Below are 288,358 nucleotides of genomic sequence, written 5' to 3'. Positions count from 1 at the left end.
TCTCTTTCTTTCTCCCCATTTTTTACAATTATACATCTCTTGTGAAAATCATTAATTACATGTATCTTTGAATTATTTACGCAATTATACAGTGTATAATATGTCTCATTTGAAAATTAAAGACATAGGTATAATTTTATTGATATAAAATGTTATACAATTTTGTATGAACTGAAAATTGTCAAAATTTGTACAACAAAATGTTAAGCATGAGTATTCACTTTGACCAAATAAGAAGAATAAAATAAAAATATTTTTACTTTATTTGTATTAAGTATATTCTTTTGTCAAATATATTTAATCTTGACTTGTTCATTTAATTTCAGCCTATACATTGAACTCCTACCAGAAAATTTGTGAAACACATGGCTGACGAGAACTCTTCTGATTACCGTGCATCCTGTGCGGAAGATAATGACGAGATCGAGGGCCTTAATGAGAAACTGATACAACAACTTCTGTTGTCTACGCCAAAGTTTTTCTCTTCGGAGTCCAACAGTTCGCTGTGTGACATTAGACTAGAAAATAATAGTGGTTCTAATATAGACTCTAAGGCATTCGGTTCTTTGTCGTTCAGCCATTGCAGACATGACTGCTCTCTTCTGTGTTATGATAGCCCAGCTAAGATGTCGAGTACATCGAATCATCTTCCACCCATTGGCGTATTTTGGGACATTGAGAATTGTCAGGTTGAACTTGATATAATCTCTTCTTCTGAGAAAGAAATGATTGTTTTTTTTTTATCTAAACTTCTTGCATAGTTTATTTTAACTTTTTATTTTCATCTTGGAGAAAAAGAGAATAAATGAACTACAAGAAGTTTCACTAAAAAGGATACTTATTGTACCTAAAATGAAATATGATTTGTTCTTTTTAGCTGACATGAGTTTCTTGCATAGTTTATCTTAACTCTTTTTCTTTTTATTTTGGAGGAGAGAAAGAAAAGATTAATCACATAAGAAGTTTAGCCCAAAAGAACAGACCTGGTATACAGGATGTCCAGTAAAGGCCGTAACAATACTTGAGGGTAAATGCCTGAGATTATTTCGAGACAAAAATTTGTTTCAATATGTCAAGGCTACAATAATTTTTTAATTATGAGCATTTAAATTATCGAATTATACTGCTTAAAGTTTACGCGTTCAGATGTTTGCCATCTATTCTCTTTTTCCTGTTCTTTTTTTAGGGATCCGGAAACGTCTGGGAAGATTTTCCAAAGATGTTTAGGATAATCATGAGTAATTATTTGGGATACTTTTGGAAAATTTTTCCACACATTTCCAAACGCTGTATAAAAGAATGATGTTCACTGTCCAGGAAAAAAAAAGAGGATGAATATGGTAATTCTAGAATCCTAAACAGGAATAGTAAAATCCTAGACAGAAGATCCAATCGCATCTAAGCGTGCAAACTTTATGTGGCATGATTTAAGTACTAACTTTAAGTGCTTATAATTCAAAAAAACTTATAATTTCGATATTTTGGTACTAGAATTTTTGTCTTAAGATGATCTTAGGAATCAACCCTTAAGTATCGTTATGATCTTTACCGAACGTCAACGACAAAAGGTTTTAGTGTAGTCCAGTGCAATAACAGAGAATAGACCTAATATTCTAATCATGGATTTCAGTAAAATAATATTATTTGTCATGAAATAATAATAATTGTATTGCAGGTTCCTAAAGGTAGATCCGCCATAGGAGTTACACAGTTAATTAGAGATAAATTTTTTGATGGCTATAAAGAGGCAGAATTTATAGTAGTTTGTGATGTTCAGAAAGAGAATAGCCAAATCATTCAGGAACTAAATGATGCTCAGGTAAAACAATTTCACGGCATAATTTCAGCAAACTCTGAAACACAATGCTCATTACCAAATAACTTATTCTGCATTTGTTAGGTTAATTTAATACACGTAGCTGCTACATGTAAAAATGCTGCAGACGAAAAGCTTAAACAGGCCATTAGAAGGTTTGCCGACATCCACGGCAGCCCGGCAGCTATAATCCTAATATCTGGCGATATTAATTTTGCCGCTGATCTCAGTGATCTACGTCATCGGAAGAAGATTCATGTGATACTGCTACATAAAAAGAATACCTCAGAAGCGTTAATATTATGCGCTAATGAACATTATGACTTTATGGAGCTCACGGAACCACTGCCGTCCAGACCTCCACCAAAGGTATGAAGACTGGTATGTGACGACTATAATATTGACAAGGGAATTTCCATTCCACGCTGCTAGTATTATAAATTACGCTACACTCTTTTTATGTATTTATTTAATAAACAATATTTATAAAGTATACGTAGTATACTTTTTCTCATTCTTTATTTCCGAATATACTTTGTCTTGTGTGTATCCGTATGTAGCATACTTCGTACATCCCAATGAATATAATTTAGATTCATTTTTAACAATCTATATCGCTCTATATACTATAACAAGACATGACTAAAAATTGATTAAAATTTCTAAATTAATTGCAGAAAAAGAATAGAAAAAAGGAGAAAAAAGAATACTTTGTGTTAAGCCACATATTTTTATTTCTCTACAATCCTGTACAAACATTACAAAATTATATTTTAAGATTAATACAATAACGTTTAAAAAAGACTAAGGCTCCCAAGAAATAAATCATAAATTCTAAAATAAAAGCCAATATGATCTGACACAAAATAATCGTGTGTACTAACAAGGAAATCACACAAAATGTTCTGATTTTAATGAAACTTTGTATATAGATATTATGTAAAAAGATGAATTTAGAAAATGCCCGTTGCAGTGGGAAAAAAACCTTCGGTTTGAAGGGGTGAAATTATTTCTTATGTAAGGATTTTAACTTTTTTTATTGTATCTTAAAAACTATTCGAGATTAAAAAATGTTTTATTACAAAAATGTTTTATACAAAACTTTTACAATAAAATTAGCTCTGTTCATCCATGTCAATAATAATTTTTAAAAATAAAATTTTTTTTTAATTAAAAAATTGTTTATTAAAAATATTATTGACGTAAATGAATAGAGGTAATTTTGTTATAAAGCTTTTGTATAAAATATTTGTTGATATCTTGAATAGTTTTCAATATATAATGGAAAAAATTGAAAACTGCTTTAACCACATAAGGGATGATTTCACCTTCAAACTATTTTTCCGTCGCAGACATTTTCTAAATTCATCTTTTTATGTAATCTATTATATACAAAATTTCATTAAAATCAGAACTTTATGTGATTCCCTTGCAAGTATATTAGTAAAATAGAAAAGACCAGACATTTGGACCTTCGGTTTGAGCTCTTCAGAATTGATATAATTAACAAAATAAATATTTTTGCTTTGCAACAAGAAAACCAGTAGAAACATCAAAATTATTAAATTCGGAACGTTGTTTCCACTGAACCGGGAATACATAATAAATTTAAAGCCCATTCTATAGTTACGTAAGCATAGTTGTGATTGTAGTTGTAAGAATTGACCAATCATAGTCGAATATGAGGAGAATATTCTATTGTGATTGGTTGCAACTTACAATTTACGACTATGTATTTACACAATTGTAAAATGGACTTAATGTCAAGAAATAAAAATATTCTTCTAAATACTAAAGACGTTCATAACTTTCATAACTTTTTTATCTCTAGTCTTTCTGATTCTTCTCAACGTTCCAAATTTACTCATTTTGATAATTTTGATAATTTTATGTATAAAGTATGTATAAAGTGAAAATAATTATTTTGTTAATTATGTTCGGTTCTATTCCGACAAGAACTCAAATCAAAGTCGAAAGTCTAGTCTTTTAGTTTACTAATATACTTGTTACACTTTTATTATTATTTTTTTGTCGGCTTATATGGGCTTTTATTTTTGAATTTATGATAAAAAAATAATATTCCAAAAATTTTAATAATTTAGAATATTCAAACTTATTTTCTGGAAAACTTTTTCGAATTATATCATTACATATTTTAACAAATAAGCAATATATACAATCAAGATATGATTCACTGAGGACACATTAAGTTTTTCAGTTTTATGAAACGTGCATTTAAATTTCAAATTTTTAGTACGTTCAATGTAGTTACTTCATAGAGTTGAAAGGTGATTTTTTCAAAACACAAATTCATCATTTCCATAGTATATGTGTATATATATATATATATATATATATAAAATGTTAAAATTTACTGACACATAATCTGTCTTTCGCGTATACATATGTGTATTCCCAGTTTACCTACAAATGTAATTTAACACTTTCAGGGTAATGAATCCTATGACCTTCTAATTAGTAATCTTCCCAATGAAACGGATGTTAATATCATTAAGCGTCGTCTTAAGCAATTATCTGAAAATTGTGGTGGTCGTGTGGTAGATGTCCAGTCAAATACTGCCATTCTACGCTTTACGTCACATAGTTCTGCAGACAGGTATATATTTTATTACCACAGATATATTGAAATAAAAGTTGTGTTAAATATATAAAGCAATTACTTTTTTTTCTTAAATTAATTTCATGAATAATATATATGAAATGATATGTATCTTTTATGATATTTTATATATTTTATATATTTCAAAAATAGTTGAATTAAGTATTATTAAATTTGATAAATGAAAACGATATTAATTAAGGTCTCTCAGAGTAAATTAGAATTTCCCGAAAACTTCAGATATTAATCAGAAAGTTACTATTGAAATTTACGTTCTTTATTCGTTTGCTAGCTTATCCTATATTAACTTTTATTTAAATATCCCGCTCATATATGTCGTGCAAATCAACCTTTCGCATTCTCTGTTCTACCATTGGATCATACGTGTTTAAAAAAAAAGGAGGAAAAACGGCCTTATATGTCTCCTTTATTATATATACAGATGTAGCAGGGATGAAAACATAAATAGGGAAGATTCGAAATAACAGACAGTAATGTAACGAACATAGTGGTATCAAAGAACATTATATAGTATAATAAATTTATTTAACTGTTATATTCATGAGCACATAATAGGATTTATTATATAGTGAAATTTTTCTATTGAGTAATATATATCTATTATGTAGTATTTATTGTTTCTTTATTTAAATGTTCAATATCGCAATGTTGAGTGATAGTTTTATTTCTATTTGTGGTAAGTTGTAATATCATCACTGTCAAAGAAGTTTATGCTGTTTATATCAAGGAATGTTTATTTTACATGCAATACACAGTTTATTTTATACGTGCATTCCTATTTAGGATAAAATTTTGTATTATTACTTATTGTTAATTACTGTTGTAATCGATCGATGTCAAGGTACATTCTCGTGATCAAGGTCATTTATAAGTGAAATTACTTGTTAACAGACTATACAATAACAATGTGAATTTGTTTTTTCTTCTTTTTTTATTTTTGGTAGGGCTCAGAAGCGTATGGAAGGAGAACTTGTTCTTGGATCGAAAATATCTGTAAAATATCTCGGGAAGGAGAAAGGAAACATAATTGTCAAAAATCTAGGTACATTTGTGCTGGTAAAATTTTAAGCGACGTAAGACTTGATCACCAAGCTTATTGTAATTAATAAATATTCTTTCAGGAAGTATCATAACTCGGAGTAGGGCAGTTAGTGATTCGGAAATTGTTACTGATTCTAAAGCAAGTAGCTCTAAACAAATGTATGCTGCGAGTGCCTCCGTGCTAGGGCAAAGGACCCTCCAATTTCCACATGTTCAATCTTCGTCCTCTGTAGTGGGTGGCTATCCTGCTTTCAATCCCCATTGCGCACCCATCAATGGCCCACCATCGGGGTTAGTTTTTTTGAAATTTGTGTTTAAATTTCTTATTTGGTGAAATTAACATAATATCATTTCTCTTCTCTCATGATGGATAATCCGAGAAAGAGCCTTAGAGTCGCGAGTAGATTTTTATCCTTGCTGATTCGGGCTATGAGCTTGTAATTTGATCTTATCTGACAAAATATTAAATGAATTTTATATTTGCTACAAAATTGTAATGGAACTTTATATTTAATATCTTTATTTTATATTTCGCAGGCTAATACAACCTCCAATATTTTTTGAGAGATCGTATCTGAATAGCGGAGAGGTATCTTTTAATAGGACATACAATGACCTTACTAGGGTGCAATCACCAAATATAATATGGCCACTGGCGGGACCTCAACAATATGGTCAAATATGGGAACCACAATATAAAGTTAGTTTCGTTTAAAAGCTATTTAAATTAATCTATCCATATATATATCTAGATTTCTGTGATATATTTTCTTTACTCTCAACCTTGTTGGTAATCTGCTGTAATTGACTTATTTTTTTTACTATAATGTTTACTTTTATAACGTTTTAAACGATTACTTAATTTTGTTTAAGGCAGAGAAATCAAAGATATTAAATAAACGGACTCACGTCCCGCAGGTTCGGGACAATAACGTTGCTATTACAACTTCTCGCACTCCTGAAGGTCTTAGGCGCATCAGAGGTACACATGGTACATTTCTTCATTCTTCTGAATGGATTGGAGGACGGCAGTCATACAATTCATTAGCTGTTCCACTTGGTTATAATGGTAATAATTTTAAATCAATTCTGTACTCTCATTTTGATTGCATCGCGCGTCTGACGATTAATATTGTATATTATTGAAACAGTGCAATCCAATCCGTACAAACGACGTAGTCCTTCTCCATTGTACGATGCGCCGACTAGAGAAAAGAGCTCATGGCACAGTCAGGTATAAACACAATTATATTTTATTTATTTAACATATTTAGAGGAACGAAAAGATAATAGAGTGTTTATTACCTGGAAGTTTTGGAGGATTTTCTTTTTATCTCTAAAAATTATATCTAGAATTTTTATAGACCGATAGAATCTTATCGAGATTTAGGAAAATTTTTGGAATTTTACTTTCAAATTTTAATTCTGTCTTTTTAAAAAGATTATTGTTTCTTTAACCAGTTTTTCTTAATAATACAAAATATTAGCAATTAATTAGTAATAAATATGACATCCGTATATTCATATTCTTGAGTTTTTAGAAAAAAATCAAAGTGACAGTAGAAAACAATATTCAGCAGAATAGAGTAGCTCACTGATGCTATCGAATTCCTGTTTTCAATTTTGCATTGCTTGTATTTCATTAGATTTTAAAGGTGTATTAAAAATTTTTCTAATCTTGAATTTTGAATAAAAGTATCTCCAAAATACTAGGAATACCTTTAAAATACTGCAAATTTTCAGAATCTTTTTACAAGATTTTAGTAAACACTCTAAAAAAGTGTTTCCTTTTTTTTTCAGAATCAGCAACAGCAAATTTCTACACGAAATAATAAAACACCATCACCTTACGAAAATAATATGTTACAAGGGACAGGACAACATAATCAAACATCACGGTCGCATCTGAGTGATGCAGAAAACGAAGAAGTAGAGGTATTTTTTTGCATATTGTTAATTTATTAAATACAGTAGTCTTTTGAGACCGTAACGTGAACATACAACAAATCGGAAATAAAGTCCCTAAATGCTTATGAGCATCAATATTATGAAATTGTTATTTTAAAACATATAAATAATAAAACATATAAAAATATATGAAAAAAATTGTTATTTCAATTTATAATATTATTGCTTTAATTCTGTTAGGATTGCGTTTCAAGATTAAAAATTAATTTAGCTCACAGTTTGTAGGATTAGATGTGTAATATATAAATTCACACGAAATTATTTAAGTATTGAAGATCCAACTTGATCTTTTAGGATCTTTTTTTCCGATTGTTTTGTGTTAATTTATTCTTTTCACTCAATCTATTGTTTCTTAATCTTTTCTTCTTTAGAAATTTTTTAATCCTGTAAATAATCGCGTCGGACATAACACCAATGGCACTAATATACCCATCGAATTGCAAGTAACAAATTTAGATCAAAACATCGATATGAAAGACATGAAGCGAATTCTTTCGTCTGTGTTCATGGAACACGTCTCGGTACGTGGTCATTTATTTATTGAAAGAGTTGTAAAATAATTTATGTACGATCAATTTATTATAGAGATACGTTTTTTTTTCTATTTTAGAGCTGTCATATTTCTTTATTTACACAATCAGACGGTAATTACGCGGCTAGCGTGAAAGTACCTTCGTTATCCGACGCACAATATGCGATCTCACAATTACACCGTCGTAAAATAGGCTACAAGCGCATTTTGATATCTTACGCTCATATCGGTGGACCAAATTTGCAACTTATCCGAGCACAAATCGTATTGCTCTTGCAAGAGGTCCCGGGACACAAACTACCATTATTCAAATTCCGCGAGATGTACGAGAGCCGATTTATGATTTCTATAAGCGTGTCAGAACTTTACAAGATGAGAGACGTATGCATAATCACTGAAGATCCGAGTGGCAGAATGGTCTCGCTCAATCCGGATCATAGAAACACACCATCGCCGTGCTTTAGTAATACGATACAGGTGCGCGAATGTATTCTGTGTTGTTTTCTGTGTAGTATTCGCTAAATGATGAATAAGAAGCCGAGTCTGAGCTTTTCCGGTGATGGTAGAACTACATTATAGTTCCTCTTACTGTCGAGAAGCTTTGATCATAATTGTAAAGCGATTCATTCTGAATTAATACACTACTCTCTTTTGTGGATAGAAAATTACATATTTAATATATATGAAAGATATTGAACATTTGCAGGATGGACAAGTCAAGTTACCGTATTGCACAATGCATACCTTGAAACCTTTATCGGACAAAGGCTGGGCAGAACAAGAAATGGCATCCTTACCTAATGTAAAGATCTCTTTGAAACTTCTCGAGTCTCGTTTGCAACAGTTACTAATGTCGCACAATGGTATTCTACCCTTGCCAAGGTTTTTATTATTTATATTAAATATGGTGCGAAAGAATTCTAACGTTAATTTAAAATACGTATTGCAATCTGTTGAATAATTTCAGTCTACCGAACTGTTATGAGGCCGAATTCAAAGAGCAGTTAGAAATTGTAGAGAAAGGTGTACCTTTAGAGCATTTGGTATCATGCTTGTCATGTGTCGAATTAAGACAAGATATCGGCAGTGTGAAATACATTGTGTGGATAGGGAAAAAGGAGCATGAAAATAATCACGATGGTAATTATTTTATAATATATTTATTTTATAATATATTATAATTTTAATTATAATAATGCAATAAAATGTATAGTAATTTATATAATTATTATATCATTATAATATAAAATTAGCTGTTATGGTATAATTTAATATTATTTTATAGAATTTAATAGAATTTTATATGTATACTACACACACACATATATGTATATATTTTTTTATAAAAATTGGTTAACAAAATGTGCATTGATCAAAGTTTATTGCAAAAATCAACATGTCGCTCTTTTTAGAAACCAAATGCGTGAGTCCACCACTCGCGAATCAGCTAGCACTTTTTAGCCGCGAACTGGTCGATCTTCTGAAAACCGCGAAGCACTGCCAATTACCGTTCAATCGATTTATACCGGCATATCACCATCACTTCGGACGACAATGCAGAGTCGCCGATTATGGGTTCACTAAACTAATAGATCTGCTAGAGGCACTTACGCACACTGTCCAAGTAAATTAAGTCCATGTAAATTAAGTGGCTGTGAATCAATGTTAAATCAGAAAGATTCATGAATTGTATTCTTTCAGGTAATGGGAGAAGGCAATAAGCGCGTGGTTACATTGTCGCATCGTGCTCAAGTACGCAGATTTACCTCAGATTTACTACGAGTACTGAAGTCGAAAGCGAGCAAACAAGTGGCACTCTCGGAATTTCCAAGCGTTTATCAACGAGTGATAGGTACGATGTCGTAACATTTATTTATTCGCGTTTATTTTTTAAAGGTAGGTGACCACAGTAACATGTAACATTTGTTTTGTTAGCAAAACCATGGGACATCGTAGATTACGGTGTATGCAATATCGAAGATATTCTTAGTGAAGTGTCCGAGAACACGGTCGTTGTAACTCCTATGGAAGCTAATGATAAGATGATAGCCATCCCTAAACGCGAACAGACTCCTGAAGAAATGGAACGAACGAAATTGTTCGCTAAGGAGGTGCGTGATTCGCGAATTGTGTTTTAAGAAAACTTACGAATTAAACAATAAATAAGAATATTTAAGCCTAGAAACGATCGAAGCTAGGTCTTTAATGTTTTTATAATTTAATATGGATTTTTATATATACACACACACACACACACACACACACAAAATGTATATATATATATATATAATATATATTATATTATAATATTTATAACATATATAATTAACATTGAATTATTAAAGCATTAAAGTCCTAACTTCGACCATTATAGGCTTGAATATTCTTATTGTTTAATCACATTACGATCTTAATAAAATAATTTATTACTGTGAATTAAAGGTATATTAATAAGGAATATTATTATTATTGATAATATTTATATTTTCCATATAAAAACGAATACTAAAATTACATGAAACAGTTGTTGTGTGAATAACATCACGTATTTATTTAATAATACATTTTTATACTTTATTCTTTGCATTTGTTATTTTTTTATTGTTATCCTAAAAAATAATGACAAAAATTTCAATATTTTGTACAAGTACTTCAAATTCTTAAAATTTAAGCAAAGTTTTATTGTGATTCATTAATTTTTCTACATAAATGAATAATTAAACTTTATTTACAGAACAACTAATATATAAATCACAATCAAAACGTAAATAATCTTGATTATTTAAAGTATTTATACTTATAAAAAAATTAAATTTGTTATTCTTCTTTTAAGTTAAAGTACTATAATAATAAAATAATAATAAACGCAACAAATAAGTGTCATTAAATTAATATATAATGTTATTTGCACAACTGTTTTGTATGTATATAATTTTAATATTTATTTTTATATAGAAAATATAAATATTAATAAATATTTCCAATTTTCATCTTTTTGCAGGAACCGTACGTGTAATTATTGAGCTCTATTAAAATAAATTCTTGTAATTTAACAGGTGGTTGAATTACTGCAACATGCGCCACAATGTAGGATGTTATTCAACAAATTTGTACCTTCCTATCATCATCACTTCGGCCATCAATGTCGCGTGTCGGATTACGGATTCACCAAGCTGATCGAATTGTTCGAAGCAATTCCAGATGTAGTCAAAATCGAGGAAGTAAACGGCGGCGAGAGACAGATATCTTTAACTGAGAAAGAGGGTCTTAAGGTTCTCTCCGAACAAATATCGAAATTGGTGATACGCGCTAGAAGTGGCCTAAGTGTTTCGAGTATTGCGCCAAAGTTCTTACGTCATTTCGGCTACATGCTACGTCCTGAATTGTACGGTTGCAGTTCGATGTTGCAGCTTATGCAGAAGCTTGGAGATACCATTCAGGTATCTATAATAATGCAACATCATACAATCAAGTCTAATAATTAGCAATGCTTTATAATAATATTGACTGTTTCAATTTTCCTTTATCGCAGATCATAGACTTGGCTACAGGACCAGCTATCATCACAATAGATAAATCGCATTTGCAGCAAAGAACCCTCCAATGCCGACGTGTGTTAATGGAGCAACCTCAACATAGAATGCCTGTCAAAGATTTTGTAAAACAATACTCTCAATATTATATGAAGCCATGTAATTTGGACGAGTTTAAAAAAGATCTAGCAAACGTTGTTCGAGTATGTATAAATTTAATACAAAAAAAGCGATCTATTATTGTTCATATCGCCGTTAAAATTGGCTGATTAAAATTGCTCTTTAAATAATAATTCAGAGTATTTTTGCATGTGTTTACCATATTTTACAAATATATGTTACAGTTCACAGTAATAAACGGCGAACAATTCATCGAGCTGACACCATTGCATTGCTTTGCTTGTGAGCTTTATCGCGTAATGATGAATTATGGTGGTTCATTAAACTTATCACAGTTTGATACATCATACTTGAATATTATAGGTATAGCTTGTAAACCTGCACAGTATAGTTTTCCAACAATAACTGCACTTTTACAAGCCTTACCTTGTACTGTAACGATAAAAGAGACACGGAAGAAAGAAGCGATTATCTATTTGAATAAAAAATTAGCCGGTAAATAAATAGTTGAAGTATAACTTCTTTCATGTGTTCGTCGGTATCTTGTTAATTTGAACTTTTCATTCTTTAAGCTTCCGCCGGTATACTTTTGCCATCAATATATAAACCGATGTCATCTTATCACGATACGGATTCCAGCAACGATTCATTTGAAAGTGATTCTTCATGTCGCGCAAATGCCTCAAATGCTCTCGGCATTCGTGTCCAAATGGATCACGATCAGATGGATCACGAGAAATGGATCGATCAATTGACAAACATTAATTCTTGGAAAATGAAGGACGATAAAGTTCTGTGGTCGGAGTTTTGTGATAAGCATTGGAAGAATTTGCCGAGTTCGGAGGAACGCACAACTAATTGGCCGATCTCGGAAAGCGGCGGCGAAAGCTTCCTCAACAGTTTGATGCGCACACCGATAATGCAATGTAATTTCCCACCGCCGCCACCCAAACCCGACTCACCACCCGAGGTATTATTTTAATTGATTAAAATTAAAAGGGGATTCCCATTGTAATAGCTGAAAACAGTGATTTTTATAAATGTTTTGGACAAAGTTTAATAAGATCCAAATAAACGTTTTTAAGTTATAATGAGTCATTCTCTTGGAATATAAAAAAATTTTGGTTTTTTTTTTTTACATTTTTTATTATGTACTGAATAGCATATAGTTAACTACTTCCAGCAATGTATGGCGTACAATGACGCATCTATCACAAAAAATTTTCCTGAAGTTTTCTTGATATTATGCCATTTCAATTTTATTTCTATAAAAACTTTATAGCAATATAAAATCGATTTTTTTCCAAACGCTACTTATTATATGTTGTTCATAGGGCTGATATGTATTTGAAATACTTTTATTTGAAAAATTGTATTTTGCATATTGTATGCAGCGGAATATATCAAAATATTTTGTATTTTGTGTATTTCATGCGAATATATAAAAGTACTTTGTATTTTAGTATTGAAAGAGACTGAAAGTGTTTTACATTTTGTATTTCAAATACTGAGATTGACAATAATTTTGTTTGAATTATAAAATACAAGAAATTTTCAATCTTTCGATTTTAAATACAAAATACGTAATTTCATGTGCTCTACTGAAATGCAACATACAAAATATACTTTTATCGTAAATACTGTATGTTAAATAAAAGTATCTCAAATACACGCTCCCCAGTCCTGGTTGCTTAACCAAAATCTTTTTATATCTAAGAATGCCTCTTCATATTTTAAAAAGTAATTTGGATATCAACATTTTTTCTTAAAAATTCATAAAAATCATCTGATTTTAGAGCTGTTACATTAGAATTTCTCTTAATATTTATCTCAATATCTGATTGAACCTATTGAGTTGTCATCTTCTTGTAGGATATTGTATGCAAGGAGGAACATTGGAAATCATCGCTCTGGTCCCCGACAAAATTTACCTATTCGCAAGATGAACATTCCACGAACGTACAGGTATATTTTCCTTTTTATTGGATATGTTTACACACGAAACAATTGTTTATTTGCTCTTCTACATAGTTTGTTATCCGTTGTCACCTTTCAGGTTCCTCCGTTGACCTTACCAAGTTGGAATCAGATTTTGTCTGGCGACGGTATATCGAACTTGTTGTCGCCAACCAAAAATCTATTGCCCGCTGCTGCGAATCCTTTGTATCCGTCTACTTCTCCTTACTATAAGTCTGTCGTGGCGCCACATCCGTCGGAATTGCCTCTTCCTTCTCTATCGTTAACACCCAGGAAGAAAATATTGGCAGATAATCAGAAAAAGACTGTCGCCAATGTGAGAACTCATCTCAATCTTGCAAATTCCGAAAGCGAAGATAATATTATCGACGATGATGAGAGCAGCGACAGTCATAGCATTTCTAGTAAACTCTGTGAGTAGTTACATTATTTAAAGAGAGAGAGAGAGAGAGAGAGAGAACTCTTTTCTATATCAACTAATGTTTTATAAAATAATCATCTACATATATGTATATACTCATTCGCTTTAAAATATCAGGAAACTATGTTTATCTCGCTAGTTAAAGGCAAGAGACGTCTGGCGGCCCAATTCAATCAGCCGATCGAGCCATAAGCAGAAAATGTGCAGGAAAAGAGAGATATTAAAAAAGTGATAAGCTCAGGATCAAAACCAGATTATGTTTTAATCGATTTTTTCACGGAAATAACAAAAAACTTCGGACTTCAACGGACTTCAGTAGATTGTCACCAAAAATGGATTTAAATTACCTATACTGTTCCATGAATGTGGTAGGTACCATACTTAATTTATACTCAAAATTTACAACAAATCCATATAGATTAAATGTATATGTAAACTGGAGGGAAAGGATTATAGCACGAATTATTTTCAAAGAGTATGAAAATATACATCGAGTAGATTATGATTGTATAATCAGAATCATAATAAGAAATGTGTGAGCGACGTTTATACTGAATGACATGTACTGATGGCTAGGAAAACATGTAGCATTTTTCGTACTGTGATATAGGATATAAAAAGAAGCGAGATGATAGTAAATACTACATCAAGAAGGGAGCTTGGGATGGCAATAATTAAATTTTTCGCGGTAAATCACACACAAGAAGCGTGACCCGGTACATTTTGTGAAATATGTAATTACGTCTAAACCTTTTTTATGTCCCATCTAATATTTTCTTTTATTAACATTCTATCTCATTTGATATTATTTTAATCTTTATTCATGTGTTTGTATCAAATTTACAATCAATTTTTACTTGATTGTTTCGATTAGTTAACAATACATATCGTGAAAAAATAATTTTTATACCCATTCCTTTTTTTATTTTATATTCGTTAAACGAAATTGGAAGAACATTAGACTAGATTCTGTAGTCATCAAATATATATATATATACACACACACACACACACACACATATATACACACACACACACACACACACACACACACATTAACTATTCTCTTTTGTAAATAAATTATCATTGAGAAACGCTTCTTTCGATTTACCTACGTTCACATTGCCAAGGACAATGTGAGTTGCATTCATATAACATACTATATGTCCAAAAAAGATAATTACGTATAATTGTTGCCAATTACAAGATAAACGAAATTCTCTTGTCTATACCATGCACCTTCAATTATTCATCTTGTTAATTATCTTACGAATTTTTCTTCATTCACCATACCGATACATTTTTTTACTGCTCAATGTATAATTTTACGAATGTATCATGTGAATAAGTGCGATTATGCGATACAGCGATGACAGATATGTAAAATTGGATGATTATAATACGATGTTGCCATGTGAGTTTCGCGAAGGAAAGAGAAAATAATTTTATCGATGAAAAAAAACTTCAATGTTTTGAGATTAGTGCTTATTGTATGGCAGAATCGGAAGGATGTAATAGCGCGACGAGAGGTGAAATTTTAATGAAGGTCATTGAGACAAATTCGTCCAGAAATTACTAAATGGCGACAAATATTATGTAATTTTATTCAAAAGGAGACGAGACAAACATTTGCACCGAATATATCTCTGTAGCGGCTATTGCGCTTTTTTTTTCATTTGAAGAGCAATAATGGGATACCCTTGTGACTCTGCCTGATACAGAACTTTTTTTATAATGTTCTACCGATATATTTGAATGCGTAATATCAGATGTATAATAAAAATGCAAGTCTTTTTTAATTGTACAGAAAAAAATGAATGTATGATGGATCTCACTTTTAATCATGTATACTCCATGTTCATTGTAAATATGACGTGGATGTGTAATAATTTGCAGCATAGAGATCAATTAGATTGTACTGTAGAATTATAGCTACAATGAATTCCAAGTTTTTATGCGATACTAGTTTGCCAATTTATCTCGTAATACGTTATTTTAAAAAAAAACTGAAAGTATGAATGAGTGAGAGAGAAAGAGAGAAGGAGAGAGGTATACGTAATGTTCATCTCCATTGGATCGCTGAAAAATTCGCGAGTACGCGTTAAGTATGACAGTCGAACGTCAGGTATTAGGTAGTTACGAAGATCGTGTAGTATTCGTGTAGTGACTTTTTTAAATATTTTGTTAATTTATTCCTATTAAAAGAAATGGTTTCGTTACGTGTTGTATATTTATGCATAATAATGAATTCTATGTATTTTATATTTGCTTAAAAAAAAAGAAATTTCTGTGCGTATGTGTCCCGTAGAAGGAAACTTTTAATTCATTCAAATAGTTGGAAGTATTTTAAGTTTGTGTATTAAATGTGTGCCATCGTGTGGTACATCATGCGAGATTGTCTTATGTTCTAAATGCCTAAACGCTAAATAAGTTTTATGCGTATTCAAATTTGTTTTTGGCATTCTAAATAACGGATAATCTAGTTAAAATATGATGTCAAAAGGAATGTCACGGAGGAAAACTGTATAAATGAGAATTCATATATATTATATAGGATGATTTTATCGTAATAAAAAACAAAAGAAATTGTAATGTATAAATCATCGATGGAATCGTGTCTAAATGAATATTTCATAAATTAATTTGATATACATGTACAATAGGTATAATCTTTTTATATATTGTACAAGGAAGAAATAAAAGGGAAGATATATTGATTCATGCAATATTCAAAGATTTGCTGTCGATGCGTGCACGTTGTGTGGTTTTATATATATCGTTATAAGATACAGAAGATTGTTATAGAGATTACAAATGAGAGATTAAAATTCTGATAAATTATTTTTATTATCCCGTCGTCTTTAAATCACAACACATCTGTACATATTAAGCAAACATGCAATTCAGATTCATAATATACGAATGCGTTTGCCATTAAATTTATATAGTCAGCTACGATGCCAGTTCAAGTATGCTACGCACTGCTCGGTTGTTGTTTCATGCCGGTACCTACTGGCCCATGACGGCGCTCCCAAATCATACGATGTTTCTGCTTCATGTATGCATTTTTTGCGTTTAAACCTACTCCCATTTCACCGTCTACACATTTGAGAAAATAAGCTAAATAAAAATAATCCTTAGGAATTTTATATATATATTAAGCTGAATTTGAGATAATACTTTGCGATAGTCTTTCACTTCTTTCTGAGTGTTTGATTTAGTATAAGTAATTATAAACTACATATTTTTTTAAATCTCTAAAACTTTTCCAGGTAATAAAGATTCTTTTTTCACATTAGTATGATTCACATTATCCGCTGATTAAATTAAAAAATAAAAAATTTAACTATCAAATAAGTTTAAAATTTAAAAGCAGTTGTAAAAATAAAAAAAATGCAATTAATACAATTTTTTAAATTTAAGAGCAGTTACAGAAAAAAAGGAAAAATTAACATAAATTCTTAAAATTAAAAATAGTTAAAAAAATAACTCGAGCTAATGAGAGTTTTAGCGCGAAGACAGTTATCGAATTTCTAATTTACAAATATTTAATTAATAAAACGTAAATAATAATACAAACGTTTCGGGTTCATTTCGAGTCGTGTGCTAAGTTTACAATTACATTCCTACTTCTATATGGCCAAATGGGTGAGCGATGGTTCGATCTCATCCTTTATTGCATTGATATGACAAAGAACGAGCTGATAAAATTCCGTATTGCCACATTTGTCCAAATTTCAAGAAACAAAAATCCGCTGAGTTTTCATATTTTAATGAAAAAGACATGAAACGCTTCTCACGAAGGTCAATGTTCGAATGTAATTACGTCTGTATCGTTATTCACGTTTTATTAATTATTAAATATTTATAAATTCGAAATTCAATAACTGTCTGCACTAATTACCGCTAAACCTCATTAACCCGAGATGTTTTTTATCTTATTTAACATTCTCAAAAGTTATTCTATGTTTTTATTTTTGAAAGTAGTTATAGAAAAGAAATGTACTGATGTAAATTTTTATAAAAAATATGAGAAGATACAATTGTCTTGTTTATGAGAAACAATTTGAACCACAATTGCCAAAGATTCAAATTTGTTTGTATTATATTTTGTATTAATTCATTTGTAATTTCCATACCATAATTTTCATCACGAATGCATACTCACATTTCATGAACCAAGCAACAGCTGCGTCTTCGTAAGTTTTCTTTATAGAAGCGCACAAATGTACGTCCTCGCCGTGATAGATGGCACATTGTTCAAACCGACTTCTTAGAATAAACAGAATTTGATCTTCTACTGCCCTAAAAAAAAAACAAGGAAAACCAACATCAAGAAGAAAGGAGCAACGACGCATCAGGGACATTACCCTGCGTGACAAACATTCTTCTCAGAATTTTTTTATACAAATTCGAATACTTGAAAAAGATTAAGAAAAGTTACATCTTTTTTTGGGAGGGGGGAATTTTGTGAATTGTAAAATAATCTAAAATTTCTCGGTTTATGTCTGAAAAAGTATTTTAAAACTTTTTCAAATTTTGAAGATTTTATCAGAAATCTTAAATATTTCAGATTTCACACAGAAAGAATTTTAGAAAAGATGTAGACTTTCTTGACACTTTTGAAAAATGTTCTAATATTCATAAAAAATTCTGAAAAAAATTTTTGCCAATTTCGCTTCCTACTACTAAAGCCTATTCTATAATGTGCTTTTTGTTCTCTGTTTTCTACTTTTTACATCTTGTCTTTTTGCTTCTTATCCATTCTTTTTTTATGTCGCCCGAGATAAAAGTTAACGAACTTTGAGAGAAGTAAGGAAAGAAATATGTAGCAAGAGATGCAATTGTCGAAAATGATTGCAAAAGGAAAAAAAGCAAGAAACAGGTTTCTTGTTTTTTACCTTTTACTTTTAACTCCTTTGCAATCATTTTATCGACAATTGTATTTCTTGCTATGTATTTCTTGTTTCTTTCAAAGTTCATTAACTCTCATCTCAGGCGATATAAAACAAAAAATCGAATAAGAAGCAAAAAGATAACATGTAAAAAAATAACAAAAAGCACATTGTAGAACAGGCTTTAATGCCTCATAAAACTTGTATTTACTTATCGCGTTTAAATTGACAATCTGCCTCGGTATAACAGACCAAGTCATCCGTGTAACATTCATCGATCGTCGGCACACGACGGTATTGTTGATGATACCATGGATATTTCTTTTGATTCGGTACTACTAATTTCTCTGCAATGAAAGACGTTCGTGTTTAGAAATACATTCCAAAACGTTCTCTCCGAGGAAAATTTTTTATTCGAAATATATAATACACACGTAACACACACTGTATTATAGTATATAGAGTAAAATCTTCCTCGGGTGGACGGAATTTTGGAATTTCGTAGTCTAAGAGGTTACGAGAGAGGAACAACATAAACACGATTAGATAATACCTCGTACATAGGTGACTGGCGTGTCCAGCACATAAATTACAGAGTTTATAAGTCTATAAAGAAGGTTTTCCCGTTCTGCCATAATTTTTAACTAGGCTTTAACTATTTTTAACTGTTGATAGAAAAATCAACAGCAACAATTAATATTTTTCTCGTGAGGTTATTCTTACGCACTACCGATGCGAACGCGTCACGTGACGTCACAATCATACGCGATAGCGATACAGGCGACACTGCATTACTTCGTATACTGGTTGGTACTAATTACAGTGGAAGAAATTATAATTATAGTAATAAGAATAAGAAAATGTAAAGGAGAGAAAGTAATATACATCCAAACAAGAAATAAGTCAAAAACTTAAAAGCAATTACGAAGAAAAAGAAAATAATGTAATTGATTGAAAAAATGATTTCGCATTATTATACATATATTTTTATATAAATTTCAGAGGAATAAATTTTCTTTTTTCAAAACAGAATGACTCCTCAAAAAAATCCAATGAGACTGCAAAACAAATTGAAAAATAAAGTTTGTGATTCATTACTTAGAAGTTCAGTACTCCATAATCTATAATTCTTAAATCTGTTCGCATTGCTCGAAATCTCCAAAAAACATTCATACAACATATTTGGACGTTGAAAAGAGAAAAAGCAAAAACAAGTACAAAATGCAAATAGATCTTTTATTTCTTAATGGACAATTCGATATCGCGTTATTATTGTCGCACATGTTTTTTTACCGCGTAATATGTAATATGCGCAATAATGTGATATTAATATTGCTATTTAAGAATTATAGAATCGGAGTATAAATCTGTCTTCAAAGGATATAAATATACAGGAGAAAATGCAAAGGTAAATATATATAAAACCAGTTTGTAAGATTCTCCAAAAATCTATATTTTTTTTTTCGTAAATCGTGCTCAGTAGAACATAGTTTTACTGCGCCGGCGGAGCGGCCGGTATACCGACTGTACGCGCCTCTTCCTCACGTAAGCGATCCTTCTTGAGTTGTCCCATGAAGGAGGCTTTATCGGCGGCGGTCTGGAAACGACCGTGTCCGAATTTGGAGCTAGTATCGATAAACTTAAGGTTGATCTTCTCCAACGCTGATCTCTTGGTGTGCACCAATAAGGACTGCAAGATACATTTTTATGTTAAAAATACGCTTGTAAACATCTATTAATATAATATCAAATATATTTCATCAGTCCTATCATTTAATTATCATCGTGATCAATAATATTAAAAGCTCTATAGAAATTCATCATGTAAAGCAGAACAATGTATCATTGTTCGTTGATATTATCTTTACCTTCCTCAGTGTAATCACGCGCTTCTTCGGACCCATGCAACATCCCTTGATCATAATGAAGTCATTGTTAACTTCACCATAATGTGGAAAGCCACCCATAGGTGTAATGCTCTTGTCAGTGAGATCATACTCCGTTGAAGCATTGTTCTTCACGATCTACAAATGCAAATAGACGTCATAATAAATATAAATTCCAATCGATCATTTTCAACGAATAGTTCATAAACTATAATCTTGTAACTTGTCTTGGAGGCCTAAAGCACTAATGTAAATTATGCATTAGGTACTATGAACAAGTAACGTTCATATTTGCCTCTTTAAATTAAAATCAATCCTTTTCTTATATTCCAAAGATCGATATAGGGGAAGAGGCATTAGTAATTCATGAACTCAAAGCGATGATTACCTTGCCATCCTTAGTATGGATGCCTTGTCCAATCCTATAGATCTTTTTGTTCATCTCAGTGCGATGGTGATATCCTTTCTGACCCGCGCGCGCGACAGTGAAGGACACGCGGCTGGGATGCCACGCACCGATACAGGCAACTTTCCTCAAACCCTTGTGAGTCTTACGCGGCAATTTCTTCGTGTGCCATCTGGATGTAACGCCTGCAAAAAGCGAGAAAAATGTTAATATTTTTAAAAAATCACACGCACTCGTCGAATAAGGATGCTATATTCAATTCATAATTAGTTATCTTCTTTGGTTAAGGACTTCAGTAGGAAGGCAGCATGGTATTATCCTCAAGATAATCAGATAAGTGCACGTCATGCTTTTTTCATCATACAGTCCTAAGTACTTTCTTAAAAGCATGCTTCTCAGAGTGTGTGTATGTGTGTTAGGTCCAAGATGGGGTGGGTGTGCCAGAAAGTGGCAATTCCGAAGCAGGGGGACGGGGGAGGACAAACAACACACACAACACATACATATATAGAGGAACGTACCTTTGTAGCCCTTTCCCTTGGTAACTCCAATTACATCGATCATTTCGTCAGAAGCGAACACGCTACTAATAGGCACAGGTTTTTCTAAATGTTCGCGCGCCCATTGCACCTTATCTTCAATGGTGCCGCCGTTCAATTGGATTTCCATGATATGCGCTTTCTTTTGACGTTGCCTCAGCAGTTTCATCTAGGAGACAATGAAAAGAATAAATTACACAGTCCAATTTTGATCATTTATTTATTTTTTAACAAGACATCTGTTTTTTTTATTCCTTCATTATACTAGAATTCCTCCTCCTTTCTTGCTTTCATCAAATATCAAACATATATCTATTCTATCTCACTTTAAAAAAGTGTTTCCAAAGTGTATATATACTAGTTCAACCACAGAAAATAACTTGTAAGTAATAAATCCTTTTATACTTAAAAAAAAATTTATTTTCAAAATCTACGGCCGATGGAACTTTCTTAATCTTATATTCTTTTTCAGTAGCTAAAAAATATACAAGAATCACCATTAAGTTGGTAAGAAACAAAAACTGTATAACAATGTTATCATCACAAATCTAATATCTAATATTTTAATATCATCGCACAATTCAGTTACCTGAGTATGAGCGATGATGCGAACGACACTACAATACTTCTTGATCTTCTTGAGATCAGCCTCGATGGACTTGCGGCCGAGGTCATCTTGCCATTTCTTCGACGCTTTCGTAAATGCCTTCTTCTTGCTCTTATACCTGTCGGAAAATCAATTGCAATGTCCATCTATGCATGTGTCTTGCATACACCACCTAGATATCTCTGCAACGTGTCAGTCTCATCGTAATGAGTGGAGACTGAACACATTTCTTGGACTAGCCATATTAAAAACCAAACTTTAATGGCCACATCCAAATGATTACTCTCATCGTGTGAGCGGAGAGCTGATGCGATAATTTTAGTACTGTGTATGTAAAATAATGGTATAGTTGTATAACGAAAATTAGGAGAAGTATATAGAGAACTGTACCAGGCATGGTTTGTCTCAATGGTCACTGCCTAATAGGCTCCAAAAAGTCTATGGAATATACCTTATTTCCATGCATTCTGCAGAAGCAGAGCACAGTGTTTTTTTTCGACATGGCAGTCTTGAGAACTTACTGCATTGAAAACAGCTCTCGCACTGCAACCCAGATGGATCAATGCGTTTCCGCACTGATCAACATCCAAGTTAACACGTCGCAATTCGTACAATTTTTGAAATCAAAATAAACAATCATTTTAAATATTTTAAATAATTTCTACTAACCAGTTCTTGTAGAAACGTCTGCGGCAATCTTCTGACAAATGTTCCGCCCAGACAGTGGCAAGCGCTCTAAGTCCATGTGGCGTTTCAATGTATCCAACAAGACCAACAACAATCATCGGTGGAGTTTCGAGGATAGTAACAGCTTCCACAATCTCCTTCTTATTCACCTCTGTAAAAAAAATTGAAATTTATTTTCTGTAATAAATTCTTTAATATTTTAAAATGTTTATTAATAGGGTTGAGAATTTCATAAAAGTAATACATTATTGTTATGTAAATATTACAATATTTACTGTCAATATTAAAAATTTATAGTTAACGTTATATATACATATATACAGATTTTCAGCATTGGCAGTAATTCAGAATATTAATATTATGCCTAAGAAATAAACTACAAAACATGTTTTAATATTTAAATTTCTATTATAAAATGTTTTTAGCCAATTAAAAATAATGCAATCTATTAAGTAATTATAAAGATAATAAAGGTTATAAATTATAATAATAAAAAGTAATGACTGAATTCATTAACATTATCGTTCTAGATAAAAAAAGTAATGAAAACAATAGTGATGTTATGAATAAAGCCAACATTTCATGTGTTGTATGACAAGGCTTGTAAAGTCTATTTGATTAGCTGCAGGATAGAGGTTCTCGGATTTCTCCGTTCTGCAGCCAATGAAAAGCACAGGAATAAGAACAGGAAATAACAAATTTTAATCTAAACCAAAATAAAATTTTAATCAGAAACCATATATACTAGAATAGATACTTTCTGATAGGTTGAAATCTCTTATTCCCTGTTCCTATTGTCTATGCTTTTCATTGTGTTTCCAGCTCCAATACACTTAAAAAAATTTGTTGTATGACAAATGAAATATTAGGCTAAGAGCTTCAGCACGAAGATGGTAAATGAATCATGAAACACGAGTTGTTGTCATAAATCAACGCATGTTTTGGTCTACAACTTTGAACTTACGTTCCATGATTTAGTTACGGTTATCTTTATGCTCAAATCTTAATGCTATCAATTTAATTTTTACTATCTCATTTTCAATTTAATATCGTTTGAAGACCTAAAAAAAGAATTAAATCACGTAGTGATTTTTACGTTGATAAAATTAGATATACATAAATTTACTATAATTCACTATAAAATACTAAACACAAATCTAGACCTAAAATAACACATTTACATTCTTTAGCTGTGTTATATACATACTGTTCAAATATCACTTATTGTTTATTAGTTTATATCACTTAGTATTTATAAAATGTAAAATTAAAAAAATATGCTTATCTTGAAGAGACTGTACTAGGTATGGTTTGTCTCAATGGTTACCGCCCAATGGGCTCCAAAGAGTTTATGGAATATACCGCGTTTCTATGCATTCTGCACAAGCAGCGCACAGTATTGTTTTTCGATATGGCAGTATTGAGAACATACTGCATTAAAGACAGCTCTCACACTGCAACCCAGGTGAATCAACACATTTCTGCATTGATCAACACTTGGGTTAACACATCGCAAGTTCATATACATTCTAAACAAATATACTGAACATTTATACTGATTCTGAATAAGTCAGTAGCTGATAGTCCTCAACAGTCAACTTCACTAATAAGACTTAAAACTATCAACTACTGATTCAATGTTAGAGAAAAATATTCTTAAAAAATGGTGCTGAAAGGTTTGTGAGCTATCGGCGTGTTAATGCTAACGTTTCGTAAATGTAAAGGTTCACGAAATGGATTAGTAATGAATCACAACATGGCGATAATCCGCAAATCCTTTGGTATCGCTAATATATATATATATATATATATATATATATATATATATATATATATATAAAATCAAAGTATTATTCTTGAAAAAGTTTAGCAATTATACAAAATATTTTTACAAATTTTTGTCCTATAATATACTCACTTGACCCAGGACGATCAGCTTCCCTTACTACGTGAGTCATACCAGCTTTGTAACCGATAAAAGCAGTCAAGTGTACAGGTTTGCTAGGATCATCTTTTGGGAAAGCCTTTACCTTTCCACGATGTCTCTGAGATCTTTTCTTCGGGTAGAACCCCATCGACCCGTGTCGAGGGGCGCTGAACTTCCTGTGCGACTACAATAAAAGACGCATGAGACACGTAAAACAAACGTACACCTAAGATTTTTCGACAAAAAGAAAATCAGACCGCCCTAGAATATTATCGTCAAGATTATTCAGACGAAAACCATAAACTTTTAATCTAAATCATCATATTAGTGATATAAATTATTATTACGAGGCATCGGCGTCGCACAAGGAACCATGTGCTTATAAAATTATCTATCTGTTCTCATCGCAAGATACAAACGATACCGTCGATATTTACTATAATATTTGTCTAGAAATTCGACACAAATATTTAAAAGTATGATTACGTAGATTTCTGACGCCGATGCCAAAGAAAAAATGCTAATTTCGTTGGATACACGGATATATTGCAAACACCACTTACCATGACGTCGTTGATGAAGAAAATGAAGAAAAATGGAGGCTGCAACGGCGAAATGACTGCTTTTATACCGACTATCTTTAAGGTACATTCACATGCAAGAGTCAGGGTACGCTTCCATGGGATGCGGAACTGCGGAATGCACGATCGTGATTGGTTGTGACTTCCGCTGATTCCGATACTTGCGTGTGTGCATGTACATATATATTGGGTCATCTAAAAAGTATCCGCGGTACTTTGTCACTAGATATATGATCATCAACACACATCTACTGACAAAAAACCGCGGATATTTTTTAGATAACCCAATATGTACAATATATACATGCACCCAAGGACTTTGATTCTTTCCCTCGGTTACTTTTTTAAAACTTCCAAAAATTCAGGTTATTTCGTCTTTACGTAAATACGTAATTTTATAGCTGTTTCTTTTGACTGCACTATCGCTTACTAGTGCAACATTCAGACAGTGTACCGTATTTGCGTGGCTACGGTCTAGTGCAAATTTTATGCACGAAGTGCAGGGATTTTGCTACACCGTCACAAAAGACAGTGTAGAGCCGGTGTGACATTTAAAATTTGAAAATGGAAGTTAAGCGGGAACAGGGTTTTAGCGCAATAATAATGTAATGAATATACACCATGAAGTGCACCATTCTAGTATAGTGTAGCTGAGTGTAGCACTTAGGGTGAAATCACATGGTGCGAAAAACGATTGCGGAATAGGGCCGTCTATATAAGTCGTAAACGTAGAACGCAGTTCACAGACGCATTTGCGACAACCAATCAGAAATGCCAATTGTCACGTCAGCGGTACTTATAAAACTTGTCCAGGAATGTCCCTGGCCAAATTACAAATTTTTCTTTACTTCAATAACCGACGGGGCACTAGAACTGCAGGGACCGCCCCTGACATCTTCTCCCCACCTCACGCGCCCTACCAGTATGGAGGGGCACCTTTTTCCTGAAAGCGTTCGGGTTCTAAAAACGGGACTTGCTCTCGCGAGCAGCGAGTTTTTGAGGAGTAGTTCAAAACTTCCCGGGGTCGGGTCTGGTCGAAGAGAAACGGTCTCTTCCAGAGTATCGCGATTTCTAGTTAAATTCCTAAATTCTACTCGCGTGAGCAATCCAATCTAATCATAGGTACATCTTATTTAATCTTCCTAGTTAACCGCGTCTAATTATTATAAATAGTTATAACATAAGTCTGGATATGTGTGTAGCAACTGCAGAAGTTATAAAATACACTAATTACTTTTGAGCAATTATAAGTACGTATATATATTAATATTTGACGAAACCTCTCCTTTTACAATAAACGCCGCCGCGCGTATACGTTTATCGTTTAACTTGGAGATCGTGTGTGTGAACGAGCGGAATCAGCGCCGGCCAATCATCGAGCACCTACAAGGAGCCTGACCAACCAGAGTCCAGACTGAGCCGCGCGTCCCGCACCACGGACCGAACCACCAGCAAGATTCATGAAGGTATTACCATAGGTTTCTTCTTAATCGAAAGGACGCGCAACTCTCGATTTGTTACCCGCCATTGGTCCCGGGTTTGTCCAGGTATCAATTACCAACGGTTGGACCTTGGGACGTAACACAATAGTACTAATAACAGCTTTTGATTGGTTGTCGCAAATGCGTCTGCAAACTGCGTTCTGCGTTTGCAACTTATGTAGATGGTTCTTTACACGTAAGTGATGCGGTACGAGACTGCATCTAATGTAACCCAAGAGAAAACACAATTATTAGGTCATCTAAAAAGTATCCGCGGTACTTTGTCACTAGATATATGATCATCAACACACATCTAGTGACAAAAAACCGCGGATACTTTTTAGATGACCCAATATTATAACGGTTTTCACTGGCCTAGTTTCCATCGAGGGTTTCATAAATGTAAAAATCAATCAACTACAGTCGAGTATTCCCCTATTATAATCGAATGACTCGATCTGTTAATTTAAAGATTCTTCTAGAGTTAATCTTTAACCTTTTTGACATATGTGATATGCGTACGCGTATGTAATAAATATGTAATAAATATCTTTTAAACGTTAAATATTGGGTCATCTAAAAAGTATCCGCGGTACTTTGTCACTAGATATTAGGTGTTGGAATTAATTCGTAGCGTTTTACAAGTGATGGGAAGTACTTTCATTAATGTATTTTTTAATGCTCATGTGAAATAAATAACATTCTTTCATTAAAAAACGCTACGAATTAATTCCAACACCTAATATATGACCATCAACACACATCTAGTGACAAAAAACCGCGGATACTTTTTAGATGACCCAATATATTGTGGCATAAAATTAGAATTAAATAAAATAAAAATCACATAAATAACTGAAAATATGAAATGCATAGAGACTAACAAGATGAATAAAAAAGAATAGAGTATTAAAATGTTCATTAATTTATTTACTTTTTTCAACAAAGTTGAGACAGTTCATACAAAATAAGCAATAAATCCAAATTTTCCGCGTTTATTTTTATTTCTTTCCAAATTGAATATAATTTTTACGAAATCGCGCTCCAGGGAATCGATTCTGTATCTCGAAATGAGGTGAAAATTATAAAAGTGAGAAGAATTTACTAGAATACTGATTATTTCATTGGTTAACACCTAGTAAATTTACTTGCTTTGTAATTTTCACCTTATTTGAAGATATAGAATCGATCCCCAGAGATCACATGATTCGCCGTCATGTTGTGGAAAGGTACTTATAAATTTGAGTTATAAAGCTGCAGAATGATTTTTCTATAAAAAAAAAAAAAAATTCGATCGTGTCATGAAAATTGTTTATAGCAAGTATATTTTTAAATCAGAATTATATTAGGTGTTGGAATTAATTCGTAGCGTTTTTTAATGAAAGAATGTTATTTATTTCACATGAGCATTAAAAAATACATTAATGAAAGTACTTCCCATCACTTGTAAAACGCTACGAATTAATTCCAACACCTAATATAATAATATAATGTTAACGAACTCATTATATAAAGATATTCACATTAATAATAATAATAATATTATACAATAATAAGTAAATTAAAAATAATAATTGATTAAATACTATATAAAAAAAAATTGTGTATATGATCAGAAAAGTTACCAAAATACTTGGAAGACAAAAAGAGGATGAAAGATAGAAGTTTAATAGCAAGATTCAGATGTGGGAACGAGACAAAAGGAGGCCACTACTGGAGAGAGGACGAAGAAAAGAGATGTAGAATTTGCCATGCTGCAGAAGAGAGTATGAGCCATATACTCAAGGAGTGCAAGGAAACAAAGAGATGCTGATGGAAGAATTTATAGAGATAGAAGGTAAAGGGATAGAGATAATGAAGAGGATAGATAAGACAAGAAAAGAAGCAGAAGGGAGGAAAAAGAAACAAGAGTGAGGATTCATCCCAGATTGCTACACAAAAGATTAGAAAGCAAAGTTTTATATAAGTATAACTTTAAGGGCAGTTCCAAGCAATATGTAGAGGCAATTATAAAGTACCAAAGTCATAAGTAATTATATGTAGATATGCTATATGTAGGAAATGTGCGATATACACTGTTTTGTTTTGAATGAATAGTTTTTATATGTATTTCAAGTATTTCAAGTATTTGTGTGTGTGTGTGTGTGTGTGTGTGTGTGTGTGTGTGTGTGTAGCGAGAATAGAGCTGTATAAGAAAAATATGAAGAATGTATACAGAAGGGGGATAGGAGTCAGATGTCAGATTAAAATAAGAACAAATGTAAAAGAAATGTACTGGAAATCATCCTAAGCCGCAAGGCAAGGATTAAAATTAAATAATAAAAATAAAAAACTATATGAAAATTGTAATTGAATAATTATGTATAAAAAAATACTTTTCTCCATACTTTTACAAATTTAAAAAAAAATTAAGCTTCATACGAACGACGTACCATGGCTTTTACCTGTGATACTCGTGTTTAGCCCGATTTTCCTACTACGAATTTCACACAATATTGTAGGCAAAAGGGTTAATTATATTTTATGGGAAGGAAATTCAACTAACCTAATCTAACCTGCAATTTCAACTTGCTAAAGGTAACACATTCTTTATTGGAAATCGACGCATGCGCATTAAAAATTGGGGGACTACATAAAAATTCAGTGTTCATACTGCGGATATTGTATAATCAATGCGATATTGCAAACACTTTGAAACGTTTTTTAATTGGTCAGTTTGTAAAATTCTTTTTTCTAATTGGTTGATCAAACACTTCAAAGCATTTGTAGCGAGACTTTGACTACAGCCTATATGAATATTTATACTGTGACAGCACTCTCAAATCATTTTTTGATTGGTCAATTAGTAAAATTCTTTCTTCCGATTGGTTAATCAAATGCTTCAAAACATTCGTAATGGCAACTTGACCATACTCTTTGTTAATTGATAAATATAAACACGATTTTATTATAACTTCTTACATAAAATGGTTCGATACTGCATTTTGTGTTGTAATCGTGACAAAACAGTGTCTTATCACAAGTAAGTGTATTACACAACTCGTAATTATCAATAAATATTATACTTATATTCTATGTTTTAGGTTAAGTATAATAAAATCATATTCCAATTCTTGCAGATTTCCAAAAGATATGCACATAAGGAAAAAATGGTTAGAGTTTTGTAATTTTGGTGAAAATTTTGTAATTAAAACTTCCACTTATTTATGCTCAAAACATTTTACGGAAAAAGATTATCTTCTTACAGCAACTAATAGAATTTTAATGAGTGGAAGCATACCATCTATTTATCATGTCAAAAAAAGAAAAAGGTATGTACATAAAAAAATAAACTGTATTATATAAAACAAATTGTTTGATTTGGTTTTTTTTAGTTTTATATATATATATATATATATATATATATGTGTGTGTGTGTATTATAATTGTAGGAATCAAAATAACAACAAAGTTGAGATTGCAAAATGCCACAAAAGTGAATATATGGTAAATGTATGTCAAGAGAAATCATGTTCAACAATGGTAAATTTATGTGAGAAGGAACTATCATGTTCGATTATAGTAAATGTATGTAAAGAGGAACCATCATATTCAACTATAATAGCTAGTAAAAATACGGACGAATTAATTCTTAAAGAAGAAAAAATTGATCATGGTAAGTTTCTTTAAATGATAAACTAGTGGCACATGATGTACATTTTCTTACTGGATTGCTTGCGTTCTAATAAATTAATAAAATTGTATAATTGTATGTAAAGAGGAACCATCATATTCAACAATAGCCGATAAAAATATGGACGAATTAATTCTTAAAGAAGAAAAAATTGATCATGGTAAGTTTCTTTAAATGATAAACTAGCGGTACATGATACACATTATCTTACTGGATTGCTTGCGTTCTAATAAATTAATAAAATTGTATAATTCTTAATTGTATAATTGTATGTAAAGAGGAACCATCATATTCAACTGTAATAGCCGATAAAAATACGGACGAATTAATTCTTAAAGAAGAAAAAATTGATCATGGTAAGTTTCTTTAAATGATAAACTAGCGGCACATGATACACATTTTCTTACTGGATTGCTTGCGTTCTAATAAATTAATAAAATTGTATAATTCTTAATTGTATAATTGTATGTAAAGAGGAACCATCATATTCAACTATAATAGCCGATAAAAATACGGACGAATTAATTCTTAAAGAAGAAAAAATTGATCATGGTAAGTTTCTTTAAATGATAAACTAGCGGCACATGATACACATTATCTTACTGGATTGCTTGCGTTCTAATAAATTAATAAAATTGTATAATTCTTAATTGTATAATTGTAAAGAGGAACCATCATATTCAACTGTAATAGCCGATAAAAATACGGACGAATTAATTCTTAAAGAAGAAAAAATTGATCATGGTAAGTTTCTTTAAATGATAAACTAGCGGTACATGATACACATTATCTTACTGAATTGCTTGCGTTCTAATAAATTAATAAAATTGTATATTGTATGTAAAGAAGAATCATCATATTCAACTGTAATAGCCGATAAAAATATGGACGAATTAATTCTTAAAGAAGAAAAAGTTGATCATGGTAAGTTTCTTTAAATGATAAACTAGCGGCACATGATACACATTTTCTTACTGGATTGCTTGCGTTGTAATAATAAATTAATAAAATTGTATAATTCTAAATATATAATATAAATATAAAGTGCATAAATAATTTCTACTAATTCGTGTTAAACAATGCATGCGATCGAGCAAGACAAAATGTATTGTATACTGCTGGTTTTAGTCATTTTGGAGTTATGACTCATTATAAAAAAAAATTTAAATAATTTTTTTATAAAAAAATATTTATAATAATTATATTTAGGAAATTAAGTTTAGTAATTTATATTATAAATAATAATAAATTTTAGTGTCAGCAATAGCGGTTAGACTATAAATTATGAATAAATTAAATTATTGAAGTATGATTGCACTGTTTGTTCTTTAACATGTATATTAAATATTTCGTATTCACGAGTTGAAATCTTAATTATTCAATACATGGGAATATAGAATTATTATTATGATCAGGTATTGATGGAATGTCGCTGATGGACTTTATTTGTCCGAATTCTCCACATGAACCACGTTATATTGGCGACATTAGGATATCACATTTAGCTACACCATAAAAAGCTGAGAGAGCTTTAAATCTAGCAAAGCTCATAGTAAAAAAACAAAGAAGGAAAATTTTAACTTTACAACAAACAACTACTAGATTGAGAAAGCGTATTAAAACCATGAAAGCTTTGATAGATCATCTAAAGAAAAGAATATTATATCAGATGATGCTATTAATTAATGGTACATTTTGACAAAATTATATAATAATGAATCAAAATGAATTGATATACAATCCAGAAATTAATAATAAAGCGATAGGCTTAAGATTGAGTTGTTAATTTAAATTGTACATTAAATAATAAAATATACACTTTGTTTTTTTTTTAGATAGAATAATTTAGGTTTTAAATCTTTGTTTTAAAATTTTTGACACGTGTTATTCCAACGAGAGTCAGATAACTAATGTTTTTTTAGTTGTCTGACTCCCGTTGGGATAACAAATGTCAAAAATTTTATATTGTGTAATGTGGCAACTGAACATTAGATTTTTTGTTATTGTTCTTTGTACAACTTGACTTCCTATATTTAAAATAATTTTTTAAAATACCAACTACAGTCGAGTATTTTCATTCGACTGTAACAGGGGAATACTCAACTGTTGGTTAGTTTTTACATTCTGATCCGAATTAGGCTGCGTTCGGAAACACTCACTGGTGTGCCACTAATACACACCAGCCGTTCGAAAATATTCGTGTGTATTCTGTGTGCACTAGTGTGAGATCGTTCGGAAACGTCGACAGAATCACACCGAGTGTCACTAAACCATCCGTGCGAAAAGCAAGAGGAGTTGATGTGAGTCGATTTATATTATGGCCACAGCATAGACTTGCATAACGCATAAGGGAATCGACCAATCGAAATTCGAAATTTAGAAAAAATGACTTATATTCTTTTTACAATCATATACTGCCGTCGTTCCTCTACAATTATTCTACCGCCTTTCTTCACCGGTGAATGTTGTTTAACTGAATTGATTAGGTTAGGGTTAAACGTGAGCGGTGAGGTGGAATTGAGATGACACACACGCTACACAGAAGCCGTTCGGGAACACTCACTACCCAAAGGCATGATACTCTCACTACTTCTCCACTGAAGTCACCGAAACCCATCAACAAATGATATTTTCGAATGCAGCCTTAAATCCTCAATGGAAACTGGACCACTGATAAATTCACTGATAAAGGTCGGTTGTTCCACCTTTTGGTAAATTTTACCTGTGAGGTAAATCCACGCATGTGATTGGGTAATCTTGCTACTCACCCAATAGATCAAATTTACCAAAAGATCGAACAACCGGCCTTAAGGCTGAATCAAGGGGGATTTAGTGTTATTAGATGTACCGGGTTTCAGACATGCGCCTCCAATGTAGTGTAAACAATTGACGACAGAGAAAAATATTGGGTCATCTAAAAAGTATCCGCGGTACTTTCCTTATCCTTTGTCACTAGATATATGACCATCAACACACATCTAGTGAAAAAAACAGCGGATACTTTTTAGATGACCCAATATCAGGACGCTCCTCTCGATCCCAAGCCTGTTCTCTCCTCTGATTTGATAGACTTTCATTCTGCCACTGAGCCACACAACTCTGACGCTGTTGGTATCTCTGTTGTGTCTATATCTAGTAAATGTTTTACAAAAGCTTCAGTAAAGTATCGGTCTCTAGTAAATAGAAGATCATTAATCGCCTATGTAAAATTTTTTCAAAAATGTTGAAAATTTTAATATATTTTACATATTTTATATATATAAAATATATTAAAATTTTCAACATTTTACATATATAGAAATATATTATATATATTTATATATATGTATACGTATGTAAAATATGTAAAATATATTAAAATTTTCAACATTTTTAACCCTAGCAACTAATGATTTCCTATTTATTAGTAATCGGTACATTACTAAAGCTACATTGGACGCGTATGCGTTTGAAACTTAGCCATCTAACTGCATCATTCTATCCTTATTGATATTCATAGAAAGTGACAAAGATAGAACGACACTTGTGTCGATTTGTATCATCAAATGGAGAACATCCACTGGATCAATTATATATCTTGAAAATTATTGGTGTTGACATCAACATCATCTAGTGACAAAAAACCGCGGATACTTTTTAGATGACCCAATACAAAAGTGAGCAAATAACACTAGAGTATTCATAATTTAATTGGTCAATATCTAGTAACCTTTGCTCACTTTTGTAATTTTCACCTCCTTTCAAGATACACAATCGATTCCCAGACTATTGAAGAATGAGATCGAAGATTGAAAGATTAATGTTTGACCAATCAGAATAAAAGGAATCAAAATTTCCATGTCCTCATTGGTGAAATTTCAATCTTTAATCTTTAATCTCAATCTTCAATGCATAGTCTGATTCCGATCTATGACTTTAGTGGAAATCCGTTTGGGCCGAATAGGTTATTTGATATTGTTCAACTATGCATGGTTGGCAATAATGGCAGCCGTGATGGCATTTATCATGTCTACTCTCATGTCTTATCTGTGTCCGGTGTCGAGTATCGTTGTTAGTTGAACGAATTTTTATCTTGCCGTTATTTCTCGTTGATCATTTCGTGAAAAAGTTAATTATTTATACAATACCTTTTGTTTACATGAAGATACAACTATCGTCATGACGACCGCGTTGTATTTAGAGCATTATCTCGACAGTGAGTATTTGCATTGTTTGTACATACATTGTATACGTAGTACTAGCTTATTTTTTCAAATTCTTACATTAATTTTTTTTTTATTCTCCGAGAGAGATGAAAATACAGTAGAAAAATGTAGATCATCTCAAACGCGTTTTATTTTTTTTTTATTTACTTAATAAATCCTATTTTTTCCTCGCGTCTAACTTTTTCTATATCTTCTAAAATTTTTGTTTGTTTACATTGTGCGGAATTACGTTTATTTCTCAATAGAAGTTTGAAATTATAAAAGTACTTTCTGTTAGTGTCTGAATTGAAGGATTTGATATTTTTTATTAGATACCTAACCTAACTTTTTTAAAAATAAAAGTTGATTGAAAAGAAGAATAATTTGTAATATTTTTTTAACTCTTTTGAGAGATATAATTTTTATTATGTTTATATATAAGTCTAATTTATATGCATCAATTAAAGTTAATTTAATATTGAATTTAATTTTTGAGATAAATTAAACTGTATATTCAAAATTAGACTCTACTTCTCGTTAATTTTAGTAGTTTTCCTTGTAATTAAAGTCGTTTACACTCACTTTACTTGAAATAGATATATATATATATATATGAAATATTTGACAAAAGCAAAATATAAAATTTTATTGTAGTCCAGTGCAGTTAAAGAATTATTCTTTTAAATGTACTTACAAGCATATAACAAATATGCAAAATAGTTCTTTAGTTAGTATTGGCTGTATTTAGCAGAGAGAAAACTAATTAATTAATATTTAGTATGATTCTTTAATATGATTAATTCCTATACTTATGTTAGATCCAGCAAAAAACTAGAGGCAAAAATCAATCATATTAAAAAATTCTATCACTAAGTGCTAACTGATTAATTTTTTCGCTGAACATAGTTCACTGAACATGTCTAAAATCAATGTATAGGAAATCGAAAGTAGTTATCGTCAAAACGATAATTAGGTAGAAGGAATTAATTTGAATATTACATTATTATCTGAGAATTTTTTGACAGACTTAGTAAAATTTGATTTTGTAGTTTAATATAAATAGTTGCTAATATAAAAAAAGATTGTTTTTTGAAATTTAACAAAGAGGTTATTTTTGTAGAAAATATAAGTACTATTAAAAATTAATATTTTCAAGTAAGTAATCACTACTATTTTACTTCAAAATTTTCAGTTTGAACTATTATAAAAGTAAAAGTATTGAAGTATATATTTAAAAACATTATTTTTATCTTATTTAACCATTATTAGCAATTCTTAATCTAACATTAACAATTGTATTATTAAAAAGTGCTAAAAAACAATTCAATGTTTCTAAGATCATTTGAATCACTATTATGATTACTCATAAGGCAAAAAAAATCGCTTCTATGCACACTTTCATGATAATTTACAATATGTATTGATAGCTCAAATGAATTTTTCAATCTTATAAACAATTACAATGGCGACTAAATGACTTCAGGAAGTTTGATTGCCTTTGGCATGTTTTGATAATATAATTGCCATGTTATATTAAGCATTGCTAACAATTAAATAAAATATATTTTTAAATACTTAAACATTTTTATTTTTATAATTGTTCAAACTATTGCATAAAATAGAAGTGGAACAGTAATAACTTAAGGGTCCTCTACATAGATGGTCGTGGAGTCTTAAGTTGTAGGAAACCAACCAATCACAATCAAATGTAAGGGTATAACTCGATTAGAATCAATTTCCTACGACTTAAGATTCCACGACCATCTACGACTTCTGTAGAGGATCCTTTACTTATAAAAATATTGATTTTTAATGCCACTGATGTTCTCTCTCTCTCTCTCTCTCTCTCTCTCTCTCTCTCTAAAATGATTTTATTTAATTTTATCTAATTTTAAAACAATTTTTTTTTGTTATCGACTATTTATAAGCTACAGAAATGCTTCTATTGACTAAAAAATTCTCAGATAATAATGCAATATTCAAATTAATTCTGTATAGTTATAGATTTGGAGATGAACACATACATTTGATTCCCTTATGTGCGTTACAGGTCTCGAGCATTTGCCAATTGAATTACAAAGGAATTTTACACTAATGCGTGACTTAGATGCTAGAGCGCAAGGTCTTATGAAAGATATCGATAAACTAGCAGATGATTATTTGAGGAATATGAAGAAGGAATTACCAGAAAAGAAAAAAGAACAACTCGCTCATATACAAAGTCTCTTTAACAAGGCTAAGGAATATGGAGATGACAAGGTCCAACTAGCTATCCAAACTTACGAATTAGTCGACAAGCACATCAGACGACTGGATTCAGATCTGGCAAGATTTGAGGCAGAGATACAGGACAAAACATTAAACAGTAATAGAGCACAGGAGGAGAGCAATGCTAGCAAAAAGGGTAGGAAGAAACTCAAGGAGAAGGAGAAGAGGAAAAAGGGTACGGTAGTTAGCAGTGAGGATGAAGCTAAGAATGCAAGAAAGAAACAGAAGAAAGGTATGTTAATTAAGTTATACAATTGTAACTTGCTATAATTTCATAAATTTTTAAATCCATTACGTCTTATTATAAATGTATATATTTTCATATCAGGTGGCTCAGTAGCTTCAGCATCGTCCACTGGTGTTGTGGGAAGTGGCGCCCAGGTAGATGCAACAGCACTCGGCCATCCAGCCGACGTTCTTGACATGCCTGTCGATCCTAACGAACCGACTTACTGTCTTTGTCATCAAGTATCATATGGAGAAATGATTGGTTGTGATAATCCAGATGTAAGTTTTGTTTAAATCTTTTTACTGCCATATCTATTAGACATTAAACGAATGAAACTTTATTTTTTTTTAATGAATTTTTTTTCAATTTTCATTTTAATTCTCGATGCCACAGGACAAGATAATTAATTCTTTTTTTCTTTTTTATTTTAGTGCCCTATAGAATGGTTCCACTTCGCCTGTGTGGGGTTAACAACAAAACCTAAAGGAAAATGGTATTGTCCCAAATGTACGCAAGATCGCAAAAAGAAATAAATGGAAATGATTATCACCTATTTGAAGAAAAAATTAGTGCAAAACTGTTTCATATTGAAAGTAAATCACCTTTTGTATAAAAGGACGATAGAAAATTTATAAGAGATGTAAAGAAAGAGAGGGGGAGAGAGAGAGAGAGAGAGAGAGAGAGAGAGAGAGAGAGAGAGAGAGAGAGCGAGAGCTGCATTTCCATTTGCATCTAATATTAATAACGAGGCAATTCTTTTATTTTTACGTGACCCGTATAATAATAAATATGACACGCAATCACATATTCACTTATCGTTATAATAATGTCTATAAATAATTTCTTCAGAAATAATTATTGTAATAAATTAAATTTCCTTTTATCACCATAGAATTACATTACGGGTTTTTTTTCTATATAAAAAGGAGTCTTAAAAAATTAACATAATGTCATGGTTTATTTCGAGCTATAATTGAATTAACTTAAAATTAATATAATTAACAAACATTTCGGCTTAAAAAGTCTTCAGTGTTACAACACAGAAATACAATCTTAAATTAACGAATAAAGAAAACGGATACAATGAAAATTTAAAAATCATAAATGATGAAGTGTCATAATATAAAAAAATATAAAATATAAAAAAAATTTGAACGTCAATAAGTATCCCGCCAGATGAAAATTTTTCAAACGAGCAACAATCTTCTTTATTGTACTTAACCGGATCTTTGAGAGTTTATTCAATTATAGCTCGAAATAAGCCATGACATTGTATTAATTTTTTAAGAAAATATACGAGCATTTTTTATTCCATTTTAAAAGGAGTCTATTGAAGCGACTATAATTTGTATATATAATGAGATTAAGATCTCATTTTTTAATGTGTCAAATGGATGATACATAAATGACATTTTATTATTGATTCAAATATCATAGATGAATTTTTATTATTAATTTTAGATGTAATGGAAGCGCAGTTCGAATGTAAACCCATCACAGATGGAAAACGTTTTGAGAATCGGCCATCGTCTCGCTATCGCTTCACAACACATTCTCTTTATATATTATATATTAAAATAGTAACTTATTATTGATAATGCAAATCGCGCTTTACATTTTCGATGGCTGTTTCTTGAATATATCTGTGATTTCACTCGATGAGACTATTATATTTATCGACTTACAATTTTAATTAGTATATTAAATTAACGTTATTGTTTTTACATGTTAAGAAACAACGCTTTATACACATGAAGTAAACTCCTGTTGATGATGAAAAATGTATTATAAACGAAGTATGGCAATATGATTAAAAAAAATATATTTAGTTCATCGAAACTTATTTTGTCTACTTTCTATGTCTACCTTTTCATTGCTAAATATTTACAAAATATATTTACAAACGTTTTCAATTAATTACTTAATAGCGCTATCGTACAATTATGCTCGAGTAATGAATAAAATCCAGATTTGAAGTTGCTTCAATTCTTTCGACGAAATGTCGCGAAGTCTGTTCGCTACAAACTTTCGCAACTTTCTTCAATAATATTGTTTGAATTGCTTATTCTTAAAAATATTTTTTAAGGCTATATTTTTATAGCATTTTGTATCAATATATCCTAATGAAGATATAAGTCAGAACATAAATAGAAGGTTTATAAATATTGTAGAAGCCGTTACAAATGTATATGAGATAAACATGTTTTCTGAGCAAATATTAAAAACGCGACTAGAACGTTGCAGAAATCTCCTTGTCGGGAAGAGATTAAGGGATACCGGATTGTCTGTTGCAGCACTGACTGGGTGGTACGGTCCAATTATACTGATAACTCATGCGATTCCTAAATTCTTTAGGACACAGTGCGCCTAAGGAGGCCTGGTAATAGTCGTGCATACTCAGCATATTCTGGACCGTAAGTTTGTGCGTAATTATATACTGATTGGAACAACCACGTGATCTGTATTCCGTATCGAAGCGTACGTCGTGCTTCCTCTCAATGTTCGCCAGTGGTGCAAGCCAGAGGCCGACGGAGACATCTTCGGAATTGTGTAATCTAGGATTATGCAGGTGCATGAGTTTGAAAGAAAAATAGCACAGAAAGAATTAATTAAGACTAAGATGTAAAGCTTGTGAAAAATTTTGTTAGAATTCTTTATATAATTTTTCAAAATAATTTTAATAATTTAGAAAATTTCTCAGATTTTTTTTATACGAATTGATATATTTTTTATGAATTGTGAAATATTGAAAATATATAAGACTTTATAATTTCTGAAGACAATTTCGCTTGTAAACTCTAAAAAAGTTTAAAATATTTTTGCAGAAATTTTCATAAGTTTAAAATATGACAAATTCTTAAAAATATGAGAAAACTATACATCAAAGTTAAATACAGAAAATTTTGTACATGATTCGCAGCCATACTCACTTAAGAATGTCTGCATTCTTAGCAATAAACTCGACGAGATTGTAAGACAGAACGTATCCGCCACCTACGGCATAAGGAAGATAATAATCACACAGGATCCAATCGGTTTCCTTCCAGGGACCGCTCCTCTTCACTTGTGCTCGTCCATTGAAGAAGCCCCAATAGAGTTCTCGCTTAGTGCCTTTGCTCTGCCACTTGTCGAGCTCCTTCAGGATCTTATGCACCAGCACATATGAGTCATCGTCGCATTTCAGCAGGTAGTCAAAGTCGTAATGCTCGTGGACGGCTTTCAGGGTATGGAGAACCTTATAGTAACAATAACAACAATAATAATTATTATATATTGTTGAGTAGAATGATTGACAATTAGAAATCAATAAATCAATTAAATATTGTACAAAGAAGTAGTGATTATAATTAAATAAGAGAATCCTCCTATATTCAGTCAAAGCGGGTCTTGTTAATGCTTAAATATTTCTGTGTGAATTTAAAAACATATCTGATTGTACAACATGCGCCCCGAATTCTTATTTAATTAAATTTACTTTTATTAATCTTTAAATTCGTATAATATTGTTTATCACGCATCTTCTTGAAATATAATGCTCGTTTACTAGTTATTGATTATTGCGATAAATGTTGCTGAAATTTTGGTGGTCGAATTGGTATGTCATTTTTTTTCCATCCTAAAAAGTCGGAAATTTCAAGTTCACACAAACTCTGGCTGAGATAACATTTTTCGTAATAAAATTATTTGCAGATATAAGATTCTCATTAATCTAATCTAATGATTAATATTCTTATAAAGATGCTTATTTACATCAAAAATCATTAAATTACTTGTCAAGAGTAGTGTAGTAATTATTATAATATTACTACTCTAATTCTACTCATGATTGCATTAAAAGATCGAAAAAGATTTCGTAGATTGCAGAATTAAATATGTCCTTATATAAATTCGCACAGAAATATTTCAGCGCTAAAATCCATTTTGACCGAATATAGGAGTTCTCTTATTTAATTAGATTTGTTCTCATCGATCCTTACATTTGTATCATCATGACATAAATAATGATTATATGTTACAAATTATGATTATTACGTAAGTAATAAATAATATATCACAGTTATAATACAAAGTTTGGTTATCAATCGTGATTATCAGACGTGATATCAGACGTAAAATTATAGCCCTATAGAAACAAAGCTCTACCTGATATAGACATATACAAAGTGATTTTAACATATTTCGTCACTCATCATGAACAGGTAGAGTGAATCGAACTGAGTCGAAAATCATCTACCATTTTGCAGTTTACGCAATAGTTAACGAGATATTAATTGCTAAAAATTGCCAAATATTGGTCTTGAATAATTTTTTTACATAATTTTTAAATACTATCAACTTTATAGAAAAACTGCAAGAGACAAAAATCATTTATTTTCTTCTCTAAAGAACTCTAAAAATTTTTTCAGAATTTTGCATCAACTTTTTAGTTGCATTTTCTTATTTTTACCAAAATGAGAAAATATAATATTAAAAAATTCTGAAAAAATTCTCAGAACTTTATGAGAAGAAAATAAATGATTTTTGTCTCTTGCAACTTTTCTATAAAGTTGATTGTATTTGAGTAAAAAATTATTCAAGATCAATATTTGGTAATTTTTACTAATTAATATTTTATTAACTATTGCGAAAATTGCAAAATGGTAGAGGACTTTTCGACTCAGTTCGATTCACTCTACCTGCTCATAATGAATAACGAAATATGTTAAAATCACCCTGTATAAGATATACAATAATTAATAGAATACCACACGATATTGGCTGTTACAAACTGTTACCTTCTTCGTTAGCATGCTGTAAGAGTCTTGCAGTCTGGGCAACAGTAACAGATCATCGAACTTCTGTTTCTCTGATTGCAGAGTATTCCTCTGTTCGGGTAGGATGTCCTGGGTGCCGATGACAAAGAAGTGCTTCACCGTGGCATCGTGCTCGGCCAGCCAGGTCTTCCTGATGGTGTTACGGCGTTCCAGGTTGTCCGGGCTGCTTAGAATCAGGGCAATCAACCGGTGCTTGAGCTTGCTTCCTGGAGTCTGTCGATTCGATTGACATTCCCGCTCGGGCAAGTAGCGCAGGCACAGGAAGACAAAGACTACCGCGAACAGGAACGCGAGGACGTTTGCCCGGGCGATGAACCTCCGCCGCATGATCGACTGGAGTTTAGGCATGAAATCGAGTCGCAAATATGTCATGAGTCAGTTTTGGGAGCGCCGTGGGAAGAAACCACGAGAGCACGTCTGTCAAATTTCTCCTCGCAAATTCGTACAACCAAACCTCTTCTCACTCGAAGGTAGCACGGCTAGTAATAATTCGCTTTCCGATTCTTTCTCAGATCTCCAACCTTTTGCAAGTAAATCGAATAAACACAAATTCTGTTGAATAAATACAAAACTTTGTTAATAATTATTACCTATTAATCTGGTTAGTTTCGTCAGAAACTATTATAATTTTCAAGATTTTAACATCCGCACTTGATGAATTCTTCACGCTTCTGCAATCCCCCTGACAGACTCTTTACAGATTCGCACGGCCAGTGATGTAACTGGAACACCTTCGATCTCGGAATTGCGATATAAATTGCATACGCGTGTAGATGTAATTCAAAAATATAGAATAAATATCAAAAGAAGACCGAGTCTGTCGACTTTAATTACGCTTCTCGCGCTTCGTCTCCGTTTGCATTATAATCTTCAGCCTTCGATGATATTTCCGTGAGAAATGTGACCACCGTGACTATGAAGTATCGGCTGTCTCGTTTGGCAATGATGAGACAATTCCGAAATCCATAATATAAATTCTCGACCCGCAACAACTACAAACGTCAATGATCAGTTGCATTCTGCGAATCAGCTGATCGGTGCAACTCCGAGCAGGCAGGGAGGCAGGTCGGATTAGGATTGGGTTAGGTTAGGTTAAGTTAGGATATTGACATACGACACGTGCGACGTGCAACGTGCGATGTGCAACATGCGACAGCAAGCGTTCAAGATAGATAAACATTTATATTTTATATATTTATGTATTCGGAAAATACAGCGTATTTAAAATATGAAGTAAATCAAGAGAGTCTTGTGAACTCTTAAATTCCCCTAATTACATGTATTAATTATATAACGGTTCAGATTATTAATTAACACAGAGTCCGAAAAGAATTCTTTTTTTATTCCCGATTTACGAAATGAATTCTTATTTCGTCCCATTTTCTGTTCAAAATGTTTTTGAGAATTAATTCTTTATTTCTTAATTTTGTAAGAATAAATTATATTTTGGTTTTTACTTCGGTTTTTACGTAAATTAAATAGTACTTTTATTAAAAGTAACGTAGAAATATGCATAATAAATATATTTAAGATGAATTATTTTCGAATTGAAATGAATTAGTTCAGTCGTGCTGTCTGAATATTAATTAATATTCCAAAAATAAATATTAGAATTCCCATATGTGTGAAATATTTTAAGATTTTTTATTCTATAATTTCTAAAAAAATAACTTTTTTCAGATTTGACAAGATTTTATCAGAAATCATATAGGATGAAAAATTTTAGAAATTTTATTTTAATATACCTCAGAATTCATATACTGTGTTCCTCGAATCGGTCATCACTTTATGTATTTCGACAATTGTTTTTATGGTTGTATTCGAAAATTTACCGTCAGTATTGAAAATTTAAAATTTACGTCACGTGCATTACAGATTTTCAGCACTGGCAGTTATTAGAACACAGTCTACATATATATGTTTTCTACAGTCATGTTTGCATGTAATAAACTGCAGATTTTATATACAATCTATAAGATCTATCTATAATAATTAAATTATCTTAGAATAGAATAATTAATCTAACAATCTGATATATACTGCTATATCGATGAATTCATTTTTTTTTATATATTAGGTGTTGGAATTAATTCGTAGCGTTTTTTAATGAAAGAATGTTATTTATTTCACATGAGCATTAAAAAATACATTAATGAAAGTACTTCCCATCACTTGTAAAACGCTACAAATTAATTCCAACACCTAATACTATAAAAATATGGAAAGAAAAATATTGTATGATTTTAATTTTAAAAAATTTGACGATTTTTGGGGTTAAAAAATGAACAATTTTAACTTTTTTCTTACCCAATTAATTCTTCATTAAAAATAACAAATTTTGGTTAAAAACATTTTATCATCAACCCAGAAGTAACTCAAAAATCATTGCAACCGATTCGAGGAACACTTGCACACAATTTGTACAAAGAATTAAAAAAAATTTCTAAAAAGTTATAAAATTTATGTTACATACATTCTGAAAATTTTGAAATTAAAAAAATCCAAAAAAATTAGGTGAAAAAAATTCTAAGAAAAATTTTTATCAAAGTAGACGTAAGATCCGCTGATGACCATTCTGTTGTTATTTATCTTTGTGTTGTGCTTTTAAATTCCTTTTCTCTTTCATTTTTTTCGAGGCGTAAAAGGAAATAATTTTATGTATCTGTATTTAAAAAAATTTTGAATTTACGACATTAAAGCGAAACATTCCACAAAGTGGAAACTCGTAAACTGCTTCTGCAGTATTTACCATCTGCGGTTTCGAATTCAGGAAGCTCCACAAAGTTTACATCTCATGTGGAATTCTTGTTTGAAGATTTAGCGTTCGAAGAATTTGTTTGTGAAGAACATAATTTATTGCTGGAAATCTAATAATGGAAACGTTTGCTCGGAAACATAAAACAACTAAACTTTTGACAAGACTCACGAAGGAATTTTTTCTTTTCGTCATTAAGTACCATTACCCGTTCTCGGCTGCCGCAGTCCGCAGCTTCTCTTTACATAGTCACCGTAGACTCGCGATGAAATAAAGTACAATAGTTCTCATTGGCAAAACGACGTTTGATATTGATACAAATAAATTATTGTTTTTTTTTCCTCTTGATACACATTTATAATCGTTACGTACAACACACTCGATTTGGCACTGTTTTAGTCACGTTACGTGATGAATCCCGATCCTGATATGAAATTCTTGAGTTGCAAGTTCGGTATTGTGATTCGGAAACACAGATTTCGATGTGACCAATGCGTTCTCCGGATAAGGCACATAGTGAGGTGCGCAAGCTATGTCAAATCGAAACGAAACTCGATGCCGGTGAAAACGTAGTGCAGAAGTTCAGAAGTGCTATCGGGATATAGTGCCATCAAATACAACTATCTGTAAAAATCTACTTAAGCTAGCGTACGATTATCATCTGCGGCTTAAAAGTAATTATATTTACTCCTCGCTTAATTAAACCACACAGTTGACTCTTAGTACAAAGAATATGTATATAATCATCACATGTATATCAACAGATTTGTATTTCGATTATTACTACAACTGATTTTACTCAACAATCTTGTGTCGCAGATTTAGCATTGCGCGCGTATGTGTGTATGCGTTTTATGTGTGTAATTGCAATATGGCAAAGGAAATGTGAAGTCGCATGCGAATTTTCCATTGTTAAAAATCCTATTCGTTAACAATAATTCAATAGCGAAATTTCACGAAAATAGTATATATATAGATATATATATATATATTTTTTTGCAGAATAATGGAAACTACGGTATATGTCCTTTACCATATACTTTGATGCGACCAACGCTGCAGTTTGTAAAAAAATTCGATAAAATACAGAATCACATTATTATAACAGCATATTCTTTTTACGTTTTGATTTCATTTCTAACTGTGGTATACACATACATCGCAAATAGAATTACTATTCATCTCTGTAGAATATAATGAAATTTAAAATATGTCTCATAAGCTTCATTAAAAAAATTGATTTTAAAAATATTTTAAAAAATTTCATTAAAAAAATATTATATACTTAGATAATCTGTAAGAATGACAAAAGACAATATAACGTGAAGATATATGTATATTTTCATGATTTATAAAAAATACAAGAAAATGTTGTAATTGATGATCTAAACATACTGTGATATCACTTTTTCCATTTATTTTTCATTTTGCCATGTTTACGTGATTCTGATTTTATCCATTTTAAGAAGTATTTTACAAAAAGATTAATTTAAAAATTTTCGAGACGTACGAAGTAAAAATTTTTCGATCAACTCCTTTCTTTCTCGTTACGTCTAAAACTGTGAAAATATTAATTTGCTCTCTATAAGTCTATTTAATTAAGTACAAAAGAGTTTTATTTCAACATTGCCTATCTTTTTTTTCCTAGTATGAGGCATATATATACATATAAACGTATATATGTATACATATATACATATACATATATTTAGCAGCTAATCTGTATATAATACATAAACATGATGACTCTGTGTAGCATATTCAATTGATTTCTTTATGTAACTAAAGTCTTGCTATTCAAGAGAAACTGCTTATATTTTGAACGAATAAATTAAACTGTCAAGCATTTTCTCTTTCTCTCTCTCTCTCTCCCTCTCTCTAGATCTTCTAAGTTTGTTCTTATTTATACGAAATTTCGCATTTCGCAAGCTTTATCCCGTTTGATGTATTACAAAGAAAAAAAGAAAGAAAAAAATGATCAATCGAATACTAATATTTACATAACAGACGCAATACGAATGATACAATTCGGTTATGTAAAACTACAGCCATTATTGATTAGAGTAAGTGTATACCCTTAAGCCAGTACATGGATGATAATGTTTTTATGTATTCGCCACGTTCGATTGTCCTCATGACATTGACAATGTTATCAGACACACTTGAGCAGTTCATTACTACCGATGTGTTGTAATAAATGTGTTTTTCGAATATCTACGTCAGTGCTCGCAAAGATTTGTACATTTCGGGCCGATTCCGACGAGCGACCTTAACTACCACTCGAACCTCGGACGTTCTGGGTCAGGAGCGTCTCTGTAACTTAAACGTATTTTAGTTCTTACGTTTATTAAAGAATATTTTTCTTGCAAAATAATTATTTTCTTAAAAAAATCAAATACTAAATTTTCTGAAACATTTTGTCATAATAATTCTTGCCTACTAGAATCTATTCAATAATTGTTATAAATTTACATCGAGAAGTTTCTATATCGTCTTTATGTAATTGTTTAACATTTTTTTTTAAACAATTACATAAAAACGGTATTACGTTAAAGAGAATATTAATAATTAATCGTTAGCCAAGAATTTAAAATGATAAAATTATATCCGCTAGAAAAAAATAGTTATTGCGATATAGAATCCTTGTTACTTGAGACTTTGTAAGACTTCGTATGGAAAACACGGAATTTTTAGATCATGTGTATTTCCTGTCTTCAATCTTCGCAAATCTGTTGTAGAAACTTCTCGATGTAAATTTATAACAATTATTGAATGGTTTCTGGTAGACTTGTTTGTCGTTCACGCGTGACGGTCAATAAAGAATATTTAGATAGTGCAGCTGAGTCACCGTCTAACGACTATAAATTCGAGCAAGAGAATACCAGGATGAATGAAGCTATATTGCTCCTTCGCCAAATTGGTATTTGAGCAATATCCTTGCTTGCTCTAGACATGGAACTGTGGCATGGGGCGCGAGGAACTTTGTCGTCATTGCCAGGCAGAAAGAAGACAATGTTATGCAGTATTCTGTAATCAAGGATTATTTTAAAGACAAAGTAACTGCATTTTGTCCTAAATTTGATAATCCAGACAGTCCAGAGCTGTTAATCTGTGGCGGTGATGATTCCAAAGCTAGAGTTTGGAATGTGGATACGTTGAAGTTGGTAGCGGAATTTGCTTTTGTCGATGGAAGCAAATTGATTGTGGGAGTTGACTGGTCAGTCAAAGATGGAAATCTTGCGTGTGCAGTGAATTTGGAGGGTTTAATGTACTGTAATATACAGTATAAGACTTCGAAAATAGTATCTCTAGGCAAGCTAACTGCTACATGTGTAACTTGTTGTCCCCATGACTCTAGTCTTGTAGCAATAGGTACTAAAAGCGGACTAGTTTATATTGTTTAAAAAGATACAATATTATATAGAATGAGAGGACACAATGAGGACATAGTTAGTTTATCTTGGTGTCCTTCAGACATGAATGTTTTAAATGGAGGAAATAGGAGAGATTTACTTTTAGCTTCTGGTGCAAAAGATAGATCTGTATTCATTTGGAGAGCCGGTAGAGATGGTAGATATGAGACTGTATTAAATATACCAAATACGCCTATGGCTGTCTCATATAAAAGCAAGCTCAACACTCCAAATGGAACCTGGATTGCAATATGTTGGGCAGAGCCCAATTTGCTTTTAACTAGTTCTCTTTGGGGCGAACTTCTTTCTTGGGAATTTTCAATGGACAGAGATAAATCCAAGTATAAATTGTTCCATACATTCCATAATAGAGGATTATTTTCGATAGCTGCTACACCCAATTACGATGGAATATCTGATGACTTGAAAACAAATTCCGAGCTCAGGGTCTGGTCTTTAGCACAAGATCGCTGGGTTATATGTAGCAAATATAACAGTAGGCAAGAATTATTATGACAAAACGTGTTAGTTATTCTAGAAACTTCTCGATGTAAATTTATAACAATTATTGAATAGTTTCTGGAAGAATTATTATAACAAACTGTTTTAGAAAATTTAATATTTGATTTTTTTAAGAAAATAAAAATTATTTTGCAAGAAAAATATTCTTTAATAACATAAGGTACGCACGTTTAAGTTGCAGAGATGCTTCTGAGCCAGAGCGTCACATGAGCGCTCGGCGAGCCTCGAGCGGTAGTGGAGGTAGCGTGCCGGAATCAGCCCGAAATGTGCAAATCTTTGCGAGCACTGATCTACGCCTTGCAATCAACTATATATTAGAATCTGAAAGAAGCGAAAATATCAAAAGCTAAGACCCCTGCTGACAAACATTTATTGATCAGATTAATTTACGTTTTGTAGAGATGGAAAGGAACGCATTACTTGTAATGCCGTTATTTTTATTATCGTTATTTTTTTATAATAAATGATTTGATAATGACGTTACAATTATTCTTGTGAGTAACGCCAAACTTGGAAACAATCATTTTTATTGAGTTTTTAGAAGTGATCCGTTATTGTTATTCATTATTCATTGAAAAAAATAACTCGGTACTTTAATTGTTACATAATGAGCAACGCATTAGTAACATGTTTTACTCGATACGTAACGAGTAAAGTAATGAGTTACTGATACACTTTTTTTAATAAGTAATGCGTAATGTGTGCAGTAACGAGTTATTTTTTAAAAGTGACTTTTCTAATGACGCTATCATTACCATTATGAGTGTAATTGTAATGTTATTTACAATTTATTATTATTAAACCGTTATTATAAGAAAGCAATAGTAACGGTAACGACATTACAAGCAACTCCTATGTTTTTATATGTTTGCATGTGCCGAGACTTTCTTTTTACTATCTAGAGTTTATCCTAAAATAGCTTGAGAAATAGTATTTAGCCGATTCATTAGCTTTTGATACTCTCTGGATCTTGGCGAATGTATCAATTAAGAACATTAGCCCGAGAATTCAGAACGCAATTGAGATTTTTATTCAGTGATGGAGATCTGAGCAAATCCTATTAACGCCTTGTCATCTGGTATTTCGTTCATCGCATAACCAGTGTTCTGTAATAACAATGAGAAGAGATAATCGTATATTTAATAAATATAATCAAATTAAGTGATAAAAACACATTTTGAATTATTATACATATATGTAATATTTAAATATACAATTTTTACATCTGATAATTAAAAGTAACATGAAGACTATTTACCAAGGAAAATGTCACTGTTCGCAATTGTCCTCCACTCTCTATCAATTTTTTTAGATTGGTTTCTATCACTACAATGTCCTTGCCGTCAACCAAGCCCGCAGCAACTAATTCCGCTGCGATACCTTGTGCAGAGTCAACTCCAACAGTAAAATCGAACCTAATATCATTTAGCTCCCGTTTTTCATTTCTGAAAAAAGTATTTTCAGATGATCATCTCATTTTAAAAATGCATTAGATACTGAGGTTGTTATCATCTATAAAAAATGTATAAGTATATGAAAATAATATTTTCATTTGAATTTCACATACCGTAATCTAAGCACCAAGTTTATAGGCGTATTTTGTCCGGTTTCTGGCAAAGCCATTTGGCTCGGTGCTACCCTAATTTGACCATAAAATTCGTCAGGCTCGCCAGCTTCTTCGTCGCTGCTGGTCTTTTCGATTGTGTTGACCGGTAACGTTTCTTTGCACTCATCACTGCTCGAGTCACCGTTGTTTTCTTCTTCCGACCAGACCCATTCTCCGGTCACCGTTCGATGCAAACGACCCGACGTGCCAGGTTGTCTTTTTGACGCCTACAAAAGAAAATTTTTCTTAATATTTCTTAACAACGCTTAAATACAATTTTTCAACTAATTTTAATTTTTGCAAAAGCTGAATAAAAAATAATTAAGTAAACGTATAAATTTGTATATATTGCTTAGTTGATAATAAAATATACCTTTTGTACACGTGTTTCTAAACTGGGTCCAATCGCAACTAACGTTTGCTGTAGATATTTTTTATCTTTGGCTTTTTTAAAAAAGGGATGTTTTAACAACTCAGTAGCTGTTGGTCTAAAAAAGTATACCCATTATTATTTGTAATATACATATTTTACAATTTTACACTCATTTCTATTCTTAATTTTTCTATTTAACAATCTATACTATAAACCATATTATGATAATATCATTTTCAAGTAAGTCGAAGACATCTAACATATTACCCATTTGCTCCAACTATTCTAACTATTTCGGCAAATAGAAGTAGCAATGCAAATGAAATAGTAGGATCCTTACCTCTTAGTAGGATCTTTCTGTAAACAGTCGACAATCATTTTTCGGAATGTTTTTCCGTATGCTTTGTATTGGTCCTTGTCATCCGCAGCGGTATCCAAAGTCGGCGGATCGTTTTGCAGCGTCAGCATCAAGACCTTCATCGGGGGATATTTGTGATACGGCGCCGTGCCGCTTGCCATCTCGATCGCCGTGATGCCAAGTGACCATATATCGGCTTTAAAATCGTAGCCATGGTCCTGCACAAACAGATACGCATATCATAATTGATTCTACAGTAGATAGTACATGTGAGATTGCCAATATCTCATGAAATCGTGCTTGCAAAAGTCACATGCTTGCCAGAACCTTCTGAATGTGATTTATAACTGCAGTCATATACAGGGTGACTCGTCATATCGGAAAATATATTTTTGTATTTGATATCGATTTTTCCATTGACATAGCTATTATCTAACTTTATTCAGCAAAAAGCATCTTTGCTAACTTTCAAAAAGTCTTTTTATCATTTTATATATATATATATATAAATTTAATCAAAATCAAATAAAACAAGATGTACAATTAATATGTAGAGCTGCAAGATTTTTCAAGCATAGGTAAAAGTATTAATATAATGCATAAAGCGGCGTCTATAATGAAATTATATATATATATATATATATATATATATATATATATATATATATATATACACACACACACACACACACATACAGGGTATCCCCTCTGAAAGTTTTTGTCGCTTTTGTGTAGATAGAGCGGACTAAATTGAGTCGAAAAGTCCTCTACCACTTTGCAATTTTCGCAATAGTTAACAAGAGATTAATTACTAAAAATTGCTAAATCTTGAATAATTTTTTACTCAAATACTTTATAGAAAAACTGCAAGAGACAAAAATCACTTATTTTCTTCTCATAAAGTTCTGAGAATTTTTTCAGAATTTTTTAATATCGTATTTTCTCATGTTGGTAAAAATAAAAATAAATATTGCATAAATTGCAAAATGGTAGAGAACTTTTCGACTCAGTTTAGTTAGACACCCTATATATATATATATATAAAGCGTAAAACTTAAACTTTAAGCCTCAAGCCTAAAAAATTGACCAATTATAATGAAATGTGAGGAAAATAATCGACTATGATTGTCAATTTCTTATGGCTTAAGATTTAAAGTTTAAGTTTTACACCTTCACAAATCTTATTATAGATACTTTGCAACGTTATGCAAAAGTTTGTGCTGTGGCATTAACTGATTTGAGGAAACAAAACAAATAACGGACATGATACAGAAATATAAAGCAAAGTAAAATAATGGCGTGATTGATTGAAAAACTTTTCTGAAAATCTGCGTAACATAATATATCTTCAGTGCAATATTCTATGTGGCTACTTGCATAACATTCCTAACGCAGAGCATGCTCAACAAAATAGTATGATTGCTAATTTAAATTAATTCTTGGTTCAACGAGACGATAAAAGCATTTCCACATGTCGCACGCAACGGCAACCGACACTGATGCATTCAAGGTTCATGTGTCGTTTCAACGATAATGTATATAAGCGTATTTTGCCAGTCACAAACGTATGCCAGTCGTCAACGTACACATTTCCCACGTCCCAATAAAGTGTCGTGTACATTTAACAAACGCATACACAAATGTAGACACAAAGAACACGCAGGCTAAGAAGTCTGTAGTGTTACTTTCCTCTCTCACCTGCTCCATGACCTCGGGCGCCATCCAACAAGGCGTACCGACGAAGGTGTGCCGAACCTTCTGCCGACTCAAGTCACGTCCGGTCGCGAGCCACGCGCTGACACCAAAATCGGCGATCTGCACTGTGCCATCCTCGCCTAGTAGGATATTACCCGCTTTTATGTCCCTAATATTATTCTGCCGTTAAAATTTGTCTAGATACGTAGAGAAAATAAAAGAATTATATCTGTAGGATGTTTACTAAAATCTTACAAAAAAATTCCTCTTGAAAATTCCCGAATTTTCCAGATATTTTTATTTAAAATTCCAGGTGAGACTAGACAACTTTTTAATGCAACTTTCAAATAAACTGCAATATAAGCAAGATAAAAAAAAAACTATACATCGTAAATTAGTAAAAAATGGGGATTCTTTACAAAACTATATAAACAAAAAAAAAAGATATCAAAGAAATAATATTTTACATAGAAAAAACACAATTTTTGTAAGTAAAATTCCAAAACTTTCTCTTAATACTAATAAATTCTTAAAAATTCTTGATTTTCTTGATTTGAAAATAGAAAAGAAATTCCCTGAAAATTCCAGGTTTTTAGGCTTTTCAAAATATAATAAATACTTTGTATACAGCCCATTTGTATTTTTTAAATAATACAATTACACTCTAATGATTAAACAATGTAAATTGAAAAAAAGGAAATAGTTCTAAGATTGTAAATAAAAATAAAAATAACACGGGACAAGTGTATTTCATAATACCTGTGTATCTGTCCGTTACTGTGGAAATATTCAAGTCCCTTGAGTACTTCTCGAAGTACTGTAGCTATAGTGGCCTCATCGAATACTCCATGCTTGCAATTAGTGGTTCTGGTTTTATGCTTGATGATATCCAGCAGAGATCCACCTTCTAGCAATCTTAAGACCAACCAAAGTTCCTCTTTCACCACAAACGATGTGTAGTACGTCACGACGTTTTCGTGATTGCAAGAAGACATCGCCTGTATCTCTTTCTAATATTTCGCCATATAAAAAGTCTCGATTAACAATAACTTCTTATATAATAATAATAATAATAATAATAACTACTTGTCTGTAATCTTACATTTATAATCTGAGTCTTTTTTTCGCATCAAGCGAATTCAGTGTAAAATTTTTCCAAAGAGATAAAACAAGAATCCGAATCTCTTATTGCTAATCTAAATTATATATTTTTAACAAATTTTTATTCTTCCATATTTTACTGAAATTTTAATTTTTATTAAATTAAGGTTTTAATGTTTGAGTTAAAAAAATCAAGATTGCAGATGGAGGAAGTAAAACTTGAGATAGATAGATCAAGTAAAATAAAATTTACCAGTTTAACTTTATTCGTGAAAAAGGATTTATTCGAAGATAAATTTATCTCGAGATTACATTTTTGGAATAACATTTCGTTGAGATACGAATGATTAACAGCACCATTGTGTTCAATACGAAAAGCTTGCATCATGCTGGATGCAGCATACATTGTAATCGATAAGCTCGTTAATCCAATGAATCATACAATACATAAGTCTTATCAAAAAAGAGTTGCAGGTGTGTATCATATTGATTCGTTGCTGCGTGAAGTTCAATGTCAAGATTACAATAAAACTCACCAATAGCTCGTCCATGTTTGTATTCCATTTTTCCAAGTTTATTCGCTTGATCGCGCATTTTTCCTGTCGTGGAATGCAAAACGCCGCGTGCACTACAGCTGTCGCTCCAACTCCTTAAATTTTAATAAAAAGAAATCAATAAAAGGAATTGTTAAAAAAAGGACTTTGCACTAACCATATGAAAAAAAATGGTTTCAATCGAATTGGCTGAAACTGTAATATTTTGTAAATTATGAGATGATCAAAAGTTTTCTTATTGTTAGACAAAACTATCAAAAATAATCAGACTGTGCTCTAGAATCTAATGTCATTTGAAAGTTGCTATTTTGGATCTAATTGCACTGAAAAGTCTCTTTATCTACTAAACTATTCAACTTTTGACAACTATACTTCAATAAATCCTAATTAACTGTACTTTTATGCATAGAATAACATGAAATGAATCAATTAATGTAAAGTTGTTTAAAAAAAAAAGTATGTATCTTTTGTCAATTATAACTCATGTCATTATTTTATGCATAAAAGTATTAAGACACAATTACCAAAAAATAAATAGTAGATAAAGATAATTCTCAAACTAATTAAACTCAAAATAGGAATTTTCAAATAGCGTTAGAGCAAAATTTGTCCATTTTTTATGGTTTTGCTTCAGGAAATTTTCAATCAGTATCTTTTCACAGTTTCTGCCAATTCGATTAAAATCACTTTTTTCATATGATTAATGCGGAATCTTATGTCTTTTATTACTGTATTATATTATTATATCATTTATCCGACTTATCGACAAATCATAATATTTTATGAAATGCTTCCTTAATTAAACCTCGTTGAAATTTGGAAACTCGACTGTGCATCTATTTATAAATATATGCAGCGAATATATTTTAGAGTGCCTGAGAGACGTTTAAATTTTAAGCCTCGATATTTTTACTCGTTACGTAGGCAATTTATAATTTATAATTAATAAAAAATTTCGACGAATTTTTTACATGCTGTAAAATGTAGTTAAAAACGTTGTGACATTAACGTTGGCAAACCGCTAAATAATTTAACTCCGCTAACTTGCAGCTGGTCTTCTTACAAATATAATACACAATCGGCGAAACGGCAGGAAGAAATGTAAAGTTTTTCCAAGTTTTAAATGATTTAATAATATAAAAAGTTATATCATTCCAAATATTAATACTAGCGAATAATAGACATAAGTATTATATCAATCCTATTAATCCTATTATATCAAAACACTATTTAGTACCTAGTTCTGTCGCGAGGTTTCTGTCATCTCAAATAATCAAAACAAATCAACGAAAAACGACTTTTAATCAATGTCAAGATCATCATATCAATGTTGATTTGATATCAATTTGATGAGCTATTTCTCGCTGGAAATTCTTCACGGGAAGATTTTTTAAATATTTATGCGCTCCCAAAATATCTAGGTGTAAGATACACAGAAAAATACTGTACGCAGATAAGAATTACTTGTTTTAAAGATTTCAAAAGTTCATATATCTGCAAATGTATTATCATATATAAGTACATCACAATCATTCACACACATTCATCCAAAATATATTCTGAAAATCCTAGTTTAATATATATATCATTTTTCTCTTCCATGAATAGAATTTATTAATATTTTTCTATGCAGAATGTCTCATAAAAATTCATTGAAATTAATCAGTTGTTATTTTTAAACGCACATAGAAAATAACAAAGATAAAGTATGTTTTAAGACTCCTGAGTATACTTTACCTTAGCCATATTGAATCGTGACGTCATAAGCAAGAAATGTGTGATAACAACACTTGATTTTTCTGTATGCTCTTTACAGATAAAAACAAATTGAGTAAAATAGAATAATGAGATCGTTATAAGACATTTGTAAAAGTTGGCCGAGACTATTATTCCCCTGATAGTCAGTAAATAGTCGTAAAAGCCATGTAAAGTGCGTTTACTAATTTTTACCAAGTTTTTATTCAATACGTAGCCTATTTTTACTTCACGAATATTTTTCAACTATTTACTGACTGTCATGGAGGGGAGGGGTACGGATAGTTTCGACATTTTTACAAGTGTTTCGTAGCAATCTCGTTATTCCATTTTATCCAAATTGTTTTTATTTACAAATAACATGCAAAATTGAAAAATCAACATAATTTCTCGTTTACATCACAATTCAATATGGCTGAGGTGAGTACTCAGGAGCCTTAAAGTTCCGGAGTAGTCACTGTAACCATGTTGTATGTCATTTGTAAACAAAGAGAATTTGGGTAAAGCAAAATAATAAGATCGCTTTAAAAATAGATCAAAGTTATCTTTATTCCACTTGACAATTAATAAATATAGTCATAAAAGGCATGTACTCGTAAATTGTGTACTTTTATTTAATGCACATGCCTACTTTCATTTTACGTGCTTTTCATGACTATTTACTGACTGTCGAGGGGGGGGGGGTTAAGGATAGCTTTGACTATATTTTTAAAAGTATTTTAAAGCGATCTCATCATCTTATTTTATCCAAATTCTTCTTATTTATAAATGGCATACAAAAAATTTCATGATGCTGCCAATATGGCTGCAGTGACTACTCAGGAGCCTTAATAGAGAACGTTTGGCAGTTTTATTTATATATAAAGATAATCGGAAATATATCTTTATCACTTGATAAACGTTTATAAATTGCCAATCTCAATGCTTATAGGAGAAGGTGGTATTATGGCCAGTGTATATATTGTGGCCTCCCTTAATATCTCCGCTATTATATAGCGAATCCTAATAATGATTACTTATAGAATTATTTGTTCAGTAGCTCGCCGTTACATCATGACGCTAATATATCAATACTAAATAGTTAGCACTTATTATAATGCAATTTTACTTTCAAGTATTTCGAAACGTTTCTAAGGTATATTTTAGTATTTAATTACACCTTCATTTTTTTTAACTTGAGCGTATTATGCGAATATATGTATGTATTTTTGATTGTGTTGTTTATTATTTAACATTTTATTTGACTATATATTTTGAGTTATGCAAATTTAAACAATAGCATGACATTTTGTTAATGTGGTTTTCTATGGGTACTGATTACGTGATCTTTTTTTGAGATTTTCGTATCAAAATAATTATTTGATAATTGATTGTAGCTCTATTGATAATCTATAGTTTATATTACGTGTACTATTTTTAGTATTGAACATCTTATATGCAGAAGTTATATGAATGTACATATATTAATTTGTATATATTCTAAAATGTTTTATTTTTTTGTTAATTTTGTGATCAAATACTGTTTTCTAAACAAAACTAATTTTTTGAGACTATTTTTATGGAAGGCCACATTATCACCCATGTTTTTCTTCGAGTCATTATGCAATGTCGCCACATTTTTATTAAAAGTGTCCTAAGTAATAAATATTTCATAACTTTGAATCCAGAATCGATTCAACAATATTTTAACGAATGTAATTGTTAAATTTTAAACTTAAATATTGATTATTAACCAAGTTATTGTGTAAAATGTAACTGGAGTGCCATAATATCATCTTCTCTGTATACGTTCAAAAATGACAGCTGATTAAGTGTCCCAAATATACTGGCAATTCAATTCTAAACTGCTTTTTTGATAATGTTTCACTCAAACCAAACTTTAATTTCATAATTAAAAAAAATTTAAATTTTCAAAATTTAAATTTTTATCCAACTCACGTTTATTCTTATCAAGAAATGCAATGAGAAGTACCTAGTTATGGAAATAAGTAATTTTAAATTAAAATTAACAGAAAGTGACATTCAAACTGTTTTAATAATATAGGCTTGAAAGTAAGTAACAAAAAGTAAGTATGCAAAATATTAAATAAATTATATATAGCTATAATATAATTATAGATGTTAGTAATACGTTCATGGTGTTGGTGCTGTTCTTAATACAGTCAACAATTTTACGAACATGAATTTAAATGTGAACATAATATACTGATATGATATTGTTGCATCCTCGATATCTTAACTTCCTCGCCATGTAGGTAATTGACTTAGTACTGTGTTTATTTAGATATCTAGACTCAAGTATAACATTCTTAAGTATCATCTTTAATAAAAGATACTTAATATAAAGGTAATTTAATTATTTATATATACCAAATACCTACTGTATAACATGCATGCATGAAATACGTAAGTACACAATACGTTTTATATCTATGTTAGATGATAGTACTTTCACATACATAGTAATAATTATGCGTATAATTAATTTCTTATTATATAGAATGTTTTATATTTCTATTTGTTGTCTAGATATTATTTACAGCACTCAGGCCAGTATTTATAGTCGTGTTTTAGATGGATATGCAAAACTATAATTCCGAAAAACTATAATCTCAAAAGCTGAAAACTAAGATAATGTTTCGAAATCTGAAATTACCGAAAATTAAGTAGTTTCAAAATCTCAAATGTGCGACAATGTCCTGAAATGTCAAGTTATCAAAATTTGAGATAACAATGTGTTCCGAAAAATAATAATTTCAAAAAATGTGTATTCAGAAGTATGAAAAATAGAAGTAAAATAGAATTATTAGATATCATGTATATGAAAAGATGTCTTTCTAACATAAAAATGTAATAAAATTTTTCACAATTTGGAATGTTTTATTCGGGAGGCATGGTAGTGTCTCAGCACTAAGAGAACGCAAGATCGTCTTAAGTATGATCTTAAGATATTATAAGCCAATCACAAAGCCGTGTTAGTATCTTTAAGCATTACTTAAGAACCGATCTAAGAATAGTAGCACATTGTAAAACATTAAAATGTTTTATCATACATTTCAATTTTATCCAAAATTAGATTTTCATAGAAGGATATATCCCATTGTCAAAATTATTAAAATAAACCCAAATAACGTAAATAAAAATTTGTTAATACAATATTTCGACAATACTTATGATTGATTTGTGATATACTTATTTTTTTTTAGAATTAGATGAAATAGAAGGGTTTATATTTATTTTTAATTTAATCTCTGTTGAGTTGTTTTTATTATTTTAGATTAACTTTAATTTAGATTAATATCTGTCAGAAAAGAGACCAATGATACGATCATTCGATTGCTAGAAAAAAAGGCAAGGGAATGTTGGAATTGTCGATATTAAGCTGGAATCAGACTATACATTGAAGATTGAAATTTGATCAATAAAGACAAAGAAATGTTAGCTCTTTTCTTTTCATTGGTCAAATTTCAATCTTTCAATGTTCATTCTCAATCTTCACATGTAGTCTGATATCGACCTTAGGACCTTGATCTCGGTAACTATTAAATTTAATACAAGATAAATTACATTTATTGAGAAAAATAAATTTTTTTTAATCATAAATTTTATAGATTTTTTGTTAAATTGAAGCTACAAAAAAGTAAAAAAACTTTGATCAATTAAAGTGTTATCAGTCAGATATATATACTCAAAGTTTAAAAATTTCTTAATGTATCAATAAGTGGATTTATATTCTATAACTCAACAATTCTGTTATTGACTATATTCAGCAGAAAAAGCAGTTTCACAACTGTTGTAAAATTTTTCAATACGATTGATTTATACATTTAGATGCATAAGGAATTAATAATGCAAGAAGTAATCATATTAAAGAATTTTACAACAGTTGCAAAACTGATTTCTCTGAACACGCAATACATTATTTTTTAGTTGCTCGCAAAAAGAACAAAAACTTAAAGAAAAAATATAATTTTAAATAGAAATAATTTGAAACGTACATACTTTTATTCCTTTACATTACAATTTGATACAATCAGTTATTGTATCAAAATTATATTTCAAAATTACAATTACAAAATTTTAATGATTTAAGACATTTAAACTCATTTTTTTGAAAAACTCTGCCGAGTTCTGTTCAGTGTGTAGCTGTAGCAAATTGATTGCCAGAATTATTACATTCGTGAATCGAAAGACAAATTTGTTTTGCCAAAATAATATCGTTCGTTCGTTGTATTTCTTTCCAGTAAATTTCTTTCAAGTTACAACTAAGTACGAGCATTTAGACTATCGGAAAATGTATAATTAAAGACGATTTCCTTTGGATAGAGTAACTCGAAATTCTTTGGATTAACATCAATATATAGAAAAATGAAAAACAATTATTAGATAACGAGCGTTCTTACATTACAATTAGACATGTTTAAGAAAATAATACTTAGAGTAATCGCCCATTGCGTGAAAAATAATGTATGAAATTTTTATATACTGAAGATGGCCTAATGTAGGCCGAAACGTCTATGTAACATTTAATTGTTGTAATTCGATTATAATTTTTTGTAATCAAGTATAACTACTCGCTAAGGATATCTGGCGTTCGTGGTATGCCCTTTATCTTTTCGTTTTTATTTCTTTCCAATTTCATATTTTCAGGAAAAAAAATCTTAACTTTTGTATCACGCAAATTGCTTCGCGTACATACATACAACTTTGCTAGTTCTAGCGCCCTGTTGCCCCCTCAAAACTCGGTGCGTGCATCCGGCACTGGCACGCGCGAATCGTCGCAACCGTCGTCTTGTTCCGCAGCGGCAGGTTAACTAGGTTAGGATAGGATAGGATGTGCTATGGCTTTCTCGTGTAGCAATACGAATACCGGCAGCCGCGTGACAGCGTGAGTACGAAAAGGATACGAGGAATGAGAGTGAAAACTGCAATTGCCAAACTGTCATCGTGTCGTCCTGAAGCGGGGATAATATAGAGCGACGGAACGATCGAATGACGCTCGACGAGCCCGACGAGCGGTAGAATGTGCGAAACGGCGGTTCTCGCTTCGCAGACATTATTATTTTCGTCATTATTATCCTCGTCGTCCCGCGGCGCCTTATTGCCAGAAAGACGACGGCCACCAGACCAGCCCGTTCGATGCCGGCGACGGCGGTGGCGCGCGTCTTCGTGGCCGCGGGCGATGTCGAGTAAGGTGCGCGCGATCTTCCGCGTATTCGAACAACGCGATCGTCGCCTCGAGCTGACGAGTTCCGCACGGTGGCGATCGGTACTCACCGATAACCTCCTTCAGCTCGTAATCGTCCTTGGTATTCGGCCAGCCTTGCACAACCGTGGAAGTGCTCGCGGTCGCCATTTTGCTGGCCAGTGCCGTACCGAGGCGCGCGTGCTTACTGGCTGCTCGGGCGCCCCGCGACAGCGACAGCGACGACAGCGAAGCGGTGCTGACAGTCCGCGAGCTGCCGTCACGTGGTGAAACGGCTGCGGCGGCGGCGGCGACGGTTGGGATGGAGGCAGTGGGGGTGGCCGCGCGAGAAGCGCAGCGATCGTTGGTCGCGGAAGCAGGTGCGCCTCGACTGTTTCGGGTGGTTGGCGGCAACGTTGCCACCGGCGGCACCTTCGACGGCACGGACGGCGTGGATGTGGACGAGCGAAATGACTTCTGACGAAACACGCCGGGCGAGCACGATGGCAGCACGTCTGGCGAGATCCTCCTGGAAGGAGATACAATTTACGCAATTAGATTGAAAACAGTAATTTCTGCGAATTCGACTGTCAATTGAGCCTCCCAGAATCGACTTTACTCACTGCTTTCCATTTATATTTCCAGGGTTGGCAAGTAACACGTTATTTGTAACGCCGTTACAAATTACTTTTTTCAGTAACGGATGGGTAACGACGTTACATTTTCTTCTGAGTAACGTTCATTGTAACGCAGATATATTTTTGGGGGTAATGATAACGATTTCGCTAGTTACTTTTATCGTTACTTTATTTCTAACCGCCACAAAGTTTTAGTCATAATTAAATCGTGTATATATATATATATATATATATATATATATATATATATATATATATATCTCAGTTTAAGCTTTATTCCTCTACCAAAAGATAGAATTCTGACTTCTCTTCAGAATATTTATCGCAAAAATCTGCATATAATAGCATTATTGATTGACAAGACTTCTCAGACAGCACATAATATTTATAAAATATTTACAAAATGCTTATAAATATTTATAAGATTTATTTTAAATATTTTGTAAATATTTTTGTGATTTTAGATTGCACAGATCATAAACATTTATTTTAAATATTATGAAATATTTATTGTACATGTTATAGTACATGGTGTAAAGATACTTAATGAGATATTATAATCCAAGTAAAAAATACTTATTAGAAATATTTATTTATATTTATCATAAATACATTTATATAAAATATTTAGTCTATATTTTAATAATATTTCGAATAAAGCTTTATATAAAATATGTATGAAATGTCTATATAACATTTTACAAAATGAATATTAATAAACATTTATCATAAATATTCTCTGTGCTGTCTGAGTAATGTGCACTCAGTGCAACTTAAATCCATACACACAAATCGACGCATATGTTTAATAAAAATATAGAAATGCGATAAACCGCAAAAAAAATCTTCAATATATTTTATTTGATGAAATAGCATAATAAAATGTATTGACAATTTTTAAATTAAATAAAATGCCCTTTGGACGTTATATCAATTGAGATATTTCATTTTTACATTCAGATTAGAGTAGTGTACAACAGCTTTAATGTGCAGAGTTTTGTCAATGAAAAACGCTATGATATTTTTGTTAGCATCAAGCAAAAAAAGTAATGAAAAAGTAACCATTCATTTTGAGTAACGGTAACGAATTACCTTTGCAAATCAATAACGAGTAATGATAACGAGTTACTTTTGGGGAAAAAGAATGGTAACGATAACGAGTTATTTTTATGGGGTAACGTTGCCAACCCTGTCTATTTCTATATTAATAGAGATTAATTTTGTATAATCTCGGTTTACCTTACTTTTTGTCTTTTCCCCCCTAGTTCTACTAATTAGATGAAGGGTAAATTAAACCGAGAGATTATAAAGTTAATCTACTTTAGAAGAAATGAACATTAGTGACACAAGTCGATACACATACAAACAAACGCTATCTTTCTTCGCATTTAGAGAACAATAAAAATAGAAGGATACTTGAGTCATCAAATAGAAAGCACCTATTTTTGATAAAGCAAAAAATACAACTTACACTTTTTTTACGACTGTTTAGAGATTTATTTTATTTCTACATTCTCTTATATACATATTTTTCTTCATAAAAAATAAAAAAGTATAATAATTTACGTTACATTCAAGAAAAAATTGGTGTTAAAATAAAGAATAAACCTTATTTTTTTAAATGTACCTAATTTGAAAAAATCACATGATATTAAAAATAATTTCATCCATCATGTGATTTTATAGTTGTCAAATTTTAAAGAATTGAATGATAGAAATAGAAGAAAAAAGAACATAATATCGTGTGACTTTTCAAATTATTATACATAATTTTAAAAAATCACTGATTTGAAACAATCCGTTACGTGATTTACATGTTTAAATTACATGACTTTATCATGCAACTGTATGATTTTTTTCAGTAGGGAAGTCTTTATTCACAACATTAACATCGTTATGAAATTGCTGTTATGCTTCAATCAATCGTTTACAAAGAAATTCAGAATTGTTGAATTAGTTTTTGAATCTTTGAATTAGTTTTTAAATGATTGAATTGAAACTAACTGACAGCAATTTCGTATAACAATGTGAATAAGTATTTGAGTAACTTTATTTTAATGTAGATACCAATTTTTTCTATAGCGCCGTTATGATAATTTTTAATTTCTATGAAGAAAAATACATTAAAAAATATTAAAATAAAACAATCCTCGAACGATCGCGAAAAAAGTTGTATCCTCCTTTTCAAATTTCAGTATCAGAATTAATTTGTATTATTCTTTCATCAATTTTATCTATTTTTTTATTTTGACACAAATCTGATCATTAATTTAGCTCCTGAGCACAATTCAATTTCTGAATATTTTTATTTATATGGAGAAACGGATTATTAGACCGAAGATCGATTTCTTAATGTTAAACTTTTAAACTAAAGATTTTTCTTCCCTTGCTTGAATTTCCAACTTGTTAGCACGACTAAAGATTCAATAGGCGCGTTCAGACGTTTCAAGCCAGCAGAATTAATTGTTAACAAAATATTAATTGTTTTCTTTAAATTAAGGTACACTCAGGTACATTTGTACTTAAAATTTGATGAAAGCAAAAAAGAAAGGTCTGTTCTTTGTTAGCACTGAACTGCACTAAAATTTTCTCAAACTTCAACATTGTGTACATTAGTTCAGCTACAAAGAACAAATCAAATAACAACAAGTCTCTAACCTGCTTATTGAGCAATCGAATACAATTAATTTTTACCTGAAAATCCAATCAATTATATTCAACTTGACTGCACAGGTTAATTGCTTTGTCTTTGAGAACGTGTTTAATGATAAAAGACTAGAGTTCTTTCATTTTTGTTTACAAAAGGCCTAGAATCATATTTTTGAACAATACCGCATACAAAAATGAACGAAAATATTATGTATACGAATATTATGTATATATTGGTCAAACGGAGCGCCTCCAGCGTTGATCTGTATAATTTGTAAAGTACTCAATGAAAAAATATTTTATTACAGTGTTTTAAAAAGGTCTTGACGTCAGTCATACATGAAATAAAAAATTAGGGTTTCTATTAAAAAAAAGTTAGGTAATCTTGACTTTAAAAACATTTTTCTCTAGGTCAATCAAAGTCTTTCACTCACTTTCTTTTCGCTCTAGTAACTGAGCAATTTTTGTTTAAAACATTTTTCCGTATCTTTCATATTTTTTGAGATATTTCAATGTATCACTTAAAATGACTCTGTATACATATATAATAAATGTAATTATCGTTCAGTTAATTGTTAAATAAAAGACTAGACGGTATGAATTAGGATGAAGTCATCTATGGGATACTTTTTTTAAAGACTTGTAATTTATTTAATTTCTTTAACTTCTACCTTCATGTCAAATTTATGGGAAATATATTTAAGTTTTATCGCCAAAAGTTAGTAATCGATAATAGCTATACTTTGTTGTATGTGAAATTTTTTATCAAAAGTGCCGATTTTGCTCATTCAAAAGAAAAGATTCTTAATGTGAGATACAAGGGTTTCCTTAGATTATATAAGATGGTATTTTCATAATAAGAAATTATGAAAAAAAATAAAAAGCTTTTTATATACGCTTTTATTATACTACATAAAAGTAGAAACAAAGAATTTAAAATTTTAATATCATACATAATAATTATATAATTTTTCGATGTGCATGTGTAAAATTTTAACAATCGACATAGGTATCGTCGAAAAGTATGCTTTGAAATATTGAATCGTTTAAAAGCTGTTTAGATGCTCTCATATTAGAAATAGTACCTCATACTACGACTTCCACGTCTTGCAGTTTTCATCAAATATAATTTTTACAATTAAACAAATTATATCACGTATTTTTTTATCAATACGACTTCAATGCATGCAAATTTTATTACCAAATTTTATTTTGATGTAATAAAACAAGATTTAAAGAATAACCTCAATAAAATTTAACAACATCCAATTTCATAAATTTTTTATTGCAACAATTACAAGCATGATTTAAAAAATTCATGGTTCCAATCACATGCGTTTATTAGTTTAGTAGACACCTCGCTATCTCATATTAAGAGCCTATCTCATAATAGTCTTTACCCTATTGTTAGTGCTTACATTTCGATATAAATTATATACACGCACACGCACACGCGCGCGCGCGCGCGCACACACACACACACACACACACACACACACACATGTATATATATATATATATATACATATATATGCAGGACTGGACAAAATACATCACCAAAGTATTGTATTTGAAATACAAAATACAAAATATTGATAATCTTAGTATTTGAGATACAAAATATAAAATATTTTTAAATTTTGTATTTCAAATACAAAATATTTCAAAATTTTTTGTTTTGAAAAACAAAATATTTTTTTTTGTAGGTATTTCCAATATAAAATGCATCCAAAATTTGTATTTCAAATACAAAATACTTTTTAATACAATAAACTTCTAAATGTTTTGATGAGCGATGTGAGTCTACTTAGTAACGGAATGTATATGACTTCGGTTTTACTTTATGTAAGTTTTTATATTATTATTGTATAAGTTAATATTTTTGATAATCATTGGGTTATTCATTACATAGCTAATTTGGATAAAGAAGAACGAACTAAATTATCGAGAATCATCAACTTAGAATTTGCGTTACTTATGTAATTTCGATTTATATTTTATATTGATAAGGACCCGAATCGAAGAGTTAACGAATCGAAACATTAATTTTTTCCATTTTATTATATTCACACGAAAATAAAAAATTTTCTGTGCATTCGAACAACTGATGTAGACTCTAATGGGCTTTTTTATTCATTTCATTTTTCTCTAAATGTTTTTTAATTATAAAATAGACATGAGCGTCACACATAATCATTTATTGTAAAACAAACGATATTAATTGCACTCAGAATTTATATCATTTTTAAATGACAGAGGACTTTCCTAGCACTTTTCGGACTGTGACATCTATATGTTCTTCGCTGCCTAACTGTAAGAAATTGACCAATCACAGTTGTATATGAAAAAAAATAATCGATTATAATTTGGTTAATTCCTTACGGTTTACGGCTTGCGATCCTATTCTAGAATAGACTTTAAGCCTATTCTACAATAGTTATAAGCATAGTTGTAAGTGGTTATAGTTGTAAGAATTGACTAATCATAGCCAAATATTCTCCTCACATTCGACTTGATTGGTCAATTCTTACAACTACAACCACTTACAACTATATCATGACTACGACCATAACCGTGCGTCTATATTGGCCGTAACCGTATGCCGTAAACTATAAAAATTGACCATTCACCTTAGGAAAGTATTCCCTTCTTACAGTCAAATAAGAGGGGAATACTTGACTGTGATTAGTCGATTCTTATAGATTATGCTCAATATAAACGCTCCCTTACATCTCGTTCTCTGCCAGGCTTAACGTTTCGGAATGCAGCCAGTAGGTCTATTCGCATTGCTTCAAAAATTATCAAAGATTTTTTTTGACATTTCAAATACAAACTACATTGAAATTGTATTTGAAATACAAAATACAAAATGCATTTTGTATTGTATTTGAAGTACAATTTATATATATACAAGTATTTGAAATGTGCCCAGCTCTGTATACATATATGTAATAATAATAATAATAATAAAAATGGAGCTCTTAATCATATAATTATAGTCAGAAATATAAAAAAAAAACAGAATAAATTAAGGTCAAATATTAAAACGAGCAAAATTTATATGGTACGGTAATAATAAATTTATTAATTTATCGTAGATATATATCTCACGGAATGTTAACTTGGCTTTCTTTAGCCATAAAACCTCTTACGAATTAATATATAGAGACAATAAATCCATGATGAGTAAGCAAACGATTTAAATCACCGTGAAGTGTGCATCTATGACAAATTAATAAATTTATTATTACCGTCATCTATAAGTTGTATAATATTTGACCCCTAATTTGTTTATTCTTTGCTTAGCATATACACGAGCGGTAACAAAAATAATTTATTATACTATAATTTAAAAAAAAAACTTTTCTTTCAATATACATACAGGTCTAGATCAAAAGACCATTATCTTGGAAACACGATAGATACAGTAAAACGACACAGTACTATTTCGATTCTATTATCTAACATCACACAGATAGTAGATGCTTTGGAGCGTTTTTAGACATTTTACACAAAACAACTTTTAATTTTATATTTATTTTTGACGTTATTCTTCTTTTTAAAATTTAACTTCACACGGGACGCCCTTTTTTCGTTACTAAGCAGATAAAAGGAAGATTATTATTAACATTGAGGATTCTATTATTGACATTATTGGACTAAAATAAAACTCGCATTCTGACTACATTGCACTTTGCTTTCTACACTTGGTATCTTTTTTAACTGACAGTGATAGTTTTTGATTTATTTGTTTTTTATTGATTGTAACGACTGAAGAGGATTGTATGAATTGAAACGTTTCGAATAGTATATGTTTATAACTTTATAGTAATAAAATTAGTCATCTATTCTAAGTTTGTATATTACCGTTTATTTTGTAACTATTTCGATTCCTTTTGATAAGATACGGTTTCAACGCGTAAGATTTACGAGGAAAATCTTACATAGCTGTATGAAAATAATCGCAACGTCTAGACTTGTGCCTGACTTTTTTGTCAAATAGTGAATATACTTATTCCATTATTTTAAATATAAGTGTACATTAGTTTAGCTACAAAGAATAGGCGACTTGATATTAAAAGAAAAGAAGAAAGAAGCAAAGAGAAAACTGTTCAAAATAAAATCCCGAGGATTGCGCTTGATGAAGACCCGCTCTCATTCTAATTTCCTATATTAAGACGCAGTTCCATCAAAAAAGAATGCGTCCACCGATAACTAACCCGCATCTCGATTCATTGAAACGATTTCTCAAACAACAGAGTGATGACGAACCGCGCGTGGTCGGCCTATATATGCACAACAAATTAATCATAGATCCATCCATCACATTCTTACTACAATCATCTTGAGGCGGCGCTTCTAATTGTTAAGTAGTGTAAGCGGCAATCAGTGACGCCGATCGCTTTAATTGGCCCGAAAGATAAAGCTATTCTCATCACCGATCATAAATATTCGCAGCACAACATTCAACGAATTATCAGAAATCTGCCTTTACTAAAATTATCCGTGTAAAAAAATGGTTACGACATATATATTATCGTTCATTTGCTACAACGATCTAACTAAAAAAAAATTATCATTTTTTAGTGTGACATTGCTTGTAGAAAAAGAACGGAAATGTAAAGAGAAAACGAAAGAACATACTTTAAAAGAACGTACTTTATTCTTTAATCAATTATTACACTAAAATTGCACTTTAAGATTAATATTGTAAAATTTTAATGATTCAAAATATTGAAATGTTTGTTAAAAAACTATATTTTTTTAGAACTGGGTATGTATATAAATATATATTTAATATATATTTAAGCACAAGATCCAGCTTAAATCGTTGAGGCTTTTCTTGTGTATTCACATTTCTGATCTCAGAACATTTTATTTACTTAATCTTTTCAATCTTTTGTAGAGTGTCGTAGCAAAGTAGCGATATGACAGTAGTAATTATTTTTTCCTTTTTTTCTTTTGTTTCTTATATTTAATACAAGATATTTAGTAGGCATTATTTTCATTTTCACGTAACTTTTATGTAAAATTTGTTCATACGCAATAAATTAAATTGAATGAATTGAAGTAATAAACTATCCATTCATTAAATTAAATTAATTGTTAAAATCAACATCTTTGATGTCGCAATGTTCCAGAGGTGGATAACATGAGGGGGACGATATCAATTCAAACGCGAGCTTTGTGATTTCCCGTTCGTGATCATCTCTTTCTGGAACGCGTTAATCTTTGAGTACCTAGAACTGTCATTATCTCTAATCGACAGACGCGACAAGTCGAGGATTCCGTGTTTTATCGATACGACGATATCGCCCAATTTTTCGCAATTAATGAATCCCATAGCGCGCGATTAGAAAATTAAATTAAATTACGTCTATCTACGGAATGTTATCGTTACTCGTTATTTGCATCGAGATGACCTTTATCACGTACGAGACCGATAGGTGTTTCTCCTCCGCAAATATATATATATATAAAACCGACCATTCGTTAAATGTTTCGATTCAGTGTTTTGTTTTCTTCGTCTGCAGCACTCTTTTAAAAATCATCACATTCGTGCACCGGTTCCGATCTGCAGTCAGGTCCGAAAAAATGAATATCCTGATAGTAAGTTTCGAGTAGCGGATAACAACTTGCCGAACACAAGCAGTAACACATTTCCCTCAAATTGACGTTGTTTGTTATCGTTTTAACGTCAAAATGTCATCACATTCTGTTTACTGAGATTTTACGTGTCCTCATCTTGCTACTTCAATTACCTACGATTTATGATGTTATAATTTATACTCCACTTAACAATGTAATTGTTATACAGATATTAGATCAGAACAAAAATTCGTAACGTTACTTCATTTGTACTACATGTTCAAAAAAAGTTGGTAATTATATTAGTCGATTGAGCAGTTTCAGCTTTTGAATTTGTTTTTCGAATTGCAGTGATACGATGATTTTAACGGAGTTATGAACAAAGATATAATTTTGTCGTGCATTTGATACGCGAGTAGTAACTTTTTCTTTCTATTAAATTATTTTAATTTAAACGATACGCGTGCAAACATATAATATGTGTATTTAATTAATCATTTCGATGCATACTGTAATTTAATACAGCTGAAATTAAGATAATTTAGTAGAAAGTTACTATATATAGTTAATACACGTGTCACATACTTGGTGCAAAAGAGATCACTGTCAAAAATGTCAAAATGTTTGACATAATTAATGAATGTATGACATGATTAAATTCTGTTAAGAAAACCAAGTTTTTATAGCAAATTAGTTGTAAACGAATTAGGAAAATTTGAAACTTGTATATACTGGAGCTGACCTAATTGAAGGTCGAAACATTTATGTTCATTTATTGTATCATTTATGATTAAAGTAATCACTTAAAAAGAAAATGTTATCACACTAAGAACAGTGTAGGCTTTAATGCTCCTTTTTTAATCAGTTGATTTATTCTGTAAGTCGATACGATTATATTGTTGTGAAAATGTTCCTTTCCCTTAATTGAAAATAATTTAATAACGAAAATTTTAAGAATATTTTTGTAAAAAATGATTTTTTAGGAAGAACTTTAAGCTTTCTTGTTAGAAAGTCGAAAATTTTCGCAAAACTTTTTGAGCACGTGACAGGTTCACGAAATGAGAAGAAAATTGTCCACTTTGTCCTGCTTGTGGTTTTCTATAAGTAACAATTATCAAACTCGCGAAAACTCAAAGAGTTGACTACTGATCTTTTGAAAGTAGAGATTTAAAAACTCTTTTTTTAAATTGAAATTTCATTCCTTTTTAACAAACTTATCTTAATTACAGTTGATTGAATTTTAAAATTCATAGTGCTACGAACTTTCGTTCCGACCCAATACACCATGTGTCATATTACATTTGTACTATTGAATGGGAAATTATACGATAATATTGGTGCAGTGTTACTGTTAGTTTGTGCTTAAGAAGAATTTATCTCTGGTCTTAATTTCGACATCAAGTCGTACGAGGATTTAAATCTTGTTTGCAACATCATAACTAGATACGCAACGATAACTAGATAGCTACGGCTTTACGCGCTGCGTTGGATCGTCACTGGTTCAAATCTCTGTAAACATTCAGTGTTTACAAACGTAAAAACAGGCGTTTACTCACACTCTTCGGTGGGATTCGTCAGAAATATACAGCTTCGGTAATGGCCAAAAAAGAAATCACGAAAACGAACACTCGGCTACTTTTTTCAATTATTTCCCGTCGCGATCGATCAGACGAAATTTCGCACTCGACTTCGCAACAATAGTCCGTGCGCAATCGAATCCCAGAGTTCCGATGTGGGTCGCGTACACCGATCACGTGCCTCACGATTTCTGACGTAGCGACGTAGTAAGACGTAGGTAGATAGGTGTAGGTATAGGCAGTTAGTCAGTCAGTCAGTCAGTCAGTCACGCTCGGTCACTCACCTACTTCTGCCAAGCACCAAAGTCGCCAGAAATCTGCTGTCTTGAAACTTCAGCTGCTCTTCCTCCGTCGACATCGGCGCCGCGGCGCCCAGGGCGCCCGATTTGCGTTGTCCCATGCTGCGACCTACGGCCCTGCAAAACAATACACATTCGTTAGGCGGGTTGCGTGTCGTAGGAGACGAAGAACTTGATGCTTTGAAGGATCATATTTATCATTCTAAATTTTTTTGAAGTGATGAGATCTTACTTCAAAAGAGTGAAAAAAGCTATTGAAAAAAGTGAAAATATTGGCACTCTTTAATAAGAGTAGATTTTCATTTTTTTTTTGGAATGAGGTTCACTCCAAAGAAGTGAAAGAATCTCTCTCCTTTTAAAAGAATTTCACACTTCAAAAAAGTGAAATCATACTCTACAAGAATGAAAATCTGTCACTCTTATTTAAGAATGCAAATATTTTCATTTTTTTGTGACAATATTTTCATTCTTTTAGAATGAGAATTTACTCCACGAAATTTAGAATACAGCACAGATCTTTAAGAAAAACTTTAAGATATTCAAAGACCATCCTAAGGAATGTTCCCAGAATGTTCCCAGGACGTCCTTTAAATAAAAACACTACATGCATTTAGACAGTTATTTGCTACGCAGAAATAAGACCAACAATGAGCAAATTTAAAATGTTGCAAGATGTCAAGTAACAAGTTTTTCTTCTTGACATTTTGTTATCTGACATCGTGAAAATTAGATGTTCGTTACTTTTGCAAATTTGTTTAAAATAATTTATATAATAAAAAAACTAATATATTGTACTACGAAATGAACTACCATCTACCTGCGTTTTTTTCTCTCTTTTTATTAATGGACTTTTTAACACATTTACTGATATCACTGATGACAAGGTACATTATTATATACCTACCTAACTAATTTGTATGTAGTTAATATTAATTCTTTTTGTTCATGGTTACTTTTCCAGAATTTTCTTATGACTACTTTGATTCTTGATAAAAATGACTCGCAGCGTACTACACAGAATGAAAAATACGATATTAAAAATTAAAATAGTATTGTAATATCATATACATATTTTTGGTTTAGAACGATGTTAGTATATTAAGACTACATTGAATGACTCGATGGAGTCGAAACGTTTGTTGTTAATTGTAATTGTTTATATGAATTTTTAATGCTAATTTAAATTAAAGCTCTTTTATACATTACTGACTCTTTGCCCTTCTTTTGTATTACATTGTACTACATATTTATTAATTTGGAAATTTTCACTAATAATGATGATAAAAAGATATAATGCTCTTATCAGCTTTATCAGTAAAATATAATATCTTGAATTTTCTCGCTGTTAGCTTTATTTCTACATATTGCTTTACACATTATGAGCTATATTAACATTTACTTATTGTTAAAAAACAAATATTCTTAATTTTGAAATATTTAAATTGAATGTTCTTTAAATATACATAGGATATTCTACTTAGATATCTATATTTATATACCGAGAAAAAAATTATTCATTTGGCTAAATTAATTTAGTTTATCTTTATTTCTTTCGGTGAAGGATGTATTAAATTGAACATATTATATTCAACTTAAATACGTTCTCCAATAAAAGAAATAAAGATGAATTAACTTTTAAAAATTATTTAATTAAATGAACAATTTTTTTCTCAGTGTAACAAAAAAAATATTCATAGAATATAAAAATTAATAGCATATTCTACAGAACGTTGTACAAAATATTCTACGCATGTTTACAAAATATTTATATTAATGTCATTCGAGACTATGAACATGCCATGAATATGACAGTTTTTAATACCTTTAGTACATAGACTATATAGATATTCTTCATAAATATTTGTAGAATATTTATATAAAGTTTGTATGTTATCTAAAAATTTGATCGTTAACGGTTTTGCTTCAGTAATAATTTCAGTAATAACTTCTCTGTAGTTGAAAACTGAATTGACAGTTAATGATTTACGCATATCTTGAAAGTGCGCGCAATGCTCTTCGATGTTGCTTTTATCTTAATTCTAAGTTTAATCAAATGTTAAGATACTCATTAGTATCATTATTAAATTGACGATCAATTTAATTTGATATATTATTATTTCAGTTTCAATTTATGATTGCATTTCGAGTCCGATAATAATCAACAGGCAGTTTTATTTAACTGAAAGATTTACGTATTTTAGATTTACACAGAAATATTTTTAAGCGTGAGAAAATCCAGCTTCGATCGTATATTTAACGCGCCTCTTGCTTATTTGTATTCACATTTATATTCACATTACGTGTGGTCTAGTTTCATTTATTATTCAAACAATAGAATGAAAAACTTTGAGCAAAACTATGTTTAATGCTAGTTAAATAATAAACACAAGTTAGAAAAGAGTCATAATAAATGATGGAAATTTTACAACAATATAAAATATAATAAATGTTTCGATCCTCGTTGTCATATTTTGTAATTTCTATTATTTATTAAAATTCTTTTGTAATTTATTGTTCGTATTTATTATTTAACTAGAATTAAAACCCAACTTGGTTCAAAGCCTTTTAACTTTATTGTTTGAATAATAATAGAGGAATAAGTTAAATTATCTCAAGTTTTTGAGATAATTTAACTTATTCCTCTACACACAAAGTTCGAACAAATGTTTTTCTAGTGATTTTATTGACTCTGCGGAGAATCGGAAGATTTTTTTTTTACAAAGAAGCATGAACTTTAATACGCGTGATGCGTGAATATTCGCACTTCGAGTCCAGTGGAATATTTCTAAATTGGCGGTCAGTCGATTGTCACCTAAATATCTAAATGGGATAATTGGGCCTGGATTGGCCTTACCAGCTATTTTTAGCCATGGCGAAGGGGATAGACCCTATTCCGCTGGCTAAAAATAATCCGATGGCGTTCACGCTTTGTTGCAGGCATGTATTTATTAGAATGATCCTGCTTCCTTTGGACAATCTTCTTATCCTGCTCTCGGCCTCGAAATACAATCGAACCGTATAAATCGTGAGAACGGATTCGAATTAACAAATGCATCTTGTTTTTAGCACGCAAGTTTGTCAGTCTAATGTAATTTGACTAAAGTCAATCGGATTCGATCTTGATTCGATCTCAGATGGAGAAAAAAAAGAATATAAAATATTCAATAATAATTTTAAGACATATGGGTCAATTTTCAAGCAGAATCATAAAATTTGTAACTTGTTCTCGTATAAGAACATATGACTGAAAGTTGTAATTCATATGCGTATCAAAAGTACGATTATGCATAAATCGACGATTTCTTATGGCTAGCAAGAAGCTGTTTGTAAAAATACTGCATTCTACAGTTACAAGCATTCCAGACATAAGTTCTTACAAAGAAGTCTTACGATTGCTTAGAATTAATTGTTTTATTTAAAGAATTCTCTAAAGTCGCAGTATTGATTACACATGTTGAAAATCCTTACAGAAATTACAAATAAAATTGGAAAATAGTGATTAATTGCTTATTTTAAGTAATAAAAGCACTTGTTCTTTAATGCTTTTAATACTGAAAGAAAGTAATTTTTAATATTAAACTGGATTTTTCTAAGAATGTAATTTCAACTTCTGAATCTGCGTAGTTTTCGAAATTATTCGATCCAATTTTAACGCACCGCGTGACATCATCCACCGGTTGTACCCCATCAACAAGAATCTGTCTTGACAACTTCAGACATCACCTGATTACGATTAACAAGTCTATAACGGTCTTATCCCAAATTAATGGTCTAATTATCTCTTCAAACACGAAAGACTCGTGCGAAAATGACACCTGTGACGTTTTAAAGTATCATCCCAAGCAGATTACAATACCTTATTTTAGCATGTAGTCATTAACACTTCTCACTTTTCACATTTAGCCTCGTTTTATTTAAACAGCTAATCCAAAATAAATACTTTATTTTCAAAGAATTCTTAAATAGCTGATAGACACCTTTTCCACTTCTCCATTATTAAGAATCAGTATAGTCTATGCATGAAGTGATTGGAATTGAAAATTTAATAAAGTCAAATATTTAAATATTTAACAATACAATTTTATAGTTTAAATAAAATTTTTCTCATTTTATCTTATGTCTATTTCTTATTGAAATAATTTTGGATTCAGGTTCTAAATCGCCATCAAACTTTTTGTATTACTTTCAAATACAATACAAAAATCTGTATTTTAATTTTTTTTCATGAAATTATATTCTTAATTATAATATATTTTTAATTACTTGTTTTTCTGTTTTCAATTCCAAAATATATAATTTAGAAGGGCCTTGTCCGAGCCTAGCAAATTGATGTGCGCTAATATTTTAATATTATCATATAAATAATAAAAACGAATTTCAATCGTTTCGACTTTTATTAACGGTCCTCTTCAGTGAACGTATATAGAATTACATGTTTCTTAAAATACATAAATAATTAAATTATCTTTTTCTTACTTTATTAAATTTCCTCATTACTTATTGTTAAATACAGTTCTTGAAGTTCTTTTAGACACGATTATCTTGTCATATAGTGAATCCTTACTCAAAAAGTATAATATACGGTAGAATCATTACTCAGGAATTTTGATTTACAGATCACATACATAAACAATCTATTTATGATAATGTCATTATTGTACTGTAAAATATTCTATCGTTAAAGTTATGAAAATACATAATGTAGTATAAAAATTATCTTAGATCTTTCGGACAACTAATTCTCCGATCACATTTATTTGTATGACATTTTCTTTCGCCGACTTACAATCGAATGACATGTATAAGAATTTTTAGCAATACCTATCTGATACGTTGTAATAGGATTGATATAATTAAGTGGGGGGACAATAGATCTAGAATGGGAAGATAGGCATCCGATAAGTTTTTATATCATTTTGTCTATTCAAACCCAATGACTGTTTTTTAATGTATGTCATTTCTGATATATAGATAATTGGAATTTTGTTTTTATTATTTATATGATAAGATTAAAGGAATCCTAAAACCGCAGGAGTATTATCGACTAAATATAATTTTCTTATAAGATATATATAATATATATATGTGCTATAATAAACCTCAATACCTTTGAGTCATTCGTGTTTTGTGCATTTCTTTTCTTGGATTTATATACAACAATTGTATATATAAATTTGTATGCAATATAAATTTATTATAAATGTACAACTTTCTAAAGATGTCAAAATACACGTAAAAATTGCTTAATAATTTTTATATACTTATAAAAGTGATGAAAATTAATCCAGTACACATCTTGTGTAGTAAGGGTACCAAAAACTAAGGCATGTATTAAGAGTAAGGGTTAATGTTATATTTAGTCGATAATACTAGTTGATAGTAATATTTAGGCTATTTTTGTAACAATCACTTTTCTTCTCTTTTACAGATTGGAAAATCCTTTTCCAGAATATGCATATTAATACGTGTCTGTGAGGTGGAATTTATACCAAGCCAAGAAGAATTTATATCGTCAAAAAAATTTTTTAATTGATTTCCATTTCTTGATCCATAGCGCTCTAGAGCTGTCACATCGCGACAACATTTACTTCGTACAAAAGCTGTGCAATTTGTACTTACAGAATAATAGTCAGATATAACAGTAGTTTGCATGAAGAAACAACATGGAATTCTTAGAATTGAACTTGGACGTCTAATTAAAATGTTATTGTCCTATGAAAATTTATGCATATGTATGGCATGTGTGAATGAGATATTGATATAGCGATATGTCAATGACATATAAATCATCTGTGCGTAAGTTCTACTTACACTATGACTAATCACTCTTAAAATATTAGCGCACGTCAACTTGCTAGGCTCGGACAGCCCTTTTAAATTACATATTTTTAATTGAATTGTTATTCATTTGAGCCGTTTTTCATATAATATTAATTTATTTTCAATTCCCTTCTGGATTCTTTATTTTTATTATTCGATGTATAGGGATGAGTTACAAGAAGTTAGTTTCTTCCGTTCAAATTATAGTGTATGTAGTGTATGTAGAGTACATATACAGCCTATAAATTTTTTAAATAAATCTGGCGAGAAGATGGATAATTATTCATCCTTCATTCATTCATTATCTCTCCGATAACGGAATTCTTCTAATATTTGAGTTAAAAGTTTAACTCGCAGCCGGGCTAGAATTGCGATTTTAATTTAATTAATTCGGACCAACGAACGCGTCATCTGCTGCCTACGTTCAGTTTACGCGTGGCCACGATACACTCTTCAAGTTTCCATCATTTCCTCCGCCTCATATCGCGTCACGCGAACGCGAGCGCTCTGTCAATCTACTTTATTCATTTTTGCATTTAACGTTTTCCTCCATCTCGACAATTTTCTCTAACGTTGGTATCTTGTTCAGGGAAGAAACAAATTAAATGTATTTTATCCCATTTTGATCGTAATAATTGTAATGATTAATATGGAATTATCTTCTCTCTAAATAATTTCAAATTTTGTGGAACTCACCGAAGAGGGACTTCTATATGTTTTCATCTTTCTTTTTAATTGCTTCCTCTTCTTTCGCAGATTCCACACATTTTCTAGATTTTAAACATGTCTAACGAGAGAATCTTCGGGTATCTTCGAGTGAATATTTCACGTTTGCTCGCCGTTGAGAAACCACGTTGAGAAATTATTTTTAGATATCTGCTCGACAACATTTTTCAATGTGTTTTTAGTGCATTCTGTAAAGTCGCATCAACATAACTTGCCGCTTCATACAAATTAATGGACTGTCACTGTTACGTATTTCCAGCGACATGTAGATTTATTGAATTGACTTTGCATCGATCTTAGTCAGCGCGTGTACAATTGAATAAACAAATGCAGTAGCTACCCGATCACCGTCACTAGACAGAATTGTAACTATTGTAGTATCGCTATGTTTTAATTTGTTGACTATAATATAGATCATTTTAGCCTTGACAACAATTTCCCAATATGGCATGTAAAACGGAATGCGAATCTAACAAATTTTGAAGATACATGAGTTTTTACCTTTTTTTTTTAATTCTTGACGATTCTCTCAACTAAAAGACATTTCGATATATTAATATATATATATATATATATATATATATATATATAAGGTGTTGGAATTAATTCGTAGCGTTTTTAAATGAAAGAATGTTATTTATTTCACATGAGCATTAAAAAATACATTAATGAAAGTACTTCCCATCACTTGTAAAACGCTACGAATTAATTCCAACACCTAATATATATATATATATATATATGGGGCATTCTTTGTCAAATTGAACAGCCCCTCTGTCTAAAATTTATTAGCCAAAAAATTTCTTTCTAGGTTCAAATTGTAAGTATACATATCTACTACTTTCTTTAACACTCTTGCCTTTTTAGAAATTCAATACGACGGGCTTAACATGAACGCTATTGTTCACGAAGTGAAACCAGTTGAGAATGCTTAAATTATCACTCAAATGGGCCAAGGTTTCGTCCAATTTCATAAACGTCAGCCAAGAAAGAAAAGATTCAGAGATGTCAAAAGGTTTGCAGGTTATCGCTGTGTTGTGCTTCATTGTTAATGCCAACGTTTCGTGAATCTTGCCTTTCACTTCATCTATCTGAGAAACGCACTGATACTGTCGAGACTGATACTTTTGAGAAAAATGCATAAATCTGCATTTTTCTCGAAATAATATTTTCTAAAATGATTGCCATGATAATGTACAGTTTTAATTTAATCAATTTGAAATTTTGAATACTTCGTCAACTATAGCTATTATGTTACGCTCATCATATTGAATTTCCAAAAAGACTAAAGTACTAAAGAAAGTAGTAGATATGTGTACTTACAATTTGAGCCCAGAAAGAAATTTTTTTGGATGAACTGAATTTTAGACAGAGGGGAGTGTTCAATTTGGCAGAGAATGCCTCATATATACAACAATAAATTGTGATTTTTCGTTTCTGATGTCATAATTCAATATTTGCTATTTACATTGAAAGAGACATGTTGTGTGCTTTAATATATGTATAGTGATAACAATTAATTACATGTTCGAGCGGAATTGGACGGTAAATGACCGCATGTTTCTTAGAAGGATTTATATTCTTCAAATATTGATCTGTAATTTAAGCTTTCTTATGTAAGATTATAAAGATATTAAAAATATTGATACATACTGTCAGTATTAATGATTCCATATTACTGATCAGTGTTATCGATCACCTTTACAGTTACAGTGTAGAGCACAAAATTATAACATTAATGTTATTTTTGTAACATTACTGTAATATAACATTTTACCATTTATAACATTATGTAATATAACATTTATATTACTTTTAGTTGGTGTTGAGATGACATCAATAGAGTTCGAAAATAATGATCAAAAGTCACTTTTCGATCAGTTACAATTAATTTCAACGTCACATCGTTGTCGTTCTCTTTGACTTGTTCTCTCTGTTTGGATTCGTTTTGCATAGATATCTTACGAAGAAGCAAAATTTAATTTCTTTTTTTAAAAAACCAACGACATGTTCAGTCCATTTAAAGATGTTAGGAAGATTAATTGGATTAGTCCTGCGGCAAGTATATAATAATTAAAAATAATTGCGCTGGGATTTTCGAAGAGTTGAGATTTTGAGTTCCACTCTCGTTTGAGTTCACTTAATAACGCTGTTCATCAATGGAACCTTTACAAGCTCGCGCGCGCGAGGGTCAATTGCTTATTAACTCAAAGAGCCATAGCGGCTATTAAACGATTTCATTGTCATTGAAATGGTTTGCAAAAAACGAAAACGGTCGTGTTCATCCGGAAACAAACATACGTTCGATTGCTTAATCATACGTATAGATTGATGCATTGCCGTCGTCGTTATGGGAGAATTTTTTTTACAATTTAAATGGTCGTGATCAGAAGAAACGTTTTATTTCCTTCGGGCACATTCTGAAAAGTACCTCGTAAACATCGCACTTCGTAAACGCCATGTGTCTTTTTTACAGTCGCCTTAAACTTTAAACGAGTCGCCGGAAACGAGGCAATTTGGCGGTCACATTTATACGTCGGCTTATGAAATTAGATCAAACACGCTTGGAAATGATCTTGGAATCTAAACAACGCTGCATCAGCAGTCACTCAATGCTGTACAGCTGCATTCGGTGTATCATCAGATACGTCATCGTATACATTACTCGAAATTACGGTGTCATCACGTGTACATTGCAGAATCATGGCTATACTAAAGAATGTACGAATTACATATTTTACGTGCTGCTTCCCTTGTAAAAACATTCGAAATTGATTTACCAGCCAAGTACTCAGTTTTAGCAATAAAGTATCAAAAATAGAGATTTTAATAATAAAAACAAATTTTCATTAAAATTAATAAAAATTAACTTTTCGTATTTTTCTTCTCTCTCTCTCTCTCTCTTTCTCTCTCTCTCTCTCTCTCTCTCTCTCTCTCTTTCTCTCTCTCTCTGTATTATTTTGAATTATTTATATATTTTTAATATTTTTTGTAGAAACATTCTATATAATTCTATTGATTTTTATCAATTTTAAAAGTAGAGTATCGAATAAATTATAATTTGAATATAAAATTAATAGAAATTAACTTTTGTATTAAGAAAAGAGAGAGAGAGAGAGAGATGCTTTTAAAATTTATGATATTGTACTTATTTCCTTCTCTCTCTCTCTCTCTCTCTCTCTCTCTCTCTCTCTCGATTTATCTACATATTACGATAAGCCTCTCATATATGTCTAAAATTATCCATTCGATTTTTCATTTTCCGTGATATTAAATATAGTATATCTACTAATTTAGCCAAATAAATCTTGGAATCCTATTGGATTGAGATCCTATTCAATGCGATTATCTGATTTTCGTGTCACGTTAACATTTGAATGCCATCTTGATAGGTAAATAAAATTCAAAAATGGATGGCCACATTTATGCTGAGAATACGAAACATCATTTGTCACGAATGATTTCGTCATCTTTGCTCAAACCGATTAAAATGTCTATAAATTCTTTCCTTCAACAAATAAATATTAATGTACCATTGGCGAGTTTAGCTGTATCTATATTTAAAGATTTCAAAGTTATTAATTTATCGTTAAATGTATCCGCTTCTCATTACCATTGCATCCCAATATTTCTAAAAGAAATTTAAGGATCGTTCATTATTGCGTTCAGTCAGTTATCTTTTGAGACCAATCTGATTTAAAATATATGCTTCATCGATAAAATAAAAGTAAGTGTAATCGATTTCTGATTGATCTTACCTGGCGGACGTTGACTTTAAAGAGCCATTCGCATAGAGATCGGCTGCCATGATACCGGTATCAGTCCGATGACATCCCGATCTTCGTGGGATGCTCCGAGGAATGTACAAGCTGGGATCTCGTCGCTCTTGTTTATTCCTCCCTTCCTTCGTGTTCCTTTTCCTTCGTAGAACAATCAACCGTATTCGGCAAGGATTCTTCGAAATTTTGTCACTGACAATTGTCAACCTTGACCGGGATCATTCTCATCGTGAATGAAACACCAATCGCTTCGATCTAAACACGCTCGTATTATTGACATTATCTTCATATATCACAATACACGATATTGCCGGCTCTTATATATATATATATATATATACATACATATATCTATATATATATATACATATATATAGGTATATCTTCGTCTATTTATTCCGTAACGCGAAAATTCCGTCGTCAAAGTCGACGATTTCGGGAGAAGAGCAGAAAAGAGCGTGTGGAACGTCGCGTGGTGAGCGCAATTTCGAGAGAACGACTGTCGTTCCGTTAACGGAGATATAGGATCATCCTGTGCCCGCCTCGTGACTGAACTATGTCAGACGGGGCACTGTCAATTGGATAACTACTTACCCCACATTGGCACAGTATTGTCGCGTGTATGTGCGTGTAATGTAACGTTTCGTATCGTTGATTCTGAAAGCCTGCACGTAGTCCATGTTCTCCCACTTCTTCTGCATCACTTGATCTTCTTTTTCTTCTTCTTCTTCTTCTTCTTCTTTTATCAATACTTGTTTCTTCTGAGATATAATACATTGCATCTTCTTGACCTTCCATTTTTCTTTTTCCTCATTTCTTTGTTCGTTCTAGTTCTACTCTCACAGAGCTACCGAGAAAGACTCCGTCTTTTCCATACGGAAAAGACTCCATCGATTTAAATTTGATTTAAAAGTTCTGCCAATTCTTATTCTTATTTGTTATTTTTAAAGAGATCTATTGTCAATTCATCATCCGATTACTTGCTGTTGCATTTATTGTATTTATTGCCTCTGACATTATTTGGGATCGAAGTAAATATGGAGCTGGAAGATCGCATTATCTCGTGCGTATATTCTGTCGTCATTTCGGTATGAATTAACTGATGACGCGGGAAGAATAATCCGTATCATACAGCATATCGGCTCAATCACGCCGACCTTGCAAACCAACTAATACCGATCTTCGCGAGAAAGCCTATAGATAAATTCCAATTTTTGTTAATATGCCACGTTTATTATGCAAAATCATTTTTTTTCTTCATTCTCATATCATGTTAAATATTCCATCGATTTAAAAAATCTATAATTTTATATATATATATATATATACATATATATATGTATATATATATATATATATATATATATATATATATATATATAGAGAAACATCATTAGAAAAACTAATTGCTATCTCTATAATTCATCACTTATCATATTTTTCTCTGAGTGTTGGGGAAGATTTTATCGTTTAGAATAGGATTAGATTAGTTTCTTTACGAAAGCAAAGATCTAAATAAAATTTTTATATATTATATATATCCATAAATTTTATAAAAATCATAAATTCGCCAAAACGATAAAATCTTCCCCAACACTCAGAAAAAAATATAGTGATGATAATTATAGAGATAGCAATTAGTTTTACTAAAGATAATTTCTACAAAAAAGTTTTATGTGTGAATTAATGTTATTATTATCATAGTCGAATAAATAATTTCATGGTTGCAGTAAAATAGTTGATAAAACTTATATAATTGCTATCATTATGTCTTTTTCTCTGAGTGAATGATCTTTTAAAGCAGTTTTACGTAAATAAAATCCAAATATGTGTATCGGAACATTTTATAGTTACGAAATGTTGAAAATTTAAATGAGATATGAAAATGTCCTTTCTCCGCAACATAAAAGGCAAGATTAAGAGTAACTTTTCTCTAGAGGAGAAAAAGCAAGAATAAAAACAATTAAGGATGTACAGATGAAAGAAATTGGACATACGAATATCGTATTTCATCGATATGACAAATGGCGTGAAATCATTTCGTCAGTTGCAAATACTCTAAACGAATGATTCATCCTACCTCCAATTTCCACTTGCGACACGTCGACCCTCCGCGCGTGCGATTTACGCATCATCAGGTTTGATGGGTCGCTAAAGGCTGCTGACTGAGACCTCCATCGAAGGTTTAGGCTCTATCAGTGACGCAATGTTATATTTAAGAGGCATTGACTTGATTATATTCGGCGTCATTGGTAAAAGAATAATCGGATATGCGCGCATGTATGACTCGCATAATACCAATTGAAATTCTTGAGATTCTTCTACTGGGAAATCAGTTTGATCAAAATTGGAGATAATTCAGCGTGTTATTCTGGAAAAATTTTTTTAATTGATCGTTGATTATTTGCGTAGAATTAAAATACAATCTTTTATCTGTAATGTGTATTCAATCATGTGTGTTATATCATAGTAAAGAAATTTGGAATTTTTCTCATTACTTTTTGTTCGTTCGTTTATAAGAAAGTTGTACATTTCGTTTGCAGATTGCCGAATTTTTTATCCTCAACCATGTGTTCTACGTGTTGAGCAAACCATTGAATCGTACTCAATTATTTAGGAACAACTTTGGTTCTAAACTTAATTATCAAAACTATCTACGTGACATACCGGTGATGAGAGATATCTCTTATTCACTGGAGGAATATTATGACACGAAAACTGCGGCAAGGGGACTACAGCAGCTGGACAGAGATAGCAGAAATATGATGCATGTTAGTAAATTGTTTTTTATTTCTGAAAACGATCATTCCTCACTAAAGTTCATTCACCACTACTCGTCACGTTTCAGAATGTGACGCCAGAAGTGAAAAAATACATAAAAATTCTTGTAAATTATAAATAATATCTAAATAGAAATATTTTTCAATTGAATAACATGTGCAATCAGAATAAACTTATAAAATATACCGAAAATCTTCTTAAAATATACTGAAACAGTCTTCTTGTTTCAAAAATTATATTATTAATTTGTCATAGTTATGAATAGAACTTATTTCATTTTTGGTTTTATATATACATATATAATGCGTCATAATATACATAATTCATTTCTAAATATGTATGGTTATTTATTAATAAATGAAACAAAAAGATTTCGATATATTTTCTAGTTGGTTCTATTGATTGTGTTGTTTTTTTACTGAAATATATATTTTTCTATTATATATTAATATATTTTGCAAAAATTGTTATTGTGTATTTTCTCACTTCTGACACATTAAAGCCGTCGTACATGAAATAACGTAAAGATATAAATAAACACAGAAATCGATTAAATCATGAAATACATTCAATACATTTTATTATTAGGTAAAATATGTATTTCATAATTTGAAATATTTGCATTTTTTTCATTTTTCTACTCAAATCAGTGTACAACGGCTTTAATATGAATCAGTGCGCACTAGTGTTTCCAATAAAATTTTCGCCATTAAAAAAAGCGTTAAAAATATTTTAAAAAAAGGAAGTTTTATTAAAACAAGGAATTAAATCAATTGTGATAAACTGTGATCCCTGTCAAATTCTTTTAATTCATCTATTTTTTGTAAGTTTCATTCTTAATTTAAATTGTATTTGTATTATTTAATATTCATATATTTATACTATACAGTGTTCAGCATGATTTTTTAGATAATTCCGACGGTTAAAAAAAAAATTAAAAGATGAATCATCTGTTTTATGCAGGCTACAACATGCGAAAGGAATTAAAAAAGAATTTTTTTTCAGAAAAAATCAGTCATCTTGAATTTTTTAAATAGCACCATATAATTTTTTTTTATAATATTATAGGAGTCTTCAAGACAAATTCAAATCACCGAAATATCACTTTTATTGACGTTTTATTGATTTTATTGATACTTAATATCAAATTTGTAATATTATTTGTAACAGCAATATTTAATACAACCTCTGATTAGATACAGATTATACATATATACACATATATAGACACAGATTATATATATATATAATGTACTAATTATTTAATAAAATATGCAATAAAATTAATAAAACATCAATAAAAGTGATATTTCGATAATGAATTTGAATTCGTCTTGAAGATTCCTACAATATTATGAAAAAAAATTGTATGGAGCTATTTAAAAAATTTAAAATGACTTTGATTTTCTTATGAAAAAAATTTTTTTCAATTTTTTTATCGCATGTTGTAGCCTATATAAGTGATGAATGCTCAATCTTTTTTTTAGTTGTCAGAAGTGTCTGAAAAATCATGCGGATTGTTACACTGAATATCTTGTACATATCACTATTGAGATAAATGTCTATTTCTTTTGCAATTTATGCAGAAATATCGCAATCTTTGCGAAACAATAACGAAAAAAGTGGAGCTTTCCGACGACGATTACGAGTATCAACCCTCACATTATTATGAGGTCTACTGTAAGGGCTATTTGATGTTGAGCGAAGACGAACGAATAATGAAACCATTGGAACAAGTAAACTTAAACGTCATACAATGAAATAGATGAAGAGATTCAATGAAATGGATTCAAAATGACAGTTTTTATTGACCAAAAAATATGAGTCAACTAAAAGCAAATTAATAATATTAATATTTAGCGTTGCAAGATAATTTCCAAGAAATGATACACCTGATAAGTCAGATTTTCGTTAAATTGATTTTAAGTTTAGTTTAGAAAAAATGAGAAAACGTTTTTTTTATTTAACAAAGTTTGGACTTCAGATTTAACAGATTTTGTTTTTCCAGAAATGCGTTTATCCGGCATTCCAGTGCGTGCAAAGAAGTCGGCTTTTATATTTGGTCAGACGACGTTGGACAAGTGAATGTTGGGAACCATATACAAAGGAAATCGTCAGTGGTTGTGACTGCATGTGGCCGGTCACTAACTTTGGCGAGATAAATGAATACTATTGATTTAGTCAAGTTGTATGTTAGCAAAGTTAATGTGTTGTTAGATAGTGCAAATATATCGTGAAACTCTGGATATGAATCTTAATAGTATCTTTCATAAAAATATTTATTCATTATATTATATATGTATATATATATAAACGCAAATGAAAGAATGTAACAAATTTTTTGCCATGATCCTTCTCTTTTATGTGTCGCGTTTATTGTGAATAATCAATAATGTAGAAGAATAGAAATATTATATTAGTCACCTCAAGAAATATTTCTCTATAAAACTATTCTTCCTGCAGTAGATTATTTCCACGAATTTGCCTTGTGCTTTGGTAAAAAACGAAATCCATCAGGCACTTTCCCAAGTAACATCTCACTAAAAATAAACAAAATCGTTAATATAATCGATATAATCGAAACTGACGCTGCTCAATAAATGCATCAAGCATAGTCTTACGATAATTTCACCCAATCGGCGCAGTTGGAACTAGCCATCAGCGTTTCCATATCATCGCGACCTCTGTAAAACGGTGGTCTCTCGTTGATCCGCTGTGGTGGTCTCTCCAAAATTCCAACAGGAATATATCTGCAATATAACTCAATGTAAATCCATATTGAAGAATAATATAATGCTTTAATCGAGAGAAACACATTCTTCTCAAGATAAACTTGCCTGTGAAGGAAGGAGATCCATTCTAGCATGAATCTCCTGGTATTTTCGACACCGCGGGTGTCAGATCCCCAGTGCTCGAGCCCGTAATTCGCATATTTCTTGAGAATGTCAAATCTCTCCGCGCTCGATATATCGATCAACTTTCTCTCCTTTATCTCGGTAAAAATCCAAGGCTTGATTAGCGCTCCTCGTCCAATAGTGATGCCCTGCACAGTACTGTAGGTCTCCTTCGCGCGACGATAGTCGTCAAAGGACAAGATATCGCCGTTTCCGAATACGGGTATCGGCTGCGCTGCCATCGCACATTTTTCTATATACTCCCAATCGGCCAGCTTTGTATATCTCTGCTCACGCGATCTGCCATGAACCTGAATGAAAGAATCATTGAACAAAAGAATCAAACTGAATAAGAGTCTTAGACAATAATACAGAAAGATACAATAATACAGAAGATCATATTTCTCTCAACGCAGGATGTTTACTAAAATCTTGTAAAAAAATTCCTTAAGAAATTCCTCTCAAATTGTTCAGGAATTTTTATTCAAAATTCTAGATAAGATTAAAGAATTTTTGAATACAATTTTGGAATAAATTGGAGTGTAAACAATGCGAACAAACTATACAATGTAAATTAGTAGACGGATTTCACAAGACTATATCTATCATTTTCCTACAATTGAAGCTGCATCCTATAGAATAGTATAGGGAAGGCTCACTACAATATAGTATCAGCTATTCTCTTCTACTGAATATTGTTTTCTACTCGATTTTTTTTCTATAAGAATTCACAAGATACACGAAAATATATGTGTGAATATACACGGACTGTACATTGCAAACCGATTGTTACATTTTGCAAGAAAAAAAAAGAGAAATAATATTTTTCGGAAGAATTTAAATGTAAAAATAAAGTTCCAAAAATTTCCTTAAATACTGATAAAATTCCATGAAAATTCTTGATTTTCAAAAATAAAAAAGGAATCATCTGAAAAATCCAGTTTTTTGCAAGTAACAAACATCTTACTAACATCTCTTTATTTTTCCCGGGAATAATTTTTTTTTTTTAATATTTCTATGATTAACATAACGTGAATTTTCTGTTACTTAAAGCTGTAGCATATGCAAAACTAAATTTTTAAATAATAATAATCATAATGTGGTATTATAATTCTGACTAATATTTTTCACAATAAGTTTTTTGCAATATTTTATTTGCAATTATTTATTAAGATGTTTATTATTATTACATTGATAAGTGTTACTACATTGACGATCAATTTAATTCGTGATATTATTTCTGCTTCAGTTTATAATTGCATTTCAAGTCCAAGAGTAATTGACGCAGTTTATGTAACTGTATAATGTATTTAAAATTTACATATAAATATTATTAAGACACCAATATTTAGATTGTGTTTAGTTCTTTTTTAGCGATCTCAACTTATTGTGAATTTTTAAATTTATCAAGATATTTTGAAGAATATTCTTTCCTTTCTCTTGATAAATTCAATTCTTTGGAACCACAATGTTTTTTAAAAGAGACCGATTCATTAACAAAAAAAACATAAATTTAACAGACTTACTCACGGTAATCATGGACACACCCCAGTCTCGAAATCTCGGCATTAGATTATGTGCGATCGGTTTATCTATATAGACCCCAGTTCTGGTCTTAACGGATAAGGGTATGTCCAACACCTGGCTAACAGATTTTATCACGGTCTCGAGTACGTTCAATCGATTGAGCATACCGCTGCCGCCTCCGTTTTTGTAAATCATATCGATCGGACACCCAAGATTTAAATCTATGTAGTCCGCATCGATCTCATGGTTTAACAATTGTGCACATCGTGCCAACACTCCCGGATTATTGCCACAAAGCTGTACGCCGAAGATATCCTCGCTCTCGTGTCGCTTCACTAACGCCCATTCCTCCTGCGTGCCTTTCAGTATATTCGGCGCCAATGCCATCTCGCCGCAAGTTATATCCGCACCATACTCCTTACAAATCCTTCGAAACGGCAGATTGCCTACCGTAGTTAGAGGACTGAGTAGTATCTTGCCGTTCCAATCGATCGTCTTTTTCTCTGATTGTCGCAATCGGATCAAATCGCTGTCGTCCACGGGTCCGATTTTCAATTCCTTTGATTTACACGTGATACTGTAATTAGAAGCGTCTGTTTCCATTTTCTCGACATTTGCGTTATCAGAAATATGTTTCGCCACTTTCTCGCTATTGCTATTGTCAGAAATATTAATTGTGACATCTGATTTTGTATCATTTTTATCTTCTCCTTTACTATTCAAACTCTGCAATTGCGTTTTTTTCATAGATGGACCGTTGGCTTTGACAATTGCCTCTGCCCTGGAGAAATTATACTTGTGCTTGCGCAATTTGTTTTGCAAGTCCTTGGATAAGTGATTTTTGACAGCTGGTGGACATTTGCTGTATTCTTCGAGTTTCTTTTTGTCAATAACATTGAAACCATCTTCAGTCAAGTGTCCTGAGCCCATTCTACAAGTGGTTCCTCTCGGGCACTTACCAGTCAAATTAAAAATATAGCATTCTGTACCTATGTCTTCTGGCCTGATCTTCAGATACTCCTTTCGATCATGTAGGAAAGTACAGCGCTGATTCGAGCATTTTCTCTCTGATTCATTTGCAGTTTGATCCGCGATCCATGGACATAGACTCAATTCCTTGGAAACTTTGAATGGAGGTGGCCTTGCTTTATTTTGTCCTCTGAGTTTCTCTCTCTTGTCTTCCAATTTCGCTTTCTTAGCAGGTACTTGGTCCCATGATGCATCTGTATCTTCTACATCTGCATCAGTAGATACTTTCTGCTTATCGATCTTTGTCAAGCACTGATCACTCAATTGTCTTACATGGTCCTCAATAATAAATCTATAATATTAGATACATGTATTAATTTTTTTTAAAATAATAATACTTAATAAATAATAACAAAAATATAATATACAACTATTCTTTAGATGCATTAGTACTTATGTGCAAAAATTTATTGACGAACAGTATTTCAAATAATTTTCATAGAAAATTATCATTGTCATAAATTATCATTAATAGTTATCATTGTCATATATTTAATATATTTAATATATAGAATTAAAGATGGAATCTTATTTGAATTTGGAAGAAAAAAATAATTAAAAGGGAAAGGTATATACAAAGACAATGGAAAGGTAGCGAGTTAAGCACAGTTAGACATATACAATAACAGGTACAAGGAATTTGATAGAAAAGAATAGAAGCTACAAATATTTAAGGAAAGAAAATTTGAATAATGTAGGAATAGGACAGAGAGAGTGAGAGAGTGAGAGAGAGAGAGAGAGAGAAAGGGATTAATGAAACTTATATGTGGAAATATAAAAAAAGGAAATAAGTATTGGCCAAGTGAGGAGAGAAGGAGATGTATATTTTGTAGAGTAGGTACAAATCACATGAAACGTTATGTTGACGAATGTTAGCAAATAAACAGCTGATTCAGGATATTAGACAGGGATAGAATGGAAATATAAAGTAGACTTTAGAACAAAAAACTGGATTTGGAAAAATATGAGGTTCTAAGAAGGTTTTCAGAAAAAAGAAAGGAAAGAGGAGATTAGAAAAAAATACAGAATCTAAGGAAAGAGATTGGCATTAATTAATGTAATTAGACAGCAGTGAATTAAGGCAGCAATAGCAGAATATTGCTATGATTATGTTCTGTGATATTTTTGTGATATGTAAGGATAAGAAATCTTTCTTTTCTGTGAATAGGTTACTAGATACATATAGAAATTTATTAAATAGAAAGTAAAAGATGCGTAGTATATAGCAATAGAATATTGGAAGTAATACAATAGATTCTATATTCTATCATATAAAGAATCTCATTTATTATATTTTGATAAAATATTAATTTTTAAATAAAAATTGAGAAAAGATTAAGTCCTTCAATATCTTACTATAAATAATTACAATTATCAATATAAATAAAAATTTAAATTAAGAGACAAAAACAGGCGATTGATAATCTGTCTGAACTATTTAGAGGTTAGACGAATACGCGCGCTTGTAAATATATGTTCGTATAAGATTCATTCTTTATAAGATTAATGTAAGCCATCCGGCAACTTACTCTTCTTTTATTAAACAAACACCCTTTTGCTTGTCTTCACCATAATCGAATGAACAATCCCAACATTTCTCATTGTAATCTGCCATTTCTTTACACGTGCACTTGAAAGCCGATGATTAGACCAGACTAAACATCTGTCTCTGTTAGATTAATCCATTAATTTTTGAATATTTATACAGATAAAGCACTTCAAAAGTCAATAAAATTAGGCTTATTCGACGCGTTTTTGCACGAAATGAACAAATCTGGCAAAAAGTTATTCTGTCCTACGAAGAGATATAATATCGTTAAAAGTTAACTATTGTTAGGTTAGGAAATCTATCACATCGACGACAGGAGAGGGTTAGGTATTCTGTTTTATAAACACAATTTTTCTGCTTTAAAAACACAAATTCTCTGGGTAATTATTTAGAATACCTCTCCTCCCCTAAAATCTTAAGAAAAACTCATTCTACGCATTCATATTCACCAGAAAGAATTAAGGTACCTTTTCATGGCGGCGATTGTCGCAATTTTTGTAGCGATCGAAAAGTCACGTGACTTCGGATATGGTCAACGCGATGCTGCAAACGTTTTGAAGCGTTTTTTAATTGGTCAGTTTGTAAAATTCTTTCTTCTAATTGCATCAAATACTTCAAAGCATTTGTAGCTAGACTTTGACCACAGCCTTCATCAGTCGCTTGAAAGTTATTACTTCTGTAGTTCGATTTGATTAAAATTGTAGCGACAATAGGCGATAATAGCTACAATTTGAATTTATTTTATAAAAATGAATTTATTTGATCAAACTATGCAATTCCCGTTCTGCACAAACAGGAGTCCTCCAAAATCTTTTTTTTGATATGTTATTCTATCTACAGACATAATTGCAACAAATGCTGCATTAAACAGTTGTTTCTTCCAAATCTTTTCTTGTTTTTTCATAATTTCTAAACATTTCTTTTGTCAGTCATAGTATTTCTGTATATATTTAACACTGCGACTATACCATTCACTATACTTGGCAGTAAAGGACATTATAATTTGGAGCAAAAAAAATTGTAACGAAAGTCATCAATCGTAATGTCTGTAATCGCTACTTTTTATCGCGCATTCCATTTTCATGATGGCAAAAAACAGCGATCGATGAGTTTCGTCACTAAATTTCGAACGATTTGGTGATGCATGAAAAGGCACCTTTAAGGGGCTGATACTCGACAAGAAGTAAAGTTAAATTTGTCAATAGCGTTTTCCACTGCGAAAACTGGTGCAGCACTAGCCATGCTAGATTTAGATGAAAACTGCATTAGGGCAGTAATAGTGAAAGTTTAATGCGGTTCAATGGAACATTGGGTTATCTAAAAAGTATCCGCGGTACTTTGTCACTAGATATATGACCATCAACACACATCTAGTGACAAAAAACTGCGGATACTTTTTAGATGACCCAATGTTCCATTGAACCGCATTAAACTTTCACTATTACTGCCCTAATGCAGTTTTCATCTAAATCTTTTTTTTAAATTAAATTTTTACATTTCATGAGTTTTAAATAGCAAAATGTCATTGCGTAACTATTATTAGAAACATTTAAACTATCAATGTCTGTTGGTGCTTATCAGTGTTGTGTGGCTCAGCTTGATACCAGCCCGTTGGCTTTGCGGCGTGTTAGCGACGTGCCGTATTGCTGATGGGGCCCATCGAAGGGGAGGGCATGCGCGCGACTATGCTGCCTGCATGTAAACTGTCGCGCTTCTCACAGGTTTTCTCGAAGCTTGTGTGTGCGACTTTCTTACCGTGAGCACGTGCATGACGGTGCGCAACCGTTTTCCTTTTTATCTTTATAATATACGACGCGAGTGTAAAACACGAGAGACATTAAAGCATTTTCGCATAAGGTAAATTGCCTCTTTTATTACGCACTGCCGAATTACTTCGGGTGTAGCCACAAGGCAAGCAACACGGATCGACAGGTCACAAGGCACGAGATACAAGTTCTCTGACGAAAAGAAAATAGCGCTGTACATAGCGCAACAAGGACATCAAGGTCCTTTTGCTATAACATTGGTCCTTCGAGCCGGATACACAGGTATCGCATACACATTTCTTTATTCTGAGGCCACGTGCAAGCGTATAAGTCGCACACGACAAGTACTCATAAGCTTTATCTCAGGCATATACATTGCGAGGTAAGAAAGTTTTTTATATTCATAAGAACGCATTAGACGCATCTTATTCAAATAGACATCGGCATAAGGAGGTCTTTGCTTTCGTTCACAAGAGCCGCCATATTGTCGTTCATTACTTTCGCTCACAAGAGCCGCCATATTATCGTGCATCGCTTTCGCTCACAGGAGCCACCATATTGTCATTCATCACTCTCGTTCACAAGAGCGGCCATTTTGTGTTGTTAGAAGAAGCTAGATTCGTGCCCACATGGGCGGCCATTTGCATCTTCATAAAACCTTACATTTCATTGGCCAGGCTGTCACATTGTAATATTATAATGGCTTCGCGTTGCTACACAGTCAATATCACAGTCAATATTATCAATAAAATATAGATTACAAAAATAGCGACGTGATTGCGGCTCGGAAATTGGTATCGCGTTGCTAGGTTAGAATACGGGAAACTAAGAAAATATATACTATGAGTATTTATCTGACGACGCTAACAATTACCGAATGACTTGAGCAGTAATCGATGTCGATCTCGCAGTGAACACAAGGTGATTCTTAATCTTACTGAATCTTAATCTATTAACTATCGCAGAGGCTTCCACGAAGTCCGCACGCAGAACGCCATGATATCAGAGAGAGGGAAAGAAAGGAAAGTCGGGAAGAAGAACTAACACTCGCAATGCCACAGTACTCCCCTTCCAGTGTAAACGTTAAGGAAAGAAATACTGATTAAATTATCGCTAGAACGAAAATAACAGAAAATAAAATTAAATGAAACAAACAGAAACTTATGCTTGTTGATCGCTTAATGTAATATTGCGCGAATTAATCCTTAAATCTAACAGTTTTTCGCTTGGTTGCTGGACCAGGATATGTCTTTGATTCACATTGTACTGGAATGTTAGTTGAAGACAGGGACGGAGTAGTTTCTAAGTCTTTTATTTATTAAATAAGTGGGCTTAAGTCTATCGACAGTGACGTTGATATGTTTGCCGTCGATTTCTAGCAACTTTGTCCGAAATGCGCTCTAATATTAGGTGCGCAACTAAGTTCTCGCTGTTTATCAACAGATGGTTCCAGCAGTAAGTGCTGTGTGGTTATTGGATCACGTGCTACGCAATATGGCGCCGGTGGTTACCAACCACGGCGAAGGACGTATGGCGGGAAAAAGTTAGGTTGAGAATGAGCGCTACGCACTGCTTCTGATTTTATGCCATGAGGCGTTTTAATACACACTTAATGCCTAACTAACTAAATACTAAATACAAATGTTGATTAATAAGTAGAGACGTGATTGCGCGTGTAAGACGGCTCGGATACCGGCATCATGTCGCGGAGTTACAATGCTAGAACTATGAAAATACACTCTAAGAATTTATCGGACGACGCTAACAATTACCACAGACATGAATAGTAATCGGTATCGGTCTCGCGGAATATACAAAGTAATTCGGAACCTTAACTTCCGAGTTCTAACTTACTGACTATCGCAGAGACTTACACGAGGTCTGCACGCGGCACGCCATGACACCAGAGAGAGAATGGGGAGAGTCATGGAAAGAACGACCGTATCAGCGTCGCGACGGACGCATGCAGCGCCACCACTAACGTTCGCAGCGCCACAGTACTCCCCTCCTAGTGAAAACGTTAAAGAAAGAAATACTGGCTAAGATATCGCTAGAATGAGAATAACAAACATAAGAATAGATGAAACAAACAAAAGTTGTACATATTGGTTTGCTTAGCGTAATATTGCGCGAATTACATCTTAAATCTAACAGTCTTTCGCTTTGCTGCTGGACTAGGATATGTCTTTGGTTCACCTTGCATTGGAATGTCAGTTGAAGACGAAGATGCAGTGGACGGAAGAGTTTCCGAGCCTTGGATTAGTACGTACGCGGGCTTAAGTCTGTCGACCGTGACATTGATGGATTTGCCGTCGATTTCAATGGCGAAGACTTGGTCCGAGATGCGCTCTAGTACTTTATGCGGTCCGGTATATGGTTGATCCAGAGGAAGTCTGTTGCCTTCAACTCTGCAGAAAACGTGCGAGCAATTATATAATTCCTTGTGGAAAAATAGCTTAGATCTAATGTGATGAGAAGTTGGTCTAGGCCGCAACTTTTGCATAATTACGCGGAAATCTTCGACGAAGATTCGTGGGTCGCTCGACATTTCTTCAGAGAAGAAAAATTCGCCTGGTACCTTGAGCGTAGTGCCGTACACTAATTCCGCTACCGAAGCGCCTAGATCTTCTTTGAGACAAGTTCTCAATCCTAGTAATACTATTAGCAGTGTGTCAGTCCATTGAGCTTCGCCGTGACACATTAATGCTGTTTTTAGAGAGCGATGCCATTAGATTCCGAGTGGTATGCAGTTGTCCGACAACGTTTAGAGCCAATGAGCTTAGTTAATGTGTCGAACAGCTGCGCTTCAAATTGCGAGCCTTGATCGGTCGTGATCAAGCGTGGAGCTCCGAATCTGGCTACCCAGTGAGTGAAAAACATCTTTGCCATGTTTGCTGTACAATCCTGTAATGGAATAGCTTCCGGCCAACGAGTAAATCGGTCAATCATTGTTAATAAATACCTGAAACTTTTGGATGGAGGTAGAGGACCGACGATGTCGATATGTACATGCTCGAAACGAGAATCTGGTATTGATATTTTGGAGGGTGTGGTATGGTTGTGACGATGAATTTTGGATTGTTGGCATGCTAGACAAGTGCGGGCCCACTCTTTAATGTCCTTAGACATGGAAGGCCACACAAATTTTTGTGCAATTTGCCGGTGAGTTGCTCTGCCGCTTGGATGCGACATTTGATGCACCATGTCGAAAACTCGCCTTCGTAGTGGTCCCGGAATGTAAGGTCTGATCTCTTGTTCTGAAGTGTCGCAGTAAATGCTGGATGCTGTTTCCGATAAGGTAAACTTTTTGAGCTTCAAAGACGTTGATGTGGACTGCTTCAATTGCTGCAATTCATCATCCGAGGCTTGAGCTTCTGCAATCTCCTGCATATCGAGACTAGTTGGTATCACGATAGTGTCGGCGCGAGATAATGCATCTGCTACGATGTTATCGGCGCCTGAAACATGACATACATCAGTTGTGAATTCTGAAATGAAGAGTAGATGACGAGTTTGTCTTGGCGACATTTGATCTGACTTCTTCTTGAATGCGTAAATGAGAGGTTTATGATCCGTGATAACGTGAAAATTTCGTCCCTCTAATATATATCGAAAATATTTGATAGCCGCATAGATAGCTAATAGTTCTGTATCGTATGCACTATACTTAGTTTGTGTAGGCGTGAGTTTCCTTGAAAAGAAGCTGAGTGGTTGGAGAACTCCGTTGCTGTGCTGTTGCAATACCGCGCCGATTGCTTTATCTGAGGCGTCTGTTTGCAACGAGAGTGTTGCATTGCTGTCCGGAAATGCGAGCGAGGTGGCTTGAGCAAGATGTTCCTTGACTCGTCGAAAGGATTGCTTGAGCTCAGGAGTCCACTCAATTTTCGCATTGCGTTTACGCCCAGAAATTACTTTTAGCAATGGTGCCTGTATACTTGCGATATCCTTTAAAAACCGGTTGTAAAAATTGAGCATTCCCAGGAATCGTCGAAGTCCTTTTTCAGTGGAAATCAACAATTGCTTGAACCTTTTCGGGCAAGGCCTTCATGCCTTCGGCGCTGATCATATGTCCAAGGAAGTTGACACTCTTCTGTCTGAACACGCATTTATTCGGGTTGATCGCTATTCCATGCTGTTGCAGTCTACCGAACAGAATCCTTAGAATCAGAATCCTGCTCTTTGTGCTGAGTTTCGTTCTGCGAAGCGATTAGAATATCGTCAATATAAGTAAAGCAAAAATCGAGTCCTATGGTTACTCGATCCATGAATCGTTGAAAGGTTTGAGCTGCGTTACGAAGGTCATATACGGAAATTCGAAAAGCCCGAATGGTGTGATGATGGCAGTTTTCGGAATATCCGATTCGCGAACTGGAATCTGCTGATATGCGCGTACTAGATCGATCGTGGAAAAAACTGTTTTACCATGAAGAAAGTGTGTGCTGTCTTGAAGAAACGGGATTGAGTAACGGTCCGGGACGGTTACCTCGTTGAGCTTGCGATAATCCCCACACGGACGCCAGTCGCTATTCTTCTTCCTGACCAGGTGCAGTGGGCTGGCCCAAGGGCTCTTGGAAGGCCTGCATAAGCCCTGTTGAATCATATATTCGAACTCTTGCTTGACTGCCTTAAATTTCTCCGGGCAGAGTCGTCTGGCTTTGCTTGACACTGAGGGCCCTTTTGTTTCGATGACGTGTTCTACCGCATGTGCGGCTGGCTTGTGCGTACCCGATGTTCGAGTGATCTCTGGAAACTCTCTTAGTAATTCTTTAAAAGGGCAGTCGTCGGCGGAGGCTGTCAGCTTTGGTACTGTCTTATAGACGAGCTGTGCGTTAATCTTGAAGAGCGTGTCGCCATCGATAAGCCTCTTATGCCGGATGTCAGGCAGCAAATTGTAGCGCGCCAGGAAGTCCGAGCCGATTATGCAGGTGTCCACTTCTGCGATGATGAAGGGCCACTGGAACACTCGGCGGAATCCGAGGTCGAGCCGGAGTAGCTTCTGTCCGTACGTCGAGATGATCGTACCATTCGCAGTGTAGAGTACCTGCTTATCTAAGTGCGCAAGGTCGCGCCTTGAGGCGGGTACGGTCGAGACGTCGGCGCCCGTGTCCACCAGGAAATTGGTGCCGGTGACACGGTCACGCACCATTAAACGGCGATTCACCGCCGCCGAACTTCCTGCCGTCGGGGATAGTTCGGCTGTTAGTTTTCCTTCTCTGTCGACGCCGTCGGCTTCCAGCTGCACGGTTGCGTACATTTGAGTGCTCTGCCGCCGAAGCGTTGGTGATACCAGCACGGCTTGCTCGTGGGCTGAGACTTGGAGCGGCTTCTACGACGCGAATTATGCGAGGGCCGCGACCTGTCGCGCGATAAATGAGCTACTAGTTTAGTTACTTGTTCAGTAAGCGCGGATATTTGTGAGTCTTTAGTGTTACTGTTCGTCGGCGCAACCATTGCGACGGCCATGGCGCTGGAGCTAAGCACGTCCGTGATTCGGTCCGCTAATTGCGCTAGTTCCTCCAGCTCGTGCTTGCTGAACGCTAATATCGCCTGTACCTGTTGCGGCAAGCGCTGCAGCCACAACGATTTCAATACTTCTTCCGATGCGCCATTTTGCGCGAGATCCCGCATGCGGCGGAGCAATTGAGACAGGCGACAGTCGCCTAGATCGACTTCGTTTAACAATTTGCACAATTTTTTATCGGCGCTGTCCGCGAAGCTTCTCAATAACCTGTCTTTTAGCACGGCGTATCTGTCCATCGCGGGCGGATTAAGTATGATGTCACTAGCTTCGGTCAAGGAATCGTCGTCGAGACATTGTATTACGTAATTATACCGCGTGTCGTCTACCGTTATGCCTGCGGTGAGGAATTGAGCTTCCATTTGCACGAACCAAAGATCTGTTTTTTTTTCCAGAACGGTATGGACCTAATGCCGACTCGCGAAAGCGCGAGTATCTCGATAATACGCGATGGTGCGCCGCCGTCCGGATTGCGCGCCGGGGAATCGCTAGAGCCACCAGGCATGTCGGCGGTTTATTTAGATGCGCGCGTAAGGTCGAACACACGAAGTCACGCGCAAACAACAGCAAAAACACCGCGCGATCACGTCGGGGTCACTAGTTTGGATCACGTGCTACGCAATATGGCGCCAGTGGTTACCAACCACGGCGAAGGACGTATGACGGGAAAAAGTTAGGTTGAGAATGAGCGCTACGCACTGCTTCTGATTTTATGCCAAGAGGCGTTTTAATACACACTTAATGCCTAACTAACTAAATACTAAATACAAATGTTGATTAATAAGTAGAGACGTGATTGCGCGTGTAAGACGGCTCGGATACCGGCATCGTGTCGCGGAGTTACAATGCTAGAACTATGAAAATACACTCTAAGAATTTATCGGACGACGCTAACAATTACCACAGACATGAATAGTAATCGGTATCGGTCTCGCGGAATATACAAAGTAATTCGGAACCTTAACTTCCGAGTTCTAACTTACTGACTATCGCAGAGACTTACACGAGGTCTGCACGCGGCACGCCATGACACCAGAGAGAGAATGGGGAGAGTCATGGAAAGAACGTATCAGCGTCGCGACGGACGCATGCAGCGCCGCAACTAACGCTCGCAACGCCACAGCTGGTCGATTCTGACATAACCTAAACGTCATGAACCAAACTTAGACATGTGGTAAACAAACCGCTTTGAAACATTAGTGATTTTGTTTTTACGTCATATTCTTTTGGTTGTGAAAATGTCTGATTTTGTGCCAAATAATCGTCATATGCGGGAAGTATTGATTTTCTTCTTTCATTCGAAGAAAACGGCGGCTGAAGCGTATAGAGAGCTCCAAAAAGTTTACGGAGATGCTGCTCTAAGTGAAACAACGTGCCGAGATTGGTTCCGTCGCTTCAAAGACGGTTCGATGTTGACGATCGTCCGCGTGAAGGAAGGCCAAAAACCTTCGAAGACGCTGAATTGGAGGCATTGCTCGATGAGGATCCGTGCCAAACGAAGAGCTTGCTTCAGTATTAGGAGTTACCCGCCAAGCCATTTCCAAACGATTGCATGCGTTGGGAATGATTCAGAAGCAAGGAACTTGGGTTCCTTATGAGTTGAAGCCAAGGGACGTTGAGCGTCGTTTTTTCGTCTGTAAACAACTGCTCCAGCGACAAAAAAGGAAGGGTTTTCTTCATTGCATCGTGACGGGTGATGAAAAATGGATTCATTACAGCAACCCAAAGAGAAGAAAGTCATGGGGACTGCCCGGTCATGCTTCTACGTCGACGCCTCGGCCGAATATTCACGCTGCGAAGGTTATGCTGTGTATTTGGTGGGACCAGATCGGTGTTATTTATTATGAGCTGTTGAAACCGAACGAAACCATCACTGGGGAACAGTATCGACTTCAATTGATTCGATTGAGTCGAGCACTGCGCGAAAAACGGCCACAATACGCGGAGAGGCACGAAAAAGTGATTCTACAGCATGACAACGCTCGGCCTCACGTTGCCAAACCCATTAAAACCTACCTGCAAACGCTGAAATGGGAAGTCCTACCCCACCCGCCATATTCTCCAGATATTCACCGTCCGATTATCACTTGTTCCGTTCGATGGCACATGGTCTGGCTGACCAGCAGTTCGACTCATATGAAGACATCCAAAAATGGCTTGATTCGTGGATAGCCTCAAAAGATGAACAGTTTTATCGTGATGGTATACAAGCTCTGCCAGAAAGATGGGAAAAAGTAGTAGCTAGCGATGGACAATACTTTCAATGATTCATTTGTAACCATTTTTTCACAATAAAGTTGCATTTTCATCAAAATAACAGCGAGAACTTAGTTGCGCACCTAATACTTTATGTGGTCCGATGTACGGTTGGTTCAGAGGGCGTCTGTTACCTTCTATTTTGAAGAAGATAGAGAATGAGAGCAGTTATACAAATATTTATGGAAAAATAACTTAGGTCTAATGTGATGAGAGATTGGTCTAGGCCGTAACTTTTGCATAATACACGGAAATCCTCGACGAAAATTCGTGGATCGCTCGGCATTTCTTCAGAGGAGAAAGACTCACTCGGTACTTTGAGCGTAGCGTTGTAAACTAATTCCGCTACAGAAGTGCCTAGATCCTCTTTGAAACAAGTTCTCAGTCCGAGTAATACTACTGGCAGTGTATCAATCCATTGAGTTTCACCATGGCACATTAATGCAGTTTTTAAAGAGCGATGCTATCATTCGATGATGCCATTAGATTTTGGGTGATATGCAGTTGTCCGACAACATTTAGAACCGACGAGTTTGATTAATGTGTCGAACAGTTGCGTTTCGAATTGCGAGCTCTGATCAGTCGTGATCAGGCGTGGAGCTCCAAATCTGGCTATCCAGTGAATGAAAAAACATCTTCACCACTGTGTTTGTAGTATAATACTGTAATGGAATAGCTTCCGGCCAACGAATAAATCGGTCAATCATTGTTAATAAATACCTGAAACCTTTGGATGAAAGTAGAGGATCGACGATATCGATACGTGCTCGAAACGAGTATCTGATACTGTATTTTGGTAGGCGAGGTATGGTTATGCCAATGAATTTTAGATTGCTGGCATGCTAGACAAGTGCGGGCCCACTCTTTAATGTCTTTAGCCACACAGCCTGGAGGGTCACACAAATTTTTGCGCAATTTGCCGGTGAGTTGCTCTGCCGTTTGGATGAGACATTTGATGCACCATGTCAAAAACTCGTTTTCGTAATGATCCAGGAATGTAAGGCCTGATTTCTTTTTCTGAAGTGTCACAATAAATGGATGCTGTTTCCGATAAACTTTTTGAGTTTCAAAGACGTTGATGTAGATTGCTTCAGTTGCTGCAATTTGTCATCCGAGGCTTGAGCTTCTGCAATCTCTTGCATATCGAGACTAGTTGGCACGACAGGTGTCGACGAGAGATAATGCATCTGCAACAATGTTTTTGGCGCCTGAAACGTGACGTACATCGGTTGTAAACTCCGAAATGAAGAGTAGTTAACGGGTTTTATCAGATTTCCTCTTGAATGCGTAGGTTTATGATGTAATATCGTGAAAGTTTCATTCCTCTAGCATATATCGAAAATGTTTGATAGCCACATAGATAGCTAATAATTCTCTATCATATGCGCTATATTTTTTTGTTTGCGTAGGCGTGAGCTTCCTTGAAAAGAAACTGAGTGATTGTAAAAATCCGTTGCTATGCCGCAACTGTTGCAATATCGCACCGATTGCTTTATCTGAGGCGTCTGTTTGCAACGAGAGTGTTGCCTTGCTGTCTGGAAATGTGAGCGAGATGGCTTGAAGGAGATGTTCCTTAACTCATTGAAAGGATTGTTTGAGCTCAGGAGTCTATTCTATTTTCGTATTGTTATTGCGTTTTACGTCTCGAGATTGCATTTAACAATGGCGCTTGCATGCTTGCGAGATCTTTGAGAAACCGGTAGAAATTGAGCATTCCTAAGAAACATCGAACTCCTTTGATTGTAGCTGGTTCCTGAAATTCAACGATAGCTTAGACTTTTTCGGGTAAAGATTTGATGCCTTCAGCGCTGATTGTATGTCCCAAAAAAGCTGACACTTTTCTGTCTGAACACACATATATTCAGATTGCTGTGCCATGCTGTTGAAGTCTGTCAAACAGTATTTTTAGATGCTCCTTATGCTGTATTTCGTCCTGCGAAGTGATTAAAATGTCATCAATATATGTAAAACAGAAGTCAACTCCTGTAGTTACCCGGTAAATCCATAAATCTTTGAAGTTTGTGCTGCGTTACGAAGTCTGAATGTCATATAAGGAAATTCGAAAAATCTGAACGGTGTAATGATTGCGGTTTTCGGAATATCCGATTCACGGACTGAAATCTGTTGGTATGCACGCACTAGATCTAGAGAACACGGTTTTTGTCCATACGTAAAGATGATCCATTTGCAGCGTAGAGTACCTGATCGCTAATGTGAGTACGATCGCGTCTTGAGACAGGAATTGTCGAGACATCTGCTCTAATGTCCACTAAAAATTTGATGCCAGTGACACGGTCTCCTGACTATGAAACAACGAGCTGCCACGGCCAAAACAACTATCTGCCGCCGGGGATAGTTCAGCCTCTAGTTTTCCTGTTCCGCTGGCTTCCAGCTATAGGGTTGCGTACATTTGGTAGCTTTTCCGCCAAAACGTCGACGATACCAGCACCTTGTTCTTCAATTGTGATCTTGAACGGTTTCTGCGACGAGAATTCCGCGAGGTCTGTGACTTGTCACGCGATAAACGAATTTCCAATTTCTCAACTCGATCTAGAAGCGCGGACATTTGCGAATCTGCCAAATTGGCTTTTGTCGGTGTAACTGCTGCGACAGCGTTAACGCCAGCGGGTAGCACATCTGTTATTCGGTCTGCTAGTTGCGATAGCTCTTTCAGTTCGTGTTTGGTAGCTGTTAATATAGCCTGTACTTGTTGTGGTAGGCGCCGCATAAAGATTTAAGCTCTTCCTCTGACACGCTATTTTGCGCGAGATATCTCATCCGACGGAGCAATTGCGACGGACGGTGGTCACCTAGATCAATCTCATTTAATAATTTACGTTTCTTTTCGGCGCTATCCGCGAAGCTTTTAACTAACTTGTCTTTGAGCGGCGTATCTATCCGAAGCGGATGGATTAAGTATGATATCGCTAACTTTGATCAAAGAATCGTCGTCAAGGCACTGTATTACATAATTGTATTTCATCTCATCCACAGTTATACCCGCGGTGAAAAAGTGAGCTTCCATTTGTACGAACTATAGTTCTGGTTTTGATTTCCAGAACGGCGTGGATCTGATTCCGACTCGTGTAAGTGCAGGCACTTCAACTATACGCAACGATGCACCGCTGTCTTGATCGCCCGAGAGAGAATCTCCTGAGCCACTAGCCATGTCTGCAGCTTGTTAGGACGCGCGCGTTAGGTTAAATGGAATACTACGCAATCACGTCGGGGTCATCAGTGTGGCTACGTTGTGATTGCTGTGCCCAAAGTGGCACCGAGCGTATCTGGGCGCTGGCAATGACTAACTAATGGCGAAGGACAATTGGCGGGAAATCGTTAAGTTTACAAATAAATGTTACTCATTAGTTCTGATTCATATGCCACAAGACGGTTTAATACTAACTTAAATGATTGTTTTGAAAGTACAGATTACAAAAGTAGAGACGTGATTGCGTGCGTATGATGGCTCGAATATCGGTATCGCATTGCTAGGTTAGAACACGAAAAATTAAGAAAATCTACAATATAAGCATTTATCTGACGACGCTAGCAATTACTTAATGACATGAGTGATAACTGATGTCGATCTCGCAGTGAACATAGGGTGATTATTAATCTTACCGAGCATTAACTTATAATCTATCGCTGAAGCTTACAAAAGGTCCGCACATAGAACATGACACCAGAGAGAGGGAGAGAAAGGGAAGCCGGAGAAAAGAACTAACTGCAACTAACGCTTGCAAGCATTTTGCGGTTATAGGTTTTGGGCCGTCATGCCTTCTCTCAGTTTCTCTCTGGTAAAAGTCTATGCTCCTCGCTTAACCGTAAATGTAACGTAGGTTTTCGATCAATCGCGTTGCTCGATTCGGTCGTCCGTAACCGTAACAATCAAGCAATTGGTCGAAAACCTTACTGTTACTGTCACGGAAAGTGTGTGTGACTAGCTTTATTCATTGCATCATGCTCTGAGAATATATTCACACAACTTGCATAGCCGCATAAACATATGCATAAAGAAAATTATCCAATCATATTTCTCTTATAAAGACGCACGTAAAATGTGATTAGATAATTTTCGTTATGCATACGTTTATGCGATTATGAAAGTTTGTGTGGATATACTCTAACAGGAAGATGTAAATTGTCATTAAAACTGTATGAAGAATGGAGCATTCTTTCCATGAAGTAGAACCATACATTGATAACAGTAAAAATAAAAGAAAACTAAAAACAAAATTAAAAATGAAATTAAAATCAACGCAAATATATATATATATATATATATATTAGGTGTTGGAATTAATTCGTAGCGTTTTACAAGTGATGGGAAATACTTTCATTAATGTATTTTTTAATGCTCATGTGAAATAAATAACATTCTTTCATTAAAAAACGCTACGAATTAATTCCAACACCTAATATATATATATTGGGTCATCTAAAAAGTATCCGCGGTTTTTTGTCACTAGATGTATGTTGATGGTCATATATCTAGTGACAAAGTACCGTGGATACTTTTTAGATGACCCAATATATATATATATATATATATATATATATATTCGGTTGGTGCATATGAAATGTCGGATTTTCTTTACATATGAACATTTGTCTCCCTGTTTTCGTTATGTTTTTGGCATAACCTCGTTTATAGTAGTATTATCCATTGTCAGAGTCACATTTCAACAAAGAAGATTTTCTCAAAAGTGTTCCATTTTGTTATTTGTTTTGAATTTCGTAAGGATATGAATTCAACCGATATTCACGTAATTTTTTTATATGAGTATAAACTTGGTAATAATGCTGCAAAACCTGCACGCAATATAAACCAGGCATTTGGAGAGAATACTGTTAACGATCGAAAAGTGCAGTGTTGGTTTGAAAAATTTCGGTCTGGTGATTTTTCCCTACAAAATGAACCGCGTGGAAGACCCAAAACGTCTGTGAAAAATGATGCTCTGAAAGCATTGGTGGAAACGAATCCAACTGTATCTACAAGGGAACTTGTTACCAGAATGAAAGTTGACCATACAACGATATTGTGACATTTTCTTTCTGAAATTGGCAAGGTGAAAAAAATTGATAAATGGGTACCTCACGAACTAACCGAGCGAAATAAGCTGGATCAATTGAACATATGCTCATCATTACTAACCCGATTTCATCGAGAGCCATTTTTCGATCGGATTATTACTTGTGATGAAAAATGAGTTCTTTACGATAATAGGAAAAGGTGTGACTTGATAGAAATGAGGCTTGTGCTCATACTCTAAGGCCATCACTTCATCTACGGAAAATTTTAATAACAGTTTGGTGGAATGTGACTGGAGTAATTCATTACTCATTCCTTCGAACTGGGGAGACAATTAGCCGAAAAGTACTGCCAGTACATTGATGAAATGCATGAAAAATTGAAAATTATACGCCCATCACTTGTTAATTGCATGGCCCAATACTTCTCCACGACAACGCTCGGCCGCATACGTCGTACAAAACAATTGCGAAATTAAATGAATTAAAATATGAAATTTTGCAACACTCAACTTATTCACCGGATCTTTCGCTAATCGACTTTCATTTTTTTTAAACATTTAGAATAGTTTTTACGGGCTAAACAGTATGAAAATGAAGACAGAAAATGGAGACTGAAAAATTTCATATCAGTGTTTATTGATTCTAAAGATCAGAATTTCTTTAAGGCAGGCATCTATGCATTAAAATCTCTTGGGAAAAGTGTATTGAAATGGAGCATATTTTGATTAAATAAACAGCTTTTGGAAAAAGATATGCAGTTTTATACAGGGTGCGTCATCAAAATCCGGACAAATTTCAATTTAAATTTTCCGCTATACTGTGCTTCCGCCAGAGATTGTTATTGGCGTCCAAGAAAGCCTGATGCTTCTAGTAAACAGTCATATTCTCAAAATGGCCGCGATGTTGAAACCAAGTGCGGAGTATAATCGAAGAGCCGTGATCATCGAAGACCTTCGCGCCGGGCGCTCAGCAACGGAAATAATTCGGTTCTTTGGATACCCGAGATCCACTGTTTATGACGTTGTGGCAAAATATACGGCTTTAGAACAGTCCAATGAAGGTTCCAGTATGCCAGCGAGGAAGAGTCACTCGAAAGAACGCACCGCGAGGATCCCTGCAGTCGTTGAAAGGACTCAAACGCTGATTTCGGATGATCCAAGGCAATCGTTGCGAAAATTAGCATCGATTGTTGGTGTAAGCGAGCCAACAATGCGTCGAATTGCCGAGGAGGACCTTCGATCAAATCGTACACATTAAAGAGGCTCTCTGAAGCTGCCACGACAAGGAATTGTTCGATTTGTCGGGATTTTGGTGACGCACCCTGTATATTCACTTAAAAATCCGACATTTCATACGCACCAACCTAATATATATATATATATATATATATATATATATATATATATATATATATATATGATATAACATACAAATATACTAAATCAAAAATACAAAAAAATTATACACTTATTCTAACAAATGTTTATACAGTACACGATACAAATCATAACTTTTAACAAATAATTATATATAACTTGCATTTAAAATCGCGCAAAGAAGCAGCATTACGAATATTCCGTGGGATATTATTCCAAAACTCAGCAGTCCAGCTGCTAAAAGATCACTTGAAAAATTCCGTGCAGCATAACGGTAATGATAAATAATTATTAGGAGTTCTCATATGTCGACACGTTGATATATTCTTCTTAAATTCAAAGCTTTGGTATATAGCCTTGGGAAAACTTAAAAAAGTGTAACAAATATCAGGCATCCCCCGAAATACAATCGCCTTGCCTTTATTTTGAGCCATCCAAGATCATTAAAATAAGGAGAGACATGCTCATCTCATTTAATCGGGAACACGTATCTCACACACGAATTAAGAGCCCTCTGAAATTTAAGATCTAGCTTGCTAATATCAATCATAACACAGTACAGCAATAATCGAAGATAGGAAAAATAAGAATAGATATTAGCCTACGAAAGGATCTTGGAATAAACTATTTATAAATCTTATTTATAAATCTTTAGTTGATAAAGAGACATATTCACTTTAGACGTCATTCCAGTTACTTGCAAACTTCACGAAAGTGTTCCAGAAATTTTTTAGACCAAGATACTTAACAGAATCTGCGCATCCCCAATTATAATATGCGGAAGTCCGATGTATGAGATATTGTTGATGTATCTTGCAGTATCCAAAATCATAATTGTAGTCTTTTTTGTATTTATTGTCAAATTGATTTTCGTGGTCCAGTCCAGGATTCTATTTATATCTTCATTTATACAGTTTATAATATGAAATAGATTTTTAGGCTCCATATGTATAGAGATAAGCAGGTCATCAGCATAGAAAGAAAATTTACAATTTAATAAATTTGTAAATGACTAAAGTCATTTAGATACAATATAAATGATAGAGGACCCAAAACAAAGTTCTGAGGAACACTCCTTATTATAGTAATTTCAGATGAAATATACTAGTAACCGATCCTTGACAGCCTTCCTCCATTCAAATAATTACATATCCAATGCAGAGCTGAACATAAGAATTTCAGATCTCTGAGTTTCTTAATCAAAATGTTCAACATTATCAAACGCTTTTGTAAAGTAAAAAAAATTGATACAGTTAAATTTCTGGAGTCGGCACGTGGACGCTGCACGTCTGACATCATCTAGGAAAATAAGTGTTGCCGATTGAGTGGAATGATCTTTTCTATACGCAAACTGATGTGAATCTTGCAAATTATTATTTTCGATATATCGAATGATGTGTTCGATAGTGATATTCTCAAGCGCTTTAGAGAGGGAACACAGGATCGATTGGTCTGTAGTCTCCGAGATTAGACGGACATCTCACTTTAGGCAGAGGATAAATGATGGCGGACTTCCACAGTTCCGGAAATACTCCATTTTGCAAAAAAAAGTTGCTGATATGTATCAAAAGGCAAAGCACACGGCAAAAAAATTTACGTGAGACATCATCACAGTCAACTGCAGCAGACTTTGTTACGTCGCAGTGCCATACAAACATCCTGTGTTACCGCATTCCAATAAAATTTTGAATTTTCATAGGTCTCTTCACCGAAGTAAATATTACTTGTCGAAGTAGTTGACTTCCTAGGCATATGCAAAAAAAACCTATTGACCTCTTCGACCGAGAAAAGCAATCTTTTATCAGAAGCCGTCTGTTTAATTAAGTCTAAAAATCTCAGCCTTTTCCAGATCAGTCCCGGTTCATGCACATCATTAAAATAGTTATAGTAAAATGAGTTTTTAGCTGCTTGCACACATCAATCGGCTATATTTCTCCAACTTTTGTAGAACTCATAGTTGTCATCTGTCTTATGCCTTCTCCATTTTCTTCTTGCCATATCTCTTTCCTTCATAATAGCTTTGATATCACCCGTAAGCCAGGGAGCTAATAAGTGCTTCAGTTTTATGATTTTTTTTGGGGCATGTTTATCACAATAATTTAAAAGATACCTGTTTAGATGTTGGACCGTCTCATTAATGTCGTCAGTGAAAAGTGCTCTCCAGTTGCATGATCCCAAATCATCAAGGAAACGATTCATATCAAAATTACGGAAATCCCTCACTCTAACAGTTCTATCAAATTGACGCTCAATTTTGATTTTATAGGTAATGTATTAGGTGTACAACTTTGCTTCCGCTGTTTTTTTTCCGAAATTCGAGGCTTTATTGTAAAAAACTGATTATACATTTATGTATTCAAAGTATTGTCCATTGCTGGCCATTACTCTCCCATCTTTCGGGCAGCGTACGAATCCCGCGTCGAAAAAACTGGTCATCTTTTGAGGCGATCCACGAATCGATCCAATTTTTTACTTTCTTCATAAGACCGGAAGTACTGGTCAGCCAGGCCGTGTGCCATTGATCGAAACAAGTGATAGTCAGAGGGAGCAACGTCTGGAGAATACGGCGGGGTAGGACTTCCCATTTCAACATTTCCAAGTATGTCTTGATCACTTTCGCAACATGGGGTCGAGCATTGTCATACTGCAAAATTACTTTATCGTGTCTCTCGTTGTATTGCGGCCGTTTGTCTTTCAATGGTCGGCTCAAACGCATCAATTGCGTTCGATACTGATCGCCTGTGATTGATTCAGTCGGTTTTAACACCTCATAATACACTACGCCGAGCTGATCCCACCAAATACAGAGCATGACCTTGGAGCCGTGAATATTCGGTTTGGCCATCGACGTGGAAGCATGGCCGGGAATTCCCCATGATTTCCTGCGCTTGGGATTATCATAATGAACCCATTTTTCATTCCCAGTCACAATGCGATGCAGAAATCCCTTACCTTTCAAGCAGCTGTTCACAAGTAAACAAACGCCGTTCAACGTCTCTCGGTTTCAACTCGTACGGCATCCAATTTCCTTGCTTCTGAATCATTCACATGACTTTGAGACATTTTGAAATGGCTTGTTGAGTCACTCCCAATAATCATGCCAATTCTTCTTGATTTTGACGAGTCTTGATCAAGTAATGCCTCCAATTCTGCATCTTCGAAAACCTTTTCTCTTCCATCGCTATGCCGGTCTTCGACGTCAAAATCACCGTTCTTGAAGCGTTGAAATCACTCACGACACGTTCTTTCACTAATAGCGGCTCATCATAAGTATTTAAGAGCATTCGATGAGCCTCAGCCGCAGATTTCTTCATATTGAAGCAGAAAATTAAAACCTCCCGCAAATGACGAGAATCTCATAAACTAACATTTTCATTCGAGAATAACTTTATGATGCAAACACAAATCGACTAATGTTTCTATGGAGTTATGTTGCCAGATGCCCAAGTTTATTGTATGATGTCTATGATCTATTTATTTCGACCACCACTTACCACTAAAACCATCTATAGGAAAACGGCGGAAGCAAAGTTGTATACCTAATATAATATATATTAGGTTGTAACCGGACATTCGAATAAAATGTTACCAGGTTTCAGTAATTACGTAATTATTCTGGTCGCCACCTTGTTTCACCTGACAACAAGGAAGATATATGCCTCTCGTACAAGATCCTTTTGATTAAAGACGTCCTTCAGGCATTTGTATAATTTTAATAACGACTCATGTATTTTATCGAATCTTCTTTATGAAACTTTCCAACGAGCGATTTAGAGGAAGAGGTTTCAGGATGTGTATCTTGTAAATAACAACGAGATATGCGTACGTGACTATTTACAAGTTTATTTCTATTTGTACACTTACACGACTAATGAGACTTACAATCGTTTCGATCGAATGCTTCTAATCAGCACAACGAGGCTGTACGGTATCTCCTGCGCTCGCGTACTCGTGGTCGGTAATGAATAATTAACGACTTCTAATTGTCGTTCGCGACATTCAAGCACATTTTGCGTGACTCTAATATAATTCACAATCGCATATTGAAGCCCTTTTCTTAGTCAAACACGGCTTGGCTGTCGTGGCACGCGATAATGGCGTCGCAAGTAATGCAATCTTACGCAATCACATAATATCGAGAATAACGTACAACGCGGCGAATTAAACTCTTGACGTATTAATTTTCTTAATCACGCGTATATTTGTCGATAATTATAGTATCGGAACGTAATTAACGCAAAAATGTTTTATAATATGCATCGGTTCAGTATTCTTTATCGCAACGATCCGTTCACGTTGAATGACTGTTACTGAATTCTCTGTCATGGCCTCTTCTTCTTCCTCGCTTGGAAGTCCCAATGTCCCTCCACGCTTCACTATGCCTCTGCGGGTCACATGAGAATTGGATCAATGAAAGCCACTTGATTTTGTACTGACGGCTATCTTAGCTAAATTCTTGTAGAGCAGCGCTACCATGGTTGATTTGGCTTGCCTGGTGATCTGGGACTAAGTGAAATCATCTTGATGTGGGCCCCTCATCTGGTTATGGAACCTGTATCGATCCAACAACTGGATCAAAATGTCACCAGGTACCATCTTATTTTTGGTCCAGATCCGATCTGATGAAAGTGGTTCTTGAACTGGATTTCCCGGATGCCACTATCTGGGTCTACCTGAAGTGGATAAATTAATTTTCATCCGGTCTGATTTGGAATTAATCTGGTCTAGTTCGGGTTTGAAAACGAATAAATCGTATTTTGCGAGTTTTATATACTGTATATACTGTATATACATCTCGCTAAACCTATCTTAATCTAAGCAATTATTGATCTATCTTATTTATTTCAGAGTTTCCTGTAACTTTATACTATATACAGCTATTAATCTATTTTATAGAAAGTGAATTATTATGCAAAATTAAGTAAAAGACAATTATTTTACAAATTAGGTAATAAGTAAGTTATTACATGTTTTAGTTCTAACAAATTAATTAATCATAGATATTTATCTTTATTTTTACAGGTTATCGCTATGTATGGGAAGTAAACTATATATAAAAGGTAAGTATATCAAAGAATTACAATTCTACATTATTTACATTGCTTTTAATAACTCTATTAATTAAATTTAAGGTTTTATATATAATAAATATATATATTTCAATGAATGTTATTCTCAAAATATTATAGGTAAGTAATAATTAATATTTAATATATTTACAGGAAGAGTGTTATAAGAATAATTTGAAAAACATAATTTTATTTTAACAAAATATGTCATTGATTTAGTAAAATCATTATTTAATGTAAAATAATAACAAAATTGACATTATGTATAGTCTTTATCATACGAAATACTTTATCAGGCGCTTGTTTATTCTTTTTATATAAAGCAATTAAAATTATTAAAATAAAATCTTATATATTTAAAAACACATATTTGTGCTCGTCTTAATCTAAATTAAGTCCTTAATTAATAATATTATATATTGGTTATGCATACTATCCTAAGTTCATATAAGTTTTTACACATAATTCTTACATCACATTAAAATTATGACATATATATACATATAAAAGGTAATGAAAAATAGTAATATTTAATTAGTTTTGAGCATGATTATTGCTCTTAGGCTTTTCTATAGTCTCTGTGCGTTAAGATGACGTTTGTTGTACATCCCTAGACATCTTTGTTTGTTCTTCTGATTGCGCTTTGGCTTTCCTCTCTAATCATTTGCGAAGAGGATTTTTGACTCGCTTCTACGTCGTCTGACAACGATAAAATTTGTTCCTGTGATTGTGATTTTTCCTCAGACCCTTCTGCGAGTTGGAATGACTCCATGTTGATTCCTGTTCTCGGTTTTTACTTACTTGAAGTTTTATACTGAGCTTGGTGAGTAAAATTGTATGAGCGAAGTTGACTTCGATTTCAAGGTCATGTGCAGAGAGGAAACAAACATCTCTCTGATCAAAATCTATAAGTTTGTCTTTATTATCTATTATGCAAAGATCTAATAATGATTGTCAAATATGATGTATAGGCTCATAAAACATCAGATATAGATCCGACGATGATATAAATGACAACATCTGCTTAGAATCAAATGAGGAAGAACACAGATCAGGAAGAACACACATCATTAAAGTCTCCAAAAATAATAGAATGCTTATGATGCAGAAAGATCGGTAAAAACATTGAAAAAGTCAAAGAGATGGCTACAGTATGGAGGTCTGTACACCGCAAGGAGAAATTTGCAGGCATCGACTATTGAAACCTTGATTATTAAATATTCTGGCCTGCCACAATACGCCTCATCAGATTCACGTAAAATCCTGGAATGTAAGCAATTGGAGACGAAAATGGCAACATCATCCACCTCCCTTGTCAACTCTATCACGTCTAAAGACTTGATAACCAAGTAAGGACACTACATGATTACAGAGTGAAAGTTTTAGTCATGATTCAGAGATACATATTATGCGATATGCGGTGAAGTATGCTCGAAATTCATTCAGATGAGCAAGCAACGATTGACAGTTCACGTGACATATTCTCATATCATCGAAGATCTTTGAGGACTTAATAGTTAATATTCTTGGTTTTGTCCACGAGTCTTCTCTGAAAAATAGGACTTCTTACTATCGAATACCGAGTGTGAAATATTGCCTTGATCCAACGCTTATAGTTGCCACATACAGGAGATTCATTTCTTTTAGTACAGTCCTTTGTTTCATATGTCCCTGAACAGTGACCATAAAGTGACGAGGATTTGCATTTGTAAGCAAAGCAAAAGCCAGACATCTAAAACATTGAATAACTCTGTAATCCCTTACTGTATAGATGGAATAGTTTATAAAAACATGTTCCTTTTCGACTTCTTTTTTAACAAATTCCGAATCACAGGAGTAGTTTCAATTACACAGCTTGCAAATTTTTTATTGTTTTTAGCTAGAAATATATAAACAACTTTTAGTTTAGCAGAATCAACATTTTTTAAGTTTAATGTCAAGATAAATCGTAAAAAAAAACATGGTTATAAATTTAATAAGTATAAAAAGAAGAGCACAAGGAACCACAGCACAAGTTGTAATTTGTGATATTTAATTATTATTACATCAATTAAAACATTAAACGTTCTTTCAAACAAAATTTTTTTTAAAAATTGTATTATATTTGTAATCTTGTGTTAATATTCGTTCTGTAAGTTCTAATAAATTTCTTCAATAGCAAACTTGTGATCTCGGCATAAGATCGCACAATATTTTTCATTGATTCAGACTTATTCGGCGGTATTGAATCATAAAACTTTGATAGAGCGTCCTTTATCCTTCTCTTTATTTCATCATTCGAGCCAGTAGTGGTTGTTTCAGTCTTTAACGATATTGTACGCGTAACTCAGATAATGTAGCCTTAAGATCGCTTTTTATTTCGTCTAATGAATCTGAGATTAACATATTCTTATCTGACAATGTTAAATACGTAGTTGATAGTTCAGAAAATGCCTCCTTACAAACATAGAAAGATTCTATCCTCGTCCTTTTCTCTGCCGCTATCTTACTTGTTAACACGGTGTAAGAATAATAGGTGGTTCCATCGCTCATTTTTGTCTAGAAAAACTATGACGAAATTGAGGTAGCTCAAACACATAATGCTAGAGGGCAAAATGGTCTGACACCTAACCTCATACTCTATTGTACTGATTCATTTTCAACATTTTTGGAAAGTTTGGCTGAATTTAAACGAGCATTAATATTTAAACTCACTTTTGTATATTCTGTTGTTGACATAATCCATATTGATCTCTAAAGGTTTGTTACGAGGAGTAACGACGAATAAGACGAAGAATAAGAAAAATTTATAACACGTGAACGATAATTCTAAAATACATGCGATAAAAGTTTTGAAACTTTAAGTTTTTTAATTTTTTAATAGCATCATGCCGTTTAATTGTCTAATTCCTAATTGCGTTCGAACATCTACGAAATCACTTTTTCGAGTTCCCAGTAACATGAAACAATGCGAAAAATGGATTGCATTAATCCAAAGTACATATTCGAATATAAAAATACCTAAAATTTTCCTCGTTTGTGGGGATCATTTTAACAAGAATAACATTTTAAGAAAAAATGTAATCAAGGATTCAGATGGAAAAATAATATTTGAGGTAATAAATACGTTTTTATTGTCATATAAATCAAGTTGTCTTCTATATGTATATTTATTATGATTTTTCATCATCTTCAGCGAGAATTATTAAAAATAAAATTAAAAGATAGGGCTAATCCTTGCTTTACATGTTCACAAGAATTGGTAGAAGATCAAATGAGGATAGTAGTAATGTAACTTTACCAATGAATCAAGACAATGAAGAAAACTTGATAGGAAATAGCAAATCAAATCACGATAGTAGTAATGTAACTTTAATGATGGATCGAGATAATGAAAAAAAGGTAGAAGAAAATGTAACTTATCAATTAATACATCTATTTCGTCTTCTGTATCTGCGTTATTTGAGTTACAATCAACTTCATCTATGTATTGTGAAGAGCAAGGTTAAAATGTATTATTTTAATAATTTATTATTTATACAATTATGTTTATTAAGACTGTTTATTATTGTAAGTTATGTTTTAGAACTTTTAATTGAGAAACAAAATTTCCAAGATATATTATATAATAAAATTCAAATTAACTTGTGTTGGCGCTTATCAGTGTGTGTGTGAGACTCAACGGGCTTGATACCAGCCCGTTGGCTTTGCGGCGTGATCGCGGCGTGTTAGCGACATGCCGTGTCGCTGATGGGACCCACCAAAGGGGAGGGCATGCGCGTGACTATGCTGCCTGCGTATAAACCGCCGCGCTTCTCAGATTTTCTCCAAGCTTCTGTGTGCGACTTTCATACCGTGAGCACGTGCAGAATGGTGCTCAAACCTTTCTCATTTTTATCTTTATAATGTACGACGCGAGTGTAAAATACGAGAGACATTAAAGTATTTTCACATAAGGTAATTGCTTCTTTTATTACGCACTACCGAATTACTCCAGGTGGCCACAAGGCACGAGATACAAATTCTCTGACAATAAAAATAGCGCTGCACATAGCGCAACAAGGACATCAAGGTCCTTTACATTGGTCCTTCGAGCCGAATGCGCAGATATCGCTACCCATACATATTACATTTTTTATTCTGTCGCACACGGCAAGTACTCATAAGTTTTATCCGCTTACATTGCGAGATAGGAAAGTTTTTTTTATATATTCACGCATCGTATTAGGCGCATCGTGTAATTAGACTTCGGCATAACGAGGTCTTTGCTTTCGCTCACAAGAGCTACTATATTGGCGTGCATCACTTTCGCTCACAAGAGCCAGTATATTGTCGTGCATCACTTTCGAGCACGGGAGCCGCCATATTGTCGTTCATCACGTTCGCTCACAAGAGCAGCCATATTGTATGCTATCACTTTCTCTCACGAGAGCGGCCATTTTGTGTTGTTAGACGAAGCTAGATTCGTGTCGACACGGACAGCCATTTGCATTTTCATAAAACCTTACATTTCATTGGCCAGGCTATCACATTGTAATTTATAACGATTTCACGTTGCCACGCAGTCAATATCGCGCATTACATTTAACGTTTTTTCATAATGGAAACACTTTCATTAGCAGATGCAAAAATTAAGAGGGTTCACATAAAATCCGCGGTTACATGATTAAAGACTTTTATCGATAATTTCGACATCAACTGTGGATCGCAACATGGTCTCACCGAGCAAAGACTATCGGAATTGTGGAATCAATTCGAAGCAGCTCAATTTCGCATAGAAATTCTTGAAAACGCAAATCCTTCGATTACCGACAAACGAGTTGTCCATGAACAGCACGCGCAACAGCGCGACAATTTTGAAACTTCTTATTTCCAGTTAATGGCTTGTTATACCGCTCTTATTGAGCATATGGAAAAAAATGCTTCTCCGTCAACTTCATCAAACATAAATGGACAAGCGGTGAAATCGAGGGAAACGCGTATTAAATTGCCTAAAATCGATTTATCAGTTTTTACAGGTGCATATGACGATTGGTATTCCTACAGGGATACCTTTGAACAGTTAATTCATTTAAATGAGGATTTAGCGGAAATTGAAAAATTTCACTACCTGAGGTCTTCCTTAAAGGAAAATGCTGTATGTAAGGAAAAAAATCACAGCATGACTCGTGAATTATTAGACACTTTTCTTAAACATTTGCGCGCGCTCAAGGCCCTCGGAAGGCCTATTGATTATTGGGATGATTTAGTTATTCATCTTATCATTTGTAAGTTGGATGTAGTCACCAGCAAGGCATGGGAATTAAGTATCAAGGGAAAAGAGCTGCCAGATTTAAAGAGCTTAATAGAATTCTTGACTCTCCGGTGCTAGTATCGCATCAAAGCATAATAGCAAATCAAGGTCTACATCTGTCGCAAATGTCGTTACATCCAATCTTTCTTGTGCTGTTTGCAAGGAAAATCATTCCATATATCATTGTAAAGAATTCCTCAATGTATCAGTTGAAGATAGAATTAAGGCCGCGAAAAAAGCGCATTTATGTTTCAATTGTTTGAAATCGAACACACATCAAGCGAAAACATGTATAATTCAAGTATGTGCCGAAAATGTAACAAAAAACATAACACATTGTTACACATAAGCGAATGGTTCGCGATCAAGCACGCAGGCAACAAGTCAAGCTATCAATCCTCTACTCCCCGTCGCCACGCAATGTACATCAAGTCATCGTTCGTTAAATATTTTAATGTCTACCGCAATTATCCATATATACGATTCCAATAATCAAATTCATTCATGTCGAGCATTAATTGACAGTGGTTCTCAAATGAATTTCATAACGAAGGAGTTAGCAAATCACTTGAAGCTCAGGGAGCGACCTCTTGATGTATCAGTGGCGGAAGTTATGGATGAAGTAATCTACGCTAATCAAGTAGTTAATCTTTGCATTAAATCACGTTTTAATAATTTTTCCGAAAAAATGGACTGCGTGGTGCTTCCAAAAATAACGCAGCAGTTGCCACAGCACTTCATACCCATGCAAAGTGTGTCTGTTCTAAAACATATAAAACTCGTTGATCCTAATTTTAACATACCGACAAGCATTGATATGTTAATCGGGGCCGAATCCTTCTGGAGGCTCATTTGTGCGGGTCAGATCAAACAATCAAAAAATCAACCGACTTTGCAAAAGACACATTTTGGATGGATCATTTTTGGTATCACACCAAGTGACATAACCGGATCGGTTCCTTCTCTTAATTTTCATTTAACCTCACTCGATGACTTAAGGCTCACATTGAATCGGTTTTGGGAGGTGGAACATGATACCATTTTCCTAAACCATTTTCTCTCGAGGAAAAGGTTCTATGAAGAGTCATTCCTGCAAGGCGTAAAGCGTAATATAGAAGGGCGTTTTATCGTTAAATTGTCAACAAAGCAAGACAAGCTGGATGGATTGGGAGAATCCAAGGACATCGCTCTAAAACGTTTCAAATCTTTGGAGAAGCGGCTCATCGCTCAACCCCGCATGTACGATGAATACAAGAGGTTCATGGATGAATACATGCTTAAATTACATGAAGGAGGTGACCAGTAGCAGATGCTAAGCCATACCTCTCCAGCTTTTTATCTTCCACATCATATTGTACAAAATGAAACGAGCTCCAAGTTCCGGGTGGTATTTGACGGGTCATGCACAACTTATCTTTAAACGATACATTGAGAGCGGGATCCACACTACAAGAGGATCTTTTCTCCATTTGGATCAGATTCCAAACATTCAAAATCGCTCTCACCGCCGATATATCAAAGATGTATCGACAAGTTCTGGTCGATTCAACTCAAATACCATTGCAGCGTATTTTCTGGCTCGCCAGATGAGCCCATCAAGACTTTCGAATTACTCACTGTCACTTATGGCATCAGCATCATTCTTCTCTATCAGAGCCTTGAGAAAGTTAGCGGAGGACAGTGCGGATTGTTATCCGAGGGCGTCGCAAATAGCATTAAGAGACTTCTACGTGGATGACTCGTCACGGGAGCCGACTCAATAGATGAAGTTCTCTCTATCAAGAAGGAGATCACGGCATTGCTCCAGAACGGAAAATTTGAGCTTAGAAAATGGGCATCCAATGCTCCTGGCCTCCAGGATCAGAATTCCAGCGAGCCAAGAGAATTCACCTTATCTTCAGACTTCAAGAACTCCGAAAAAAAGACGTTAGGCATTGCATGGGATTGCCAAGCTGACGTATTCAAGTATTCATCCATCAATCATCTGCCTCCTCTGGAAACGCTTACCAAACGAAGTATTTTATCACGTATATCTCTCATTTTTGACCCTCTGGGGCTGCTAGGTCCAGTTACATTACTCGCCAAGTTCATCATGCAGGACCTTTGGCGATTCAAGCTTGATTGAGATGAATCGATTCCCTTGGAATTACATACCAAATGGAAGCGCTTCGAGATGGAGTTACAGGAACTGCGTAGCATACGCATTCCTCGTCTTGTCAGAACCACAGAACAATATACCAGTTTGGAGCTACATGGGTTCTTAGACGCTAGCGAAATTGCATACGGAGCATGCATTTATTTACGCTCCACTTCTTAAACGGTGCTTATCGCACATATCTACTTTGCTCCAAGTCCAGAGTGGCACCGTTGAAGAGTCTGTCGCTTCCGCGCCTCGAGTTATGTGATGCATTGCTAGTGTAGGAAAAGGACATACTGTGTTTATGAATTCTTGTTTAGTTCGTGCGTTTCCGATTTTGATGATATGTGCTAGAGTATCAGCGCGCCTGCGCAAGACCGAAGGTAGAGGAAGGCGAGAACAAAAGGGGAGTCTAACAACAGCGAGGCATGTGCGAGGCACGACGAAGAGTTGAGGTGAAAAACAAAGAGTCTCTCTGCTAAATCGTCGGCCAGCGATACTGGCTCACCGAATATTCCATTCTCTGGATGTCATCTGATATCCTACAAATTTGGGGGCTCGTCCGGGATATACACGACAAGAGCTGGTGAGAGACGATTAGACGAGAGAGACGAAAGACGAAAGAAAAGACGTAAAACTAAAGACGAGAGAGAGAAAGATGGAGAAAAGACAAATGAAAAGACGAAGAGACGAAAGGACAAAAGACGAAAGTCAACTAGGAGGTGGCGCAGCGACACCAGAAACGCCAGCAAGACCGCGAGTGCGTCGGTAACGCCAACGACGAGATGGCAGTGACAATACGACGCGAGTGAGTGCGCATATCCGGTTGAAAGGTGAATATCTGAATTCGAAGATACGACTAACCTGTTTGGTTGGTCGGAATTACAGAAGTTAGTGTTCGCAAAGAAATCGCTAGCTGAACTCGCTGAAATGCTCATCGACAGCGAAGGCATCACTAAGAAAGAAATTAAAAGAAATTCTATGAGACGAATTTACAGACAAAATAAACAGCGCTCAAATACACGAAATGCTGGGCAAAAGAAGATTGAAGAGAGATGAAACCGTACCGGAATATTATTATGTGATGAAAGAAATAGCTGCTAGAGGCAACATAGAAGCAGAAGCACTCATGAAGTACGTGATTGATGGACTTCCGGAAGGTGCGCAGAGCAAGATTATATTGTACGGAGCAAAAAACTGACGGAATTCAAGGAGAAGCTGAAAGTATACGAAGCAATTCGGAAGAAGAATACTGAGAGGATGAGGACGAGAGAGAGAAACATGCAGAAGAAGATAGAAGAAGCGAGGAAACCATCAACATCAAAAGGTGAAAAGGAACAGGAAACAGACGTGAGATGCTACAATTGTGGCGGTAAAGGACACAAAGCTAAAGACTGCAAGAAGAAAGAACTAGGTAAAAAGTGTTTCAAGTGTCAAAAATACGGGCATACGGCGAAGTTGTGTAACGCGTCAGACGATAGCGAGGCGATAGCGGATAAAAAGACGACGGTAATTAATAAATACGGTTACTGATGCACCGAGCGATAGAATGTGTAAACGAATCACGATAAACGGTGTGCGGGTCAATGCGTTAATAGATACCGGCAGCCAAATCACAATAATGCGCAAAGACGTTACGATAGAATGAAATTAGACAAGCTACGGGGAAATAGTATTTGTTTAACCGATTTTGGGAAAAACGAAGTTTAGATTGTGTGCGGGAATGCACCGCGCGGAAAGATTCGAGTGAGAGAACGGCACACGGTTGATATAATACACAGTAAAGAGAACTCCGTTTCTTTGTAATTTAACAAAAGAATTTTCTTTAATATTTACAATTACATAAATTCAGAAAATATAATTAATTGAATATTAGATTAACAGAATATTAGATGCGGTCACCCTTTCCAAATTGTATTCGGAATCGCGGTGATAGAAAATCTCGGCGATTTTCTCGGCGCTTCTCGAAAAGATCTTTCTTATAGCGGTTTTTACTAAGCGGTTAACACGGCGGTTTTACGAAATGATATAGTAGAGACTCTGAACACTAAGAAGAAGAGGAACGGCGAGATTGAAGCATTTATTGTTTTCGGCCTGGGCTTTCTTTTTGAAAAAATCCAATAGATTTTTGCCACAATAGTAATTATTACGTAGCATTAGTTGTACAAAATTGATTCGCGCTTTGGATTCTTTTCTAATGACATTCAACGTAAAAGTCATGCGCGACAGAAAATCCGTACGTGGGATTGGTGACAGCGTGTGACGTATTCGTCGGAGCGCGGCGCTCGCGTGTGCGAATTGAATTGTTCTAGAACTTTCGATTGTCCGTTGCCGGTGCCTGTTTGCGTGTACCGAATTGTTTTAAAAAGAACAAAGAACGACAAATCGCTGATTTTGACGAGGATTAAGATCATGCTCGAGATGAAATCACGAGCTCACCTTATGCGTGCATTCAATAACAATTACTGTCGGTCGATCGAAAGAGTTCTTACTTTTTTTCCGAATTACCGATCTCAAACAATATTTATTTATTATCATTTTTTAATTTATCATAATTTTTGAGCATTTTTTAGCATAAATTCAAAATTTAGAAAATAATGCGTTTAAAAAATTGGAGGGAATGGCTAAAACATGGCGGACCAATCACAAGTGATACCCGTATGGCGTCACTCTGATTGTAGGCTCTCTAAGAGTTACAAGGTTGACGCGATTCTCTTATAGAGACTCTAAAGAAAACTAGTCACGTGACTCTCGTTCTGATTAGACGCGATCATTGAGATTGCATTTCGTTTCACGCATCATGTGGTCTGTTTTCTGTTCCTGAACTAAATTACACTAGCACTCTCTTCCTCATTTTCAACAAATATTGTATCAAACGTATATCTATCTCACTTCAAGTTCCAAAAGTTCAGTCACAGAAATCAGATTTATGCTCATCATGTGTGAAATGGAAATGTTTAAAGCTGACGAGGAATTTGTAAATCGGTCAGAAATGAAACATTAAAAAATTGGAAAAACAAGAGGTACATTGACCCAAGCGTATACAAAAAAAATTATATGTATCTGATAGTGAACTTCCAAGATCTTATGGACTGCCAAAAATTCATAAAGAAGGTCATCCACTAAGATTAATTGTTAGTTGCATTAACAGCGCCTTTTATCCACTGGCGACCTTCTTAAAAGAAATTATCGATAGTAGTAATAATAATAATTTTAGTTATGTAAAAAATAGTCATGATTTGGTTGACAAACTTAATGGAAAGGTAATCGAAAGGAATTTTAATATCATATCATTTGACGTGGTCTCCATGTACACTAACATTCCTACGGATTAAATATTAAAAAGTATTGAATGTAGATGGAACTGGATTGAAAATAATACTTCGATTCCTTTGACATGAGTTTGTTAAAGCAGTTATGATCATAATTAACTCCACATTTTTCAGATTTGATAAAAAAATATTTAAGGTTTTTGGCATGCCAATGGGCTCTCCTCTATCGCCTGTACTAGCGAATATAGTCTTATAAGACTTAGAAAAAGAAATTTTCACTACAAATAATATCATCTCTCCGTTTTATTTGCGTTATGTAGATGACATTGTGTTAGCTGAAGAAAAGGTTGAAGAGGTTCTAGATTTATTTAATTTATACCACGATAGACTTAGATTTACGGTTGATTTTGGCGATGAAAATGGTATTAATTTTTTGGACGTTAAATTAATGATTCAAGAAGGAAGCATCTTCGATATGTATAAAAAACATACCAATTCGGGGAGATATTTAAATTATTTTTTGAATCATCCATTAGCACATAAAAGAGGAGTAATCATTGGGCAGCTTGATAGAATTTTACTGTTGTCCCATCCCAAATTTCATGAAAAGAACATTTCGGAATTAATTCACACTCTTCTAAATAATGGCTATCCTCTTAAATTCGTATTTTCGACAATTAACAATAGAATAAAAACTTTGGAAAATAGAACTAATCCAGATAAAAATCGCGAAGGAAATAATAACGAATATGATTCCAATAAGAAAAAATTTTTCGCGATACCATACTTGAGCAAGGTTTCTGAAAAATTCAAAAAACTTGCATATATTCATGGTTTTGATATAGCTTATAAACCCATAAATAAATTGAATACAATTATAAAAACAGGAAAAGATCCCTTGCTTAAGGATGACCATTGTGGGGTAGTTTATAAAATTAATTGTTTGAATTGCGAATCGTCATATGTTGGCCAAACTAAGAGAAATTAAAAACTCGTATTAAAGAACACAAGACTGATATTAAGAAATCTACTTCTGAGATATCAGTTGTTTCACGTCATCGTGTGAATGAAATGCATGAGTTTGATTGGGATAACATAAAAATTTTAGATACAGAACAATCATTAATGAAACGAAGAATTTCAGAAATGATACATATTAAAGACCAAATAAGTGGGATCAATAAACAAAGTGACACTGAAGGTTTGCCTGATGTTTATCTTCCTCTTCTAAAGAAAGATCTCTCTCGCACTTAATAAATAATTTTAGAACTTTCTAAACTATTTGACTCATGGATATAAATAGCGGTAAAATATAAGATACGACCAATAACAACACATAATGTACACGACAAATTTCTATCTGTGCAATGATTATACTTGAGATTCATCGATTTATTTTTGCTGTAAAACAGGTAATGGTTATTTTGTTTCATACTCCGTTTAAAAGATATTAATGATAAAATAAATTATTGTAAATTAGAATCTGGAAATTCTCGTTTTACACTTTTCACTATATGACTTCTGACATTATTATACGAAGAAGCGTCGCATAGATGCAAACACGATTCTTACAATTATAACACACGACGGTTGAATTTTATTCCAACTTGATGTAACTCTGCGTCTTAAGAATATTATTAATTTTATTGAAGATGGCCAGATTATGGCCGAAACGTTTAATGTTTTTATTGTAATCTGTAATGCAGGAATAATTAAATATCACAAACTATAACTTGTGCTGTGGTTCTTTATGCTCTTTTTTTTCATATTTTTGAAATTATAATCACAATTGTTTTTTACATTATTTATTTTATTTTTTCTTTTATTCAATCTATTGCCGCGTGAGCTCCTCCGGAACTTTTATTCGTTGACGATACTTGTGTGATATCCCGGAGGAGCACGAAATCTGTGATAACGTATCTCTCCAACATATGTGCTGGAGAGATTAGATTAAATGTGATATTTTTTTTGCGCAGGCTAGGGGGCTTGCCCCCCACCCTCTTAGTTGTAATTGCCCATGCGGGGGGAGGGGAGGGCTCTTGTCCCCCGCAATATATATATATATATACATGTCTAGCGCGCGGCTTAGCCGCTTCTTAATTGTATTACCCCAGAGGGGAAATGTCCCTCTGGGGCACATGATTGAAAATAAAGTGAGTTAATTTGTAATATTATTTTTCTAAATTATAACTAAAAAAAATAGTCATTACGTTTCAAGTAAATTATTAAATATGTATTTAAAAATAATTTTGATGAAAAATATTTTTTAGTAGTTATGCATTAAAATGTTTTTCAGATTATGTTCATAAATGAATCTATTTCAAAATGATCAAACTCATGACCGAAAATATTCCGAAGGACGGTTATTGTTATGTTTATTGTTTAAAATTAGAAATCCTTCTGGTTATAATTTTTTGCGTCATAATAATATATTGCCGTTTCCATCACCTAGAACAATTTATCGCTATATTCGATAATATAAATATGAAAAATATTATAATATTAATATGAAAACTGGATTTGATACACAATTTTTTGAGTAATTTCGAAATAAATTGCATTCACTTAATGATCTTGCAAAGAATGGCCTTCTTGTACTTGATGAAATACAGGTACAGAAAAGTGTTGCTGTTAATCCGAAAACTTTAATATTTTATGGATCAGTGAAAACCATTTCATGGATGTAAAGAATATGGCTGATCACGCTCTTGTTTTTATGTTTGCTTCTCTTGCTAATAATTTTCAACAACCAATTGCTATTTTTGGTTATGTTGGAGCTACTAAGGGACGAGTGTTAGCTCAGTTAACATTAGCAAGCGATAATATTCCTGGAAGAAGTAGGTGCTCATATTCACGGCATTATTTGCGACGGTGCTACTACTAACAGAAAGATGTGGGACGAATTTGGCATTTCTGGAAAAATTCAAAATGCTAGCTATTTTTTTGAGAACCCTGTCGATTCAAACAGAAATATATATCATTTCAGATACACCTCATTTAATTAAATGTATAAAAAATAGATTACTGAAAGTTACGTGTAAGGTATAATATAATAATATGTATGTTTGCAGATTGATATTTTAATCTCATTGAAGAAATATACATTAATTTTGGTTTTTTATTCCTTTTTTTTTAATTACATGATTTTTTAGCTAAGGCTTTAATAATTGTAAGTTATATAAATATATTGTATTCAGATGATTCTTTCTGTAATTATCAGCAAATATAAGAAAAAGATAAATAGAAAATAACATCAATTTTTTAATAGAAAAAACATAAGAATATAACAGAAAATATAATAAAATATAACAAAAAAATCATATTTTTTAATTAATTTCTTGTAATAAATCATAAATTGTATTGTTTCACTTGCATTTTAACTTAAATATATTAACACATTTATGTATAATACCAAGTCCTCCTTGAAGATTAAACTTTTTCCTTGAAAAGCTAATTATTTAATTGGGAATTATTTATTCGTCTCTGTTCTGAATACATTGAACGGTATGTCAACATTATCATAGACTTTTTGTGTCGTATTATGGTCAGTAATATAATTCCTACATAATCGTTTTAGCTCAAGAGCAAGTTTAGAAATTTATTACAAATTATTATACGAAGACGATTCTAAAGACCAAAGACAGAAGAAGATTATGAAATGCTAGCAGTTATGGATTGTATTATTTATTATATATCAAGTTTTATAACAAAAAAAATGTTAAAATATATCAGTTGTGATACAAACCGAGCTTCACTTACACAACATACAAGTTCAATACCAGACGCAGAATTAGTCAATCTAAAATCTCTTGGAAAATTAAAACATCCTAATATAATGTTATATATGTTATTTTATAATGCTGAAACTTTCTTCAGAAAAAAATCTAAATTACATTGATGTATATGAACGAACTGTTAATGATATAATATTAAACTACGATTTTAGATTTCCTTATAAAAATCATAAATTAGATATACTGAGTCATTGTATTTATTATTATATCACAATGCGAATGCGTTAAAAATTTGTTAAATTGCTAGTCAATTTAACTCGTGATATTACTGCGGTAATTTAGTGGAATTAGCGTTTCAAGATCGAAAAATCATTTCGATGCGCGTTTCTAAGAACTACATATGTAATATATAAATTCACACAAGAATCATACAAGCATTTAAGATCCAGCTGGACCGTTTAAGGCTTTGATTTCTATAGTTTGTGTTATTTATTTTATTTTATTTTTTATTTTATTTTATTTTATTATTTTATTTTATTAATATTATTAGGTGTTGGAATTAATTCGTAGCGTTTTTTAATGAAAGAATGTTATTTATTTCACATGAGCATTAAAAAATACATTAATGAAAGTACTTCCCATCACTTGTAAAACGCTACGAATTAATTCCAACACCTAATATATTATATTGTTATATTATAATATATTTTTATATTTATATCAAAATTTATTAAATGCGTTTTATACTAAATGAATCTGAAATACTTTTTTGATGCAGTATGTTTTCAAACCATTATGCGTAATATGTCCCAATTCACCTTCTGAGATGAGGCAAATGAAGTATGCTCTTAATTGATCCATGGAGTATGCTCTAACGCGACGCGAACATTTATCACTATATTGGTTCCGGTAACACGAACGTATTGGAACGGGTTGAGCATGTTGGAGCGTGCAACGCCAACAAACCTAATGTTGGATACATGTACTTCTCTTCTGTTGCATGGGATAACTACCAATCTGAAGTTACTGCTAACAGTCCATGTCAAAGTTAAAAATAACACGAAATTACGGCAAAATAGACTAATAGCATCTGTATGCATTAATGAATGTACAAATTTAAAAAGAAAATATAAAAAAAGAGATTTTGAATTGATCCTTTATTTGAAAGATAACGTGAACATGGATTGAAAAAAAATATTAAAAAATTATCAATGAATTATCGATTATATGTTTCCATACAACCATAAGTCGAAATGTTCTTTTCATTTTAAATGTCCCTCTGGGGACCAGGATTGAAAAATACAGTGAGTAAGTTGTAATATTATTTTTCTAAATTATAAACTAAAAAAAAATAGTTCTACGTTTCAGTAAATATTAAATTGTATTTAAAAATTAAGTTGGTGATTGAAAATATTTTTTTAGGTTATGCATAAAATGTTTGTTCAGATTATGTTCATTAAATGAATCATGTTTGTGACATGAAGATGATTAAAAATCATTGACGAAAATTTTCCGAAGGCGGTTTTGTGATTGTTTATTGTTTAAAATGGAGAAATCCTTCGTGGTTATAATTTTTTTGCTTCAATAATAATTAGTGCCGTCCATCACCTTAGTGATACATTTATCGCTAATCGATCATATAACTATGAAAGGGCTGTATAGTGATATTGAATATTGTGGTGATAAATGGATTGATACCACAATTTTTTGAGAGTGAAATTTCGAAATAAATTGCATTCACTAAGGATCTTGCAAAAGAATGGAATTCTTTCGTACTGGCATGAAATACAGTTACAGAAAAGTGTTGCTGTTAATCCGAAAACTTTAATATTTTATGGATCAGTGAAAACCATTTCATGGATGTAAAGAATATGGCTGATCACGCTCTTGTTTTTATGTTTGCTTCTCTTGCTAATAATTTTCAACAACCAATTGCTATTTTTGGTTATGTTGGAGCTACTAAGGGACGAGTGTTAGCTCAGTTAACATTAGCAAGCGATAATATTCCTGGAAGAAGTAGGTGCTCATATTCACGGCATTATTTGCGACGGTGCTACTACTAACAGAAAGATGTGGGACGAATTTGGCATTTCTGGAAAAATTCAAAATGCTAGCTATTTTTTTGAGAACCCTGTCGATTCAAACAGAAATATATATATCATTTCAGATACACCTCATTTAATTAAATGTATAAAAAATAGATTACTGAAAGTTACGTGTAAGGTATAATATAATAATATGTATGTTTGCAGATTGATATTTTAATCTCATTGAAGAAATATACATTAATTTTGGTTTTTTATTCCTTTTTTTTTTAATTACATAATTTTTTAGCAAAGGCTTTAATAATTGTAAGTTATATAAATATATTGTATTCAGATGATTCTTTCTGTAATTATCAGCAAATATAAGAAAAAGATAAATAGAAAATAACATCAATTTTTTAATAGAAAAAACATAAGAATATAACAGAAAATATAATAAAATATAACAAAAAAATCATATTTTTTAATTAATTTCTTGTAATAAATCATAAATTGTATTGTTTCACTTGCATTTTAACTTAAATATATTAACACATTTATGTATAATACCAAGTCCTCCTTGAAGATTAAACTTTTTCCTTGAAAAGCTAATTATTTAATTGGGAATTATTTATTCGTCTCTGTTCTGAATACATTGAACGGTATGTCAACATTATCATAGACTTTTTGTGTCGTATTATGGTCAGTAATATAATTCCTACATAATCGTTTTAGCTCAAGAGCAAGTTTAGAAATTTATTACAAATTATTATACGAAGACGATTCTAAAGACCAAAGACAGAAGAAGATTATGAAATGCTAGCAGTTATGGATTGTATTATTTATTATATATCAAGTTTTATAACAAAAAAAATGTTAAAATATATCAGTTGTGATACAAACCGAGCTTCACTTACACAACATACAAGTTCAATACCAGACGCAGAATTAGTCAATCTAAAATCTCTTGGAAAATTAAAACATCCTAATATAATGTTATATATGTTATTTTATAATGCTGAAACTTTCTTCAGAAAAAAATCTAAATTACATTGATGTATATGAACGAACTGTTAATGATATAATATTAAACTACGATTTTAGATTTCCTTATAAAAATCATAAATTAGATATACTGAGTCATTGTATTTATTATTATATCACAATGCGAATGCGTTAAAAATTTGTTAAATTGCTAGTCAATTTAACTCGTGATATTACTGCAGTAATTTAGTGGAATTAGCGTTTCAAGATCGAAAAATCATTTCGATGCGCGTTTTCTAAGAACTACATATGTAATATATAAATTCACACAAGAATCATACAAGCATTTAAGATCCAGCTGGACCGTTTAAGGCTTTGATTTCTATAGTTTGTGTTATTTATTTTATTTTATTTTTTATTTTATTTTATTTTATTATTTTATTTTATTAATATTATTAGGTGTTGGAATTAATTCGTAGCGTTTTTAATGAAAGAATGTTATTTATTTCACATGAGCATTAAAAAATACATTAATGAAAGTACTTCCCATCACTTGTAAAACGCTACGAATTAATTCCAACACCTAATATATTATATTGTTATATTATAATATATTTTTATATTTATATCAAAAATTTATTAAATGCGTTTTTATACTAAATGAATCTGAAATACTTTTTTGATGCAGTATGTTTTCAACCATTATGCGTAATATGTCCCAATTCACCTTCTGAGATGAGGCAAATGGAGTGTGCTCTTAATTGATCCATGGAGTATGCTCTAACACGACGCAAACATCTAGTCGCCATATTGGTTCCGATGACGCGACGTATTGGAGCGTGTTGGGCATGTTGGAGCGTGCAACGCGAACAAACCTAATGTTGGATACATGTACTTCTCTTTCTGTTGCATGGGATAACTACCAATCTGAAGTTACTGCTAACAGTCCATGTCAAAGTTAAAAATAACACGAAATTACGGCAAAATAGACTAATAGCATCTGTATGCATTAATGAATGTACAAATTTAAAAAGAAAATATAAAAAAAGAGATTTTGAATTGATCCTTTATTTGAAAGATAACGTGAACATGGATTGAAAAAAAATATTAAAAAATTATCAATGAATTATCGATTATATGTTTCCATACAACCATAAGTCGAAATGTTCTTTTCATTTTATGATCATTTCACATATGCCATAAATATTGGGTCATCTAAAAAGTATCCACGGTTTTTTGTCACTAGATGTGTGTTGATGGTCATATATCTAGTGACAAAGTACCGCGGATACTTTTTAGATGATACAAATATATACAACAGCCATCTGAAAATTTCATGAAATTATCGCAAATAATATTAGGTGTTGGAATTAATTCGTAGCGTTTTTTAATGAAAGAATGTTATTTATTTCACATGAGCATTAAAAAATACATTAATGAAAGTACTTCCCATCACTTGTAAAACGCTACGAATTAATTCCAACACCTAATAACAAATACATAAAAACATATAATAATTAAATAATAATAATAATAATAAATAATAATAATTTAATAATATAGTAATTAAATTGGTATAATGTATTAAACGGATCATAAAGAAAAGTCTGTATAAATAAAATAGGAAATAAAAATAAAAATAATTAGAGTTAAATAAAATAAAATTGCACAAAACAAATTTTTTATTGATAAAAAATTTGTATTTATTTATTTATTATGATAATTATTTTGAATACGGGCATCATCACGAAATTTGATAAAAATATACTCATTCGATATGTTTTCACTCAAAATGAAAGAATCTGGTAGAAAAACGTGGTAGTATGCTTCATAAAGCAAATTATTAAATATAGTTGGGCTACATTCAAAATCATTACCCGAGTGCTTCCATGTATCATTTTATTTTTGTGTTTAACATTGGATAATAAGATAATATATAGGGCTATTCGGGTGACATTTACATTATACGCAGCTCTAATAAATATTTAGGTAAAGAAAACTCGTTTTCCTAACCTGAATAGATGTTTAAGGAGATACTCTAAGTTGTATTCGATTAAATTGATTCTACTTTGTTGGATAAAAAAATCGATTTTTTTCTTTTTTACATTTTTTCAATATACAATTTTCAATATATAATTCACCTTATAGTCTGTAGAATATCTATGTAAAGTTTTATTCAAAAATTCGAAATATTAACAAAACAATTATTCTGTGTAGTTGACGTAGTCAACGTAGTTGTTAGTGCGCAGAATAAGGCCCTGCGCACAATAAAAGAAATAAGGAATTAGAAATAAAGAATAAAATTTCAATTTATCAGAAACCGTGTATTTCGATGTATCCGATTTCTGATAGATTAAAATCGTTTAATCTTTATCCTAATTCCTTCTATTGTACGCAAGGCCTAACTGGTCTAATTTCCACCGAGGGTTTAATCCGGATCAGAATGTAAGAACCAATTACAGTCGAGCATTCCCCTGTCATTCGACTGTAGTTGGTTGGTTCTTACATTCTTATCCGGATTAAATCCTCAGTGGAAACTAGACCACTGTTGTAGTTTTCTAGCGCGATCGTCGGTAGGAAAGAACTTCTTTATTGTTGGTAGTGTCCTTTTTTCCCACACTTATCGCTATATTCTTTTGTTATGGCAAGCAATTGCTAAGGCTGAAATCAGACTATATATATATATATATATATATATATATATATATATATATACAATATATATATATATATATATATATATATAATGAGTATATCTGTACACATAAAATGAGGATTTATCAGAGAATTCATAATTTGATTATCTTTTTAAGATGTTACGTCTGATCATCTGCGTTTGATTTTCGTTAGCTTTGATTTATGTTAGTTGTATGTATATTCTGATATTGAAAATATAAAAGCATATATCATTAATATCTGTATATTTGACCATAAAAAAACATATCTCTTTTTATTTTTTCAACGTAGAAAAAAGAAGATCAGTACACCTTTTTGTTACACGTAACAAAAAAAAAATGAAGCAGCTACACACGTACGTGAATATGAATTAGAAATATATTTTATGTTTTGTAATGTGAGTACATCATAATGCACAATATAATTAAAATATAATTCTATTCACTAATGTGTCTATATTATATCTGCATGAAAAGCTAAGTATGAGCTAAGTATGATATAACTTCTATCTCTCTTTTATGGGCCTTCTACAATAACACACACTACAGTTACAAATCTGAAATCAGAAGCTAAAAATTGATCAATCAATTTTTCAAACAGTCAATTTTTCTGACTTCTTATTTATGGCTGATTTATGGCTTATAATTGTAAAAGGCCCATTAAACATAATAAAAAGAGATGGAATAGCTACATATGTGCAATGTATTTACGTACTGACAATACATATTATATCTTAAGTTAAAATGGTATTGAGAATAAAGGAAAAAGTGCTATTACATTATACATGTATTTCAAATACATAGTTACATCCATGGAATAGAAGATATATCTAAGTCACAGTCAGAATGTATTTAGTAAAAATATACTTATTGTAACTTGCTGTTAGTCAACGTACACATTGACCTATAAGTGTATACATTTGCTAAAACATTTTGCTTTGAATACGATATACTTATATACATTTCATAAACGTACAGCATCGTACGTAAAATTATACATGTGACTATTGACTGTATAATGTATGTTATATATATGTATAATGTATATGTTATATAGGGTGTCCAAAAAGATCCCGGATTTAGGAGCTGAACATAAAGGTGACTATAACTATAATCATAAAGGAATGTGAATTATACTTGTATCGGCATGCATAGTACGCCAAAATATAATATGTTGACCTATGATTCACGTTCTCTTCTATGATTGAATTACGGCTATTCTTGTGCTATAAGGCTATTACCTAACGTTTTTAGAAAAAACGTTTCAGACAAAAGTTATAAGATTTCAAAGAAGCTGTTTACTGATATTCAGTCTTTTTTTTTCTTCATTAGTTTCTTTGTTTCCATCATGTCAAGCAATTAGCTTTTGATTTCATCATGACAATGCTATTCACATTTCTTTAATTGCAGACGCAAAATTCTATAAGTTGATTCCGTAATTGTATTTTACCAAATTTGATAATCGAATGCCTCTGTCAGTAAATTAAAAATAGTCAGTGCATGATGAAGGCCTCTGACATTTATCTATAACTAGCCAAAGCACGATTTACAGCTGTGGCATTTTGTTATAGCTAGTCAGCTCACGATTAACGTCTCTGGCAGTAAATTAAAAATAGTCAACCCATGATGAACGCCTCTGACATTTGTCTATAACTAGCCAAAGCACGATTAACGCCTCTGACAGTAAATTAAAAATAGTCAGCCCACGATGAACGCCTCTGATATTGGATCTAATTAAACAAAGCGCAAATTATTGTTATAACTACATCACTTATATGATAAATAAAAGTGATATTTCCACGAATGACATAAAGATGCTAACCTTTTCCATGCTGGCTTTATAGGGTGCCTTCCAACAAGAAACACACATCACAATAAGCAATTCTGACCTTCTAGAGTGCCTTCCAACAAGAGACACAGTGTGACACGGTGCATCATTACAATCTTGTTCGCCAATACAAGAATGAGATACTGTATTGTACTGAGTCGCTTGTTAGAAAGCACCCATAACCTTCTCTTACCAAAGGCAGACAATATTCTGCTAATATTTTTTTTTTTTGTGGACACAACAAACACTATATAAATACACACACGCATACACACACACACACACACACACACACACACACACACATATATATATATATGGTTGTGTGTAAAACACTACTACACTACACTGAATTGACAGTTCTGTTGCGCGGCAACGATACTGTGAACGCGGGTCATACTGGTTACAGCTGATTGACTCGTATAACGCCGTTGTTTTCTGACACAGCGTCACGCAAAACGATATATGTATGCATATATATATATATATATATATATGCATATATATATATATATATATATATATATATATATATATGCACATACATACAAAAAATTTTTATTTTTCACTCTAAGAAAAAAGATACATAATCGATATCATGGTCACATTATCTTCTCCTTAGCGACTAATTAAGAAAAAGTGTTCACCGTATCTAAATCTATGTTATTGTAAAAACTCTCTATTATCTTTGAAGTTCTATTATTGATACATCATTTAAATGAATTCTCCAGGTTTATTCCACTAAAAAAAAAATACAAATAGATGACCAGATATATGACGCGGTAAACTAAAATTCTATATTACATTCTGTGGCACAAAAATGTGATCAGTAGCCCTTTGAAACTGAATGTATCATAAAAATAATAAAGTAATATTTTAAAAATACATTCAGTAAAATGCATTAAGTTATTATGATGTTCAATCACCATTATTAAGAAAATACGAGTATAATATTATGTAGAAAGGAAAATATTTTATTTTATTTTATTTTATTTTCGTGACAATTTGCTGGAAGGTATGGTCGCAGCATACTATTCCTTATACTGTGACATTCTTGAGATGCACGTCCGCGCGTGAGCGGTTCGGCCGTCAAGCGTCAAGCGGTTGTGAAGGAAAAGTAGGCAGCATTTCAGAAATCGGCCCGAAATGCGCAATTAATTTCGAGCACATTGAAGTACACGTATATAATTTCTGTAATTTTATAAAAAGTATATTTGGAGTAATATAATATAATAATAGGTTTATTAATAACATTATTTATTAAAAAAAAATTATGAAAAAAGGAAAAAGCAGGATCGAACATAAGATCTTCAATATTCTGATCTTGCACCTAACGCCCGAGATCACGCTGAGTTCTTGCGGATCATCTCGACGAACACAGTACACATAGCGCACGGAAAGTCTTAAACTATTGTATATCTCATCAAATGTTTATGTTTTGAAATCATTTTTGCATTTGCATTTTTACTACGTTAATGAAAAAGATATATGATTAATATAATTTAATAAAAAGAAAATGAAAGAATTTTAATTCACAAACACGGTTGCCAGCTCTCCGTTTTTTTTGCCAGACTTCGGTTGCTTGGACTAATATTTAATACTTCAGCAGACGACAAAAATTGGAGATTTTCACATCTGCTGGAGTATTGAATATTAGTCCAAGAAATCGAAGTCCAAAAAAAAAACGGAGAACTGGCAACCGTGTTCGTGATTTAAAATTCCTTCAATTTCTGTTATTTCGATAGAGCGAGACAGAGAAAAAACAAAAACGGATAGAAGCTCCGATTGTAATCGGTGAGTCTCCGCGCGGACACGCCGAACTGGGCTCGTCTAGCAAAACAATGAGTCTGTCTCTGTCCTTTTCTCTGTGGTCGCTTGTTTCTAGCGACCGAAAATATTTTCTTGACGATCTCGACCGCTTGGCGCTTGTATCATAAGGAGGAAAGAGACATTCTAGACAATACATAATTTTTATTAAATTATATTAATCCTTTGCCCTACGATTTAAGTTACGATGGCGCGTGCCATAATTAACAGCCTGGAACACATTGTTTATGTTTGGCCTGATAGACGTACCACGGCTCTCATCAATGATACTTATGTTTGGCCCGATTTCTTTACCACGAGTCTCACACGATATTATAAGTGAAAGAGTTAATCATATACCTTTCTCATTAATATATAATAGCAAAAATGATTTCAAAACGTGATAGTTAACGAGATATAGTTTACTATTTTCTGTGTATTTTATGTACCACGTTCATAGAGGTGGTCTGCAAAAACTCAGCGTGATCTCGGCATTAGGTGCGAGATCAGAATGTTGAGGATCCTATGTTCAATCCTGCTTTTTCCTTTTTTTCTTAATTTTTGTTTTAAACAAATAACATTATTAATGAACATATTACTCCAAATATATTTTTATAAAATTATAGAAATTATATGTGTACTTCAGTGCTCAGAACTAGTTACACATTTCGAACCAATTTCTGAAGTGCTGCCTATTTTTCCTTTACAACCGCTCAACAGTCGACGGTTGAACCGCTGGATCGCGCGCGGACGTGCATCTCAGGAGCGTCATAGTATAAGAAACATGCTGCTATCATACCTTCCAACATGAAAAATTATCATGACAACATTTTAGCATGAAAATTATCATAAAAATATTTTCCTTCTTACATAATTGTTATTTTCTTAATAATAGTGATTGAACATCATATTAATAAGTATATACATTTTACTAAATATTATGTACTTTTAAAATATTTACTTTATTATTTTTATACATTACATTGATACATTCGGTTTTCTTTCAAAGAGCTACTGACCACGCTTATGTAGCCACAAAATGTAATATCTTTTAATATAGAATACTGATAATATCAATTTAAGATTAATAAGAGTCGATACAGAACGAGATGCGTAATTTTAAACTGGAATGACTCAACTTCAATAACTCCGTGATCAACATGTGAATAAAGAAGGCATGTTGAATAAAGAAGACATCACAGAAGACTAAGGAAAGTAAAGGATTGATAATTTGCTAGAAGGTACGGAGCATATTTCTTAGTGCAACTCCTGAGATACACATCCGCGCGCGATCCGGTGCAACTCAGCCGTCGAGCATTGAGTGGCGGCGGCGGGGGGAAAGAAGGCGATGCTTCAAAAGTCGACCCAAAATTTAATATGTATTCCAATAACTATAGGAAGAATACCGAATCACTTTAATAGATAAATAAAAAATTATTTGTATATTGCATATAAAGGCACATCTAAAGACTTTTTGATTTGTTAATTATAAAATTATATTGACATCATCCTTATAATTATATTAATCATCCTTATAATTATATTATTCGCACTTTTGATTTGATTGATTATCAGAATTTTCATTCGGATGAGAATTATAAAAAAAACATTTCACAGAAAGTACTGATCGACGTAACATTATTTCAGAAACATGATTTTTTTTTTGGATTTTTTCTAAAGGTAAATTAAAACGTTTAGAAATACACATATAATTTCAATAATTAAATAAAAATATATTTAGCCTGTAATATATGTTTGTTAACAATGTCACTTATTAAAAAAAAAAAATTATGAAAAAAGAAAAAAGGAATTGATCATGAGATCTCTAACATTCAGATCTCGCATCTTACGCGTGAGACCACGCCGAGGTTTTGCAAATCATTTCTATGAACGTGGTATATACCGCTCATGGAAAATCATAGAAATATCAATATCCCGTAAATTATCCCGTGTTTTAAAATTATTTTTGCTATTATACATAAATTGGAGGGATATAGGATTAGCATAATTTATTAAAACTATGTTATCTATAATGTTCCTTTCTTAATTATATACATTGAGCGGCCGAAATTTTCCAGAAAGCATTTTCGGTCGCTAGAAACAAGCGACCGTAGAGAGATGGGGGGGAGGAGAGGAGAGGAGAGGAGAGGAGAGGAGAGGGGGAGAGAGAGAGAGAGAGAGAGACTCTGAAGGATAGACTCGCTGTTTCGTTCGACGAGCCCAGCTCGGCATGCGGAGTCTCACCGATTACAATCGGAGTTTCTATCCTTTTTTGTTTTTTCTCTGTCTCACTCTGTCGTATTTCTGTTTCAATAATTCGTTCTGCAATTCAAGAATGTGATTTCTATCGATTCTGGCATCATCGTCGATCGCAGCAAGGACGCACGATTTCTTCTTTAAACAACGATCCTGATATATATTTCTATATATACAAAAATATATTATTATGGCGTTTCCGGCTGATAATATATTGCTGGTTTATTTACAATGGTTCAATCCATTTCTATAGTTGAATAGCGATACTAGTTCGTTTGCGCGCGACCGATAGGAGGAATGGCGCTTCTTACTAAGACTCGACATCCGAGTCGAGTCAAAAATGTGCTGTATACAATAATTTCAGACCTTGCATTAGTAGCTGGCGATTTACAGAAAACCTTAAAGAACAATACTATGCTTGCAGAAACGAGTTGCGAGCTTTAGTATAAGAGCAAAGAGTATTCGAAAATTTCATTTATATGCTACGTCTACTAACGAGATTGCCGCTTGTCGTTCCGACATCCGAGCAGAAAGAAAGCTCAACCGAAACACACATCGCGTTCCGAACCTTGATATATGCATGTGTAAATAATTCAGTAAATAAAGTTTAGACATGTGTTGTATATATGTACACGCATATGTACACACAAACGCATGTGTGCGCGCACACACGCATACATACGCACACGCGTGTGTATTTGTGCTATTATATATATATATATATATATATATATATATATATATATATACACATATATATATGTATATATATATATATATGCATCAATAATTTACTAAATAAAATGTATATAAAAGACAGAACAGTGTAATTAAAATAATTATCTTCATTTGTATTCATATGTAAATAATATGGTATGTTTCTTGTTTAGGAAGAAATTATTTCAACAAAATTGAAATAACTAATATCATACTTATTTTATTATTTTTCCTCTCAAAAGAAAAAACTTTGACCAGGGCACGTTTATTGATATGGGCCTGAGTAAGTCGATAATTCAGATCATTTCTATGGTTCAGCGACGCACTTTTCATGACAGCGCCGCTGTCGGAATATCGCGGAACTAAAATACTGCTCAGTTTCATGGCTGCACGTCAATTTCACTCGTAATATACAAACGAAATTTTTGTACACATCTTTCTCTTATATTAAAACTCCTACCGTTTCTAAAAGCATAAGATTGTTCGTTTAGGTTTTTCGCAATTCGCCAGCTACTTTTTATGAACGTGCAAGATCTGAAACTCTTATATGCAATATTATGATGTGTTGACTACAGAAGCATGACTACAGCGATAACAAAACTGTAAGTCTTTAATTTTCTTTCGTTTTTTGTATTCAAATGTAGCTGGCGATTTGCGTTGTTGTCGATACTTTAATTGTGGAGAAGGTTTTTCAATCCATAAACACAGTTACAAGAAAGGCGTTTTTAAAATTTAATGATAAAACAGGACACTCCAGCATCCCCTTAAAGGTTGAGATTAAAAATTAAAGATTGAAATTTCACCAATGAGGACAAAGAAGTTTTGACTCCTTTTGTTCTGATTGGTCAAACTTTAACCTTTCAATCTTCGATCTCATTCTTCAATGCGTAGTCTGATTCTGGCCTAAAGGGCTCCGTACAATAAAGAGCTCTGCACAATAAAAGGAACAGGGAACAGAGAACAGAGAATAAGAATTTTAACCTACCAAAAACTGTGTATTTCACAATACTGATTTTTGATAAGTTGAAATTTTTATTCTCTGTTCTCTGTTCCCTGTTCCTTTTATTGTGCGAAGCTCCTAAAAGGAACAGAGAACAGAGGGTGCAATCGAGTTGCCGCTATAAATGCTTCAAAACATTTTTTGATGGGTCTATTAGTAAAATTCTTTCTTCCGATTGGTTAATCAAATGCTTCGAAGCATTCGTAGTGGCAACTCGACCACACCCAGAGAATAAGAATTTCAACCTATCAGAAACTATGTATTCCACAATACATGATTTCTGATAGGTTAAAATTTTTATTTTCTATTTTCTGTTCCTTTTATTGTATGGCTTCTCTTACATCATGAATAGTGAGTACGGTCAATGCGATGCTGCAAATGCTTTGAAGCGTTTTTTAATTAATCAGTTTGTAAAATTCTTTTTTCTAATTGATCCATCAAATGCTTCAAAACGAGACTTTGAACAATATGACACAAATAGCATTGATGGCGCGCTCCCTGAGCGTAGCCTCATGGTCGTAGCACAACTCTTGCATAACACATTATGCATAATGTTTAAGAGAATCAACCAATCGAAAATCTTTATTTCCAAGAAATGGAAAGAAAGGAAAGATTCTGATTAGTTGATTCGTTTACCATGTATTAGGCATTATGTAAAAGTCTATGCTGTGGCCTTCAGTTTCAACTATTCACAGCTGTTGATTTCTGTTGTGTATTTTGGCATATTCTACAAAAGAACAGTTAAGTCAGTTAAGTGTGGACTAAAAATTGGCTATATCACTGAAAAGGATTGGGTGCTCCTTACACGAGGCTGCAGAAGTTAATTCGATCAAAAACTCGATAAATTGTAAAGTAACTTGAGTTTGTATTAAGTTAAATATTTAAGTTATTTTAATATATATATGAGAGCCAAGTGTTAAATGAAAAATAAAGTGGATATTTTTCAAGTTTTTAGGTTTTAGGTTTTTATTATTCCTTTCTATTTTGCACAGCTGATTATTGTGCTTACGTTTGACTTCAAGGTTATACTTATTGACGTTACCTTTTTTTTTATAAGAATGGACATTTTATCTTTAAATAATTACTCTTTTAGTTTACATTAAATTACGTAAAACGTTTATTTTAATATTATGATTTTATGGCAAGCGACAAATGAATAATAAAAAGTAGTTTTTACATTTTATGGTTTGTTGTTCCTTTTCATTTTGCACAGTTAATTATTGTACGTTAGATTAGACTTTATATCAAGATTATATATACTTGATAGATAACACGACGTTATTTTGAGATTTATACGAGACTGAACATTTTATTGTCTCGCAATATAATACAACATCCGAAATGAATTGTATTATGTATTTTAGGGGAATCATACAAGTATAATGTATAAAATAACAGATAGTTCTTCGGACGAAGATGATCCATATACAAATTCTGTTGCTCGATTAAGAGGTAACACTTTCTCTTTTTGTGACAGTTATGTTAATTTATAATTGGAACATGAATCCGCATGATCTAGAGACTTTTTTTAATTTTTAAATAGTAATGTGATTTGGAATAATTTCATATATAATTTCATCTCATTTTTCAGTTTTAAATTTGAAAAGTCCTTAAAAAAGTAAAACTAATAACAAAATACCTTAGCAGATTGCAATTAAAAAATCCATATATTTTTTAGCGTCAAAAAGATGTATTCCTATACTAGTTATGAAAACCAAGTATATAGAAATAAAAGCAACTCTGCAATGTATTTTGATATTTAGAAGTAATTCTTACAATTAAACGCAATATTTTGTTTTTAGCATTGAAAAAACAACGCTTTGAGAGAGTGGAACTTTCTCTTAAGGAGAGGTACTTATTACATAAATAATTATTTAAAATATTGTCTTAATTATGGAATACTAATATTTTTATATTACATGAATAATATCTATATAATTATTAAAAATAATAAACAAATAATTTATAGAAAATTAAAATCAAATATATGATATGCAGGAATATGAAAGTTAAACAAAGTCTAAGTGCTGAATAATATTTATAAAAATAAGTGTCAGTTATATAAATATACAAACAGTTTAGGTTATCTGTCTGTTAATTATTAAATTGTAAAATTAAAACAATAATTAAAGTGTCAAGGATTAAAAGCACAACAAGTTGATCTATGCTAATGTTTCAGTTTATACATAAATACAAACAAACGTTTCGACCATTACATTCAGATCATTTTATGATATAATGTTAATATTATGCATGATATAAGATATTACAAAGAATGTTTATAAGACCTATTTATTAAAATACTTAATTTTGTTATCACATTTAGATACAATATCCTATTATAAAACTTGTGTAATCTTCCTCGCATCTTCGATTGAAGATCCAGTATGTATTTCTTGCAAATGCAGCATTAAAATCTCGTGTTTTCGGTAAAAATAGCAATGTGTCATCAATAAAAATTCGATTGCCACTATGTATCTCTTGATCAATTTTAAGTCGAAGTAACCGTTAGTTTTTAAAGTGTGGTTTGTACTGAATGCTAGTATCAAATTATAAAAATATTATACAATTTGAAATGTTCTGAATTTAACTATGTTATATTATATTGATTCGATTTCAAATTTTTTTTCTTCGACTTAAAATTTATCAAGAGACATATAATGGCAACCGAATTTTTATTGATAACGTATTGCTATTTTTATTGAAAGCACATTTAAAGCTATGTTCAAGAAGATTATATAGCTTTTTATAGTAGGATATTGTATTTAAATATGAAAAAAATTAAGTATTTTAATATATATAGGTCTCATAAACGTTCTTTTTAGTATCTTATATCATGTAATACTAACATTGAAAATGACTTGAATGTATTGATCGAAACGTTTGTTTGTATTTATATATAAATTGAAATATTAGCATAGATCAACTTGCTGTTGCACTCTTAATCCTTGACACTTTAATTATTGTTTTTATACAATTGAACGATAATTACATTGATTAATTGTAAAATTAAAATTGTTAAAATATTCGAAACGGCAATTAATAAAAAAATTATATTTAATCTTTGTTTAAAAAACATGTCATGGTTAAAAATTTATTCAGAGCAGAATCTTTTCTTTGAATAAAATGTTGATTTACGAAACGTTTTTTAAACAAAGAGATTAAAATACAAATTGTTTTAATGATTGACATTTTTAATATTTTAACACAATTTTAATTTTGTACTTTAACGGTTAAGGGGATGCTGAATAATGTTTGTAAAAATAAATATCATTCATACAAATACGCAAATGTTTCAACTCAATCTAAGATTAAAATATTTGCGTATTTGTGCGAACGATACTTATTTTTATACAAATTATTCAGCATTTAAACTTTGCTCGATTTTCATGTTCCTTTGTTTATCATATTGTATAATATTTTATTTATTTCACTTTCAAGCATTGCGCCGAAAACAAACTGTGAAGATATAAATGATCATAATAAAGATATAAAGGATAATATAAATAATGAAATAAATAATGAAAACGTATACTATGATGAAATAAATAATGATGGAATACAAACGCGAAGCAGGACGGTAAGAGGTAGATGGATTAGAAAAAGTATTACTAGAGCTGCCGGTAGGCGAATTAGAGGAAGGGTAATTTTTTAAATATTTTTTTTAAATGTGTGCGCATGCACGCGCGCGCACACACACACACACACAGAGAGAGAGAGAGGGAGAGAGAGAGAGAGAGAGAGAGAGAGAGGGAGAGAGAGAGAGAGAGAGAGAGAGAAAGAGAGAGAGAGATAAGTTTTGATAAAGCACTCGTGTGTAGAACGAACTAAATTGAGTCGAAAGGTCCTCATTTTGCAATTTTCGTAATAGTTAACAAAAATATTAATTACTAAAAATCGCTGAATATTGATTTTCAATAATTTTTTACTCAAATGTTATCAACTTTACAGAAAAACAGCGAGAGACAAAACTTGTTTATTTTCTTTTCATAAAGTTCTGAGAATTTTTTAATAATTTTTTAATACTATATTTTCTCATGTTAGTAAAAATAGTTGCCAATAAGAAAATGCAGTATTAAAAAGTTAATAAAAATTTCTGAAAAAATTCTTGGAGTTCTATGAGAAGAAAATAAACAATTTTTGTCTCTTTCAGTTTTTCTGTAAAATTGATAGTATTTGAGAAAAAAAATTATTGAAGACTAATATTCGGCAATAATTTTTAATAATTAATATCTTGTTAACAAGTGCGAAAATTGCAAAATGGTAGAGGACTTTTCGACTCAGTTTGGTCATTATCTATAAACGAGCGCTTTGTCAAAACTTACCCTGTATATACAAGATGTATGAGACATTCCCGTATACCTCTTTTATTTCGAAACCTAAGCATTTTAGGAAAAAGTGTTTCAGATAAAAGTTGTAGAGTTTCAAAAGATCTATTTATTGGCGTAATAAGTTTGACTTTGGATGACGTCGCCAAGGTCAGGACAAAGTCATCATCATCGATTTTTTAAATGGAATCCCCTATTTTTTGTTGCATATTTTTACAGCATATCTCGAGAGTTTTCCAAAACATTATAATAAAGTTATTTTTTTTGGGATACTTCTGGAGTTATAAAGCTTGAAAGTTACAGTATCGCCGACATTAGCATTATGTAAGATATCTTACTAAAACCAGGCTAAAACCTCTTGAATGTTTAGAATCATGTCCTAAATAATAAAATTGTCGAGATCAAGGTCATTGAAAGTTGTTCCTCTTATTTTCATTTTTACGTACAAATAAGAATCTTTAGTACAAAAATGAAAATAAAAGATACAACCTCCAATGATCTTGATCTCGAGAAATGTTATCATGATCCTGAACAACATTCAAGAGGTTTCACCCATTAATCGGACATCTTGTGTAATGCTAATGCTGACGGTACTAGCATTATCCAAGGTGTCCGACTGACTGCTAAAACTTGAATGTTGTTCAGAATGTTGTTATGTTGATCATATCCTGGATATTATTTGTCAAGCTATTGGAGGTTGTACCTCTTATTTTTATTTTTACGTAAAAATAAATTTTTAGTGCAAAAATGAAAATAAGAGGAATAATCTCCAGTGGCCTTGATTTTGACAAATGTTATGGAGGACATGATCCTGAACAACATTCAAGAGGTTTTAACCATCGGTCGGATTTGAGTAATGTTAATGCTGACGGTACTATAACTTTCAAGCTTTATAACTCCAGAAGTACCCCAAAAAAAATAACTTTATTATAATGTTTTGGAAAACTGTCGGTGATATTATAACTTTCAAGCATTATAACTCGAAAAGTACTCAATAAAAAAATAATTTTATTGACGATGCCACCCAAAGTTAAACTGATAAGATCAAATAGATCTTTTCGAACTCTACAACTTTTGTCTGAACAATTTTTCTCGATAATGTCGTATTTCTGAGATAAAAATTTGTAACGCTTTACTTTGAATATACACATATATATATATATATATATATATATATATACACACACACACACACACATATATACATACATATATATACACACACATACACATACATATATATGTGTATATAGATGTACATATAGGGGATGTGTTGAACTTTTTGACATAGCGATCGCATGCAAGTAGAATAGTCTAAACTCAGTCGAAAAGTCCTGTACAATTTTCGTAATAGATAATGAGATTTATTAATTTCTAAAGATTTCGCCTAATAAGCATGTATCCGGACCTATTGTTAAATGCATACCAATCGATTATGATTTAGGCGCGCGCGCGTGAGGAATCGTTTACTATATTATACAAACGGCAATGCTGGCAACAATTACACGGTAGTGAAAGAAACCAATATATCATATCTCGCCGCGCGTTTGCACTTGGCGGTAAATATCGGGTTATGCGTTTATTCGGCGATTTTGCAAAAATAGTAGAGGACCTTCCGAATTTAGTTCGCTCTATCTGCACACGAGTATTATTGTTTCAAATATTCTTTAACACCCTGTATATGTAATCTAGAATACGCATCGATGTTTAATTCAAGAAGATATTGCATAATTTTTATGTCAATGTTTCAGCGTTTGCCTATTGATCTAGAGTACAATGTAGAAATTATGGAGAAAGAAAGGCAATCCGAATCTTGCAATGATGTAATTGCACTTTCAGATGATGTAATTGCACTTTCAGATGATGATGCTTACATCGAAGATGATAACTATGAGATAAATATAAAAGTGTACTGGCGATCAAGCAGAATTGATCGTTTAAGTATGCGTAGAGTATGTATCTCAGTTATATGTTAACTAGTGACATATGGCAAATTGTAGTTTCATATAATTATTTTTATCATTTATTTAATACATATTTTGTTTAATACATATTCGTGAAGATAACTTTCTGTTATTTTATAGCATGATAATTTCAAAAGTATTTTTGAGCATTATGCCAATTTAGAAGGAGTTTCCGTGAATGAAATCTTAATCATGAAGAAGGATAAAATTATCCATCATACTGATACCCCTGCATCGCTCGAAATTTCCATTATAGATATACTCGGTTCGTATAAATTAGTAATTAGTCGTTGATTTTAATACAATAATGTAATGTTTACTTTATACTTGCAGATGGTGGGATAGTGAATCCAGGTATGAACACACTATCCAAGGATGAGAGCAATGATGAGGACATATGTAATATTAAAGTACAAACGGCGAACAAAAAACAGTCCTTGACTATTCGACTTAAGAAAGATGAACCGTTCAAGACGCTATTCGCTAATTGCGCCGAGCAACTTGGCGTGAAGGAGAATAATTTGAAGCTTTACTTTGATGGAGAACAGATTAATCCATCAGATACTCCAGAGTCCTTAGATCTCGAAGGAGAAGCATGTATCGATCTTCATATCTCTGCGTAATAATGTGTAATAAAAAGATAGCTGAAATTTTTTAATACATTTTTACATTGTGTTCATCTTGTATTGTAAGCATCTAACTACTTATACATCATACGTCCTTTATTACGTGTTTTAAAAATAACATAAATTATCATGTCAGTAACTATACATGCCATTTGTAATTTAATAGAAGAAAGGTGACTGAATCAATTTTTAAAAAGACCTTATTAATGTGTACTATTTACATTCTTCACAAAGAAATAAGTACAAGCAATAAATATGTAAATCAACTTTGGAAATAAAATAGCATTTGTAATAGAATTATTAATTATTAACGAACATAATATTTATTACTGAGATTTTATTTTCAGTTAGAGTGTTACTAAGAGTTAAGTAAAGAATATGTTAAATCAAAATAATATATAAGTATTTGCATCTTGGATTATGTTTAGTTAATTACTGATATACATGTAGTAAGTGTTATGATATTAGATTTGTGGAAATAAATTTTTTAAAAAGATATTTTTACAACAACAACGAATCATATATTTATTGTGATACATTATTATATTATACATAATGTACATAATATACTGATATATGCTCTATAAGTATACAAATGTATTATATACATATAAAGCGCAACACATTCAATACTTCTTTATTACGATTCTGCACAATATATTGACTGTACTACATTCAATTGCAATTGCTATTCTTTTTAACATAAGCAGTCAAGAACATTAATTATTAATTATACATTTCATCCGCGTTAACATTCCTATCCTGAGAAAGTACACTTTGTCTTGTTTGTGAACACCAATTTTAACGGAAATTTTGAATCGATATAGAATATATCACGAAGTATATTTCATCTCTATACACTTTATATTCATGATTACCGTCTGTCAGAAGGATAGAGATAAAATAAAAGGATATTTGTGATGAGTACTATACAATTTGTTTACGATTCTTTCAACGATAAATATTGCACGGCAATTGATCAAATACTTTCATTGAAAATATTAGGCATGAGCTCGACAAAAAGTGTGTCGTATGCTAATTTTATTCTATATAATACATGATAATGTGATAATAATTTGCTGTTAAAAGGAATGTTTTGGAGAGTCAATCAATTGTCGAGAAAATTAACTTAATCATTAAATTTGCGATTTGAATTGTGTCCAAACAGAGCGGAACGGATTTCGGGTATCAATTGTTGCGCTATCAGCTCTAATCTGGTCTCCAAAGTATTGCTAATCTTTATGCGCCCTGTAGAACAAAAAGTTATTTTATATGCAATATTAATTTCAGCAATTAATATAATTACTTTGTTAAAATCAAAATTGTAATTCAAATCACTTAAAGTTACGTGATATATTTTACATATTTGTCATTATTTTTGCAAAATGTATTAAAATTAATAATTTTAGTACAACAAAAAATATATTTCGACGATATAATTACCTTTGGATGCTAATAATTCCACACCTCCGCAGCTTTCTGTGGGCAAGAAATTATCAGAATCAATCTTCAAGGCAACATCTTTCTTAGTTTTCTGCTTATACTGCTGCTGAACGTTGTCAATAAGGGATTCTACGAGCGGCAGATCGACTTGACGAACACGAAGAGTAACGTTTGCTTCTGTTAGCTGTAAAAATATAAATTATACTATAAAAATGTTTATAAGGTTAAAAAATGATAACGTAACACACGATAATAACAAAATAATTAAAATTATAAAAATATTACTTGATAAAGTCCTTGGATTATCAACAGTTGGAGAATTTCTCTATACTGCGCAGGGTTATGAATTATTTCACCTAATCTCTTCCTAGCTTCTTCAAGAACGTTGCGTACATGATCTTCGCGCACTTTTAAAGCCTTCAATCGTGCCTGGTTAAGCATGTTTGAAGATTGTCTACAATTAATAAAATTATAAAATAAACCGCAAACGCATATTAGGTATTTTTATAATTTCTAAATAAATAAAATAAAATTTTAAAAACATCCTAAAGTCGACTATTTTTTTATCGATTTAGTAGGACTTGCGCACATATGATTCATGTATATATTAATACATTAGTACATGCTACTACATCAATAACGCACACAAATTTTCTAACTAATTAATCTTTCATATTAGGTATCTTCTTCTTCTTCTTTGGCTAGTGGATTTCCAATCTCATTTATAGAGTTTATCACGTTTCCAATAAAAATTCATTGGGCTGGAAAAGTTAGATCAGTGCATATCTTTAATATAATAATATATTCTTCATTGTCTGCCATATGTCGATGAGATACAGGAAAGGAGCATTTCTTGTCAAAGTTCGTTCACAAAAGAAAACTCAAAGAAAGTTCAAAGCAAAATTCTCAGTTTATCTTGAGCATAGATGAACTTAAGGACATTATTTATGATTTCATGATTAGTTCGTCATTATATATTTAAATGAAAAAAGGGACATTAACTTGGCTGAAAAGCAGTAATCTTCCAGGATCTTCCTCTCATTTTTCAGAAATGAACATTTTCACATGATATGATTAATATCCCCCCCTCCCCCCAAAGGATTTCGCCACACGTACGTAGAGTTTCGATCATGCCCAATTTAAATTTTCTGCTATTCGTCCAAGCGTATCCCGTTATCATTAGGATGATTAGTTCTAAGTTAGATCTATCTAGATGACATTTACTAAAAAACAAAATATTAGTTCTATTAAAATAATTCTATGTAATAACTACCCGTGTTCTTATTGAGTTTTTCTTTAAATTTTGCATTAGCTTTATATTATATTTCGTGATCAAACTATGTAAAACCTCCAAAAGTAAACTCCTGTTATGAAGTGTAAGGCTCTTACTAGCACCTTCTTTAGCAGATTTATCCGCTAATTCATTTTCCACTATTCCAACATAGGAAGGACACTAAACAAATTTTATTAGGCGATTACAAGAAGAAAAATAGGATACTTTACAGAAGGTGTCCTTGATAGTAGGATCTAATTTTTTCAGTATATTAAGTATTTAAACATAATTCTAAGATCTCAACATTATTCATGTAATATCTAGTCCAAACCAAGACAGTTTTATATATACAAAATGGAAAACTTGTATATAAAGCAAATATATTATTACAAGCTGGCGCCAGAGTATCAATTATGTAACTTTTTTTCGAATGGAAATGTGAATAGTAAAAATTTTCATGTAAATATGTACGAGGGCAAGTCAATAAGTTCTTAGAAAATCTGTTAAAGGGCACTCGCAGTGTTATATCATATTACTTTTTGACAAGTAGCATCTTTCAGCTGAACTTTGAACTATCAAATTTTGAGCGGAATTCATCGCGTGGTTTCATTTCTGTAGACGATTAAAGTGAACAATTTTTGTATTTTTTTGCAAAATGGAAAAAACCGAGTTTCGTGCAGTGATCAAACATCTACATATGAAAGGTTTAACGCCGAAAAAAATCAAAGCCAAGTTGAATAATGTTCATAGCACATCTGCACCAGCGTTTGCAACTGTATACAATTGGGTGAATGAATTTAAACGTGGTCGTACATCCACATGATGCATCTCGTTCGGGACGTCCAATTGAGGCTGCTATGTCAGAAATCATCGATAAAGTCCACGATATTGTTTTGACTGATCGACGAGTGAAAGTGCGCGAGCTTGTTGAGGCCACAGACATATTATATGACACAGTGATTTCAATTTTGCACGAACAATTGGGTACGAAAAAGTTATTGGCAAGATGGGTGCCGCGTTTTCTTCACTGTAGACCATAAGCGCGACCGTGTGACGATTTCAAAACAATGTTTCAACGTAATCCGGATGAATTTCTACGTCGATTCATTACTGAGGTAATATGAATCCATTACTTCACACTCGAGACGAAGGAATAGTCAAAATGATGGACTTCACTGAGTGAACCAGCTTCGAAGAAGGCGAAGACCGTGAAGTCGACCGGAAAGATGATGGCCACAGTTTTTTGGGATGCACGTGGTATAATTCATATCGATTACCTTCCGTCGAAGCAAACGATCAATGACGATTACTACGCAGCCTTATTGGACCGTTTCAACAACATTTTAAAGAAAAAACGTCCCCATTTGGCGAAGAAAAAAGTGCTCTTCCAAGACAATGCACGGGTTCACACGTGCCCGGCACCGATGGCCAAATTCAACGAATCCCGCTACGAATTGCTTCCCCATCCAGCATATTCGCCAGATTTAACCCCCTGCTATTTCCTGTTTCCAAACCTGAAGAAATGATTCGGAGGAAAGAGATTCACCACCAGAGAGCAGCTCATCGCCGAAACGGAGGCTTATTTTGAAGGATTGGACAAATCATATTATTTGGACGGCTTGAAAAAGTTGGAGAATCGTTGGATCAAATGTATCGAGCTGAAAGGAGACTATGTTGAGAAATAAAAATGAATCGATCAAAAAAAAAGTGTTTTACTATGTTTTTCTAAAAACTTATTGACTTGCCCTTATATGTACATATACACATATATATTAAAAATTCTTTTTTTTTCACATTTCTACTATAGAGTAAAAGTTAAGTTACACGATTAACTCCCAGAAGCCTGGGAGAATAAGATTATTTTCCAACTATTTTTGTTTTTGGCATTATTTAAGTCAAGTTTTTGCATTATTTAAACCAGTTTGGACTGCATTACTATTTATATTTTAATTATGGAAGGAGGAAAGGATTTTTAAGTCTGCAATTAAAAAAATATTCATTCAAAGGATAATCGACATGGCAGTGTTGCTGCGCGCGCTTAGCTGAGCCACTACCGCGTCTCCAGATAAAACACAGACGACTTCAAGATCCCTTTAAAATTATAAGTTTGTCATAATAATTTCTAATAGTTTGCACAGGTGCGCGTGCGCGCATTCGCACATCCCCATACGCGCATGCGCACGCACGCACAATAAGATAAAGCTAATATTAAAATATGTAATATTATACAGGGTGGGCCAAAAGTCTAGATACACCCAAATATCTCATAAACGATACATTAAAAAAAAAAATGCTTCTTACAAAAGTTGTAAAGTTTAAAAAGACGCTAATTCAACGATAGTAGTTGACCTAAGATGGCATTGTCAAGGTCAACATGAATTTTTTAAATGGAACCCTCCTTTTTCATTACATATTCTTGTAGCTTATCTCGAGAGCTTTCCAAACTATAATTAAGTTCATTTTCATTAAGTACTTTGCGAGTTATAAGGTTTGAAAGTTACAGTTCAAGCCTTATAACTCGCAAAGTACTTAATGAAAAATTTGTATGTATATTAATATTATACAATGCACAGTGGACCAGAAGATCAGAAAAAGTGGCCAAAATCATTCAATTAAATAAAAATGTTTTAATTGCTGTCATGCAAATTTGATACTCGAGGGTTTTTGAGGTTGTTTCAAAATTCACTGTCAGTGCTGAAAATGTATAAATACATGTGATGTAGACTGTAGATTTTCAGCGAATTTTGGAACACAGCCCACGATCGCTAATTTCAAATCCGAATTCAAAATTTAAAAATTTAAAATGGTGGATATTCCAATACGAACAAAAATACTAAAGTATCTCGATTGTCCTGAAATTTTGTTACTTAGGCATTTTTGGAATCGCTGATTTCAAATCCAAATTCAATTTAAAATGACGGATCCAATATGGCAAATGACTTAGGAAAGACGGGCTGCTGTATTAGTAGTGGGAAGGTCCACTCTTTCGTCATCACAGTATTAGTATTAGTAGTATTCATGTTGTTCTGAAAACTGAGCTTTTTGCCGCGAATACGCGCGAAAGATTGATAAAAACAAATGACGTACGGCGTTTGTGAGATCGGGAACGAGAAGCACGATTCAACAATGTTTTTTTTTAACCCACAACACAATTTCAAGAAATGTTCTAAAGACATTAAGAGAACTTATTTATATGTTCAAAAAATTTTCTAAGACGTCCCTGAATAAAGCATGATAAGAATATAAGATGAAACATTGCGTATAATGGTGGTAGCAATACTGGAAATAACCAATTAAATAAATGTTGCCCAATATGCACTTTCCTGCGTATAATAGCGCTAGTTATATTGGAACAACCAATCAAATTTGTTACCCAAATTCACTTTCCTACTGCGCATCCACGGGAGTATTTCACCTTATATTTTTTCCACCATGAAATAAAGTGTACTGTACAGGAAGGTTACAATACGATAAATTTTACTGTTGTATTCATTTCGTAAAGTTTTTTAATAAGAGAAATGATCGATTTTGATATATTTTCTATTATTTAAATATGATAATTATTTCTATTATTTAAATAATTAATATATTAATTTTTAATACATTCGTACATATTAGTTCAATTAATTAAGTAAATAGTTTTCAGAAATATATAAATTTTCAGTCAACGTAAATAAGTGCTTCAGCGTAGTCATATACGTAAAGAATGGCTGCGTTCAGCGGACTCAACAGTTGAATGAGTGCTATTTGCTGCTATTCTTCCAGATCTAAAATGCTGATTGGATGATCTAAAAGAATATACCAATAACAGCGAGCGCTAACTTAACTGTTGAGTCCGCTGAATGCAGCCAATGGTGAACGGAGGCCAATTTCCCGTCTGTGACTTATTTACAGTTCTCTGTGAATTAACCAAAAGCGCAAATAGTTAAGTCGCCAATTTAACTTCACATATACACTGAGAGCAATACAGTAATAGTTCATTTTTATAATTTAAATATGGTGCATCGTAGTATGGCATATTGGCATCTTGAACATAGGAATTGAAACATAGGAGATAACACATGTAAAATTGTTTGCAGATATATATCTTTATGCATTTTTGCGCTTTCTATGCTAAACTTTCATGATAGATAGACATAATAAAATGAAGAAATTATTGATGTATAATTTAAATCTATAATTGTTTACTGAAATTTATGAAAATTTACAGGACAACTATTTGTCATCCTCAAATGCACTTTTTAAACTTTAAAGATTTAGCAGTAGAAAATTAATCGATAAATTGACTTGAAATTTTCAAAAACAATTAATATTTTAACTTACATACTTGATACTTATAGTATATTTCATTAGGCGAAAATCCAAAAGTGACTTTTGATTACTTTTATCAGTCTCCTGGCCCACTACGCAATATATAGTATATACACATAAAATAAAATAAAATAATTTTTCATACATACATCTTTTTTTGCAGTTCAACTTGTTTTTCTTTTTTCTCATAATACTCCATGATCTTGAGACGCTGTTGTTGCACCAGGCGTCCCTTCTCAATATTAAATTCTTCTTCTGCCTTGGCATCTATTTCCTCTGCCTTTTCATTGGCCTCTTGTTCTATGAAGGCCATCATATGCTTGATCTATAATCATATCATTTCTTTCTTTAGCTTCAAATCTCCAAGTATCAATATCTCTTAGTAAGGGACTTGAATTTAATTACTATATTTTTCAATGTTTATTTCACAGATATTAAAATGACTACAGAATTCCTCGACAATACATCAGTTATTGTTCAATTTTCACGAACTGTCATTCATTTGTACGATTTTATTCTAGCTCCTGGTATAAGAATCTCGATTTAGAGCAGCTATGAAAATCCGAAATATTTAAGAAAATGTACAATCTCTCTTGAGAAATGTACCTGACGAAGGTAGTAACATTTTAGCGTAACAATAAATAATCGAAAAGATATTAATAGCGCAAGAGTACAATGCTGAGCTCGAAGAAGACGATGGCGAGTTGGGAAAAAAGATAGATCGTTCCGTGAATGAAAAGACGCTTCACACAGGAGACTTATTTTTCCTCGCTCACCTGCTTTTGTACATCTGCGTCGCTGAGAGCCATGATGTCGTCCGGTCAATTTTCTTCCTTAAAGATGCTCGGTGGGCTCGCGAGGACTCGAGATCACGAGACTCGGTGAAGAGCAATCGTTCAGTCAACGCCTACGACAGCACGTCCAATGCTCGGCGTAACGTCGGTCATATGACCCGAAGTGTGACCAGCCAGAGACGCGTTCCGAAATGCACGCGGCGATGGCAGTTAGAGAGCTTCAGGATGTGTTCCAAAATTTACTGTCGTACTGAAAATCTATAGTGCACATAATGCAAACTATAGATTTTTAGTAGTGACAGTATACAGCCTCAGAGAGAGAGAGAGAGAAAGAGAATTTGTCGCGTGAATAGAGTTACTAGAGAGCCTATAATCAGAGTGGTGCCATACGAGACATGACGTCATGTTTTAGCGAAATTCTGCGAGAGAGAAAGAGATATACGCTCTCAGTCTATCCAACAGACTGTCAGTTTTAGAGTTAGGTGCAACAGCATTGAACAACATAGATACGTAAAGGTACATTGATAAAAATAAAGTTATCGAAATTATTTTAGAAATATTGGATGTACAATACCGTTTTGTAACAATTCATTAAAAAAAGGATATGTTATGAAAATAATTCCGAAAGACACAAAACATCGAATGAATTGATTGAAGAGTATACTACATGGGCTGAAAAGTCCCGGGATTTTTTAATAGGTGGTGCCACTAGAAAATGAACATGATTCATTTCGAGAGATTCATCTGTCACTAGTTTATGTATGAAGTTTCATGACATTTCGTTACAAGCTACAGTCGTTTAAGTGGCGTTACTTTCGCCTTCGTAAAAAAAATGGAAAAACAGGAATATCGCATCTTAATCAAACATTGTTTTTTGATGGGAAAAACTTCTGGACAATCATTGAAATGGTTGCAGAAATGTTATCCCACATCTGCTCCTTCGAGAACAACAGTTTATCGGTGATTTAGTAAATTTAAAATGGGTCGTACAAGCACCGAAGACGCACCTCGCTCTGGAAGGCCAAAAGAGGCTACGAATGCGGAAATCGTAAAGCAAGTGCATCGAATCGTTTTGAGTGATCGTAAAGTGAAGTTGCGCGAGTTAACTGAGGCCGTGAGCATCTCAAAAGAACGGGCGGGATACATTTTGCACGATGTTTTGGAGATGAAAAAGCTATTGGTACAATGAGTGCCGCATTTGCTGACCAGCGATCAAAAACAGCAGCGCGTTGATGATTCAACGGCCGGTTTGGCGTTGTTGCAGCGTAATCGAGCGGACTTTTTTCGACGTTTTGTGACGATGAATGAAACGTGGGTCCATTACCATATACCTGAGTCCAATAGGCAGTCTGCAGAGTGGCTGAAAAGCCACGAAAGCCGACCAAAGCAGCCAAAAGACCAACGCTCGGCCGAGAAGGTTATGGCCTCCGTTTTTTGGGATGCGCATGGCATAATCTTCATCGATTACCTGCAGAAGGGAAGAACAGTTACGGGAGAGTATTATGCAGCGTTATTGGATAAACTGAACGATAAAATAAAGAAAAAACGGCCCCATATGGCGAAGAAAAAAGTTCTGTACCATCACGATAACATACCATCACACACGTCCTTGAAAGCGATGGTCAAATTGGACCAATTACGATTCGAATTGATTGCTCACCCACTGTATTCTCCAGACTTGACCCCCAGCGACTATTATCTGTTCCCAAAGCTCAAGTGGTGGCTCCAGGAAAAGAGATTTACACATCGAATGAGGAAGTCATCGCGGAAACCGAGGCATATTTCGAAGGCTTGGACGTTTCGTACTACAGAAAGGGCATCGAAATGTTGGAAAATCGCTATACCAAGTGTATCATCCTCGAAGGGCAATTATGTTGAGGAATAAATATAACTTTGCACAAAAAACGCTTGTTTTCATTAAAAATCCCGGGACTTTTCAGCCCATGTAGTATGTGTCTGTGAGGTGGAGTTTACGCCGAGAACATAAAAAAATTGTGTTATCTTTACAATTTCTTATTTCAGTATGGCGTTCTAGAACTGCTACATCGTGCCAACATTTGCTTCATATAAAAGCTATGCCATTTGTACTTACAAATCAGTGATCTGCAGACTACCAGTCACAAAGATACAATGTGACATTTTTAAATTATTAAAGATTAAAATGTGGGAGATCATTTTGCCGGACCCTGTACTATTCTAAACGTAGAGATGCGTCGATGATACGTAAATTGTTTATGTATAAATCCAACTTACACTACGACTAATCGTTTTTAGGATCCATTTAAAAATAGAATGTATAACATATAAAATATTAGGTGTTGGAATTAATTCGTAGCGTTTTTTAATGAAAGAATGTTATTTATTTCACATGAGCATTAAAAAATACATTAATGAAAGTACTTCCCATCACTTGTAAAACGCTACGAATTAATTCCAACACCTAATATATTTTTGATCTATCCAACAAAAACAAAATAAAAGTTTAAGTTTAAGAAAAAAATTATCAAAATCACAACTAAAAACGCATACGTTAAATGAACCACTACTCCTGAATCGACCAAATGATAATTAAATTTAAGTAAATTGTTAACCTTCTTTATAATCCAAATATAAGACAAATATGTCCAGATATATACATACTTAAAGCTTTATTAATTATGTTGTACGTTAAGTATATAATTATTATTTGTATCAATTTTTATATAACTTTATGTTACATAAAAATTTATTTTACATCATTTTCTACTAACATCATACATTTTAAATATATATATATATATATATGTAGATGTATTTGTGTATAAATTATTATATATATATATATATATATATATATATATATAAATATTTACACACACACGCACGCACGCACATATATATATACACACACACACACACACACACACACACTCATTATTTAATATCTATGAATACTCTATAAGTAGTAGAGCTTTTATATAACGTTTTTTAAATTAATTTATTAATTTAGTTAACTTTTTTATGATCACATTATTCACTGAATATAAAACAATTTCGCCAATTGTATTGATATTAAGTAAATGATTTGTTTGGGGCCAAATGTCACTTTCAGTCAGTTACTCTGGTAAAGGAGTAATTTTTTTCTTCGATTGATTTCGACTTAATTTCCATTCAGTATCATTAATTTATTATATAATTATATCTTCATTTTCGTTATGGCAAAATAAGCAATTTTCAGAAATTCTTTTGCATTTATTTAATATTAAGACAAGAAATTTATCTTTTTCAATATACTGAAAAAAAAAAGATATTCCGTGAATAAATTTGAACAATGACATTTTATGTATCGCTATAAATTTTACGTATGTTATTTACCTTCTGCGAATAATATAAAATAAAGACACTAAGATATATATGCAAAATAGACAAGATGGCTGTTTAGTACTGAAAGAAATTAAAGTATTGGAGAAAAAAATAAAAATAATGTAATATGATGCAGTTTTATATAAGAAATATTACGACAAATGCAGCCACTAATTAAGCAATATTACGACAGATGCAGCCACTAATAAAATAAAAATCTTTGATTGACAGTAGAACAACAAATTACTTTTGGATAGACTGTTATATGTTTAGAAACTTATCAGATAATCAATTATCTTTAAAATTTTTAATATGTCTTTAAACTTAATTAAATTTGGATGAAATCGTTTTATACGTAACCAAAATTAATATTTTATCATTTCAATGTATTGCATTTTTTATTGTATTACGTAGTATATTTCTCATCCGTTTACATATTCTATAAAACGTTTAGAGTAAAAGCTTAATGTGAAGAATGAAATCTCACTTTTAAAGATTAAAAATTGTGCCACTTTTTTTTAAGACTGACTCAATTTTCATTCTTTAGAGTTAGATTCCATTCCAAAAAATTTAGAGATAATTTTTACCTACCAATCACGTTCTCCATTGTAATTATTTTTATGTTATCAACATTCATCAGATATTGGTAGCTAAAACTCTAATTTCTATTGCACAATTTTAATATTATCAGCACTACTTATCTTTGCACAATTTTAAAAATTTTGTAAAAAACTATGATTTATCAGGTCAGGGAAATCAAGTCAGTTTCAAGGAAAATCAGATAATATGACAAAATCGTTTTGTGATACTTGACTAGGGTTAAAAGACTGTAGCAAATTGTTTATTCAAACTTAGATACAGATGAAGAATAAGAATGTTCATATGCAAGAAATATTTTTTTCTTATTATTATATGTACAATACATTCTTTATGCTCTTACTTTCAAATGTTTCTAATTAAATGAGAGAAAGCCTATATTCGATCTCGTTTCTAATGTATATTGTTTGTATTTCCTTTTACATATCAGATCTCTTGAATCCATAATTTTTATTATACTTGTAAATCACTAAAATAATAATGAGATTGCATTATTCTTCTAAATAAGATAGACAAAATAATTTATTATTGTGTATTAAATATTTGTGTGTGTCGTTATGAAGGTAAGGTTCAGTTACTTCTTTTATTTTATCTTCATTGTTAATCTTTTTCTTCAGATGTTTCATTTTTTAATTTTGAAAAGAACAACTTTTTTTTACTTTAAATACAATTATAGTTTAATAATTTTGATTACGAGTCATGTGGATTTAATATGAAAATGCACACAAGTATGTTTTGGAATAAATGGATTAATTAATGGTCTTAAATATATAACAACAGAACTATAAATATTAGTCGAAGAATCGAAGACATTACAAATTATGTCACAAATAAATTCCAAATGCAAATAGCGATTAAAGTAATTGTTGAATTCATTATCGTACTGAAAAAATACGTTACCACAAAAATTATAAAATACGAAAATTAGCGCTATTATAATTTTATAACCGACGAAGTAATGGTAACGTATAAAAAGTAATGCGTTTCTTAACCTGAGATTTACATTCAATATGATGTAATAATCCACTCACAAGAGCCTGGAAGACGATTTTATTTAATGCGAGTTTGTGAGAAATTGCGTGTACGGATCTCTCGCTGAAATTTCATCCTTCTTCATGTGACTTCTTGCAGCGTCTTCTCAACACCGACCGTGGCGAAAACTAAAGGAAGGTTTCCAAAGCTCAAGCGGTGGCTCCAGGGAAAGAAATTCACATCGAATGAGGAAGTCATCGCGGAAACCGAGCCGTATTTCGAAGGCTTGGACGTTTCGTACTACAGAAAGGGCATCGAAATGTTGGAAAATCGCTATACCAAGTGTATCGCCCTCGAAGGCAACTATGTTGAGGAATAAATATAACTTTGCCAAAAAAACGATTGTTTTCCCATTAAAAATCCCGGGACTTTTCAGCCTATGTAGTAAATGGCAAATATAAAAATAGGACACCGTCAAAAAATTCATCTATATGTGAGATAAAGTAATTTATTCTTTATAAATAATGTATTTAAAATATTAAAATAAAAATGTGACATAAAATATATACAGATTAATTATAATATCTGAAGATACGGTAGTGCCTTGGCATTAAGTATAGTCATCACATTGGTTACGAATTTAATTCTTTCTCTTTTTGTCGTAATCTTTTCAATTATATATCATTGCATTGTGAGTCTAAATCAATAATATGATAATTATCATATTTAATATATAATATTTTATAAAATGGTATATACATATATAATATTTTTCTGAATTTTTTATTTCTTTTATATTATTAGAGATGCATTTTGCCTAAAGTGTGGGAACAGAGAATGGATAAACTAGCGCATTTAATAGCGCAAATAATGTGCAATAAATAACGTTTTGTATAAAATAATGTGCAATATTACAAAATGTACAATATTATAATAGTACAAAATAAATGAAATTTTATAATAATATATGTAAAAGTTTTATTATTTTATATACAATATTATACTGGGTCATCTAAAAAGTATCCGCGGTACTTTGTCACTAGATATATGACCATCAACACACTTCTAGTGACAAAAAACCGCGGATACTTTTTAGATGACCCAATATTTTATATACAATATTTGTTCGAGAGCGAATCAGAGCGAGAGCGCTGACGTGAAATTTTTAAAGTGATGCGGTGTTTGTCTAACAATATTTCTTGCGAATGACATTCGGCGGTTTTCTAGTGGCGGAGTGTCTCCTTGGCGGTGCACTAATAGCGATGCGTTAACTTAGAACGGCGAAAAACTGAGAGCGGCGGAAAACTAAGAGTTGCGGAGAACTAGGAGTTGCGGAGAACTAAGAGTTGCGGAGAACTTTAAGAGTTACGGAGAACTAAGAGTTTCTTTGTAATTTAACAAAAGAATTTTCTTTAATATGCACAGTTACAAATTCAGAAAATATAATTAATTAAATATTAGATTAACAGAATATTAAATGCGGTCACTTTTTCCAAATTGTATTTGGAATCGCGGTGATGGAAAATCTCGGCGATTTTCTCGGCACTTCTCGAAAAGATCTGTCTTATAGCGGTTTTCACTAAGCGGTTAGCACGGCGGTTTTACGAAACGATATAGTAGCGAAACTATGACTCTAAGAACTCTAAGAAGGAGGAACGGCGAGATCGAAGCATTTATTGCTTTCGGCCTGGGCTTTCTTCTTGGGAAAAATCCAATAAAATTTTGCCACAATCGTAATTATTACGTAGCATTAGTTGTACAAAATTGATTGGCGCTTTGGATTCTTTTCTAACGACGTTCAACGTAACAGTCATGCGCGACAGAAAATCCGTACGTGGGATTGGTGACAGCGCGTAACGTATTCGTCGGAACGCGGCGCTCGCGTGCGCGAATTGAATTGTTCTAGAACTTTCGATTGTCCGTTGCCGGTGCCTGTTTGCGTGTACCGAATTGTTTTAAAAAGACCAAAGAACGACGAATCCCTGACTTTGACGAGGATTAAGGTCAGGCTCGAGATGAAATCACGAGCTCACCTTATGCGTTCAATAACAATTACTGTCGGTCGATCGAAAGAGTTCTTACTTTTTTTCCGAATTACCGATCTCAAACAATATTTATTTATTATCATTTTTTAATTTATCATAATTTTTGAGCATTTTTTAGCATAAATTCAAAATTTAGAAAATAATGCTTTTAAAAAATTGGAGGGAATGGCTAAAACATGGCGGACCAATCACAAGTGATACCCGTATGGCGTCACTCTGATTGTAGGCTCTCTAAGAGTTACAAGGTTGACGCGATTCTCTTATAGAGACTCTAAAGAAAACTAGTCACGTGACTCTCGTTCTGATTGGACGCGATCATGGAGATTGCATTTCGTTTCACGCATCATGTGGTCTGTTTTCTGTTCCTGAACTAAACTACACTAGCACTCTCTTCCTCATTTTCAACAAATATTGTATTAAACGTATATCTATCTCACTTCAAGTTCCAAAAGTTCAGTCACAGAAAACAGATTTATGCTCATCATGTGTGAAATGGAATGCACTCTCAATGATCGCGTCCAATCAGGACGAGGGTCCGTGACCAGTTTTCTCTAGAGTCCCTATAAGAGAGAGTCAATCTAGAAATTTTCATTGGCTTTGAAGTAAAATGGCGGAACCAATCATCGATATTGTTATATTCCCACTTATAAGTAACGTGAACGCGGTGATTTAGATTTGAGAAATTGTGAGAGTAAAATTTACGTTAAATTATATTATATTAACAAGTAGAATTTATGTTAAATTATAAAATATTGACAGAAGTAGATCTGTTTTCTACAGCTGAATTATAGTTCTATAGTTTCACACTTTTGGAATTGAAATAGTAATATGAAACAGTAATGAAATAACACTTTCATTTAATAATACTTTTATTTTACAGAGAGAGAGAGAGAGAGAGTTTAGTAGTTTATTTTTTTTTTTAGTTATTTACAGTTATCAATTTAATGATGATAAGATATTTTATTTTGCAATAAAATGTCTTGCCATCATTAAACTGCTGTATACTGGTAATTTTAAACTCCCTTTTTTACAATATATTTTAATCCTAATGCTAACCAATCACGAGAACCTTCTCGTAGATCATTTTTATTAGATCCACCAGAATAGCGTTTGTTATTGGCTTGCATTGATTGCGTATCTGCAAGTTCCGCTCAATGGGACATAGGAAATTAAACTCCTGCGGATCGGAAATCACACATACATACAGGGATATTGCCAAGACTTTATTTTTGATTTACATTTTTGCCTTTCTATACTATACAGGGTGTCTGAAAATAATCGCCAAATATTTCATAAGCAGGTAGAGAGGACTAAACTGAATCGAAAAGTCCTCATTTTGCAATTTTCGCAATAATTGACAAGATATCAATTACTAAAAATTGTCAAATATTGATCTTGAATCATTTTTTACTTAAATATTATCAACTTTATAAAAAAGCTGCAAGAGACAAAAATCATTAATTTTTTTCTCATAAAGTTCTAAGAATTTTTTCAGAATTTTTTATCAACTTTTTAGTATTGCATTTTCTTTTTTTTTATCAACATGAGAAAATAAAGTATTAAAAAATTCTGAAAAAATTTTGAAAAAATTTTGTATCGTAGAACTAGCCGCGAGAAGATTTCCGTATTATAGAACTTGTCGCAAAAAAATTTCCATATCAAGACTGGCACAGATAAGCTGATATCGCGTTTCGTCACGTACGCGTGGCTGTTTGCTCTTCATTTCTCATATTAAGTAAAATTATAATAAAATAAACTAGTACTTTTTAGTGATCAGTAAAAGAAAAGTATATTTGATTCGAGGATCCTGTGACTATCCCCAGAGATCCATAAGCTTTTTCTGACAATGTAACTAATAAATCCTTTTATTCAAGAGATTGTTATATCTGTCGATCTCTCATCTCACATACGAGGGCAAGGTGAAAAGTAACCGACCTCAACATGAAAACATGAACTACAGGGTGGGCCATCTATTGGTACGTTTTTAAAAATGCGATCAAATGAGCATACATTGATATTTTTTATTAATTTTTTTTTTGTTGTGAAGCTAAAAGTATCCGCGTCAAGAATGAAAAACGATTTCGTTCATGTGGCTCCCTCTACTGGCCTTACAGTATGCCATTCGGTCACCCCAATTATTAATGACATTTTGGACTATTGTTTTTCAAAGCTGGAATTGTCTCACACTTTGGGCCACAGCCTCAATATTCTCGGGTGTGCGCACTGTCCGAGCTCTGGGACCACTTCTGTCATCCACTAACATCCCTTTCTCACGAACTTTCCTCACCAATTTGCGTATAGCTCCTTCGGTGCTCCATATTTCTTTTCAAAATTCGTACAGTTTCGGCGACACAGCACTGACTTTGAAAATAAGTTTTTAAAATTTCAAAACGCTCTTCAAGAGAAAACATGTTGTTTCGTGCCGCGGACGGTATGACTAATAAACTGTCAAAATTTCGGGTCTGTAGCTCGTTCGGTGTTGCCATACGACGAAATTCAAAAACGTACCAATAGATGGCCCACCCTATATGTACAAAGTTTTTAGTTAAGTACCAAGTGTTATATATCAAATTACTTGCATTGAAAATATCTATAATTTCTCCTTTGACCACTTTGCTAAACAATTCACAGCTAAAAAGTTATAGCCAAAAAACCATAAGAAGAAAAAAAGCAAAAAACGAAAATTTAAGAAAAAAAGTACGACTTGTTGTTGAAGATGCCGCCATCGAAGTCAAACTTTTCGGTATATATTCAAGTGTTATATATCATATTGCTCACATTAAAGGCGGCTACAATTTCTGCCTTGACCATTTTTCTCTACAGGTAGCATAAGCTCGGTAGGCTTATAAGTTGCTGCGGCAGATTTGAAAAAAAGCGCTAACATATTTTTGACTCTAACTTTTTAGCTATGAATTGTTCAGAAAAGTGATCAAAGTATAAATTATAGATATTTTTAATACGAGTAATTTGATATATAACACTTGGTACTTAACTAAAAACTTTGTACATAGTTCATGTTTTCATGTTGAGGTCGGTTACTTTTCACCTTGCCCTCGTACATTTTCTTATACTAATCTGACCAAACATAACCTGTGCATGCTGTTGATATTTTTCGTTTTACTTTTTCGTTACACTCGTAACGAAAAAGTCTCAGATAGCAAAATGTTAGTAGGATGTAGACAGACTGGTAGCAGATTTGATCAGAAGATGTTAGCAGACTGATTATAACTGATGTCGTTCTGCTCCTATTCTGCCGACAGAATCTGTTAACATTCTATGCAAACAGACTAGCAGCACTCAATAAAAAATTGTTCATGCATGAGCATGTATAAATGTGTATAAACATACATAAATATTTATAAATATACATAATTTTACATGAAACATGTCCATACATGTTTATACATCTCTCTTCTGTAAAATTACTTTTTAGTGTAATAGAAATAACAATAGTAATGTGAAAACATTTAAAATAATTAAATAATTAATCTTTGTACTATTTATTTGAGAAAAAAACAAGTTTGAAGAAATGTAAAAAATTACTTATGTATAACATGAGAAGTTATAAAATAGTAAAAAAAATATTCGGAGATTCAGAAAGCACACTTAAAAGTGCTTGGGAATCTTCAGGAGATTTGCATATTCGATTTACATATGCCAATTCTTATAGGACTTCTGGACGTTTTTTTTTTTACGAGAAGTAAGTCCATCTCGTGGCGAGGCCTTATATGAAAATGGCAGATCTCTCGGTTTCTACTGCCAATCTGCTGTCAAGTTATGTCAGCAGGGTCTGCTCCGTTTCTACTCGTAATCTGATGTCAGATTATGCAGTAGACTCTGTTTGATTTCTGTCACCAATTTGCTGGTCAGCACATAGTCATCAAGCTTTGTCATATTTTAACAGCAGTTTGCTGAGTGCATTCGGAGAGACACTATTCGCACTATGTACAAACGCTAGCAACGCTATTCTTGGAGCCAATAGCGCGATAGCGTTAGCTAGCTTCATGAACGCTCCTAGCGATCGTAGCGTTGGTAGCGTTTAACCAGAGAGATATATTGGGTCATCTAAAAAAAGTATCCGTGGTTTTTTATCACTAGATAGTATTGACCATGGTAGTAACAAAAACCGCGGATACTTTTTAGATGACCCAATATTTGTCGAGGTTAAGTTCCCAGCAAATGAGAATGGATTGAAATTAATTGAAATGGACTTAGATTTTCAGAAATATATTGATTTACGAATATTAAAATAAATGTTTTTCAATTCTGAATGCATTTTTATTCATTTATAGGAATTGCATGGACCATATTTCTATGCCTTTCAATCTAAAAATAATATTAGCTTTTTCTGTGCAACACAACACACATTGTGAATACTGTTCAATTCAAAATTTAGGAAATGTAGTTTTTCAATCCAATTGCATCCAATTGAATCTAATTAAATCCAATTGAATCCAATTAAACCCACAAAAAAGTATTCGCTATTTAAAATACACATTCAGATAGAAAAAAATTTCAATTCATTTTAATCCATTCTCGTTTACTAGATTAATGTAGGGGATTCTGTTTTCAATCACCAACTAAACTTTTCTCTATAATTAAAGTTTTATAATAAAATTAAAGTTTTGTAAAGTATTTGTAAAGTAAATTTTTAATTTTCTTATTGTGAATAATAACAGAACGCAATCTCTATGATAGCTTGCCGCTAGGAGTGAACAATGTAAACTCAAAAAATTAATAGTTACACTAAGTAAATTAATCAGATAAAAGGACCTTTGAACTCTTGAGCATCCGTTGTCGATTTTAGAATTCGTTCGATTTTAGAAGAAGAAGCATATCTACATCTAATAAGGACCTTAAGCATCTGCAGCGGAATACTCTGCCATGCTATACCGTAATAGTAACTTTTTTCCGTACACGGGAATTAAAAATTGCCAGTAACACGGTACCTCTGATTTTCACATTTATAATGAAATCAAATACACAAATTGAACTTCGCAGAAACTTTGAAAAGTTAAAAGTGATACACAATTAAACAAGAATTACATTCACTCCAGCCTACTGACAAACCATCAGCAGAGATTAAAATTGAGATTGTATTCATTATGATAAAATTTGAAATTCACACATTACGTAGATACATTCACTCTACAAAATTCTAAGAGAAAAAAGTTTGGTGCCACTCGAGAACAGAATCCCCTCAAACATTAATCTAACTTTGACGAATGTTAAACGCTACCAACGCTACGCTAGGGTCGTTCATGGATTTATAAATGCTAGCGCTATCAATACACTATCTCGGAAGGAATAGCGTTGATAGCGCGCAGTTGTGACGTAACATGCTATCATTAATAACGTCATAATCGTGTTTGTTAGCGCTATCTGCAGCTTCGCGAACAGTTTGTAGCGCTAAATAGCGCGAATAGCATCTCCCCGAACACACCCATTGTCTGATAGTAGACAAACTCTATACAATTTGTTGCTTTTCTGCAATTAAAAATTGGTAGCAGACTCTGCTCAAGATCTGTCTCTTCAGATTTAGCTATCTGGGATGTTAACTGAAATATAAATATACATATGGATTGCTGTACACACTTTACAAGATTAAAAAAAAAACAGTGATATTTATTCTAGTTTAGTATTAAATTTTAAATTATGCCAAATTAGATTAACTAAATATTGGGTCATCTAAAAACCGCGGATACTTTTTAGATGACCCAATATTTAGACAAACCCACATATGTCGTTCAAGTCAATCTCTCCACCTATTTTTTCTCTTCCATTTTCTTGTATTTGCGTCCGTTGTCTGTTGGTTATATTCATGATTGCCAGGTCTCCAGATTTCGACTGGAGACTTCAGTTTTCAGGATCAATCTCCAGTTCTTCAGCAAACAGGAAAAATCTCCAGTTTTTCGCTCGCGTAGGGTATTTATTAATTATTACGGGTTTTCGTTCAGAATGTTTATTTAAAAATATTTTTGCTATTATTACTAAATAATAGCGTAATGTAGAAAAAAAAACCAAAGAAGAGATAGAAAAGCTATTACAAAATAAATGTACGAAAGATGCTGGTTTTCGCGAATATTAGTTGCGTTAAAGATGTTGTAATGTATTGCCTTTGTGTTTTATATAACGTGCTATATGGTACAATATTTAAATTACATGGAAAGTAATAAGAAAGTCTGTGATTATCCGCAGTTTATGTTATTTTACGAATAATAAAAAAGCCTGTAATTGTGCTTGCACTATATATAATCTTGTAATAATAATAATAAAAAGATCTCTGTGATTGTGTTGATCAAATATTAATAACAAAAAAAAGTTTACAGTAATCGCAAAATAAATTAAACCTTGTGCTTTCTTCTTTTTCTCTTTTTTTTTAATGAAACAATCGGCCTTCAATCGAAATATGAAATCTCTAGCGCATAAATCTTTGGGAGAGTGGCCTCAGCTGTAGGGGAGAGTAGACATGAAAGAGCCATTTCGTACTCCAACTAATTAAATATCACAAAAATAATTTTTATTTGATAACAATGCTAAAACTACGTCGTAATAAAACTACGCCATAAATATTTGATAGTCATCATCAAAATGGTGTTGCCGTCATGAGAGATGCAAAATTATCGTTACAAAAAGTATGTTTCTTGAATTAAATTTCTAAGTCTTTTTCATTTATTTGTGATTAGCTTTTAGAAAAAGTATTTTTTTTAGCTGTTATACTCCTTGTATGAATAATTACGAGGATTCAGGGCGCACATAAGGTTAGAAGAATCATAGAATCAATATTTTTTTACAAACATTTGCTATTTACACTATTAATACACAACTTGCTTGTTGATCAATTTATTGTATGGTCAACGACTTTATCATAGCTCGGATGTCACGTTACCGAAAAATATCGTGCACGTTCTCACTTATAGAGTAATATTTTTTAATTACGACTAAACGTACGCGACGTATTGTATCCGCGCTTACTCGACTTCTCCCTTCCTCGATTCAAGAAGCGGACAATATCTTATTCTAAGATGCTGAGTTGGTCAGCTTAATTGGAGCTTGTGTCCTGGTTCCATTATCAAGCAGTCGGTGCTGACCGATCGCATTTGGCAATCTCTTATAATTATGCGATACCGTATGGAATTCATGCGTGATTGTCGCAACTGTTCTACTAAAATGTGCTCATTCACAATCGCGAATTTTACATTAGCGTTTTTTACATTATTTGAATTGGGTTGATATTCCGAAATATTAACGCAATTCGGATTACTACATGATTAAATGCTATTTTAAATGCTAGTTGTAGTTGAGGCTGCAATACATCAGGCGCATGTATTTATAACAAGTATTCATCTATTAGATCATCTAAAAAGTATCCGCGGTTTTTTGTCACTAGATGTGTGTTGATGGTCATATATCTAGTGACAAAGTACCGCGGATACTTTTTAGATGACCCAATATAAAAATGAGGACATTGTCAAACAACTGAGCGCTCAAAATGGCTACAATATTCACAGGTATCTTTCAAAACATATATGACTGTAGTACCAGAATGGGTTTTGAGTAATTGCTATTATTGTACCCTTGGATATAAGGGTACGAGTTGTGGGTTCGCCAAGGACGAGGTAAAAGAAGCAAGACACTAATTTCAATAGAAGAATTAACACTTTAATAAATATATTGAACAAGGTTACAAGATATGTGTTACTTTAAACTTGCATTCCGCAAATATTCGCGTCGACTCGATTTCGGTTGCACAATTCTATGTTCATATATCACAGTTACTTCTTATTTCGGGCGTTCAAGTACGTGTCGACACGTAAGTAGTAATGGGGAAAGTATGGCGCGTTAAAACATTCCTCCTCCACGCCACCCCTGGCGCCAAAATAAACTCCCTACACGCCTCCCTTGGGTCAAAACAAACTCCCTCCATGCCATTTCCGCCACCATGGGCGTAACCACCGCCTAGACGGTGAGTGGGAGATTGGGACTGTAGCATTTTTTATTGTGAGGAGAGGGCAAGGCACGTACATGAATAGCAAATAGTTTTATGAGTCATCTTTTGTTGGCACGACCCTATATCTCCGACGGCTTAGTGAAAGTCTTCTTTTTAATATTTATGATGGGATCCTTTACGAAAATTTTCGAGACTAGGAGACTCTTACTTTTATTTGAAAGAAAGAGGATGTAAAACAGGAACGAACAATTGATGCAACGTCTTCCATGTTATTTCAAACGTTATATATTTTTTTAATTCTTTCTAAATTTTAATCTAATTTTTATTTCTACAAATAATATTTTTTTAAGTATTCAATATACATTCCTTGAAGCGTCGTGTTCCAGCGATACGTGGTGGAGTTTCGCCGAAGTCGTAAGAAGAATCTTGAATCCAAGATCGGCATGCCGTAGCTATCGAATACGTTTCTGTTCCGTGTTTCCGATGAGAAGGCAACCCAGTGTTGGCCAGGTCGATCGTGATTGTCTATGTTAACAACAATGACAGTTGATCTCGTCCACACCCTCGGCAATCGGTCGGCAGGATAGACCCCTGCAGGTCGGACACTGAGATGGTATAATGCGTTTAAAACTTCCAGTGAATTCATTTCTTGGTGTAGATGAGTATGAAAGAAGAAATGTATGGATAAATTTAGAATTTATCTTTTTTGTCGACACGTGCGTTGTTGAGTTCTAAAAAATACTCGACGTTTGCGAGACGCTAGTGTTACGTCCAGGGGATTTTTAGTGGAGTGCCAGGTTAATGAGATATTCCTTGTATTGATGTCGCAGAGTTAGATCTTACCTTCCGCTTAAAATTAACAATAACATAAAGTAGAGAATTGCCTATGTGAGCTTCAGATATGAATCGCAAAAGCGGATTATAAATATAATTTGTCAAAAATTTGAAAATAATTGAACGAAGATCATATATGGAGTTAGTAAAAAGATTGTTGTTCTTCCTGTCTCTAGTATTTAGTTGGCTCAACAATGAAGGAAATCATTGAGAACAGGATAACGGCTTAAAATTAAAAGTTGGAATATAGGAGCTACAATTTATAGGAAACACGTTAGTTTAAATGCCTTGGCTTAGAATGAAATCGATAAGTGACCATACTTCGTAGATACACTGTCTTTTAGTAAGCATATAAGGCATAAATGTGAATTCTACACCACTTATGCTATGGGCGATTTATTGTTGTTATGCATGCATTGAACAATGTCATAGTATCAGTAGCATCAGTCAAGAAGCCTGATATGTGAATAAGTCTGAAAATTTTTGCCTTGCGCTTGAAATTTGGATTGTCAAATTTGACAAATTATTTTTAGCAATCTACATATACATGCTTAATTTGGAGCGAGAGAGAGGATGTTGCTTGGAGTGGTAAAACAGGTGGGCGCATTCGGAAATTATTAGAAGATTACTGTAGTATACCACGACAGAGTTTTTATGCCAAAATGATGCTAGCCCAAAATAACAAATAAAAGATCTAACAATATGAAGAGGTGGCTCAATGATACCAACGTAAATGGAAACGAGCGCACGCCATACATTCGCAAAAAAAGTAGGGTGGCGTCACAGGCGAAGGGGGAGGGAATGACGTCATAGAAGGACGTCACTAGCTAAGGGGGATGACATTGCGGAGAGGGGGAAGAAAATGTCATGATGCATGTTGTCATAGTGGATAATTTGCGGAGAATGACGTCATAGTGAGTGACGTCGCGGAAGATGATTATACCTATCTTAAAGTCCTTGGGGCTCACTTCAAAAAATTATTTTATTAGAACACAACTGAAAAATTTTCTAATGCTGCATCTTTTATTATATTTTATGTTGTTTTTAAAATCGAGACATTTAACTCGATGCATCCCTCTGGTGGCGGTACCGATTGTGTTTTGCAATTAAGGTCAGTGTTCAAATTCAAGAGACCGTTTCTTCAGAAACCTCTCCAACATTAATAATCTCCTTCTTCAATCCTGACAAGATAAATTATAATTAGGCGAAGCGAGATCTACTAGATGATTAATACTACCTTAAATAGCAATTCATCTCTCTTAAAAATAATTTTTAATCTTACACCATAAAAAAAATTTCATTGTGATGTAATTAAATTCAGCTCCAATTTTAATAAATATTTTGAATACATTTAACGACATATCAACCTGTATATATGAAGATAATGAAGAAGAAATTCAATTAATAATAAGTTGTCAAATTTTGAAAGAGATAAAGCGAACAAATATGCCTAGAATTGAAGACTATGTAGAACGCATTGTTGCCTTTGCCTTTAATAAGTAATTCAGTACAATATTTTATATCTGACAAAATGAAAAATAATCAAAGTTTATTACAAAGTATATTAAATCTATGTAGAGTAAAGTTTTCATGAAACACTTGTATTATATATAAATAAGTTGTAACAACATTGTTCATTTAAAATGATTTTCAATAACTGCTTTCAATAACTTTCTGTCAATATTCTGGCAGTAAATGGATGATTGCTAGATTTAAGCTAAAGAAATTAATAATCTATTTTTGCATATTAATGAAAGTGGTGAGCGCTCACCGGACAAATTATTGATGGTCAACACATCTAGTGACAAAAAACCGCGGATACTTTTTAGATGACCCAATATATCGCATTCATTATTGATTATCCCGATGATGATAAAAAGAGTCAATGCCAGCAGATATTAACATTTGTTCATAATGCAGCATGGTTTGTCTATTGAACAATTTCTTCAATATGCAAAAATGAGTTATTCACTTTTTTTAGTTCAAAAGCCAGCGACCTTCTACTACTTGGTATTCATTTGCTAGCAGAACAGACAGAAAGTTGTTGAAAACAAAATTATTTCAAATCAACAATGTTGTTGAAACTTATTTTTACGAATATTTTAATTTGTCAAAAATTTTACAAATTTATTTGCATATAGATCCTATAAATTGCAAACATTGTTTCCTAACCCTCTTTGATTCAGAATTCAAAAATATAAAACGAATGATAAAGAATATTTACCTTCTGAAGCACGAGCAAATTCTTCATTTAAATCCAAAACGTAAACAATATTTGTTTCTTCATTAGTTAGATGTAATTGTCGCATCTTAACAATATGCAGTTTTATTTTTATTTTTCATGCTTATATTTTCCCGCCAAATGCTTAGAATGTTCCCGCTAACCCATCTCCCGAGATGAGGCAGCTGGAGCGGAATATAATAGAATTAATTGATTTAAATGCAATTATTAAATAAATTCGTTGAAAAAATAAGAGTGTTGATGAAATGTGCATAAAAATAAGTTAATATATTAAAAAAATTTATATTAAAGCTTATTTGTCACTAATCTATCTCCGCGATACATATAATAGAGGAGAAAGGAAGCAAGCGGCACAGTTTGTGCAGTTACTATAGTTACCTAGTTAGTTTCTATACCGCGTTACATGTAATCGCACCCATAAGGTTATTGTTAGGCCGGGTTCATACTGTTGACGGAAAAACGGAAAGCGGAAGCCGACCAGAACTCGCGGAAAGATGGAAATGACAAGCAAAATGTACCGCTTACTACTGCGAGTTCCGATTGGCTTCCGCTTTTCCGTCAAGGTGTGAACCCGACCTTACAGAAATTTTGTCTGCGGCAGCCCTAATCATAGGTCTAGTTTTCACTGAGGGTTTAGAATGAACCCGGATCAGAATATAAGAACCAACCCTCAATTCGTTCGATTGTAACGGGAATATTCAACTGTAGTTGATGAGTTTTTACATTCTGATCCGGTTTAAACTCTCGGTGGAAACTAGGCTACAGTATTCCTCTCTTATTAGACTGTAAGATGGAAATACTCAAAGATCAATTTTTATAGGTTACGGCAAATACAATATAAACGCTTCTTTATAGTTCAGTGGATAGAATCCCTAAAGTCTGCATTATCGATCTTGATCAAGTTCAACCTTTACTTTATTATATTTTTATAATTTTTATAATATTTTTTATAATTTTTTGTAGCATATGAAAGAAATATGATAAATAATCAGACTTTTCATAAAATAATCTTATATTTAATTTAGAATATTATTTCTTTTCAGCTTTTTTTGTACTTTTACTCGCTGCATCGCCAGCTTTAATTTTTCTTTTTTAATCTGTAAAACGCGTCCGTCCGCAACTTATTTCTTATCTGCTTCGCTTTACGCAGCTTGAAGCGATCAAAGTCGTTGAGTTCTGCACGCTGAAACAGAAAAATATTTTTCTCAAATATAATATCATTCCAAAATATATTATTTCTAAAGATGAAACTATATCATCAGAATTAAGTTATAGTCGTCAGTAAAAGTCAGACGGCATTTCCTATCAAAAAATACTGGTTCATCACATATTTAATTTTTATAAACATAATTTTTAATTATTTTATTTTTTAAGACAAAAATGCATTAATATCATTTGCTAGAAATGAAATAAGTATTATATTTGTTTAATACAAATAGTAATTATTAGCTAAATAAAGAATTAACATATTCTATAATACCTTCTTCTTGGCTTCAACTTTTTTGGCCCACATCGTCTCTTTCCAAAGTTCGTTAATATTAGCCGCATCCCATGCTTTACGCACGACACGAGAGGATCCAGAAAACGGAAAACGTAAACGGAATTTTGTCAAGTGAAGTTGATCGAGTCTCATCTCACCACGGGATACACCTGACAATGGACTATCGATTAGAACCTGCATGTGTAAAAAGGGGATGAGTTTTAAGATTTGAAGAATTTAACAACTTATTAAAGAAGTTACAACTATGTATATTATTAGAATGAAATTAACATCATCAAAGTTAGTCGGCAAAATTCCTATTATTACTCCATTATACAAAAATATAGAAATTATTGGTTTATTATAATATAGTTATTTATAGAATTTATTGTAGAGTTATTATAAAGTTATATATATTATAAAATTATATTATATAAATTTATTATAGAGATTTCTTATATATTATTAGAGTTTATTATAGAAAAGCCACACAATGCTTTTATTTTATTTGTTAAAATTAAATCTTTCTGTCCTATTTAATCTAAAGTATTTAATCTAAATTTAGTCTAATAATAATCTTTTTGTCTATTTAATATAAAAATGATATTGTATAAGAAATAGCTAAAAAAATCCATGTGAAATGCGTGTTTGTTGCGCAAAAAATGATTATAATTAAAAAATGATTATAATTAACATTGTTGCAAATTATTAATCAATGACTACGTTCAGAACATTTATTTTGCAACTATTGGAAGTTTTCTTTGCACTGATTGGATTATACTTTTAAATCGAGAAGAATGTATTCTATCTCAGCAGACAATCATAAAATGGTTGCAAAACTGTTGTATTCTACTGAATGCAGCCAATATATTAACTATAAAAAATTGTTTGATACTGTATAATTCTATAATTTTTTTTATACCAAAAAGATGAAAACATTTTAACAAAGAGAAATTATATTGTTCATACCCGATTCTGATCAATGACATCAACGATGGTAACCAATTTGCCTTGATAAGGACCATCGCTCACATAGGCCACACGGCCAGATTGTACGAATCTTTGGAACGGCTGTTGAAAAAGGATAAGATATTACTGATAGCATTCGCACAATCTAAATATATTAAATTTATCTTTAAGGAATAAATTCTGTAATATGTAAATATTAAAATTTAATAATACATTGAATGTTTTGTTTGTGTTTACATTATTTTAAATTAAAAAATTTCTATGCAAAAATATGAATTTTAATGACTTTCAAAGTCATTAAGTTTTTAATTTTTTAATGACTTTTTCAATCATCAAAATTTATATATAATTTCTATAATAGTATAGTCATTATCTAAGCTTTAAAGCTTAAAAATCATTAAATCATAAGAAATTGTCTAACCATAATCAATTATCTTCTCACATTTAGCTATTCTTTCATTTTACACAAAAACGTATCTTTTTCTTCAAAGTTAATGACTCCCGTCTCCCGAAATAATAAACGGAGGTTAATACAGTCAGATCACATTCTTATGAGAGATACAAAAATTAAAAGTAATGCAATGATCGCGAAAATGGCGAAGCCAAAAAAAAAACGCGAATGAACCTAATTTGATCAAAATCGGAGCTCTTCTCTGGAGAATTACTTTAAAAATAATTATATTTATAATTTGCGCTAAGCTATGTTCCAAAATTTCCTCTCCGAGAAAAATTTTATTCGAAATATATAGTATACATATCGTATGCTATGGCATATAAAATAAAATCTTCCTCGGAGAGGAAGTCTTAGAATATAATCTCGCGAATAAATAATATTGACCGAATCGCGTCACTACGAGAACACAAGAATCCCATTTGAAGATGCGGTTGACAAACGATCACTTGACGAGGTTAAGTCGCAAAATAATTCGCAAGGCAAAAGTGACCGTTACGTTATAAATTACATTGAGCATGACATGGAAAAACGGAATTCGCGAAAAATCTATCTGATATCTTTTTTTAAATTTGATTTGCCCTGGTTCTCGAAAACAAGATACATGTAGCCAATTAAGTACAAAATACAAAGTCGGCAACACTTTCAAAAAAATTAGGTTGATGAATATTCAAATCGATACCATCCCGGTTCACGCTTGTCACGAGACTTTCATTCGACGTCTGTTTATACGATTTTATACGATCATTGTTCAATAAGCTTCACTATTCAATTACCATATTCCTCTTCTAACATGCCTTCAGGGAGAAAGACCATAATGGAAAGACGGTGTGCTCAGTTCGCAAGCGTCTCTTTCTCTCTCTCTCTCTAAAATTAGCGCTCTCTGTCGTTTCTCTGCTTCTCGTTCCGCAAGACCTAGATTGCGTTCGGATTCCCACCCGGGTATCATGTCATCCTTGTTTAATGTTCGGTAAACAAGGACGAGATGACATCCGGGGAGTACCCAGGGAATCCGAACGCAGCCCTATAAAGAAACCTTATGCCCGTATTTATAGTCGGACTTTGTACTTGCAGTCTGCTCACCAAGTGATTGGTTCTTATTTATGGACCCAGAAATAAAAACCCATCGCTCGATAAATAAGCTGCATTCCAAAACCCATCGAAAAAAAAGTGTTACAAGTCTTTTAGGGTGAAATCACACGGTCCGGAATAGGATTGCAGAATACAGAATGCATCATTGAAGTAATCAATCAGTGCTATTCTGTATTTTTCCATCATGCAAGTTTTGTGTACTATGTTCACATGATGCGTCAAAGATGTCCAGCATGAATATAATTTATAAACTACTAACTTCATATTAATAATCTGCTTATTAAAATAAAATATATTTTTTCAAATTATAAAAACAATTATCATTGTTGTAGTATTCAATGTTTTACAATTAATATTTACAATCTTATAATTTTTTGAACTGCTTTAACGCATTTACTATTATTTTTCCACATTGTGTGAACATAGCGCACAAAGCTGGCATGATGGAAAAGTGCGGAAAAGGGCACACTGAAATCGCACGTAATGCATCATTGTTTTTTTTTTATCTTCGTATCTATATTTATGCACTCAGATTTTATCATTTTGCTTCATTTGTCTCGACATTACGCAATTCCATCATATTAATCAGCATCAAATTATTTTAACCTCTCAAAATATGACGGTTTATTACAAGAACAATGAGGCACTCGCTATTCCGCAACATCAAATGCGGAATAGCGCTGAGTGGTTGTTTCAATGACGCATTCTCTATTTTGTAGTCCTATTCCGCACTGTGATTTTATCCTTAGGCTCCGACTGACATGACCAGACAAAATCTTCGGTTGTAAAAATTACTATTTTAAATCGTTTGTATTTTGTATGAAGAGTTTTTTGAAGTGCAATTAAAAAGATTTGTGAGTCTATTTTAATTATAATTAATGAATATTTTTTTGTGGACAATGTACTTGACTAAAATAATCAGCCGGATCTAAATTCAACAATGTTTATACATGGAATAGTTTGTATTTCGTACGAAGAGTTATAAAGTACCATTAAAAACATTTGTGAATCTTCCAGACACTTTTAATTAAATATTTAAATATCATGTATTTGACCGAAATATAGATTCAAGCGCTACGTTCATGGAAATTCCGTTAGACGCGATTGATAGTCTCTCTAGTTGTCAATACTCTTAATTCTTTTTCGATCATATCACTTATAACGAAATTTAGATTATTCCGATTATTAGATCTGATTATTTCGATCAAGTATATGGTCCAAAAAAGATTTATTAATTATAATTGCGAAATTTGCAAACGGATCTAAGAGAACGGTTCTGTGATTGGCGATCCGTTAATTCACTTATGCTGGATTCACACTGGATCTGACGTGCGTCGTATGACGCTCTACAACCAATCAGAAAACAGTATTTTGCTTCGTATCATTGATACAAAATAAAATTCTGCTTTCTGATTGCAGAACATTACGCACGTCGGATCCAGTATGAATCCAGCATTATGCACGAACCGCTCTATGGGATATTAAGAACACAATTATAGCGTATGTAAAACGGCGGATCGTGATTGGTCAGAGCCTTCGATACGTGAATACGCACGTACAGCAATATGCATCATGCGATGGCACTCTTACATGTAGCGCGATAAACGGCACGGGCTAGTGACAAATAAACTTTAATATAAATTTTTTTTAATATATTAATTTATTTTTATTCACATTTCATCCTCTTATTTTTTTCAACAAATTTACTTAATAATTGCATTTAAATCAATTAATTGTTAAATTAATTAAAAAACTATTAAAAAGTGCTTAATAATGTGAATTTGTCACTGGCCGCGTTGCATGTAATAGAAGAAAAAAGAAGCAAGCGGCACAGTTTGCGCGGTTCCTATAGTTAGTTTCTGTACCGCGTACTGCGTACCGAGCTACATGTAATCGCACCTTCAAGGTGATGTCCCATGCAGCGGATATGCGATCGTGCATAAGCGAATTCGCGTATCGCCAATCCGAATACGCACGATTCGCTGCGTGGGACATCACCCCTCAATCTGATTAGGGTCTCTATTCTCGAAAAGTATCGCATACAAAAACTAGGGAAATACTATAGTATGCGTCACATGTACTATAACATTTTCTAGTTTTTCGTATGAGATACTTTTTAAGGGTATCAATCATGAAACTTTATCCTTAGAATGGAAAGTGAAAAGTGAAAATTTTTACCATTGAAGTTAATGGAGAAATTTTTCACTTTTCATCTTAGAGATAAAGTTTCATGATTGATACCAAGAATAGGGGTTCTGTTTTCAGAAAACATCGATTTTGTGTTTCGAATTAAGTTTCGATTCTTGACACTCGCGGCGCTTGTGAATTTGGCAGTCCTGCGCATAATCCCGGATTTACAATAGGTGTTTTAAGCCTTAAGTCATAAAAAATGGACGAATCATATAGCGGTTTTCGGCCCGACCGGGTTTGCATCAACTTCGGTTAGAAAATGCTTCGCTATTGATTAACGTTACAAATAGGAAAGCACGAAACATCTTACTTCAACCCAGGTTAGTACAAACTCAGTCGGACCGAAACCGCTAATAGTCTATTTTCCTCGTATTCGACTGTAATTGTTCAATTTCATGCTACTTAATGTTTAAAACTTATGCTTATTATTCGGAATGAGTGCACCGTAAGAAAAAGTGTCACGAACGTAACTCTCGTTAAGACAATTTTGTCTGCAATTAATCTTCGTCAGGATTGTCAGGAAGGAGGATTAATCGCAGACAATCACCTTTACGGGGATAAGTTACGTTTGTAACTTTTTTAACTTAACTTGAAACGCAAAATCAGTCCCCTTTTATTATAAATAGAATCTTGAGGTCGATTCTGTATCTTCAAACAAGATGAAAATTACAAAAGTAAACAAATTTACTAGGTGTTGACCAATGAAATTATTAGTATTCTAGTAAGTTCGTTCATTTTTGTAATTTTTACCTCGTTTCAAGATACAGAATCCTTGTTACGTCCCGAGTAAGGACGCTGAGCTAGAGTGAGATAGCACGGACAAGTGACATGTCCCAGCAAATTAAAATTAAAATTACAACTGTTATATTTAATTAGAGATGATGAAAATGAGTCCAGGCCAAGCGGAAACTTCGGAGCCTTTTCTCAATAATAATTGAAGCTTAAATAATTTAGTTAATGTTGATTCGATATTAACGTAATGGTCATGAAAGTTAAAGTAACGTTAGGTTGGTTGGAACAAAGAAGCAACACATACTTTTAATTTGTCGAAATGATAGATGACACTGATCAATAAAATGATTAAGGGTACGTTTCCACTGAACGCGTTACATGTCGCGTCAAGCTGATTTTTTATACGCAGCAAGCTGCGACAGCAACTCGTTGCTATTGGTTAAAAATTTTACTTGAGATGACGTACTTACGACACAAAATACATTTTGCCGCATCTTAAAATTCAATCGAACGAACAATGAGCAGCAAAGAATTCGAAGCTGAGAAAATCTGCAATATTTGCAAAAAATGTGAAAATTGAGTACATTTATAGTGAATACATACAATGAGTACATTTTTATTAAGATTTGAAATGATAGGAATATTTTAAATTCTAAATAATTACCTGAAATGATAGTTGTCCAAATTGTAATTGCGTTAACAGTTGCCATATAATCACAAGTTTTTATCTTTTTAAGTTTTTTATATTAATTTTCGAGCTAAGCAAATAAAAGATACATATTTAGGTTAAATTTTAATACATATGCTATTACCCATATTCCTTTTCATGCGCAGCAAATGCAGCGAAAGCAATTATGAAAAATTTGCATTGACATTTTTGCTGCCGCAGCATGCTGCGCATGAAAAGTCACCTTCACGATGCGACGCGAAAGAAGAATAGTGTCGTACTAATTCACACTGAACGCATTACCACAGATCAACGCAATACAGCGAGAAAGTAATTTATAATCATGGAGGCCTATCGACAGCATTTGCGAACGAAAATTTTTGGCATGATACTATTGCATAGACGAATGAAACTTGAGAAAAAGGAAAATCGAAAAGGTTTTACCGATTCTGGGAACGTCCCATACTTAAAACGAGACCAACTCATGGGAACTGGAAACATTTAATACAGGAGCTCTGCTTATATGATCATGAAACCTATTTCAACTTTACGAGAATTACCACAAACTTTTGAAGAAATTCTTTCTTTGGTTGGATCATAACTAATACGACAAACAACAAATTTTCGAGAATCAATCTGTGTAGAAACTCGATTATTATTAATAATTCAGTCAATTTGTCTCTAGAATCTTTTATCTCTAGAATGTCGAGCAAAATTACAACGCATCACGTAAAGAGTTGCGCGTCAAATGATATTGTACAATAAAATGGGATGTTTTTGATTAGTTAACTCGCGACGCGACGTGTGACGCGCTCAGTGGAAACGTAGCCTAAGAAGAAAGAGAGTATCGCTTTCGATGCAATTTATTAAAGTAAATTAAAGTAACTGTAAGGTGAAATATTAGGTGCGCAACTAAGTTTCCGCTGTTTGTCAACAGATGGCTCCAGCAGTAAGTGCTGGTCGATTCTGACATAACCTAAACGTCGTGAACCAAGCTTAGACATATGGTAAACAAATCGCTTTGAAACATTAGTGATTTTGTTTTTACGTCATATTCTTTTGTGTGAAAATGTCTGATTTTGTGCCAAATAATCGTCATAAGCGGGAAGTATTGATTTTCTTCTTTCATTCGAAGAAAACGGCGGCTGAAGCGCATAGAGAGCTCCAAAAAGTTTACGGAGATGCTGCTATAAGTGAAACAACGTGCCGAGATTGGTTTCGTCGCTTCGGTGATTTCGATGTTGACGACCGTCCGCGTGAAGGAAGGCCAAAAACCTTCGAAGACGCTGAATTGGAGGCATTGCTCGATGAGGATCCGTGCCAAACGCAAGAAGAGCTTGCTTCAGTATTAGGAGTTACCCGCCAAGCCATTTCCAAGCCATTTTTTCACAATAAAGTTGCATTTTCATCAAAATAATAGCGAGAACTTAGTTGCGCACCTAATAATTATTATATTAAATAAGTCCAATAATAATAATGGAACATGAAATGATAGTATATGTGAAAATATGTATAAATTGCATATATTTATTTAATAGTGGATAGTTAATGGGCTATGATAATTGAGCATTATAGAAAGAATCTGATACATTAAATGAATATAATAAAATAATTCATCTCCACCCTGATGAAAATGTAAAGCTTGTCGAAACATCAAAGAAGTGTGAACAAAGATTTTTAACGCTTCTTAAACTTAACACTTCATTGACATTCCATTGACTCTTAATGATTTTGAATATTTATACATACTCCACGAACTCTCCCCAAACGTAAAGTGTGCCCAAAACACATTTCCCACATTTAAAATTTTTGTTTTCATTAATTTAACGTTTCTCAAACGTTTTTCAACACTTCACAAAGAATGCCTGGAGTGTACTGATACACTTCCTAAACACTTCATTTATTAGTACTTCGTCTACGCTTCCTAAACGTTCGGCAAAAAGTATACGGAGCATTCAAATACGCTTCGAGTACGCTTCCAGGATATAGAGATAAAAAAATTTATTTTAAAACGAAGCATTGAGTAGTATGCGGCATCGCCACCAGAAGAACTTAGCGAGAACTAACTTTTCGAATTTAAAAAACCGCACAGACTAGGAAGACGTAGCATTGAAAGATTTTTAAGTTGTATTCTAATCAAATAATTTTTTGAAGTAAGCCTCTAGGGCTCCATAAAGAAAGTATAGCATTTTTTTTTAGATATTTACCGAATAAATGAAATATAACATTACAATCCGAAGCGCCACTACGGTCTAAGTATTAAGATGTTGAACTAATATATATATTATTCAAACGAATGAATTAATTTCAGAAATAATAATTACGTGTCGATATGGTTGTCGACATTAACGCAATTAATCTGAAATGTAATAATCCCCCCAAAATTCCCCAAATTAATCTTAAAAAACTGTAATAAACTTATTGCGAAAAAATATTGCCTCGGCCGGGAGTCGAACCCGGATCTCTTGCATTCCGTGCGAGCGTCCTGAGCCTTTAGACTACCGAGACCTTAGCAATAATTTTTCGCAATAACCGATATGTATCGAGAGTAACGCATTATTTCAGCGCGCGTTTATAAACAATAAGATAGGAAACAAGACCGTTTATATTAAATAACATTACAATCCGAAGCGCCACTACGGTCTAAGTATTAAGATGTTGAACTAATATATATATTATTCAAACGAATGAATTAATTTCAGAAATAATAATTACGTGTCGATATGGTTGTCGACATTAACGCAATTAATCTGAAATGTAATAATCCCCCCAAAATTCCCCAAATTAATCTTAAAAAACTGTAATAAACTTATTGCGAAAAAATATTGCCTCGGCCGGGAGTCGAACCCGGATCTCTTGCATTCCGTGCGAGCGTCCTGAGCCTTTAGACTACCGAGACCTTAGCAATAATTTTTCGCAATAACCGATATGTATCGAGAGTAACGCATTATTTCAGCGCGCGTTTATAAACAATAAGATAGGAAACAAGACCGTTTATATTAAATAACATTACAATCCGAAGCGCCACTACGGTCTAAGTATTAAGATGTTGAACTAATATATATATTATTCAAACGAATGAATTAATTTCAGAAATAATAATTACGTGTCGATATGGTTGTCGACATTAACGCAATTAATCTGAAATGTAATAATCCCCCCAAAATTCCCCAAATTAATCTTAAAAAACTGTAATAAACTTATTGCGAAAAAATATTGCCTCGGCCGGGAGTCGAACCCGGATCTCTTGCATTCCGTGCGAGCGTCCTGAGCCTTTAGACTACCGAGACCTTAGCAATAATTTTTCGCAATAACCGATATGTATTTTTTCGCAATAAGTTTATTACAGTTTTTTAAGATTAATTTGGGGAATTTTGGGGGGATTATTACATTTCAGATTAATTGCGTTAATGTCGACAACCATATCGACACGTAATTATTATTTCTGAAATTAATTCATTCGTTTGAATAATATATATATTAGTTCAACATCTTAATACTTAGACCGTAGTGGCGCTTCGGATTGTAATGTTATTTAATATAAACGGTCTTGTTTCCTATCTTATTGTTTATAAACGCGCGCTGAAATAATGCGTTACTCTCGATACATATCGGTTATTGCGAAAAATTATTGCTAAGGTCTCGGTAGTCTAAAGGCTCAGGACGCTCGCACGGAATGCAAGAGATCCGGGTTCGACTCCCGGCCGAGGCAATATTTTTTCGCAATAAGTTTATTACAGTTTTTTAAGATTAATTTGGGGAATTTTGGGGGGATTATTACATTTCAGATTAATTGCGTTAATGTCGACAACCATATCGACACGTAATTATTATTTCTGAAATTAATTCATTCGTTTGAATAATATATATATTAGTTCAACATCTTAATACTTAGACCGTAGTGGCGCTTCGGATTGTAATGTTATTTAATATAAACGGTCTTGTTTCCTATCTTATTGTTTATAAACGCGCGCTGAAATAATGCGTTACTCTCGATACATATCGGTTATTGCGAAAAATTATTGCTAAGGTCTCGGTAGTCTAAAGGCTCAGGACGCTCGCACGGAATGCAAGAGATCCGGGTTCGACTCCCGGCCGAGGCAATATTTTTTCGCAATAAGTTTATTACAGTTTTTTAAGATTAATTTGGGGAATTTTGGGGGGATTATTACATTTCAGATTAATTGCGTTAATGTCGACAACCATATCGACACGTAATTATTATTTCTGAAATTAATTCATTCGTTTGAATAATATATATATTAGTTCAACATCTTAATACTTAGACCGTAGTGGCGCTTCGGATTGTAATGTTATTTAATATAAACGGTCTTGTTTCCTATCTTATTGTTTATAAATGAAATATATTTTAAAATATCATTTGCTTACCAAAGACCTCGATTACTTTCACGTTCGTCTAAGAACTTGATAATGCTCCTTTTACGTTCTCTAGACTGCCTAATCACGCTCCATTTACATTCAACGAACATTCTGCTCGTACTTACCAAAGAACTTATTTGTACTTTTATTTATGTTTCTTTAACATTTAGTTGACGATTCTTTTACGTTTCATGTTCCAATTTTCGCTTCTTATGAGTTTCATTTTTGTTTCCGTTACTCCTTTCTTATACTTTGTTTACACTCCAATTAACGCTTTATTGACATTCGCTTTACGTTTCATCAGGGATTGAGCAATCATAAAAAAAAGTTTGTATAAATAAAATGGAAATTAAAAATAAAAATAATCAGAGTTAAACGAAGTAAAATCACATGCAACGAATTTTTTATTGATAAAAAATTTATATTTATTTATTTATTGTGATAATTATTTAGAATACAGGCATCACCGCGAAATTTGATAAAAATATACTCATTCAATATATTTTTATTCAAAATAAAAAAATCTGGCGGAAAAACATGGTGATATACTTCATGAAGTAAATTATTAAATGTAGAGTTGAGCTATGTTTGAAAACATTACCCGAGTGCTCCCATGTTACTTTATTCTTGTGTTTAACACTGAATAATAAAATAATACACGGGGCCACACTCGGATGACGTTTTCATTATGTAGCTCTAATAACTGTTCAAGTAGAAAAAACTCGTTTTTCTATTACATTCTCTCATTTCGAATGGAAACATATCAATATTTTTATCAAGTTTTGCGATAACATCCATTTATCATATTCTGAAGCTACATTCCAAGGAAAATTTTACTCTATATGCTATAGTATACGTTACATGTACTATATATTTTGAATGAAAATTTTCTTTGGAAACGAAGTTTTGGAACGTAGCCCTAAACGTCCTCTCGGAGAAAAATTTTATTCGAAATGTAGTATATATTATATATCCTATATATTTTGAATAAAATTTTCTTGGGAAAGTATGTTTTGGAATATAATATAATTTAAATAGATACCTCTATTATATTGGGTCATCTAAAAAGTATCCGCGGTTTTTTGTCACTAGATGTGTGTTGATGGTCATATATCTAGTGACAAAGTACCGCGGATACTTTTTAGATGACTCAATATTTATCCTTTAGTGTTCTATGTTTAAAGGTACTTTTTCATGGCGGCGATTAATCGCAACTTTAGCGATCGGAGGGTCACATGACGAAGGGTATGGTCAACGCAATGCTGCAAACACTTTAAAGCGCTTTTGAACTGGTCAATTTGTAAAATTCTTTCTTTTAATTGGTCCATCAAATATTTCAAAGCATTTGTAGCGAGATTTTCACCACAGCCTATATCACTCACAATACTTGGCAGTAAAGGACATTATGATTTGGAGCAAAAAGAATTGTAACAGGAGTCAATCGTAATATCTATAATCGCTACTTTTTATCGCGCATTTCATTTTCATGATAGCAAAAAAAAAACAGTGATCGATAAGTTTCGTCGCTAAATTTCGAGCGATTTAGCGATGCATGAAAAGGCACCTTTAGTCTTTGCACAAGGCATGTCGCTAAAAGTTGGATTAATCTAACTTTTCAACAGTGTTGCTGACGATAAAAAAATGGGCAAATCGAAGGAGAATTCAGTCACGTGATTATTTATCGCTGCGACAAGCGACACTATGAAATCACAATATAATCATACCCAGTAGCGATAGTGAACTTTTTTATGGCTGCAATTTTTAATGCGCATGTGTTGGTTTATACATTTAGAAATATGGCCTGAAATATAGTCTGTAAGAGCCTGTCCTATCTCTACTGTGCTCTACTGTGTACATTTCACAACATGGCGGTGAATCACGTGACCTAAGAACTCCTACATCAAAAGTGCCAACGATCAGTGTCGCTACTGTTTATTAGTCTATGACTCTATTGTGTATGATTATACTGTGATGAAATTGTATGTATGTACTTTCCTCTATCTGTTTTGTAAGTCTATGGGCATAGCTACTGTTGCGCGTCAGCCTGAAATGTTCCAAAGTCGTTTGCAGAACTCGCGATTTTAATAGGAGAAAGGAGGGTAAAGGGGACGCCGCAAATACACCAATTAGCTTGGTCAAGTCTTGCTGTTTCTGAGTTTTGTGACCATGGCGGATCCGCTGAGTTTACTGCGCCAGTATAATGTTAACAAGAAGGAAATAATTGAACGCGAGAACCAGATTATATTTGGCGAGTTCTCCTGGCCCAAGAATGTCAAGACCAATTATCTGACTTATGGGTGAGTGTACATACAGCAAAAACGGCGTCTTGGAATTACTTCGTGCGGTTACAATCTGTGCTTGACTGCCATCTCTAAAGCAGAGTAAGAGAGTCGGGAGAAAGAGGGAAATACGATGTATATACGAGGCACTAAAGCCTAACGATAGAGAAACAAATTCATTATAGATGTACTTTTGCCAAGTCGAGCTAGAAACATTCATCATGTGCCTTGTTACATCTGTGATTTTCCTCTCTAAAACATTTTTTAATTTTCTTTAGAGACTTAAGGTTTGTATTTTTTTTTGTATATTTCTAATCTTTTTGGATATTTTCTGTATATTTCTTAACAAAATTTATTTTCTTTTTTTATTGATGATGATCTTTATTACAGGATTGATTCTTCTAAAAAAAAAAGATTATACATGCACATTTGAAATTCAGATATATTTCGAGTGATTATACTTAAATATAATCTTAAAATCTCTTATTAGAGTATCACTCTTAGAAAAATAAATAGTGATAAAATATAAAAATTTATTGTTTGTGAAGATTTATTGTGATATAAAACAATGATACAGCAAATACAGCATTTTAGTTGTACACATTTGTGTCAACTTGTGTTATATTTAGAAAGCACTGAATTATAAGTAAAAACTTTTGTTTCAATGACCTTGATTTTGACATATGTTTTTAAGATGACTCTAAGTATATTTAAAAAATTTTAGTTGCTCATTTATTAAAAAGTTATTAATAAAGAAATTTTAAAATAAAACATGATTTGTAGTATAAATCCATATAAAATTTGCTTTGTATCAAAGTGATTGAAATAAACTCTAAAAACAAGAGTTTTTAAATATATGTTGATTAAAAAGACATTAATTAATTTCAAGAAATCAAAATCGCTTTAAAATTAAAATTTCTTACATTCTAATGAACAGTGTAGTCAGCCATCCGTCTTCTTTAAAAATTCTTTGTAAATTTGAATTTGAAAATCACAAAGAATTTTTAAAGAATATGGATGGCTGACTACACTGTTCGTTAGAATATAAGAAATTTTAATTAGACTATAAGAAAGTTTAGATTTATATTGAATTGAGGAAGACTCTGTGAGTTAAAACGTTTACGATGTTTTAATTTTAAATATATCAAATTTTAATTAATTATACATCTATTTTCTTTTGCTCGATTACCATTATTAGGATTTTTATAGAATCTTTGTAATCTAAACAACCACTAAGCAGTGGTTCATGTCAATAGATTCATGTCAACTTCAGAGGAAAAAAACTTTAAACTTTATTTCATAATATGATCTGATTTAAGTGTTTCATTTTTGCATGAATCATTTTTCTTTTTCTTGCAAAGATCTATAAAATCATGCTTGCTCTGAGGAAATTGCAGCAAAAGATATAACATTTCTTCTCTTATTTTTGCTTTTTTAGTTGAATTCAAAATCAAAACTAGATTGTGATAAATTAGATTGCGATTTTAAGTTCAAAATTAAACATTTATTTTTGTATGAAAAAATTTATAATGAAAGCGTTAGTATATATTACATATTTTATTTGAAGAGTTACAAAAATTGATAAGATAATAAAAGTATCTTATATTTTTTATAAAATGTAAAATATTTTTTTAGAAGGAAGTGCTGGAAATTTTATTAGAAATGTTGACCATATGTTTTGTTATGTCTATAATTTTTCTCTCTGAAAAATTCTTTGATTTTCCTGAGAAATTCCAAAACTTAGCATTTATACCTTTTTATGATACCTTTCTAAATTCTCTTTAACAAAATTTAATTTCTTTTTCTACTGAGCTTTAAATTGATCCTTAAATTTTACTGCTTAATAGTGTTTCTCAATCATTTTTCTTTCACTTGTAAATCTAGGAAAGGTAGGATCATGTTTGTTCTAAAATAGCAGTACAAAATTGTTATTTTCTTACCTTTGTTTTCTTAGTTGAATTTTAAATCAAAATTAAATTATGATACTTTACTTTAATTTAAAGTTTTTATAACAAAATTTATACTGAAAGCAGATACACAAGTTTGATTCCAAGTATAAAAGTAATCTCAGATTTATTGCATTTCTTTTTGAAAGAAAAAAAAAGTAATAAAATCCAAAGAAAAATTGACAAAATATTAAAATTGCTATGATATATACAATAAATATTTAATTTATTTTTCATTAGATATACACGTTTACATTAAATTGTAGGAATGCTTTTTTTAGTTATGACCGTATATTATATATTTTGTTTAAAAAGATATATAAAGATTGAAAATGATAAAATATTTATAATAAAAGTGTCTATTATTTACAAAATGAAGAAAAATCTCTTTGAGAAGGATACTTATATTTCTTTCTGTTTTCCAGATCCGGAAAAGAAGGGACACCCAAGGAATACTATACACTCGAGTGTCTTTTATTTCTACTCAAACATGTTCAGCTTACACATCCAGTGTATGTGCGACAAGCAGCCGCGGAGAATATCCCGGTGGTGCGTCGACCTGACAGGAAAGATTTACTGGCCTATCTCAATGGTGAAACTGCAACGTCAGCCGCCATAGACAAGTCGGCGCCGTTGGAAATCCCAACACAAGTGAAACGCGCCGCCGAGGATGGCTTAGAAAGCGGCTCATCGAAAAAACCCCGTTTCGAGGAGACCCACGTGCAAAAGGTGAAGGAGCAATTAGCTGCACGTCTGGATGCTCCTAAGGAAGCCTCAGTTACCGTCGATAATATCAAATCCCTCTCGGAGGCAATGTCAGTGGAAAAGATTGCTGCAATCAAGGCAAAACGTTTGGCGAAAAAACGTACTACTATCAAGGAGAACGATGATATTGGCATGGGCTCGGATCTACGCGTAATCCTCGACATGGATGTAGACGATACAAAAGACATCGTGTCCCGCGAACGTCAATGGCGAACGCGCGCCACTATCTTGCAGAGTAGCGGTAAGATCTTCGCAAAGAACATCTTTGCGATTCTGCAAAGTATTAAGGCACGTGAAGAAGGTAGGCAGAAGGGCCCAATCGTACCTACGCCCATGGTGACGCCGCGCTCGACACCCATGAGGCCTCTTCCACAACCAGCCGTCTACAATCGTTACGATCAGGAACGTTTCATCCGGCAGAAGGAAGAAACGGAAGGCTTTAAGATCGACACCATGGGAACGTATCACGGCATGACCCTAAAGTCCGTAACTGAGGGCACAAATCCCGCCGTGAGGAAACCCCCGACCAATCCGTCCGCCACGCCAACCTCTGGTTTACTGCCGACATCCGCCGCTAAACTAACGCCTCAGCAAGCCGCGCAGAACAAACGACCCAGTCGAACGCCCATTATCATCATTCCTAGCGCCAACACATCTCTCATTACCATGTACAACGCTAAGGACATCCTCCAAGACTTGAAGTATATTAGTAATGAGGACAAACGGTCGCAGGGTTGCAAGCGAGAGAATGAAGTGCTTCTTCAACGGCGGAAGGAAGGTGGTTTGACCGTACCTTATCGAGTAGTCGATAATCCACAAAAACTCACAAATGCCGATTGGGAGAGGGTCGTTGCTGTGTTTGTCATGGGACCGGCTTGGCAATTCAAAGGTTGGCCATTTGATGGTAACCCAGTGGAAATTTTTTCAAAAAGTACGAAAAAAATCTCTTTGTAGTGAAATATACATATATATATATATATATGATTATTTTTGCATTTTTATACTATCTTTTAGATTTTTCTCAGTTTATGGAAATAATGTGCCATAATTGATTAGGCGTTTTATTAAATTGCGAAGAATATACATAAAATATTGTAAATTTTAGTCTTTACTAAAAGAGAAAAACTCGATCACATATGTCATTTTTATTGTATTTTAAATGTGTGAGCAAAAATGTGAATGTTGTTTCTTCTTTCACAGTATGTGCGTTTCACTTAAAATATGATGAGATGAGGTTGGACACAAACGTAGCGCGATGGGCTGTCACAGTGATTGAATTGAGTCGGACAAAGAGGCATTTGGATAGAGCAGCATTAATGATATTTTGGGAACATCTCGATAAGTGAGTTATTAATACCCTATTAATTTAATTTATTATCACATACACATACTACTCCTAATATAATTTCTGAAATTAAACTAATAAATTATTTTTTAAATTTAATCTAAGCTTTTTAATTCTTATTGTTTTATGAATAGTATATTACGAATAGAGTTGAGAGAAATTCAAAAATTGCTATATTTAGAAATTATTATAAAACGTGAGATATTGGAACTCTTGGATCCTTAGTATTCTAGGACAGAAGTTAAATCCTTATTTTATATTTTGAGTAATCAAGATTTATTAATTTTTTAATTTGTATTTATTATCATTATTTTTTTTATGAAACTTGTTTTACCAATTTTTTTCTCTGTGTTTAATATTTTATTTTTATTTTGATATAACATTTTGATATTAACATAAAAGGAAAAAATATCATATTTTTTTCAATGAAATAACTAAATGTGGTATTTTGTAACATGGTATGTAAGTTTTTTATTAATAGGATAATAAAAATGCTTTAAAGTAATAACAAATCTGTTTAATTTAATAACTTATTTTAAGATTTTACTGATTTTTGCATTTTCAGTTCCAAAATCCTTTCTCCAGTTGGAAAAATACTCAAATGCATTATATTTTAATAAATAGAAATTGTATTTTCATGTCATATACACGTTTTGTGTTGATTAAAACAATGCATTTTTCTTAATTTTCCAAAAGAAAGATCTTATTAAACGAAATAAATTATGCAAGTTTTTTTCTCATTAAAAACATTTCATATAAATTATAATATATATAATTATCATAATATATGGAGATAACTACTTTTGCAAATGGAATACTCATATATATATTATATATATATATATATATATATATATATATATATATATATATATTTTTTTTTAAGCTATTCCATTAATCATCATTAAATCAATATCTTTAATAACAATAAGTTTCTATTTTTACAGGCATATGATCAAGAACAAGCCACATCTTCGTTTCTGAAATGATAAAGCGATTCAGGTTGCAGAAATGGCAATATATTGATCCCTGCGTCCCATGCTCCCATCGAATTTTTACCAGAAGATATAGGACCGTGAGGTTCTTTGCCGATGGCGTTGTGACGCGCGATTATTCGTGGATAAAGATATCTGCGATAAGCAATGTGATGTGTGACAACTGAATCGTTGTCATATTATGTTAGATGCGTTTACATTTTATTGTTGCTTGCACGAATAAAATACGAAAAAAAATTGCAACGAACTATGGGCCGGTCTCACTAATTCCGATTAGTCTAATCGGTCGATTAAATGTCAACTGTGATTGGTTAATTCTGCCGCAAATGCAATTGGTCAGTTCCAATATATCAATCTGTTGATTAAGTTAGTCGGAGTTGATGAGACCTGCCCTATGCCTTCTTTAATTGAAAAGTTAAAGCGGCTCTACATCGAGATTTTAGTATATTTTATATATGTAATGATTACACATATAACCAGATATTGACTCTCATTATTATAATTAAAAATAGAACGCTTTTTCCGTACTTAGAAGCGTGTTTGGATTTCCATCCGGGTGTTCCTCAGTCTTTGTTTAATATTCAGTAAACAAGTATGGAGTGATACCTGAGTAGGAATCTGAACATAGCTCAAATATGATCTTCGATAGTCCGGTGTGATCGAACTATGGAATATGTATATTGGGTACGTGAACGATTAGCATTTGCGCTAAATACTTGTCTCTAATGTAAATTGTTCTTCATTCTTAGTACCAGGTTGTAAATTATTTTTCTAAGTTTTCTGATCTCTTATTCTTAAAAGAATAAGTATCTCTCGACAAATTTTGTACTCACGAGATTTACAAACCTAGCGTTAGTTAACTATCAACATTTTGGCATATTCCAATATTTTACTCTCCATGAAAACTTAGATGTTTGTGACAAAATATTGGAATCTGATTTCCCCCACTCTATGTTTTGAGATTATACTAATGAGAATAGGAACAATATCTGAATATACTTATAAAATCGCACCTTTTTAAGCCATAAAAAATCAATCGATCATAGTCGATTATTTTTTTCTCATTCGATTGATCAATAAACTTAAATTTACTTCTATTATGTTTCGAGATTAAAAGCTCATTGTAGACGCCGCTTAATACTGTTAAGTTCTGATAATGATTATACTGCGTATTCAAAGCTAAATGCTTTATTCGAGGATCGAACAGAATATGAGTGTAAACAAATTTCAAGTGCCAACACGACGAAGGTTTGTCTCGTTCAATTTTTCAAGCAAGCGAGCAAGAGGTATTACATTTCCACGATCGATAACGGTATTAAGTTTCTTTGCGCGTGCTTTGTAATTCGAGACGCGACACCGCGAATCCTCTCAGGGGAGAAAAGACGGAGCGAGGATTCGCGAGGGGGAATTCGGTCTGTTTTTCTTGCACCTAAAACCAAAGCCAAAGTAAATCGCTCGCGGCTACGGTACGATTGACCGGCTGGCGTTGTTTATATGTGGTGAATCGAATATTTCTAACTAGATTACCGACGCTCTATTACTTCGACAAATACGATGGATTTCATTCTGTCCGATATCCTCTGTGCGATACCGTTTTTCTCCCCCCGAGCAACCACTTGAGAGAGAGAGAGAAAGAGAGAAAGAGAGGCAATTGTTGCGCGTTTCTTTTCAATTATTCCCCATTATGTATTTTTTCACGGAAAATTAAATAACACCGTTCTTTCTTTTGTACAACGAGTCAAAACTCAATTAATAATATCATAACACTGTAATTGGAACATACACTATATCGCTCAAAAGTTCACCTCGAAATTTTGAAAACAAAGTTTAATCAATTTTACTTATTAATATTGTAAATATACAAAAGTTTACGTTGTTTAAAATATAATAAGTTATTGTAATAGTGTATGTTAAAAAAATATAAATAAATTTTAAAAATAAAAATAGTATTTTTATTTCAAAATTATAGATTGCTGCAAACTTCTAAGCGATAATGTGTAAATAATGTAATTATAATACTTTTCAATTAAAGTAAATTTCGTATATAAATAGAAAAAAAAATTATGAAATGTTTCAATCCCTACATATATATTTTCTCCAACTTCTTTTATTTAGGAGAATTAATATTAAAAGACTATTCTGCAATCAAATCTACCGATACAGTTAGCTATACCTCTCTAGAGAAATACATTTAGGTGAACTTGTAGTTGCATTGCGTGCAATTGGGTTGCACACAAGGGATGCTCGGCAGCACAGCCGCGGCGGGTGGCAGATGATGCAATATGCCCGCCGATCTGGCAGCCGACAGCCGATCCGCCGCCACTTGGGCGCACATGTGTGCATCCCTCAGCTGCTGTTGCACGCCGGAAGTGAAGTAATTGTTGTAGCGAAAATTAAGAGCGACCGTCTCTTGATCGACCGCCGTTTTCGCAATCGGCAGGTCGGTCCCCTTGGCGAATTGCTCGGTCGGCACGATGTTCAGTAGACAATAACCCGCATCTCCGTAGACGTTTCTGGACAGACTGGTATAGATCGGTGCCAGCATCGTGCCGGGAATCTGTTGCTGTTGTTCCCCCATGGCGCTGTCAACAATCGTCTGCGGGGGCCGGAAGGCCGAGGATGTGTGGCTGATACTGGTTGACATCGCTGGCTCGGTGATGCCCAGGTTGTCGCTCGCGAAGTACTCGATTGCCTTGAGTAGATCCTGACCGCAACGTTGCAGTACCAGTTGCAGGACCGACAGCTTGGTATTCGGGAACAGGCGGGCTAGAGTTTCCACGGAGGTCTGAGATACCAGGCTGGTTTCCCTGACTCCCTCTAGCTTGCCGGCGTCGAAGAGGAAACTTCTGGATCTCGAAGAGGTTTCCAAGTTGTCCTAAGAGGAAATTATGTAGAAAAGGAAATTATGTAGAAGAATCTTTTAAAGGGAGCTTTCTAACAAAGTAACTTGTGGAAAACCAGTTTGTTTTCTAAGAGTTTTAAGGTTTGATTTTGTCTTTAGAATTCTAAACGTTTAGAATTTAAAATGGAATCCAATATGATGGATTGAATAACACAAAAATAATCTATTGATTATTGTAAAACTCAGTTTTATGAGTTCTTGGGATTACTGAATTTGAATACAATCTAAAAATATGAAAAGAAAGAGTATAAAGAACCACAAGATATAGTTAGTGATATTTAATTATTCTTGCATTACGAATTACAATAAAAACATTAAACGTTTCGGCCATAATCTGGCCATCTTCAGTAAAATTAATAATATTCTTAAGACGCAGAGTTACATCAAGTTGGAATAAAATTCAATCGTCGTGTGTTATAATTGTAAAAATTGTGTTAGCATCAATGCGACGCTGCTTCATATCATAATGTTAGAACGTCAGAAGTCATATAGTGAAAAGTGTAGAACGAGAATTTCCAGGTTCTAATTTACAATAATTTATTTTATTATTAATAATCTTTTAAAACGGAGTATAAAACAAAAGAAACATTACCTGTTTTACAGCAAAATAAATTGATGAATTACAAGTATAATCATTACACAGATAGAAATTTGTCGTGACACTATGTGTTGTTATTGGTCGTATCACATATTTTTCCGCTATTTATATCCATGAGTCAAATAGTTTAGAAAGTTCTAGAATTATTTATTAAGTGCGAGAGAGATCTTTCTTTAGAAGAGGAAGATAAACATCAGGCAAACCTTCAGTATCACTTTGTTTATTGATCCTACTTATTTGGTTTTTAATGTATATCATTTCTGAAATTCTTCGTTTCATCAATGATTGTTCTGTATCTAAAATTTCAATGTTATCCCAATCAAACTCATGCATTTCATTCACACGATGACGTGAAACAACTGATATCTCAGAAGTAGATTTCTTAATATCAGTCTTGTGTTCTTTAATACGAATTTTTAATTTTCTCTTAGTTTAGCCAACATATGACGATTCGCAATTCAAACAATTAATTTTATAAACTACCCCACAATGGTCATCCTTAAGCAAGGGATCTTTTCCTGTTTTTATAATCGTATTTAATTTATTCATCGGTTTATAAGGTCTATATTAAAACCATGAATATCTGCAAGTTTTTTGAATTTTTCAGAAACCTTGCTTAAGTATGGTATCGCGAAAAATTTTTTCTTGTTGGAATCATATTCATTATTATTTACTTCGCGATTTTTTTCTGGATTAGTTCTATTTTCCAAAGTTTTTATTCTATTGTTAATCGTCGAAAATACGAATTTGAGAGGATAGCCATTATTGAGAAGAGTGTGAAATGAATTAAATCCGAAATGTTCTTTTCATGAAATTTGGGATGGGACTACATTAAAATTCTATCAAGCTGCCCAATGATTACTCCCTTTTTATGTGCTAATGGATGATTCGAAAAATAATTTAAATATCTCCCCGAATTGGTAGGTTTTTTATACATATCAAAGATGATGCTTCCTTCTTGAATCATTATTTTAACGTCCAAAAAATTAATACCGTTTTCATCGCCAAAATCAACCGTAAATCTAAGTCTGTCGTGGTATGAATTAAATAAATCTAGAACCTCTTCAATCTTTTCCTCATGTACAGCTAACACAATGTCATCGACATATCGCAAATAAAACGGAGAGATGATATTATTTATAGTGAAAATTTCTTGTTCTAAGTCTTGTAAGACTATATTCGCTAGTATAGGCGATAGAGGAGAGCCCATTGGCATGCCAAAAATCTGCTTAAATATTTTTTTATCAAATCTGAAAAACGTGGAGTTAATTATGATCATAACTGCTTTAACAAACTCATGCAAAGGAATCGAAGTCTTATTTTCAATCCAGTTCCATCTACATTCAATGCTTTTTAATACTAAATCCCTAGGAATGTTAGTGTACATGGAGACCACGTCAAATGATATGATATTAAAATTTCTTTCGATAACTTTTCCATTAAGTTTGTCAACCAAATCATAACTATTTTTTACATAACTAAAATTATTATTATTACTATTATCGATAATTTCTTTTAAGAAGGTCGCCAGTGAATAAAAGGCGCTGTTAATGCAACTAACAATTAATTTTAGTGGATGACCTTCTTTATGAATTTTTGGCAGTCCGTAAGATCTCGGAAGTTCACTATCAGAAACATATAATTTTTGTATATGCTTGGGTCACTGTATCCCTTGTTTTTCCAATTTTTTAATAAGTTCCTAATTTCTAAATTTATTTTTATTAGTAGGATCTTTATCTATTACCTTATATGTCGTCTGATCATTAAGAATTTTATACATTTTCTCCCAATAATTTTCACGATTCATGATTACCGTAGTGTTTCCTTTGTCCGCTTTCATTGATTAACACATGATTAAAATCTCAGGATTCTCTGAGATGAATCATTTAACCTCTCTTATACTTTCTTGTATAATTTTGTTTTCAGCCGATTCCGTATCACAATTATTAATTGACTTGAGGATGTGGAATGTCTCATTTCTGACCGATTTACAAATTTCCTCGTCAGTTTTAAACAAATTATGTTCGATGTGTTTAATGAACTCACGTGTAATTTGTTCTTTGTTCGTTAAATTATTAGATAAATTAAAATGTTGACCCAATTGTAAAACTATTTTAGTTTTATTTGGAATGTCAACCTTACTCAGATTAATGAGCCATTTCTCGTTGGTATTTGAGATATCAAATTTTGTATTGAAGCTACCAGGATTGATCTTAATATTGTAAACCGAATATGTGTTATTTGATATCATTTTATTAAACACGTTTTTTGTAATCAAGGGTGCATTAGACAATCTAAAAATATCAAAATTCGAAAGGGTAATGAAAGAAGAACTCGTGTCACAAAGCTTACATTCACAAGCTTGTTAAAGTTTGGAAGTTAATGCACTTATAATCACTCGTTGTGATCCGTTTCTAAGGGTCAGTTACCAATTGTTTATGTAATAAATCAGCTTCAAGTAAAGTGAAACTGGAAATTTGATATTGCTTTTAGCAATGTTAAAGTCTCTAAAACTGAGTTTTATGATAATGAGATGACCCAAGCAAAACAATAAGCTATGATAATGTTAAATTACATTCAAATGAATCGTGATTGATCAAATGAAAAGTGATTTTTAACAATTATTTTGGAGCCATTTTAGTTATTATGCCATTTTTATGTTATTATGATTTTTTCTCTGCTTAAATTGGTTTTTTTTTTAATTTTGTCCACGCAATATTGAATCCGTCATTTTAAGTTTATCTTTGACGTCAGATTTGAATATAAATCATCATTATTATTAGTTAAATTAATCCAATAGTCAAGTTACATGAAAACAATAAATAAAAAAGGAAATATAAGTAATCGCACGTTCTCAAAGAATTAATTAACAATGAATCCAAATTGACTTGTCACATTTTGTTATTTTTTTCTGATGATTCTGTTTTGTACGTACGGAACAGTTTTGAACACGAGCAGGTAAAGCGTCATCGGTCGATACACGTGGAAGATCATTGGTATCCTCAGAAATTCCGTCAAGTTTCTTTGTAACGGGAGTCGCATTTTCATTTTGATCCACCATAGATTTCGGCTCAGTCACGGACATTCCGAAGATTTTGCCTGGCGGAAGTCGATCGAGCTTCTGTCCGGTGGCCACCTTTGCCATTTTAAGAGCGATTGCGTCCTCGGCTGCCTGTTGTCTCTTCAGAGCAACCTTCCCGAAAACAACTGTTTTAATCCATTTCCAAAAAAAAATTTAATTTTTTCTAATATACTTATTTCTTAAAAATTCAATAAATTTTAACAAAGACATAATTATCTTACGTATTTTGCACGATTCTGGTAAAAGCAAAGAAAGATATCGTGAAAGAGAAATTGATAATACTAGAGAATATATATATTATATATGTATACAAGGGAGAGTGGCCTAAATCAGACTGTATTCCAAATAGGACCTTTTTAATTTAAATGAATTCGATTAAGCAGATTTGCGGGCTATTTATAATGTAAAGTCTTTATAAGACATATGACAGCAGTTTGATAGTTCTCTGTCATAGCATTCATAAAATAGACGCAAATATGTATTTTCAGAAATATGTATTGCGAAAATTTTTTTTACAAAGAAAATCTTTGTAAATTATTATTTAATAGGTTGTTAAGAATTTAGAAGGTAATTGATTTAAGATAATTAAAGAGTATAGAATTCAAAAATATCAAGCGTTTTGTAATCATTTTTGCGGTTTATTGTAAAATTTGTTCCAAAATTCGGAAGGAATTAATTTTTTAATTATCTTAAATCAATTACCTTTCAAATTTTTAATACCTTTTAAATAAAATTCGTGCCCAAATCGGACCTACAATACAGTAGATAACTTATAGGCTTGGTTGTAGTACTGATGATCAGCCGACCAGATTTGGTCCAAAGAATTAAATCAATAAAATATCAGACTCAGATTAATAGAGTTTTATTGATTTCAATTTTAATAAAATATAAATTGTCATTAATTTTTTTTCTGAATAAAATTTTTATCTTAGACTGTGTTAAATTACTCATTTTTACTCAATACTAACAAAAACACATTAAAATATTTTAAAATTCTATCTAAAAATCAATAAAAATAGGAATGTCTGATTTGGAACTATTGGTTCTAAATTGGACCGGAAAAAGTATTTCTATATTTTCCATTATAATTAAATATAGGCGAGAAATACATCAAAATGGTCTAAAGCAAAAATGAAGGAAATTAAATGATTTTTCCAACGGATCGGTTTTACGATCCGACTTTATTTACGCCTTATAGAGAACAAAAACTACAAAATATAGGTCCTTACTCCATTCTCCCTTATATATACAGATTTTTTAAAATACATGAATATAAGAAAAAATATTCTAATTGAAAATATTTCCATATGCTGAAAATAGTTCATTAAATATTAAATATTAATATATGAATAATGTATACCTATATCTATAATAAATAAGTCCCTTAAAATGTATAAATCTAACAGAAAATATCTCGATATAAAATATTTCTCTCTAGACATTAGAAATAGATAATTTAAAGTCATATAAAATAACAAAGAGGAGAACGAGTAAAAATATGGTAATAAGTAAAAATAAGTAAATAAATAAGTAAATAAATAAGTAAAAATATTCGTATCGATTCATCGAGTTCCATGCTATAATTAATATGGCGAAACATTCAACGTATATAAAGATTCTTATACATAGCGCATAACAATCGAATCGTGATGGATCATGATTGCGTTTGACTTATAAATGGACCTGTCGCTTATGTATGGGCCGCATTTACCACGCTGTTATTCCAAGCTGGACCACCCGCAATAATCTTTCACGTCGCTGATGCTGGAGAGAATCTACTAGGCCAGCTTCATCCCATTTTCTTGTCGATCTCCGTACGATCACCAAAGTCCGAAAGAGATAACTATCCGATTTCACTCGGGACGGGTCAATATATCGCCATGTGTTTCTCTCTCCTCTGCTTGTTACAAAAAAGCATTCGCTACAAAGTTTTATTTAGGGAAATACGTCGATGAGTCATACGACATAAAATTCAATCAGTGTACAATTAATATTGCGATTTATATTAATGATGACGTGTCCTCGATGTTTATTAAAGAATAATTTATTCCATGCTCTTTGAAGTTTATGAGATTATATTATTATATTATATAATAATAAGTGTCAATTTCTTGCGGTACAAACGTAAAATTCAGTAAAAACTGCGTATCAACATTTCATTATACATAGATACGTACTCTGTAAAAAAAGTATCTAAAATTACATATAAATAATATATAAAAATCACACAATTTATAGTGAAAATATATAAAATTGTACTTTTTTATAAAAATTAATATTTTTATCTCTAATTGTGTAATATATCTTTATATTAGAAAAATACAATAACAATTTATAATTTTTATAATTTTTATATATAGCATTTATACTATTTTATAGTTTTTGTATGTAAATTTTTGCAATATTATACATATAATTCATAATAGTAACATCACACGTAATATATTTGCATTTTTTTGCATCTTTCGTACATATCGACAGCATTGCTTATGAAACAATTATATGTAATTTGTTGGCGAATTATCATGTAAATCTATGAACTTAATTTTAATTGTAAATTTGTTTTTGTAAATTTGTTTTTGCAAATTGTTTAATTACTATAAAGAAGAATAATTTCATTTGTAAGTTATAAGTACTTCACTTGCCTGTAGTGTAACATTGTGTTACATTGTATGAATATACATCTTTAACTGTGGACTTTAAAATTAATTATTGTTATTGCAATATTACACGAAATTTTTTAATAGTATATGGAAAGAACAGTTTTGCCGAAGCAAAGGAGATTGGAACGTTGGCACAGTTTTCACAATTTTGGTTCCCAGTAGCGCATGTTGATTTACACTTGTAGAATATTAGATACGTTTAGGAACTGTATATAAACATATATAAAATAATTAATAAGTGCTACCTGAACTTTTTAAACAATTAATTATTATGTTTAAAATGTACTAACATGATAGAGGGAACTTCTTTTCTTGCCCTGATAAATTGACACATTAGATACATATTACGGTGTAAATTGCCTTTATAATAAACTTTATATTTTTCACATTAATGAAAATACAATATAAATAAACAGTAAATATGTATTTTTTAGTAAAAATTGTATCTTTTAAAATATTATTTTCTAATAATCAAATAGCCAAATGTTATATGTTACAGAAAAACAAATTATTTTAGTTCTAACTTATTTTAATGTAGAAGTACACACTTTCGTTAGACTTTTATGGGTATTTTCTTCGGAGGTACCAAAGGGTTTACGGATTATCGTGATCCATTGCTAATGCCAACGTTTCGCGTTATTTCGCGAATCTTATCGTTCACTCTATCAGGACGAGGAGCGTAACTGATATCTGGAGACACGGTAGTGTCTCGGAGTTACCTTTTCATGCCGACGCTCGACGCTCATTTTCGGCGTCAAAATAAGTCACGTGATAGAAATTGACGAATATCAAGCATTGATTTTGATCACGTGACCTGTTTTGACACTGAAAATGAGCGTCAAGTGAAAACCCAGCCTAAGACAAGCGAAGTTTAGATGAATGATAAGAAATCATTTCACGAAACGTTGGTACTAACAACGGATCACGACACGGCGATAATTTGCAAACTCTGACACTTTTAATATAAAAATATTAAATATAAAGCGTTTCGTCAGAATTAAGTTGTATTCGAATGTTCACGCGTAGTACAGCTAAATTTTCCTTAAATAGAAAGCCTGAAATTACCTCATTTCTACATATGTCTGATTTTAATCATTTCATTACAACAATTTTACTGTTATTCAAAATAACATATCATAACAGACAGACTTGTCTAGCTAAATTTTTTAATACTTGAGCAAAACTATTCTTTCCGCATACACACACACACACACACACACACACACACACACACACACACACACACACACACACACGCACGCACGCACGCACGCACGCATATATATAAATAATTCCAATAATATCTCTTTGAGCTGTTGATATTACTTTCGACAGCGTTAATCATCGTGGATCAACCGAGTTCACGCGCGGCGCAAAAGTTTCCGCGGCAAAATTGCGCGGTGCACCGGCGATTATTGCCGGATGGACGGTCGTGAACGCATGTTTTATTTGACCGCAACCACCCGTGTGAGTTTCTCGGTCTGTCCGACTATTTTCGTTCCAAGATACAGGGGGTAGCGTTTAAACGCCGCTCGCTCCCGCGCGCTTACCGCATCGAAAGTCTCGCCGCAAACAAAGTATCGAGTGTCATAATGCCTATGCAAACAGAAATGAAACGCTATATCCCGAGCGTTAATGGATTTAATTTATCTCGCCCCCTCCTGTCGCTCCTGTCTCTTCTCTCGGGAACGAAGACCGCGAGATGCGTTATGCATGCGATGTCCGAATTTCGATCTGGTCTGGCAATTACACGGTTCGCATTTGGCTGTTTGTGTTAAGAGAAAATAAATCCTTGATTATCGGAAAAACGCGAGGAAACCTCGCGTTTGACCTTCCGGAGCTGATGCCAAAATCTGTAACATACGCTGTCCATTTAATTTACGTAATTAAGAGGTAGATATGTACAATATTATAAAGAAAACTAAATTTTTTTGTCATTTTTCAACAAAGCGGTTTATAATGGATCCATTAGACCTATTGTCAGCTCCGGGGAGTAAACATATAGCAATCGATATAAAAATAATGACGCACTGATTGCTCACTTTCATTAATTAAGGAACCAAAAGGACATAAAATCTTGTACAAAATTTTAGTATCTATATTTAGTAGTAAATATATTTTACTCAAAACATATTTTAATAAAAATAATCAAAAAATTTACAGATGTATAACATAAAGAAAATTGTTTAATATTTATGACATAAATGAGAGTGGATTCAGTAGATCCACCGTTAAATAAAAATCATGACACACAAAATTAATCATCCCTGTTAAATGTTGAATTAAGAATTCCAATCCATGAAAGTGTTGACAGAAGTTGGAAATTTTTATTCTTATATACGTATTCGTTATCTCGCCGATTTTCTATCATTTGTTCCATTTTGTGGGGGAAAGAGAGAGAGAGAGAGAGAGAGAGAGACGCGATTCTCTTTTCATTAAAGGGATGCAGAACATGACGATAACGAGCTCCGATCGAGTGTGTCTTTAAATACCGAAGGGTGAACCGTGCGAAATAAAATATCGGAAGCATGTTAATCACGCTCAACTGGGCGTGCAGCGAATTGACATTTTTCTTTCACATTTTCCCTACACGATCCACTCAAAGCGCGGAGATAACATGCTCGCGCATACTGAATTAGTGACGGCCGGCATGAACGGGGCGAGATCCGTGACATTTACATACATTCGCGGATACATGATCGCGCAGATTTGACATTTCGGATCGCGTCGTTCGTATAAACTTTCTAATATTAAACAGCGAGGAGACTCGTAAAACGATACAAATAAATAATGGCACCGTTGTTGGTAGAACGATGTTACTTTGTCCGTTATTTTGCATAAATAAACAAAGAGAAGAATTCAGGGAGAATGCGTGCTAAGAAATATGTAAGATATTGGACAAAAAATCGAAAAGGAAAGACAAATGACAAATTGGATCAGACTCATAGGGAAAGAACGATTCTACTAAAGTAGCTAAAAATTTAACTAGATACAGATTTTGAAAATAATTTTGTCAGTCTATTTGTAATATTGCTTATCATACTTGAGTTTCTTACATAATTATTTTGATGAAGGAACTAAAACAACTTAAAAGTTTTCAAAAAAAATTTTAGTTCGTGATCACTTACTTTCAAGTTATAATTGTTTGAATTTTACATTTTTGCATAATTACACTGCAAAATTCAATAAAAAAAATCATTTTTTTTCCTCTTTGAAATATTACATACCTCGAAGATTTTCTCGCACTGAACACGACACTGTCGTGAAAATTTGCGTAGCACATCCAATATATACAGGGTGCGTCACCAAAATCCAGACATATTTCAATTTAAATTTTCCGCTATATTGTGTCTCCGCCAGAGGTTGTTGTTGGCGTCCGAGAAAGCCTCATGCTTCTAGTAAACAATCATTCTCAAAATGGCCGCGATGTTGAAACCAAGTGCGGAGTATAATCGAAGAGCCGATCATCGAAAGCCTTTGCGCTGGGCGCTCAGCAACGGAAATAATTCGGTTCTTTGGATACTCAAGATCAACCGTTTATGACGTTGCGGCAAAATATACGGCTTTAGAACAGTCCAACGAAGATTCCAGTATGCCAGTGAGGAAGAGTCACTCGAAAGAATGCACGCGAGGACTCCCGCAGTCGTTGAAATGCTCAAGCGCTGATTTCGGATGACTCAGGACAATCGTTGCGAAAATTAGCATCGATTGTTGATGTAAGCGAGCCAACAATGCGTCGGATTGTCGAGAAGGACCTTCGATACAATTCGTACACATTAAAGATACGACAGATGCTCTCTGAGGCTGCCAGGACAAGCCGAGTTGCTCGCCTCGGCTCCATTCTGGTCTCCCAACAGCTCAGATTTAAATCCCTTAGACTACTACGTATGGAGCGTAGTTGAAAGGGTCACAAACAAGTTTCGGCATCCCAATGTGACGTCATTAAAGATTGCTATTGAGGCAGCATTCATCGGCATGGACAGCGCTACGTTACAGCATGCCTGCGAACGCTTCAGACTGAGAATAGAGATCGTCATTCAAGTTAATGGGAGATATATCAAATAATTGTGCTCTATAGGGATCTCTTAAGTGTCATGTAAAAGGATTTTTTGTAATATTTAATTTTTCATTAAAAACATTTTGTTTAAAGAAATTGTTCGATTTGTCCGGATTTTGGTGACGCATCCTGTATATATATAAAATTTCAATAAAATTATTTTTAAATCTATGTAAATCTTTTAAATCTAACTAAATTTTTAGGATTACTTCAGCAAAGTCGTTTTTATCCTTACTGACTTACCCTTATTAACTTTCAATACGATGATTTTTCGGTCCTTTATTATATACAATAGGTTATTCGTGTCTCGGATTAATTTTCATTACTTAATTTTTATACAAATATACAAAAATTCTTAAGTGATTCTTACATCTTTAACATTTTTAGAAAGTTTTAATGTTGTATGTGTTTAAAAATATCACATATAAATGTTATAATTAATTACTTGGTGCTTCTAATATTTCAAAGAAAAGAAATGCGCACGAATAACTCAATCATATGTATTAAGAATTGAAAAATTAATTGATGCATTATTAGCACACTAAAAGTGCTCACTTAATTTTTTAATAAATTGTTTTGATAAAAAAAAATCATCATTTTCATTACAAATGTGATTGATTTCTTAATGTCGGTATACATGAAATATAAAGTGGCTGCCAAAAATTCTCGACCAATGAATAATTTTATTGTATTGCTCAGGCGAGAAATTTTTACGAATAAAGATTTATACAAGAATTTTAAAATATTCTAGTATTTAAAATATTAATTCTCAAGTTAATTATAATAAGAATTCGATTAACTAATAAATAAAAAAATAAATTAAAAAACAAATGGACCAAAATTATTATAAAATTATTATGTATATTGACCGGAAACTATTGGTATGTATATATATATATAAAATTTGTATACATACAAAGAATTTATTTTTAGAATTAGTTGAAGGATAGAATATTGCAAAATCGAATTTCGCAATTTCCATGTACGGCTTACCTGTGCAGCCATCACTCGCTGCCGTTCGGCGATCAGGGAACATTTCGGACACAGACATTCCCGGTAACGACATTCCCGCTTGTGACCCCGCAACCACGAGATGAGGCCGTGATTTCTGCAACGGGCACACTTCGGTCTCCGCTGTTTTCCGATCTCCGTTCCCTCGTTGTTTTCGTTATTCTCCGACCTGCTCCTGCTCTTACCACGGAGCATGGTAGCGTCCCACACCACAAGAAATCAGTCAATCGTTTCTCTTTTTCTATTTACTCGGCTGCTCACATTGCCCGGCACGGGCAATCTCGTTGTAGAATCGTGTCAGAAAAGAAGATCCAGCAATTATTTTGTTTATTTACTCGCGCACGTCTCCGTTGATCGTCGGAGGAGAATTCGAGCAGCAAAAACGTCTGCGTTGAGATTTTAAATCCTTTCGAAATGTACGTCTACACAATTTCTCTTGGTGAGCCGTTATAGAAAATTAATAAACTAAATATCAATTTTACAAAATGTATATTTATTATCGATAATGTAATATATATATATATATATATATATATATATATATATATATATATATTGATAATATAATTATTATGATATTATATGATAAAACTATGGAGTCTTTATCAAGCGAAAAGTTTAAAGTTTCCGAGAGCAAGAATCACGAGACTGGAGATTAAGATTGGCACGTGGCGTTTCCGCGCGCGATTTCTTGGCGATTGTTAATTTAGAACTGCACGAAAAGAGAACCGGAGCAATCTAATCGCCGCGTCGGCGAGATCTCGTCTCTTCCGGCTTGACGATGGACCTCCATTCGATTGGCCGCGGATGTGCGGGTGTACCGGGCGTTTAGGCTCTTCCATGCGATTCCGCGGCGGATCCCCGGAGCGGAGGAAGGTCGAGAAGACAAACAGCGGCTGGACCACCCTTCTTCGACGATTGGTTCCGTTGTGTTTACTCTTATCGCCACTCCTACTACGAGACGAGACTCGCATCGCAGGGTATCGCAGTATCCGAGTATCGCAGGGTATCGCGGATACTCGCTGTTGTATGATTTTATCTCATTTTTCCGCGTTACTTCGCAACGAGGATACGCCACGCCGCGAATTAAAAGGGAAATTAATGGGTCGTGTGAATAAAAGCCAAGCAAACGTTATCTCGTCGCAGATACAAGCAATTTTTAAAAAGTCAAAAAAATTTCTCGCTTCTCGATGTTTATATTAAGTTTCTCAGCACATTTTTATATGAGAGAGAGAGAGAGAGAGAGAGAGAGAGAGAGAGATAAATGAAAAATTAATTTGTTGAATAAAGATTGATTACATACAGAAATACTTAATTTTCATTTTTCCAAGAAAATTTTATTATCCAGAGAAAATTAAAAAGATATATATAATTATCTTTTTCTTCTTAGAAGAATAAATTTATAATAAATTTAAATATATAAATAAATTTAATAATAAATTTTAAAAGGTAAAAAATGTTTTTATTTCTTGATATTCTTTTTATATTAAATCTAACTTATTTTTACGAGAAAGATCAAATCGAACTGAGATGTGCGAGAAATAAAAATTAATTTGAATAAATATCGATAACGTTAAAATATTTAATTCTTACTTCTTTCCAAGAAAAATTTAGATTGAACAAAATTTTAAAAATATTTCTTTTCCCGTTTTAAAAAATAATAATACAAAACTTTTAGAAAAATTAGAAAAAAATAATTAAAAGTCTTACAAGGGAAAGACGTGCAGAAGTGGAAACGCATTTTTTAAATGCAATTTGTTGTAAAAGATAATTTTTCGTGCAAAGAATCTTAAATCTTAGCTTTAGACACTTTTTAGATTTTTCAAAAGCTAATAATAGAGGAAAGATTCCTATTATGAGAACCGAGTTCATTTTGGATAAATGCTAAAACTTTATGGGCAGAATTTAAAAAAATAATAGGTCATTTTGAAAGGAATAAGCTTTAAGATAATGTTATATAAAATTTAATTTAATTCCATTTTTTTTAAATTAAAAAAATATAAAAAGTGAGCAAATCCCAAAGTCAAAAAATTGTGTTCCTAATATGAGATGTCCCGAGAAATCGATAGTAAAACGCAAAGTATATCAGTATTGTAACTAAAAAAAACTTTATTTAATATTTCTTAAATACAAACAAACACAGCCAGGATGTGCGAAAAATGAGTATGCGATACATTATACCCAGAATTCGCCTTCAGGTAGTTTGAATCAAGTATCGCAGAAATAAGCAGTCGACGTTCATTTCGGTTGTTCTTTTTATTATAATACAATAACTTTAGCAACGATTTTCACTATGATATCGAAGTATGGATTATTCCATATTAGAAATACCCTGGGTATCTCATATTACAATTTCCACGCCTTACGATTTTAGGATCATCAAATCTAATTTCTAATTAAGCAATTCAACATATCTTGTATTTTTCTATTAGTACAACCTTACTCTATCACTACATGAAGAATTTATTACCAAATATTTATTTGTTAAATAATAAACAATGTTTAAAGGCTCAATTCAATCAAACTTGAAGACATCCAAATTCTAAAATCTTTTTTTACAATGATTACCAGGCATGATCCAATAATGAATTTTCTACTAAATAATTTTCGATTCAAGAGCAATAAATTCATAGTGGAACCAATAGATAACGTCTATTAGTTTAGCAAAAACGCCGCTATCTCATAATACGCGCCTATTTCATAATAGGAGGCTTTCCTCTAATAGAAAACTTTGAACTCAGATTCAAACTTGGCAAGATGATGAATCTCAGAAAAAGAAGGAAAAATGTTAAGTATTATAATATTTTAGAATCAATTGACTTTTTTTCTATATACATAGGTAATATAAGTACAATCGGGATTTATATTTCATCGGACTCGACTATGCAGCAGTCACCAACATTGTACTTATGGGATCGCATTAATCTAAACTACATTTATATCGTCTATACATCATAAAAATGACCCTGAAATATTGTAATAATATTTAACCTTCTCTCTCTTTTCCATTATATTTATTATTTTGCCAAGTTAATCGTTCGGAAATTTTTGTATTTACTATTTATTTTTAAAAAACTAAGAAATGTCTAAAGTTATGGTTTAGAATTCTTAATATGAGCATAAAGGATTATATTATATATGTATACTCTTTTTCAACAAACCTCATTTCAAAAGCACGTTTTAATTTTTTAGTCTCTTCTCGTTAAAGAAAAACTTTTAAAGATTAATAATAATAAATTCTTTAATTTGGACTAAAATAACGACGTAGATGTGTCTGTATTAGAAATTACGCTACAATTAAAAAAAAATCATACGTAAATATATTTTTATTCTTAAAGTTTTTGTTTTACAATCGTATGTAATTGTCTGAAATATTTGATTTCCATTTAGATAGTAAATGTAGTTCTTACTTAATAAAGTCCAACAGATTTTTTTTGTTTATTTGTCTTTGTTATCGTATAATGTTAATAAAAAATGAACGAATGGGGCTAATAAGCTAATCACAATACGAGGCTATGATTAATTTAGTGACGACTCTGATAGTATCTACTCTTAAACTTCTTGGAATGAAATCTCACTATAAAAGAGTGAAAATACAGTCAGTTTTGAAAAAGAGTGAAAATGTTTCACTTCTTGAAAAAGAATGACAATATTTCATTCCTCTAAAGAGATTTAGATACAATACCTCAGTGGAATTGTAAATGTTATAAGTTTGGTTCCCTCACATCCAATCTCGATAAAACTAGGTTCATTCAATGTATTTTTGCTCGATACAAACGAATTTAGCAAAAAGAAGCATTGTTCTGCCTTGCGAATCAAAATATTAATCGTTAAAGTTTATTAAGTGAGAAAACCTGTCATTCGCTACGCCTTGGTAAAGATAGGATTTATATCCGATCAATCGTGATGCTCTCGCAAGGTATAAGGTTAATAATAGAAAATGATACAAATTTACAGAAAAACGGTACAAATTAATAAAAATCCTATCGTTTTTCAATTGTTTTCTATCAATTTTTTTACCAGGACGATCTCACTCTGTTCCATACATAACTGTATTTTCACTCTCTTTGAAATTTCACTCAAAAGAATTCAGAGAGTATTCTTTTTTATGATGCAATAATTTTTGTAGTTTTAATGAATTTTAATAATAAAAATATGCAATAATAGTTATATTATTAGGTGTTGGAATTAATTCGTAGCGTTTTTAAATGAAAGAATGTTATTTATTTCACATGAGCATTAAAAAATACATTAATGAAAGTACTTCCCATCACTTGTAAAACGCTACGAATTAATTCCAACACCTAATACAATATAAGAAATTTTTCATGCATGAATATGTATGAATATGTATAAACATACATAATATAATAAATCATACTATATATTTATGATCATTTATACATAAACATGTATAAATATTCATAACATATATAATTTTATATGTATATATATATGTATATATATATGTTCATATATCCTTCTTTCTTTTGTAAAATTACTTTTAAGTGTAATAAAAGTATTGTAATAATAATAATGTGAAAACATTAAGAATAATTAAAAAGATAATTTTGTGAACATGTATAGACACATTCTAAATAAAGGGTAACTCATTATGTTTATTATAACCGTAATTCGGATAACGATTCGGATTAGATAAATTGTTATTTATCTAATAACAAGGTACAAAGTTATACTTTTTTATTTTATAAATATGTTTGTGTTTAAAATGCATTTTTATAAAAGTTTTATAATCACATTTATGTTTAAAATACATTTTTATGAAAGCTCTGTTGATATATAAAGATTAAATATACATTAACCTTCATTTTAATAATGTTAATCAAATTACTCCATACCATTAGTCACCTTACCCCGGTCCCGGGGCTAGTTCAATCAGATAACTATATGAAAAAAAAACAATGCATTAGAAAAATTGTTTTTTTCATTATCAGTTATCAGTTTTTTCTTATTATTAAAATATTATTAGATGGTCAAATGTAATAACTGGTGTAGAATTTATTTTTTCGATAAGTCTCTTAATTTCGTCTGTAAAAATTCGAAATTGAAAAATGAATCTATTATCCCCGGTCTCGCTTATAAATATATAATTGAAGAGCAACTTTGCATTTTGTCCAAAATGTATAATTTTCAAAAAATTAGAGAAGAAAGTTACAAGAAAATTGTGCACTTTATAGAAAATAACAATATGCCAATCAATAGGATGTGATATGTTAAACAAAATTGCTAAACAATTGCTACAAATGTTAAACAAATGCATTTTGTTTGTCTCTAGTTAAAGGCCATAATGCACTTCGAATGTCTAGGTTTTTTTTAATATAAATTGACGATAAAAGCTTTCTGAACATTCTAGAATAATTTATAATATGAATTTTTCAACACTGAATACTATTCAGCCATCTCTCAAAAAATGAAATTTTGGACAAAATGCATTATGAAAGTTTATTCTTCAATTATTATTATTAATATTGTAAAAATGAAACTGCCATAATTATTTTATCATGCAATTGTAGTCACAAATGTCACACTTTTCTTTCAGAAGTGTACAGTATCGAATTTTATGAATTTTTTGCAGGAGTTAAGCGACGAGGAATGTGAACAGGATAATTCGAGAAAAATGAACGAAATGCCAAGAATCAAGATCATTTAATTCTCACGAGTACAGATTCGTAGCTGATTTAACGATTCTTCGGTTGATAATGTATGAGCAAATTTGTCGCAATAACAAGCCTATTATTTACCTCAGCATGTATTGGTCACTTATTTAAATAGATAATTAGACACCCTTTGCGCGATTCTCTACGTGCACTCTCACAATAATTGTGTGAAACATGTGTATTTAGCGTGTATAGAGTGGAAACGCACGTATTTCTCCTTCACCTTCATTTTCATGTATCTTTAATGTCTGAAGGAACTTTACACACCGCTAAACGTTTGCCTGTTTCCATTTCAGTGGCTAAAAACCTTTCGAACTTTTAGATTCCGATCTCGATAACGTCGCGAAATCGATAAAGATTAAGAGCCATCGGATAGATATTATTTTAAAATAGAATAACTTCCCCCTGGAATAAATCCGACACTTCGAATCTTATAATTAAGCATTTCGATCGATAATTGAATACGTAAATCACTATATAAATGTCTAATGAAAGGGACACAAATGCAACGAAATCTAGATTTCTCCTCGTTTTGCGCTATTATAGAAAGACATGATCACAATTCCGGCATTTTTATTTTTCAACAATAATATTCACTTACTATTTATTTTTCTGCACACTTCTATTCCTTAGATAGAGTTCAACAATAGATTTTCCAAAATAGAAATCGTATATATTTAATGAAATAAAATAGAAATTATTAGTTTCATTTCAGTCGCGTCGTGTAGCTCAAAAACTGCAATTTCCAGGTTCGAAAGGCTTCGAGTGATCCCTGCTTATAATCAAGATTTCTTCCACACGTGACTTTCCTCTCCATCTCGCGTTTGTGTCTCCTTTATATTTTGTGTCTATTACTTTTATACTTTATTTGTTCGCATTCTTCTCGGTTTTATATCGGGTTCACAGCAAGCAATTTGCAATAAAGCGTTGTGTGTCATTTCGTCGCGCGATTAACGGAGATTAAGAAAAGTAGCTTTAACAAATCATTAGTCACTTACAGCAAGCTTAAGCCTAAGCAAATGTGCGTCGAGGCGAATTCGTATCTTTCAAATATCTCTAAACTGCTGTGCGAATTTGTATCTTATTTATAAGCGAGGCTATGTACTTCGCGATACGATGAAAGTTCAATGTAAAAAAATGCACAAATCTTAATTCAAAGGCGTTTGGTTCGAATGCCTTTATCGAATAGTTCTTGAATTCGAATAAATTTTTGTATTAAAAACGACAATTTTGTTCAAGAAGGTTTCGGCGATTATCTTAACTATACGAAATATAGTTGATTAAAATCTGTGAATAATACGAACTTTCCTCAACGAACGTAACGTAAGTTTAGCAGCAAGAACGATCGCTCACAATCGGCGATATTTTTGTACAGGAGAGCTCGTTGCATTTTTAAAAGCGCATGTCAAAAACTCACCACCTCACTCGCTTCGGATGCACAATCGACGATATCTTTCTCTTTCCATCCTATTTCTCTCGCCTTTTTTTTTGTTTGTTGATATGATTTATTGATATGGTCCGTCGTAAGTAACACTACTTTGTCGTTATTACTTTGTTATTTGTGCGAAGAGAATTTAGGAGAAGTTTGCGCTTACAAACGGCAACAAGAAAATGCGCAACGCACTTATGGAACGACTCTTCGGGCCGGATTTTATTTTTTTTCTTTTTTTTTCTTTTTTTCTTCATTTGTAAGTACGTATTTAACTATCACGTGATAATGGAGATCTCTTGCAATTCGTGGTTGGAATACGCTAAACGCTTGTGCCGCGATGGCGATGGGTCATACAAATAAAATGGAGCAAACCTTTTTTTCTTCAACAGATTTGCATCGCCTTTTACAGACAGCTTTGAACTGCATAAAGCAAAACGTTTTCTTTTTTTACACTAAAGGCGAAAATTAAAACGCTTCTGCTTTCGTTGCTAGGAGCAATCACTTCGTTTTTATTAATATGACCCAATAAACACTAATTAATTGTACATATAATATTAATAACAAGTACAGATACATACAATAAAACGATAATTTTTCATCTTTATTTTATAATAATAAGACAATGTAAGGATAATAAAAAATTGCTGCGACAATTAGTAGCTTTTTTTCGGCGTTTATCGTATTCAAAGCTACCGTACCGCAAAATTCCCCGATAACGCAGTATCAGATTCGACATCGTTAAGATCGCATTGCGTCAACGAAAACGTTTTAATATCACTCGAGATCCTTATATTCTTATACTTCGGCTACTGTCGTGATCGCGATGCATTGTGTGTTTCGTTTCATCACCGGATGTGTGTACGTATGTGTGAGTGTGTGTGTGATGACATAAGTTTACATTTGCTTTCGATGATACTTTATCGTTATCCTCGTCGTAATAAGAGAATTTCTAATCTCGATGTATATTACGTGGCATTTTATGGTGCCTCGATATTCGATTGCTTCTCGTGTGAGAGAACTTGATATTCGATTTGATTACATACAATTTTTTTTGCCTACGAAAAGGTGCGAGACGGTCTTTGTAAAAATATGAAAGTTTCCAAATTATTAAACGAATTATTAGGAAAAGTTCGCTGTCAGAGGACAAGATCGATTCCATTTCTTTCATGAGGATTCGAAAATATCATGATATTTATATAAATATCAAAATATCTGATATTTTTTTTATACACATCGATATATATCGAATATATAATGTGAATATTTATATTTAAAACTCTTTACTTTAAAAAAATAAATTAATATGATACATATAATAAGATACAAGAAAAATATTAAATAACTATTCAATTAACATGAATGTATGATATCTAAAAGTTTCTTTTCGGTGGCAACTACAGTTACTTCAGCCATTATTGAAAAAATTATAATATAATCTCATCATGTAATGCTAATCCGATGAAATGTTGGATTATGAAGATTCATAGACAATAACAAAGTGAGAATCCTCCAAACTTGTCAGTTGGAAAGAATTGTATGAGATCAATAATACGCAGCATTGCTATTATTCAGTTTAAATCGTTAGTTCTATGAAACTAAATACAATAAATAAATATGTATATATATATATATATATATATACATATATATACATATATATCGAAACATAGAACAATGCATAAATATCATGATATATATCAACGATATAAATTCGACGTACATCATTGATATGTATCCTTCGAATCCTGACTTTTTTATACGTGTTCATGCAAATTGATAATTTCACTCGGTGACTCGATCACCGTAATGAAACCCGCATGTGGTGGAAATGTACGTAAGAAAAGAAAAAGTCTCGCAGAGACGCGAAAAGCCACCCCGACATGGACACTGTCGGGGATACGCACACATGTACACGTCCTCTTCTTCGAAACACCAATTGGCCCCAGAAATTAAGAGGATATCGTGTTCGTGTTTAAGTATACGTTCATTCGCTCCACATAAACATGCAATGCTCTTACCCTCCGTAATTTCTTCCTATCTTTCTCCTGATAGCTGTCTTCATCAAAGCTCGACAAGAGTAACATCTCTATATCCCCTTCTCGACAAGATTCTATTGAAGAGATCTGAATTTATTATAGGTTTGTTTTTTATTGCTGCATGAAGACTGCACTAAAACTTCCTTTCTCGCTTTCACCAAATTTCAAGTATGTACTATTTCACTTTAAGTACAAAGAATGTACATTGATTCTCAGCTATAAAAAACAGACCTTATGTGTATCTATACGCAGAGAGTGTCCCGGACGATTTACTCTGGACTGCGAATACTTCGGCGAGAGTTCGTCGGTCGATTTGTCTTTAAAGAAAGTTCTATCGGCAGCTGGCAACACCGGTCTTCTGGCAACATTCCATTATCGAAAGTCAACTGCCTGTGCATTTATTCGATGTATACATTATAGTCCTTTCATTATTTTTTTTCACGCCCAAGTTTTTCACGTATATTTTCTTACTTTCGTCGATTTCGCGTAATTACGTTCGATGTCTTCGTTAAAGACGAATCGACCCTACATTAATCGAGAGTCCAGGAATCGAGAGAGAAAACACTCTGTATACACATATAATCTACCTACTTAGTCGCAAAAATCTACAACGGTCCATTCTCTCCCGTTCTCCTTTCCCTGTCTCTCCTTCTAATATTAAAACTGCAAAAAAGTGTTGGAATCGATAAGATAAACGTTTCCCTTAGAGCTACATACATCTCGAAATAGCGATTAGCCTATATTTCTTCTCCTTTGAATTTTCTTTCAACCAGCAGATAAAACATTTTCAACAGCTAAGCGTAACCGTTAGAAAACGACATTGTTTCTGCACTTTCCCTATTTTAAAGACGATGGTACGTACGTAGACCTTTGTGACGAAGTCTGCGCGATATATGTTGCGTAATTCATGTCAATGTGTATCCCTTCGTGTGTGTGCGTGCGTGCGTGCGTGCGCGCGTGTATGTGTGTATGAGTTTCTATTGAATATGTAATATATCCTATTCTACTAACTGGTACTCCCTATTATTACGGGATAATACTACGTGTTGCTCGTAATCGACCAATTTGATAACAAGTGATTTAAAAAGTAGCGGCGAATGCACTCTTTTCTTTTTTTTTTCATTGTCTCGTGTCGTCGTCGGAATCAAGAGAGCAAACGTCCACAAAAAACCACCTCCGACTAATAATCCCCTAATAATAATAGTAATAATAGTAATAATAATAATAATAATAGTAATAGTAGTAATAGTAAGTACGTATGTATACACTTTGGTATCGGGATATATCTCTGAATATAGAAAATCTTATGTACAATTTACACTTAGGAATTTTGTCTCTCTGAGGCGAATTATTAACGATTATTATTAAACACGTTATATGCTACGTTTAAATATATATATATATATATATATATATATATATATGTACGGCATATATTATGATTTAATAAACAAGGTCCTCGTAAAAAAGGATTGCGCCGAGAGGATTTCGGCGCGAGGGACTGCCGTTCCTTTCTGTCGTCGGGAATGAGGAGATCAATGCGCTCAAATGTGTTCCCCCATTTCCTCGTTGCTCGCACAAACAAATTAGAGAATATTTCGGCAATAACGCCCTTCCGAACACGGCAAACGCCAGACGCCGCACGTAATAAACGATAACTGCTATTTCTGTCAATCTAGTTTAATTTTAATCTTCGTTAACTAACTCTTTACCTTTTTCTCGTTCTAAGAATAAGAAAAAGATGAAGAACAAGTTAAAGCGAGATTAAAGTTAATCTACATTGGTAGAAATGATCCCGGGATAAGGAATTAGTTGTTCACGAGACCGCCGGAACGTGGAATACCGTTTACTGTGTCCGGTAAAATGGCGTCGCGCGGAAACATACTTGCCATTCGACAATAATTAATTACCTAGATGAAGCGAAGTGAAGCACGTCTAACAATCGTAGTGTAGTGAGCAATACACAGCTACGTATGAGTGGTATACAATGTATACACACGAGGACGATCTCGCCCCCTCCCTCTCTCTCTCTCTCTCTCTCTCTCTCTCTCTTTCTCTCTCTCTCTCGCTCGCTCTCGCTCTCAGCGCGTCATAATAATATCAATGAGACATGACAATTCTGGTTCGGTTCGTTATGCTATCGGTCGACAGAAGGGAATGGGATCCGTCCCTTAAAGCTGTTTATCGTTTTCTTTTTTCGGCTAGTAAAACGCGAAATCGGAGAGTCCGAAATGCCGAGCAGCCTAACCGAGGCGATTGAATCGGGGGAATCAGTGAAAATGAAGCGAGTCAAAAAAAATGAAGTACGGTGAATGTGAAAATTTCACTTCCGTTCCATCGAGCAATACGAATTTGAGGGTCCGATCGAGTGATTTTCTTCATGGAGGAATTCGTAATATTACGCGGAACAAATTCCCGTTAATTCTGCCTTCCTTCTTTCTTCTTTCTTCTTTCCCGGAAGTGAGAAAAACATGGAGCATCGCGGGGGAGAAGGTGAATCGTAGGGTGATTTTATGTGTAATTCGTTGGATAATATCTCAAGTTCTTCTTCGATATGTATAGCAAGATGGTGACATTTTACACCGCCTGGCCGCCATTAGAAATAGCCAGCGAACAGTTTGATAGTAGTATCGACACTTTGGACTTTTATCGAAGTCGACAGTTTTTATTATTTTTCGATATCATCTTTTAAAAGTGACTTACAAACCCAGATCCTTTTTCCTTGAGACAAACCGTTCGATCAATTCTAACTTTCTTCAGTGATTACTATAAATCATATTTTCACATCGTTTCTTTACTTCAAAAGGCACAACTCAAACACAACAACATGATTCTTGAATTATTATTATGAGTTAATAAATATTACTCTATTAATCATCAAAAACAAACTGTCTTAACTTTAAAAATTGTCAAAATTAAAAAGATTTTTTTAAGAATTGTGAAACAAAAATGATCATTTCATGTTAAGAATATATTCTTTTTGCCGATATTATTCGATTAGTCAATCATTTTCTGTCGAGTTAAAAAATAATTTTTTTCTCTTTTCTGAAAAATTTACATTATCGCTCCAAAGTTTGAATGTACTACCCATTTATGAAAATTTCATAATATATATAAAGAATAAAATATGAATATAATTTGCATGTATTATATTTTTAAATTTATTATTACATATATTTTCATTAAAACTGGAAAATGAGTTTATTTCTTTTTTTAGATTTTTTTTCTTAAAACCTAATCTTCTCCAGTTTTAATAAAAGCTATACTTTTGGTATAACTGAATATTCTGATGATCAATTTTTCAAGTATCTTAAATAAAGATTTGTATTGAATTTGTTAAACTTTCGCCGAAATATTTATTACATATTACTCTCTATTATTATTGTTAGTAACCATAAGATCCAAATACTTATCGGTGTCTAAAAAAAATTGATATCGATATTTTTTTCAATCGAGGTGCACATGATATTTATCTATTTGCGAAATTTATTTACAATTTCCCTTTTAATTATTTTTCAGCCATTCACAACTTTATCGAATATATATATATATATATATATATATATATATATATATATATATTTTTCATAATCGGAAATAAGAGAGTATATATCACATTACATTTCCGTATCTTATACAAGAAAAATGTAATTGTTAGTAAAAACATAAAGACGTGCTGAAACTTTCGAATAATAGAATAATTGTTTGAGTTGTGTGTTTATAAAATAAAGAGACGATATATTAAAAATATAATTACAGTAATTATACTTAATCTTTCTGATTAATTTTCATAGTGAACGACATTAATCAATATCTGTTATAGATAATAATATTCGTTGTTGATCCCCTTTTCTGAATGGCCATTTCTAGCCTCGGCTCGCCTCGATGATCGCTGTAATTGATGGCATTCACATTACCAACAACTGACGCTCCGGCCTAGCTGCAGGGATGTATTGTCGACTTGTTCAAAGGATAATCTTCAATTTCGAGTCAGATCCCTGATTAGTTACCTCGCGTCGCACTACGCGTCCGTCGGCTTCGCAATGAGCCTCTCATGGCTGAATTTATAGCGAAATTGTGAGTATAAATTATTCAGACAATAAATTAATATTAAAATAATGTAAAGCGATGTAAATGAAGCACCGATGAAGATTCAATAGGACCTTAATTTTTGTTAATACAATTAAATAAGGAGAGAACGCGTTGAGAGAGTAACGACAGAAAGAAAGGAATGGGAGCACTGAGAGTAAAAAATGGTTATAATTATTATAATAACTATAATTCAGTGTTATTTGTAGTGTTCCAATTATATATTTTTTGACAGAAATAACAATATAATTATTATATAGCAGATGCCCAATCTTAGCTTTGGAGCCAAAATGTAAGGCCAATAAACGCAAAAAAAAACAATACATATAGGTAAGATTTCGGGGACTGTAAAATAATAATATGCATCTAAACGATGTTTATTTTACAGTCATACCTTACAGGACATTTTACAGTTCCTGAAATCTTATTCATATTGAATTTTTTTTCCGTCGACGATTTTGCGTTTTGGCTTCAGAGCTAGAATCGGACAGGTCTGTTATATAGCAATAATAAAGCGATATAAAAATGTAGTTTTTAATCATATTTTGTTGTATTTACCATGCAATTATAGTCAAATACCAAACACTTTTCTCTCAGTGCAAAGGGTATATTTAATAACACAAAATTGTTTCAATACTTGAATTTGAAATATTCCAGCTCGATGAGTTTTCGCAGGGATAATATTGCGAGGACGCGATATGTGTTAGCTCCGATGGAGCTCGATTTAGGTCCTTGACGAGCGTATGCACATCACTCGATACACACTCGAGACACTACCCATCTCGAGTGTCGACGAGCTATAAATACGGCCCTTCAACACGGAGCCTAGTAGTCGAGACGCGTTCAAGTGCAGGCGGCGGACCATCATCGTCATTATCAACATCATCGTTAGCACGACGTGTTGCATCGATCGTATCGACGTCCGGCGGACGGCGACGGCGTCGCGACATGGTCGAGAAACATATCGGAGGAGGAAGAAGAGGCTCCCGCGCGTGGTTTTCTTTAATGTAATATATCCGCCAAACGCGATGACAAGGGAAATCGCGACATTCCCACGCGCGTCACGAGAAACACTACGGATAACGTTCAATGATGTGCCGTAAAGGGGTGGGAGATGGACAAGAAGGGATGAGAGGAGTAAACGTGATATACATATATTTATATACACAAGGTCTTCAAAAAGTCTGGAAACACTGAAATATTTCGGAAACGATCAACTCTACTGAAAAATATATAAAAGCAAAGTTGTAGGACTTCAAAAAATCTACGTAACTGATGATAAAAGATTGATATTGGATGGAATCTGCAAGGTCATATAAAGATCATCAAGTTGAATTTTTTAAACAGGACCTCCCTCTTTTTATTACATAATCTTATAACTTATTTCAAAACACTATAATAAAATATTTTTTCATTAAGTACTTTTCAAATTATAAGGCTTGAAAGTTATACTCATACAGCACCCATACAATACAGAAAGATTGCAGAAATATTGCAGAATGATTTCATTGAAACATTGCAATATTGCATGGTGATTGCGAACCGTTGCTGAATCATTGTTGCAAAATTTCAACAATGTTAAGATGTCCGCTTTTTGTTATATTGCAGCAAAACGTTCAGCAATATTGTAATGTATTTGGATAAATTTTTTACAAAGACTCTAAAATGAAAACTAATATACATACAATATATCTCACTAACTTAAATTTTTCTACAAATCGCATTTCTAATGATATGTACTTTCCAATTTTTTATGATAAAACCATACAATATTTCAATAAATATAGTATTAATTCTGAAGGATAAATTTATTCGTAAGGATAAAGCATGTATGTGTGTCCCGAATAAATTACACACAAATATTATCCATATTAATATAATAATACAGTCGCTTGGTAAGTTAATCATGAATTAAGTTAATCGCAGTGGTTCTTTTTAATTCGAAATCATTCTGAGTCAATTGAAATCGATTAAAAAATGACGGTATGATTTATCAATGATGAAGTTTGGGCGCTGGTTTCTTCTTGCGTTCACATCAGGCATAAATACATCATCGGTCACATAATTAATATTTCAATAAATCGGTTTCAGCAGCTTACTTGCTTATCATCTTATCTAATAATGATTCATTGATTATATCCAAACTCGATATTATACAATCTTTTGATTTCATTATTTAAAATAAATATAAAATTTAGCTGATGAAATGGCCGTCAAATAATAGATCAATAAATTTTTTAGTTAAATATAAAATGAATTATATTAATTATTATATCATAAAAACGGCTGTTAAACCAAAAGACTGTATTACATAAATATTGTAAAAACTTATATTTTTATATTATTATTATTGTAACAATTAAAGAATTACAGTTTTGCAATGTTTGTGGAATACAAGCATATTACTGACATTTTGCAGGCATATTGTTAATTTACATTTCTGTAATACCTCTTTATATTGTAATTTGCAATATTGCAACATTGCAGCAATATTGCTTCAATCTACTGTGCTATATGGGCAATATCGCTGGCAATTAGCATTACGCAAGGTGTTCGACCGACAGCTAAAACCTCGTGAATCACCTGGATAACATTTGTTAAGATCAAGGCCAGTGGAGATTATTCCTTTTAATTTCATTTTTGCACTAAAAATTCATTTTTGCGTAAAAATGAACTGTAACTTTCTGAATGATTACTGTAACTTTCAAGCCTTATAACTCGAAAAGTACTTCATGAAAAAATATTTTATAGTGTTTTGGGGAGCTCTCGAGATGTGCTATAAGAATATGCAATGAAAAAATAGTTCCATTTAAAAAATTCAACTTGACTTTCATACCTAGCAGACTCCACTCAAGGTCAACCTCTTATCATCAGTTAGGTAGATTTTTTGAAGTCCTACAACTTTGCTTTTATATATTTTTCGCTAGAGTTGATAATTTTCGAAATATTTTAGCGTTTCCAGACTTTGAAGACCCTGTATATACAATATATATAATTACTTAGCTAATTGTCTATATTTGAGTTGTTTCCCGTGGGAACGCCTAAAAACGCCTCGGGTCTAATCTTTCCCATTGGAAAAAACATTAAAAATGTTGCGTCGATATGGAAAAACGTGTGCCGTAATCACATGTACAGTTACAATCTCGTAATATCTTGCGATGCGCTTACAACAAATTTGTGCCTACGTTGTGTATGTGTGTATGTATGTGTGTGTGTGTGTGTTTCTGTGTGTGTGTGTGGACTTGTGTCGTGGCTTGCTGCTCGTTTGTAATCCTAATTAGCTAGCGTAGTCATTACAAAATTCTTACAACTATTCAACAAAAACCAATCTCGTAACAACTCTTATCTACTTGTTATTCGTCATCGTTCGCACATGCACTTTCACCCTTTGATCGCCTTTCTTTCTCTGTCTTTCTTTCTCTCATTCGATCTCGCACTCTCTCTCTCTCTCTCTCTCTCTCTCTCTCCCGCCCCTCTCTCTCTCTCTCTCTCTCTCTCTCTCTTTCGTCATTCTCACAAAAAACTTTCACGCGCGCGCATTACACCAGTTCTTAGTCGTCGTGCGGTAGTCTCCGATTGCGGAGCATTGCGGAATTTTCATGGAAGAGAGTACCAGTCGCGGCTATTATCGATTCAGCTAAATTGAGGCGGTCCGCGAAAAAAGGCCAGGCTGAATTAATAGCCCTGCGAGTAAATCCTATTTTAAAGCCCTCATCATTTAATTCATTCTTGACGATTTTTATATTCGATATATTTTACTAAAATTTTTAATTGTTATTTTTCTCCGATTTTTTACCGTCTTTCTAACGCTTAGCGAACTAGGTATATTCTACGGAATATTCTCGAATATTTTTCACAATTGATACAAATTTACTGAATAATATAGTTTTAAGAGATCCGATAAATCCGTTTACGGAAAGAGAGCTTTTATAGCCGCCCTTTGCCGCGGATTGCCTCGATTGCGAGCGATAAAAACCCACAGATAAATCGTACCTTGTATCTGTCGATCTTCCATGACAATTCATTGCTTATCTATATGCAAAAGGAACGATCTTGATGTGAGAGATACTTTTATTAAATGGAAAATTAATTATGATAAGAAGCGATTGCAATATTCGCGATAATTACGACTTTTATATCGTTACCAGTTACTGTTAACGTAGAATAAACCTTTCCTATAAAAAATAATTTTTGTCTTGAAATGAAAGCATCAGTAATGATCAATTTGCAATGTGTTTTGTGAGCTTGGCTATGTTCAATATCTAGAAAAAGCAACTTTGCAACTGTTATAAGCTTCTTTAATATAATTGGTTCTTGTCATTAGTTTCTCAATAGATCTGAATATAAACCAATCATAATATTAAGGAAACTTATAACAATTGCAAAATTGCTTTTTCTCCTGAAGCTATTGTTACGTTATAATTAATGCCGACTTCTCATAGCAGCGAAACGTGCGACTGTTCTTAATGATAAAACTGTGGTATCGTTGCTTTTGCCAACCCTGGTCGCAGATCGAGATTACCGCGGACGATTCCATGACGGAGTCAAAAACAAGAAACGGGAACTCGAGTAATTTTTCACATCATCGAGCACGAAGAAATTATACGCGGTCGAGCGGTCTATTGCGTAAAGTATCGTAACTCAAAAAATAAAAAGGCTTCACCATCGACGAGCAACGCACACATGAATTCGAGTTAATTCTTTCGCGTTCGTCGACTAAAAGTGCCTCCTGTCTTCCTCAGGTCGCACCCTTAATTGACCCATCAAGGCCCAGAAACGTTCTCGGAATTGAAAATTCTAAAAACTCTCTCTTAGGATCCTTAAAAGTTATTTTTAAAATTCGAAGTTTCGCAAAGATATTCTCTAGGCCCGCGCGTTCATACGAACGTAACAAGTAGGTATGACGCGTCGTAAACCTTTTGATGAGATGGAGACGCGCGGAAGTCGCCATCAGGGATACGAGTCGCGAACAAGTCGTCCGTCGTTGGCGAAACCGGCTTTGGGATATCATTCAGCGGCGGATAGCGGCGAGGCCCTGTCTCGAAGGATGAGGGATCACAGATCCATCGTTTCCGGAGGACTTCGCCGCGACGGGGTGATCGCAAGTACCCTGTCATTGTCGTCGTCGTCGTCGTCGTTGTCGTCATCGTCGTCGTCGTCGGATATATACGCGATGCGGATCGGAGCGTGGATTTTTACATAACGGCACATTTCTCCTTAAGTCTTATCGCGTTGTTGCTCTGCACCGGCTGTAACGAGACCGAGCGGTTCTTCTCGAGGGTGAGCAGGTCTCGAAACAGGGCGTCCACGTTGTGATTCGTCTTGGCCGAGGTCTCCAGAAAGCCACAACCCCAGTTGGCCGCCTCAGCCGCGCCCTCGCTCATCGACACCTCACGCACCGATGGACTCTCATCGCACTTATTCCCGACCTGGACGATGAATCAATGATGGAACCGCTGAGTTGCGCAAGAAAAACAACATCGACAAAGAAACTCAAGTAGGAGGGCTTCATGCAGGAATAGAAATCCTTTCTTTGGAGGAAACCAAATTATATGTCGCAAGTCAATCAAATTTCGAGAAGAAAGAAATGCAGATTTGCAGCGTTAACGCTTTCTTCAAATTCCTTTTCACGTTATCCGAAAATTAATTCTTGGCAAATGATGATGGCAAATTTTTAAAGCTACTGTCTTTTTTAATTTTGAATTCAAAATACTAGTATGCCATCGATAGATGAAATTTTTTAAAAAACTTTTTTTAGAAAATATCGACACTAAATGACTGCACAGTAAAATTTAATGCAAACACGTTGCGACTGAGCCGGGACTATATCAACATTTTGACGTAAGAGAAAATAAATACGCCCCTCAATAACAAAAAAAATTCTTTTACATGTAAAATATAATAAAATATAATATTATAATTAATGATATTCAACTCTCCGTCAACTATATGGAATTTTGCCCCTTCGGTAGCAATCTGCGTCTTTGATCTTTAATGCAACTTTTTATATTGTTCTGGATTGTATAAAAATAGGAAAAAATTCTTGTCTACTTGTAAAAACTTTAACAAATTTTTTTATCAGAGAAGTCGAATTATATTTTAATTATTTTTATACATTTAAATTTATCTATCAGAATTCACGATAATTGAAATATCGATTGCGCCTTCAAAGTCCAACTTGACCGACGGAGGGTTAATATATTAATATTAATTTAATAAGAGAGATAATCATAGATATTTGTAATGAATATGTATACAGATAGATACATCACAGATTACATGCACACGTTACAAACAAAACATAATTATCAATCAGAATATTGTATATGTGTGTATACATAATTACATACATTTTATATTTACAAATAATAATAATTCTTGTAAAAATTCATTATATTATAGAAAATTTTTTCATTTAAAGTAATACTTTTTGTGTTTCAAATTGTCTTGACTTTTATTTATTAATATATAGCGAGCGCTCAATGGCGGGTAATTATAGTCATCATTAGCACTATTAGCAGTAAATAGATTAAAATTATATAGAAATTTATGTTATCATTTTTGCGTTCCTTTAAATATTTTACAAAGCAAGTATTTCGTTCGCCATACCTTATAGGACCTGGCAAACCTGGCTGTGCATCGCGATAATTTATATCATCTAAACTTCTGTGCTCGACGAACATCTTTTATCAAGTTGACGACATGCGCGCGAAACAATATCGCACGTAACATTTTTTTATGACTATTTAAGTTATAGAAAGTTGTGCAAAGTCATATGAGATAAGCCAGACGACGTATTTATTAAACGAGAAGTGCAGAAGTGTTCGTTCGTATAATTTATTGCCGGCTTTGGCATCGGGGAAAGAACTGAAACAAATGGAGGAGATTGCGACAAGTCCTTACCAACATAATGGGTATCTGCGAGATATCTTGGCCCTTGAGTTCCCTTATCACGGCCCAAATCGGTCGTAGCTCCTCGAGACTTTGCCGTGAGCACACCGAGTATACCAAGATGAAGGCGTGACCTTTGCTTATGGAGAGTCGCTGCATAGCGGGAAACTGATGGGACCCCGTTGTATCCGTAATTTGAAGTGTGCATATGTTTTTATCGCAACTTATCACCTGAAATACCGTAATGCAATCCGTTGACTTTGGTCGCAAGGCTTTGGGCTTCGATCTGATCGGCTCGACTCGAGGTCACGATTCCTGATTTGACTCGACTCGGGATGCACCGAGTCGAGTCAAAGCAGGCCGGCACTGGATTGAATCGAGCTAACAATCGGAAACGCCTATGCGACTCCATTGGTGACACTTCTCGTCGCGCACACAGCGAGAGTCCCACCAGCATCGTCATTGTGTTTTTACGTATAAATATATACACACACGAATGTACATTTCTGTTAAAATCTTACGGACATATGTGGGTGCCGTTGTATTTACACGCGTGGCGTATAAATTATCGATGAAATCGAAATATATTATGTTACTGCATTGCTTTAACTTGCACTTGTACAAATAATGCCCATTTTTACTAATGTAGATTAACTTTAATATTTCTGTATTAATGTATGAATATCTATATCGAATTTTTAGCAATAAAAAGTTTTATATTTTTACGCGAATTTCGTTATGACGTTTCAAAAAATTTCATCTTTCGAATAGTTTTGCATAGATTTTATCTCGTTTTCACTTTTATATTTTAGCATGAAACATAGTAGTGAAAAAAATTTTTAAATGTGAAAAATTATGCATCGACAGAAGAGTTAATCTCATTTTAATGTACTCTTTATTTTTCTTCAATTTTTACAAGAAAATACACAATGTGTTTTCCTTCGATTTTGATGAGCTTTTAATACGTTGTCTAGACCTTAAAAATAAAGAATTACATTGCGTGATGCTTTTTAGGCTTTCATGGGTATTATTTTCAAAGATACCAAAAGGTTTGCGGGTTATCATCATGTTTTTATCCATTGATAATACCAACGTTTCATGAACCTTGTCGTTCACTTCAGGAACTGATATTGTATTAGTTACAATGCTCGCCCTAATGAAGTGAGGTTCACGTCATAAATTTTCTGATATTTTTGAATTACACCGCATATTCTTTTATGCACGCTCATGCGCATTTTTAAACAACATTATTTTAAGAAACATTCCTTTGACATCGGTTAGTTTCGTTCAAAGCGAATATCGTTAAAAATATAAGACAGAAAATAATTCTTTACGATCGACTGCTACCAACCGAAGATTAGTAAAAATTAAGGGAGTATGCGTTTCACCGAGATGGATCAGTTCTTACCAAAGATCTTCATCATTGCAATGCAAGTATATTCTTACCAACTTTTGACTACAGACTTCTTATTGACCAAATTTGATTTAAAACTTGTAATTACTATGAATTTCTTTATTACTAAATAAAAGTATTTTTAGTCAACGTGCAGTGATCATAATTGTTATAAATGAATTTTAGTATGTTTACTGCAGAGTTAAGAACGTTACTTAAAAAAAACGCGTTGCAGTTATTTTTTGTTAAAAATAACTCGTTATCATTACTAATTATTCATTTTAAAAAGTAACGTGTTACCGTTACCGTTACTTGAAAAAGTAACGAATCGTTACTTTTTCGTTACTTTTCGTCACGACAGCTCTGGAATACCATATTGGAAATGGTAAAGATCTCAATTTCGAAATTTTTTGTCGTTCTCAGCATAGATTCCACCTCACAGACACATATTATGCATTTACTTTAAATCTGGAAAAGGATTTCAAATCAGTAAGAAAGAAAAAAGTAATTGTTATACAAAAATTATATGGTTTAGTCGATAATATAGACTTTAAGATCCTCTTAAAGATAGAAAAAAATTACGATCGTTACCGAAAAAAAATAACAAAAAAAGTAACGCGTTACTTTCAAACTTTGATTCACTGATTGAATGTCGTAGAAATCTAAGAAATAAATAAATTAATCAATGAGTTTTTAAAGGGTGTTTTTTTAAGCCCGATAGATTTTTTTAAGCCCGATAGAACTTAAAATTGTAAAAACTAAACACAAAAATTAAATTATAATCAAAAAATTTTTTTTAGTCGAAAGATCAATGCATGGCATTAACATTTGAAAATGATTTCGGGCATATGGCCACCGCGGCTGTTTAATTTAATTTTTTGTTTTATTTTTTACAATTTTAAGTTCTATCGGGCTTAAAAAAACATCCTTTATAAGCAGAAAACTGTGTGTAACACCCTTCTTTCACATTAGAACTGTTGGAATATAATCTAAAAAAACTGCAGGATAGCGCATGATTCCGCATGAGAGTGATTGACTCATAGTCAGTTGACAGAGCCCAAAATCGAATCCGACGAATTCAGTGAATGATTGTAAGATATATAATTTTAAAGCAAATATCCTAACAGGCACATCCTCAGGATGATCCTGTTACGTCTTATTAATACGTCTTAAATATCCTGGGACGTATATGAGATATGTTTAGGACATTATACTTACAAGAATGTCCTTAGTCTTAATAAATAAGCGCTTAAAAATGTCCTAAACACCTCCTGAAGACGTCCTGTAAACTATCAAATAAGTGCCTCATTACACTCTAAATCTATAGCAATAAAAATTTTACTGCTAACAAAAGTGTGTAGCAAAGTCATTATTTTAAGTGTGGATTTTCATTGCTTTGAAGTTAATCTGTCTACTCTTATAAGGAGTGGGTTATTTCACTCGATCAACCAAAGTGGTTTAAGCATTGATAATGCAATGCAAGATGCATTGAATGTTGTACTGCAACGAGTTTAGCGATATAACGCACCGCTATGTCGTTTGTCGTTTATCATTTGTAGTTTGTTAGGCCTGGTCTACAATTAGTCGAGATACGTTGTCGTATGTTGTATGCATGTGCGTAAGGCCTGTTTTACAATAGAGTCGTAAGCGGTAAGCTGTAAGAAATTAATCAATCATAGTCGATTATTCTTCTCACGCTTAACTATGATTGGCCAATTTCTTACGGCTTACGATTTGCGACTCTATTGTAGAACAGACATAACCTTCATTTTTCATATCGGCTGTCGATGCCGGACGTCGTTTGGATTGATCAGGTTCCATCTTTTAGAGAACAGAATAAGAATTTCACAATACATGATTCTGATAGGTGAAATTCTTATTCTCTGTTCTTTGTTCCTTTTATTGTGCGGAGCCCCTTACGATTAACGACATCCAACAACCGTCAGCCGACTTGATCGTAGACTAATGCGAAGTATGATTGTATTTTTTTGCAACGAAGTTAATGCATATAATAATATTTTGTAAAACTTCACTAAACCATTTATCCATGAACATCCGGATATTCTTTTTATTAGAGTCGGTAACGTAACATCACAATTGCATATAATGTCACGGATTATAACACCAAGATGGAAAGCATACTTTCCATCAACATTGATACTTACATGATTATACAAAGAGATCCAACAAAAAAACTGACATCCGAGGTTCGTAATTTTTTGACAAGATGGAAGAATAACAATTACATTGATCAATATACTTTTAGGTTACATGACAATTTTCATTAAAAAAGAGGGGATAATGTGGGTAGCAACAAAAACCCTTGAGGCACCACAGTTTTATTTTCTACGGATTCGTAACATTTATAAGTAGTAATCCGTTAGTTTGCGCCGATAGTGGTCGATCGAGTGTAAAAGTAGTGCAATACATGATAATTCGTGAACTGTTCGTGAATGGCTGTCATCGCGGAGGTTTCGTGTTTTGACAATTATGTGTATCAAAAGGTTAATAATCGTCTATGAGATTACTCAGATAAGTTTCATTAAGTATTTTCATTACAAAACCTTTATTCTTACTATTTCATAAAAAATCAATACTTTGTGTTATATATTTTATTTTCAGTTATTGATTTTCATTTTCAGTCTTCATTATCAACGGTGTTAAATTGTGCATAGAAAATAAGGGATTGAAAAGAAAGGAAAATTAAAGGGAAAGAGAGGAAAAAGAAGAAAGGAAAAGGAAGAGAGATGTGGAAGCATAATCTAAATCTGAATTAGTGAATAATCACTGACAACAGTCCTAAGGATGCCATTGGCAATGGTAATCAATTTGTCATAATATTTGTAATACAATTATATTTTAGATTTCAGCGGAGCACATAAAAGCATTCAAAATGAAAAGATAGAAATATTTTTTATTGTTCAGATATAAGCTTGATTGTCAATCTTAGTATTTGAGACACAAAATACAAAATATTTTCATGTGCTCCATTGAAATACAAAATATAAAATACAATTGTATTACGAAAATACTGTTTTTCAAATAAAAGTATTTCAAATACATGTCCAGCCCTTTATATATCTTGTATTAATTGTAACTTATACAAGTATATGGAAGGATCTTTAACAATCTTACCAACTTTTCACAAAAATAAAGACATGAGAAATGCAGTGAATATAACAAGATCAAAAGAAAATGATCATAAATATATGTAAAATAAAACACAAAAGTCATGAGAAATAAAATGTAAAATTTATGGAAGTTAAATTAAGGAATTACAATTTTTCGTAAGTTTTGTTGTTTATTTCTCATGATTCATGTATCTTCCATTTACAATATATTTATCATTTTTTATTATCGATTTGATATATAGACTGCACCTCTTAATTTTTGCAACAATTATTACAATATTTATTAAAACAGTCATTAAACGACAACTATTAAAATATTTATTAACATAAACAAATATTAAAATATTTATTAATTAATCTTGTTTTTTCCGATAATTCATGTAGAATTAACAACAAATCTATCTCACAAAGTCGATTTTTTATGAAATAGTAAGAATAAAAGTTTTGTAATGAAAATACTTAATGAAATTTATCTGAGCAATCTTGAAGACATTATTAATCTCTTGATACACATAAATGTTAAAACACAAAACCTCCGCGATGACAGCCATTCACGAACAGTTCACGAATTATCATGTATTACACTATTTTTACACTCGATCGACCACGATCAGCGCAAACTAACGGATTATTACTTATAAATGTTACCAATCCGTAGAAAATAAAACTATGGTGTCTCAAGGGTTTTTGTTGATACCAACATTATCCCTTCTTTTTTAATAAAAATTGTTGTGTAACCGACTGTATGTATTGGATGGTGTTTTGCCGAGAGCTTACGTATTGCCGAAGATATTAGGTGTACAAATAAGTTTCCGCCATTTGACAAAAGACGGCGCCACTAGCAAGCTATGGTTAAAATTGTCTGATGTAAAACATTATATCGTAAGGTTGGTCAACTGTCAACAACATAACCTTGAAATACTAGCGATTTTGTATCAGCATCATATATTTTTTTTTGTGCGAATGCCGAGTTTTGAGACGAATAAGCATCATTTGCGGGAACTTTTGATTTACTTCTTTAATTTGAAGAAATCTGCAGCTGAGGCTCATCGATTGCTTGTAGAAGCATATGGTGAGGCTGCCTTAAGTGAAAGAAGTTGTCGTAAATGGTTTCAAAAATTTAAGAACGGTGAATTTGACGTGAAGACAAAGAACGTAGCGGAAGGCCGAAAGTGTACGAAGACGCGGAATTGGAAGCATTATTGAATGAAGATTCGTGCCAAACGCAAAAAGAACTTGCACTTACATTTTGACTTACATCAATAAAACATTATGTATCGTTCTTTCACAATAAATGCTTAATTTTTGATAAAAAACGGCGGAAACTTATTTGTACACCTAATACATAAAGAGGATTACCCTTTAAGAATTATAGTGTCTTATATTGACAATCCCTTATGTTGCTTCATTTATTCATAAGATATCATTAAACATAGTATTCTTAAATATTTTAGTTATATAAAAACAGTTATCAATTGGTTAACAGATTTAATGGAATTTGATGAGGGATAAAAACTTGGATCTTTGGATGTATCAATATTCATTCATGTACAGAAGAATTTAAATTGAATAGCATTTAAAAAGATGAATTTATATTTCTAACTATAGTTCCAAACCAATGAAAGAATTTTTGGAGACAATCTCTCTAATTTTGGACTCAACTTATTTTATCTTCAGAAAGATATTATTAATTTATGAACAAACATTCGGCACGCTGATAGGCTCTCCGCTGTCACCGATTAAAGCGAACATTATTAAACAGGATCTCGAATATACTTGAGCACATTGGTATCAATCTCCCCTTTTATTTTCGATATGTTGACATTATTTTCATTATATGATCAATTAGATGTAATTCTTAATAAATTTAATTTATACCACAAAAGATTGTAATTTATTAATATTTAAATAAGATGGAAATTGGTATAGACAAGATTAATTACTATTTATTTTGATTTCACTTTGGAGGAAAAATGCATATTATTTGACCTGTATATCAAATCTACAAATTAAGGTGGGTATCTCAATTTTTACTCAAATCATCTATTTGAACATAAAAAAGCTGTGATTACGGGATTAACTAATAGAGTCTTGGCACTGTCACACCCAAACTCCAGTTCAAAAATTTAAAAACAATGACTATCAAGGAAATAAACTATCTAAGGAAAGCATGAGAAGGGGGATGCAAAGTGCTGCTGACGATGTAACGATTGAGAATAAAAAATATTTTTCATTCCCTTATATAATTGTTCATCAAATTTAAAAACTGTTGCCAAAAAAGCACGAATGTCATCTCAGTTATAAACCCATAAATTTCTTAAAATAATTTATAAAGGAAAGATCATTTAAAAAAAATTAACATAAGTGAATTAGTTTATAAAATAGATTGTAAAGATTGTGATTAGTTATAATATATGGAACAGACCCACAGTTGAAGACTAGAATTAAAGAACACTTAGCAGACATAAATAAATCCTCGGTTGCCTGATTTATAATTGCATTGTTGCAGAAGCTTTTATGCTTCGATCTATTTTGTAAAATATTCCAATCTTGTAAATTCAGCACACTTTATCCGAGAAATATCCTGCGATTGTCCTTAGGATGTCTTTAGGACATTTCTTGGAGGCCTATGCCTGTATGTGGAATGATAAAATTGTCCCAAGAATTACAAATGTACGTATTTAGGACTTTAAATTTAGACATTCAGTAAATATACCTATGTATTATATATTTATTGAAGGTAAACACCTAGGACATAATGAGGCGCTCATTTCATAGTCCAAGGACGTCTTATGGCAGAATGTCTACAAATGTCCCTGTGTTATTAGGATACACATACTTGTATTTTTAAAACTGTTTTCTGATATACAATAAAAGTGTCAAATTTTCAGTGTTTAAAATAGAAAAGCAAAGCAATAGATGATTAAAATAGTGTTCAAATTAAAAAAATTAAGAGTAAGTAATATTTATATCGCAGTATATTTATATGCGCGATATTTATGATTGTGTGATTTTTTTGTCATATATTTACATACAATACTGTATTTCCTCATGTCTCGGGACAGTAATATATATAAATATGACAGAATAGTTTTATATGTAAATATATGTGACACAAAATAATTACACACAGTCATAAATATCGCGCAATAAATATTCCAGTATATAAATATTGCGCTTAAATTTTTTAATTTAATCACCATTCTAAGTTAGACATTTAATTTTTTAAATAAAAGTTGATTTTAAGTACAGTAATAATAGAAAATTTTTTTTTTCAATTTTTCCATGTTTTTTTTCAATTTTTTATTTTTTATAAATAAGAAATTTTTTATTAAAAAAAAATTTTTTATTATTATAAAGTACCTACTCTCGATCCTTCAATCCTTCAATTTTTATTAAAAAATTTTTTTCTATCTTTTCTATTTAATAATAACCGCTTTGAAAAAAATTAATTGATTTTTGTTTTGCCCCTTAAAAGTGTATATAAGCAAATATAAAAAAAAATACGTATTTCTTATTTTGGTTTGAACACACAACATAATCCATTAATTCCCGATTTCTTTTTCATTGATTTTTCTTTTATGACCCTTTTAAATATTAGAGTCAGGATTAAACATTTCGATTTGCCCGAGGCAAAAGAAAAAAATCGGTAAATTGTCAATCATTTTATCAAAATTTATATCCTTACATATATTTCACTTTCATTTAATACACACGAGCGCTCAACAGCAGATAAATACAGTCACTATTAATATTAAATGAAATACATATAGAAATTTATATTGTCATTTTTGCGCACCTTCATATTTTTTATTTAAATGAAGCAAGTGTTTCGTTTGACATATCTTAGTCCAGGCTCTGTAAATATAGCTGATAATAAGAAAAGTTGGAAAAAATTATCATGAAGAGAGAACTAGAAATGGCGAAATCGGTCCGTTCTTATATAAGGATGTTAGGAATAAAAAATAGACAATAATACACATGAGCTTTGTATTTTATAGACAACAAATTTCATTAAAAAATGCAAAAGATCCTAATTCATGCGGTGATAACTAGGTGTATACGGGTACCCGAAAATAACAGGTACTCTAGCCTCGGGTCGAATTGAATAATTATCAGGTTGGATCGGACGAGTCATGAGTGTTCGGATATTCGAATTTCGAGATAAAATTCTTGCTTTGGGACTCGAAACTTTATTCAATTCGGGATAAGATTTTTTTCGACCGATCTTAAATTTTTGAAAACTTTTTTTTCTTGTAAATATTGTCGCAAATTGAATATCAGGTCCGAATAGAGTTTCGAATCCCAAATCAAGAATTTTATCCCAAATATTCGAAACCCGACCAGACCCATATTTTTGAGTACCTGCACACATCTAATAGTAACATATCCAGATTTCAAATAAACATTTTTGTGACAAAAGAATTTATTAAAAATAAGAATTCAATAATAATAATCTTATAATAGCTCAATAATAATAAACAATAAATAACAAGAAGGGGCTACAAGCCAGATTTTTATGTATTTCAAATTCTTAGAACATACGTTTCGACCTTATTATTAGGTCATCTTCAGTGTAAAGAAATTAAACTCAAATTTAAAAAAATTAATAAAACGTTAAATACAAATTACACAATTTATAGTTACGTAAAAAGTTGGTAATATTTCTTCATACCTATCTTCCGCAACAATGCTTTTCGTTCTAGTAATATTATCGGTCATTTTCTTCCATTATAACAGTTGCTATAAGTCCATAATGATAAAAATATTGAACATGAGTCATTAAATAAAAATGTACCAGCACACATATTCTGTTATCAAATTAATAGAATAAATTATAAAAATTAAAATAACAATGAATGACAATGAAATAACATTGAATATAATGATCATTATGTTCAAAATTATTAGTATATACAATTCTTATTTTAATAGACAACTATATTAAAGTGTGTGTTAATAAATAAAATTATTATACATATACTTCAACTGCGATTGATAAACCAGGATACAATCAGTAATTGAAACAATGATGAGTCAATTTATTTGCAAGAAGCGATCAGAGATAAAAATTGAAACTGGTTCATTCAAATTGCGTGTATTGTATTATCGAGTGTGAGTGAAATTCTGTTGCTTTTATACAATATTATCTCGTTAAGAGAGGGGATAATATTGGAAGGGGAATAGAGATAGGAAAGGAACATAGGAAAAAGGAAAGGAAGAAAAGAAAGGGAAGAGGTTGCAAAATTTGTAGATAAGAATTAGGTAATACTTTCGTGTCGTTTTGTTTGTTCAATCCCAATTTTTGTTTTTTAATGAACCATTTCGAAGATCAATCTTTTATTGTACGACTGTTCCTTGTCTAAGATCTTTACATCTTTCCAATTAAAATTATGGTTATGGTTAATACGATGTCAGTAATCACCGATGGAGAACCAGTCTTTTTATTAATGTCCGAGATATATTCATTTAGTTTTGTTTTTAATTTTCTTTTGATTTGTCCTACATAACTAGCTTCATAAGAGAAATTTTATATATTTGATTAGCTAAATGATCTAGTTTATCTTTACCTCTAGTTACAAGGCTTTTTAATGTATTTGGGATTAAATATGACAGTTTACAATTACTTATATAGGTAAAAAACTTTCAGAAATAGATTTTATACGTGGAACTGTAAAGAATTTCTCTTTGACATGGATATTATGTTTTATATTATTGTTCTGTGTGTGATATTTTAATCTTTTTTCAATTGTTGAAAAAATGAAAAGAAGAGGATAGTTATTGTTTGGAAATATATTGATAGCATCAAGTTCTTTTCGTGGAAACGAGGATGACAATTTAACTATTTTATCAACAAAATCGAAGATAACACCCCTTTTGTGACACAAAGAATGGCGTGAGTGAAAATTAAAAAATCTGCCCGAACAGGTGATTTTCTTGTATCTGTCAAAAATAATCTTATGGTTATCAATCATAATCATAGTGTTCAAAAAACTTAATTTTTTAGTGGAGCCGCTAAAATGATGTCATCCACATAACAAAAGTAGAACAATAAATTAACTGGTAATTTTTGGATGAATTTCCTCGAGATCTTGTATAACTATGTCTGCAATAATAATAATTGGCGACAATGGTTAATCCATCGGAGCACCGAAAACTTGTTAATAGATTTTATTATTGAATGAAAAATATGTAGAGTTAAGAACCAGACGGATGGAGACTAAAAATTTCTCTAATGGAATTTTTATCTTTTTTGAAATATACTCTCATCTTTTTTAATACTATTTAACGTCAGTTTTACCAGACGTTAGTGAACAAGGACACTACATCAAGTGATATCAAAATGTAATTAGAATCAAAATGGGTTCCATTTAATTTCTCCATTAAATGGAAGCCATTTTTTATGAAACTAGGTGCTTCCGGTATACTATTAACAATAATGTTATGTTAAGAATAAGGATAGAAAGTATAAAAAGGACTATTAATTGAAGATACAATTACTTTTAGAGAATAATTAAGCTTATGGATTTTAATTAAATTATTTGCCATTCTTTTTCTATCTTTTCTCATTAATAAAGAACATAATTCAGAAGTTAACTTAATTGTAAGATCTTTATCTATTATAATATATGTATTCTTGTCAAAAAAATTTGCTTCTTGCGAATTAAATTGACTCATTGTTCAATTACTGATTATATTCTGGTTTATCAATCGCAGTTGAGGTATATGTATAATAATTTTATTTACTAACACATACTTTAATATAGTTGTCTATTAAAATAAGGATTGTATATACTAATAATTTTGAATATAATATACGATCATTTATTCATTATTATTTTAATTTTTATAATTTATTCTATTAATTTGATAACAGAATGTGTGTGCTGATACATTTTTATTTAATGACTCATCATGTTCAATATTTTTATCATTATGGACTTATTGCGACTGTGATAATGGAAGAATATAACCGATAATATTACCAGAACGAAAGGCATTGCATTGTTGCGGAAGATAGATATGAAGAAATATTACCAACTTTTTGCGTAACTATAAATTGTGTAATTTGTATTTAACCGTTTTATTAATTTTGTCAAATTTGCGTTTAATTTTTTTACACTGAGGATGATCTAATAACAAGGTTGAAATGTATGTTTTAAGAATTTGAAATACATAAAAATCTGGCTTGTAACCTCTTCTTGTTATTTATTATCTAAGAATTCAATCTTCCAACCTAAGAATATGTAAGGCCGGTTTTTATAATCCGTTTTTATTTCAAGACAACATCGTCTTAATTAAATAATATCTTAAAATGCTAATATGGCTCTATTGGTTTATGACATCTTAAAATTATATTTAAGACAATTCTAAATATAAAAATCAATTATGAATATCGATCAAAAAAAACAAAGAAGGTCTCTATTTTGGAAAAATATGAGCTATATATATGAGGAGAAAAAAAATTGGAAAGACGTTCTATAAATAGAACAGTGGGAAGAATTGAGTTAAAAGCTCATTAAAATCAGAGTTTTATATAGTGCGTTTTTTCTTGTTAAAAATATATAGAAAAAAATATATAGAAAAAAAGATAAACTAAAATTAAAATAAATTTCCATTCGTAAAAATGGGCATAGTTCAAGATCGATAAGTACAACAATAATATGTAATTTACGCGGATGAAGATGAGAATCGTCGCGCGGAAATTTTGGTTTCTCATAAAACGGCAAGCGCATTACAATAAAACTGACGATTTATACGATCTGTCATTCTTCTTGACCGCATGCCGTAACGTAATGTAATGTAGTACGTAATTAACTTGGCATGTACGCGCCGCTTGATCCTTTTGCGGCGCGGAAAATAGTTACGATGTGTGAAAATAGTTACGATAACTCTGGCATGTATTTTCCTGATTAGCTGTATTATTAAACATAAAGTAAACGAATTAAGGCTCAGAGTTTCAATAGAAATGTAAAAAAGAATGAGCCAACGCAGATATTAGTGCGAAAAAAATGAATAAAAAATTTATTTATATACAGGATGTCCCGAAATTCAAAGACAATATTATTACAGCCTGAAATTTCGTGAAAAATCAAGTCGAAAAGTTTACCATTTTGCAATTTTCGCAATAGTTGCAAGATATTAATTATATTAAATATCGCCGAATAATGGTTTCCAATAATTTTTTTATTCAAGTATTATCAACTTTACAGAAAAACAGCAAGAAATAAAAATTGTTTATTTTCTTCTCAGAGCTTTAAGAATTTTTTCTGAATTTTTTATTAACTTTTCAATATTGCATTTTCTAATTGGAAAATTGCGAAAATTGTAAAATGATAGAGGACTTTTTGACTTAATTTTTCACAAAGTTTCACGCTGTAATAATATTGTCCTCGAATTTCGCGACACCCTGTGTATTATATACATAAATATGCGAATGTTTTGATCATTTCTTTTAGTTTTTCTTTAGTAGAAAATATATAAAATTAAACGGAGTATAGTCAAACAACATGCGCAAACAAGAAAATATTACAATTAATATTCGTATTCGAAAACTAATATATTAAGATCATCATCAAAAGGTATGTATTTCTTGTAATATGTTGGATGTTTATAACATTGAGACTGATATTATAATATTAGACCGAATAAAAATTATATATCTTAATAATATCAAACTTATTATTAACAGTTTATTAAACAACGATGATTCAGCGGATTTTGTTTTTTAATATGATCACTGCTCGTTTAAAACGAGTCTATTTTACAAAATGACCTCGGAACAAGAAAATGATATTAATGATAATTCTGACAATGAACAAAATGAACATGTTTCCTGGTTTTTATTACTTTATACTTCTTCTACCGCAGAAAAATTCTCAATCATCAACAAAAATGCAAACATTAAGCTAGTTATTTTTCAGAGTTGCAACAAACTAAACAAGTTCATCAAAATTCTTAAAGACATTCTTCCTAAATATTCGAATACAAATGTAGTTTATAAAATTATGTACAAAGATATTGCGATGCTTCGTAGGACAAACGAACAGAAAACTATCTATGAGAATTTCGGAGCATCGTAATCACATTAATTGGAATATCAGCAGTCAGTCGGTTATTACAAACCACCGAATTAATTATAATTACAACTTGGGAGAATGTGAAAATTTTAGACATAGAAAAATTCTTACACAAAAAACTGATTTCTGAAATCTCTCACATACACATGCACAAGAATGGCCTTAATAAACGTTCAAATACCGAGGAACTACATCAAATGCATGTTCAATAATGTTTAATTCTTCATTATGTAAATTTTATGTTGTTCTCACATTCTTATGTGCTCTTATATTTAATGGTCATAATGCGAATTTTATGTTACTTTTCGCGTTCTTTTATATTTTATTTTTAATGCCTAACAATAATATTTACGATGTGATTTTTCGGTTATTTTAATATTGTTTTAAACATTTGTGACATGTCCTAACGTACAGACGTAATACAGACACTGCTTTTATGTTTGATCTCTTGATTTTATATTAATTACATTTGTGTGAACAATTATGTATTAGGTGTACAAATAAGTTTCCGCCGTTTGACAAAAGACGGCGCCACTAGCAAGCTATGGTTAAAATTGTCTGATGTAAAATAAATTATATCGTAAGGTTGGATCTGTCAACAACATAATCTTGAAATACTAGCGATTTTGTATCAGCATCACATATTTTTTTTTGTGCGAAAATGTCGAGTTTTGAGTCGAATAAGCGTCATTTGCGGGAACTTTTGATTTACTTCTTTAATTTGAAGAAATCTGCAGCTGAGGTTCATCGATTGCTCGTAGAAGCATATGATGAGGCTGCCTTAAGTGAGAGAAGTTGTCGTGAATAGTTTCAAAAATTTAAGAATGGTGAATTTGACGTCGAAGACAAAGAATGTAGCGAAAGGCCGAAAGTGTACGAAGACGCGGAATTGGAAGCATTATTGAATGAAGATTCGTGCCAAACGCAAAAAGTAGTGGCTAGCGATGGACAATACTTTCAATAAAACATTATGTATCGTTCTTTCACAATAAATGCTTAATTTTTGATTAAAAACGGCGGAAACTTATTTGTACACCTAATATCTAAGCTTGTTGACACGGTCTCTATCCACGATCACTTCACTCTTCAATGTTTTACTTCTTTCTATAGTAATCAATTTTCTTGTATCGCCAGATTTTACATCAATTGGCAATTTTTAAGTTACACAACTTTTTTGGATATTATTTGGACAAAGCGTTTTGTTATATTGTTATTTTGCTGAAGGAGATTCCAAAGTAAATTGAAACATTCAAAATAAATAAAACATCGTTTATTGACAGAATACACGTAAATTTCATTATTTCAAGATCTTGTGCCTGATTACCTGCGTTTGACTCTCATTAACTTTGATTTATGTTAGTTATGTTTATATAAATTATAGTTACAACTGAAAGACGAATAAAATAAATATCTTTAAATAATATAAGCAGACAAACAAATCATCAACGTACGACTGATAATTAAAATCTTACAATTTAACATCAGTCCAATAAAGTGCCAGCCAAGTCTCAGCAAAGTATAAAAAATAGTCGAATTAAATTGTAATGAAAATTCTTAGATCAAGCCAGGATTGCGGTCATTACGAAGAGTGAAATGAAAGTGCTGGTGATAGTTTATCATCAAGAACTAATTTACTAATGTAATACAATTATAGAAGTGTAACAAATATTTTATATAACATAATAAAAATAAAAATAAAAATATAAATAAGAATATAAATAACGACAAGATTGAAAAGCATCACGACTTTCTGAGATCGCTGCAGATTATGTTTTATTTTTCGTGACGATAAGCCGTAGTATCTTGACTTGATCTAAGAATTCTTACAATTTAAGTCATCTTACAATTTAATTCGACTATTTTTTACACTTTATTAAGATCTGGCTGACACTTTACTGGATTGAGGTTAAATTGTAAGATTTTAGTTAGTCGCGTATTGATGATTTGTTTGTCTGTTTATATCTGTGAGTATATAAAAGAATTTCATTCGCTTAACTTTCAGTTAGATGTAACCATATAATTTATATTCGATCTATCTCAATATTAATGGTCCAACATCAATATTACAAGAAATATCTTACATATCTTTTGACGACAATCTTGACATAATAGTTTTCGAATACAAATATCAATTGTAACATTTTCTTGCTTGACTATAAGAAGTTGTTGAAACGTTTATACATTTATATATCTATACTATATATTGTATAAATAAATTTTTTATTTAATTTTTGCGCACTAATATCCACATTGACTCATTATGGTGTATTATTATATATGTATTAATACTATACTTGTAATTCTACTGCCGGTTTATCAATACGCGCTGCCAGATATTCCCGATGTTGCAGTGGCGATTCGTTTGCAAATTTAATGTTTTTGCTCGCCCATATGTCACTTCCGTATTATCGAGCGGATGCACAGTGCGGGAATATTGAATTTGTAAATGGCGAGAGTTATATCGCGATGGATCCTGGTGGACGCGCAGAGACACGGGGACGATTAATCGCTAAATCTCGACTCTTGCGGAAATTGCTATCTACGTGGCGCATCTGAATGCATCCGACGTGCCAAATGCATAAAGTCCGTTTTTGCACGATCTATAATTAACGACATAGGAATCTGATCTGTCAATTTTGTGCAGTACACGTGCGCGAGCGAAGGCGCTTCTAATTTTTTCGTGAGTCGAAATCGATAAACGGACAGCACGGTATCGAACATGTTATGTTGCTGCAGTTTCACGTTAACTAGTCAACTACGAACGCATTCTGATAATTCTGCTAGCGTGATTTTATTTCCATAAATGTTAATGCATTATTAGGCGAAGATCCGCCTTGATCGAATATGATTCTCTCTTCGCTTATCTGTGTACTGTTTCTATACATTTTATACAGTCAAAAAATTAATTCTCTCATAGAAATTGAGAGCAAAAAACACGGGATTACTTCGGGTTGAATCGATTAGTTCATCTAATTAGTTCTGTGTCTCATTTTTACACTCAGAGAAACACGTACTGACAACATTTTTGTGATAGGTGATACATATACAAACATGTGCAAAAATATTAGTCACATTTTTCTTGCATTTTACGAAAAGTTAAATATCTCGGCGAAAAAAATCTCAAAGAGATTTTCGACCACGCATTTTAAAGCGTAAAGATAGAGCTTTAAATCTGCATTCGAATCTTTGTCTACGATATTTTGTTCCTAAATTAAAAAATTGAAAAATAATATCTTTGCAATATTTTTGTCTTACTTTAAAGTGCAACAATTCAATAAAATATCAGCAAACAAAATTTAATATGAAAGTATCTTAAAGTAAGCTTTCTAAGCTTTAAAATGCTTTTTGAAAAAAATTTGTACTGTAATTTTTCGCAAAGATATCGTATTTTTTATTATGTGAAATTTTGTAGAAATATTTGGAAAAAAGATAAAAGAGAAAAAATGTTACAATGTTCTTGATTCGTATAAATTTTTTCAAATTTTTTTAAAAACTTTATTCGAGTATCAATTTTAAAAAAGTTTGTTACATAATAAAAAATTTTTTTACATAATAAATACAATATTAAAGCTTAAAAAGCCTATTTTCATATTAAATTTTGTTTGTTAATGTTTTATTGTACTGTAGCGCTTAAAATAAGACAAAAAAATTTCAAAAATATTATTTTTCGATTTTATGTAACTTAGGAACAAAATATCGTAAATAAAAGATTTAAACGCAGATTTAAAGCCCTATCTTTACGCTTTAAAAAGCATGATAAAAAAAACTACTGTGAGATTTCTTTTCGCCGAGACATTTAACTTAAAATGCAAGAAAATTGTAAGTGCCTAATACTTTTGCACATGATGTCTGTATAAGTTTCATGTGTAGAGTTAATGTACACACACATATTTGAATAAATTAGTGTTAAGGAAACCGGAGCATTATAAGTTAAAAAAATTTAAAATATTTTTAAACTCTTAAAATATTTTTAAATATAAGATTTGTTATCCCAGCTATATTTATAAAGAATTAGAGAATTATAAATACTTACAAATTGATTGAATATATGTATTTAATAAATATTGATTGATTTTTGAGAAAGAAATAAAAACATATTTTTTAAGAAATGACCCAAGATGTCTCTTGGGACTGTACATGCATAAATGTAGGTTTATTAAAAAAATAATTATGACAAAAATTAAAAAGAAATTTCAATTAATTTATACATGTTTAACATAGTTACTGAATGTAATAATAAACAAATTACAACTAATAACTATAATAGAACAAAAAATCCATAAATAAAACTAGAGAAATAGCTATTGATATATTGTACATAAAATACAAAATTTAAAAAAGTAAAATAAAACAAAATTAATTGCTTAATTTATAAATTGTCCTCTAGCACTATTTTGCATTGTCACGTTTCATAAATATTTAATGTATGACTCATGATGCCTCGATTACACTTGACATAAAAAACGGTGAAAAATGACTAAAAAATAAATGATTGACAATTATATTTGTAGTGTATAGCAAAATGAGAAAGATATGTAGAAACTTGTATCCCGTCTTCAATACATGTATCTTTTACTACAACAATTATATTAAAACATTTGTAAATAATTAAAAAGTTATTTTCATACCTCAAAAACTATTATATAACAACATGAGGTAACAGAGTTTGAATACTGCCATCTAATATATGGGCAACAAAGCAACAAAGTAATGGGCGATAGTCTCATATATCAGTTGTATCAATTTAAAAATTACCCTAAACACTTAATGCTTCATGATACTATGTGATGACTTGTGTTATTGGCTGCTTTCCAAACACCTTCCAAACAATGTTAAACGAAGATGACATGATATCATTGTGTCACGCTGTGTTCACTGGAAAGCACCAATTATGTAACTGGGGTGTTCCAGTCTCTCCTACATAATTAAATAATTATTTTGTAGTCATTATAACTCTTCTCATACATTTCGATTAGAAAATATTAATGAGAGATTAATTTGTTAAATTAGAATCTGGAAATTCTTGTTCTACATATTTCGTGATATGATAATTGGCGTTGGTTGTAACATTGTTGTACGAGGCACCTTCACATGATGAAAGAACACGTTTATATATAATTATATCACACGACGGTTGATTTTAAATCAGCTATATGTAATTCTGCGTTTTAAGAATATGTGAATTTACTGAAGATGACCAGATTGTGGCCGAAATATCTAATGTTCTATTAATGCAATGATAATTAAATATCACAAACAATATCTTGTGCGGTGGTTTTTATGCTCTTCTTTTCATACGTTTCGATTTATAAATCACGTTCGTTTTTATGATGTATTTTTATAAAATAATTTCTTTAATTGTGTGTGTATATATTAATTCTACAAATAAAACTTGTATAATTATCATCATCATGTCTATTTCTCTAAGTGCATAAAAAAGAAAGAGACTGAGAGAGAATCAGCTAAGTTTCTCAGTAAACTTTTTTCCACTGATGAGCGCGCGTGCGATCATTATCTACGGTCAATTAAGGAAATCAATTACCTAATAACACACGTTTGTGTGTTTCGGATTGAGAAGAACGTACGGTTGGTCTCTAAGCAACCATGAGTACGCTGTCCATTTATGATGAGAAAAAGAGAAAAATAAGGTCGTGGAATCGCACATTTGAGAGCGTTGGCGCGTACTCGCTTACCTGTCTGTAGGTGTCCTCGATGGTCGGAATGTAGGACTCGCGGAAGGACCCCTTCACGAAGCGCAGCACAAGAGAACTCTTGCCAACGCCGCCCGCCCCGAATACGACCACGCGATAGTCGTTACTCTGCTCCGGCATCCTGACATCTGCCGTCCCGGCGACGTAAACCCCCGGCACTCGGGGTCCGCGTAGAGAGAGAGAGAGAAAGAGAGAGAGAGAGGACGATGCAGGGGATGAGCAAAATGAGAGAGAGAAGGGGAGTGAGCGTGCGTGTGCGTGCGTGCGTGCGTGCGTGTATACGAGACGATCACTCCTCCTCAAACCCCCGATCGCACCACCTGACCTGTCGGATGACACACAAGTTATACTGGGTGTCTTATTCTTTGTTGTTATAACTGGATTATATTAAAACTTTCTTCTTTGTTTTTTCATACAAAGCCGTGCAAAAGTAAAGATGACCCTGTTCATAAATTTTCTATTAAAAGAGCATTGCAAGGTTTAGAAAATATAACGAAACGGTATAAATAAAATTATGTCGGATCATGAGCCACTAATTGTATATTCCTGTCATAGAAAGTTAAATATGTAGCTATTTGATCAGGTAAAAATTGCATCATCGATATATGATTTTTTGTATAATTTCATATTCTAAATTTTACGTATAAAAATTTCATTAAATTTAAATTATTATTTACTTTTATGAGAAGAGTATAAATGAAATATAAATGAATATCATTTGCATGTGCAAATTAAATTGAATAATTAATAAAATTATTAATAAGTAATGTGTAGTTATGAATAACTAACAAAGTGATTAATTTAGGAAGAAATTGATATAAAATGAATATATTTAAGTAAAACTCTGAGTTCTCCTTAGTATTAGGCTTTTGTACAGTGCACCTTCTCTTTGCACAGCTCTGTATATATAATATTTTGTTTCAAGTACAAGTGTACATTATGCAGAAAAAATGATTTTACGGAAGTATTCAAAATTTAGATACAAATTTGAAAATATAATTTTGTTAGATCATCAAAATAATTAATGTAAGAAATTCAAGCATGAGAGTAAGACTGCAGAAAATGTTGCCATTCTAGCAACCAGCTCAAACATTAGATTTTACGTAATTATTTTAATAATTCAACAAAATTATTTTCAGATCTGTATCTAGCTAAATTTTTAGATGCTCAGGTAAAACCATTCTTTCCGTGTAGTTCAGCTACAGAGAGAATAGAGAGATTTCTTCTAATTCGTTTCCCGACCCAGGAAACGATTCTTCTTCTCGACGGAAAATATCGATCGGCAGTCTGGTTTTGCGAATGGTTATCCGAATATTAAGGGAGAATATTAATTGGTCTTCCGATTTTCTATCGCGTGTTCTGATTTTCCAATGAAGCTTTTAGGAAATAAAATCCAGAGACTAACTGGATGGACGTCAATGTTATCGTTAATTTTTTCTTTCGAATTTCAGCATAGAAAGCATCACGAGCGTCTCGATAGTCTTTCTTGAAGGAAGAATCGCCTCCAAGTCGAGCCAAGACATCCGCGTGGCGAAAGAGTATATCCGGTGGTAACGGAACACCCCATGTATAAACGCGCACGCCACGGCCTCCACTCCGCGCTTCGCCCACGCGGTGAATAATCTGAACCCACGAAAGGTTACATCTATTCCGTTCCTCCGCGCATATCTCGTGACGTATACCCCGCCGATGACGACACCCACGAAACTGTATCCGACCGTAAGCACCCCCGTCTCCCTCCCACCCCTTCGCGCGGCCTTATGCGGGTCTGTTCCTGTTCGTGTCTCTCCTTACATCTAATTGGATGCCGGATTTTATATATTTCACTTGTGTGGCGCCGAGACTATCGAGAATACAAATGTATTTTTTCTTTTTCTTCTTCTTCTTCTTTTTTTTTATTTCAAGAAGAATGGCACGCGAAGAAATGTAAACGATAAAACATAAACAGCAAGAGTTGACTAATCAAAATCGAGAATTCTTGAGAACGTAAGTTCTCTTCGTATCTACAATTTTGAAATTCTCGGATGTGAATGATCGATTCGCGTATTTTGTTTAAATCTTGCTGCTTACGTTATTGTGCATGTCAAGACGGACAGATATCGTCTTTAGCCGCTGCGGTGCGACCGATCGTCCGCGAAAAGTCTATTCTTTCCACTTGTATCATCTACATGTATGTCTTTCTCTTCGCAAGTTCTCTTTTCCTTTCCTTTCTCCACTCAATCCAAATATATGTATTTTTTTCACTTTAAACCTCTTCTACAATGTGCTTTTTGTTTCCTTTTGTTTTTTTTGCCTTTTGTTATTTTTTACATCTTGCCTTTTTGCTTCTTATTCGGTTTTTTGTTTTACATCGCCCGAAATAAAAGTTAACGAACTTCGAAAGAAACAAGAAATACGTAGCAAAAAACACAATTGTTGATAAAACGGTTGCAAAGGAGGAAAAAGCAAAAGGTAAAAAACAAGAAACAGGAAACAAAGAGCACATTGTAGAATAGGCTTTAAGTATACTTTCCCAAAATTAAGAAAAACAGATTTGCAGAGAAACGAAAGTAGATCCATTTAGCTGCATGTTTAATTTAGCACTTACGTTGGTATATTTAAGATTAAACAATGAGAAGAAAAGAAAATGTGGAAGCTGACCTAATTTTTTTTCTCTCGGAAGTTCAATAAAAAAAAATCAGGATTTTGTTAAAAGAACGAGAGAGAAAGAGAGAACTAAAGCATTCTCTCTGATTAATACACTGTTAAACCTATAGCGTCAAATTTAATTTAATTTAAGTCGATACTGCTTCTACTCGATATATCGTTTTTTGTACTAAAACAACGGATAAATTTGACACTATTACTTAGGCACTGTATGTGTAGTGTCAAATTTATCCACTGTTTTAGTACAAAAAAACGATATATTGAGCAGTGGCGACTTAAATTGAATTAAATTTGACACCATAGATTTAACGGTGTAATGTTTCCATACATGAAACACGAACACATAATAAAGTAATAAAAAAAAACAAACAAACTGGCATATAGCTGAAATTATAACGCACGTTAATAAAAGAAAATTCAAATTTTATCATTTTAAATAAAAAAAAAGTCGCGCTCTCTCCAACATCAGAACAATTTTGCGAATAGGACAACCAGAATTTTCCAGATTTTTTGCGCAATTTCGACAAATTTCAATTTTGATGCTGGGTGCTCGGGTATTGTATTTAATATCACTTTACTCGCAAATTGTCATATTTGCATCGGTGGAAATTAAAAGGATGGCTCTCGTGCGACATTGGAATATTTAGAACACGAATTCACCGAAATTACAGGACAATCAAGCCGCCGTATAAAAATATACGAGTATAACTGATGCAATTTGCGATCGTCACGGCGCGGCGCGGCGTGACGTTATATTTCTCAAATCACTCGTTTCTGATGGAATACCGTGAATTATGGAAATGGAAAAGAGTATCTCTGGCCATTCAAGAGAAATTATGTGATAGCCGTTCTATTCCCTCCCCCTTCCCCAAACGCATATCACAGTTATCCTGATCGGCCGAATTCCACAGTTTCGACACATCTACGGAGTTTTCGTCATCGTTCGAGTCACGCAAGTCCGCGACATCGTCGATCGTTTATACGTAATAATACACGATATCGCGTTTCGCCGATCGGATATTTTGACCCGCCATTCACCGCACACTCTCGCCGGGCGGGCCATTTCTCTCATTATACAACGATTGTCGATTGTCGAATCTGCACGCGGACCGTTGCTCTGAATCCTGATCGACGGCCGCGTCGACTGGAGCGCGCGACATTTTGCGACGTGTCGAGATTCATCCTCCCCACGATTTTCAGAGCTCCGAAAATTAGAGAACTCGCGGTGAGAACAGTACGCGGAGAACAATAATATCCCAGGTAGCAATTTGTGACATCATTTATTGTCATTTTGACATCAGAATGATGTCAATTTTCTCAAATAATGTCAGCTTGATATTTTCTAAGTACAAGGAAAAAATGATTCAAGTATCTAAATTTATCTATACAAGAGATACAGATCTGGAAATAATTTTAATATAGATTACGAAAATAATTACATCCTACATAATTATTTTGATGGTCGAATAAAATTTTTTTTTCAATCTGTATCTATTTAGCTAATTAACAAATTTTATACTTGAGCGAATATCGTTCTTCTCGTGTATGTACTCGCGATAAACGCGCGCTAGTGTTCCACCGTGTTCAACTTTCAACCTCTCAGCTTTTATGCACTTTTTCAAATCGTTCTAGGGAAAGGTAAAAAAGCGAAAGATAAAAAAGCGCGATCACAGGAGAAACAGACCCAGCCAGCGCAGCGAGGCGGCACTAACCCCGGGGATCGTGGTCGTCGTCGCGTTAGTATCGATGACTCGACGATAAGCGGCGGTGTTCAGCGCGTTCGACGGGGGCATTCGCGGACAACGTCACGGATGTCGCGGACGGCGCACGGATGGCGAAGGGCGAAGGGCGAAGGGCGGTCGGAGATGTATGTGAGAAGATGGGGAAACCTGCCGTTGCGGTCGGACGACAGAGGACCTTCTCGCGGCTTCTCTCTTCGGTTCCGCAGACGGGCCACGCTCGACCGCGCTCGATGATTTTCCTCGCGGCTGTCGCTCCGAGTCCGCAGTCTTTAACCCACGCCGGAGCGTCGTGTCGCGTCACTCGCGCTGCGTACGCGTGCGTGAGTGCGTACGGTACGTGCGTGGGTTCGCCAATGACGCCAACACGCGCTTGGACAGGACGACGCTTTTCTCCTTTCTTTACGTTACGTTACGCCCGTTACGGAATCGCGATGAAGCGACGCGACGACGCGAACTAGGCTAGACGGCCTAGGCGCTGCGCGGCCACCCGTTCGAACGTCAACCCCCCTGAAGTTCGTCCCGCTCGCCGCTCGCCGCGCGCGGCGGCCGCGGCTACCTTCGCACGTAAGCGGTAAACGGCGATCGAGCGCGCGACTCAGTGCGACTCGCACAATTTAAACGTCGTCGCGTCTCTCTCTCTCTCTTTTTTTTATCCGATCGGCGACTAGCTCGCACCTCACGATTTTCCCGTGATCCACACGACCTGTTTCACTCGCTTTCTCTTTCCCTTCCCTTCCTTTCCTTTCCTACAATTCCTATATCACGCACAACTTGAATGATCTCGCGCCGACGAAAACCAAGTACGCGCGCTCCGTGTACGTGGGTGAGTGTGCGCGTAGTGTATGCGCACCGCCCGCTCAAAGTATCACGCGGAAAATCAATAGCGCTTTCATGTATGTGTGAATGAGTGAGAGCGCGCGCGCGTTTGTATGTGTGCGTGCGTGCGTGCGTGCGTACGTGTGTGAGACGGCAATGACGTGAAAGTCCAGCCTGATATGGGTGCGAAAATTAGATCTATCCAGACAAACTTGCGTAGCTGCAAACCTATATACATAGAGAAAATTATCCGATCGCATTTCTATTACAAGGTCGCGTATAAAATGCAATTGAATAATTCTCTTTACGTATACATTTATGCAGCTATGCAAGTTTGCCTGAATAAGTCTTTATGGATCATGGAGAACGGTTGAAATTTCAATAATTTGAATTTTGGCAAAATTAATATGTTGTTACGATGGTCTCCATTCTACATGTGGGATTATGAGTCGCTCAATTAAAAAAATTTTCTAGTCTTTTCACATAATATGAAAACATTATTCTTAATTTAGAGTTTAGTTTATGATTAATATGTAGACATTCCTAATTTTTTTCGAATTTTTTTGGACCATATAATCTCTCTCTCTTCTTTAAATAATTTTCTAAACTAACTGAAGTCTTATGAGGATTTTGAGTAATTTAATCGTAAACAAAATTAATAAAGAGGGATGGAGAATGGGGGTGAAATTTTATTTTTTTAATTTGAGAATGTTTAAAGAACATTTTGAAATAAAGAAATAAAATTTTATTGCTTTACATTATTTATTATTTAAAAAATAACAATGACCAAACTTGTACGGTAAAATACATGAAAAGTCATGTGAATCTCTTTTTTTAAGTTAGAGAATTTCCTTAAGGCTTTTGAATAGTCGCGGCGGCCGTGTTGGAATTGTGACGTCAGAAGTGAGAAATACACGTTAATTTATGTTGCATGTTATTTATAAATAAAGACAATTTGGATGAAACGAAATGACGAGATCGCTTTAAAACACTTGTAAAAATCGATGAAAACTGTTCTTTCCTTCCTTGACAGTAAATGGTCGTAAAAGACACGTAAAGCGAGCCTATATTCGGGCAGAAACAGACACAATCTGATAGCTGTTGAAACGAGTAAAATATATACATATAAAATTCCAAGATAACTTTAGTTTTCATCGTTATAATTACGATTTTTATAAATCACATTTTCACAATTAAGCAAATAATAACGAAATGGCATGCAACATAAATTTCGTCACTTTTCCACGCCTATAAATTCAGCCATTTATTGTGGCGAGGCGCTGTAAACACACACACACAAGCACGAGCCATGTATATGTACTCACTTTCGATGCGCCGAGAACACATGTATATGGGCTCGTGCTTGTGTGGGGGGCTACAGATTCGCCAGACCGCTGTCTGATTTTGTGTCGCTCAGAAGTACTCAGGAGCCTTAAGAATATATTAGGTACATCTCTGGAAAAAAATAATAAATTGGTAATTTATATCTTCCATAAATGTTCCAAATAAATGTTATATAGATGAATTTGAAACAGTTCAATAAAGTCACACACACAATATTTAATATTTTTTTAACAATACTTATAATTTCATAGTTTAAATAATATATTTTCTCATTTTATCTTAATTATTTTTTTTAATGTACCGTGTGTCTATTTATTAAAATAATTTTTAATCTAGGCTTTAAATCATCGCCAAACTTTCTTTGTTACCTTCAAATACAATCTTAATTTTTTACATAATTTTTTAATTTTATTAAAACATGTAAATATCATATAAATTAGAACAAAACCATTATATGTATAAATAAATCGACAAAGTAAGATAAGCACCAAAGAACTGTGATCAAAGTTAGATGTTGGAATAATATTTCTACATGTATTTTACATATACATTTATTTCAGATATATGATTGCGCGCCGAGAGATTACTTTTGGATTACTTGCAACACATTCAACTGAAATAATATTTTCATAAATTAAATTGATTGTCGATTTGATGTTACTATCAGGATCTTAAACCTGTCAACATACACTTATACGAGCAAACATCCTTAAAGAAAATAATTCGCATGTTGTACAAAGAAGACTCATTCTAAAATGTATAGTGACTGTACAAAAATACATATCTTTTTGTTTGCAAATAATACTTTAAGAATTTATTCACATTTATTAAATTCACTTTTGTTTATTACGTAAATACAATTTATACAAGAGTAATAATAAACATCTAATAATAGGTAATTCTTGAGAGTTTTTATGTACAAATACTTACAGATATACATTTGCGTGTTTTTAAATTCTCACTTTGTTTCTTTCATCAGTGGATTTTTTATCACAGGACCAGTCCCTTCGCAATGAATGCTATCGTAGGTCCATTTGCGATTATTCCTAATAAAGTCACAACTCGAATAATTATTTTACAATAAAACAGGTTAGACGTTTCGCTAGATACCGAAAATTTCGTAAAATTACCTGCAGTCGTGGGCACATTTTGGAGAAGAACACTTGGAACACGGAAAATGGCATCCTGGACAATCCAAGCTCAAGCAGTCGCAGAGATCATCCGATGTCCGTATAAAAATGCCTTCATCGTTGTATAGATGCTTCCTGTAGCTTTGATATAATCGACGATACAACTTGCGCTTTTCTCGTTCGCTGTGCTCTGGATCGAAGTTTCTCAAAAATTTTTTGCTCAAATTATCCACGGCTTTCTGTCTTGAGCCTCGAGTACTCTTCTGTGAACAGAGCACGAATACGATTAATCATCTTTCTTTTCCTCAGTGATTAACCAATTGTTGAGTAATCGATATGCAAAAGTAGCTATATACAAAAATATAAAAAAAATTATGTATTGTATTTGGTATCTCTGGATTCCTCAGTTCCTCTTGATTACAAATTCAACTCTTTAAAAATGTGCTGAAATAGTTAAATCCCATACAATTAAAAGAGAAAGACGGGATCTAATTGGAAAAAAAGTTAAATCTCTATTGTTGCAGTTATATCCATTAGTTATATTTAATAAAAATGGCAGACATTTTATTCCAAAAGCTAAAGTTCTTTCTACAAGCAAGTACATTATATTTTAATAAATATAAATTGTATTTTTTTCTTCATTTCATTCCACACATTTTACTAAACAATGCATTATAAAACAATGAATTTTTCATAATTTTCAGAAAAAAAAAGATTTTATTGATAGCATGAATAAAAAAAATTATACGCAAGTTTCTTCGCTCCCACCAAAAAAATTTCAAGTGGAGATATACATATAATAACTTTTGTCAATTCTATATGAACATGGCCTACTCAATTCTATGTGAACAATTAATCCTTCGTTGCTTATTAAATGCTATTTATACATTATTCATACATTTCATATAAATTTCACAATTAAAAAAAAATCTATTGATACTTTATTGATATTTTTGAGCTTTCAGATATTTTCTTCAAACAAGTCACATAACTTGCGCGTTATTTCTATGTCTTAATACATTGTTAAATGCCAATGTTTACTTAATCAGGATAAGAAACATTCTAATATTCTAATCTGTTACAGTAAGATTAAAATTAACTGCAATGTTCATTCAACAAAATGTTGGCATTCTTCTTTGAAAAAATTTGCATTTATTTTTTTCTACATTGGCTACGTTCAGCAGAAGTTAGCGTTACATTAGCGCATCAGGCTATACTTTCAACCGTTTGAAAATTTTATTGAACGCTCTTAAAATTACAGTAAGCATAGTATGCTACAAAATTAAATTACAAATAAAATAATAGCTTCTTAAATTAATTCTGATAAATATAGAAAATATCACAAATATTTATTAGGACATTAATCTACAAGATGTAAGAATTTTTTTTATAATAATTAATAAATGGAACGTTTCGACTTTACTTGTCATTCTCAGCCATTACAATAATAAGAGTAGTTGTATAAAATTAAAAAGATATTAACCAATTATTTTATACATTATGTATATATATATATATATATAATAAAATTAACTATTGGAAAAAACATAGAAAAATAGTCAACAAAATCCTATCAAAGATTGGACAATATACTATAATAAATAAAATATTAAACATTAATCTTCTTTACGTAAAAGTTGTCAAAACTTTCTTTGTTCAAAGGTGAGAAAAAGTGAAATCAAACGGTTAAGATTTTCTTTAAAGTCGTAAGATAAATAAATGGTCAAGAAGAATCTCATAGTTAAAAGTTTTAAGGTATATTTAATTTTTAAGATATGAATTCTGTAGATAGAATCTGTAGAGAGATATATCCAAAACAGTAAGAAGGCTTCTTGTCAAAACAAATGCATGTCAATAAATGATTATCACATATATTTTTATTCATTATATTTACTTTTTCGACAATTATTTTCAAATTATAATCAAAATATTGTTCTAATCTATTTTGACAACATAACTCAAACGGTTAAATAGCAAATGCAGCTTTTTAAATTTTTTTATAAATGCTTATGAATTTGCAACATATTTGTTATGCATTTAGCATTTTTTCTAGCAAACTGAAAATATCATATAACATTAGTTTTTCCATTATTACAATGTCAACTATATAAAGATAAAAGTATAGTAATTATATTATAATTTATATTGCTCTAATATATATTTAGTGAATTTACACTGAACGACAATTTTTAATATTGGAAAGAATTATGATTGGTTATTGTTAGCAACATGTTTGAAAATAATAAATCACTGGCAACAAACAAAATGCGCATTCAACAAAAAATTTTACAACAGTTACAGAGCTACTTTTTATGCTGAACATAGCAATTGTAAGCATCATTTTATCTTCCTTCTAAGTAATGAATGATAAAAGTAGAGAATGAAGCTCACAGCTCATAAGCGCCAAAACCAAATGCAGCTTACACAGTCTGTCCTTTTCAGCTGAATCTTGCACGATTCATCATTTTTTTCTTTCTTCGAAATGAAGATAAAAGAAGGAAAGATAACGGAAGAAGTTCAGCTAAAAAGAATAGATCTATCAGGTTGGAACATCAGAAATATCTCACATAAGAGTAATTGTAAAACAAACCACGCGAATAATATGAGATTAAATGAAACGCTCACTCTTTCGCCACGTGTAGGTGTTGGATTGCTCGATGAACTTTCGCCGGAACTCTCCATTCTTTGATTGTCGATTGATCGCATGAGAATGCAAAAGCTTTTATGGAGAATTAAAAAGTATTTGTCCTTAAATCCCTATTTGTGATAAATAATTCTGGAGAGGTTTTTGCTAAAAAAATAAAAAGAATCTTGAACTTGTCCAAGTTAATACAACTGAATTTTATACTTTGACATTCGTAAAATAATTTGATAGTTAATGAAGGAGAGCTTACAAAAATCATTGAAATTAAACTTACTCGACGTTTTTGTATAAAACAAAAGAACCTGATAGAAAAAAATGTTGCTCTGCTTCTGAATCGAGATAGTAATCGTTAATGACAACGAATATTCAGGTTAGGAAATATGTCACAATACGATCAAAATAGGTTCGGTTACTGACAGCAGAGAGGTTTCTAGTGCCGGTTACTACCAGTTAGGGTGAAATCACATGATGCGGAAAAGGACTGCGAAATAGAGAATGCGTCATAGAAGCAACCAATTAGCGCTATTCAGTGTCACGTCCACGGTACATATAAAACTTGTCCAGAAATATCCCCAGGCGAATCACAACTTTCTTTATCTTAATAAACCGACAGGGCACAAAAACCGCCTAGACCGCTCCTGACGCCTTCCCCACCACTAGCGCCCCACCAGCGTGGGAGGGGATCCTTCGGAAAAGCCCTCGGGATAACCGAGTAGTAGTTAAGTTAAGATTAAGTCCTCAACTGGGTTCCCTTTTTTTACTCTCTCGTGACAAAAGTTCGGACCGACACCATCTCTAACTCAAATTCCTAATTCGAACTTGAATCTATATCCAATCTTCCATTTCTATTCGTATAAGCAACTTCATCTAATTATATAAGTAAAACTCTATTCGACCTTGTCAATTTTAATCACGTTAGATACTAACCGCAGTATAAATTTAGTCATGTATTTAGTGCAACTTAATAACAGTAAAATATATAAGTTGTTTTCTGAGCAAAGATAAATACGCGAGTGTGACCTTTTTCTCAACGAAACCTTCCCTACGTAATCGGCATACATCACATGAAATTGCTCCTCACTTAAACTCACCAAGTGGACGCGCGAGTGAACGGCAGCCAGCATTGGACCAATCCCTCTCACCCACGACGGACTCGACCAACCAAGATCCCAACCAGCCCGCACGTAGCGTACCACGGATCGTAACACCGCGGAGCCGCTGAAAAGATCCGCAAACAATCATCGTATGGTAAGTACAGTTTGCATCCACTATTAGTCCTAGGTTTGTCCAGGTATTGATTACCGCCGGTCGGACCTCAGGACGTAACATCAGAATAACGCCGAATAACGCTGATTGGTTGCTTCTATGCATTCTCTATTCCGTAGTAATCATTTTCCGCACCGTGTGATTTCACCTTAAGATGTAAACCACTGAACTATATATACATTGGAATGGGTATCTCCACTGTGAAGTATAGAAAATTATGGCACCAATTGATCAGCGCCATTTTAATTTGATCAATATAAGAGCGAATCAGAAGCTTTCAGATGCTCATGCGCACTTATGTTTAGTGTTCTTTAGTAAAACGCATATCGGTCATTCTACGTCAAATCGGGCATAAAAAAATCAACATTTAAAATTTTTTTGAAAATTTTCATATACCTTCTACATATAAAAAAAATGAGACACGTGTTTTGGAGAAAAATTTTTTAAATGTTTTTACGAAGTTATGCTTACCTTTAAGTTTCAAGAATTGATGAAAAACGTGGCTCGTGTGTATAGTATATTCAAATGATTGTACCGCCGAAACAGTAAGTCGAACGAAAAAAAGAGATCAGTTTTAAAGATTATAAATTGTTCTATTTTTTGGTAATTTTTAAATACACATTTGTTTTGAATAAATATTTTTTTTTATTGTTTATAATTTTTAAATGTATTTTTTGTCATAAACTCACCAACTTACCATTTTAAAATTTTCAGGATTATTTCACAATTGAAGAGCGAATATGAATTTTTATCAGAAACTATAAGTTGGTGAACAAAATTGATGACAAAAAATGCATTTAAAAATTATAAACAATAAAAAAAATATTTAAAAAATAATATAAAATATATTTTATAAATAATTTTTTAAATAATTTAAAATATATTAATAATATAAAATATTTTTCGCAAGTTTAGCAGTTTTTTAGCAGTTTATTACAAAAATTTTAAAAGAATCGAAATCTTCGATTTTTTTTATCAAAAAGTGCCCGGTTTGACGTGGAATGATCGATATGTCAGTAAGATCATCGTGTGTGTGTGGAGTTGTATTTGAAAGATTACCTTGAAAGATTATAAAATCGCGTGACTGTAAAATGTGCAAAGCATCAACCTGAAGTGCTGTGTGCCTGTGTGTGGGCGGAGAAGTAAAAAGGGCATTTTTTTTCATAGATAAGATTTTTTTGTATTAAATGTATCAATTTCTGCCCATTAATTTCTGTTAATGATATAGGACATGCAAAGTATTATTAATGTTATTTTATTAAATGTACTAAGAAAATTGAAGTGACATTATTTTTGTTTACATACCATTCATGTCCATATAGATTTCATACATCGATAGTACATCGATCGATACATCGATGTACTATCGCAGCGCGCCCGCGAACGCTTCTGATTCGCTCAAATATCATCCCAACTAAAATGGCGGCTAATCATTTGCGGCCACGAATTTTCCTCGATCCCCATTCAGTGTGAACTTAAACCAATCAGGATACTGCTTTAGATTACATTATCTAACGGAAATGAAAATAACAGTAAACTTATCCATAATCCAGCAATGCCATAACCTCGCAATAAGGTGAGTTTCAACCGGTTGAAACTGGATAAGTTTACTGCTATTTCCCTTAGAGTACGTAGATCTAAAAATAATGATTGGCTGATCGGTTTAAGTTCACGTCTTAAGGTTACTGTTACAGAAATTTTGTCTGTGGCAGCCAGGACAGCTCTGTGAAGCAGCTCGTGAAAATTTACCCGCATTCAACTATTGAATCCGCTGAGTGAACGCAGCCATTGGACGCGTTCAAGTTGACAAAGCGACTAGTCTGCTCGTCGAGCAAATTAACATAATTGGTTATTAGATCCAACCAATAATATACAATCGCTCGGTAAGCATGCCTATTGTGTTTCCGGCTTAAAAATTGGATTTTGACATTTCATAATGTTGCCTTATTAAAATTACGTTTCAGCTATGTTACAGTCGAGAATCGAGTGAACTTGACGAAAGTCAGAGTTTAAAAAAAAGGTAATAGCGAGGTTTGACGTTATTAAATCGATAGATAAAGAAATAAGCTTTCAATTTACAGTTGCAATACACGAGTAACGACGGTGTTCCATTTGATCGAAAGTGCTTGACTGCATAGCCTTAGTACGCGAACAAGGGGTAAGCCTAGAACATTCGTTTACGTTTAGCAATAGTAACAGAATCCAAGTAACTCGAAGAAGATTATCGAGATGACTGGCAGGCAATCGTACAGCATTGTGGAGTATTACGCGGAACATGAGGGCTATCAATGCGGCTACTGCAAAAAACCTGATACGAACTTCAGTCATGGTAAGCGTAAAAGCCCTTTTGCTTCGTAGAGCCTCTGATGTCTTCTCACGTCTTGTTTTGACAAACAAGCTACGTTCTGTCTTCGAAAATCTTAAAAAAGCAAATTAAAACACTAGAATAAGTTTGAGTTTTATTTTGATAAGTCATCGCTTATTGCACAGGTATGTGGGCGCACTCATTAACAGTACATGATTACCAAAGTTTAATAGATAGAGGATGGAGGCGGAGCGGTTGTTATTGTTATAAACCTATGATGAACCAAACCTGCTGTCCACAATATACCATTAAGTGAGTAATATTTCTTAATCCTAAGTTTTGAGACAGAAAGAGAGAGACGATTTTACTTACCTATAAATAATAGCGAATTTAGTCATTTCCATTAAACTAGATTTGTTGCATACTAAAAGCTGCTATACATGAAATTAGCGCAATTAAATGTTAAAAGCATATAAATACTTTAAACAAATACTTAACGATATTGTATATTATTTAACAAAATATATACATATTATTTTATTATCAAAGTTGATTATATTAATTCATTGTATTTAAGTACTTTAGCTGTGCTCCAAAATTCACTGCCAATGCTGAAAATCTATAGCACACATAATGTATAAACTATATGTTTTTTATATAATAGTATAATGGCTCAATAATTTAAAAAACAAGTTCAAACAAAAAAGATTATGAACGAGAAATTTTATCTATAAAATTAGTAGATAAGTAAAAAAAATGTCTTAATAAATTAATTATGAAATTTAATAACATGCTGGCTAACAAACGCTTCGATCATGATCGGATCATCATCAATGTTTACAAAATATGTCTAAATAGTAAAAAACATAACATAAAGTCGATCGAAAATTGAAAATATACTTCGCATTGAAACTATATAATTGTTGGTATCAATAAATTAAGAAGGATCTTTGTTTTGTTAGTTTAAACTAAACAGTAACATACATAAAATACATACATTAGAATTTATCAGAAAAGTAAAAACTTGTACTATGGACGGTCGATGGCAAATGAAAATATTTCGCAATGTCAAGGCATCAAACTGTTGGTAGATATCAATAATTAAAGAATTTTCGTCTTGTTAGTAAAATTGTACAGCAAAAGAACATTAGTGTATGATTATATATTGATGTTCAGAACGAAATATAACGCATTACAGCTATAAATATAATAATGTAAAATTATAAGAATGACAGAAAAATATTAGGTGTTGGAATTAATTCGTAGCGTTTTTAATGAAAGAATGTTATTTATTTCACATGAGCATTAAAAAATACATTAATGAAAGTACTTCCCATCACTTGTAAAACGCTACGAATTAATTCCAACACCTAATATAATCTGATGAGACAATACAATATTGATATAAATGAAAGTTAAAAATGTACAATGTAAATCTATCAATTAAAATAATTAAATATCTGTTAAAATTAGATAAGAAAAATATCTTTCATAATTGTAGTTGAGAGTTCAATTCAAAAAAATTAAATAATATGAATAAAGTACAATAAACAATGCGATGAGAGAAAGATCAATGTCTCTTCGACGTTATTAGACCAAATAAATTTAAAATGACTCGGAGAAGGAAAGTAAAGTTGAAGTAAGTTAGAAAATAATGGGAAAGTGAGATTAAAGAGAGAGAATATAGAGGTAGAAAGAATATAGGAGGAGGGATGTATAGAGAGAAAAGAAAGATAATTATGAGGGAGAAAGGGATTGTATGATTTGTGAGTAGGATTCTGGCAATGATTCAGTATCATTTTGTTTGTTTAACCTTGTCTCTGTCTTTTAATGTAAATTTTAGATTAGAAAATGACCAAATTTTACGATAATTTACTCAGTCATTTATGATAAATTAGTCAATAAATTATGGAGGTTGGTAAAATGGTAATTTAAAAAAATTATAAAGATAAAATAATTTGATTTAAGAGTATTTAGTTGTTAAATTAAAAAGTTGAAAAACACTTTATTTAATTTAAATTTTCATTTCGATATTACATAATTACTTATTGATAGAATAATTAAGAAATTATATAAGTACGTAGAGTAACTAGAGAAACTGTAAATAAATTTTTTATTACAATTTTTAAAACAAAAAATGTGACAGGTACAGTAGTCCTTAAAAGTTAACTATATTTTTCTAAATACATACCTTCTAAACTTATAGCCTACATAGTAAGTAGAAAAACTTTAAATTTTTTCATTTTGAAAATAAAAAGTGTGATAGGTATACATAATCTTATATTTTTCATACCTTATAAACTTATTATAATACTTTTATTTGCTTGCTATTTTACTTTTTAGCGACTGTCATATTTTTACTAGAGTAAAAACAAAAATAATATAAATGGTGAAAGCTAATTTATAATGAAACCTGTTAGAGGTAGGTAGAAAACTTTCTGAGATGAAATGTACATGGAATTGTAAAATATTTTTCTTTAATTTGTAAATTATGTGTAGTATTTTTGTTCAATGTATGAAATTTTAATCTTTTTTCTATTGTGAAAAAAATAAAAGAGAGAGGATAACCATTTTCAAGAAAAGAATTGCATCGATCAAATATTTTTGTTGAAAGCGAGGGTGTAACAGATAGAATATTTTGTCTAAAAAACTAATAATTGTGCCTCTTTTGTGACAGAGAGAATGATTCAAATGAAAATTGAGGAACCTGCCAGAAAATGTTGCTTTGTGATATATGTATAATATATCAAAAATGATTTCCTGATTGTCAATGATAATTGTTGTATCAAGAAAACATATTCTGTCATTAACAGCAACCTCCATAAAAAATCTTGTGTGTCAAAGAATTGAAAATGCTCAGTGTACTATTGATCGTATCCGATGGAAGTGCAAGAACGATGTCATCAACATATCGGAAATAAAACAGTGGCGGTATTTGTAATTTTATGATCGCCACTTCTTTCAGATCTTGCATTACAATGTCTGCAATTATGGGCGATAATTATGGGCAATTATGGGTAAACCCATTGGAGTGCCAAATACTTGTTTATAATTTTTCTGATTGAACGAAAAAAAAGGTTGAATTTAGTATAAAATTTACTGCAATAATAAATTCTTCTTTAGAAATGTTTGTCCTCATAGAAATATGGTCCCATCTTTTACTAATGCTATTGATTGCTAAATCAATAGGTATATTTTTAAAGAGAGACACAACATCAAAAGAAGCCAAAACATAATTAGATTCTAATTGTCATTTAATATGTTAAACAAATGAAAGTTATCTTTAATACGGCTTAAAGTATTTGATATGCTATTTTTGATAATGTTATGTACATAATTAAAATGAGAGATAGTAAAGTGGACTGTTTAACGAAGATATATAATCACTTTCAATGGTTACCAGCTTTATGAATTTTTATTAATCCATAAGCTCTAGGAATATTGCCATTCGTTGTAAGCAGTCTTCGATATGTGGAATCTTCAATAAATTCCTTGCACTTCCATCTCGTGAGTAATACACGCAGATCTTGAGTCAATTTTTTTATCCGATCTTTTTAAATTCTTTGTATCTAAGTATCTAAATATCTACATCGGAAAGAATCTTCTCCATTTTCGATATATAGATGTTCTTGTCGAAAGCAACAATAACATTACCCTTGTCAGTATTTGTAATGAGGATATCAGGATGATCATTAATGAATTTTTTTGTCAGATATAACCATTTAGAAATTTTTTTCTCTATAGAATTTGGAGAGGGAAAATTGTTGTAGAATTTTTTAAAAATTGGAATAGCATTATTTCTAATAAAATTAACAATATTCTTTGGCCGACCAGTTATGTTATTTTCTATATATTTGATGAATTCGACCAGAATTTTTTCTTTATTATCTTTGTTAACTGAAAGTCCAAATTTTTTTTTCACCCAATTGTAAGAGGAATTGTACTTTCAAAGGAATGTCTATATATTTTTTTAGTGATGGCTGTAAATTTTGGAATGCAGTTCATATAAAGCAGTCTTTAATTACACTAGGAAATTTAGTGTAGTATAAGTGATTAAATTTATCATAATATTTCTAAATTTGAAGGAGATATGATTTTGCTTAATTATGAAACAGAAGTTTGGCGCGGTTTAAACATATGGCTAATGATTTTTAGATGCGAAGCTCTAGATTTTAGAATATCAAAGTCTCAGAAAAAAATCCTAAAGCGGATGACTAAATTTTTGAAGAATGAATTAACGAAGGATAATGTTGGAGGAGGTACGGCCGAAGATAATATAGGTAAAATTTTTAGAATTTGATCTGTGTATAATAATGATTGTATTCAATAGAAAAAACAATTTTATAATATATTTATTGTAAGATTTTTAATTTTTTGTGGTCATATATACTTCTTAAAAGTTCTATAATGGTCACACTGGGATCAAAATGACTTAACAGCGCATTTAACCGATTACCGTATTCATTTTTTTTCTATGAAGTAAACAAAATTACTGATTAAATGCACTCTGGGATTATTTTAATCCCAGTGTGATTATAAAGGGATTACAAGGGTTAAATATAATTGGTTCATACATTTACAAATGAAGAATTAAGGGCAAAAACCAGTTATTAAGGAATTTTATAATAATTGCTTTTTCTGCTGAACATGAGCCAGTGACATTCGCGGTTAGCTCACTAACTTTATAATATTTATAGACATAAGCAACGAAGAAGCATTAAATTATTCTAAGCATCTGAAGAGAGCGCAGAAAAACGAATCTCAGATTAATGTTTCGTCTGTTGATGATGAAGTCGATGAAAGATTGTCTATCAATCTAATGAAAACAAAAACTCAAGAGAATTCTATCAATCAATTTGTATCAAATAGCAGTCAAGCACAGCTAACAAATGCCAATAGCAAAAATAACCTGCACGTTAGAAATGAAATCGTCGATATAGTACCTTGCAAAAAGGCGAAGCTCTTACGCATAGAGCGTAAAAAAAATAAATTGCTGGCTCAAGGTAAATCTCAGAGCGAAATTGAAAGTATCATGAGAGAAAGGAAGCAACAGAATTTCATTAAAACTGTGGAGGAATTATTCGAGGAAGTGTACACTGGATTGAAAAAGTTGGAGGTAAAATGTCATTGATTAAACTCTAAAATCGTTATTACTTATTTTGTCAGATATTTTCTAATTCTTTATTACTTGTGGAATACTATTCTTTCTTATTTATTACATGCGTCTCGGTATGGTCCTCTTTTCTCCAATTTTTATGAAAGAAAAGTAATAAAACAAATAAAAAGTTTGATTATAGCAAAATATTTGTTAAATAATGCTGTTTTATATATAATGCTGCCTCTATGTCGAACGCTCAACATACGTTTAATTACATTGTGAAATTAATCTATATTATTTTTTCATCACTCGTTTGTCCGATCTGTTTATAAACCAATTGCAACTAGTTCACATGTATTTTATAGAGATAATTATTCGCTTCCTTGTTCAGATAGAGTTTTATGTTAAGTTATTTACACTTTAAGTTGAGACTGGTTCGGACTGCACCGATGAGTTCCGAATATCGAAAGACTTCGAAAGAATCTTATGAGCTTTATAAAAAGTATCAGAATACAATACACGGAGTACCGCCTGAGAAGCTCACAGAGCAACGTTACACGAGATTTCTCGTGAAGTCGCCTCTGCAGGTAATTTGTAGATTTAAATTATCTGACAGTCATTCGTTGTGCGATAAATTACACAGAAAGTTATAAGAGGAAATAAAAAAAGTTAAATGAATTTATTTATTCTTCATGTACAATACAGCTAAATATACACATTATTTCTTAATATAATCGCTTAACTTTGCAACACATTTTGTACGGTTCACAATTCTTCTAATTCCATTTGTAAAAAAGATTTTTAGTTATCCTCAAAGCTGAAAGCAACCAAAGGCAATTGAATTTTGTCACTGACATACTACCGGCCATACAGGGTTTCCTTTAATAATCCAAACAAATAAGCACTGGAAGGTCAGGACTAAGATATGGGAGAAGCTCAAGTTTCAGTTGTCTTGGAGTTTAGGAAATGTGTGTACATATGGCTTTGAGACAAAAATTTTCTTTAGATAGAATCAGAAAATTATGAGCCGTTATATATAAAATATGTCGCAACTGAGTAACTATTTTGAGAAACATATAATATATATATTTTGTTAACGTGTAATGTACGTGAGGAATAAATAAATTCAATTTACTTTCTGATTTCCTCTCGTAATAATAGATAGAAGCTTTGCGTTTTTGCGCGCACGATTCAATTTTTATTTTCTACTGTCATCATGTTTGATTGAATTTTATTTACATAATCATCAATGTTGCGATATGTTGATAGGACGTCACTAACGTTTTCACGATAGTCAAATAAATGCTATATGGAGACAGCTGTATTATCATGATTGGAGCAAAGTGGACCTCGCCTCTTAATTAAATAATTAATTAAATAGGAAACTTATGATTGCATTATTACTATCATTGCTTGATGATAATTAATTCTTATATCAGATATTATCTTATTTATCGGCTAAACATGAAAAATTTTACGTTTTGTAAATTTGTTAGATGAAATTGGTGAGAGTAATGTCGGACGAATTCCTGAACACTCTCGAAACGAGCGCGAATCTTTATAAAAAATATCAAATGACGATTCATGGCGATACACCAGAACAATGCGATCAAAAGGCATTCTACAACTTCCTTGTGAAGAGTCCCTTGCAGGTACACTTTGTATCTAATCTCTTTGTGTTTACGAACGATATAGAAAATAACTTTTCTTTTCATTGGAGTGAACAGAAATATTCGTTTATGCATAGTACTGTCACACAAATACTATCTTGTGCTTTATGAAAGTGTAGTCTTTAAGTGTAGTCATAGTCTGCTGGCTATGAAAATAAAAAAGTGATAAAATGAAATATTCCATCAGTATAAAGGATATAATTATTGAAAAAATTATTCAAAAATATTTCAGAATTCTATCTTTTACACAAGAAATATAATTTATCTAAAAAATGGAAATGTAATAATAATCACTTTATACTTCTAATGTGTACTGGGATTATTGGGTCATTCAGAATTTTAACACTATAAGTATCGAATGGTTATTATTGACCGTTTCTATTTTTTAGATTAATATTATATTGCGTAAAAAAGGATTGTGAAAATGTTTTTATTTTTATAATTATGCTTTTTATATTGATAAAATATTTGATTTTATCACTTTCTTTATTTTCACAGTAATTTGTTCGGTCGATTTTTTTTAGTGAATAAAAATCATTGAGTATTAATTTTAGTATTAATCGCTATTCTAAAATAATAATTAAAGGCTTATTCTTTTTAGCTAAACTTTTTGGTTTAGCTTTCCTCTTTTTCCTGTCATATTGAAGAGGAAAAGAGAAAAGACTCTGTGCAAGCAGTTTAGTTAAAAAAAAACAGATAATAATAAAGACATAATAATAAAGCAAAATAGCATTTAAAAAAATTTAATATTTTAATTCAATTGCTTTTTAAAGCAATGGATACCCGATAGTGGACCACCTCACGGATACGGCTCTTTTCACGAACAATATTGGCTGGATAACAAATTGATAGCAGTAGGAGTAATAGACATTCTGCCGTCGTGCATCTCAAGCGTATACTTTTTTTATGATCCTACATACAGTCAATTGTCTCTCGGAACTTTTAGGTTTGTCTTTTTAAAAATTCACTTTTTTACAAACATTTAATTGTGATATACGTGATTAAAATTCATGGATCAGCCACACAATTCTGAATTGTTTCTAGTTCTCTTCGAGAGGTTCATCTAACGAGACAACTCAATAAGATTGCAAACAATCTGAAATACTATTACATGGGCTATTATATTCATACGTGTCAGAAGATGCGATATAAAGCCAGAATGCAGCCATCGAAACTTCTATGCCCTGAGACATACGTGTGGTGCGACATCGAACCTTGCCTAGCCAAATTAGACAACGAAAAGTACAGTCGTTTGAATGATGAGATCAACGCCATCGATGAAAATGGTGTAGTCAACGTTGAAGAGGTATACTTTTTAAGATAATTTTACAAGTAATTGTTACATCTTTATTGCAAAAGATTATTACGTTTTCATAGTTTTCGACATTTAGTATATCAGAATGTTTACTATCTAGGAAAACCTGAAAAATGTGGAATTTCTAGGGGATTTATTTTTTATCGTTGAAAATCAGGGATTTCTTTTTCACGAAATTTTGTTGCAAGCTTATATACAAATCTATTGCAATAATTATTCAATTTTGTCACACATACGCTCCAATAAACTTATATGTATGGCTTGTGTATGTCATACTTGACAAGTTTTCTTGAATGTGTGTGACCAGCTCAAACCGAACGCAAGCAAAATATTGATAATTAGTTAGCAACAAGTATAGCATACACATCCGCGTATATTCACGTATGTTTTTTGTGTGTCTCGCAAATTTTTATTTAAAAAGTTGTAATGAGACAGCAGAAGACAATACTCGGCAGAATAGAGTAAATAATTGCGTTTAGCAGAAAAAAGTGCTTTGCAACTGTTGTAAAATTCAATATGATTTCTTCAATATGATTAGTTTAATTAGATCCATAAGAAATCAAATGCAAGAACTAAAAATTGTAGTTGCAAAATTGCTTTCTCTATCGAATGCAACCATTAATACTTTATTATAATGAACCTTCCCTATACTATCCTCTAAGTTTCGCAGCTCCATTTGTAGATGATAGATAGTATTGTGGAATCTTTGTTTTCTACTAATTTTCAATATAATTTATTTATGTTGTTTATATTTTATTTCAAAAAAATTATTTAATATTTAATTTTACTTGGAATTTTAAACAAAAATAATTAAAAAATCCGGAAATTCTCAGAGAATTCTTTCCAAGATTTGAATAAACATCTTATATATTTTAGTAAAATTTAAACTGTAATTAAGTTTCTAATAAAATTTAAATTGTAATTAAGTTTCATTACAGCGTTAAATTTTTTGTTATTATATTGAAACATTTTCTTTTTAGGTATTGATATTGTACAAGAATATTGCGATGCCGTATAAAAAATATAAAACATTGCGGAAAACGCATGAAGAAAAACGTGAGGTGGAGGAATATGCCAAATTCGTTGGGATGCCATGTGCACGAAGAATGCTGTTCTTTCGTTATTCTAGAGAGTGATTATTTAAAACGAATAGTATTATATCTCAAGGAAGGACTTATTATATTGAAGGACGGTATTACATCGTGGAATGACTTTGGTGGCTACTTCAGAAGTTAACTGTTGGCCGATATTCATGTACAAAGAAATGATCGAATTCGTTATTCTTAGAAGATTATTGATTGTGTTGTGGCGTAACGATCTGTGATGCAAGCGCTTGAATACTATAATCAGATAATGTAAAAAGCGCAGAATAAATGTGCATTACTTCTTCACCGTCCAGCGATTTTGTTAAAAACCGTTTAGAAAAATTATTTTAATTTCGTAATAATCATTATCTTAAAGCGTAATTAATCTATTTTTTTTCACAAATCCTTATTTTTCTCTTTTTTTTCCTTGAATTTATAGTATTTAATAATGGATCATTGAATTACGTAAAAATGCAAAAAGTTAAATAAATATTTATTTATTATACGTTTTTGTTATTTTAATATTTAAAATATTTTTCTATATTATTTTCTATATATTATTTAAAATATCTTGATTCGGTGATTCCGGAACACACAATATTTGCGCATCAGTTGATTGCAAAGTAAATGAAATAAAAAGAGAATAACAATTCTTTATTTAATTATGTAGTGGTGATAATATAAATATGTCAATAAATTCAATGAAGCGATATTGTCAAATGCGAAAGAAGATAAATGACAAAGTTGTTCAAAGAAGTGATATGCAATATGAATTATAATATCATATGCATTTCTTTAAGTAGTAAACTTTATCAGACATTTCTTAATTACATATTTTTATTTCAGGTATTTTTTTAAACAGTGTTTGAAAAGTCTTTTATAATAGTTTCGATTCCTGAAATAATCTTCAGTTCAATTCTTTTAAATCTTCCTTAAGAATTTTTTAATTTTTCAGTCTTTTTGAATGTTTCCTGTACTGTATTTAGGAACATGCTTGTCAATAATTAAACTTTTCTATCATTCACGTGTCATTGTTAAATAAAAATTTGAAAGAATCATCGATTAAACGTGCCCTATATTGGCCTTATATAGGCTCCATTTTATGATCAGTCTCTACGTCATCTGGATTATCAAGCGGTCGAAGTTCGTTCCATTTCTGTATATTACCGCTACCTCCGAACAGGAACACGATCATACTTCCAATACTCACCGCGGCACCGATCCAGAAAAGTGTCTGCCATCTGTCGATCGGATTCTAGTACAAAGAAAAAGTTGGATTTATATTAAAATTTTCATATCAAGGATTGCAAATGCAAGAAATAAGCAACATTGGCTGCGTTCAGAAAAAACTAATCAGTTAGCACTTAGTGATTCTTCAATATTATATTCTTCAATAATTTGCATTTAGATTCACTGAAGAACTAAAGGCAAGAGTAATTAGGCTAACTGATTAGTTTTCTCTGCTGAACGCAGCCATTTAATTGGAAGAGGACGAATGGATTGAAAAAAATTTGTATACGAAAAATTAAAGAAGGAACAATTCTTTTGTCGTAATAATTGGGAACTTTCCGCGTAAGCGTGGTTTCCGCTTGCGTAACGTTGCGTGCATCCGCTGTTCGTCTTCCTCTTTAATTCAAAGATTCGTCCTGTCAAGGATCGCGCTCAAACCGTATAACCAAGATTACTGTTGTTAAAGAGACATTAACGGATATTTCAGGTGTAGATAAGAGAGCCACTTGCGCTTGGTCGTTTATATCATGTTGCCATTATATAATGTTACACAAACAAGAAATGATAACTCATGATATACTGAAGATCTTGACAATCACGATAATCACGCGATTATGCGAATTATATAGTTACAATATAAATGAGCAATTTACATAAATAGAAACCCAGTAAACATTTTTCATGCATGAATATGTATAAATATGTATAAAAATACATAAATATTCATAAACATGTAATATTATATATGAAATATGTTCATACATTACATCCTTTTTTCTTTTGTAAAATTACTTTTTAGTAATAGAAATAATGTGAAAACATAAAAAATAGTTAAAGGGATAATTTTTGCATTGTTTGTTTAAAAAAAAAACAAGTTTGGAAAAAAAATTGCTCATACATAATTATGCATAATTTTATATATAATTATACATAAGTAATTTTTTATATTTCTTCAAACTTGATTTTTTCTAAAACAAATAGTGCAAAAATTATCTTTTTAATTATTTTTCACATTACTATTATTATTTTTATTGCACTAAAAAGTAATTTTACAAAAGAAAAAAAGGATGTATGAACATATTTCATATATAATTATACATGTTTATGAATATTATTATGCGTGTTTATATGTTTATACATATTGATATTGTATATTCATGCATGAAAAATTTTTTACCAGATATAATAATAGAATAAATCCAATGAATGACAATATCATAAATGATTATTAAGACAATAGAGTTATGAAGGAAAATATTTGAGGTGATAATTTGAAAAATAACTGAATCAGATCAATGGATTATGATAATAATTTCTCGTAAAAAAAAGAGAGAAATTAGTTATACTTTTTTCATTAAAATAATTGATTTGTAGCAGACTTACTCCAAATTTGCCGGCTATCTCTTCAACTATTGGTGGAATAATCATGCCGGAAGTGCTACCAACTGTATTCATGATACCGTAAAGGAAACCAGCAAAATTTGGCGCGAGATCCTGATTGTTCGACAGAGTAGTGATAAGGGCAGCACCGTTGAAACCCAGTGCAAGGAATAGAAAAATGTTTGCTAGTACAAAATTGCATCCGACATAGCCGACCAATATTAGAAAAATGCCCGGTATAAAATGTGCTGAAAGAATGAAATTCTGATTATTGAAACGTTAACTCAAATTTCCAATATGCTCTACAGATAAAAGAGTTTGGCCATAAGAAATTTTGTGTTTGTCAAATCATATTGGGTCATCTAAAAAGTATCCGCGGTTTTTTGTCACTAGATGGTGTTGATGGTCAACACATCTAGTGACAAAAAACCGCGGATACTTTTTAGATGACCCAATAGTATATTAAAAAAAAAAACAAAGTCTAAAGTGTTAGTTATATCCTATAAAATATCAAAAACAATAATTAATAATTAAATAACAATATAGCAATGTTCGTTCTATCAATGAATATCTTTTGGTGCAGTTTTTTTGGTATTTACTAAAATCCCGGGAAAAAATGTTATATATATATATGGACATATTATATATATATATATATATATATGGACATATTATATATATATATATATATATATATATATATATATATATATAATACACATATAATTATATAAAATGTGTTAATGTTTTATATAATTATGTCTATATTAAGTGCCACCCAAGCCATATATCTTGGCTAAACAATTTTAAATATGGAAAAATGTCTCAGACAAAAATTGTAGGACATTAAGGGGGACATATGATGAAAATGTGGATTTGACCTTGAGTGATCTTCTGAAAGTTAAGTCAAAGTGATCGTTGTTTTCTTAAATGGAACCTCTCATTTTTTATTACATATTCTTGTAGCTTATCTCGAGAGCTTTTTAAAATACTATAATAAAATATTTTTTCGTTAAATATTTTTCGAGTTATAAGGCTTGAAAGTTACAGTACAGACAGCATTAATGGTACTGTAACTGTCAATCCTCGTAACGTGAAAAATACTTAAAGAAAAAATATTTTATTATAGTTTAATATTTCAAATAATACATAATATATTCTTTTATTAAATCAACGTTAATATAATCCCCCTTAAATTAGATTAATATCTTATCTAATCTTATTAATCTAATTTAGGAGGAATTATTAGCGTTCCAGAATGATTGTGTTGAAATCGAAAGTTATCGCCTCGCAATCATATCTGGAATAAATTGATTTAATAAAAGAATATATAATGTATTATTTGAAACATCTAACTTTGACCGATATTTGATGTATTCACATATACGGTCGTGCTTAAAATTCTTAAATGTTTTTATTATAGTGTTTTGAAAAACTCTCGAGGTAAGCTCCAAGAATACGGAATAAAAAATGAAGGATTCCATTTAAGAAAACAATGATCACACTGATCTAGTCTTGAAAAGACCATTCAAGGTCAAGTCTATATTTCCTATCATATGTCCCTTTTAATGTCCTACAACTTTTGTTTAAAACATTTTTCTATATCTAAAATCCGAGATATATGAGATGCGGGACTTCATAGACACCCTAATATATAACATAATTTTATATAAGTTTATATAATTATATATAATTATATATGAAACATTTTTTCCCGGGATGTTACTAACGCAGTACTAAAGAGTTTGTTTTCTTTATAAATATATATCTATTAATAATATTATTACTACTAGTAGTAATATTAATAGTAGTAATAATATTACTGCTATTAGGTGTACAAATAAGTTTTAAAACGTTTTTAATGAAATTTAATATTTATTTATTTAGAAACGAAAACACACTTAATTATTAAAATAATCTCCATCATTATCTATGACCTTTAGCCATCTTTCGAGCAGCTTGCGAATTCCAGAAGCGAAGAAGGTTTCGTCTTTCGATGCGATAAAATTATCCACCCATTTTCGCACTTCTTCAAATGCTCGAAAGTGTACCGGACAAGGCGTTTTGCATTGACCGGAATATGATAATCAGAAGGGGCTATGTCTGGGCTATACGCCGGGTGCGACAGAACTTCCCAACCAAGAGCTAGCAACGTTTTCTTTACAGGTTTAAAAATGAGGCCTAGCGTTGTCATGAAGCAATTTCGCAGGACGTTTTCCTTTGCCAGTAAATGGACGATTTCGTTCGATTTCTTGATTTAAACGGATCAATTGTTGACTATAGCGATCACTGTTAACCGTTTCATTTGGATGGAGCAGTTCATAATATAGCACACCCTTCATGTTCCACCAGATGCATAGCATAACTGTGGATGTTGCGTTTTGGCGTTGATGTAGTGGGTTGTCCTGGATCCACATAATGTTTTCTCTTTTTAGGATTATCGTAAAAAATCCACTTTTCATCACCAGTCACGATTTTTCACAAGAAAGATTTTCTATGCTGTTTATTGTACAGATTCAAACACTTCTCAAGACGATCATTTTTGTTTTTTTCACTTAATGCATGCGGCACCCACTTTCCTTCCTTCAGAATCTTTCCCATCTGCCGTAAACGAATTGAAATATCTTGTCGAGTTACTCCAAGTTGCTGTGCAAGTTTGTTTTGTGTTTGACATGAGTTTTGATCGAGTAATGCTTGCAATTCATTGTTTGTAATTTTCTGAGGAGCACCATTACGTTCTCTATCGCTAACAAAATCATCCTCTTTAAATCGCCTAAACCAAAACTCACATGTACTTTTGGATATCAACATTGACTCCAAGAACAGAACAAATTGATTCACATGCTTTAGCAGCGCTTTTTCCTTGATGAAATTCGTATCGAATGCAGTGTCGAATAAATTGCTTGTCGCTCGCCATTTTAAAACCATTTAATTTTAAGTTTCCAATTTTGTGAAGTCAATTATGTTTTTTAATAGTACACATTAAGCGCCACTACATATCAAAAGAACGCAAAAATATTTGAATTCTAAGTTTAAATTATATGTTACACAAAAAACGCTTTAAAACTTATTTGTACACCTGAGTAATAGTAGTAATAATAGTAGTAATAATATTACTACTACTTAAACTGACGTTATTTGTCATCCGAGATTTTCGAAATGTTAATACAATTACGGATATTGGCAGATTTAATATCAATGTGTAATATGCTTACAGAATGTAGTCCCGAGTTTACGCAAAAGGGTGACGCTAATAATCTTCTTTCTTTTAATGGTGTCACCCGCCCAACTAAAGAAGAATCCGAATACCATTCTGGCACCCCATGGCGCGCCGGCCGCCGCGCCACCTTTCGTCAATTGAAATCCCAGCGCCTTGGTCAAATATAGCATGAGCGAGTTTTGGTAGAAGAATAGCAAGAAGAGATTTCCGAAATGGCATATGACCAGACTGAGAAATGGTATCGACATTAACATCTGCTTTAGCGGAGTCTGTTTCCATCGAGGTTTCTCGGGGCGCACCGTTCCTGCTTGACCGCTATAAGAATCACATTAATCATTGAACCGATTTCGTTGCAAAGAAGAATCACGTTCTATCAATAGATTAGATCTTGATTTAATTTACTTTTTATCTTTGTCTAGTTTTAAGAATTAGAAAAGAGATAATTAAATCGATAGCGTTTTCAATCGTAGCGCAGGTTTGAATCGATCCGGATTGGATTAATGATGTAGTTGCATACTTTACTATCAGTAGAGCATTTAACATCAACCAATAGTAGAGCATGTATCATTAATCCAATCTAGATTAGTTCGAACCCACTACGGTCGAAAATGCGGCCTTAATAATATTTTTCACAATAATCAGTATATGTAAGAACAATCACGCTTCTTGCAGGCAGTGTATATAACAATAATTTTATTAAGACCGACATGAAATTAAATACTAAGTATAAGCATATTCAAATCTAATAACAGCTTGAATATTTAACTTGTGATAATATTGCAGTAGTTTAATTGCGTTTGATAAGTCCGGAAAAATGTCGGCGCGCAGTTTGAATAACTACAAAAATATGGTATATACTTGTACATGTATAGGATATAGATAATTTATTGTGAATTATTTAGGCATTGACAATATCCAGCTTTGACCATTATAAGCTTGAATATGCTTATACTTAGTAACTTAGTGAGTAAATTAAACCGAGTTTAATTTACCTTGATAGAAATGACACATTAATCGATTTCGTTTGACTATAAAATATACTTACGTTATAATGTACTCCCTCTCTTCGGCACTGATGCCCGGGTGTTCTACTGGCGAATCATAAGCGATCAATGCCCACACTATTGTCCACACTAGCATCAGCAGGGATGGTATATACCAGCCGGATTCCCAATTCATACTTTCCGCGATACCAGCTATCATTGGATAGGTCAATATCGTGCCAAACGTTCCACCTAACAAAGACCAGATCATGCGCGCCCGTTCATTTGGATGTGACCACTTTGCCACCATAGTATGACACGCGGGGAAAGTGACACCTCCAGTGATACCGATGACGACCCTGGAGAACAATAGCACACCCCAGTGACATTGCGCTAGGAATGGGCTAATTAGCGAGATTATTGCGGCCAAGATCGACGTCCAGAGAATTGCGCGGCGCGGTCCGTATCTCAACGCAAACCAGCCACCGATCAAGTTACCAGGCACGACGCCGTAGCTGTAGCTGGCCAAAAGTTGGCCTCGTATTGTTGGAGTCCAGTCGAATGGTAGGCCGCTAAAAAATGCGAAGGGCGCATCTGGTGGCCGTATTATTGGTTCTGTTTGGCGACGTTCTAATGAATGTAATAGATTCCTATCCCGTTCTTCCTGCATAAGATCTAGAACGTATTGTTCCAAGTAGCTGGAAGGATCAAGTGGATTAATGATAACGTCACGACGTCGTCGAGAGTCCTCAAACACGCATACACCCTCATTCGTGTAATTGACTTTCGCCTCCACGATCATCGGTACCACCAGAATTGGCATCTGCAACCGACACGCGTAGCTCGTCCAACAAGCGGTGAACATCATTACGCAGATCCAAATGCGTATTGGAAGCCATCCTGCAAAATAAGGAATCTTTAGTGATAGTCTTCTTGCACGGCAAAATCGATCAACGATCAAATATAATTGAAATATTTTATAGGGAATAATTTAAGATTCTTCTTAATTAGAACTTTTTTTTTAATGATTCTACATTGATTTTGAATGAGAACAAATATCGAAAACGTGAATATTTTAATGTAATTATTATCAGTATCTTGAATTAATTATGAATCTTAATGGCTAATTACTCTTTGTAAATATATAAAATTTTTATTTTTTAATAGAGAATCTATTTTCAAGAGCTTTTGATATGAAAAATTAAATTATTTAAAACTAAAAACTTTTGCTTTCATTCAAAGCACATTTTTTTCTGATAGTAATACTATTCATTGGGACGCGTCCAATTTGGCTCATGTGTTTCTTATTTAGTATTTAGAATGTAGAATAGAAAGGAATATGCTGAATGAATTATTCAAAGTTATGGTGAATCATTATTTTCCAGTAAAAATTGAAAAATCAATAAATCCTAGACTCATATAAGCCATAAATTGAGTAAACCCTACCAATTTTTATCTTTTTTCGTCATTCTTATTATAATCTTAAGAGAAAAATTTGTACTTTTATACTAAAAAACCATATTTCGTAAGGTATGCATGATGTAAAAAATATCTTTGTTTCAATCATCTTTTCTTTAAAGGAAAAGATGGTTTTTACTTCTATGAATAATATATTTGTTGAATGGTCAAAAAACTGTTTATATATATAATTAGTAGTTTCACCTCAAATTAAAATTACATATATGAAATTATTAATAAGCAATATATACATAATATTTGGTGCATTATTATTGTAAGGAATCCATTAGACTTGATTAGACATAAAAATTCAGAAAAAATTTTAATAATCAATAATAAATGATTTTTATATTAAGATCATAATGTGAATACACAAATAAGTATATTAAAGTCTATAACAGTCAAAGCTAGATCTTTAATGCTTAAATAATTCAATGTGAATACAAAATGGGAGGCAGCCCAATGAATAACGTAACTAGTAAGAAGACTATCAATTCCGAATAAAAAGAAAAAAGTTAATAGATAAATCGAAAGCAAATATGCTTCTAAAGATACTATTAATATTATTCCAGGTATTATTTTGCGGCATACATACATAAAAAATTACAATTATGAAATACGACGCTAAAAAAACCATTTACAGATACAAATAAATGTTATAAAAATAAAAATACTTTTTTTTAATGTGTATTGTGATATCTTTCTTTTTTACTTTAATATACTTCAGATTAGAACTATATTAAAATATATATTTCTGCTAGAATGTTTACCTTGAAAAAAGAGCAAAAAATAAAGAATAACCTACTTTAGTCTAATTACAATCACTTATATTTATCCTAACGTTTCATTGTGATTACTTCCGTTGAACGATCCGTACTTACGTAAAAATCTCCAGAAAATTTCCGGAGTACGAATCTGGAATACTTTTTCGCGTAATGCTCGCATTTAGGAATGTTTAAGAAAAGTGAAAAAATATGCAGATTGACAGAATTGTGTTGCATTACCATGCCAACTAGATTCGTGTGGACAAATTAGTTTCTCTATCGTAAATGTCAGACATTGCTCCGAAATAATTAAAAACACGCTCATAATAGAAAACATGCACATTAAATAGTGCACATAAAAAGTTTAAATAATTTTCTAAATTTTCTTAATTCATTGTTAGTCAATTTTAAATAACAATTTATATCGTTATATTCAAAAGATATGTAACAATTATACATATTTTTTTTAATAAAATAAATATAACAATGAATAACTAAAAACGAGGTTTGACGAAGTTTTACGCTGAAATAACGTTTGTTTCAAAATATCAGTCAGTACCAGTCGCAGAAATACTACTCACAGTTGGATTCGCAGTAGTATTAGCCAGATACAACGATATTTTTAAAAATGTACTAAAAAAAATGTACTAAAAAACAGTTTAAATAATTAAATTATTGTTAGAAAAAGATTCTCTATAACATGACATTTTTATATTTATTTATATTTTCAAAAGTAGTTCTAAGTTTTTCTTATTTTTATTCAAATATTGTTGTATATATGAATAAAATTTATAAATTTCTTAAATTTCATGTCATCGCAAATCTTAGTTTGCATTTATTAATGTATTCAGTTTATTGAATCTGTGTGCTATCGTATCATTCGTATATTTTCGTGCACGTGAAGAAAAAATTTTAGGAGATTTTTAATCACGCGGTTGTCTCAAGCTATCGCGAAAATATTTGCTCAACGTATTTTAAATATCATATTTTATTTGCACATCTGGTTCACGATTTATGAAATTAATACAAAATTTTGAAGGCACTTACATATTTGTAAATATTACCTACTATTTAAAAAGAAGGAGAATGAAAGTCATTCTACAGACTTCGTTTGATTTCGAAAATCGTTAGTATGCACGTCAGTTTTAACTATTGTCTTTTTATTATCATTAGGCATTGCAACAGCAGCCTTGTTGGCACTTCATCGCGTTTACTTGTATAATTATTTCTTCACGTTTCATTTCTTCAGTCTCTTATTTTTGTACATTAAAATAAAGATTACTATTATTGTTATACCTACGAATATTTTTGTCTTTTGACGAAATTTGATAGTGTGTTTTTTATAAAATTGGTAAAAGACTGTTTTAAAAATTGTTTTAAACATGTTTTTTTATAATACACTGTTTAAAGTATGTTTGAAGCATTAAAAACATATTTGAAGAGAAACACAATTCTTGTTTTATTCTTTAGTCATTATTAATCCTAGTTTTTTTATATTGTTAATAATTTAATAAAAATTTACGCTTATGTGAAGAAAATTGCATATGTTCGAAAAAGAATAAATCATAAATTATAAATATAATTATAATTTTTAAAAATGAAATTATAATTTGTAAAATTAATTTTATTATTAATTTCAATAATTTTATTATAATTTATATAAATTATGCATTTTTTTGTAACAAAATGAATGCAAACGAGTATAAGAAGGAAACTAGAATGTCAATTTCGCGATTTTTATACAAAACTACATTATAATATTTTTAAGTCCAATTTATACGACAGCAAAGATGCATGAGATTTAAATGATTGTTAAAGTATAATTCGAATTTAGTGTTTGTTTCAGTTTTAAATTTGTAATTGAAATTAATGCTAAATCTTTTAATTCTAAAACTTTGCAATGTGAAATAAATTCTTCAGGAAGATAAACAGAAAAATTAATTTTTAACTCACGTGATAATGATTGACAGAGCCACAGACGAAAATTTTGAAGCTTCATGTTGCAGTTTTAATTCAGGAATTCAAACACTTTTACACACGTGACGTTTTCAATAATTTTTCGGAATCTCGTGCATTGATCATCACTGTTTGAATGTTGTTCATCGTCTACTTTCGCAAAACAGTTGTTGAACATGGAGCTTATTTATATCCCCACGCAGGTAGCAAGAGAACTTGCGTTCTTATAAGAGAGGGAAGGGATTTGAGAGAAGAAGAGGAAGAAAAATAATTTATGATTAAAATTCAACTGATCTACAAACCTTTTGCAACAAGAATTTCTCTTCGTAAGAAGCTTTTTGAATTGAAGAACTAATAATAATAATTTGGACATTAAATTCTCTTTTTAAAAATATGAAAATTATAATATTCTCAAATTTGCATGTATTATGAAAAGTTGCTGTAACAACTCTCAAAGCTATTTGAAGTATTAAATGTGAACTTCGACGTTTGCCGAACTGACTGTTTACTGAAAATACAGTATTAGAAAAATGAAATAGAGTTATACAAGAAAAATACAGTTATACAAAGGCCTTAATATGACACAAGATAGAAATTGTTATATAATTTCTGTGAATAGAGTAAAATGAGTTATATAGAGAATTTCGACAGTCTGAAATTGTATTTTTATTTAACAATAAATAATGTAGCTATAAAAACGGTTTGAGGACAAAGAACAATTTTAGCACGTTTTAGTGTTATCGACCGATTATGTAACGTAAATCGTGCATGCGACATTAAGCTTTTATCTGCGAGGATAACAGACCGATTTACGTGTATTCTATTGTACATTATAGTATAATGATTTAAATCTGTACTAAATTGTAGACCTTGACCTGACAATCCTGACATAGTGACTTTTTTATTCCGACAAAAGCTAATATTGATAGTAAAAAAATTCTGTTAATGTTATATTTAATAGACAAATATAAATTTTAATTTTAATTAAATGTGTGTTATATTTTAAAAAGCTATATAAATATATTCCATATTTCTGCATAAAAAAATATTAATAACATAATTATAAGTAGCGTTCATAAATAGTGTTCATATATTTTTATTGTATATTTTATGCTCTGACAAAGTAATTTTTCAACGAATATATTATACATAGATACAAAACCTTTTTTCGCGAAATAATATTACAAGAAAGAAAGAGGGCAAGCTTAAAAAGATGTCAAATAAAAATTAACAAATCTTATTTCAAAACTTAAGGGTGATAGGATGAAAGGCAGAAATTATTTGTTACAGAAATTGAGTACAAAAAATAATATAAAATTGAAGCGAAAAGCAAAATATAATATAAAAAATACAATGCCTAAACTTATTGTACTCAATTTTCATAATAAAAAGTCTAATAAAAAATCTTTATAAATAACTTGTAAAGTATACACATAGATAACTTTCCCAACTCTGCAGGAAATTATACACATTAGAAGGGATTTCCGAAGTAGAACCGAAAATCATGATGACATCAAAATGCTCCAAAATAATTGTTAAAAGTCACTTTTCGATCAATCATGATTTATTTTAATGTGTCATTTTGATTTCGTAACCTGCTGTTTTGCTTGAGTTCTTCGTCCGAAAGATTGACGAATCATTTGTTATCGATCGATGACTTATATACATATACAGAAACGTTTGTTTTATAAGTATAAGATCATAGGATTGACATTTTATAGCTGTGTTTGAGAAGCGCTATTCTGTCTTTATCATTCGTTCCCCGATATGTAGCCTATATTAAAGCCTATATTAAAGCACCCCTGGCGAAAATTTTTCTCAGAATTTTTCAGATAACTTTTCAGAATCTTTGTATAATTGTTACAATTAAAAAAAAAATCATTTGAATATGTAAAGGCTATCTGAACCAGAGTATGCACTATGGTGTACGAGTGCAATTTCTTATTTAAAAAAGTATATAATATACGAGGGCAAGGTGAAAAGTTTCGATCTGTGTTTTGAATCCTCCTCAGTATAAATGATTCACAAACTTTAATAATTACAATTATATTATCAAATATTTTTGTAAATGATCAGATGAATATATTCTTCAGCGAACTACTTTGTATCAAATTGCTTGATTTGTTGAACAAACATTTAAATTAAATGAATTAACATATAGTCATATCTATCGCGCATTTTATATAGCGTTAATTCCCAATAGCCATTACTTTGTTATTAAATTATAATTTATTCATTTCGGAAATTGACATCATTATTGTTTGAACTAATATATTTTTTATCAAAAAACTATAGTTACATTAAACATGTAACTTACATGTGATAAATATGATTGAACGAACCAACATTATCATATTGACATGTTTATGACTATAACTGTTTGGTTACTGTATGTAATAAATTAAATAAATAAATAATAAATTCAGATAGTCACTTAAATAAATGATTTAAACTTACACAAATACTGAGAATTTCTATCTCGATGGCTTGCTAGTGAGATACATACCAAACGCTAATAACAGTTGTAAAATATAATTAGGCGAAAGCATCTGAAAAACATTCTAATCTAAAGATAATGTATCATTTTATAGATTCAAATCTTGTTTTTGTTTTCTAATATGAATAATATGAAAAGATTGATTTTTAGAAATCAATCTTTTGTTTAGAACTTTTTCCTCATCTAAGATTTTTATGTTATCCCAGAAATATCAATTCATTTAATTTAAAGTCGGAGGGTTATTCCATCTAAAACTATGAAGTAATTTATTTAAATCGATAAATATTTGTAGAGCGTTGTTTCTACAATAAAATTAATTTAGATTCTTGGTAAATGATCATCAAATGATCAACCGAAAGATAATTTACACAGTGCTTTCGATATCGTGTAAGCCTGTAAACTATTTATCTGACAAATAAATGCGTAGTGAAAGATTTGTTAGTTCAGTCGAAGTTTTTACTTTTAAAATTTGTAATTTTTGCGATAAAGAATTTGAATATTACGGTTGCGAAAGTGGAATTATGCGAAAATTAACTTCTTTATGGTGACGAAAATACGATACCGAAGAATCTGATGAAGAAATACATGTAGTGCTGTTTCGCAAATAATGTACAATTTACCTATGTTCAGATTTATTTCACAATTTGTAAGATAGTTACAAACACACTGTGTCTAGATGATTTTAAATCTTATTGAAGAGAGAATAAGAAGCAGAACTGATAGGTAGATATTAAATTTTTCTTATTTTTTTATTATTTATGTTATTTTACTTTATATCAGAAATAAATTAAATAAAAAAATTATACACAATAAATGTAATTTTAAATTTTGTTTCAGAAATCATGCTAGTATTACTACTATACCGGGCATGTAGTATTACTACTATATCGACTATATGTTACTCTCTTTAAGGTTCTATGCTAAAACCTTTCAAGTTGTAATTGGCGATTATAGTGGTATTCATAAATTCACAATGTGCAAGATTATAAAAAAAGTAATAGAAGCAATAGCTTCTTGACGTCCACAATATATTAATTTTCCAAATTAAATCAGAGTATAAGGCACAGAAAACAAAGATTTTTTTAGGTGTACAAATAAGTTTCCGCCGTTTTTTATAAAAAATTAAGCATTTATTGTGAAAGAACGATACATAATGTTTTACTGATGTAAGTCAAAATGTAAGTGCAAATTCTTTTTGCGTTTGGCACGAATCTTCATTCAATAATGCTTCCAATTCCGCGTCTTCGTACACTTTCGGCCTTTCGCTACGTTCTTTGTCTTCGACGTCAAATTCATCGTTCTTAAATTTTTGAAACCATTCACGACAACTTCTCTCACTTAAGGCAGCCTCACCATATGCTTCTACAAGCAATCGATGAGCCTCAGCTGCAGATTTCTTCAAATTAAAGAAGTAAATCAAAAGTTCCCGCAAATGACGCTTATTTGGCTCAAAACTCGGCATTTTCGCACAAAAAAAAATATATGATGCTGATATAAAATCGCTAGTATTTCAAGGTTATGTTCTTGACAAATGTCCAACCTTACGATATAATGTTTTACATCAGACAATTTTAACCATAGCTTGTGTAGTGGCGCCGTCAAACGGCGGAAACTTATTTGTACACCTAATATAAATAGGAGTAATCGATTGTCAAAATACTCATGTCAAAATACAATTGTTAAGTTTGTATTAAGTTTGTATTAAGTTTTCAGAAAATTGAGCAATTTGATGGATGTAATTTGCTGGAAAATATATTCATCTTCTTCTTCTTCTACTTACGTTAGGTCTCTGGCCTGTGTTACACTTCTCTCATATGTTTCTCTCATATGTGATGCGCACGCTGATTATTCAATTGCCATGAGCATATATTCGAAAATATGTATATTCATCTAACCATTTATTTAAATGAGATAACCAATACATTGCTGCAATAAAATTTTAATATTTTATTGGAAATATTACAACAATATTGCAAAATATTATAGTTTTAATATTTTGTAGAAAATATTGCAATATACTGTCGCAATGTTACAATTCAGTAAATAAGAATCTCATCATTAAAGGGTACGTTTCTCGTAAGAAGAAAACATCCAAGGGTCCTTTAAGAAAAAGTACGCAAATTGAGTTTCTCTCTCATGAGTCTCCTGGAGATTCTTAATCTTTTTTGAGGCGTGTTCGGATTCCCACCCGGGTGTTCTCTGAGTGTTATGTCATCCTTGTTTAATGTTTGATAAATAACGAGAATGGTACCTGAGTGGCACTCGGATGGGAATCGGAATATAGCCTTGGATGTGCTTTCTATGCTCCCGAATATTTTTTTATCATAACTTTATCGTATATGTTTTGGAATGTGGTGCTAAACACACACACACAATAATATATTAGCAATTAATAGAACTAGAATAATTATTGAAATATTGCATAATGTTATAGCAATATTTCAATTTTGCGGACATAGGAAATATTGCCACAATATTGCAGCAATGTTTTATGAAATATTAAAATCTTTTAAAATAATATTGCTGCAATAGTTTGTGCTGTAAGGAATATATAACTATTTGGCTTTTATGAATTTCTTTATTTCCTATATCATTTAGAATATATAATGGATGATTCATAAAAATTGGAATTATTTGATAATGATTTTGTCTATACACTTTTTCATTGAATTTATGAGATGTATAAGGTTTAAAATATTCCATAGGATATATTATTTTTATTAAAAAAGCAGTCAGGCAAATAAATATAATGATAATATAGTGGTAATATTATAATATGATAGTAAAAATAAATGATAATATAATGAATGATATAATTATGATATAATATATAAAAGTCCGATAGAATCAGATAGAAAAAAACTCTATCTGATTGCATCGTGTTTTTGGTTCATAAAGTTTAAATTACTTATCTGAAATATCTGATAGATTTTCTATATTTCTCTATCGTTTTTGTCATAGTTTATATGTCGTTTTTAATTAATTTCTATCTGGTTATGTTTTATCGTAATTAATATAGTTTAAATTTCATATTATTTTTAAAAAAAGTTTTTTATAATTATTAAAATATAGTTCTTATTCTTTTGTAGAATTAATTTATATTTTCACATGCAATTTAATTACAATTACATGCATCGGAAATTTACAATTTTTGAAAACGCATTTCGGAATCGACGGGATTCGAAATTAAGACCTACAGTCTGATAATCTAACACTCTAATGTTGAGTTATAATCGTACGTATGTCTGGATATTTAAGCATGTGATAGTTATAGAGATATTTCTGGATTAAGTAGACATAGGTTCTTATAAACATTGTATCATGTTTATCATATACCTTAAGTATCATTTTTAATTTTAAATTTTAATACTTGCCTGATATAGATTTTCTATATTTCTTTATCATTTTCATCATACAGCTTCATTATTGTTTTTAAACAACTTCTATCTGGTCACGTTTTATAAAAATTAATAATTAATAATATCCTATTGCGTTTTTGGATCATTAATTTCAGATTACTTATCTAAAATATAGATTTTCCATACTTCGATCTATATCACTTTTGTTAGCTCAGATATCGTTTTCAAATCAATATCTATCAAAATTAATAATATTCTTTCGTATTTTTAGTTCATAAATTGTAGAATCTAAAATTTAATCGTAATTGAAATTTACGATTAAAGACATGATAGAATGTTACTAATTTTGATAAAACACGATTAAAATAATTGATTAAAACCGACATTTAAGTTATATGACAAAAATGATATAGAAAGGAAATATGAATCGCGCGCGCGCGTCTTTAGACGAGTTATCTGAAATTCAAAATTCAAAAATATGATAATATATTATTATTTTAATAAAATATGACAGATAGAAATAGATTCAAAACAGTATCTAAGATATATAACGAAAAGACGATAGACAAATATAGAAAATTTATCAAATATAGTAGGTAAGTAGTCTGAAATTTAATTAAAAACGATATTTAAGCTATGTAATAAAAACGATATAATGTTTCTAAAAGCCATAAGCCTTAAACCATATGGAATGGACGAATCACAATTAATTATTCTCTTCGCATTCGACTATAGTTGGTCAATTTCCGGCTTAAGGCAGATTAAAACACCTATTGGATGCTTTCCATTTGATGATACAAGTGTCGTTCTATCTTTGTCACTCTCTGAATGTCAACAAGGATAGAACGCTTTTGTCGACTTATGTCATCAAATGAAAAGCACCCATTGTAGATCCTGATTATGGCTATTGTAGAACAGGCACAACATGTTGATTTCCTTACTGCTTACATTTTGCTGTCTTAAATTTCTTATGTGCCATGGCCCTCATACTTTTTGACACGGGAGTCAATAATCTATTCTAAATTGAATTAATATTTTATTCTGATATTAAAAAACAAGTTAAATGCCAAAGTAATATTTGTGTTACATATTAATCCTAACAGCACAAACGTCGATATGTCGACTATAAGTTGACTTTGCTAAGCCAGACCTTTAGAGTCAACTGTAAGTCGACTTTGTACAGACTAGACTCCTTCTAATATCTTTAGGACGTTCACAAAGCTTAAATGTGGAATTATTTCATCCTTGTTGTTTAAATATAGTTAACAAGGATGAATGCTGTTCATGTTGTGGGTACGAATCGGACCACAGCCTAGAATAGTTGGCTTACAGTCGTCTTTAAAGTGAGACATTGTATGACTTAAAGAGTATGTCTCGACTTACGGACGTCCATTTTTCAGACATTTAGAAGCTATAGTTGACTCAGAGTCGACTTTGTGCTGTTAGGGAAAACACAGTAAAAATAATAAACTTATTAAACATTATCATTTAATAAGCTCTATAATATACATAGAGTTCACTGTTGCCGCCTGCCACAAAACATATAAGGTTGTGCACTC

General features: G+C 32.3%; 18 protein-coding genes, 5 long non-coding RNA genes and 1 other non-coding gene across 42 annotated transcripts in view; 10 read left to right on the top strand and 14 right to left on the bottom strand.

The window, feature by feature from the left end:
• Marf1 (meiosis regulator and mRNA stability factor 1-like protein) overlaps window positions 1–16,333 on the top strand; it is a 16,970-nt gene extending 637 nt beyond the window's left edge. The window contains exons 2-25 of one of the 6 annotated variants that reach the window (XM_087412763.1): window positions 327–689; window positions 1,676–1,819; window positions 1,901–2,185; window positions 4,267–4,433; window positions 5,402–5,499; window positions 5,579–5,789; window positions 6,036–6,198; window positions 6,417–6,567; window positions 6,650–6,732; window positions 7,299–7,433; window positions 7,838–7,987; window positions 8,077–8,475; window positions 8,705–8,880; window positions 8,966–9,138; window positions 9,411–9,622; window positions 9,700–9,850; window positions 9,934–10,109; window positions 11,055–11,438; window positions 11,531–11,734; window positions 11,876–12,146; window positions 12,224–12,621; window positions 13,524–13,616; window positions 13,708–14,041; window positions 14,189–16,333. In XM_087412763.1, coding sequence (XP_087268889.1) covers window positions 366–689; window positions 1,676–1,819; window positions 1,901–2,185; window positions 4,267–4,433; window positions 5,402–5,499; window positions 5,579–5,789; window positions 6,036–6,198; window positions 6,417–6,567; window positions 6,650–6,732; window positions 7,299–7,433; window positions 7,838–7,987; window positions 8,077–8,475; window positions 8,705–8,880; window positions 8,966–9,138; window positions 9,411–9,622; window positions 9,700–9,850; window positions 9,934–10,109; window positions 11,055–11,438; window positions 11,531–11,734; window positions 11,876–12,146; window positions 12,224–12,621; window positions 13,524–13,616; window positions 13,708–14,041; window positions 14,189–14,241 — 4,935 coding nt within the window. In that variant the 5' untranslated portion in view covers window positions 327–365 and the 3' untranslated portion in view covers window positions 14,242–16,333. Of the gene's footprint in view, window positions 1–326; window positions 1,028–1,186; window positions 2,186–4,266; window positions 4,434–5,401; window positions 5,500–5,578; window positions 5,790–6,035; window positions 6,199–6,371; window positions 6,568–6,649; window positions 6,733–7,298; window positions 7,434–7,837; window positions 7,988–8,076; window positions 8,476–8,704; window positions 8,881–8,965; window positions 9,139–9,410; window positions 9,623–9,699; window positions 9,851–9,933; window positions 10,110–11,054; window positions 11,439–11,530; window positions 11,735–11,875; window positions 12,147–12,223; window positions 12,622–13,523; window positions 13,617–13,707; window positions 14,042–14,166 lie in introns of those variants that run through there. The other 5 variants (XM_011070875.2, XM_087412764.1, XM_087412765.1 and 2 more) reach the window with 5 other exon arrangements.
• A 544-nt stretch (window positions 16,334–16,877) lies between these two features.
• ND-PDSW (NADH dehydrogenase (ubiquinone) PDSW subunit) lies at window positions 16,878–19,728 on the bottom strand. Of its 2 annotated transcripts, none has more exons than XM_011070874.2 (4): window positions 19,498–19,728; window positions 19,156–19,291; window positions 18,218–18,354; window positions 16,878–17,148 (listed from the first exon to the last, which is right to left on the bottom strand). In XM_011070874.2, exons 1-4 carry the CDS (start codon window positions 19,577–19,579, stop codon window positions 17,024–17,026), a joined length of 480 nt encoding a protein of 159 aa, XP_011069176.1. In that variant the 5' UTR covers window positions 19,580–19,728; the 3' UTR covers window positions 16,878–17,023. The 2 variants fall into 2 exon arrangements, with proteins under 2 accessions (XP_011069176.1, XP_087268902.1); XM_087412776.1 differs by having other exon boundaries at window positions 19,379–19,510.
• Window positions 19,729–20,159: 431 nt separating this feature from the next.
• RpL3 (ribosomal protein L3) lies at window positions 20,160–25,662 on the bottom strand. The gene is given in 9 exon segments (XM_011070873.2): window positions 20,160–20,634; window positions 20,813–20,968; window positions 21,219–21,421; window positions 21,758–21,944; window positions 22,365–22,500; window positions 23,052–23,220; window positions 24,988–25,180; window positions 25,560–25,592; window positions 25,594–25,662. Coding segments are annotated over 9 exon segments (1,329 nt in total). The 5' UTR covers window positions 25,648–25,662; the 3' UTR covers window positions 20,160–20,436.
• Window positions 25,244–25,319, bottom strand: LOC147907665 (small nucleolar RNA U43). The gene has a single exon (XR_015547249.1). It is a non-coding gene; the product is annotated as a small nucleolar RNA U43 (small nucleolar RNA).
• A 1,317-nt stretch (window positions 25,663–26,979) lies between the features above and the next one.
• On the bottom strand, window positions 26,980–29,602 carry LOC147907664 (uncharacterized). The gene is made up of 2 exons (XR_015547219.1): window positions 29,491–29,602; window positions 26,980–28,328 (listed from the first exon to the last, which is right to left on the bottom strand). It is a non-coding gene; the product is annotated as an uncharacterized LOC147907664 (long non-coding RNA).
• A 142-nt stretch (window positions 29,603–29,744) lies between these two features.
• Window positions 29,745–32,575, top strand: LOC105155007 (uncharacterized). 2 transcript variants are annotated; one of them, XM_087412774.1, is made up of 9 exons: window positions 29,749–30,080; window positions 30,178–30,369; window positions 30,490–30,713; window positions 30,817–30,891; window positions 31,010–31,087; window positions 31,206–31,283; window positions 31,398–31,475; window positions 31,578–31,655; window positions 32,147–32,575. In XM_087412774.1, the coding sequence occupies exons 1-9, from the start codon at window positions 30,025–30,027 to the stop codon at window positions 32,245–32,247; spliced, it is 960 nt and encodes a 319-aa protein (XP_087268900.1). In that variant the 5' UTR covers window positions 29,749–30,024; the 3' UTR covers window positions 32,248–32,575. The 2 variants fall into 2 exon arrangements, with proteins under 2 accessions (XP_087268901.1, XP_087268900.1); XM_087412775.1 differs by lacking the exon at window positions 32,147–32,575 and having other exon boundaries at window positions 29,745–30,080; window positions 31,581–32,043.
• A 1,999-nt stretch (window positions 32,576–34,574) lies between these two features.
• Ing5 (inhibitor of growth protein 5) lies at window positions 34,575–39,251 on the top strand. Its single transcript, XM_011070872.2, has 4 exons — window positions 34,575–34,926; window positions 36,966–37,415; window positions 37,512–37,690; window positions 37,844–39,251. The coding sequence occupies exons 1-4, from the start codon at window positions 34,890–34,892 to the stop codon at window positions 37,943–37,945; spliced, it is 768 nt and encodes a 255-aa protein (XP_011069174.1). The 5' UTR covers window positions 34,575–34,889; the 3' UTR covers window positions 37,946–39,251.
• On the bottom strand, window positions 39,218–44,304 carry beta3GalTII (beta-1,3-galactosyltransferase 6). The gene is made up of 4 exons (XM_011070871.2): window positions 42,817–44,304; window positions 42,188–42,747; window positions 40,343–40,647; window positions 39,218–39,967 (listed from the first exon to the last, which is right to left on the bottom strand). The coding sequence occupies exons 2-4, from the start codon at window positions 42,596–42,598 to the stop codon at window positions 39,679–39,681; spliced, it is 1,005 nt and encodes a 334-aa protein (XP_011069173.1). The 5' UTR covers window positions 42,599–42,747; window positions 42,817–44,304; the 3' UTR covers window positions 39,218–39,678.
• A 961-nt stretch (window positions 44,305–45,265) lies between these two features.
• On the bottom strand, window positions 45,266–84,836 carry LOC105155002 (serine/threonine-protein kinase OSR1). 3 transcript variants are annotated; one of them, XM_087412256.1, is made up of 13 exons: window positions 84,701–84,836; window positions 83,215–83,814; window positions 82,600–82,761; window positions 72,281–72,412; window positions 61,636–62,072; window positions 54,586–54,698; window positions 53,708–53,958; window positions 52,945–53,117; window positions 51,236–51,473; window positions 50,896–51,010; window positions 50,484–50,749; window positions 50,175–50,361; window positions 45,266–50,022 (listed from the first exon to the last, which is right to left on the bottom strand). In XM_087412256.1, the coding sequence occupies exons 2-13, from the start codon at window positions 83,400–83,402 to the stop codon at window positions 49,945–49,947; spliced, it is 2,340 nt and encodes a 779-aa protein (XP_087268382.1). In that variant the 5' UTR covers window positions 83,403–83,814; window positions 84,701–84,836; the 3' UTR covers window positions 45,266–49,944. The 3 variants fall into 3 exon arrangements, with proteins under 3 accessions (XP_087268382.1, XP_087268383.1, XP_087268384.1); XM_087412257.1 differs by having other exon boundaries at window positions 51,236–51,471; window positions 52,952–53,117; XM_087412258.1 differs by lacking the exons at window positions 83,215–83,814; window positions 84,701–84,836 and adding an exon at window positions 82,988–83,126 and having other exon boundaries at window positions 82,600–82,875.
• On the top strand, window positions 83,109–87,738 carry LOC105155003 (uncharacterized). Its single transcript, XM_087412260.1, has 4 exons — window positions 83,109–83,240; window positions 85,164–85,391; window positions 86,988–87,137; window positions 87,410–87,738. Exons 2-4 carry the CDS (start codon window positions 85,293–85,295, stop codon window positions 87,575–87,577), a joined length of 417 nt encoding a protein of 138 aa, XP_087268386.1. The 5' UTR covers window positions 83,109–83,240; window positions 85,164–85,292; the 3' UTR covers window positions 87,578–87,738.
• On the bottom strand, window positions 87,667–92,876 carry Dus3 (Dihydrouridine synthase 3). The gene is made up of 6 exons (XM_087412259.1): window positions 92,798–92,876; window positions 92,381–92,646; window positions 89,826–91,143; window positions 88,239–88,606; window positions 88,023–88,151; window positions 87,667–87,941 (listed from the first exon to the last, which is right to left on the bottom strand). The coding sequence occupies exons 2-6, from the start codon at window positions 92,464–92,466 to the stop codon at window positions 87,869–87,871; spliced, it is 1,974 nt and encodes a 657-aa protein (XP_087268385.1). The 5' UTR covers window positions 92,467–92,646; window positions 92,798–92,876; the 3' UTR covers window positions 87,667–87,868.
• Window positions 92,877–141,705: 48,829 nt separating this feature from the next.
• On the top strand, window positions 141,706–148,555 carry Rad60 (DNA repair protein Rad60). Of its 3 annotated transcripts, none has more exons than XM_011070861.2 (7): window positions 141,706–141,976; window positions 142,489–142,576; window positions 142,927–142,975; window positions 144,566–144,767; window positions 147,204–147,404; window positions 147,537–147,681; window positions 147,750–148,555. In XM_011070861.2, exons 2-7 carry the CDS (start codon window positions 142,507–142,509, stop codon window positions 148,037–148,039), a joined length of 957 nt encoding a protein of 318 aa, XP_011069163.1. In that variant the 5' UTR covers window positions 141,706–141,976; window positions 142,489–142,506; the 3' UTR covers window positions 148,040–148,555. The 3 variants fall into 3 exon arrangements, with proteins under 3 accessions (XP_011069163.1, XP_011069165.1, XP_011069162.1); XM_011070863.2 differs by having other exon boundaries at window positions 141,712–141,971; window positions 144,566–144,704; XM_011070860.2 differs by having other exon boundaries at window positions 141,715–141,971.
• Vha26 (V-type proton ATPase subunit Vha26) lies at window positions 148,541–156,055 on the bottom strand. The gene is made up of 5 exons (XM_011070859.2): window positions 155,846–156,055; window positions 155,219–155,394; window positions 149,771–149,939; window positions 149,486–149,669; window positions 148,541–149,290 (listed from the first exon to the last, which is right to left on the bottom strand). Exons 1-5 carry the CDS (start codon window positions 155,876–155,878, stop codon window positions 149,172–149,174), a joined length of 681 nt encoding a protein of 226 aa, XP_011069161.1. The 5' UTR covers window positions 155,879–156,055; the 3' UTR covers window positions 148,541–149,171.
• A 74-nt stretch (window positions 156,056–156,129) lies between these two features.
• On the top strand, window positions 156,130–158,385 carry LOC147907663 (uncharacterized). Its single transcript, XR_015547212.1, has 2 exons — window positions 156,130–156,379; window positions 157,886–158,385. It is a non-coding gene; the product is annotated as an uncharacterized LOC147907663 (long non-coding RNA).
• Window positions 158,386–160,021: 1,636 nt separating this feature from the next.
• On the bottom strand, window positions 160,022–160,969 carry LOC147907662 (uncharacterized). The gene is made up of 2 exons (XR_015547211.1): window positions 160,834–160,969; window positions 160,022–160,271 (listed from the first exon to the last, which is right to left on the bottom strand). It is a non-coding gene; the product is annotated as an uncharacterized LOC147907662 (long non-coding RNA).
• Window positions 160,970–165,139: 4,170 nt separating this feature from the next.
• LOC147907660 (uncharacterized) lies at window positions 165,140–219,409 on the top strand. The gene is made up of 2 exons (XR_015547213.1): window positions 165,140–165,349; window positions 219,225–219,409. It is a non-coding gene; the product is annotated as an uncharacterized LOC147907660 (long non-coding RNA).
• On the bottom strand, window positions 174,744–177,677 carry LOC105154999 (large ribosomal subunit protein eL14). The gene is given in 5 exon segments (XM_011070858.2): window positions 174,744–174,927; window positions 174,929–175,029; window positions 175,327–175,521; window positions 176,296–176,397; window positions 177,523–177,677. Coding segments are annotated over 5 exon segments (453 nt in total). The 5' UTR covers window positions 177,526–177,677; the 3' UTR covers window positions 174,744–174,875.
• On the top strand, window positions 181,431–184,593 carry LOC147907661 (uncharacterized). Its single transcript, XR_015547189.1, has 2 exons — window positions 181,431–182,434; window positions 182,563–184,593. It is a non-coding gene; the product is annotated as an uncharacterized LOC147907661 (long non-coding RNA).
• hyx (cell division cycle 73 hyrax) lies at window positions 187,815–193,267 on the top strand. Of its 2 annotated transcripts, none has more exons than XM_087412661.1 (4): window positions 187,815–188,104; window positions 190,458–191,686; window positions 191,998–192,139; window positions 193,090–193,267. In XM_087412661.1, exons 1-4 carry the CDS (start codon window positions 187,974–187,976, stop codon window positions 193,124–193,126), a joined length of 1,539 nt encoding a protein of 512 aa, XP_087268787.1. In that variant the 5' UTR covers window positions 187,815–187,973; the 3' UTR covers window positions 193,127–193,267. The 2 variants fall into 2 exon arrangements, with proteins under 2 accessions (XP_087268787.1, XP_011069159.1); XM_011070857.2 differs by having other exon boundaries at window positions 187,818–188,104; window positions 190,458–191,728.
• Window positions 194,789–207,833, bottom strand: LOC105154996 (doublesex- and mab-3-related transcription factor A2). The gene is made up of 3 exons (XM_011070853.2): window positions 207,433–207,833; window positions 199,573–199,830; window positions 194,789–196,012 (listed from the first exon to the last, which is right to left on the bottom strand). The coding sequence occupies exons 1-3, from the start codon at window positions 207,643–207,645 to the stop codon at window positions 195,329–195,331; spliced, it is 1,155 nt and encodes a 384-aa protein (XP_011069155.1). The 5' UTR covers window positions 207,646–207,833; the 3' UTR covers window positions 194,789–195,328.
• LOC105154997 (GTP-binding protein Di-Ras2) lies at window positions 213,099–252,679 on the bottom strand. The gene is made up of 4 exons (XM_011070856.2): window positions 251,431–252,679; window positions 246,874–247,216; window positions 227,589–227,807; window positions 213,099–226,114 (listed from the first exon to the last, which is right to left on the bottom strand). Exons 2-4 carry the CDS (start codon window positions 247,009–247,011, stop codon window positions 225,881–225,883), a joined length of 591 nt encoding a protein of 196 aa, XP_011069158.1. The 5' UTR covers window positions 247,012–247,216; window positions 251,431–252,679; the 3' UTR covers window positions 213,099–225,880.
• A 138-nt stretch (window positions 252,680–252,817) lies between these two features.
• LOC105154995 (ARL14 effector protein) lies at window positions 252,818–257,665 on the bottom strand. 3 transcript variants are annotated; one of them, XM_011070850.2, is made up of 5 exons: window positions 257,488–257,665; window positions 257,195–257,360; window positions 254,570–254,832; window positions 254,370–254,485; window positions 252,818–253,550 (listed from the first exon to the last, which is right to left on the bottom strand). In XM_011070850.2, exons 2-4 carry the CDS (start codon window positions 257,273–257,275, stop codon window positions 254,398–254,400), a joined length of 432 nt encoding a protein of 143 aa, XP_011069152.1. In that variant the 5' UTR covers window positions 257,276–257,360; window positions 257,488–257,665; the 3' UTR covers window positions 252,818–253,550; window positions 254,370–254,397. The 3 variants fall into 3 exon arrangements, with proteins under 3 accessions (XP_011069152.1, XP_011069154.1, XP_011069153.1); XM_011070852.2 differs by lacking the exon at window positions 252,818–253,550 and adding an exon at window positions 253,826–254,052; XM_011070851.2 differs by lacking the exon at window positions 252,818–253,550 and having other exon boundaries at window positions 254,225–254,485.
• A 2,564-nt stretch (window positions 257,666–260,229) lies between these two features.
• Window positions 260,230–270,333, top strand: Ate1 (arginyltransferase 1). Of its 5 annotated transcripts, XM_011070849.2 has the most exons (11): window positions 260,230–260,362; window positions 260,444–260,499; window positions 260,561–260,808; window positions 260,970–261,096; window positions 264,940–265,064; window positions 265,482–265,900; window positions 266,308–266,469; window positions 267,379–267,534; window positions 268,326–268,498; window positions 268,597–268,858; window positions 269,848–270,333. In XM_011070849.2, the coding sequence occupies exons 3-11, from the start codon at window positions 260,709–260,711 to the stop codon at window positions 270,001–270,003; spliced, it is 1,680 nt and encodes a 559-aa protein (XP_011069151.1). In that variant the 5' UTR covers window positions 260,230–260,362; window positions 260,444–260,499; window positions 260,561–260,708; the 3' UTR covers window positions 270,004–270,333. The 5 variants fall into 5 exon arrangements, with proteins under 5 accessions (XP_011069151.1, XP_087269017.1, XP_011069148.1 ...); XM_087412891.1 differs by lacking the exon at window positions 260,230–260,362 and having other exon boundaries at window positions 260,373–260,499; XM_011070846.2 differs by lacking the exons at window positions 260,230–260,362; window positions 266,308–266,469 and having other exon boundaries at window positions 260,373–260,499.
• A 438-nt stretch (window positions 270,334–270,771) lies between these two features.
• On the bottom strand, window positions 270,772–281,126 carry LOC105154991 (sialin). Its single transcript, XM_011070840.2, has 5 exons — window positions 280,941–281,126; window positions 276,828–277,665; window positions 275,778–276,097; window positions 272,566–272,810; window positions 270,772–271,207 (listed from the first exon to the last, which is right to left on the bottom strand). Exons 1-5 carry the CDS (start codon window positions 280,984–280,986, stop codon window positions 271,037–271,039), a joined length of 1,620 nt encoding a protein of 539 aa, XP_011069142.1. The 5' UTR covers window positions 280,987–281,126; the 3' UTR covers window positions 270,772–271,036.
• Window positions 281,127–288,358: the final 7,232 nt, after the last annotated feature.

This window comes from Acromyrmex echinatior, chromosome 13 (assembly GCF_024713525.1).
Source record: "Acromyrmex echinatior isolate Ae372 chromosome 13, ASM2471352v2, whole genome shotgun sequence".
Taxonomy (NCBI): domain Eukaryota; kingdom Metazoa; phylum Arthropoda; class Insecta; order Hymenoptera; family Formicidae; genus Acromyrmex; species Acromyrmex echinatior.
Note: the sequence above shows the minus strand (reverse complement) of the source record. Positions and strands in the feature narration are given on the sequence as shown.

What these genes read in the sequence shown, in the direction of transcription:
- Rad60 (XM_011070861.2), top strand. Translation starts at nt 142,507, where the DNA reads ATGTATAAAATAACAGATAGTTCTTCGGACGAAGATGATCCATATACA. An exon ending in TTCTGTTGCTCGATTAAGAG is followed by an intron (nt 142,577 to 142,926) that starts GTAACACTTTCT and finishes TTTTGTTTTTAG; the next exon opens with CATTGAAAAAACAACGCTTT. An exon ending in ATCGTTTAAGTATGCGTAGA is followed by an intron (nt 147,405 to 147,536) that starts GTATGTATCTCA and finishes GTTATTTTATAG; the next exon opens with CATGATAATTTCAAAAGTAT.
- ND-PDSW (XM_087412776.1), bottom strand. Translation starts at nt 19,478, where the DNA reads ATGTTGTTCCTCTCTCGTAACCTCTTAGACTACGAAATTCCAAAATTC. An exon ending in TATAATACAGTGTGTGTTAC is followed by an intron (nt 19,292 to 19,378) that starts GTGTGTATTATA and finishes CTTTCATTGCAG; the next exon opens with AGAAATTAGTAGTACCGAAT. An exon ending in TGTCAATTTAAACGCGATAA is followed by an intron (nt 18,355 to 19,155) that starts GTAAATACAAGT and finishes TTTTTTTTTTAG; the next exon opens with GGCAGTAGAAGATCAAATTC.
- Ing5 (XM_011070872.2), top strand. Translation starts at nt 34,890, where the DNA reads ATGACGACCGCGTTGTATTTAGAGCATTATCTCGACA. An exon ending in AAGAAAGAAACAGAAGAAAG is followed by an intron (nt 37,416 to 37,511) that starts GTATGTTAATTA and finishes TTTTCATATCAG; the next exon opens with GTGGCTCAGTAGCTTCAGCA. An exon ending in TTGGTTGTGATAATCCAGAT is followed by an intron (nt 37,691 to 37,843) that starts GTAAGTTTTGTT and finishes TTTTTATTTTAG; the next exon opens with TGCCCTATAGAATGGTTCCA.
- beta3GalTII (XM_011070871.2), bottom strand. Translation starts at nt 42,598, where the DNA reads ATGACATATTTGCGACTCGATTTCATGCCTAAACTCCAGTCGATCATG. An exon ending in ACAGCATGCTAACGAAGAAG is followed by an intron (nt 40,648 to 42,187) that starts GTAACAGTTTGT and finishes TGTTACTATAAG; the next exon opens with GTTCTCCATACCCTGAAAGC. An exon ending in AAGAATGCAGACATTCTTAA is followed by an intron (nt 39,968 to 40,342) that starts GTGAGTATGGCT and finishes GCATAATCCTAG; the next exon opens with ATTACACAATTCCGAAGATG.
- LOC105155007 (XM_087412774.1), top strand. Translation starts at nt 30,025, where the DNA reads ATGGTTCGATACTGCATTTTGTGTTGTAATCGTGACAAAACAGTGTCT. An exon ending in AAAACAGTGTCTTATCACAA is followed by an intron (nt 30,081 to 30,177) that starts GTAAGTGTATTA and finishes CAATTCTTGCAG; the next exon opens with ATTTCCAAAAGATATGCACA. An exon ending in AGAAGAAAAAATTGATCATG is followed by an intron (nt 30,892 to 31,009) that starts GTAAGTTTCTTT and finishes TTGTATGTAAAG; the next exon opens with AGGAACCATCATATTCAACT.
- Ate1 (XM_011070849.2), top strand. Translation starts at nt 260,709, where the DNA reads ATGACTGGCAGGCAATCGTACAGCATTGTGGAGTATTACGCGGAACAT. An exon ending in TTGTGAAGAGTCCCTTGCAG is followed by an intron (nt 267,535 to 268,325) that starts GTACACTTTGTA and finishes TGCTTTTTAAAG; the next exon opens with CAATGGATACCCGATAGTGG. An exon ending in GTGTAGTCAACGTTGAAGAG is followed by an intron (nt 268,859 to 269,847) that starts GTATACTTTTTA and finishes TTTTCTTTTTAG; the next exon opens with GTATTGATATTGTACAAGAA.
- LOC105155003 (XM_087412260.1), top strand. Translation starts at nt 85,293, where the DNA reads ATGAGAGATATCTCTTATTCACTGGAGGAATATTATGACACGAAAACT. An exon ending in ATAGCAGAAATATGATGCAT is followed by an intron (nt 85,392 to 86,987) that starts GTTAGTAAATTG and finishes CAATTTATGCAG; the next exon opens with AAATATCGCAATCTTTGCGA. An exon ending in TAATGAAACCATTGGAACAA is followed by an intron (nt 87,138 to 87,409) that starts GTAAACTTAAAC and finishes TTGTTTTTCCAG; the next exon opens with AAATGCGTTTATCCGGCATT.
- LOC105154997 (XM_011070856.2), bottom strand. Translation starts at nt 247,011, where the DNA reads ATGCCGGAGCAGAGTAACGACTATCGCGTGGTCGTATTCGGGGCGGGC. An exon ending in TCGAGGACACCTACAGACAG is followed by an intron (nt 227,808 to 246,873) that starts GTAAGCGAGTAC and finishes ACGGTATTTCAG; the next exon opens with GTGATAAGTTGCGATAAAAA. An exon ending in CGCAGATACCCATTATGTTG is followed by an intron (nt 226,115 to 227,588) that starts GTAAGGACTTGT and finishes TTCATCGTCCAG; the next exon opens with GTCGGGAATAAGTGCGATGA.
- LOC105155002 (XM_087412256.1), bottom strand. Translation starts at nt 83,402, where the DNA reads ATGCAATGTATTATATCTCAGAAGAAACAAGTATTGATAAAAGAAGAA. An exon ending in GGTCATGGAGCAGGTGAGAG is followed by an intron (nt 51,474 to 52,944) that starts AGGAAAGTAACA and finishes ATCTGTTTGTGC; the next exon opens with AGGACCATGGCTACGATTTT. An exon ending in CAGAAAGATCCTACTAAGAG is followed by an intron (nt 51,011 to 51,235) that starts GTAAGGATCCTA and finishes ATACTTTTTTAG; the next exon opens with ACCAACAGCTACTGAGTTGT.
- hyx (XM_011070857.2), top strand. Translation starts at nt 187,974, where the DNA reads ATGGCGGATCCGCTGAGTTTACTGCGCCAGTATAATGTTAACAAGAAG. An exon ending in ACCAATTATCTGACTTATGG is followed by an intron (nt 188,105 to 190,457) that starts GTGAGTGTACAT and finishes TCTGTTTTCCAG; the next exon opens with ATCCGGAAAAGAAGGGACAC. An exon ending in TTTTGGGAACATCTCGATAA is followed by an intron (nt 192,140 to 193,089) that starts GTGAGTTATTAA and finishes CTATTTTTACAG; the next exon opens with GCATATGATCAAGAACAAGC.
- LOC105154996 (XM_011070853.2), bottom strand. Translation starts at nt 207,645, where the DNA reads ATGCTCCGTGGTAAGAGCAGGAGCAGGTCGGAGAATAACGAAAACAAC. An exon ending in AGCGAGTGATGGCTGCACAG is followed by an intron (nt 199,831 to 207,432) that starts GTAAGCCGTACA and finishes GTTTTCGGGAAG; the next exon opens with GTTGCTCTGAAGAGACAACA. An exon ending in CTCGTGTTCAAAACTGTTCC is followed by an intron (nt 196,013 to 199,572) that starts GTACGTACAAAA and finishes ATTTCCTCTTAG; the next exon opens with GACAACTTGGAAACCTCTTC.
- LOC105154991 (XM_011070840.2), bottom strand. Translation starts at nt 280,986, where the DNA reads ATGAAGCTTCAAAATTTTCGTCTGTGGCTCTGTCAATCATTATCAC. An exon ending in GCTCTGTCAATCATTATCAC is followed by an intron (nt 277,666 to 280,940) that starts GTGAGTTAAAAA and finishes CTTATTTTGCAG; the next exon opens with GATGGCTTCCAATACGCATT. An exon ending in GAGAGGGAGTACATTATAAC is followed by an intron (nt 276,098 to 276,827) that starts GTAAGTATATTT and finishes TGATTCTTATAG; the next exon opens with CGGTCAAGCAGGAACGGTGC.
- Dus3 (XM_087412259.1), bottom strand. Translation starts at nt 92,466, where the DNA reads ATGGCAGATTACAATGAGAAATGTTGGGATTGTTCATTCGATTATGGT. An exon ending in GGGGTGTGTCCATGATTACC is followed by an intron (nt 88,607 to 89,825) that starts GTGAGTAAGTCT and finishes TCTTTCATTCAG; the next exon opens with GTTCATGGCAGATCGCGTGA. An exon ending in TGGATCTCCTTCCTTCACAG is followed by an intron (nt 88,152 to 88,238) that starts GCAAGTTTATCT and finishes GTTATATTGCAG; the next exon opens with ATATATTCCTGTTGGAATTT.
- Vha26 (XM_011070859.2), bottom strand. Translation starts at nt 155,878, where the DNA reads ATGGCTCTCAGCGACGCAGATGTACAAAAGCAG. An exon ending in ACGCAGATGTACAAAAGCAG is followed by an intron (nt 155,395 to 155,845) that starts GTGAGCGAGGAA and finishes ATATGATTATAG; the next exon opens with ATCAAGCATATGATGGCCTT. An exon ending in TAATCCAAGGACTTTATCAA is followed by an intron (nt 149,670 to 149,770) that starts GTAATATTTTTA and finishes ATATTTTTACAG; the next exon opens with CTAACAGAAGCAAACGTTAC.
- LOC105154995 (XM_011070850.2), bottom strand. Translation starts at nt 257,275, where the DNA reads ATGCGATCAATCGACAATCAAAGAATGGAGAGTTCCGGCGAAAGTTCA. An exon ending in CACCTACACGTGGCGAAAGA is followed by an intron (nt 254,833 to 257,194) that starts GTGAGCGTTTCA and finishes CTCTGTTCACAG; the next exon opens with AAGAGTACTCGAGGCTCAAG. An exon ending in AAATGTGCCCACGACTGCAG is followed by an intron (nt 254,486 to 254,569) that starts GTAATTTTACGA and finishes TGACTTTATTAG; the next exon opens with GAATAATCGCAAATGGACCT.